The 215,460-nt window shown below is 43.1% G+C and overlaps 6 protein-coding genes, 1 non-coding gene and 2 pseudogenes across 10 annotated transcripts; 6 read left to right on the plus strand and 3 right to left on the minus strand.

Annotated features, from left to right (window-relative positions):
• Positions 1 to 18,078: 18,078 nt before the first annotated feature.
• CEP89 (centrosomal protein 89) lies at positions 18,079 to 77,614 on the minus strand. Of its 4 annotated transcripts, none has more exons than XM_066637103.1 (19): positions 77,493 to 77,614; positions 75,008 to 75,114; positions 73,423 to 73,584; positions 71,877 to 72,069; positions 69,788 to 69,869; positions 69,021 to 69,049; positions 68,033 to 68,087; positions 66,880 to 67,098; positions 66,237 to 66,379; positions 62,146 to 62,196; positions 59,327 to 59,410; positions 58,220 to 58,327; positions 55,863 to 55,974; positions 54,722 to 54,902; positions 52,870 to 53,037; positions 50,407 to 50,548; positions 47,968 to 48,057; positions 32,353 to 32,522; positions 18,079 to 21,444 (listed from the first exon to the last, which is right to left on the minus strand). In XM_066637103.1, the coding sequence occupies exons 1-19, from the start codon at positions 77,529 to 77,531 to the stop codon at positions 21,234 to 21,236; spliced, it is 2,346 nt and encodes a 781-aa protein (XP_066493200.1). In that variant the 5' UTR covers positions 77,532 to 77,614; the 3' UTR covers positions 18,079 to 21,233. The 4 variants fall into 4 exon arrangements, with proteins under 4 accessions (XP_066493200.1, XP_066493199.1, XP_066493202.1 ...); XM_066637102.1 differs by having other exon boundaries at positions 71,865 to 72,069; XM_066637105.1 differs by lacking the exon at positions 75,008 to 75,114 and having other exon boundaries at positions 71,865 to 72,069; positions 77,493 to 77,576.
• On the plus strand, positions 39,392 to 40,126 carry LOC136660568 (E3 ubiquitin-protein ligase RNF182-like). Its single transcript, XM_066637828.1, has one exon. The coding sequence runs from the start codon at positions 39,401 to 39,403 to the stop codon at positions 40,124 to 40,126; it is 726 nt and encodes a 241-aa protein (XP_066493925.1). The 5' UTR covers positions 39,392 to 39,400.
• Positions 77,615 to 77,866: 252 nt separating the features above from the next.
• On the plus strand, positions 77,867 to 81,518 carry FAAP24 (FA core complex associated protein 24). The gene is made up of 5 exons (XM_066637859.1): positions 77,867 to 77,926; positions 78,555 to 78,690; positions 79,112 to 79,251; positions 80,386 to 80,538; positions 81,131 to 81,518. The coding sequence occupies exons 2-5, from the start codon at positions 78,579 to 78,581 to the stop codon at positions 81,377 to 81,379; spliced, it is 654 nt and encodes a 217-aa protein (XP_066493956.1). The 5' UTR covers positions 77,867 to 77,926; positions 78,555 to 78,578; the 3' UTR covers positions 81,380 to 81,518.
• Positions 81,519 to 87,407: 5,889 nt separating this feature from the next.
• On the plus strand, positions 87,408 to 87,527 carry LOC136660923 (5S ribosomal RNA; annotated as a pseudogene).
• Positions 87,528 to 90,151: 2,624 nt separating this feature from the next.
• Positions 90,152 to 139,862, minus strand: RHPN2 (rhophilin Rho GTPase binding protein 2). Its single transcript, XM_066636931.1, has 15 exons — positions 139,699 to 139,862; positions 125,553 to 125,668; positions 123,873 to 124,001; positions 121,228 to 121,303; positions 114,477 to 114,554; positions 112,982 to 113,106; positions 110,488 to 110,654; positions 107,037 to 107,224; positions 102,219 to 102,375; positions 100,930 to 101,049; positions 99,761 to 99,955; positions 98,086 to 98,162; positions 97,519 to 97,665; positions 95,606 to 95,764; positions 90,152 to 93,423 (listed from the first exon to the last, which is right to left on the minus strand). The coding sequence occupies exons 1-15, from the start codon at positions 139,765 to 139,767 to the stop codon at positions 93,169 to 93,171; spliced, it is 2,058 nt and encodes a 685-aa protein (XP_066493028.1). The 5' UTR covers positions 139,768 to 139,862; the 3' UTR covers positions 90,152 to 93,168.
• LOC136660862 (5S ribosomal RNA) lies at positions 120,875 to 120,995 on the minus strand (annotated as a pseudogene).
• A 10,636-nt stretch (positions 139,863 to 150,498) lies between the features above and the next one.
• On the plus strand, positions 150,499 to 171,715 carry GPATCH1 (G-patch domain containing 1). The gene is made up of 20 exons (XM_066637087.1): positions 150,499 to 150,590; positions 153,150 to 153,284; positions 154,851 to 154,936; positions 155,428 to 155,588; positions 156,350 to 156,447; positions 157,296 to 157,351; positions 157,696 to 157,935; positions 158,526 to 158,703; positions 158,834 to 158,913; positions 159,908 to 160,115; positions 161,440 to 161,727; positions 163,182 to 163,360; positions 164,037 to 164,164; positions 165,329 to 165,465; positions 166,140 to 166,309; positions 167,495 to 167,711; positions 168,475 to 168,582; positions 168,858 to 168,991; positions 169,747 to 169,892; positions 171,388 to 171,715. Exons 1-20 carry the CDS (start codon positions 150,515 to 150,517, stop codon positions 171,416 to 171,418), a joined length of 2,856 nt encoding a protein of 951 aa, XP_066493184.1. The 5' UTR covers positions 150,499 to 150,514; the 3' UTR covers positions 171,419 to 171,715.
• Positions 171,716 to 176,434: 4,719 nt separating this feature from the next.
• WDR88 (WD repeat domain 88) lies at positions 176,435 to 195,678 on the plus strand. The gene is given in 11 exon segments (XM_066637966.1): positions 176,435 to 176,544; positions 177,348 to 177,477; positions 179,781 to 179,869; positions 184,369 to 184,432; positions 186,492 to 186,630; positions 187,823 to 187,952; positions 190,241 to 190,425; positions 191,158 to 191,240; positions 193,105 to 193,173; positions 193,679 to 193,771; positions 195,541 to 195,678. Coding segments are annotated over 11 exon segments (1,230 nt in total).
• Positions 195,679 to 200,780: 5,102 nt separating this feature from the next.
• TRNAT-AGU (transfer RNA threonine (anticodon AGU)) lies at positions 200,781 to 200,854 on the plus strand. The gene has a single exon. It is a non-coding gene; the product is annotated as a tRNA-Thr (tRNA).
• The last annotated feature ends 14,606 nt before the right edge of the window (positions 200,855 to 215,460 follow it).

Raw genomic sequence — 215,460 nt, forward strand, 5'->3', positions numbered from 1 at the left:
CAGTCTTTTCACTCACTCTGCTTGTGAAATACACAGTGGCATAGCTAGAGGGGGAACAGACCACACTGGGTGACACTCTCGGGGGGGGTGACACCACTAGTGGCCCAAATTGTGAAAACCTTGGTATTTAAGAATAATATCATAATGTTATCTATAATTTGATAGGTAATTTAATGCAAAATGCAATGAAACAAACCTCACTGAATTATCTGTATTCTATCAAATGTTATTGTCTGGGGTGGTCCTCACCTCCAGCCCCCGCAGGCTGACTTGCAGAGCACTGGGCTTGTCTCTGGATGGCCAGGCCACAGCACCCCACCAGACCAGCAATACAGTCACTGCTGGGCCCACTACAACAAGCTCGGCCAGCTGATGCAATTGGTGCCTGACACAGTAATTACCCCCCAGGCTCTCTGGCAGTCATCTGGGTCACAGATGGCCCCACTCCTTCCCATTAAAGGGCCAGTGGTGTGGCCACACAGGGCAACCAGGCATGGAGAGGAGGCTCCCTTCAGGATCAGGGCCTGTGAAGGGAGCAACACTTACACAAGGGCAAGAGCAAGAAGTGGAAGGGTGGAGACCAGAGGTGCCGGTATATAACAATTCCCCTGCAGCTGAAGAGGAGCTCAGGAAAGGGTAGGTAGCTGCTCTGTGAAGGTGGCTGCTTGTGATCCCTGGGAGGAAGATGGGTGGTTTAACTCCCTTCCCTGGCCATGTCTGAAGCTGCTTGGGCTCCTCTTTGCACTCCTCAGCAAGGCCCTCAGTCTCCATCCTGGATGCCTCTCCCCCACTGCCAGCAACGTTCTTGACTGAGCAACCAGCGGTGATGGCCCCAACTGCCCTGACCGTACAGTCAAATAACCAGATAAGGAAAACACAACTGCCTTATGTTATAGTTTTCCTAACTCATACTGACCAATGAGAGTGATTGTTCTGAGAGCCAGTGCGGCATTCTTATGACACCACATGAAACCAATAAGATATGAATCAGGTCCCATTTCCATGTATCAATACAGTTACCCCTGCTAACTGGGCAAACAGGCACTTTTTCAAGTGGTGCCTCTCTTATATTTAGCAGGGGGAGAATAACTGTCCCTCTTCACCTCAGCACAGTATTTTTTCTAGAGGCTGTTGTGCAGACAAAAAGAGGGAATCATAAACACTGCCCTGAGCTCCTTGGAGGGAGGGTGAAATAAAATGAACAGTACCCACCAAGCAATATCATAGTTATAAATCACCGCAAAGTACAGATGGTGGAAAGGTCCTTAAATAAAAGTGCAATTCTTGAAGATGTGCTGCTTGAACCTAAAACACTGATTTTCCTCAGAAATAAATCCCAAAGGGTTCCCAAGAAGTGTGCAACCTTACACTTCTTTCACTGGTCCTTTTGGCTTCTTGTACAAACTTCACAGATGGAATTCCATGCTAGTTTCATATTGTTTTTATCTTTGGAAACATTACTCTGGGTACCGTTTACACCTGTGGTTCCTAATTTTTTTCAACTGGTGGCTCTCTTGATCTACTGGGCCATCGGCCACGGCTTCCCATTAGGCCTACGATCTTATACATTGTATAGGGTGGCAGGTTTTCACAAGGATTCCACAGCCCCCTAGCTGGCTTCAGCAGCTCCCTGTCTGGGAACCACTGGTGCACACCCCCAAGCTCATGATTATCCACACGGATCTTTTTGTCTTTTAGCAGGATGCCAAGAATTGCACTTACCGTGTTTGGCACTATGAGTGTCTCCTCAAAACTGCCAGACGCCTTCCCCTGGTATGTTCCTTCACTTTTCCTGGTGCATTTTTCCTAGTTGTTCAGTAGTAGAATGTCCATGTTGGAAAAGCAGGAGGCTGGGAAACGGCAGCCACTTAAGTACAGAGGTTATAAAAGGTAATTATTAAACCCAAATGCTTCCAAGAAGCAATAAGAGACCAATTAATTTATCTGCAAAAAAAATTGGCTTTGATTTGGTCTGCAGGTACGTCTTCTGCTTTGTTTTTTCCCATAGTGTTTGTCTGAGTATTTGAGTGCGCAGCGCGCATGAATGGTGGCGCCAGAAAATTGCAGGTTGCTGTGATTTTGTAAAACCTCAAGGCCTTTCTGGGTCATTAAAAAAACAGATTGAACAAGGAAGTGATGGATTATCCTGGAGTTGTAACTGTGGACAATAGTGCTTTGAATTCTTGGAGGTTGTATTGTGTAACTTCGTTTGTGTTACCCAATGTTTGCACATATTTCATGTACTGTACCTGTGTGTGTGTGTGTGTGTGTGTGTGTGAGAGAGAGAGAGAGAGAGAGAGAGAGAGAGAGAGACTATGGTTTATGCCCCAGTTAAGAACTCACACCATGGTTTGAGCTCCCAAAAATACAATAGACCAGTCAGTATTTAGAGCTCCTACTCTGCATTTGTTTCCCATCTGCTCAGGACTTCATAAAGTCAGAAGTTCAGTCCTGTCACTTATGATGCATCGGTTTGAGAGGACGTGCGCATGCAATGGCAGCAACTGACGTTTGTCTATGGTCTGTGTTCAGGCATGATGCAAAAACCACAGCTAGCACTGAGATTTGCAAGCCAGCTTCAAAGTCTTCAGGTTTTTGACAAAACCTGGAGTTCAAGGAAAGGAAGTGGAGCCACACATGTGTTCAGGGAGGGAGATCTTTTCTAGCATTGAAACAGTCTGCCTCTTGCAGTAGTGGGCTCGCCCTCATTTCCAAACAGAAGCTGGCAGCCACCTGTCAGTTATGCTATTGCAACTGCCTTCCCCATGCAGGGGTTGGACTAGATGACCTCTCGGGTGCCTTCCAACACTAAGATTCCGTTGTTCATGCTTAAGGGGCAGCAAGGGAGAATGGGCTGGATTCTTCAAGGCAGCAGGAGACTTAAGGAGCTGGCAAAGTGAAATGCACAGGCATTGGGTTATGGCAGGAAACAAGAGCCAAGAACAGAGCGGAGCAATGCCACAGAGAGGTTTAAAAGTAAGCTTGCACAGTTAGAAGAGGTGGGGAAATCAGCAAAAGGGTTTGGTTAGTAGGATATGGGAATGATTTGGTGCAACTGACTGAGCACATATTGGGTAGGGCCATGAGGAGTGAGGGGCTTGCATTTCCTCTGCATGATCTGTAAACTTTGGAAATGGTTTTAAATGACTCTTTTAAAGAACGGCTCTTCTTTGGAGTGACCTGAAGCACAAACACCTTGTTCTACATAGCTATAGCAATTATCTATTGTTTCAGCTTCGCTATGAGAGCTGGAGCATGCTGGGCAATGCTGCTCCTGTGAGATGAATTATCTGAGGAAAGAATGGCACGGTTAATGTTTGGTCAGCTTGGTATTTACAGCACAGACACATCCAACTTTAGATCAGTCACCATCTGTAATAACGTGGCATGCTTAAGGCTTGGCAGAGACTCCCGAGCGTCACAGCTGGATTCCAGAGAAACTTAAAATTGCTGCTCCTGATCTCAAGCGCTGTCATAGCTCACACTCGCCTCTTCACTGCCCATTTCCTGCCGTCTGTTTGAGGCTGTTCCTTGATGCATGGCAACAGTTCCTTTCTTTTGCATGTTGAACATTGAATAACTGGATTGTACCCAGGGTTGCCAAGCCACCATCTGCTCAGAGCCGCCTCTGCTTGCACAAATGCAAATACCAGCTGTTGTGTTCGGCTGTGCTATACGGGCAAGGATGGAGCTATGGTCGCTAAATGGATCCTCTGTGTTCAAAAACAGTATAATTCAAAGCACTAGATTCCGGGGACAAACAAGAGGGGGAGGGCTGGTGCTTCCGTGTCCTGTTATGAGTATCCCAGAGCCATCTGGACGGCCACTTCGGAAAGCAAAATGCTGAACTAGCTAGGGGCAGCCTCAGCCCAATCCAGCAGTGGAGCCCGTGTGCAACTAAGGTGGCACTCCAGGTAGCTCTGTCCATGCAAAATTGGGGGACAGACCGGTTATTCTGAAACAGCCGCGTTCACTATCTCATAACCACAACCCACAAATGGATTGCATGCCGACGGATCACAGACCATTCCATTAGCATCAACACCGTGGTTCATCCTAAACAATCATCAGGTGGTTAAGAGCCACAGTAATTAAGAAGCATTTAAATTCTTAAATATATTTACTCACCGAGAACATTAAACTTATGTTTTAATCCAGCGAACTCTCAGTTTATACCTGGTAAGTAATTATCAAGCTTGAAAATGTCTTATTTACCTTTTGTATTAACTGTATCCCCTGGGGGCTGGGGATAAGAATAGGCCCTCAGTTTGGCTGTACTTGTCGTAAGAGGCGACTAAACAGCCACCGGGTAGATGGGACTCATTAGCCTGGGAAGGCAGCTCATCTGAGAGAAGGAAAACTCGGATCCCAAACCTCCACTGCCTTGTGGCCACATCCAGTTACGGAAAAGGCTTCAGGAGTCAACCTCGAGGCAAAATCAGGAGCTGGAGTCCTTGAGGCAGTTCATGGCTGAGCACAGTCACGTTCTGGCAACTCCTGCGATGCCGCTGGAACCAACCGTATTGGCCTCTGCCTTTCCATTGGACCATTTCAGCGACGTGGAGGGGGGGGATTTGCTGCATGGGTAACAGCCTATCCTCCATACCCACTTTACCCAGGCTTCGCGCACTGGAGAGGACACTCTGTTCCAGAACCACCATTCAGAGCGCGATACCATAGTCTTCCGAGACTGAAGGATGCCAACAAGAATTAACTGTGATGCAAAAAGGAGCTCAGCCAATATATTTCCAAGAGCCTCACATTGCATGTTAAAGAGCCTCATGTGGCTCACAAGCCACAGTTTCCCCCCCCCCCCCGTTATGTGCTGTATTTATGTACTGCTTTTCTCAAAGACTCAAGGTGGTGTATAAATATAAATACATAGGTAGGTTGACCATAAACCCCATTTTTCAAATGGGTTTTTTAAAAGTACTATTCTATGAGAGAGAGGCTTCTCTGCATTGTCAGGTGTTTCCTTTTCATAGTGCAGTTATCATTCCGTCTGCACAGCACTGTTACCAAAAGGGCTGTTTTGTTTAGGGGACACAGCCCTTATTGGAACCTTAGGGTCATAGGCTGGATAACAAGACGGTGTAATGCAGAGAAATTCCCTTTAGCTTAAAGAGGAGACGGAGAGAAAGATAACTTTTAATAAAAGATTATAGTTTTATTACAAAAGCACAAAGGTAAACATAATGCACATGGAGAAACGATAAGTGTATGTTTCTTGGTCCTAATACTTGAATCCAATGTACCTAGCTTTCATGGTGGTTGCATGTGGAGAGTATTTGATGCATCCGAGGAAATTAGAAAAAGGAAAGGTTGTAGGGAAGGATTTTAGGGGTCACTGATCTGCCAACCGCAGTTGCTAACTAAAGATGGGGAGAGAAGGGGGAGAAAAAAGGGGGGAAGAAGGGAAAGAGTTCCAGGTGCAAGATAGTTACCTGTCCTGTAGAGCAGTTGGAGGGGTGGGGGAGAGTCCTGTGAAGAGGACCCTCTGACACAACACAGATGTGTTGGTCCTTGGAGAGAGAGCCAGAGAGGGCATGTGAGAGGAAGCCCGGGTTCTGAGACAGAGCTGAGCTGGGTGGTAGCTTGATTACTGCCACACAGCAGGGTACTTGGAGTGTATAAAATATTGAAAGGATCAGGATGTCCCTTATCAGCAAAATTCAATGGGGTCTATGGCTGGCTTCCTAGATGGGGGAACTTAAACAATATAATGAATCAGCAACACAAGAAGGCAGTTCAAGCTTTGCATACAGTACTTAAACAGTGATTGGGTTAGGAGACACTTTTGCATACAGTTCTTAAACAGTGATTGGGTTAAAACAATACAATGAATACAGTAATGTAGGAGACATTTAAACAATGATTTAAGATGCCAGACTTTCTCCCATAATGTGTGACCATAGGGAGGTGGTGGTTGTGTAACCATGAGCCTGCGACTTGACCAGAGTTTTGGAAATGTGGCCTGTGTGAGAAGTTTCGACTGCATTATATTTTAGTAAAATAACCAGATATATAGAGAAAATTACAACTAAAAGGAAAAAGGGGATTTTAACATAACACACTTTCCAAGTTTTCTTAGACTGCAAATCACACCTGTGGCTTTCCGTCACCCATCCAAGGCAAGACCCAAGCTGAGCCTGCTTAGTTTTTTCAGGCAAGGCAACAGTTCCACCTCCAGACCACACCTCCTGCCCGCATCTGTCTTCTGAGTGAGAAAGCAAGAGAGGAAGCGGACAACAGAGAAAGCCAGGAGACCATTTCTAGATACAAAGTAGGATGAGGAGCTTTGTTGGTTCTTTCACTTTCATAATTGTGCAGAAGAGAGAATCTCTGCAGGCTTATCATTTCTCACCCTGGCAGGACAAGTTGCACCTGTCTGTAATCAGTTTGTACAACCACAGAGATACAGATCCCTTCTGTCCTTCTCTGCATCCGGTTGAAGTGGCAACCTTCTGCATGCAGAAAAAGATAACCTATCATTGAGCTACGCTTGCTCCTGAAGAATACATGGAGTCAAAAATCGGCTGGCAGAAGCATGTTGTGAACTGTGTCTGAGAGCACAAGGTGCCTTTCAGTCACGGCTTGATTTGTAGAGCGCAGCTCTGCTCCTCCCAGGACACACAGTTGCTAAGCTGCAGGCACCAGGTAGGTCTTACATCTTAATCAATATTTCAGTTGTTCAGTTCCTTCCTGCAGATCAACTTGGGTTTGAATATCTTCCTTCTGCACTGCGCTCTGCAAGGGAAAAAAATCTTTCTTTGCATATATTTACTGTTGCTCTCAGAGTTCTTAATTTATGCTGAAGTCAGCCAATTGTTTTTCAAAGATAGTCAAATGAGCTAAAACAGCTGCATTGTTGACCATGGTGTACATCCATTCAACGTTCATCTCTGCGCAAAGACACTTTGGGTATGCAGGGAGAAGCCATGGGCTGTTATACACAACTAGCTGACAATACTAATGTCGTATCCCCACTGGCCTCCTTCTAGGGCAAACTCTGAGCTTTATGAGCATGATGTTCAAAATTCTAAGGTAGGCACATTTGCATCATTTATGACTGTACAGTGTATTGCAGACAATGACATTCTCAGAAATGAAATTGTTCTTTAATATAAGCCAGGAACACAGGCTGTAGCAGTTATCCTTCCTGGAGACTGTTATCTCTGTCTTAAAAATTAAATTTACAACTGATCTACAAGGAAGGGCAATTCTAGAACCCCCAAATCACACTATTTATACCCCTGAATCACACTGAATCATAACTTCCTGTTATGTTGCTATAACTCAAGTTAAAGTCCACAATTGATCGTAATCCTGATGTATCAGCATGACATCAGTGACCAGACTGAAGTTAAGAATTTTCAGTACTTGGAAGGAGGCTAACTGAGCAGCTAGTGAACTTGCTTTCCCAGATAGTGTGTGTCATAACTTGGCTCAGTTGCCTGAGTGATCTACATTGTTTTCAGACATTTGACAAATCGGGCTCCAGTCCACAAAAGTTTCTGCTGCTGTCAGTCCATTTGGCTTTAAAGTGCCACATTTAAAGGAGATCTATGGCCTTTATGGTGCTGAAAGTCAGAGCCAGCTCAAGATTCCCTGGCCCCCAAATGCTCCCCCCCCTTATCCAGTGATGTGTCAGCCCCTGCTCTTCCCACTTCCTAGACTGGGAAAGGAAGAGGGGGAACAAATAAGCAAGTGTGGAGGAGAAAGACTGGTGGGCTAGAGTGTTCCAACCCTTTTTGGGAAAAGCAGGTTTTGAAAAGGAAGTGAGTAATGACACAGGGCCCATGCAAGGGGGGTAAATGGGGTCATTTGTACCTGGACCCAGGGTCAAAAAGGGAGAAAAGGAGCCAAAGAAGCAGACCCAGAAATTTCCTGGGGCCTTATATTTTCCTGTCTCATCTGGACTCACTGCCCACACGGGATGCTTTTTGCACAGTTGCTGGTGCTACTGAAAGCCAGTTGTGCTGGGTCCAGGAATGCACCCATGACCCTCCTTAACACACTGTCAAATCTGGGAGGAAAATGGCCTGCTACAGTAGCTCTTTGGTGTGTAGATCCACTTGCCATGAAGGAGTAGATAGGAGCTCAGGGACACAGTTGTGGGGCTACAGCTGCTGCAGAAGTATGTTTTGGTGCAAACAGGACATTTTCCATACCAGTGGGAGCCTAAATGCAATGATGTTATTTTCTGCAATGGCTTTCTATATTTAAAAGATTTTAGAGTGCATTTGGTTTTCCGTATTACTGTATCTAGCTGCTGAGGCTGCATGGGCAGGTAGACCAGGGCACCAAAGACTTTTCCAGCTGTTGCCACCCTCCCCCTGCAGTTTTGCCCCCTCCACACCCCTCTTCTACCCACCCTTGTCACCACCCTTCCCCACTCTGTTTCATCCCCCTCCCACTTTGGGAAGGGGCTCCTGATAAAACTCCACTTGAGGGTTTAGATCACCTCTGCTCTGTCCCCTCTTCCTTTACCAACCCAGTGAGTGAGAGGAGAAGCAGTGGAAGTGAGTGGGGGGGGGGGGGCTTCCTGCCAATTTGCTGCCTGAAACGACAGCCTCAGTTGGCATCTTGAAAGAGCTGGCCCTGCTGAAGGTTGGCAATGTTGCAAGACCCAGAGGTGGGGCAGGGCATGGAGAACATCTGCAATGAAGAGATTCCTGTCATTATGAGGGCAATAAAGGGTGCCACCTTCTGATATGCATGCTGTCATGTGGTGTGATTATATATGATGTTCACCTGGCTTCACCTTTGGAAATGGGCATGTAGCTGTCACAAAAGGATCCTCCCTAAAGAGTCCGAGATCTGCCCTGTTAAGAGTAAATGCTTCCAGAGATCATATGAACATCAGCCTTACACTGAGGCTATCCACTGACCCCTCTAACCAAGTGAGGTCTGCTCTGGTTGGCTCATTGAGGGCTTAAAGAGGGGCCTTCCCAAGCCACCTCCTCAAAGTTCTTTTAAATCGGAGATGCCAACAATTAAACCTGGATCATACTGCACTCAAAAGTATAGTATCAAGATGTCGACTTAACTTTGAGTGTGCACAACACTTCACATTTCATCTAGATATAGTTCTGGGAAGGGCAGGGCTGGCTCCACAGCTGTAATCAATCAAGGCCAATGGAGACCCGGTTGGACACCTGAGCTTCATTTGACCTTGATGGGGCTTTGAATGAGCTAAGGAGGTAGCTCACAGCTGAGCTGCATTTGCACTTAATGGGACACCAAGGATAAAAGGCAGCTTCAGCAGGACCAAAGGAGCAGGATGCTGACCCAGCTGGAAGCCGGATGATGACCCAGAGGGAGATGCTACCTGACCCGTAGGGAACCAGACCAAGAGGGCTACCTGACCCAGACCTACAGGAGAAGGGGACTGCCAGGACTCTGCTGGAGGACACAGAAGACTGGGAAGACTGGACTGTGCTTTGGAGACCAGATTGGACTTGAATTGGAGGCTTCAGACCTTTATCCACTAAGTGGAGTTTTGGGGAGGGAAAGCCTCTGGACAAGAGGACTTGCAGGGAGTGTCTGTATTCATAGCAATAAATTTGGGTAGTTGCTATAGATAAGGAGTTCTGTGTTCATTCCTTTGCACACCACAGCGGTTGTTATAGAGATAAAGAGGGTGTTAATTAGCCAAAAAGCGGGCATTAGAAGGGAGTTGAGATATTTGGATGGGACAAATTGGTGTAGTCGGCGGGAGTCAAAAATTAGGATAGGACACAGATGGAGAATTTTACTCCCATTTTACAGATGGAGAAGACCAAAGCTAAAAGGGATTGATTTGCCTTAGGCTACTCTGTAATTTCATGGCAAAAGTGAATTTACAGTTAGCTACTGTCCAACATCAGCCAACATCAGCCCTCATGCTGCATATACTCTATTGCTGAAAGATTGGTTTCTTCTTCCTGGCTCCCCTACTCTCTCATCTTCAAAGCACATTCACTGGGGGTGTGGAAGAAGGGGGTGCCATCACACTCACTAGCCCTGCTGTTATTCTCCCCATGCTCAGAGGAAGGTGTGAAGACAGCTCTATGCGCAGGCAACTGTCCATGCATTTGGAAGCTCTGCACCATCAACTGCATGTGTATAAATCTATGTTCACACTTTCTGCCGAACAGAAGGAAGGTCCGAGGCAGAACCAGTGGGCATGCCCTGCTCCATTCATGCTCTGCTCCACTTATTCAGTGAATGTGGTTAGGCCCTGCCTTGATCTGACTTATCAGAGCCAGCTGATTATTGAATGATGACTTTTTTCAGGGTGAGGTTGTAGTTCCTAAAGGCTTTGCACCCCCAGGGCCCAATCCCTGGCATCCAGAATCCAGAAAGAGCTAGGAAAAACAACAGTGAGCTAGATGGACCACAGGTACAAGGCAGCCTCCCACATTCCTCTACTTAGAGACAGGAGGATAAATAGACTTGTGATGCTCATGAGAGGTGAGTAGAGCATCTGGGAGTCTACTTATTCTGCAGTTCAGCCTCAGGTTGGTCCTGAAATTGCTAACTGCACCCTCTTAGCTGGTGTATGTAAATTCTAATCACGTCTCTCCCTTTTAATCCAGTGAGGATTTTTAATTATGCACCAGAGAAAAGGAAACCCTGTGTTCTCTTGCCTCCCAGACTCCAACCTTGCTAATTGCTACCATTTCCCCTCATTTGTCACTGGGGTTTCAAATGAAAACAAAGGAGCTTGTAATTTGCTTTGTTCAGGCAAATGAGTGCAAAGCTTGGGGGTGGGAGGGGGATTTGCCTGGGATTGCAGTGGGAGGCGGTGAGCTTGTTCTCCTTTGAAACATTCAAATCCCCCCAAAAGGGTGCAACCAATGCTGCAGGGCATCTACCAAATGTCACCCCTGTTAGCCACCTGTTATGCAGGCCCCATTTTTCTGCAGCAGTCTCAAGGAAAGAATTAAGGGATTAATTTTTCAAGGGCTGGAATAATTCTGTACTCATGGCTGAAGGCATGCAGGGAGTGTGGGTGGGTCTGGGCTCCTCAGAGGTATTCCAAAGCCCTCTTTTCCTGAAGTTTCAGCAAAGACCAATCAGCCTCTCTGCTTTCCACTTGCAGAGACAGAAGGGAAAATGTGCAGGTAGGATTCGACCCATTTGCTTACTAAGTAAGAATATAACCAAATACCTTTCAACATATATTTTATTTATTTATTTATACCGGTATTTATCTACCGCCTTTCTTTGGTCGTCAGATTTCTCCTCAGACTTTAATCCAAGGCGGTTTACATAGGCAGGCTGTTCTAAACCCCCCCTTAGGGATTTTTTTACAATTGAATAGTTTTATTCTTTCATAGAACTCCTCCTTCCAGCTAGATTCCTTCCCAGTCTGGCCTCGCGCTGGCCCTTCACCTTCCACACTCCAGTTGATGGCAACTCCTCTCTGCCACCCACTGATGAGGGTCAGCTCATCAGTATATCAGCATGTCCTCAGTTCTCGGGTACTTCCGGTTGTTTCGAACTGGCTTGCATTTATGTTCTGGCTGCTGTGCACTGATCCCCCCCTCCCAATAGTATTAATTTTCTGATACTAATTCTATCCTGCTGTTGGCTGTTGCTAAAGCTCTTGTCTCTGGGATGAGCCACAACCAATAACCACATTTAATGGTGACAAACAAGCAAGACTGAGGACACAATCCTAACCAGGTCTACTTAGAAGTAAGTCCTATTTTGTTCAATGGGACTTACTCTCACAAAAGTGTGGTTAGGATTGCAGCCTTAGACTTCTCCTAGCAGAAAGACTTCACTGGGCATAATTTGCGCTTACAATAGTTTAACAGTCATTTCCTCTCTCCACTGAACTCTGGGGGAACAACAGTTCTCTTTGGGAGAGAGCTAAAGGTGTTTCACCTGTATTATGTTGACGCCATTCTTTCTTACAACTACCTAGCAAGGTAAGCAAATGCTTTTTCCATATTGCTGATGGGAAGACTGAAATTGAGAAGGGGTGGTTTGCCTTCCCAGTGAGGCCTCCCAGTGAGAATTCATGGTACGAGAGAGATTCAGTGGAGACTTCTTGAGTAGAGGTTTGGTCGCTTAGGCACTCTCCAAAAGTCTCTGATGGTTTTACAGACTTCTAGGACCTGGGGTGGGGAGTCAGGAACCATGACATGTGTCAGAGGTTTTCTGTGGCTTTGATGCATTTTTATTATTTCTGTACTTGATCTGAATTGAGCTATGCTTAGATTCTGTTACCTGTCTTTGGTTTTTTTACAAGGGTCTGGCAGGGTGAGTGTCTTTTAATGAAATAAATAACTACAGCAGTCTCAATTCATCAGGTTTGCATGTTTGAGAACCTGCAGTTAGAGCCTGGTGATGACTTGATTAAACCGCAGGCAAATCTCCCAGTTACAGATAAAGATCCACCAAGGGAGGAAGCCAGAGAGTTGGGTTTTCTTTGCTCAAAGAAGAGTTTGGAATTAAGAGACTCAGGAGGTCACCTGAGGACAGGATTAAATGCGTTGAAAGGAAGTGAAGTCGGAGAGTGTTCCCCCCTCCTTTCCTTGCATGCCTGGCAGCTGCTCTTCCTGCAGAGTGGCATGTGCTCCAGTCAAAATCCAGGTGAGTGATGCAGGCACCTGAATCCACACAGGTTTTGGCTCGATGCACACATTACATTTGAAAATCATACCTACACATCACGTTGCAGCCATCGGTGCACAAAAACATGATGTAGAAATGCTACAAACCTGAGTTTGCAAACACCAGCTCTCATCAGAGCTCTTCAAATCACTGGCAGTTTTCTGATGAGCTTAGGCTTGATGACAAACATAGACTTGTTGCAGTGTCATGCAGCCCTTGCTCACAAAATGGCTAAGCAAGTGCGATGAAAAATGGCCTGCTGCAGTGGCATAGCAACAAAGGGGCGGTATGCCTCCGTTTTGCTCCGCCCCCACCTGGAATGGCTTTGAAAGGGAGGGGGAGGGGCCCCTTGCATGCAGTGGTAAGGCTCCCTGCAAAACTTAGTGCTTTGTACTCTCTCTAGCTATACCAATATGTATACACTCTCTGGTATGATCTTTGTGACACTGTGGGTGCAATCCTAACCAACTCTATAGCACTGACCTAGCCGCAATGCAGTCCCAAGGTTAGGTAACAAACCTGCTCTTACCTTGAGGAGGCCCCCTCGACTACCTGCCCAGGATGCAGTGCACACCGCAATGCCACAGTTACGTCAGTGCTGGAAAGTTGGTTAGGATTGCAGCCTGTGAGTCAGGTCAGTGTGATTATCCCCATGTTGAAGACGGGTGAGGGGGTGTTCGGATTTCATGGGGGTGGCAGAGGGATTCAAAAGGAAAAGGAATGAAATGTAAATACACAGTGGGTTGCTAGTGGATAGATCATTTTTGGAACACAGTGAGATTTACTTCTGAGGATTGTGCTGCAAGTTCTACAAAAAGACAAGTCAGGAAGGAATTTGGAGAGCTACTCATGATTTAAACACAGAAGGCAGCTGAACAATTAGATAAGAGATTCCTTGCAGGAATGCTGAAAGCAAACTGTAAAGAAACAATGATTTAAAAACAAAAAAATCTGCCTTGGCAGCAAAAGAGCTGGGTAGGACTCCTGACCCCCACCTCTGCCCTGAATGCCTTTTTTCCTCCTTGTGTCAAGCAGAGGTGACAAAGGATGAAACTCCAGAACTAATGGGCAAATTAAAAAGTAACAAGTCGCTGGGGCCAGATGGCATTCACCCGGGACTTTTTAAAGGACTAAAATGGGGAATTGCTCAGCTATTAACTGAAATATGTAACTGTCGGTCAGCTGCCTTAGTGATCCACTGGAGAGTGGCTGACCTGTGCTGGGGCCCAGGGGTCACCTTTCTGTTCCCATTGTCTTCCCCCTCTGCCTGAAAAGGCAGAGAGGAGAAGCACTTATGTACCCTGGTTATCACCCCCCCCCCTTGCCAGAAGCACAGCTATAAGCCAGCATGTCTCTTCCATGGCATCCAAAGAAATGCAGATCTGTCAACCTAACTTCTATAGCAGGGGTGCTCAAACTTTCAACTTTAGGGATGCTGGACCTTTAACAAGTGTATAGAAGAGAGAATTTCAGCATGTGCAGCTTGTCATCTGTGGGATGACAAGCTGCACCTGCTGCAATTCTCTCTTCTATACACTTGTTAAAGGTCCAGCATCCCTAAAGTTGAAAGTTTGAGCACCCCTGTTCTACAGGGGCTAAACCTGTGGAGAATTTCACAAGTAATATCAGAATTCTAAATAAAGTTAGTGAGGTAAGCCATTTCAGTAAGCCATGGTATTCAGTTTGTTTAATTAAAAAAAATTGTTGATTGAAAGCTCTGCATGCCTGTCATACTGTAACTGGTAGGGTGGGGCTTTTGGGGGGGAGGGAGCTTACCTTGGGTATAAAAGTACACTTAGACTATTTTTGGCAAGGAGTAGCCCTTATTCCTTGATAGTTCCGAGCAGGGCCACAGGAGCAAGGTCAGGTTTGAAGTTTCAGTGAGTATCAGAGGAGTAAATCTCCACTCATCTCTACAGGAGGAAGTCAACCTGAGTGTTTGAACTGTATGTGGAGCTGCTGGTCTCCTGATATCATATCTCAGTAGAAAAACAATAGTTGTCCTATCTACCAATCCTCAAACGGGATCAACAAACAAGCCATGGTTCTGAATGTGGATGCAAGGAGTGAAATGTAAATAGCATCAGCGAGGTCAGTGGTTCAACTGAACTAAACTGGTTATCATGTAGTTGGATAAAGCAACAGTGACCCATATCATTTAAAAGTCTGTAGCTCAATTGAGTCCTAGTGCACCTGTTGTTCTCTCATAATGACTGCCAATGGCCTTCCAATATACAGCCAATTGCACAAAGAAATTTTGAAATCAGCCAATGGTCCTGCTTCAACTATCTTTCTGTTTGGATGCCAGGATAACATCTTCTTGTGTTCACAAGAAGCAGTAACTTTTTACTGGTAACCCCAAAGCTCTGAAATGCCCATCTGTGGGTTGTTAACATGCTTTCTTCACAGATGTTCTGAAGGACCAATGAAGACATTCCTGTTCTGTCATGTTTTCAGAAATTAATTCTGGCTATTAATTTTGTTTGTGGTCACATTGATTTTAAGTGCCTGATTGAACTGTTTCAATTGTTTTTATTGATTGGGTGAAAAGCAGCATGAAAACATCATAAATAAATGAAGTCCTCAGGCTGAAGCCAATGCCTTTAAAATATATCTTTGTTCATGACACTCACAACAGCCAGGAGAACTTGTTTTCCTAAAAATAAGCCGAGACTTGAGTGGTGACTCCTTCACCCTAAGGTTGGGCAGCTTCTCCATTTTGACCCCTGCATATCCAACAGAACAAACATTGGCCTTACTGCAGAGGTGTCATTAGGGCTTGCATTGCCCGGTACAAGAGCTCATTGTGTTGCCTCCATGATGGACTTCTGCCTGTAGGAGACCATACAGAAAACTGTACAATATCATATACACAGCCTAATTAGGGTTGGTGTAACCCCCATTAACTTTATTTTATTTAGACTACAGATATTTCAATGTGATTTGTTTCACTGCATTCTGTATTAAATTTCACATTGAATGATATTTAACATGATGCTATTGGTATTTGAAAATACCAAGATTACACAATTTTGACCAGTAGTGATGTAATTCGCCCCCCCAGTGCATCACCCAGTGTGGTCTACACCCCTCCACAGGGCCACTGCCTTACTGTGCATGTTCCTTCTTGGCAGTAGAGGGCATCCTTGCACAGATGGTCCTTCCTACTTGCTCCTCGATAGGACCACATGATGTTGAATGTTCTCCCTGCCTCCTGAGTGGACACTCACCAGTTCTGGGCTTGTGGGTGAAGGCACCAGACACAGGGCAACTGCCTGTTGATGTTTTGCTTGCATAAGCAACTGCATGAGCATAGGAAGGTAAAAGACCCGATGGAAGAGATGGTAGTGACACAATTCATCTGTCTTATCCAAATGTCAGGATAATGGATGATCACATTCTCTCTTGCTCCTATGAGAAGGGCCAGGGTACCTTCCACCCCCTGCCAAGACAGAAACATGTCACGCTAACGCCAGTGTTGATTCTCTGAAAGTGTGTGTGTGGGGGGGGGGGTATCCTTGTGTGTGCTGTCCAAATGTAGTGAAATCTATATAGTAAACTCTTGCAGCACCATGTTGAACTCGGTGCTTAACCACTGCATCTAATGAGGCACATTTGTCCAATTTGTGATTTTGAACAAATCCAAAGATCAATTACCATCATGTGGCCCTGCAAATGTTTGAAATATTGGATTACCACAAGTGGGCTGGGCAAGAGAACTTTTTGCTTGCCCCTATCAACTTGTATTGGTTCTGACTTTCACCTTATGGGAGAAGCAACATTGCTCTCCGACACCCCCCCCCCGCCGCCTTTCTGTGGACCCCAGAAAGCAAGAAAAATAGTGGCAGCCAGAACACCTAGGTGTCCAGGGCAAACACCACCAATGTCTCCACAACTACCTAGTGGAACTGACCTGCTTTGTCTTCAGCAACCAATGGTTCTTAGCCAATGAACCATCGTCTGGTAAAGAGCCAACTAGACTACAGGCTCAAACTGCTCTTCGACAAGTGTTTCTGTGCTGATAAGCTTTTTGTCTGAAAAATTGGCACAATATGCCAGCCTCTGAGGCTTGAGCCAAAAGATGACTGAACTATGAAGAACAAAAGAAGCCATGAGTCAGCTATCTCACCCTTTGAGAAGACGGAATAAGGAAGGTTAAGGTGTGAAGCGCTTGTGTTCATACATACCAAATGCCAACTTTTTGCTACTATCATAAACCATCTTGGGAGCCCAGATGGCCAAGAGAAGCCCCATTAAATAAAGCATGAGACTTCTCTAGTTGCACAGGATGAGAAAGCCTGGGGTGCTTGAGCATCAGGGTGCTGCGGATTAAATCTGTTGCAGATGCAGTCTTAATAGAAAATTGACTTTTTTAAAGCTGCCAAATGCAGAGGGGAAAAGGAACACGGCTACTTTCTTTCATAAGCTGCAGGATGTCTCTCAGCAGAAATATCCTTCTAATCATTAATTCTGTTTATATAATTAACTCTTATTTTGTATCTGAGCTGTAGCAAAATGCTGACAGTTGCTCTTCATCATGATTCATCTTTAATCTCCAGTGGTGTCAATGACTCTGAGATTTGCCCTTTAAAGTCCAATTAACCATTTGAACAAATCAGAAGTTTAAGTGCACACAGCACTGCAGGCTTGCTGGGGTTTTCATGAGGTTGTATTGATTTTGCCACAGCTGAAGCAACAGCAGGCACTCAAGGCTACTGCACATGCCCTTAATGTTCCGTGTTCTCATCAGTGGCACGGTATGAAAAGAACAGCATACAACCATCCACTTCTTTTAACATACAAGGATTATTTTATTGTAACAAAAGTAATGGTTGAAAAAAATAGATATTTGGCAAATATGCAAGGGCTTGGGTAATTATACTGGCAAATCTTTTATAAAAACATTTATTCAACTGTTGACCCTGTTTCTGATATACAGAAAACATTTAAAAATTACCTGAAACAGACCTCATACAAGTGAAAGAGATGGACAGTTGTGCACTAAAACCTAACCAGAACCATTCTGGCACATCAGGCTGCTATGTGTAACAAACATTAGGTTCCAATATACAGACCACTGACATGGATAGCAATTTGTTTAACTCCTCTTGATTCCTTCTTCTCAGTATATCAAGCCCATGCCTATATTCTTATGACATGTGCAGTCACCCAGCAGAAGACCCACATGAGACTAAAACTCAAAGACCTAGTCATTTGGTTACTGCACCCAGGACTTGTGCAAGAAGAGATCAAATAACACAGGCCAACACACATTTTGCTTCCTTAAACATTACACCAATTCCTGGGTATATTTGGGGTGCTGATTCCAAAAATGGCATCCGTTTTGCCCTATCACGTCTAGTTGAGAGATATAGCATAGCCTCTTTAGTGAATGGTTCAAGCAGCTTCCTCATGAGGAAGCCTACACCATGGCTTCCTCATGAGGAAGCTGCTTGAACCATTCACTAAAGAGGCTACACTATAGAGTGTATAGGTTATAGAGTGAATAGGCTACACTCTTTGAACAGGCAAAGTATGGTTTCTGCTTGCCTTCCAAATCTGGACTGTAAACTAGCTTCATATCGTGGCTTATAATCTTAGTTTAGAGGGCCCATGCGAATCACAGCTTGTCTGATTGAAGTGACTGGAAACAATGGCTTGTGCTGAAGAGAAAGTAATTTAATGGGAGTATGCTGGGGGAGTAGGAGAGAAAGAAGTGGGAGCAGGGAGTGCACCAAACCATGTTTTAGTGTCATGTCTCATCTAAAAATCATCTATATCAGGGGTGTCCAAAGTTTTTGGCAGGAGGGCCACATCAACTCTCCGACATTGTGTCAGGGGCCAGGGAAAAAAGAATTAATTTACATTTAAAAGTTGAATAAATTTACTTGCATTTACATAAACGTATATAATAAAGATGAACTTATATGAATGAATGAAGATCTTGCAATAGCTCAAGGCCTATAAAAGGCCTTACACAAAGCAAGGCTGGCCTTTCCTTTGTTGTCGCCTCTGCATCACAGACGTGAAACCATAAGCAGTGGAGGAAGTCCTCATCCCACAGCTCACGCGAGTGGTCAAACAGTCACCCTCATGCTGAGAGCAGTTGTGTTGGGCCAGTGTGGACTCCAGCAAATCTCTGGAGGGCCAGAGGCTCATTGAAGACTGGGGGCTCCCTGAGGGCCGCATTGGGAGTCCTCGAGGGCCGCAAGTGGCCCGAGGGCCGGGGTTTGGGCACCCCTGATCTATATGATGGACTTGCACATTCCAATGCAGATTTTTTTGCATGTAAACAGGCAGCTGCACATTGTATTTACTATTTGCACATATAAGGCACAACTAAGCATCAGTTTCTGTTCTCTTTTACAGCTGGTAAATAGCTGCTAAAAGACTGCAGCAGATTCCAAGATACTGAACTCATAAGAATGAATAGGCTTCAAGTTATTGAAAAAGGCTAAAGAAAAAGACAGAAAACCCCTTTGGAAACTGCCCTCAACCCATTTTCACAAGTTAAAAATGTTGACAGTCACGTCCCTTCAATCACAGTCATGTCCCTTGGATCAGACATCATTCTGATTGCTAAATCAAATGCTGAAAAACACCTTTTGGGACAATTGCTACCTGAAGCAGCAGCACTTGCTTAGGTTGGCTGAAAGTTCAAAGTAGATTTTCAAAAGTTTCAGGTAACTGTGTTGGTCCTGTAGGAAAAAACAATCTCAGAGCAACTGTAGTGCAATTCCTTTTATTAAGGCCTACTAAAACTAAACACTACACACAACTGCTTGCAAAATCCACCAATGGCTTTTTAAAAAAGAGAAAAAAAATCAATTGGGGGATACAGCACAGAATGGAGAGTCAGTGGGGGGGGGGGAGAAAGGGTTTAACCCCTTTCCTCCTCATGCAGCTTTCCCTCTCCTTGTGGGATTTAAAATACTTAATCTATACAGGAAAACATATCTGGGCCCTTAACTGCCCTCTCCCAAAATGGCTTTTCTCCCTTATCATCATTTTACATGTCCACCAGGCTAATATTATTGTCATTTGCATGGAAGATTTAGTTATGTCTAAAGACTACTGCTTCATGAGGTCAGAAATCTGGACTGAATTTCTAGCTGAGTATATATACTAATCAATTGTTAAGAGAGCCATTCCTCTAGATCTGTGTAGAATGCTTACTCACCCCAGTTCACCATCTGTCCTACAAGTGTCTTTACATGCCTTTGGAAAAAAAATCACCTTCAAAAAAAAAAACAAAGGCAGCAATTCTGCCTTCTGCACCTTTATTGGGGAAGAAATCCCACTGAACCCAATGGAACTTGCATGCTTAGGATTCTATTGTACGGCCACAATCCGCTGTAAACTTGCATTAACTACTACTGTACAAAGTGGAGCTTACTTCTGGGTAAATATGCTTGAACCAAAGTTGCATCTCTCCCACTGTCTCCAAGTGCCTTTGTTGCATAACCTCACAATACTAGAAATTCTGTTAAGCTCTTTGGTATAAGATTCAGTGTGAAATGGGGTGAGTAACTTTTTCTTCCATTTGTTCCTACCTAGAAAAGACTCAGTTATGTCAGGTCAGTCCAGCAATTACAGCACCCAAGTCCACAGAGTTCCTTAATTAGTGCCAATAGTTCAATAGCTGCAACTCCACATTTTTCTTTGGGTTAAATAACTAGATGGCTTTACTGACAGTAGAAATGGTAAAATTTGAAAATCTACCCAGCAGAGCTTCATCCTAACACTTTCATGATCAGTGGAGGTAGTGCAGTGTCACCATAAGTGAAGGTGTTAGTAGGGCCAGCTTAAGTTCTTCCAGTGGACCCGACGGAGCCTCCCCCTTACCTGGATTCAAAAAGGTAGACAGGAGCAGAGTGGAAGAGAATAGGTGGTGGAGAATGGTGGGCTGGAGTGTCTCAACAATTCCTTGCTCACACTTCTACTCTGTTCCCCTCACCCTCTTCAAATCCAGGAAGCAGGAGGGAGTAGCAAAGGTGGGTGTTTCCCACCAATCCACCACATCAAGTGACTTCCCTCAATCAGCCTCATGACTTGCCCAAGGAGTCAACATCCTGATAGCTCACACATCTAGAAGTTACTGAAGAGAAAGTGGAAGGAAAAGTGTTATCATTGCACCACCTACAAATATCAAGAGGTAGACAATGACTGGCGTTTAGGCTGAAGGAGTATTTGCCCAGCCTGACTACTGGGAGCTCCAGCCAATTCCAGTTGGAATTACTCTTCTCACCAAGAAGAGTATTTAGAAAAAACTGCTAACATGTTTTTAGTGGATTCTACCCTAAGGTTTCCTTCCTCTTGCAGAAGGAGCTTCTTCCTCAGGTGCAAGAACTCCTTCCAGAGGCAGAACAAAACCTTAGAACAAAACCCTATACTTTTGCTGCAACAGTAAGGGCTAGACACTTGCTTTTTGAAATGAATGTTCAGATGTTCAGTATCTTGGACTTATGGGTCATACTCCTTACTGAGCAATCCAAATCACAGTCATGTATTGCAAAGAACAGTCTCCTTTGGTAGTTCACATTTTGCTGATGAACAAGTCCTCTGGCCTGTAAGAAACAGAAGCATCTGTGTCCTTAGCACACAGGTTCTTGTAAGGTCTGAGTTTAAGCAGGCGAGGAGAGCTCCACATCACAGTAGCTAAAACCATATCCACCAAGCAGGTCTTTCGGAGAAATGTCAGCTAAATGCGATTCATAAGCTTTGACAGGGCTCTGCATGTTTTTTTTCTCCAGAGATTTATGCAAGAGTTCCTTCATCCGCCTGTTTTCTTTAGTGGTCGATTCCCAAATTATTTCAAGTTCACTTTCCATTTCTCTGGGAAGAAAAACAAAAACACGTTTGCTAGTTTTCATATGCTTCTTTCCTGTGCTTTTAAGAGTACCTTTTAAGGTGAAACATCAACCAGTACAGACAGAACAATTAAATTTATTTTAGTACTTGGAGTGTTTAAGGAACACTGTGTGCTCAGAACAGAGAGAGCGATCAGAGGATCTCTAGGCTAAGTTTAAACAAAAATGCACGTTTAACCAGCCTTTAATCTTCATCTCATTTTGAAAGCAGGTCTAAATAAGAGATCCACTGGTTCACCTACCACTTATTGAAACAGCATAGATCAAAACACAGCCAGCACAAAGGACTTGCAATTAATTTAACATTTCAAGCTAAGGCTGAGTGGACCTGGTTTCCCATATCACACACGGTGGACTGGGATGAAGAGTCCTTAATGTCCACAACATCTCATTGTCAGGGAAGGCACCAGGAGAAGCAAGGCTGATGAAAGGGAGTAGCAGCTACTAGTTAGTACACATGTACCCCTTCCTGCTTTCTCTGCACTGGGTCAGAGCTGAATGGAGGAGAACTTGGTAGTTTTTAATCATTGCCACCATCCCAGGCTACAAGATCAGGTGGGGGGGGGGGGAAACTACCCTTCCAAGAAAACATCAAACCCTGAGAATTCTCATTAAAAATCAGAATCACAGTATTGTCTGTACATGACAACCCACTGCATTATCTGTAAATATGGACAAGGCAGGCAAGAGCCAAAAGATACTGAAAATCCAGAAGAAAAGTAACCAAACCAAACTGGAAAGGGGGCGAAGGGAGAGTACTAAAAATACAAGCAGGCTGATGGAAACTGCCTAAACTCAGCAGGATGAACACAAAGAAAAGTTTAGGTATAGGAACTGGTAACACCCAGCAGATAGAGCTGGGCTGCTACTCAAGAACAAAGTGCACAAAACCTCAGTAAGTAACTAAGCTGATCAAGTTGGCAGGTTCAAGAGAAAAGTGCAAATAAAACAAAACAAAAATTCCTTAACGTATATACCTAGAAATAGGCCCCTACTGCTAGTTACATTGTCCTGGGAATTCAAATTCCTGTACTTACTGGACAATAAGTGGGTGTGCCTTCCATAAACCAACACTAGATGACAGGGCAAGACCCAGAAGAAAACACACCAAGCATCCCTGTGCTTCAACTTAAGTCATCTAGGTTCAGCTATGTCTTAAAGTTCCTGACTGGAGGAGCAGTACCACCTGGCCTCTCCATCCCACCCATTTACCAGACATACAGGTTTGAGTTGATTGCTTACCCAATTGCGTAAGCACATGCCAATCAATAGGAGGGGCAGCTGCACCAGACAGAGAGGACAACCCCAAATCCACAAAAGTTCATGGTTGGCCGATAATGGCGTTTCAAACAAAGGAATTTAGACCGCTTTTAAACTGCTGAACTTGCACAAGAGCTTCTGGGAAGACATGTCCAAAGATAATGAAAAATAGATAAAAATAAGGGAAAAACAGGGCATTCATCAGAGTCAGACATCCAGTGTTGTCATCCTTTTCACAGTTATAGTATCTTAAGTGATCAAAAGGATCAAAACTGATCTATAGGATTTCATGAGTAAGTGAAATGGACTCTTTCCTTGAAGACTGACTCTCTGGGAGGACTCTGGATTGCAATCTTTTCAAGAATAAGGCAACATAATGTACTTGCCCGCCCTTCCTGGTCCTCCTTCATTTGCAGGCTTTCTGGGTGTTATAGGCTGGAAACAAAGCTATGCAGTGAACACTTAATAATATTAGAAATACTCTTTGGGAGGTCTCCCTGCCCAGAGGTCAGTTTGTGGTCTCTTTGGGGGCAAGAAGGATTTCTGTCCTTGGCTTTTACTTCTGGCAGCTGCTGTCCGTCCATCCGTCCGTCCCCCCACTGCCTACAGCTCTATGACTGGGGGCACAGTCTGCTTTGGAGACAGAAGAGATCCAGCTCTCCGTCAAGGTATTCCTGAGATTGTCTGCTCAGCTCTCAAAATGAAGGCAAAATATTGGACATCTCAAAAGCAGTCTAAATGCCAGAATTCATATGCAGCAAGGTGCATGTTTGGCCTTTAAAAATAGGCTGTTGTCCATTAGTGCTTAATTTCTAAAATGAAAGGTTCAGTGGTTTGGGCTCAATGTCACATTTCCATCCTGGAAGCTTTCTGACATGTACACTGAATATTGAATTGAATACACTCTGTACATGCTTAAAGGCATCTTCTTCAGTACTATTGCATCTGTTTTAGGATTGAGCCGTAGCATTAAAAACAAGCTTGGAGACAAATCCTAGTTACAGTATCTAAGGTTATAATCCTAAAGCAACATATTAGCAACACTGAACACTACAGGACTGATTTGCAAGTAAACATGCATAGGATTGCACCATTAATGAAGGAATGTATTCTTTTCAGCAGCTATCTCAAATGGTTTTCCTTTAAGATTTTCTTACATTACTATTGGATACTCAGTTTTTAAATGTTTTTTTTTTTTTAAAAATCCAGTTAAGCTCAGAGGAATTTGAGACTATTTTCCAAACGAAAAATAGCCGATGTCCTCAGTGGGACCGTGTAGCATGTTTTTGCAAATTTGATTGCATTTCACACTTAGTATTGAAAAGTTGTGGGTTTTTTTTCCCCTGTGAAATGTATAGCAGAAGATGTGAATGTGGCTGCAGGGCAAGTTGTCTGGTCAAAAGCAACCAGGCGAAACAGTTTCCTGCAAAGATTTTGCAGGTCACATCGTAATGCTCATGACACAAACTATATTCAGAAGGAGCACACAATACACTCTGCAGTTTCTGGGAGCTATACTGCTCTGAGTCTGGGGCAAAAGCATCCTTTGCAAGAAGACAAAAAGGTCTTAACAATTATAAAGTTGGATTATCAGCTTGCTCTGAATGGGGTTGCACTCCCTCTGAAGGAGCAGGTCCGCAGCTTGGGGGTCCACCTGGACTCACAGCTGCTCCTGGATTCCCAGGTGGCAGCTGTGGCTAGGGGGGCCTTTGCTCAGCTTCGGCTGGTGCGCCAGCTGCGTCCGTACTTGGATCGTGCAGACCTGGCCACGGTGATCCATGCTATGGTGACATCGAGGTTAGATTATTGTAACGCGCTTTATGTGGGGCTGCCCCTGAAGACGGTTCGGAAACTGCAATTAGTGCAGAATGCGGCGGCCCGTGTGGTCACTGGAGCTAGGCGGTTTGACTCTGTCAGCCCGCTTCTCCGGGGGCTACATTGGCTGCCCATTCGTTTCCGGGCCCAATTCAAGGTGCTGGTTTTGACCTTTAAAGCCCTATACTGCTCTGGGCCAGGTTATCTTAGAGATCGCCTACTCCCATACAATCCAGCTCGTCCTCTCAGGTCATCAGAGAAGGCCTTTTTACAAGTGCCGCCGCCTAAGGAGGTACGTGGGGCGGCGGCAAGAAATAGGGCCTTCTCAGTAGTGGCACCAACGTTGTGGAACTCCCTTCCCCGTGACTTGAGAATGGCTCCCTCTCTTGAGTCCTTTCGGCGAGGCCTGAAGACCTTGTTGTTTAACCAAGCCTTCTGACGTTCTGGCCTTTTTAACATCTTTTATATATCTTTTAGTTGCTTTTTTACAGGCCCAATTCCTCTAAGAACTGCTGTTTTATGCTCTTTTATTCTGACTCTTCTGACTACTGTTTTTATGGGTTCTGCTAATGTGTTTTTTAATATGTTTTTATCTGTGAAATTATGTTTTAATTTGTTTTATATGTTGTTAGCCGCCCTGGGTCCCTTTTTGGGAGAAGGGCGGGATAAAAATAAAGTTTTATTATTATTATTATTATTATTATTATTATTATTATTAAAGTATGAACTGCTAGAATTTCTAAAGATGCTTCAAATACATTGGTCCCAGAATGATGGCAGCATAGACACAAAACACCTCTCATTAAAGAGGTGCTCCTTGTCTCAGAGATGAAGAATTGCCATGGTTGTTTTGGTGGCACAGTAGTAAAGCAGCATGAGATTGTCCCTTTATAGGTGACCACAGCTCTAGAACACATTTAGTCAACTCTCAAAGACATCTGGGCTTCGAGATCTGTTCTTTCAAATAGGAGATGATTCAAAAATTCCTGTTGCTGCCTCCTACCTACTGAATTAGGCTCTTCTTCAAACTGTATATCCTGCTTTCCAAGTGCAAGTGGAGCTTCCAACAAAAGTTTAAAAAAAAACAAGCACTAAACCAGCAAAACATGTAGATTGCACAGGAAGTTGCTGCCTACTGATGCCTTTGGGTCCTCTTAGCTCAGTATTGTCTACTCTGATAGGCAGGGTTTCACAATCCATAGTATTTGAGAGCCAGCAGAGTAAAAATTCATTACTAGTGGAAGTCTTGGTGAAAAGGCCAAGTCTTCTACCAGTGCTTAAAACACAATGGGTGCCAGACAAATTTATTGGATAGGGAATTCTATATCTATATCTCTGTGGAGCTACCACAGAGAAGGCCCTTTCGTGTGCCACCAACACATGAACTTCTGAAAGAAAGGGAAACACAAAAAAAGCTTCTATGAAAGACCCTAGTTTCAGAGCAGAGGGGAGACAGTACTTGATGTAGGATCTATTTAGTGGTTTGTAATATTGTTCAAGAAAAGAAGGTCTGCAATGCTCTTTTGATCTTCAAATCTATCTCTACTTCATAAATCATTCAGACCTTCCTGAGAAGCAGTCAGTGATCTGTTACAGTCCTTTTCCCAGTTCGTAAATGTTGCATTCTCTTGTCCTAGTTTAACCCTTCGGCCATCTAGCACGCTAAGGCTACACTATGAACTCTTCAGAATGTCACTAAATTGTTGGTTTTGTATGCCGTTATAAAGTGTGAAGACACAGCAAAAATGAGTTATGCAAATGGTGTACTATTTATTCTGGCTACAGCATTTGCATTTCCTTGGTTCAGAATTCAAAATAAGCTGCAATAATTGTGATCTCTGCTCTGCTTCCTATCAATTACCACACACACAGTAGGAAGCCTTGTGACATTCTCTGTATCACTTATGTCTCCAGGTGAGGAGTGGAACAACTGAATACTCTCCCATAAAAATAACATTCTCTGCACATTTAAAACATAGAGGGGAGGCTAAAGCTGCAATCCTATGTGCACTTACATGCAAGTAAGTTCCACAGAACTCAACAGGACCTACTTCTGAGTAGGCATTCACAGGATTGCACTGTAAGTTGTGTGAATACAACGTACAGCGAGTTTTTCTTTTCTGAAATCAGGGATAGCACTTCAACATTCAACCAATGGTTCAGTCTAGCAAGAGATAACACTGGGTGGAGCTGCTGCAAGAAGGCAGGCCACAACTTTGTGGCTGCTTCAAATACCACCATGTTCCATATTGGAAGACCATTCATATACAGTGGTGCCTCGCATAACAAAATTAATTCGTTCCGCGAGTCCTTTCGATATGCGAGTTTTTCGTTTTGCGAAGCGCATTTTCCCATAGGAATGCATTGAAATTTAATTAATGTGTTCTTATGGGCAAGAAAAGTCAGAACAAAGTCAAATTTGGTTTACAAAGTGTTTATTAAGTGCTCTTTAAAGGCATACATACTGTACTGAGGATTTCAAAAACGGGGGGGATGCTGAGTGGGGAGCTTGAAGGCTGTAATCCTGTGCACACTTTCCTGGGAGCAAGCACAATGGGACTTACTTACATAAACTGACATGAAGATCCTCCCCTTACTAGGGTGGACGGGATCATAAACTGACATGAAGATCCTCCCCTTACTAGGGTGGACGGGATCATAAACTGACATGAAGATCCTCCCCTTACTAGGGTGAAGGGGATCATAAACTGACATGAAGATCCTCCCCTTACTAGGGTGGACGGGATCATAAACTGACATGAAGATCCTCCCCTTACTAGGGTGAAGGGGATCATAAACTGACATGAAGATCCTCCCCTTACTAGGGTGAAGGGGATCATAAACTGACATGAAGATCCTCCCCTTAAAACAAACCAAACCAAAACAAAACAAAAAAATTCGTCTTGCGAAGCACAGGTCGTAAAAATTCGTTGTGCAAGTTACCAAACTTCGCAAAACGCTTTCGTTCTGCGAGTTTTTCAGTGCGCGAGGCATTCGTTATGCGAGGTACCACTGTACAGCAATTTAGGGCCCAATCCTATTCAACTTTCCAGCTCTGGTGTAGCCAAAATGCAGTCCTGTGATAAGGGAACACATGTTCCCATACCTTGAGAAGGCCCCAGTGATTGCCCCTCTACCACAGGATGCAGCGCACACCCCACTAGCACAACTGCACCAGCACTGGAAAATTGGATAGGATTGGGCTCGAAGTCATGTGCAATGTGAATGTGCATCTAGCAATTTTTTCCAAATCATTGCAGTAACCAACAATTGAATCAAGTTACTGTGTTCTCGAAACAAAGCCATAACCTGTTCAACTCACCAAATCAAGACCCTGCATTCCTTCACTAGGATAAAGGAGAAATATTAGATGTTGGGGAAAATGGGAGGTGCCTCCTTGTCCAGGGTGTATTTCTATCAAGATTCTGCCTTCTAATTAATAGAGAGGAGAGCAGCCCCCAATGCCTCAACCACTGGCTGAGCCCACTATGAAGAACTAAAATACCAAATCAACATTACAGTAAAATACACAGGATCTCAACTATCCATGTGGTTTACAAAGATAAAATGAACACAAAAGCAGCTAATCAGCTTGTATAAAATATGCAAATCATGGCTTAAAGGCACTTGGAAACTGTCTTTATTCTACATCTTGAAGTTCTAACCTAAGCCCCTCAAAAATTTGTTCCAAGTTCTAAATTCAGGGAGCTGAACTTCCTAATTTTCTTGTTTCAGTCCAAGTAATTTTACAAGACCCATTCATAATACCCCAGTCTGAGAACTTCTACCTTAGTGCAATCATCCAGGCAATCCTGTGAACCGAGTCATTTTTATTTCCATCTCACAGATATTGAAAAAGGGCTGCGAGAGCCTGCAGAGATAATCTGTAGTATGAAACATAAAGTTACCAGGGTCCAGCCACTTCTGGACTATCAAACTCAGTATTGTGAGCACTGACTGGTAGCAACTTCTCCAGGTTTCAGATGGCTCTTTCTCAACCTGAATAAGAGTTACCAGGGATTGAATCTGGGACCTTTTCCATGCAAAGCAGGTGCTCTAACAATGAGCACTCCTCCAGACTAGAGATCTGAACCAAAGTCCCCCAGGATCAACATTTCATTCATTTTAGGTCTAGGCCAGGGGTGCCCAAACCCCAGCCTGGGGGCCCCTTGCAGCCCTTAGGGACTCCCAATCTGGCCCACGGGGAGCCACCAGTCTCCAATGAGACTCTGACCCTCCAGAGACTTGCTGGAGCCTGTACTAGCCCAACGCAACTGCTCTCTACATGATGGCCAACTATTCAACATCTCATGTGAGCTGTGGAATGAGGGCTCCCTCCACTGCTTGTTTCACATCTGTGATGCAGCAGTGGCAGCGAAGGAAAGACCAGCCTTGCTTTGTGCAAGGTCTCTTCATTCATTCATATAAATTCCATCTCTAATATATTCAAATTTGAAATGTAAATTAATCTTTTCCCCAGCCCCTGGCACAGTGTCAGAGAAATGATGTGGCCCTCCTGTCAAAAAGTTTGGACACCCCTGGTCTAGGCTATTAGTGATCAGGATTCAAGGATTTTTCTACATCCAAAACTGCAACAGTAATGTCGCATTACTCTGCTTACTCCAGAGCTATTACAATCAAATGTGATTCCCTGCAGAAGCCCAACCCAAGAATGTTTTATTTGGCTTCCTTATAGATCAGAAAGAAAACCACTAAAAAAACTGGATGGTGTGCCTCATCAGTTATCCTAATGAAATCATCTTTTTCATAGCTCTTAACTGTTTCATGAAACGAGCATGCCAAACATACAGCCTTATGCATTTCGCCTGTACCCAACCACACATTTGCAGATCTCGTGTGCAGTACTGAGGATTTGTTTGTCCCTTCCTAGTTTAAATTTTTTCAGTGAAATTTCTGTCTACTGGGAACAATTTTCCAGACTACAAATTTTCTCCTTGAGCAGTGCTGATGGAAATGAACCTTCATCAGTACATTACTGGTCCAGCACTACTGATTCTGGTTGCCAAGCTACAGAGGATTAGTGACAAGAAACCCACCCGTAATTCCTGAGTTTGCTTTCCTCTTCTCATGATGGTGGGGGCGAATAGGAAAGGAGAAATACAGAAGAACCTTTCAAAAAGACAGAAAGCCGCACAGCAGACCTGTGACATTTTTGTATAGGAGATGGACTTGTTACACCTCCACATAATATCTTAAAATGATTTAAGGAATAAATATTGATACAATCGTAAGCAGAATGCTGTCAGAATGACAGAACCTGGACTGAATCCAGTGGTCAGGAAGTTTAGTTAATGCACATGTAAAAGCATTTTAGCTTCCTAAATGGAAATGTTATTCCTCTACACAGTCTAAAGAAAGATCAGGATGGAATTACCCACTTTGAGTTGCCCATCAGTGTCAAATATGCAAATAAAAAGTATGCAATAGTAAATCCACAACCAAATACTTTTATCTCCTGAATCCTTATGATTGACTTGGCTCTGCACGCTTCAGCAAAATTTTCCACATTTTTATACTTCCCTTCCTCCAAGGAGCTTAGGATGGTGTACATCATCCTTTCCCTCCTTTTTTCCTCACAACAACCCTGTGAGGTAGGTGAGGTTGAGACACAGTGACTGACCCAAGGTCACCCAGGAAGCTTCATGGCTAAGAAGGGACTTGAACCTGGATCTTCCAGGTCTAAGTCCAACTCCACAACCACTACAACATCCTGGCTGTCCAGCACTGGCCTATGCCTGTCTATTCAGAAGTAAGCCCCACTGACTTTAATGGGACTTACTCCCAAATATGCATGTATAGAATTGCAGCTTAAGAACTCCCCCTCCCTGTAAAGCTTCCAGCAAAGGCTGAAGATTTTCCTTTTCTACTAAGCCTTTTTTTTCTTAATTTATTGCTTTGGAGTTTTGCAATTGTATTGTTTTTCTTTAGTGTACTATTCCTCATTATTTTAATGATTACTGCACTTTATATTTTGTTCCCACTTTGGAAATTTACTGGTTTTTTCCCCCCTCTGTGTTTCTCTCTGTGCTCTTTTGTTTGGAGGGAATGGTAGGATATAAATAATTTAAATAAGTAAATAAAATATGACACTTCTGACTCCTTAATAGTGAAGTATATTTTATGAAAATTATTGTATGTAACACTTTCATTCTCTCTTGCCCAAAAAGGAAAGTTTTTTAAAAAGAAAGAAATCCGCTTAAAAAAATGGTATGGTATGGTAGGGGTTTGCTCTGTCTAAGCAGGAAGTTTAATAATATTTATATACAATTTTTCAACAAGTAGTTCAGTGAATTTTACTTCTGAACAATAACACTACTAAATATTATCATATATAAATAAGTAAGGCAGGTGTTCTATGTGAACCTCAGAGCAGCTATTCCAAGGTTCACAACTCTGGAATGTTTTATCTACGACCAGAAAACACTGGGGAAACTCAGTCGTCCTGTAGTATTTGATTGTATGAAGACCTTGAGCCTGAAAGGCTATTGGATCAACATCTGAGTCAAAGACAGCACTATTGTGATAGAGACATCAAACAGCAGGCTATGAGTACCATGAAGATTGTTTACATCTTCCACTCTGCCAATCTTGGACATGCAAAGCATAAGTCCAACTGGAGATTTTCTTTCACAAACCTCACTGAAATCAACAGGAGCCATCCATTTCAGCAAGAGCCTAGCCTGTGGCCCTTTTAAAGAGCTGGTGTGTCAGAGAAAGTTAATGTTACTCCTCAGGCACAAAAACATTTTGGATGGTCTGTATTCCAAACCCATCTCAAAGTAATCGCTACATAATCACAATGCAATACTTTAAACACATTTTTCCAGAGTATGGGTGGACATTTTGGCACTGGCAGAATGCAGTCTTCTCAGTGTAAGATGCACCACACATGAACTGATACATTAGTTACTGTTACTGCACCAATCTCTTTTACTTAAGCACAGGTGGTATTCATAGAGAGTGCACATTCTTTGCAACAAAATCAGCAGTGATGCTATTTATCCTCTGATGGGAAGAACTGACACTACTGACACAGATGGCACTCAGCTTGAATTCTGCTTTCCATTATTTTATCTCACAATATCTGAGACGATCTGCAAAATAAATTTCTCAATTAGCCATCCCCTTCAAAGCATTTTTATGCGCATTTTCGATGCATTTCCATGAAGACTTTCTTCCACAAAAATGGGGTAAAGCTTCTCCCTTTAGAAGTTCTCAACACTCAACACAATTCTTTAGCCAAGACCTGTCCCACTCTTTGCCTTCCCTTTTTGTGATCAGAATCCTCTCCACCTACAACACGCTGCTTTGTCAAGCTTTGTTAGCTGACTGCTCTCATTTCCTGCCTGTCACCAAACTGTCAGTTGTGGACTTCATCAGTCCGCGTTGGAATATGCTATTAAATCAACAAGCACATGACCGGCAATTCACTCCAGAGAGAATTATTGAAAGCTCAATTCAAGTGAAAAGCTTCTGTGTATTTGCTTCCCTTCAGGAAGATGCAGTAAGTAGCTAGGACTGTTGAGCTAGCTGTCAGCACTCACAATCAATTACTTCGTTCAAGTATTTGCAGGCAAGGTGAGGAGGGGGGAGGCTGAGCAGAAGGAGAGTGGATAGAGTCAGCTGAGAGGAAGAGACTGGTATTTTTGATCCAGCAAAAAGACAAGGAAACAGCCAGAGCACACCAGAAGGGGCTCTTGGACAGAGAATGTGTCTGCGCTGCCTTCCTTTAACCAGACAGATTGAATTGGTGTATGTAAGGTTTTGACTGACTTGCCTTTTCTGCTGCAGCACTTCGTCAAGGGTTTCCTGCTTATCTTGCAGCAGCCGCTGGAGATGCTTCATCTCTCGCTGGTACTGAGCAGCCTTCCCAGCAAATTCCTTCTCTTGTTCCGTCACTTTCAGGCTTATGTCTCCTAGTTTCCCAGCAGCAGTCTTTTTATACACCTGTGAGAATTGGAGCAGAGTACAATTAAGGGCAATGCTGGGGTTGGATACAACTGGCAGGCTATAGCCAGAGGAATCATGGTTCTGCCTCACTGTGGCTTCATCCTGAAACCGGGGATGCCTTGCTCAAAGAACAAATCAGGTAGGCTGAGAAGAACCAGATCTCCTCATAGCATGTCTATTGCATGTCCTCTCTGCTGCACACAGCAAACGTGTCACTGTATAACACACTATTTTCATGCCTGTCTTCCTGAAAGATCATTATAAAGCCTCAACCCCAAATAGGACTGGCTTGTCAGGATACCAAGTCAGACTTTAAACATGTTGCTTGCCACTAAGTTCAACAATCTGGTGACGTGCAACAATAGCATGGGATGTTATTGAATGGTGTGTATTTTATCAGTCCTTTAATCGTAGTACTAACAGAGAGAAACCACCACCATCCAGTTTCCTTATAACATTTGTTGTATATATAGTTTTCTGATACTTTAATAGCTGCATGCCTTTTATTCAAATGACTGTATGAAATACTTTCTTCCTCTCTTGTCCTAAAATGTATTATTGGGGAGAGGGGCTTACAAAGATTTTGAAATCCTTTATGGTCATATGCCACATTAGGGTTAATTGTTTGTGTGAATCAATGGTTAATTTCATTTCTGAATGACAACGTTGCTACATATGTAAGGGCAGACACTGAGAACAAAAAAGTTACATCAGAGAAAAAGTTTCATGCAGAAGATTAATCTACACAACACTGGAAAGAAATTTTTGTAAAGTCTCAGTTTTATGGGTGCCCTGTGCTTTTCTTCCAAGTGAAACTGACATGAAAAGAATCCCACCAAAAAAAACTTAGATTGGTTGCTATTACTCTGACTATCAGAATTGCACATCCTCGCATCAACATCCCATAGCATGAAAATGTGTTTTGGAATTAACATTCAGTAAACTTTGCAAGGTACACTTTCCCAATTCAAACACTTTGCACTAACACTGTAGTCTAAAACAAGAGCAGGAATACAAAGGAAACAGAATTGCAGTAACTGAGCTAATGTGATTTTTGGATTCTGTCCTGCAGAAATCAGTGCACGTTTAACTGCATAAATATTTAAACAGGTGTCAAAAGGACATGGAAAATCTTGTCTGAAAACACCAGTGGGCACCAAAGTCCCACTACTGACACTTCATGATCCATGGCCAAGGAGGATGTAGCACTGGCTGCTGAGCACCTATCTGGAAACACGAGAGCAACTGTCACCCAAGATTTCTGAAAAGCCCAATCCCTGACCCTCAATCAATATTTAGAAATTTGGTTCTGACTCTGAACAATGTTTTCCTCTTTATAAAATCAAATCCATAAATGTGTCCTTGTCTGCTTTGCTGGCATATCAGTGAGAGGTTAGAGTAATACTGATTATCTGATCTTTGTAGTTTAAATTAATCTGGACTACATGGACTAAAATAGGGCTGGACAATCTTTTGACATTAGGGCTCCTGAACCTTTAAAAATTGTACAGAAGAAGGTACCTGAGCAGGGGAAATTTGTTACATTGAAGCACTGCAGGGATTCAAAAGGCTGTACTTGCCCATGTTCCCACATCTATAGAACTATTAAAAGGTACAGTTGCCTAATTTTGACAGTTGTCAACCTCTGGTCTAACTAGCTGCATGAGGCCCACATGCTTTGCATGAGGAAAGTCCCAGGTTCAGTCTTCATAGGCTCACCCACGTTAACTGTTCAGTTATCTAAATACTCGTTGGACATTACTGCTGTCTGACCATTTTGTGCAATTCCGTCCCTTCTGTTTTGTTATCGTTTTGGGGCACACCGGCTCTTGAATTCCCACTGGATAAAACTGGGAAGCAGGTTTGTTTTGTTGCATTATAAATAGAATTAGAACAAAAGAATAGCCCCAGTCATCTCCAAGGATCAGATGGTTATATGAGAGATTTTCTACCCCCCCCCCCACTCCCCAACTGCTCAGGATTTCTAAATATACTCAGAAGATCTATGCAGCGCTGAGAAGCAGTCCATCAACTCAGATTGGCCTACAATCCCTAATGGAAACTTGCAGTGCTTGCAATGAAGAATTACACTCCATTTTATCACCTAGTTGCACACAGCTGCCTCAAATGCTGGGAACCAGAAATAAAACTGAAGCCATACTTGGCCACCTTCCAGTTCTTTACACAACAGTAAGACTTGGAAAAACATAAGCCTCTACTTATATACTGGACTTCTGCTCTCCTTGGGTGGTGAAGTCAGATTTGCAGAGCTTCCCACAAAAGAGAAAGTCATATATTTCTCTTAAACAATCCTGCAAATCCTCTGAGAAACACGACTTGATAACTACAGCTGCAGACAGATGGCTTTGAGGTTTTTTTGCCCCCTATGTTAAGCTTGTTCACTCATGGGAGATTTCACCGCAGAAAGAAAGATCTGAATAAGGTATCAGACCTGAAGATAGCCTGATGACCTTAATACAGGGGGTTGGAGGAAGATAAGAAAGAAAGCTTTCTTTCCAATAGCAAGGACCCAGGCTGTTTATGACTTTAAAGGTCATGCCCTGTAGTTTGACTTGGGGCTAGAGAAGCCGACTTGCAACAAACATAGTTGTTTTGAGAGCAGTGTGATCCGGTCAGTCCATGTTTCTTAAGCAGTATCCTGGCTCTTGTGTTTTGGATCTGTCAAGAGTTTCTGGGCAGTCCTTCAGAGCCAGTACCACACAGAGCAGAGCACAGTAGCCTAGTCAAGAAGTAACCAAGGCACTTTCTTGAGTTCAGCAAGGAACACTTTCCACATCTGAATCTAGACCTGGTAGATGCATCCTCCAGTCATGCCTCCAAAGTTAGTTGCTGAAAACTGGAACATAAGTTAGAAGGTACCAGACAAAGGCAAAAAGTCGGGTTCCTAGTATTTAGGGTCAATCTGGTCCATCCAGAGGCTTCATGCTGCCTGCCACTTGCAGGGACTGATGTTGTACATTCCAATTTATGGGCTGGGCTGGGACACCTTCTCTGGACTGGGGCACTTTCCTTATGAAGAAAGGCTACAGCGTTTGAGCAGCCTAGAAAAAAGGCACCTGAGCGGGGACATGATTGAGGCATACAAAAGTCTGCACAGGAAGAATAGAGTGGATAGAGAGAGGCTCTTTTCCTTTTCATACAACACCAGAACCAGGGGACATCCACTAAAATTGAGTAGCACACACCCTATGAAGGCAGTTTAGGATTTTGGGCTTCATGATGACATGGATGACTCTGAAGTGGATAAGTGCTGGCTAGGCTTTGACATGCTGGGCGAACAAAATGTCACTCTGGTCTACTACACCATTAGGCTCAGCAGACAGGTTCGATCTGTAGCTGGCAACAGCTTTTCTCCACCCTGTGCTGGACTGAAGGGTTTAATGTAACTTCAGAATTACGGGATCAGGGGCCTCAGATCAGATATTATGAGCCAGAAAAATTCCATCCTGGAATAAATCTCAGGCAGACACATGTCCTTCCTTCTAACTATGGGGAAGAAATAAATTAGCTGGGCTTGAACCCTGTGATCTGAACAAAGCATCACCATAGCTGCCCCAATCCTTTCCAGAACACCTTTTCTGTACAAAATACCTCCTGAAGGAATACCTTACGTCACAATAGGTTTTAAAAAATAAAATACTCTGTAATAATCAACATTGATAGGTTTGTCAGCTTCAGCATTTCATCTGAAGCATTAGATCCAGGAGAACCTTATCTGGTACTGGATTTTCAAAAGCATTTTTTCATTCTTCTTCTTCTTCACTTGCCAAAGTGAGATGACAATTTGTTTTAGGGCAAGCACACACAAGATGACAATGTTTGTTGTTGTGTTCCAAGCATACCACAGTTTGGAAAAGAGCTCCAACACATAGCAGCAGTCCACATCCACATATTCTTGGATATGGATTATGTGGATCTTCTAAATCTGGTGTGGGGCCTGAATCTGGAACTAACCTGGCTACAGTCATTCACGTCTTGTTGACAATCAGATTAGACTAGCAGTGGTTCCCAAACTTTTCAGCACCAGAATCCACTTTTCAAAATGACACTCTCTCCGGACACACCTAGCTTTATAAGACTTAACAAAAAGTTTCACTTTACCAGCAGTTTCAATTTATCACGCCTCTGTTTTTATTCTTTTTACTACTGTGGCGGGGGGGGAGAACCACCTCCTCGAGCATTTTGAGTTCCATGTTCATCTATCTGGACCGTTCTGGTGGTTTTGCACTTGCACTGGATCAAGGCAAGGTTGCCTATGAGTAAATGTGCATATGCTTCTCCATTTTGGTTTCTATAGGGCTCAATACATTTTCCTTGTCAGTTAACAGCTTGTCAGTTTTGTGACCTACCCAAAAAATCAGTTCCCGATCCATAGTTTGAGAACCACAGGACTACAGTAATCAACTCTGCATGAAGTTACTTTTGTTCAGAAACTAAAACTTGTCTCAAAATGCAGCTGCCAGAGTATTGAGCTCATCTTAAGAAGCATAAAACTCCCATATTGCATCATCTTCACTGGTTTCGGGGCTCAATTTAAATGGCTGATTTTGATGCCCAAGACCCTAAATCGTCTGTGGCTAGGTATCTTATGGACAGCTTCCTCCAGTATGGACCAGCATGGCAACTTGCACTAGATGTTCTGCTCTGCGCATTCCTGCCATCAGGAGGCCCATAAGATGGTCACACAAGTTAGGGCCTTTTTGGCTGTGGTGTGTAAGCTTTGGCTTATGTAGCTACCACCAGCCTGGAGGGGAAAACACACAATCCCAGATAAGGCTCTCCTGGATTTAACTGGTTTCCAAAACAGTACGAAGACCAAATCTTTGGTTCTATAAGTGAAAGTTATATAAATCTAGTTGAAGGATGATCTCCTTAGTAAGGAACAATCTATAGGATAGCAAGATTATAGTCATTGTTCTGGAACAGCCCTGAAGAATAAGACTATGTGCTTGTAAATGGTGCAAATTGGAGCTGCAAGATTGCCTTTATTTACCAGCACAAACACACACAAATGCACACCATGTTTCCTGGTACCCTACTCCTAGTACCCTACACATTGTAGCCTACTCTTTACTCCTGACATAAGCCACACGTGTAAGAAAAGGCATAGGGTAGACCTACTCCCTGCAGTGTTTTGGACAACAAGACCTAGCTTTCAAGAGATGGGGGGGGGGGGGAAGAGACATATTAAAAAATGTTTAAAGGATACAGTTAAATGTGGGGTCCACATTCAAATTCACAGAATTGTTCCTAATAAAAAATGCCTTTGTTGTTGGGTGTTTTAACCTTGCCAGTTCCTATTAAAATTCCATTACAGCTGTACAGCACTGTGAGGGTGATGAACTGAGACAGAACCTGTTCTGTTTATTATGATGTGCAAACAGAAATGAAAGCATCTTTTCAAGTAAAAAGAGAAAAAACTGTGAAATGCACAGTCACACCTATTTACTCACCAAATCCTCAGAGCTTCACAGCCCTGCACTTTGAGCAATCAAAGTAGTGTCACAGGGAATCTATATGTGGGTTTTGTTGGTGGTTTTTTGTTTTAAATGGTAAGGAATACCTCCACTCAGTAACCTTAAATAGAGCATTATTAAAATGAACAAACTGGAAGTCTCCTCTCAGTGAGCTCATGGAGCACAATGTGGCAGGAACATTCATACGTGGCAATCAGATCCATCTCCAAGGCAAAGCAACCTCTAAATACCTGTCAAGGTTCAGTTGTAGCAATGGCCCTACTAGTCTCCAAGCTACATTTCCTCAACCAAAAGGTAGATGACTGAAGGTGTGCCCACTTCTTTCTCCACCTGACAGATAACAGCAGCCCCTAAATATTGCAGATGAATGTGCTACTTGTTCACATGCCAAGTGTGATGCAGACACTTTTCTGCAGGTGTCACAAGATAGTTGTGGGAAGGAAAGGAGGCACTTTGCGACAGACAGACAGACAGAGACAGACAAGACAAGCTCTGATGAAAAAGAAACTATGGTGCATTGGATGAACACATGATGCTACTTTATACAAAGTCAGATCCTTGGTTTTTTGCCAGTATTATTGACACTGTCTGAAGAAGGGTATTCAGGGCAGCAGCTCTGTGAGGTTTTCAAACTGGGGAGATCTTTCTCATTTCTACCTGAAGATGTCAGAGATTGAACTGGGAACCTCTGTGTGAAAAACATGAGCTCTACCACTGAGCTATGGCTCTTGCCCCAGACAGGTTCAAATCTCTGCTCAGCCCTGAAGCTAATCTTTCCTTCCAGAGTTACAGAGATACAATGCAGGGCAATTACATCCTTGCTCTCTCACATTCCTTGAACTTTTGTTGTGCAAATTTTATCACTCACATTCCATCTTACAAATTGGAAGAAATATAAAATACAAGCAGGCAGAACTTTGCAATACTGAATTTTGGAATCCTGCAGCTGGACAAAAGATGGTTTTAACTAGGAAAGAAAGTCAAACAGACCTGTTTTCTTGCAGTGCTATTATCTATCATTTCCTGAAAACAGCATAAGGTAAGTTGGGCAAAGGTCATATGTTCAAGGAAATGTCAAACACACCCTTGCTATCAAAGGACAAGGAAAGCAATTTCCCACAGGATATAATCTGAATGGTAGTGAATACAGCAAAACTGATTCTGCTAACATTTAGAAACATTAAACAGAAACAAGAATAGGATGCTTATAAAGGAGACACAACTTGTTTTCATTTAACCACTGCTATCCATTCTTCCTGCTCTTAATTGCAATTACAGAATGCACCCTAGAGGCTACCACTAAAAAAGCCTTATTTTATAAAGTCTGCAGGAACTTATTTCTCTTCTAACTTCTTTTGCAGTGTGCCTAATTTAAAGATGAATTATCCTCCAACAGAAGGGGAAGAAAAAGTACTGAACGATGAGTTGGAATGTAAAATCTGTTACCAAAAGTTTAACATTCGCACCCGTAAGCCCAAAATCTTAAACTGCCTTCACAGGGTATGTGCTAAATGCCTAACAAAAATCCTCCATGTTGGAGATGGCTCCCTTTGTATTAGCTGTCCTTTCTGCCGACATGAGACAGAGCTGCAGGAAGAAGAAGTGGAAGGACTCCCCAATGATACAAACATTATGTCCAAACTCATGACAAAAGACAAGACAGCCTGGAGTTCAGACTGCAAAGAAGTTGTTCTGACACCAAAGAACTTGGCTTCCTCAAGTCCTTCTCATGGGTCATCAAACTGCTTGGTGATAACCATCATGGAAGTACAGAGAGATTCCACAAGGACTCCAAGCCAAAACACCCTCTCAGATTATTACACAGATCACAGCCTTGACTCTGTGTCTGTTAACTCTCACAGCCAACAAGATCAAGATATCTTCTCTAAACTTTGTAATCACGTCCCCAGAATATTAGTGTGGCTGCTTGGATTTTTCTACTTTGGTTCTTTGCCGCTTGGAATTTATTTGTTGGTGATTCAGAAAGTGACCCTTGGCATTGTCTGTGTCAGTCTTGTTCCATCCAGCCTAACTGTGTGTCTAGTGTACGGTTTCTGTCAGTGTCTTTGCCAAGGAATGTGTGATTGTTCCTCTAGAAACTGACTTTAAAAAAAGAACTATGGATATTGGAACTACAGATCTTCAAAAGTATGGGCTATTAAAAGTCCACTGTGTGATTTTTTTTAAATGACTCTGTTTCACAAGAAACATTAACCATTTGTAGGTATGCCAGTTCTCTACATTCTACCCTGTCTTGGAACATGTCACTCAACACCAAATCCAATTCAGGAGAGTCCTTGGCTTCCAAAACCCTTCTGGTTTAAAAAAACAAAAAAACAAATCAAAACAAAAACTCTGCAATTTGAGAGACAACTAATAGGGTCAAAGGGGAAAACCTCACTAACCATTTCAGGCACTGGGGTCACCACAGACAGGAGACAGTTTGACCTCAATGGTGCCCATTACGTTTACTTTCCTTTAAACACGTCCCCTATCCTGATACTTGGTGACAAAAGGCAAACCTCCCAAGACAAACCTCCTCCTCCTGTTGAAGGCAACACCAGGATTGCAAAGGAGGTACAACATATTTCCAACACTTTTCCCACTCCAAAAAACAAGGAACTAGACTAGGAAGATTTCCCTTCTCCTCAAGATCCTATTTGGTTTGGGGGGGGGGGGGAAGAAAGCCAGATTTGGAAGAACAGGAATGTTCTTGTTCTGTTTGAGACAAGGACTTCAAGTGCTGGACAGAAATTGAAGAGAAGTAAGGGAATGAGGTTGGAAATGAACTAGAACTAGAACTACTTTTGAACTCCCCCACCTTGTCCATGTGTCAAACTTGATGAACTTCAAGTTAGTATAAAATAAAATGTGGATTCCTTTGTGCCTACAGTCTGATAAACAGGCTATGCAAAAAGCTATTTAAGAAGGTAAAGATATCCTTCATCATGCCTAGAATTTGCAGACAAAACCTGGGAAGAAAAAGAAAGGATATCTTTAAATAAGATTGTCCGATCAAAATGTACCGAGATGAAAGAACTAGGGGTAGGGCAAGATGCCTTGTTCTGTAAATGGTTATGAAAATGAGATCCCCTGAAATGTGAGGACTCCATTGTGTTGTATGGATTGTTCTGTTCTTGAATAATATGCTTTTTAAAAAAACAGAGTGGGGGAGACATAGGACAACATTTCTGCTAGAACACAATGTTATTTATTTTTGAATACTATCAATACATAGTTACAAGTGGGAGAAATATGACTTATACAAATCAAGTCAGATTTCATAACTTTTATCACCTGTACACACCTTCAATGAACCCTTGCGCAGAAGGAATAGTTGGCAACATTATGTACTTTGATACCAACAAGCAATACTACCTGCCCTTACTTGAAGTGACTGCCACTAAAATTGACTCACCCAGTTCAGTGCTTTTGAGGACAGGCTGAAAGAAATCCCAGAAACTGATCAACAAGGGGATGTTTTGAGCATTCTGGGCTGGAGGGACTATAAGTTATTTCAAGGAGGGACCAGAACTGTTTTCCTTATCATCTAAAAGTAAACAAGTATTTTAAGATGGTATTGAAGGCAGTTCTTTCCCTGAAAAAACTGAAGTTGCAATCATCCTGACCATGAGTTACAATCATCAAAGCACACTGGACAATAAACTTTCTTCTCTGTATCTTGCGGCCTCCTGCTATTTTGTTCTTGCAGAAGCTTCTGTACCAAAACTGCCCTGGAGCAAGAAATACAATACTCCCAACATTCAAATCCAGCCTTGAGAAACTGTAAGTGTGTGGGAACCCCACCTCCTTTATTTGCACATTTCAATTCACTGTAGAAAGGAGACAAAGTTATTTCTACTCTCAGCAAAGAGTTCCAGGTTGAATCTGTCTAGGTGTACAGATTACTCCTGCTGGAATTTAGAGTGCATGCAGGATCCATCCAGAGTCATGCTACTATACATGGAAAAGGGGGTAGGAGACAGGTCAGGTCATGCGCAACTTCCTAGTAAGTGCATTTGTAACCGAAACACAATCAGAACCAACTACTTTTGAGATTGATATGTTGTCAAACAATCTGATAAATATTAAGTTTAACTAGAAAGTATCTTAAAAAGGGTTTCGAACAATCATTACTCAACAGAGATAAGAAAGATAGGATATGCAGTCTTTTCTTGGAACAAAGTAAAATGGTAAAACCTGATTTCCTCCACCCCCCCAGAAAACTCTAAAGTACCCATTGCACCTTGAAAGATACTAAAGAGCAGTAAACAGCATTAATGGCAGTCAATGATAAAAGAAAGAAATACTTTGCCTAAGAGCCAAAGAAGCTTCTGTGCATAGGACACAGGAGTGGTGAGTGCCAATTCTTCCTTCTGATCCAAGCCCTTTCTACCTCAGTTCATGATCTTCATGAGAAAGCTTTTCAAACAGCGGGAGAACTTATGTTAGAAGGGGTGGGGCTGAAAAACTCCAAAACTCTAGTTTGAGACCCAACTTTTACATGTGTACTTTTGCAATGCCAATATTGATGTTTCTCTTGTACAAACAGGTTACACTCTATACACACTTACTTGGGAGTAAGCCCCACTGAACTCAGTAGGATTTAATTCTGAGGAAACATGCATAAGATTGCACTGTAAGCCAAGTTGATTCAGGTTGGTTCCAAGTAAAATAATTATAACACTTAGGTTTCTGCAAATTGTATTTTACACTGCATTACAAAAAAACCAGAATTGTAGTTTCGGTGCAAATTTTTTTTAAACAGATTTTTTTTAATTTATCAGATTTTGAAACTACAGAGATACATTGGCTATCTAAATAGACTTAAGCACCCACTTAAGTAAACAGATATTTGCATAAAAAACAATGTTCCAATTCAAGTAAAACATACTGTGGATGTCTTTTTTATTATCAATTTGATTTTTTAAAAAGCTATAAGCATTTACAATTTTATGAAGACTGTTTACTTAAGTATGCACTAAAATCAATTTAGGTAGCGTACTGTACCATTCCAAAGTTGCAGACCAACAACAGCTTTGCAAACCAGAAACCAGCCTTGGGAACATGTGCTCTCTTCCCCATTCAGGCACAAATTCCTTCTTGGACTTAATCACGGTTCAGTATTCTACATATTTTTTTTTCCTTTATTGTTTGTCAAATCATAATGCATGCTGATAAACTGAATAGAGTCAGAGGTACTAAAAAAGGAAACCACCTACACAGAAAAACCTTAATCACAAATTTCATCTGCCCTTTCATGTTAATTACACGTGATTGAGAGCCCAATCCTGAGCTCCAGTGGTGTCGCAAACATGCCATAAAGCACATTTGTGGCCCTCAATGCCAGCCCAGCACTGGAGGAAGCTCAGCGCCAGCCAGCGCTGGGCTATTGCTGGTGCTCCACCAGTCAGCAATCGCCTGAACCACAGGGCAGTGGAGAAGTAGGTGGAGATGTGAGGGGAGGCAGGGAAGAGACATTCTGGGCTGGGGGGGAGGAGGCTTGCTGGGGAGGGAGTGGGGGTAGGAGGAAGGCAGGGCCAGGGGAGCTCTGCTGCATCCAGAGTCTCTGTGTCAGGCCATAAGTAGGGGCTGCTTTCCTTACCTAGGGGAAGGGAACAAAGAGCCAGTGGCAACTGCCCTGTTGCACACAGGATGCTGCAACAGCTGTTTCAGCCCCACAATGGGCAGCTCAGGATTGGGCTGTGAGCCCCTTAAGACCATGTTAATAAACTTCATGAAAAATCACTATAGCCATCAACTTCATCCATTTTAATGAATGTCTTGCAAGGCTTATATTAAGTGGACAACTTATTCAGTCTTAGAATCCTCCACTATTTCTCTAGCTATTGTCACGACATGTGGCCAAGTGTAATTTGCAATATCTTGCACTCACTAGGCCTGCTTAGTTCAGTATTGGGTATAGCCGCTCTGGGTCCCTTTCAGGGAGAAGGGTGGGATACAAATAAAGTTTATTATTATTATTATTATTATTATTATTATTATTGTATCTGTAACTATGATCACACTAACCAGGAGCCCCACCTGAAACAGGATTGAACGCCAAGGTCTGAAACACATTTGCAAACTCAAGGTAAACAGGGACTTAGTTCACATCAACACTGATCCAAACTAGTCTACAGCATGATTAAGACCAACAAGGGAAGGGAAAGGAAAACAGATTCCCAAGAGTAGCTTCCAGTTTGCAAGCTGTGGTGTGTAGGGAGCAAGTTTATGCCTGCACTGGATCTTGTACTTTATTCTGGCCTATCAGAAAAGAAAGGCCTCTTCATTTTTCAATTGTGTCATACAAGTGAGAGGATGCACGAAAAAGGTCTCCTGAGTGGTCGCCCCCTTTGTGTGTACCTTCTCTTACATCCCGAGCACAAAGTTTACGAAAAGCATTGCAAAGTCTCTTCCGTTTGTCTGGCTTTTTATTGTCCTAGGTCAGTGGTTCCCAACTTTTAGAAGCTCATGTACCACTGAGGCAATAATTGGAATTGTCATGGACGACATGTGGCTGCAGGTGGTATGGTCCACCCTCTCTGGAGGTCCGTCTTCCAAGCACTCCCCCATGGACTATTAAAAAGGACAGACAATAGACCACAAACAGCTGATACTTCAGTGGCTGTGGGCAGTCCATTCTTTGTCCTCTTTGGTGGTCCATAGAGGACTGCTTGCTTGGCAAGACACTAGAAGTGATCTAACATTATTCTCCCCCCCCCCCCAGACCTCATGGAACACTTGGGGAACCAGTGTCCTAGATGAAACTGATGTGACTGATTCTCCACTAAAAATGGACATAGCAATCAATGTTATGTATCGTTACTAAAAATCAGGATTGCTGCAAAACAGGGTTCTATTTTTAATATGATGATTCTTCAAATTAGAATCCACTTTCTTCCTTTTATACTGTGCATAGAGCACATTTATTGAGTTTAGGATAAGCTGAAATTGGTAAAAGCTGTACTCTTGAGACCAATTCATACTAGATACAGCAGGCATGGTGAACACAATACACTGTCATAGAGAAATACATGGCTGTAAACAGGGGGCATCTGACACAAAGCCACCAACAGCTGCAGCTCCCTAGCACAAAAATCAACCACATCTTTGTAAATACACATCTTTCTACTGTGCTTTCTGGTTATCACTGCAGCAAATATCAGGCTACACATCTGCAGTGGAAAGTATCACCTGGTCCACTGTCATCTAAATAGTTTCTAGTTTTTCCTCTACTACCTCAAGCAGATGTCCATATGCATGCATGCAGTAGAAGGGGACAGGACTGCACAGTATTTTTCTCTCAGCATTAAATACTTAACTGCAGACACTTAGAAGTTCAAAAACCTTATCCATATTTATAAGGGATTAAAAATACTTTATTTTGATTAGTGGAAACTTACACTCTGCTATAATTTTTCTCCTAAGACTAAATAGAGAGAGATAAACAAAAATTAGGCTGGCTGCCAATTTAACTCCAGGGCTCGCTTTTTAATCAAATATTTATCTTAAGGCTAAGCAGAAGAAAGAGAATGCAAAACAAGCTGGTGAAACTGAAAGGGCAAAACTGCTACAGTTCAATATAATTTGATTCTAAAAGGTTATGATAGTTATCACCACAGTGACTGTTGCACAAAAATTAAACTGACACACTTTGACCTACAATTTTTGCTGCCATGATACAAAAAAAATTATAGCACTTAAACGCAGTAATGGAAAATGTGTCCTCATAACTAATTCTACTGTATTTTAACATATATGGAGTTTTACTTACAGAGAATTTAATTGCATGCTCTAGACATGTTTCCAAAGCAGAGAATTTCATACTGGCAAGCTTATAGGTGCATCTGGAAGCGCAGTCAAACATCCCAATGATTGCTGGCAGAAGAATGGAATTACTAATTCAACTGGGCAGGCACAGAAATCAAAAAGAGAACTGAACCCAAGCAACTCATTCTCTGACAGGCCAGACTAACAAACTATCACAGACAAATATGATCATCTGCCTGACAAATCACAGGGAGTCAGGCCATTTTTGAATGTTTTGGTAAGTGGGTTCAAATCATTAGGTGAACTTCAGAAATAATCTTGAAAGACCTAAAGCAGGAATACAAAAGCCAATAGGGAAATACTGCATCTTTCAAACCTGTAACTAGATTGTCATGATTGACAAAACAAACTTTTGATCTTTATTTGCCAGTAATTTGATAGCTTTCAAACAAGTACCAGATGCTAATTTTTGTAGGAGGAAATGCAAATCCACAGATCTATGACACAACACCTAATCCAAGACATGCATGCAAATGTTGATTCACTTGCACAGCACAACACAATCCTTCACATCCTTATACAGGACAAGTGAGGACATCTGAGTGCAGATGGGACTGCACAACCACATACACTGACATAGATCAACACAACCAGTCTTCTTGCATATTTCTAGTTATGCATCAGGACTTGCAATGTGTTCCTCTCTCTTAAACTAGGGCTGCTACTTAGGAGCCTAGATTAGGAGGATGGCAGAGTGAGACAGGAAATTTAGAGAAAAGGACAGTTTTGTTTCCCAGAAAAACCTAGGTCTACAATGACAGATCATTGTGCTAATGAGCATACCTATGTTAAATTAGATTTCATTCATCTTCTCAAAGACTGCATGAATACTTAACAGCATTTGGATAGGGCTTTTTGAGAATGAAGTGCTTCATAGGTATTGTTTTGATGAAACTGTAAGTTAAGTATGATTAACCCCATGTTGCAGATGGAGGCTGAGATGGTATGGCTTGCCTAAGGTCACCTACTGACTTAATGGCATAGGCAAGATTTTAACCAGGGAAGTCTTGATTTGCAGCTGAGTTTTTTATACTACACCAGATCTCAATATGAAAATCTGTCATCAGACTGCAATCTTATACACACTGGGAGTAAGTTCCACTGAACTCAAAAGGGATTACTTCAGAGTAGGCATGCCTAGGATTGCAGTGTTATTCCCATTTCACAGATGATTAAATTAAGACACAATTTGATTCAGTCCAGTCAAACAGAAAACCCATCTGAGTGAAAATACATAAGTGAGAAGTTCTAGTCAGGTGTTCCCTAACTCTTCGGACTGACAGTGACTGACTATAAAACAATTCTTGTTTATCAGGGGTGGGGGAAAGAGCACAGTCACAGACCAAGCAGAAACAAAACAATTTCCATTCTTAAAGCATTTTACAGCTTTGCAATTCACACACTTTACACAGGACAGTTGGTGTAGAGTAGCAGCTGAAAGACTGGGAAAAAAACCAATATTCCGAATTCAAATCTCTATGAACTCACTAGTTAGCCTTGGCCAAGCCACTCTCTCTCTCTCAGGAACTCATCTACAACATGGGGAATAAATATTTTCTTAAGGGGCCAATCCATGACATACTCATCTGGCAGTACGGCCCACTGAACTCCCAACTCAGTGAGACTTGCTATTGAACTGACATCCATAAGACTGCTCTGTAATAATGTTTATATGCAGCTTTTCAGTAAATGCTCACAAAGCAGTTTACATAGCTAACTGCTTTGGGACAGAGAATCATCTAAAAAGATGAAGAACCACCAGCAAGTATTGTCCAGGTTTATGATGCTGTGTGCATTAGATTTCTGCATACCTCAGCCATAAGTGACATAAGTGAATGCTGCAGTTCTTTTTAAAAAGCTATATATAATTTTGATGCATTTGGGGATGTGTTACCTTTCTACTTCCTAAGAAGTCCTCAAGAAAGCTCACATTCTGTTAAACCAAATGTAACCCAAAATTATAAAACAAGCAATACATAATAAAAAGGAAAACACCAGCCAAAACTCTGCATAAACAATGGGTTTTAACTTCATTGAATGTTCAAAACACAAAGGCAAAATATAAATGTAGTGTTGTATTATTTCAAATATATATTATAACACTTACTGACCTTCACTTTCTCTTCTAGTTTTCCTAGGCGTATATTTCCTTCTATTATCTTGTTGAGAACACCATGTTTCTCATTTTCTAAACAACTGGCCTGAAAGGAAATGTGCAAACAAGTTTGTAAAGGAAGTCTGCTTGTCCCTCTAACCCAGCCATTTTCAACCAGTGCGCTGCGGCAAACTGGTGTGCAGCGAATGGTTTGCAGGTGTGCTTTGGGAATTTGGGAAAGGCTCATTTATTATTAGGGCTATAGGGGGATATTAGCCCCCCACCAGCAACATGGTGTGCCTTGTCAATAGTCAAAAACTGATGGTGCGCCTTGACAATTTTAGCACCTTGTCAGTGTGCCCCGAGATGAAAAAGGTTGAAAATAGCTGCTCTAACCTAAAGTCTGTTAGTGGTTGGAATATCACACTACACCATTCAACCAGAAAAGATAATTAAAGGAGACTTTTGGGTCTTAACAGAAACAGCCAGAAGGCTCTTGGATGCATCTGATCAACTAATAACCACTACAGAAATTATACAGGAAGATCTGCATGGCAGAAAAACATTTCAGAATGAATACTTGTCAGTTTAAAAAATACAGACACCAAAATGCCAACAAATTAACAAGATCAAACATTTAAACAGCAGATTACAACACATGCTTTGCTTGCAGGTAAACTCTGATTTGATTCCTTTATAACCAGCTAGGGCAGGAAATGATCCCATCTGAAAACCTGAAGACTACACTAAGTTAAATGGACCAATGGCCTGATTCAGTAGAGATATGATGTATAATGAACAACACAGAGCAGTAGTCTTATGCAACTTCCATTATTGTTCAGTGACTAAAGGAAAATACTGTTTGAAACATAATTTGAAGTGTTTGAGTCTTTAAGCCACAGATAAACGTACATTGTAGGATCTAGTCCTGTCATTTCACTTTCAGCTGTGGAAATCTTCGGGTTACGAAGAATTTGCACCCTCTCAATTGTTAGTTGGCCACCAGCTTAACTGCCGGTTCCTACTTGAATTGTTAAAGGCACGAGGAATAAGATCGGGAGGATGCTGGAGAAAACCAACCTCAGATCCATCTATAGACCCACCAAGAAGATATCTCAGGCATTGCGGTTCATGAAAAATAAAAAGACCACCACTCTTTGGCTGGTGTCTATAGTATTCCTTGCAAGTGTGGAAAAGCCTACATAGGAACCGCAAATAGGAGCATGATTACAAGAATAAAGGAGCATGAATGCCACTGCCGCTTTGAAGAAAGTGAAGAATCAGCAGTGGCAGAGCATGCTGTGAGAATTGGTCACCAAATAAAAATTTTAATCAGACCTAGGTTCTTTCCACAGTGCAACAATGCCACCCCAAAATCTAGAGAGATGCCATTGAAATTAAAAAAAACAAAAAACACAAAAATGAAGAGACTCTCAATATAAGTAATCCCTGGCTTCTATCACTTAAATATACTAGAATGAAATCTTGAAGAGGAACCTACATAGCAATGATACAGGCAAAGAATGTTAATATCCCTTTAACAATTCAAGCAGGAATTGGCAGTTAAGCTGGTGGCCAACTAACAGCTGAGAGGATGCAAGTTCTTTGTAACCCCTAAAGATGCTTTCCACAGATGAAAATGAAACATTGGGATTAGATCCTACAATATACTTTTATCCATGGCTTAAAGACTCGAGAAACACTTCAAATTATATTTCAAACCCATCCAGCCACAAAAACCTTTGTATGTTTGTAGAAAATACTGTGTTCACAGATTCAAAATAACCACTTATCGTGTGTGTGTGCGTGCGTGCGTGCGTGCGTGCGTGCGTGAAAATGCCATGTGTTTAGAACTGTACTTTGTGCTAAGGTCTCTGATGCTATTTTAGCCTTAAAGCAAAACTAATGAAAGTGGCAAAATGAGACAGGTAGAAGATAGAAAAAAAGTCCTTCTTTCCAATAATTTGTTCAGCACCGAGGGTCTGTCTGGCAAAATTCTAATGAATAAATGCAGCACATCTACCAACTAGATTCTGGCCCCCTCAATATCCACGAAAATGTTCATTAGGTCCAACTCAAACAAGCAAGTTGGTTGTAATTCTCAGGTTGGAGCCCAGGAATACGCACATTTAATCAGAAATAATTCAGCTGCATTTCATGGGACTTACTCCCAGTTTCAAGGGTAAACAGGATTAGGGCTGCAAATACACAGCAAGCATGGTTCTTAGAATTTAAAAATGGTACTACTGCTGTTATAAACACAGTCCAAAACAGGTTAACCCATTTCTGCCAAGCCCACAGGTGTACACATTTGATCCCTGTTGCGTATACACAACATTGGGCAGAAATGGCTCAATGCTTTATTACCCTATTACTTGATTTTTACTTTTATTTCCACTCCTTGATGAATCAAAAGGGAAAAATGTATAACCAATGACTGTTTTTAAAACATTACCAAGTTTAAAAGATGGTCACGTTCTTGAGTTATATGTTCTGCCAAGCCAATCAGGTTTGCTAGGTACTGACGTGCCGTCATTTCTTTCTCTGTTGCTTCTTCCAACTGCTGTTTCAAAAGACCCATCTTCCTCTGTGATCGCCTGCAAGGTTTTTAGATTTTTTTTGAACAGAAAAATATCCTTAGGGGGCAATTTAGGACCACTAACACTCTAATTTGATTCCAGTGCAATTCAGCGCCCACACCGACTTCCGCAGAATTATACCAGTTTACACAATCACTTAACAATTCCCAGTTATATTGCAGATATTAGGTTAGAGCAATCAGTCATTCTGCTGGAGAACAGCATGCTCGAATTGGTTCAACAGGAATATATGCTAGGTTGTCTACAGAGAATTGAGAACAAAAAGCAGTAGTGGGGTTCATAGTCACAGAGGGCCAGCTCCCCCAGGGATACTAGTTTTCAGTTTAAGTTTACAGACATTTTATTCCATATTGACAGAGATATTCAGCATAAGACATAATATTTGGTTAGAAGCAAAGATCTGCCCATGTTCTAATACTTTGCTCAATGAGTAAAAGGCACAAAGATCACTGAATAGAAGGAAGCGCGATACTTATTTTAAGTGTTATAAACATGCTATCATATTACTGCAACTAAGGCTGCAATTCTAACCACACTTTCCTGAGAGTAAAACCCATTGAACAAGCTAGGACTTACTTCTGAGTAGACCTGGTTAGGATGGTGACCTGAATGGTCTTAAAATATTAAAATTCTGGCAATCTAGTATTGCTCTTCTCTCCCTGCTCACATCCATAAGGATTCAACAAACTCTTAAAGCCACCTTGCAACAAAATTTCTAGGTATTCTTTAAAATATTTATATTCTACACTTCCCTTCTATGGCTCTGACAACAATTCAACAGAAGCATCTTTTTAAAAATTAATATTATTTTTGTATTGGCAACCTTCAGTCTCGAAAGACTATGGTATCGCGCTCTGAAAGGTGGTTCTGGCACAGCGTCTAGTGTGGCTGAAAAGGCCAATCCAGGAGTGACAATCCCTTCCACACCGGGAGCAAGTGCAGTCTGTCCCTGGTCTGTCTCCCTGGCTATGGGCCTTCCTTCTTTGCCTCTTAGCCTCAGACTGTTGGCAAAGTGTCTCTTCAAACTGGGAAAGGCCATGCTGCACAGCCTGCCTCCAAGCGGGCCGCTCAGAGGCCAGGGTTTCCCACTTGTTGAGGTCCATCCCTAAGGCCTTCAGATCCCTCTTGCAGATGTCCTTGTATCGCAGCTGTGGTCTACCTGTAGGGCGCTTTCCTTGCACGAGTTCTCCATAGAGGAGATCCTTTGGGATCCGGCCATCATCCATTCTCACGACATGACCAAGCCAACGCAGGCGTCTCTGTTTCAGCAGTGAATACATGCTAGGGATTCCAGCACGTTCCAGGACTGTGTTGTTTGGAACTTTGTCCTGCCAGGTGATGCCGAGGATGCGTCGGAGGCAGCGCATGTGGAAAGCGCTCAGTTTCCTCTCCTGTTGTGAGCGAAGAGTCCATGACTCGCTGCAGTACAGAAGTGTACTCAGGACGCAAGCTCTGTAGACCTGGATCTTGGTATGTTCCGTCAGCTTCTTGTTGGACCAGACTCTCTTTGTGAGTCTGGAAAACGTGGTAGCTGCTTTACCGATGCGCTTGTTTAGCTCGGTATCGAGAGAATGAGTGTCGGAGATCGTTGAGCCAAGGTATACAAAGTCATGGACAACCTCCAGTTCATGCTCAGAGATTGTAATGCAGGGAGGTGAGTCCACATCCTGAACCATGACCTCTCATATTAAAAGGGACACACATCCTGCAATAGGAGGAAAAACTCCTATTCTAGTTTTAGTTTGTTCTAGAACTGGCCTATAGAAAGTACATCAGGAGTATTTTCTCAGGGACAATTTGCAGTCACGTGAAAAGTGCAAATGCTTCACACTGAAGGCTGCATCAGGTAAACATCACTACACCATCTTTCGTGGTGACCAGGTTGTCATGTCCTTTCCCAAAATATTTATTAAAGATTTTTCAAGACACAGGGATACGCTATTGGCATGCTGTCTGGAAAGTTTTAGGTCAGATCAGCGCATGTAAACTCAAAACAAGCTAACTGAAGAAGGAGGGAGGATCCTCTGAATGGCCCCTTTTGCCCTCAAAAGTAAGAAAGGAGACAGTTCACTTCATGATCAATATAATGACACTTTCAAACTTTCTCCTCGACCACGAGACAAGAAGCATTTTTATTATTTAAAACTAAGCTGAAGTTCCCTCGATTTTAATGTTGAAACAATTCAGGAAAAACTCTCAGTCTTCCAAGGCAAGCCGCACAATTTGGTTTTTGGATGCTGGTGTTACTGAAATGACTTCTTTGGCTTGGAGAAAATTCAACTAAAATGATTATTTTGACAGAAAGGAAATAGCCAAACCTCTTTGTCTTCTGTGCCATTTCCAGCTCAGTTTCTAGAGCCTTATTTTCTGCCCCCAAGCTATTTTTCTCTATCAGCAGGCTCTTCTTTTCTGCTTGCACAGATGCCAGCTTTCCCATTAGCTCCTGTAATTCTGTCTCTCTCTTTTCCTGTTCCTGCTGCAACTGGCTACAAAAACCAATAATGAAAATCAGACATCAAATAATACCATTTCCCATCTAGAAATGAACAATTAGAATATAATTGTGGAAAAGTATAATTATTTCCTTTGATGAGGTTACTGTTGCAGACATTAAAAGCTACAATTACAACCAAGCTATTCAAACATTCCATCCTGTTCGGGAGTGTATATAGAGAGAACTGCCTTAAGGCCCAATCCAATCCAAATTTCCAACACTGGTGGAGCTGCAATACAGCCCCAAGGTAAGAGAAAAAGCATTTCCATGCCTTGGGGAGTCCTCTGTGACAGCCTCCCCATCACAGGATGCAGTGTATGCCCCATTGGCATGGCTGCACAGGCACTAGAAAACTGGATAGGATTGGGCTCTTGGAGTGGTATGAAGGGCTGTGCACTCAGTTTTGGCTACTATCCAAACAGGCTTAAATCAGACTAATTTGGATTCACACTGGCAGCTCCCATGTGAGTCTTCCTCATGTGACCACCATCATAGTTTTCTTCATGCCACTTCTGAAAGTGCCATTGCACTATGGTTGCAATGTTTTAATCAATGAAGTGGTTAGATCAATTGTGAGGAGGATTGTTGGAGGACAGTGCACTCTAGCTTCTACATTGAAGGGCTACTGCTATCTCACTGACTTCTTCCTTATCACTAGCCTAGAGTCCCCATGTATTCTTATTCGGGATTCTCCCTGGTCAGGATGGGTTACCAAGCTTGACTATTAAAAGATCTACACACCCTTTGATCCAGCTCTGTCTGCTAAGCCAGGTTCGGTGGGTCAGTGCTGCCTGAAAGGCAGTTGCCTACATTAAACAATTTTAAAAGCTTCTGACTAACTAAAAAGGTTCCCCTCCCCAATTAATCAGGAGATAGATTAAAAAAAGAAACAGTGCTTATAAAAACTGCAGAGAGAAAGCATAATCTTAAGAGATATTCCTCCTTCTCTTGCTCGCTCTCCCTTTAAAGAAGGGAAGAATATTCTCTCCCTTTAAAGAAAAAAGCAGGCGGGCACGCAGCAGGGGGGAGGCTTGAGGCACCCCTGAAGGGTCAGTGCTCAGTGCATTTGCCCTGTCTGCCCCCCCAGGTATGCCAGTGCCATTGAATATAATGGAAGATCCGCTACTGGTCTTGGGTACAATTAACACAACTTAGGCCCAAATCCTAACCCACCTTCAAGCACTGGCATAGCGGTTCCAATGGGATATGTGCTGCATCCGGCAGTTGGGGGCACTCATGGAGGCCTCCTCAAAGTAAGGGAATGTTTGCTTCCTTACCTAGGAGCTGCATTGTCCTTATATTGGTGCTAGAAAGTGGGTTAGGATTGCACCCATAATGTCTCAAAGTTCTATCTTCTAGAAGAGATGAAAAGGCAAGTTTACCTCCTTCAAACAGAATTATATCAGAATTGATTGCCTACAGTGCATTAAATTGGTTTGCACTAAAACACAGTTCTGAATTGGAATGCAGCATGGAACTGTAATATAGTTCAGAAAGAATGTGGAAGCTTCAGATTTCTTCTTCTCACACATGAAAGGGGAGGGGCAAAAGAATGAGCTCACAGTTTTTCAAGTCTTGTACTGTTTTCCTGTGATGTCTGAATCAGGCCAAAGAGAAGTACAAAGCTATTGCCAGCTACAAAGAGGGTCCCTTCCTATTTTGCATCAGACTCTTACCTTTTTAACTGATTTACCAAAGCAGAATGCTCCTTCATGGTTATATGATCTTTAATGCCGGCTTCGACCTCTCTGTATGCAGAGCGCAAGTCTTCCAGTTGCTTCTGATTCTCCTTTTTCTCCTCCTCTTGATTGTGTTGTTTGGCTTCCAAAATCATTAGCTGTTTTGTTAATTTGCAAGCTTGAGAAAGGCAAAAATACAGACATTAGAGGCAAAGTAGGGCATTCCCTTGGGAAACATGGACAAGACAAGGCTGCAATCCTATATATACACCCACCTAGAAGTAAGGCTAATGAATTCGATGGGACTTACTTCTGAGTAGATAAACAAAAGACTACTCTGAAAGTTAATCACTCCTTAGATAATTTGGAGACATGTTTTGTTCATTGTAAGTCCTTATTCAGTTGGTTCAGAGGCTCTTACACCATTCTAATCTACAGTACTATGGTTAAATAAATGGTATGCGTCGCAAATTCTGAATGCCAGTGGAGATTTGTTAGGAATATATTAAAAGGGCCACCTAATGTTAATAATCAAGTATTAAATTCATCATAGTCTCTTGTATGAAGCAATGACAGCAGATTTAAGTTCTTACCAGAAGGGATTTGTGTCATGACTGTAATGGTATTGTTTATTGTATTATTTATGCTATAATTAAAACTCTCTCTCTCTCTCTGGTCTCTGTAGAAGACAATGTAACACTGCAAAGGTTCAACTTCCTTGACTGAAATGTCTATCCCCCCCTTAAATGTTCTTACTTTTATCTCACCAATGATAGTCTGTAAATGAATACAAATCTATGCAGGATGCTATGAAATGTATTTTAGACTCTGACACTTTGGACAATGGCCAGATGTCATTCTACTGTAATCAAGACTGAGTAGAAAATAAGTACCATATTAAAGATAAATAATTAACTTATGTAATTTTTTTAAGTGTTACAGACCAAAATAAAGATTCCATGCAAGGTTCTACGATAGAATTAGCAATCAAATGGTTGATTAACCATTGATTAACACTTCTTATTCAGAAAAAAGTCATATTTTTGGCACTGACGTTAGCTTACACTTCTGATCATCCTCAATAGGCCACTCTTCCTGTTGAGCGTAACTGCTGAAAGTGGCAAGTGAGATATTTTACCTTCCTCAACATGCTGGTTGTGGATTTCTTTGGCTTTTGCTTCCTGTATTTTAAGCTGTCCCATCAATACTGCATTTTCCTCCAACACAAGTTTGGCTTGGCCTTGCAGCAACTGCCTATAAATGATCATTGATTTAAAAAAAAAATGAAATGCCATTCAAAGTTTTGCAGGTGCATTACGGGAAGAAACACAAGTGATGCTTGTTAGGCCAGGGATTCCCAATAGACAAACATGGATGTATAAAAACATGCATACATCATTCATGCTTTGGGTGTTTGATAAGAGTGTGACACTGGTTAAACCATCAGCCAGGAATTTTTCTACTGCAAATGAAATAAGCCAGTGGTTCTAAAACTGGGGTGTCATCTGGCCTCTGCCACTTTAAGGGGTGGGGAGGGGGGAGGCGGCGACGCAATCGCCAGGATCATGTCACTTTGGGGCTGGGGCTGGGCTGAACTTACCACAGCCTGCTGCAGCCTCCTGGGGGTGCAGGGAGCCCCGCACCAGCCTCCGAAGGGCTCCCCAATATGTGGGGAGAATGTAAAATATGTGGAGAATGTAAAACTAATGATCGCAACCCATTTCTGGTTTGCGATCGTGAAACTGGAAAGGGGTTGCGATAGTAATTTCCACAGTCTCCTCATGTTGGGGAGCCCTGTGGAGGCTGGGGCAGGGCTCCCCTCACCCCCAGGAGGCTGCAGCAGGCTGTGGTAAATCCAACCAAGCCCCTACAACCCTCCAAAATGAGGTGATCCTGGAGATCGCATCGCTGCCTCCCCCCTCTCCTGGAAGGACTTACTGCAGAGCTCAAACTCCCTGCAAGTTTGCAAACCGCTGAATTAAGCCATTTCTGCCCAACACTGCATATATGCAACATGGACCAAATGTGTACACCTGTGGGCCAGGCAAAAATAGGTTAAGAGCCCAATCCTATGGACTGCGAGAGCTGGTGCTCATATAGCACCGCAAAACACTCATAGCACCATAAAATGCTTTTTGGCACCCAGCAAGTAAGTGGCACTGGTGGGAAGGCCTATGCTATCCAGCAGGCACCGCATCCCATCTGACAATTGCAGCAAAGGTAAGGTTTGTGCTGGGCAACACAGGGTGGTCCACAGGCGAGAAGGAGATGCTTCTTGGCAGGGGTGGATCAAGCCCAGGAGGGGGGCAGAAACCATGGGTAGGCCTTCACCACATCCTAACCCCCATCCTGGACCTGCCAGCAGCACTACTTGGGGTTACTAAATATTTAGTGCAGATCTGAGTAGCCCCATTGAGCTGGGGCCCTACATGGGATAATGGAACAAATGTTCTCTTACTCTGAGAAGACGTCCTTCTTGTTCAATTGCAGTGCTGGATACAGTGTGGCCCTGCTGCACCAGCGCTGAATAAGATTGGAATGCCCATTTCTATTTGGATATGACTGGTTTGATATAGTATTATGGTGATTGGCTAGTAATACTCAAAGATGAACTAATGGCAGTACTGATCCAAAGAAACATTATTCAGTTATTTATTTAATTAATTCATACCCTGGCCTTTCCTCCGGTAAGGGCACAGTTATGTGCCCATTCATGCTTTAAGTACAGAAAAGAAAATTTCAGCAATTAAAATGAATCCTGCCATTTGAAAATATATTTTCATAAGTGAAAATAAAAGTTAGGTTAATGATATGCACCAGAATTTCATGGGTTTTTTTTTTCCTTTACCCACATCTATCATGAACCTGACACCATAGGAAAGAGGACTTCACACTTTTTTCCTTTAGAACTTCTACTGTTCACCAATATGTTGTTAAGTTTACAAAGGCAACAATGCATATGCAAGGTATATTTGCAAATTCTGTGCAGCCTTGTCAAGAACCGATCGAACAAGGAAACTCCATGGACTGTTTAGATCAACAAACAGATGCTGGGTGATCCACTGAGAAGTGGACAATAGTCCACAAGAATAAAGTGGTCTGCTTTCTGCCCATCTTTATATCACAGACCTGGCATATTCCAATTTAGTTCTTTAAAGGTCTGGAACTATGAGTAAGAAAAGAAATTTTAAAGTGATATCCAAGACTACTGACAAAATCAAAATAGCAGTTTGATACAGAGACGTAAGCTACCCCATGTTCCTTTTTTGAGATTGTTGTAAGCTTTATGCCAAGTTTACATGTAGTTAGGTTCTATGCTTCAGAGTCACTTGGATTTAAAGAATCAAAAACTATTTTACTGCATGCATACATCAGTTATTGCACTCGGATCAGTTCGATGCCAAGCAACATGATCTTTAGAGCAGTCTAATTTAATTGTTCATTATGAACTGTTATCATTACAAGAAATCATGTAATAATTTTTAATATAAACACTTGCCATTCTTTGGTGGTAACAGAACTATTTTTACTCAGTTGCTGGTGTAACTGTTCGTTTTCTTTTATTACTTCTTCAACCCGTTCCTTAAAGTTCTTCATGTCCTCCTGAAAGAGAAACAACAAAAAGATATATGATGTTTTAACTTCATAATATTGGACCATGGGTGCTCAAATCCCAGCCCAGGTGCCATTTGCAGCCCTCAGGGACCCTTAATCTGGCCCACAGGGAGCTCCGTCTCCAATGAGCCTCTGGTTCTCCAGAGACTTGCTAGAGCCTGCGCTGGTCCAACATGGCTATTCTCAGCATGAGGGCTGACTGTCTGACCTCTTGCGTGAGCTGCAGGCAGAAGGCTCCCTCTACTGCTTGCTGTTTCACCTCTGTGAAGTGGCAGTAAATGCCAGCCTTGCTTTGCACAAGGTGTTTTATAGACCTTGAGCTATTGCGAGACCTTCATTCATTCATATAAGTTCCATCTCTAATATAAGCATTTATATAAATTTATTTAAGTTTTAAATGAAAATTAATTTTTTTCCAGCCTCCAGTACAGTGTCAGAGAGATGATGTGGCCCTCCTGCCAAAAAGTTTGGACACTTAGCGTAGGACCCATTGGGGATAACATGGATGGATACACAAAGGGGGGAAAAAAAGGAGATTCACAAGCCAGTATCTCAGTCAAAAATTTCACACATTGGACAGTGAGATTCAAAACATGTCTAAACATCCAGCAGAATGAGGTGTTTTCTTTTTTAAATCAACAGCCTGAACAGCTAAACCTTTAATTGAAATCATAAAATAAATCTTAACATTCAGACCTAGTATATGCACCTTTGCTAAAAAATAATTAGTGAAGTTTATAAGAGCCATTTCTTCAAGATTATATCTTTGTATTTGATGTACTTGTGTCCATGCCATGATGTACTTTAATTTGGAATGAAAACTTATCAAGTTTTGAACTTTATGGACTAGTTAACATTTATCAGATAAAAATTTACTATCCGATTGGAAGTGATGATTAGTTTATTGATCATCAACAATGTTTACATAAACACAGTATTTTCTAGTTCTAGTTAACCATCTGTAAAGTATTACATCTGTCAACTTGCCTCATGTGCAAGAATCAAATCTTCTTTTTCCCTCATTCTGTCCTCGTATGCCAACAGGAGAGGTGATAAATATTTCATATCCAGCTGGAAATAAAAAAAAATTCAATCCATGGAAATGCATCTCAGAATTATAAAATACTTCGTATTTCACCCCTTTTTCAGCTTTATTGTGAACAGCTTCAAACCATCACTGACAGAAAGGAATATTGTCAAAATGGTTATCACAGTGAAATGCCTCCCACCCCCCCACCCCCAAAAATAGGAAGACTGAAGTATGTCTTAAATCAGCTCAACTTAATTTACTACCATCCAAGTAATTCCAGTTGGAAATCTGATTTTTTTTTTTTTAAATCTACCACCACCCCCAGTATTATCTTCCTGGAAGTCCTAGAACAAAGTCCTGAACTAGGACCCCCAACTAGGATAGTCATCTGATGATGCATGGGCCATCACCACTGCTATCATTACTGGGAGTTCAGAGAATGGTTAGCCAGGTTGGCCTCCTGGTGGACATGGGCCCCAGAAAATGCCCAATTTAGCCAACCTCCAAAGCCACTCCTGACAAGACCCCCATCACAAATACTACACAAAAAATAAGTAGTTTATAAGCCGAGGAAACAAAAAAATTGCATAACTTACAATGAAATTTTGAAATATCAACAGTCATAAACAGTAGCAACAAATCAGAATCAAGAACCGAGTGCAAAGAATTTTGGAAAAGAAGAGGCTGAGACATTAAACATCCAGTTTTAAAACATCTGTTGCATTTACAGCAGAATCCTATGTATTTAAAGCATAATTTAACATGTTGCTTATATCTTTAAGCCACTGATTAAAACACATTATAGGCTCTACTGCCAACAGTTGAAAGTGAAACGTTGGGACTAGATCCTAATGTGTTTTAATTTGTGGCTTAAAGACTCGAGCAACATGTTAAATTATGCTTTAAACTCATCCAGCCACGAAAACCTTATTATGTTTGTAATCCTATGGACGATACTCATAAGGAAGTCCTCATTGTATTCAGTGGGGCTTATTCTCAGGAAAGTGCTTATTTGATTGTAACCTTACTTAACAGTCCTCTGAACTGTACTACTTGAAACTAGATTTTTATTTATTATTACTCATTCATTCAATTTTTACCCCACCTTTCTCCTCCAAAGGGCATCCAAGTCTTTTAGAAGAACTTTAAAATCTTCAATAGATTTACCCAATTTTGCACACACGTAGCATTCCTCCCACCACTCACAATTTTATTCACTTTATTTTTAGCCACGATTTTGAAATGGCCAATTGTTTCACTTTTCAAAGCTGTGAAATACTGTAGTGGCTCCTGCCCATTTCACACATGAAAAACGGGCCTCAGAATCTACAAGGCATCCATTCTCAGACCCCCTGCAGATACTAAAAACTTTGGATAAGCAAATCCAGTCCCTTAAGGCCTCCACTTGCACCCACTGACCCCCTTTCCAGATACACCAGTGGTGCTCCTAGCAGGTGTAATCCGAGTTAGCATTCTTACAAACATGACAAAATAATGCGACTGGCCAGGCCAACATCTTTTAGCCCCAATTCCATCAACCCCCCTTTTCAGACAATTTTGGCAAGGATATTTCAAAAACAAAACATCTGTCCATGCCCCTAAACTCTGGGCTCCTGGAAGGAAGAGCAGGATTGAAGTTTAACAAATAGATAACATAAGAACAGCCCCACTGGATCAGGCCATAGGCCCATCTAGTCCAGCTTCCTGTATCTCACAGCGGCCCACCAAATGCCCCAGGGAGCACACCAGATAACAAGAGACCTGCATCCTAGTTCCCTCCCTTGCAACTGGCATTCTGACATAGCCCATTTCTAAAATCAGGAGGTTGCACATATACATCATGGCTTGTAACCCATAATGGATTTTTCCTCCAGAAACTTGTCCAATCGCCTTTTAAAGGCGTCCAGGCCAGAAGCCATCACCACATCCTGTGGTAAAGAGTTCCACAGACAAACCACATGCTGAGTAAAGAAATATTTTCTTTTGTCTGTCCTAACTCTCCCAACACTCAATTTTAGTGGATGTCCCCTGGTTCTGGTGTTATGCAAGAGTGTAAAGAGCATCCCTCTATCTACTTTATCCTCCCCATGCATAATTTTGTATGTCTCAATCATGTCCCCCCTCAGGCGTCTCTTTTCTAGGTTGAAGAGGCCCAAACATCGTAGCCTTTCCTCATAGGGAAGGTGCCCCAGCCCAGTAATCATCTTAGTCACTCTTTTGCACCTTTTCCATTTCATGTCCTTTTTGAGATGTGGTGACCAGAACTGGACACAATACTCCAGGTGTGGCCTTACCATCAATTTGTAAGATAAAATACACCCATGTACAAAATTGCATGAAAATTCCTTCACTACACGCAGATGCCTTAAAGTTGAATTCTCAATATCAGAACAAAATGAATTTGGGCCAAATCCTATCCAACTTTTCACACCTGATGTATCTGTGCCAATGGGGTGTGCGCTGCATCCTGTGGTGGGAGGGCAGTTATGGAGGCCTTCACAAGGTAAGGAAACATTTGTTCCCTTGCCTCTGGGCCGCACTGCAGCTGTACCAGTGCTGGAAAGTGGGATAGGATTGGGTCCGAACTCATTAGGTGCCATCTGCCTTTTCAGCATGGCATAAACATGAAATTAAAAAATCTGAGAATTGCAGTCAGACCACAACTACTAATGGGTCAACAAGCTAGTTGAAAACAAGTCTGTTTTACACAATTTGGAAGCTGCTAGCAGTCTATGCTTAAGACCAAGGAACTGAAAAAGATTAGGATGCTACTTACCAGCCATGGGGGAACTGGCTTTTTCATTGGCAGACTTCCAATTTTTAGACTCTACGATAATGAAAGCATAATAGTAACAAGTTAATATTCGGATATCCAACATCCAGTCCTAGTGTATTCCATAGTCTAAATACAAGATGTTCTTGAAACATGTCTGGTTTCGATTGGTCCTCCAATTCTGGTGCTATAACTGGACATAGAAAAAATGCTTCCAAGTATCTTTCTTGAATATTTCTGGGATATGTAAATGCTACAAAAAAGAAATCTGTGCTTTGAGTTAGGGGTGATCAGCACTAATTTCCCCAAATTTATTGAATTTTTATGAAAGTGCAGCTTCCCCACTGGCAGCCATTTCAAACAAAAAGAAAAAGAACCCCAGGCAGGAGCAAGCTTGCCATCAGTTCCCAAAACAAAAATCTCCAGGTTGATACAGCAACATTTTTTTACATCACCTGTACCATTTTTGACCCATTTTATTGCTTGTAACTCACCTCAACCACAACAAAAAGCCATTACTAACAGACAGACAGGACATTTCAATGAACCTAACTAAGCTTGCAAATTGCCACTCTCCTATTCACCTGGGGAAAGTACAGGTTGTCTCCAGGTAATACAGTTGATTAAAGCTCCCCCTTTGCAGCTTATTTTCACTGCAAATCTGCCTCTCCTGAAGAAGACACATCACATACTGCACATCCTCAGTAGGCAAGTCAGCTTTCAGCCCTTAGGCCTGCACTATTCAGCCTGTAACCTCATGCTTTGTTTTACAGACAGCAGGGCTACCTTTTGTACATTATTTCGTACCCAAGGGAGATGCTGTAATTGTCTAGGTCAACCTGATTATCTGTGCTAGCCTGGTTTCTTGCTCCCAAGTGCCCTGAAGCCAAGTCATTTGGAATATGGAAGGTTGTTTTGCTTGTTCTCTGTATTTAAAGAGAGCTGCAACTATTAATCTATTCAGAGGAAACAAAACCTTTCTGGATGCACTTTTATTTCATGCTCCCTGTTTTAAGGCATGTTTACTCAAATAAGTCTTGCTATAGGGCTTACTCTGAAGTAAGTGCTTAGGGTTTCAACCCAACACTATGATCCCAAGTACATTTACTAAGAAATAAGGCAGCAATCCTATGTACTTTTACCCGGGTGAAAGCCTCACTGAACATAGCAGTATTTGCATCTGAGTAAACAGGGGAAGGTCCGTCCTCATGTGTCAGTTTAGGAGTGAGTGTGTCTTGAGGGGGGAGTGGAAGAACTACTCCCTTTGAAGTTACCTCTAGGAGAAAATACTGATTTGCTCTTCCTTTTCTTAATCCTAATCCAAAACAATCACTTTTCAACTATTCCCTTTAAGGGAAAGGGATTATTAAAGTGTTTTAAAAATTAACATGCATTTGAGCAGGTGGCTAGTAACAACTGCTGTGGGCTGGTAACTTTTGTGAACTTCTTTACAATGCTAAGTGGCACACAAGCTATGTTATTTATTTTTCACATTTTTATAGCGCCCTTCCTCCAAAGAGCTCAGGGCGGTGTACACAGCTTCTCCCCTCCTTTTGTCCTCACAACAACCCTGTAAGGTAGATGAGGCTGAGAGAAAGTGACTGGCCCAAGGTCACCCAGGAAGCTTCATGGCTGTGGGGGGGATTTGAACCTGGATCTTCCAGGTCTAAGTCCACCTCCCAAACCACTCCACCACACTGGCTCTCAATTTGGTTGCATATGGAAGCTTGGTGCACAGTATGAATGCTCCAGGAAGAGATCTTGCTGAGAAATGCAAAGGTATGAATGACGAGAACACTTTAAGGTGGGATGCACTGTCAAAAAGAGTTAGTAGGTGGCAAGGTGATTAGTCTTCAAAAATCACATTTTTCTGCTTCTGTAAATGGTTGAGTATATGTCTGAATGACAGTTTACTGATCTTGTGTAATATTTGCAAAAGATGGATTGCCACTGGTAATGGAAAATGCAGAAGCAACCAAATGCAAACCTGCCAGCACACACATAATTTAACATTCCTTCATATTAAGTATACAGAATCTAATGTTATGTACAAACCTTGGCGCTTTCATTAACTTTTACAGCACTGCAAATGTGAGGGAAATCTGACACAATGATAAATAAGCAATAACCTTCCATTAAAACTTTCCTCTACCTGATTTCATTTGAAAAAAAAAAACTCTGTTTAGCACCATTTGAAGTAGCTACCAGTCAGTGCACAAGACACAGACACTGAAAAAGACTAGCAGAAGGCAGAAATTCTATATGTTTTCTTTCTAAGAATGTGTTCCAGAGTTTTCCACTTATATCTTTTGATCCTGACGCTAGCAGAATTTGAGGTAATTTCGCTTAAGTCTGTTCATGTTTCAGGCACTATAGAATTCCATTTGTATGCAGTTCTAAGAGTACTTACTCATAAACTAGTTCCATTGAGCTCATTGGGGTTTACTTCATAGTAAATGTGTTCAGGGTTGTAACCTGTGGCAGTGATCCAAAGAACCTTACATGGGCTGCACTTACACAAAAGGACATGTAACTTTAGTGCACCAAACAACAATTTCTCCACACTGAGCTGCAAATAGATTTTTAAATTGGGGAATGGGGACTGCTTGAAATCTAGCATGTGTTCCTGCTTAATACAGAAAAGAAATAAGTACTGCATGCAAGTAAAAAGTACAATTACAGGTCATGTCTTGTTATCCACTGGAGTTCCGTTCCAGTACCTCTAGTGGACAAAAAAAAAAATCCGTGGATAAAAAAAGGTGGAAAAATAGATTTAAAGACCCTCTTCCAGGTTTCTTGCCCCTCCATTGCTCCTAATAAGGTCATGTCTTGACATTCACAGGGGTTTGATTCTGGGACTTCTCTGCTTATACCATAAAATGTGTTAAATAAAAGCAATTTTAAAAAAATTTAAAAGTGCATCCCTTTACAATTGTGGTCTAAAAACAGCTTTTCTACTATTGTAGAGAGGCAGTCAGCAATCAGAAATACAAAGGACCCCTTGCCTTTGCCTGGTTCAGCTGAAGCATGGAATAATCACTTGCATGACTGTCTCTCCACAACAGTAGAAAAGCAGTTTTTTAAACTGTGATTTTAAAGAGATGTATTTTCCCCTTCTCCAGGGATCAGCACATTCCTTCTCATTTGCAGTGGCCATTCGTGTCCAGTCAAATCTGTGTATAAAAAAATCAGTGTATAACAAGGTTGGTCCTGTACTGCACTTGGTAAGAAGATGGGATACTTTTCTAACCTTTACTGCTGTTTATGCAACATTAAAACTGAATTCAGAGAGCTAATACAGTCTACGTGAGAAGACGCTAATATTACACAATACTATCCTTAAAACAAGTTAGGATGGAAATTCTAATTATGCATCTAACTTGCCCTGACCTCATACAGTGACACATGAAAAACGATGCCCATAAAGGATCATTTGATATCAGACCCGGATAAAATGTGTCACAATCCATTTTAAAAACAATATTTGTTTCTTTAATGCAGGGGAGCGTTAAAAAATGCAATCCCTTCCCCACAGCATAAAGTGGAACCATCTATTCTACTGTCTCATCAGGATTCCTGTCATTGCATGTGCAGACCCAGCCTAAGTCATGGTGAAACAAATGGAACTTAAACAGATCAATTCTATGCTCACAAGCAGACCAAACTACGCAATACACATTGTATAACTGAAGTCTAGGTGCTTGATTTGGCCTACATCTCATTGTATTCAATGGGGCTTTAACCCTAAAACCATCATTTAAAATTGCAGTATAAACTGCCCTGTAATCAGTGAAACTAGTTGAGAATAACTTTTCAGTTCCACTGTGTTCAACTTGATTTAACCTGTAGTTCTACATACACTTTGCATATCTGTAAATCCCAGATGAACATACACACGACAATTGTTGGTCACAACCAATCTGTGCAGAATTTGAACCATTAGCTTTAGTGTACATTAGGGTCTGACAGGATACATCTATTGGAAAATAAGTTCTTTTGCTATCTCCCTACGCTCCCGTGCCATTTGCTATCAGGGAAGCAAGGGTTATCCACCCCTGATGACCTAACAAATAAGAATACCACAATTTACCTACCTCATTTGGTGAAATTGGTCTGTATTTAGCCTGGTAACGACTCAATTCCACATTTAAACGATGAACAGTCATTTTCAAACTGTCATTTTCATCCACCAGTTCCTGAGCCTGTTGTCTTAGTGAAAGCAGTTCTGCAAGTTCCTCTGCATTCATAAAATAAATAAAATGCACAACAATTGTACAATTGGTCCCGTAAACAAAGAGCAATGAAGCCCTGAATGAGCAGTGAAGCATAAAGATTCAGAAACACTCTTGTGCAGCAGCCTCCCTGGCGCCTAAGGCCAGGCAACTCAGAAACATCATCCATGCCTGCCCCGGACACGCCCCCTGCTTCTGGAACAGATCCAGAGGGTTAGTGGGCCTAATTCACAGCACTTGCTGCTTCTAGCAACAAGCGGCTCCCCCCGTGTGACGAACCCAGGAAACAATTTGAGCTCAACAGAGGGGGAGCAAGAGCCCCAGTTCCGCCCTGCACACCGCCACCAACCCCAACACCACCCTGCTGCCTGGCACCTAGGACCCACCTGGCCATTTGGGTGGGCCCCACTATGGTTTCGTCCATTATGGCTCTGGTGTACTTTAAATGAGAGCCACATTCTTGTGCAAACACGTTCAATTCATCTATTGTCAGTTGAGCTCCTACCTTCGCTGTGTGAATTCTGTGCTGCTTCTCTTAGACTTCTATTTTCTTTTTCCACCTCCTTAACTTTCAACTGAAGTTCTTTCATTTGCTGCTTTGCCTCCTCAAGCTGTGAAAACAGGCTCCGGTTTGCCTCATTCAAATGCCAGTGTTCTTCCTGCAGTTTCTGGAACTTCTCTCTAGCAAGGATTATCTGACCCTGCTTTCTACGGACTGCTACATCTACCAAAGAAATTGAAAGGAGTGCTCCCCATCAGTCGCACAAATATCCAAGTCACTTCCTTACAAGACTACATTCGCAACCATAATAGTTGTTGCTATTAATTTATGCATACGAAGCCATCAATGGATATGCTGCATCATGAGCAGACAAGTGCCTGCCTTCAGGAACTTACTGACACAGGGAAACAACAGAGGAAAGAATAAAATGGAGACAGAAGAAAATGTGGAATTGTTTCAGTTACAGGTATATAAACTAAGGAAGGAGAACTAACTGCTCAATCCTAAACTTCCCAGCGCACGCTGGAGCAGCAGCACCAAAATGGCTATTGCTGTATTCAGCGCCCGCTGAGAAATACCTGGAGGTTTCCTCAGGGGAAAGAGACTTGTCTCCTTCCCCCAGGGAAAGCCCCAAGCCCTGCAATGGGGTTTCTTAAGTCTGCGCTGGCTGTCTTGCTGGCACAGACTTGAAAGACTGTGTCAGAGCTGGCGAGGTTCAGGATTGGGCCTTAAAGCAATGTGCCAAATTTTTCAACAGAGAAGGTAAGTTGTAAGGTGGAATACAAAGGAAATAAGAGAGGAGGCATCACACAGGTGTTCCAGGAAACAGTCCCAGGTATATGGAATAGCAAGAGGAAAAGAGTGGATCATTCAAGGGAAAATTTCCGTTCATGTCAGAGTAAACACTTTTTGGGATGAAGGGGCTCAAGGTGTCCTGGGGTATTATCCATTATTATAATTCTAAAAAATTTGGTTTGCATATTATCGCAAACCCTGGCTCCAAAACCTGAAACCACTGTTTGCTCCAACCAAAAAAAAATCTCAGTATAGCATAAATAAATATGAGCAACATGAAGAAATTTAAACTAAAATTGTATTTATAATTGAATTCAGATGAAAGATTTACAATACCTACAAATACCAGAGAGTCAAGTACCTGAGGATGATGGAGGCTTTTCATTCAATGAATTTTCTGTGGAAAGCTTTTCTTCCTAGCAAGGAAACAAAATAATATAACCTAACTGCCTGTCAGAGAGCTCCTCTTCTACAAGAATCACTGTAGTCACTTCAGAAATAAATTTTAATTTACTGAACACTTAAAATTACAGTGGGCCTTCTTATCTGTGAGCTCAGCATCTGCCAATTTGAACATCCATGGACGCCCATCCCACAGCTGGATGGCCTCAGAAGACCTCCCAAATGCAACCAGAAGCACTTTCCAGAAGAGTCTGGGAGGCTTCTGAGGAGGCCAGGAGGCAGTGTGCAACCAGAGGTCCAGACATGGCCCCCCGATAAGTGAAACTGGAGGCTCCACATGGTGCTGCACAGAGTTATCTGTAGAATTTGGTATCTGTGGAGAGACCTAGAATGGATCCCTTGCGGATAGCTAGGGCCCACAGTAAGTCCCTGCAGTTACAGTTTCTGAAACATTTTCTAGAATGAATATCCTACAATAAAAAGCAGAAAATGGGAGAACCATAAATACAAATATGTTTAACAAGCAGAAGACACCTAGGCCCTTGGCTGAAATACCTAAACAATAAATTTAGGTATGCCAAGGACTAGGGCATGCTGAGAAGTATTCTCTACTTTTTCCTTGTGAGCAACAGACCCAAGCTTTTATGTCATATCCTATATGACTCATGTCACATTACAGACTACATTTGAAAACTTCACTTTGTTCTGTGGAAAACAGATATAGAATTGGGCAGCCTTATACAGCTGGTGCAAGACGGAAAATAATGCAGGCAGTCCAGTCAGTAACTGCACCAAATTGTAATAAACATTTCCCTGAATGAAAGTAAAGCCAGTGTCTTCCATGCAAATGTTAATCAACAGCTGTGCTATATAATACAATCTTTAAATACATTCTCTTAAAACATGCCATGCATGCATGCATGTTATTTCTTCCCTGATAATCTTACCTTAAATTGCACATCAGGAGGTTCAATTTCTGTAAAACAAGAGAAACGTTTCTTACTGGGTTCTTAAGAGTGTTTTATTTCAATCGGCACTTTTAATCAGAACCTAAGACTATCCATTTTTTGTTTGCTGTCTGCTGACATGGTTCTTTATAGTGCTGCTTCTGCCACAGTTTATCTGTTTCACTGCTAGTATTGCTTTTTATTTGCTGTGATATCTACTTGTAAGCCATCTTAGTATGATTTATCACAGAAAGGCACAGCCGAAACAATCAAAAGCCCTGCTGGATCAGACCAAAAAAGCCATAAAGCCCAGCATTCTCCTTGCCACAACAGGCAAGCAGATACCTCTGATAAGTCAGCCATGAAGGCAATAATCCTCCTCATATTAACTGGTGTTTAGGGGTATACAACCTCTCAACATGGAGGTTCCCTGTAGCCATAATAGCTAATGATAGACATAAGAAGCAAGGTGCCTGCAAATCAACAAGGAGGTGCAACGTGCAACTTCATCCCCGATTAAGCAAATGCAGCAGGCTCATATTGACAAGCAGACTACTGCAGAGCTTCACCCCCAAAAGGAAGGTCTAAAAAAAATATGAGTTGGGAAGAACTTATCCAAATACAAATTATTATGTCACATACGGCATTGTAGGGCTGCACTTGTCACCTTTGCTGTTCAGTGCCAATTCTGAAATGTGAATGACTGAAAATTCTGTTTATGGTTGGGGTCTCTCAGAGGATTTCATTGCAACAAAAAATGGCTTTACCTTCCACTTGAACATTGGGATTAATGAGACAAGTAGGTCTGTCTTCTCCGCCCTCAGTACTAGAAGACATTGGGAGGTCTTCCTAAGTAAAAAGATTGCAGTACAAACTGTAACTCCACTGTACATCTTATGAATTGCTCGCATGATCACATGTAGCTTACCAAAATGACTAGCTAAAAGCATATCAATCTGAGAATCAGGGGGGTGAGCATTGGGGCAAGCCATGTTTCTACCTACTTCTCTCGGTACACTTCGTTCTCCATTGTATCTGTCCACAAGTCAGTAGTTCCCTCTAGGAACTTTAAAGGGCGGGGAGAAAGGCAGTGACATGAGCACCAGGATCATGCCACTGCCAAAACAGAAGGGGGTTTTCCTTCACTTTCTTAGGTAGTGCCAGCCTCGGGGGGGGGAGGCAAGGTGAGGCCCACGGAAGCCTCCACAGGGCTCCCCAAGCCTCTGATCAACTAAAGATAGCAATTGGAAACCACTTCTGGTTTCCAATCACTATTTTTAAAATAGTGTGGACATCTGTGCACAAATAAAGCATGGACATTTGTGGTGTGTTCTGTGTTATAGTATCCTTCTTAGACATACCGTGACAATAAATACAGAATCAATGTATGTATAACATTAAACACTTTTCCTGCTAGCACCATATCAGTACATACATGTCTTCTTTTTTATTTTATTTTCTGAAAATGAATCTATATAAGGGGGGGGGAGGAGATACACTTCAACTCAAAGCAGACAGAATCCAGGCACAGGTGCTGCACATTTGAACAATCTCCAATGTCAAGATCTTTCTGCTCATAGAAGACTGCCACATTACAGAGAGGGCCAAACTAAAACAATTTTCCCTGATATATTAGCTTTCCACACTTTAGAGATGCATTCCATCATGCAATCCCACACTTGCACAGTGACACAGATGCAGGAGGCCTGAAGTACACTGTCTTTCCAAGCATGTTGTTCACCCTTCAGTCTTTGATCTCAAAACTTTGTTAAGAGTTCCTATTTATTTCAGTGGGATTAATGCCTAGCAAAAGATTTCAGAGTTTTTGGTTTTGTTGCTTTTCTCTGCCTCACCCAAGGCCACTTTCCACCTCCTAACATATACACTGCATTTTATTGCTCTATCTTCTCCTCTATGTGTTCAACACTTTTCCTCTACTAAATTTTTAATTCTGTTTCACTGAGGAATCTAACTTGCTCTGATGATGGGCTGTTACGTTGCCTGCACCCTCATATGCAAGCAACACAAAATTAACACCACAAATAATAAAGAAAAAATCAATTGGACTTAGAGATTCTTGCCAGTAGACCACTTGCCTGGACTCGTCACTTGGCAAGATATCTCAGCTGAGAGAAAGATACCTTTGTGCTTTGACATCAGCATGAAACTGAAATGGAAGGCTACACAGGTTCTCCAGATATTGAAATTTAAATTACTATTAATTTTTATTTGTATGTGTAAGGTTTTTGTGCTGTAAGTTACTAACAATGGGTAAATATGCCCATGAAAGAAGCTAGAATTTAAATAAACTTGATGTCTTAATTTTGCAATAAGAATATTTATAGCACACTTTCAAACAAGGGCATTCACAAAGCAGTTTACATTACAATTACCTCAACCATTAATATACAGCTGATATTTTCAGCCAACCACCATGTACTGCTGTCTTGATGAATAACCACAAAGAGTCAAAAAGTATCAGCTGTGATAATCTAGTTTCAATTTATGCTTCTTCTAAACAAAAAAGCTATAGAATAGCACCCCCTAATAGCCTCAACTATAACAGCTGTTGATTAGTTGAAAGTTAGTTCCAAGAGTTGGAATTTTCTGATCTAGCACTGAAAGGTGCAGGATCAAGATGCTCCTGCTGCAGATGAAATCTGGTTGCATTCTCAAAGTGAAAATGTAGGGATAAACTGGGATGGTGTGGCGGAAAACTGGTTTGCATTTCTTTGTACATGTAAAGATAAAGAACCTAATGGTGGTATAACTGTAAATATTACAAAAATTTAAGATTCTTACAATTTTGGATTTATATAGCTGATGGAAGTTTACCTGACGCACCTGAAAGTTTACCTCTTTAATTCTGTGTGGAACTGCATACAGAGTGCCACTGCTCATGTTTGTGTTTTTATCTACAACCTGGTAGTCTGAACCTGGTCCTTTCTCTGTGTCAGAAGCAAACGTATCCATGTCTTCATCTTCACAACTGCCAGATACTCCCAAAGACTGAACACTCTTATCATCACCATCACTCTTCCAGTTTCGACTGAAAGCAGAGCACACATTAATACAAATAAGTTTCTCTCTTGAGTAATATTATGTATTACACATTAATAATTACAAGTCTCATACAAGTCTTTCTTCAAAGGAGAAGTTTTAGCAAAGCAGATAATTCTACAAGCAAAAGATAGAAAAGATAGAGCTGCTATCAAACTAAATGGCATTCGAATTTAGTTTCTTCTGCATTTCATAGTTTAGTTACTGCCTTACTAAAGCCTTTTAGTCCACTTGTATCAACTTAATAGTTATACACTATAGTACCTTAATTCTGCAGGGGGGGGGGGTATTTAATAAAGATAAGATTCAAAGAACCACATTAAAGCCATTACTTAAATTTTAAAACCAAAAATTTGCAACACCATCAACACTGAGCAGCACTTCATATGAAAGAAAACCAGTTACAGTAAAAAGCCCAAGATCAGGTTGTAACTGCAATTACAGGTTGATCAGGTTGAAAACTGCAATTAGTTAGCCCCATTTTCTCCATGCCTAGATGTGCAAACAGCTGGACCCAACAATGACCCAGTTAACACATAAGCAACCAAAAGGCTTGCGCTGCATCCAATGCGGGTTTCTGGCCAGCAGTGGCTCAGCCAGTGGCAAGGAGAAACTTTTCCCCTTACCCCTGGGTAAGGGCTGCTGGCCCCTCTGGAGGTGGCACGAGTCCGAGGAGAGCGGAGCAGCTTGAAGCTGCTCTGTTCTCCCCGGAGACAAGGGTTGGGATCCTTGCAGTGACACAAGCGGTGGCGAGGAAGCTGCCACGGAGACTTCTGCCGGCCTCTGTGCTTCGTTGCATCTACATGTGCCAACAAGGCTTCTTCCCACTGAGGCGCAAATGTGCTTTACAGCAGATTTGCAACTCTCCTATGCCGGCCCAAGTCCTAAGGCGCCTTTTGGATTGCACCCTTAGTCTTGCATAGGCCTCCTCCAATACCTGTGTCTTTCCCACACACACTCCAATTTCCTTCCTAGTTCTAACAAATCTTAGTCCAAACTAGACAAACTCTGCTTTGCACAAACCATAGGTTGCCTTCAAACCAGGACTGGCAATCACAGTGAATTGTGAATCCATGGCCCCCAATAGTCAAATATGTGAACTGGGTCAACGTCAAAATGGACTTTTACACTACTGACAATGTTTGTGGAATCCATAGCTGTAGTGCTGAAAAATGTGGAAAGGGCTCAAGAACTGGCAAAGATTTGAACCATTCATCTTGACTGGAAACAAAAACAGTTGAAATCTCACTCTTTTAGTTGAGGAAGAAACCATTCCACAATTTTTTTTGCTTTTCTAATCAAACTACTAACAGGGTGTGCCAAGATGTACAGTATATCCTACCCCATTCGTAACTCAGTAATTGCTGCATATGGCTCAATATAGCTTTCCCGGTCCTGCAAGGTGCTGGCATCACTTTCAGAAAGTGATCTCTGACGAGGCTGAGGGATGGCAACTGTCCTCCCAGTCAGCGTTGTTACGAGAATAGCTGCTGCTAGAGCAGATCTAGAAGACAGAAAAATAAAATTTAAAGTGGAAGCTTTCTTCAAGGCTTATCCATTGTAATACACCATCCATCAAGAAATTAAAAAATATAGCTGTTTCAAAATTAGATGAGATCTGAATGAAGCCCTAAAGCTAATGCTGCATGTGATGGAGAGAAAGAAATCTTCATGCTTTGAGATCAGCATGAAACTGAAATGGTAGGTTGTGCTGGTTCTCCAGATAGTGTAATTTCAATTACTATTTTTATTTGCATCTGTAAAACCCCAAAGAGGTTTTTTGGCTACAAATTACTAACAAGCATGCACCTGCACCTCAACTTTGGGAAGAAAAAAAGCCCCATGCTCACTTGCTGCTTTCACTATTTTACAGTTGGCTACACGTGGGGCCTGTAGAGTCAGCCTTTAATCCAGCATCTCTAATGCATATGCTAAATTTCAGGCACAAGACAGAAATGCTCAGCTCACACAATATAAAATGGCCATGCACATAAGGAATGTTTCTCTTCCATAAAAAAAATATGGGAAAGGCTTGCATATGGAACCCTGGCTCATTTGTACCAAGCATTAGACGTTTATCTACGTTATTTATCTACCTGAACATAAGGAAATCCTTATTTTAGAGCTGAACTCCTAAACTGGGAAGTTAATCCCACTGTATTCAGTGGGACTTATTTCTGATCAAACATGCTCAGGCTTGCTCTATCATGTTTTGAATTCTAATGCCATTCAAAAAGTCTCAGTGGTTTCTATGATAATGTGCATGTAAACATGATAAATTTCATACAGATCAACATTTGCCATACATATACAAAGTGGACCATAGTGCAAGCAGTGCACCAATTCCTCCTTTGTTACCTTGAGGAGATTCAAGTCAGTTAACATGACTAGGAGAATCCAATGGTAAAAATTTTTCCTTCTGCGGACAGTCTAGGGTCACTCAATGCAGAAAATGATTTACCACTGGATTCTTTTGAATATATGAACCGGCTCTAAGAGATGCCGCTGAACTGTGCAGGGTTTTAATAAAGTGAAAAGGCAAGATTTAAAAAGGAGAGAGAACAGAATCAGAAAGCAAGATACCAGCGAATGACTTCAAAACCCCAAAGGAAAGGTTATCAGATAATGTACAAGTTTATGCAAAATATACATCTGTGGTACTTGCCTTGTCAGTCAACAGATGCATTTAGCCATCCTCAATGAGCAATATCAAATTAATACAAAATTAACACATGTAAATGAACAACAAACAACCACTGTAATGATCCGTCAAGGCAACAAACCTACTGCCTAGTAACATGTAACTGGCTTATTTAAAGGTTATAGGCAGGATACAAACATGCAATTTTCTAACTATTCATTTCTATTAATTACTTTAATTTCATGTAATGATTGGTAATCAAGAGATGAAAAACATTAAAACCTACCTGGGCCTTTCTGGAGAAGGGTTTGGACTACGAGGGGGAGGGGTGCGGGGGACAGCAGGTTTAGGAGCTATGGTAGCTGCAGGGACCAGGCCATGAGCTATATGTTTCTAGACAATTTAAAATAAAGTTAGTTGGCAATGGCTGAATGAACACAACAAAGAAACACAAGACTGAGCATGCACAAAGACTAACATCACAACACAAAAAGGGAGAACAATTACATGCAAATTAACATATGCAGCATGGTTCTAATTCTATGGATGACTTTGATTATCACTAATAGCACTTCTAATGATATATGCAAGAGATCCTTAGTCAGTAATGTTTTCACCCTGAGCTACTGCATAAACAACCTGTTACACTATCAGAAGCTCTGAAATATGAACTACATAAAACATGACGAGTGACACAATTCCACAACTAGGCCTTTCTAAACCATAGATATGATTTTTAAATATAAAACTTTTCTAGAGTTGGTGAATACCCTTATTTAAAGGATCATCTTATATTCCAGAACGTAGCACTGCCATGGAAGACAATGGTTACCCAGAATGGGGAGAAAATGTGTAGGTGCAAGATTTCACAGCTCTAGGCTCAGAAGCTAAAGCAGAAGTGTCAAATATAAGGCCCATGGGCTGGATGCAAACCCCAGAAACAATTTATCTGCCCCCTCCATTATAATTGAGCTCTCCCAGAGTGATAATTGGGCTGTCACATATCTTGACATTATGAACAAGATTTGCATATTTTCTCTTTTATCATTTGCAGCTAATGAGTTCTACATACATGAGAATGAAGTGCTTATTTCTGGATATCACCTGCCTAATGATGTCATTTCCTGCTTAAAGATGTCACTTCTGGCCCTCAGCAGGCACCACGAATGCTGTGTTTGGCCCACTAAATGAAATGAGTTTGACACCTGTGATCTAAAGAGCTCATATAGCTAGATGTGTTTGTTTCCCGGTAAGATATGATTATAGACTGGCAGCCTAATCCTAGCCACACTTTCCTGGAAGTAAGCCCCATTGACTCCAGGGACACTTACTGCTGGGTAGACATGCATAGGATTGGGCTGTAAGTCTTACTGAACACAGTAATGGGTTTACTTCCAAGTAAAAATTTTTTTTAAAAACATCATTTTGCAACACCTCTACATACAGCACAATTGTATGCATGCCTACTCAGAAGTATAAGAAGAGTCCTGCTGAATCAGGCCAAAGGCTGATCCAGTCCAGCCTCCTGCATCTCACAGTGGCCCACCAGATGCCTCAGGGAGCACACAAGTCAACAGGAGACCTGTATCCTCCCTTGCACCTGGCATTCTGAAGTAACCCACTTCTAAAATGAGAAGGTTGCACATACACATCATGGCTTGTAACCTGTGATGAACTTTTCCTCCAGAAATTTGTCCAATCCCTCTTTGAAAGGCATCTAGGTCAAGGCATCTAGACTCTAGGCAAGGAGTCCCACAGATTTATTTCATAGGAACAGCCCAGCTGGATCAGGCCAAAGGGGACCCACCAATCCACTTCCTGCATCTCACAGTGGCCCACCAGATGCCTCAGGGAGCACACAAGACACCTGCATCCCCATGCCCTCCCTTGCACCTGGCATTCTGAAGTAACCCACTTCTAAAACCAGGAGGTTGCACATACACATCATGGCTTGTAGCCTGTGGACATTTCCTCCAGAAATCTGTCCAATCCCTCTTTCAAGGCATCTAGGCCTAGTGCCATCACCACAACCTGTGGCAAGGAGTTGCACAGACTAATCACATGCTGGGAAAGAAGTATTTTCTTTTGTCTGTTCTAACTCTTGCCCTGCTCAGTTTGAGTGGGTGTCCCCTGGCTGTAGTGTTGTGTGAGAGGGAAAAGAGCTCCATCCATAGTTCATCTCTGGCATAATTCTGTGCTTCTCAAGCAGGCATTCTGAGCTAGCCCAAGTCCCACCGTTAGGTACATGAGGATGGCTGAAGCCCAGCTCTCTGCGTGTCTACACAGAAGTCCCACTGCAATCAATGGGGCTTTCACCAAGTAAGTGTGGAGAGGGCTGCAGCCTGGGAGCCCAATCCTCTGCGTGTCTACTCAGAAGTAAGCCCCATCAATGGGGCTTACTCCCAGGAAAGTGTGGGTGGGACTGCAGCTTTAGAGCCCAACCCTATGCATGCCTACTCAGATGCAAATCCCATTATGCTTAATGGGGCTTACTCCCAGGTAACTGTGGAGAGGACTGCAGGCTTAGCCCCCTTCTAGCGCACCGTGACTGCTCCCCACCCGCTCTGCCTGCGCTGATGGACAGGCGACTCCTGCGTTGCTCCACCAACCGCTGCGCAGCCCGGGGATGCTCGCAGGGCTAGGACGCGTTCCATGGTCGCCATGACAACCAGGGCGCTCGCTCTCTCCCCAGGAGGACCACCATTTCCCGCCACTTCCGGTCTTCGGGGGAGGGACCCCCTCCCCCCGCACTCCCAGAGCAGCATACTCACAAACGGGCCTCTCCGGCTTCTCCTGAAGTAAGACGCCATGAGGCGAAGCGGGGGGGGGAAGAGGTCCGGTCCAGCCCCGCCACTCCCCCCTCACACAAACAGAGACGCTTCCTCCTTCACGACAGCTCCGCAACAAGCTGCGAGCCCATTGGCTGCGCCTCTGCGCTCCCACCAATCCCCGTTCGCTGCATTGATTCCGCGCTTCCCTTAGCAACCAGGAGCCGTTAAAGCCGTTGGTTCCGTGAAGGGGGCGTGGCGTTCGTTCTGATTGGGCGGCAAACGGCTTGCTTCCCGGAGGGGCGTGGCCTTGGTTCTGATTGGCCGGCAAACCGTCGGTTCCTTGAAGGAGGGCGTGGCCTTAGTTCTGATTGGCTGATGGGCGTAACACTGATTCGGCGCGCGCTGCTTGAGTAACTTGAGGAGCGCTTGAGGAGGTGAGCGAAGGTGGCGGGCACGGGCACGGGCACGGGCAGTGTGGTGTTGATAATCGTTAGTGCTGCAGTTTGGTCCAGCAAACACGCGTGTTGGGTGGAAAGGGGCGCGTTCACACGTGCAGGTGAATCAACTCTGGTGTCAGAGCTGTAAAGTGGGTTAAGAACATAAGCAGAGCCCTGCTGGATCCAGTCCAGCTTCCTGCATCACACCAGATGCCTCAGGGAGCACACCAGGTGTCAAGAGACCTGGCTGTTGTGGCAAGAGTGTTTCTGAGCATGTACAGAGTGCATACTCTCGGCATCTTGTCTTTAAGCCCCTCTGGATCAGGCCAAAGGCCCATCCAGTTCAGCTTCCTGCATCTTTCCAGATGCCTCAGGGAGCACACCAGGCAACAAGAGACCGGACTATTGTGGCAAGAGTATTTCTGAGCATGTACAGAGTGCACAGGCACTCTTGACAGGCAGGCATCTTGTCACTAAGCCCCTCTGGGTCAGACCAGAGGCCCATCCAGTCCAGCTTCCTGCATCCCACCAGATGCTTCAGGTAGCACACAAGGCCACAAGTTGCCTCCATCCTGGTTCCCTCCTTAACAATAACACACATTTCCCTTTGTGTAATATGTATAAGGTTTAGTGAACCAGTGGAAATTCCATGATGTCAAATGAAACAACCCCTGTCCGAGCAGGAGCTGTAAACGTCCCTTATGGGCATGTGATTGGAAATGAGAAATGGAAAGGCTCACAGATTGCTCTGGGGATGCAAGGTAAGCTTGCTAAATAAAAACACAAACAAAAAATGAAAAACGTAGAATTCAGCTTTACAAAAATATATCTTATTTCAGTGCAAGAGATGTGCTTTTTGGGTAGTTTTATTCATTTTAAATTGAAAAGTTGTAAGGACCTGACTTCTTTCCAAGGAAGATATTTCGTACTATTAAAGTAAGTAACCAGTGCATAAGAGTTGTACCATATAAAGAGCAATGGCCATAATTTTGCAGTTATGAGCTCTTATAAGCAGAATTGTAACAAGTCTTAAATATGCAAGTAAATAACATCAAATATATTTGAAGATAAATCTCATTGAATTATAAATAGTTTAAATATAAACTAAACTAAATAGTTTAAAAATTAAATTAAACATGCAGCCTGCTATAGTTTCCTCATTGTTTCTTGTCATTTTTTCAGGGAAAGTCAAGCTAATTCTAGAAGATGGCCTGGGACTTGTTGATTTTCATCTTTCAAATAGATCCTGTGTTCTTTATATTTCTGAAGCAGACTTAGTAGGAGGAAATGACTTCAAAAGACGACTTGTGCGCTTTAGAAATGTAAGTACTACCCAACGTAAGGAGGGTTAGTTGTGGCCATTGTGTAATTCATATCTTCAACCAGCTGATTGATTTCACCAGTGCTCAAGGGGTCCGCTAATTTTCACTGACCTTGGTGGCAAAGCCAGAATGTGTGCTGTTTGGGATCCTGCCCCTTCCTTTCAGCACAATTCTAAAAATATTTCACATGAAACAAATCAAATCCTACAATGGGGCTTATTTCCAGGAAAGTGCCCATGGGATTGCAACCTTACAGTGCAGTCCTATGCATGTCTAATTAGAAGTAAGTCCTATTGAGTTCACTTACTCATAGCTAACTGTCTAGGATTGCAGCATCAGTCTCTGACCTTCTGCTGTGTCTTTTTGTGAGGTTAGGGGCCATTTTCAGCTTTCTTCACAGTGTCAAGTTTGGAGGTAGAGAATCCATCCATGCTCATCCCTTTGCTGCAGCATAGGAGCAAATGTGAGCATAGGAGGGGTATAGTAGATTGCCTTGGCACTGAGCAAGCAGGGGCCTTTTGATCATGATGCCCCTGAATAACTAGCAAGTTGTGGTTTGTCCCTTCTCTCTTAACCAAGATTGAAAAGCATGATATGAAGCTGTTTGCAATCCTAGTTAGGAGGGAAAGTGCAAACCCGCAGTTTGCTAGTTTAGATGGAACTACAAACTATTACTTCTAGTAAATCAGAAGGAAGTAGAGTTTGTGTCGGGTGGAGGGAGCACATGGGCACAAGCTTCATTCCTGTAGTATTGTGTCTGTCTCAAGTCATTGCCTCAGGTCTTGATGATGATCTCCCAGACTGAAGGAAACCAGGCCTGAACTGTGTTGTCTCTTCCATCTTCTTTCTCTCTATATTTTCTATAGTGCAAGAGTAATCGCAGGCTAACACCATTGCTGGATTGGGAACTATGCACACAGATCAGTGTACATCTCTCTCATGCAGACACATACAAAGAGGGTGTGCACATTCTCACCCCTTTTGTTGGATTGGGTGGAAATGCACATCCTTGCCTACCATCCCAGACCACTAGGACTGCTTCTATGGCTGGATCAGGGCATTGCTCTACAAGTCACAAGGATGTTTTAGAAACATGATTAATGGTTTTGTTCCTTTTGGCTCTTCTTGTTAAAGGCCAGCAGTCTTCAAGGAATTGTGATAGTTGAAAAAACCCAAATAAGTAATCAGTATTTCCCTGCGGTACAGAAGTTTGTTGTTCTGGAACTTGGAATGGTGTTGCTTCCAGTGGCTGATCAAGGAGAGGCAGCACAGCTTATTATCCAACTAGTAAGTACCTTCAAGAACTGCTTAGACAGGTAAACAGATTGAAATTACTAGTAGGGTACTTAGCAAGAACTGTGAAAATTTCAGTGCGCCTTCTGTGCTTGTTCAGGCTTGGTTCAAGAGGCTGCATGACGATCTCAAAGGCCTGGTGATTTATTTTTTCTTTGAGATTGAAGTGGTGGGCGGGTTGTCCCCTTTTTCACTTGTGATGAGTAGCTGCTTTCAGTTGAAAGAGCACAGAAATAGAAAATGGTGGGGGAGTATTGGCTGGTGAAAGCTTTAAAAGAAAATGAACTGTATTTGTAGACAGTGGGTCGATCAGTATTAGCTATAACAGCTAAATAGAACATTTTATGTTCAGCAACGCTGTGCCCTTGCAATCCAGGTGATGAACACAAACACTAGCAGATGATTCTTGCAATTATGACCTGCTTGCCAGCATCTGGTTGGCTGCTGTTGGGGGACCTAAATTAAATGAACCTTGATCTATGCCAGCACAAAAACTTCAAAGGTAAGAATGTGCTTGTCACTGAAAGAAATGCTTGACTCTAAAACCAATAGAGGGCGCTCAGGCTGCACTTTTCTTCTGTTCCAGGTCCGAAAACAAGCTAAAGATCAAGCCAGCAACCCTTTTCTTCATAAGAAAGCTCCCCAACTTTTGGAGCCTTTTGTGTTCCAAACAGTTCAGCAAATTCCAGGAGTCGGGAAAACAAAAGCTTTGCTTCTGCTGGAACAGTTTGGAAGCCTGCACCGGCTTTGTAATGCTTCTATTCAAGAGCTCGAGCTGGTAGTTGGGCATGCGCTAGCACAACAGATTCATGCATTTTTCACCCAAGCTAAGTAGCCTCAGTCTGTTGGTGTCAATCTTGGAGGTGTAACCATCTCCCACATTTATAAGTGATATGTATCTTTAATAGATGCCTTCTGAATGCAAAGCTGGATTTCTTTGGGCCTAACACCTCCATGGAGGGTCCTGAATTACATTTAATGAGCAAAAGAAATTGAACTTTTTTCAATTTTGAACTTTCCCCATTGTTGCATCTATATTTGCGAATTTAAACTTGAGTTTAAATCATGAGGACAGCTGGCCATGCTGGAAATGCTTCTTCACTTCGTGTATAGCACTGAAATATAGCTGCTTTTCTCAGTAGAGAAGGAGCCACAACAATGACATCCCTTCTCTACCTTTTAGAATTGACCAAAACAGAATGAATCCTGCAAGAAGCATAATCTTTAACTTAAAGCTCCTGTTTTGAATACACTGGGGAATATTCTTGAATGCTGCTGATGAATTAACAGTCACTTTAAGACCCTGATCATGTGACCCTGATTTCTTTATTGCAAATACAGTATTTGTTCTTCCAGTGGAAATGGAGGCAGCAAAGCAGTGTTTGGAGCAGATGAATTACTGTAAGAGCCAAGTGCTATTGTAAACAAAGTGTAAAACATTTGGTTTGTCTGCTCCACAGTAAATACTAACTTCTCCCCCAAAAATGCACAAAGCTTAATTTTAAAGGCTGTCTTTGTTATTTGTAAAACAGCTTGCCTATAATGCATTGAAGAGTGTTAAATCTACCACTCAGTACTCAAGCTCCTATTGTTTATGCAGAAGTTGCCAAATTTAATCCCTGGCATCTCTGCATAGGCTGGGAAAGTCTCATCTGGAACCCTAGAGAGCTACTGTTGGCTGGCGTGGACAATAGTGACTTGTATGGACCAATCCTTTGTAGAAAGCGGTTGCATATATTTTCATGTTCAGGTATTGTATCTCAAGCAGTACTAACATTACCTTGTTGAAAGGGTTAGCTTTAATTAAAGAAACTCCTGAAGATTTTAAATGCTACTGCAGTGGGTTCTGGGTAACAGGAACTATATTGGTACATTTTGAACTGCCATTCGCAACCCCCTATGGGAAGAAGTGTCAGTGATATTAAAGTTGAAATTCTCGGGAGTAGCACCATAGTGCATTTTGGACAAACACTTCTTTTTTTGTAACCAAGAAGATGCTTAGTTTGGGTGTGAGTTGAAATTGATAGATTACTGTTTTCTTCCACAGAGACACACGTTATGTATAATTATTATTAGACTACTGTGTCTGACTGAGATGACTCATCAAATTAAGACTTCTGTTCTCATTGGCTTAATCAGATTTGCCTGAGGGAATCAGTTCTCAGAAATGGCACTACAGCAGCCGAGAGCACAGATGCTTTTTCAGCCTTGGTAGTGATTCTTCTTGTTGTTGTGTCAGCTTTCACTCACACCTGACCTGTGCACCTGGGAACTTGCTCACTATAAATCACTTGCTTCAGGTGGAACAGAAGGCAACATGAAACCTGAACATCACTCTTTCAGAAGGTGCCAGAATTGCCAGCCTAACATGTGTAGGAGTGTCAGAGCTGGTGACTCAGACCTAAAGGCATTTTGTATAGTATTTAGCTGAGTATACTTTCATGAGGCTCAAAGGTTATAACCTGGCCAACTCTGGGAAAGGTCATTGCATACCATTTGGTGTTCTTGTAAAGGAAGCGGACTCTCAGGGTAACCGCATCATTTTATTTCCTGCCATCCAGAGACCATACAAAAAGTGGATTGCATTTAGGCTGTGGGAGAATATACTTTTGATTCCTTCATCCTTATGTTTCCATAAGTTAAATGTTAAATGAAGTATGTTCCCCTCTAGTGCCACTCATTTTCCAATCCAGGAAGAAAAACCATCTCTGATACTCAAACCCTCTACACGCCTCTCCTGCGTGCTTCATGTTCCATTGCACTGCTCCTCTTTGAAACTGGGGAACAAAAAGGTATGACGGAGTCTGATGCTTATGTCTTGTGGCAGGGTCAGCCCGATCCTGTGGCTATGGAAGTCCTGACATATACTAAGTATTTTAAAATTATAAGTTTGTGAAACCATACTCTGTTTTGATCTTATATTACCCCTGGAAGCTTTCAATCCGATCCAGTGGAGCATGGAACAGAGCTCAGGTTTTGGCTTTTAACAGTTCATTTAGAAGTTGGTGTACTAGGAATTTTGTCTAGGTGTCAAAAGCACTCTAACCCCTGGGGGCTGGGGGATAGACCCTCAGTTTGGCTGTACTTGTTGTAAGAGGAGACTAAACAGCCACAGGGTAGATGGGGCTCGTCAGCCTGGGAAGGCAGCTCATCTGAGAGAAGGAAAACTCTGATCCCAAACCTCCACTGCCTTGTGGCTACATCCAGTTATGGAAAAGTCTTCAGGAGTCAACCTCGAGGCAAAATCCGGAGCCGGAGTCCCTGAGGCAGTTCATGGCTGAACACAGTCATGTTCTGGCAACTCCTGCGACGCCGCTGGAACCTACCGTATTGGCTTCTACCTTTCCATTGGACCATTTCAGCGACGTGGAGAGGGGGGATTTGCTGCATGGGTAACAGTCTATCCTCCATATCTACTTTACCCAGGCTTTGCACACTGGAGAGGACACTCTGTTCCAGAACCACCATTCAGGGCGTGATACCATAGTCTTCCGAGACTGAAGGATGCCAACAAGGCAAAAGCACTCTGCACAAACCAGAGAGCTGACCCACATCTGAGCAGAAAGGAAATGAAGTTAAAATAATTGACAGTCTTATCTTTGCACCTTGTGGTGAATCATCAGAAGGGCAAAATTATTGTGCCAGTCTTCTTTTCCTGAAATAAAAGAAAACAAAAGCTGCCCTAGAGGTGCATACTTCTCTAGAATATGGAGTCTTTACATGCACAAAACATCTGTGACAATTGCTATAGTTTCTAGGTAACCAACTGTTTTATGTCTACAGCCTTGAAAACGTAAGTCATAGTTCATCTAATAACACAGGCCAACACATATTTTGCTTCCTTAAATGTTACACCAATTCCTGGGTATATTTGGGGTGCCGATTCCAAAAATGGCATCCATTTTGCCCTATCGCGTCTAGTTTTGGAGACACAGCATAGCCACTTTAGTGAATGGTTCAAGCAGCTTCCTCATGAGGAAGCCTACACCATGGCTTCCTCATGAGGAAGCTGCTTGAACCATTCACTAATGAGGCTATACTATATCTCCAAAACTAGATGTGATAGGGCAAAATGGATGCCATTTTTGGAATCAGCACCCCAAATTCATATCAAACCACCATAAAGTTTGGGAAAAACTTTTCTGACCCTCAATTTTGTAGGCCTGTGTATTTGTTCCTGCAGTTATATATATAGGATTTTTATCCTGTCCCACACCAAAGGGGACTCAAGGCGGTTAACTATCTCAACATAGAACGATATATATTTAAAACATTAAAACACCCAGGATCACCACAATTAAAATACGTTATTAAAAAAAGCACCAGCTTCCAGCGTCAGTTAAAAAGCTTCATAAGTAAGAAGGTCTTGAGGCCCCACTGAATGGTCTCCAGAGTGGGAACTGTTCTTAATTCCAGGGCAAGGGAATTCCATCAATGGGGCACCACCACCACCACCGAGAAGGCCCTATTCCTAGCTGTGACCCCCGTCACCTGGTGGCAGCACAGTCAGAAGGGTCCCCTCAGATTATAAAGCTTGTGCATTTGAGTTCCAATGGGTGATAGGCTTACAACTTCTGATGTAACAACCAACATGTTATCCAGCAAGTGTCCAATATCAGAACTGATTGCCTTGTTTAACCAAGTACATAACAGGCAAATCACATACAGCATTGATTTTATTCTTCGCTGATCTGAGACTGCAATTTTGATTTGATTTGATCATATACATGCACATACCCCATAGCTTAGGACCACAGCAGCAGGGGTAGAGGGCATTAACCCACCTCTCCCATACACATCATGGTCCTGATCCAGAGGTAGGAACATGTGCTTTTTAAGAAGGAAAAAAGTATTCATTTCTTCTTTAGTCCTTAGCTGGTGCTTGAGGAGCAGGTTGTCCTCTCAACCAATACGCTGCTGTAGATGCTGCTGAGAACTGTGTGACATTCATGACATGCTTCCACTCTTTGCAATTGTTGGTGACATATCTAGCCTCATTGATATAGCTGGTTCCGTAGTATTCCTTTGCTGCTAATGGGAACTTTATTTGAAACCATAAAATACAGTCATATCCTTTTAAAAACCCTAGTTGCAAAAAAAATAAAAGCAGGAGCATGTGAAATTGTTGAGTGGTAAAAGTATTCAAATGAGAAAATGGCAAAGACTGCAATCCTAACCACACTTTCCTGAGAGTAAGCCCCATTGAACAAACTAGGACTTACTTCTGAGTAGACCTGGTTAGGCTTGTGCCCTTAGTGTCTTAAGTGAAAAGTCACTTTGGCTGCAATGCTAACCTCACTTTCCTTGGAGTAAGTCTCATTAAACACAATAGGACTTACTTCTGAATATACCTGGTTAGGACTGTGCCCTTGGAATCCGAGATTTGGACCCTAGAGAGAAGGTTAGCAATTTGTGAGCCACCTGGATTGTAAAAGGACAAGGGGGACAAAACAGAAATGTGAAGGAGATCAGAGGGGCAGAGCAGAGGCTAGCACATTACGGGGTAAGGGGGGCAGTATTTGCTTGCTGCTTCAGGCACCAGGAAGTCTTGGACCGCCCTGTGCTTTTGGGACATCTCTGTATGTTTGCATTTTTGCCTGCCTGGATTTTGTTCTCATAAACTGAGAGTACTTGTGCACACAATATCTGATGCAGTGTGATCAAAAGAGTTTAATCACAAGGGAAACTGTGCAGCAATTTCAATTCAATGAAGCTGTATTTCCATAGCAACCCCCCACTGCTAACTAGAATAGGAGTGCATTTTTATATTGCCACCAGTGGCCTTACTACAGTGTAAGAGCCCAGATCCCAATGATGAAAGTGCTAAAGTGTGACTGGTGAACAGGTAAGGCCTCTTGCAACAGCAGGGAAACAATTGCTATGCTGGCATTATTTGATTGCCTAAACTTTATGTAAATATTTCACATTCCTTCCCTCGGGCACCTCTTTTCCTAGTAACCATTAGATGTTTGGGTTTTGTGTATATTACGTACATTCACTTATTGTATCAAGGCCTCAGCCCTGTTCATTATTTAAATGGCGAGAGCCAGTTTGAGTCCATTAAGGAAACAAGGGAAGATGACTAATTAAGAGCAAGGCTGCTCCTGCTAATGAAGCCGATGTCTTATCTGCTAATCTGTTCACAATTCTTTCTTATCGCAGTGTGTGAAGTGGTCATACAGCTCCTTTGGAGCAAAGGGGTGGGGTGGTACAGATATGAAACTCGCAGCAATTTTTCACAAGGGTACAGGCAGATAAGGCTAATTACGTGGCACAGCAGTCTCAGTTCAGAGAAGAAGCAGGTTCTGGGAACTAACTGTACAGCAGTAAAAACAGTGGAGGGGGGCAGCAGTATGTGTTTGCAGCACCTGTTTTCCTATCTGGAACTAGCAAGTGAAAACATGCAAGAAGCCATCAGGGCCCCACAGTTTAAATGAAGCCAGTCCCCTGCTACTGTTGTACAAGAGGAGCCACATACAGGGCTGGGCCATCCAGGAGGCCAACTGAAGCAATTGCCTCAGGCAGCAGATTGGCAGGGGGTGCCCACTTTGGTTGGCCTGCTTGCCTCCACCAATTCTCCTCCTCCTTCCCACTTCCTGAATTGGAAAAGGAAGAGTGGGACAGCGCAGAAGTGCGGAGCAGCTGTGAGCTTGACTGTCAGAGTAGCAGATGTCTGTGCGTGTGTGTGCAGGGGCAACATTTGGCATGCTGCCTCAGGTGTCAGGAGATCTTGAACCAGCTCTGGCTCCATGAGAATGCTATGGGTGAAGGGGGGGAATCTGATGCAGAGGAAGCCTGTCCTCTTGAGGCCAACTTCCCTCTTTCCACCACCTTCCTTCTAATTGCAAGGGTCATTCCCCAGATAATGCAGCAACTGTTACCCTGCACATGCCCGATCTCGTCTGATCTTGGAAGCTAAGCAGGGTCAGGCCTGGTTAGTACTTGGATGGGAGACCACCTTGGAATACTGGGTGCTGTAGGCTTATACCATGATCTCGGAAGCTAAGCAGGGTCAGGCCTGGTTAGGACTTGGATGGGAGACCGCCTGGGAATACCAGCTTATACCATAGTCTTTCGAGACTGAAGGTTGCCAACCATTCCCCAGAGAGTGTATGAATGCAAATATGAGGTACAAGGCTAACACCTTGCATCAGTTTGATGGAAAATTGTTCAAGGCTTTTGGTTTTGCCCTGTGACGTTTATTTCTTTAAAACAGTGGTTCCCAGCCTGGGATATATGTATACCCAGGGTACGTGCCAGGACCTTTAGGGGTACACAAAACAGAATTGAGTAATGGCGGAAAAGGCAGGTCTGTATTAGAATGCCTTGCAGGAAGGCAGGCAGCTAGCTGGCTGCAGAAGCCCCACCAGCTGCTAGTTTTTTGTAATCAATTTGTGTATTATCAGATATGGATCAGTAGTTGAAAACATAAATTTGAAATAATAGCAACTATACAAATTACAAACATTTTACTACTAATATGCGGGGTACAAAGGGCTACCAAGGTGTACACAAGTGAAAAAAGGTTGGGAACCACTGCTTTAAAAGATTGCTCTTCTGTCATTCAGGGTTTAAGGCAGCATGTCACCATCAGGTTAACAAGACAGGAGTGGCAGCAGTTAAAAATTGAAAACCCTACATTTGGTAGATATTCTCTCCTCCCCCCCCCCCCATTTAGGCTCCAATTGAGTCTGCACCCTCACCCAACTGCCTGCTATAGGGAATGGTAGTGATTGTGTGGGTGCCTTGAGCCAAAGTCAAGTTTTTGAGGCTGTAAAGTCCCCTCCATTGTGACTTTCCTGTGTCATTTATGTGAAGATCCATCTGCGCATGAAGTAGTTTGTATGTTCCTTTGACCTGACAGCTTCCGATTTTCCCTCGGGGCACTCGTGTCACACACAGTCCTCTTCTCCAGACAAGAAGAATGACAAGGCACAGTACATTGTGTGCAGACTTTATTACCTTGAAATCTAATAATTAACAAGCAAGTTGGATGCTGGGAGCGAAGACAGCTTAGTCCTTATAAATCCGGTGAGTTTCAGGCTATGGTTCTATCAGAGATGTCTCTTGTTACAGCAGCACTGTGCAAGAAGAAAGTCCATGAGCCTCTCCATGAGAACAACTGGGGTGATCACCTCAGGTGGCAGACAGGCAGGGGTCATTCACTTTCTTCTGCCCACTCTGGATTTGAAAAGATCGAAAGGGGAAGAGGCAGTGTAGAGAAGTGTGGCTTTGACACTCTAGCCCAGCTGTTCTCAAATGTGCCAGAGCTGCAACCCAACTCAGCATCCAGCACTGCTGTTACGACCCACCATGGGCCTCAGGAATGCCTCCAAACAAAACTGGAAGTTCTGGTTTTGTGACTGCAAGAGACCTGGAAGTGACCAGGGGCCTGGTGAGACATGGGAATGGCCTCTGCAGGTGGGTCACAACCTGGAAGTGGCCTTCAATTGCACCATTTGGCTGCAATTTGGAGCCAGAGGCAAGGGTGAGTGCATCCACTAGGCCTTGGGCTGTGACCCTCCAAGTTGGTTGCAAACCAGTTTGAAAAGCATTGCTCTAGCCCAGTGGTTCTCAAACTCCCAGGGAGTTTGAGCCCCACAGTAAGTCCTTGTGGGGGCAGGGGGGAGGCAGCAACACAATCCCCAGGATCGTGTCGCTAAGGGGAATGCAGGGGCTTGGTTGGACTTACCAGAGCCTCCTGCAGCTTCCCAGGGATGCAGGGAGCCCTGCACAAACATTTGCAGGGCTCTCCAGGTCTTCAAAAGTGAAAGTGAAGCGATTGTGCTCCACTTCTGGTTTTGCAATGCCCCAGTTTGAAAAGTCCTGCTCTAGTCTATAAACTCTACTCTTCCACATTGCCTTTTCCATTTTGTTCGCTTCTCCCTTTTTCAAATCCAGGAGACAGGAACACAATGGCAGCAAAAAATACACAGCTGTGTTAACAGGCAGGGTGGCATTTGATGCACCGCCATCAGGTGCCATGCATTCAGTCTAGAAAAAAGGCGCCTGAGGGGGGACATGATTGAGACATACAAAATTATGCATGGGATGGATAAAGCGGATAGGGGGATGTTCTTTTCCCTCTCACACAACACCAGAATCAAGGGACATCTACTAAAATTGAGTGTTGGAAGTGTTAGGACCAACAAAATATTTCTTTACCCAGCATGTAATTAATCTGTGGAACTCCTTGCCACAGGATGTGGTGATGGCATCTGGCCTGGATGCCTCTAAAAGAGGATTGGACAAATTTCTGGAGGAAAAGTCCATCAAGGGTTATAAACCATGATGGGTATGTGCAACCTGATTTCAGAAGTAGGCTACCTCAGAATGCCAGATGCAAGGGAGGGCACCAGAATGCAGGTCTCCTGTTGTCTTGTGTGCTCCCTGAGGCATTTGGCGGGCCACTGTGAGATACTGGAAGGTGGATTAGATGGGCCTTTGGCCTGATCCAGTCGGGTTCTTAGGTGCTAAAAGGTTTTGGATGAGGGCTAAGATATTAGAAATAGTGGTGGGATGCACATAAGTTTGCTGTATTTAAAACATGGTGCATTACTGGCCCAAAAGTAGGATATAAGTATTTACAATTAAAACAAAACACAACCCATTTTGTTGACAATCCAGCCCTGTTGCTGAACTATACATATAATCCAAAAAACACCCACTCAACTTGCTACACGTTTTATTACATATTACAGTTGATTCCACAGTGTCAGTTCAGATATTGCACAACACCATCAAAATCACACAAGAGCAACTGCTATTTATGATTTTGTTTCTTTTCACAGAGGAGCAGGTATCAGACAAGTGGTATTTAGAGACATCTTCTCAAACAATCCACAGTACAGAATTTGTACTGTTTCATCCTGTTTGTATTGAAATGAAAAGGAAGTCGTTCCTCACCAGAAGATGGCTGCAGGGCTCATTCTTAAATACATTTTAAATATATTTACATCTATCATGTATTGTATGCCAACAAATCCTAATAAGAAACATAAGTTGATACAAAGTTGCTCCAGGCTTTTCAAATAGTTGAGAAAGTTTTCTAAAAGTGTCCTTGTCAAAAAGAGGCAATCCCAACTCAGTTGCCTCCAAAAGGCATCTTGTTCCATTCATTAGAGTTCAGATTTTGTCTATTTAAAAATATTGGCTATCAACCATCACAAAATCTACTCTGTAGACAATACGACAGTCTAACACTACTGTGTTAGCAACCCGCAATTTTAAAAACAGGAAGTACAGCAGCATTTAAAAATAAAAGAAACACCAAAGAAGGTAATTACCTATTGGATGAGTTCCTATACTATTGATGTGCTCCTAAATTATTTAGAACATAAGAACAGCCCCACTGGATCAGGCCATAGGCCCATCTAGTCCAGCTTCCTGTATCTCACAGCGGCCCACCAAATGCCCCAGGGAGCACACCAGATAACAAGAGACCTGCATCCTGGTGCCCTCACTTGCATCTGGCATTCTGATATAGCCCATTTCTAAAATCAGGAGGTTGCACATACACATCATGGCTTGTAACCCATAATGGATTTTTCCTCCAGAAACTTGTCCAATCCCCTTTTAAAGGCATCCAGGCCAGATGCCATCACCGCATCCTGTGGCAAGGAGTTCCACAGACCAACCACATTTCTCTCAAGAAGAGCTAGTTATATTGCAAGTTCTTTGGGAAAAGATTGAATTCCCAACATGGTGGCACTAGTGAGGCTATTACTGGGAGGCAGCCATTTCAAAGCTATACGTGAACTACATGTATACATATATTTATAGTGAAACTGGGCAGGTGTTGTGGGTTTGATCTGGCCCAAAAGAGGCTGTTCCATTTCATCACCACCACAACTTTTACTGTCAAAGTTACAGCATAACAAAACTTAGTATTCCTATTTTTGAAATACAGGTTGAGTATCCCTTAACTGGAATGTATGGGACCAGAAGTGTTCTGGATTTTGGAATATTTGTGAGTATATAAACATGAGATATCCTGGGGATGAGATCCAAGTTGAAACACGAAATTCATTTATATTTTTATACACATAGGCTGAATGTAATTTTATACAATGTTATAAATAATTGTGCATGAAACAGTTTGTGTACATTGAACCACTTCTTTTCTGTTATGAATGCATGCTGGCCAGTGCTCAAGGTCATGTTATGTCATGTTGGCACTCAAAAAAATTCTGGATATCACAGCATTCTGGTTTGGGGAAGTCTGACTAAGGGGTAATCAACCTGTACTACTACAAATTGCCATATTCACAATAATTATTGTTTAACAGCAGATGTCAAGAACCATACTGTACTATGCAAATAGGGTAATGTTTAATTCTTGAAATATCTGGACTGCTAAACATGTTTACTATTTTTGAATAGGATCTTCCTTTAACCAGTGTTCTCTCTATTTGGCGTGGGAGCTGCTTGTAATAGGCTCAGGCCATGCATGGCGCTTGTTAACATTTGAAGTTACCCACAATCACATGGGTAGAGATGATAATGCAAGCTCTTCCCACACAGCTAGCGGCCTTTAGATAGTACTGCCAAGGAGACAAAACCCATTGAGAGTAACAAAGTCCAGCATACCAAGAGATCTCATGGACAAGTACCTCCTATGTAGCTGCTAAAATGCTTAAACACCATCTTTGGTGACATTATGGTATTCTTGACTTTTAGTTTTATTCAGCTACCCTTTGTAAAACCCATTACCTCATTAGAAAATCATTTTGAAAAAGGCAGTTTTTCAAAGGCAGTCAAAATCTCCATATGAAACAGGTCATGCCTGCTCATGAGGTGGGGTAAAGCAGCCATCTTGGGTGGTGGACCAATGGAGTGGCCCACATGCCTGTCTGCTAAGAAAAGGGAGGAGCAGAGTAGCGATTGCCTAGACAGGACCCCAGTCTACTCCTTCCACTTCCTTTCTCTGGTCCCATCCTGCTGCACCCTGAGCTGTGGGAGCATAGTGTGTTGTTACAGTATGCTTCAAGCACTGGGGAGGATGACAACACACTGCTGCCTCAGTCAGGGACCAGGCCTAAGTCAAGCCTGCACGAAAGCTTTTAATCTTCACCAGTTGAGGAGCTGTTCTCTTAATAGGAGAGATCTTATTCACTCTCATAGTCCTATTGAGCGAAGCCATACTAACACAGGCAACAAGTGAGTCAGTTCCCCGTTCTGCCCACCTCCATCTTAGCAAAAAATTTCCCATGTCCAAGTTTTCTTCACTCTACCTTCAGTTAAACTATTGTTCATAACTGACACTGTGCTATAATTTGACATTTTAAAAAATCCTTCATAGTTTTCTTCCACTGCAGCATAAATTACATACTATAAACCGCTTTATCATTTTACAAGTCAGGAGAATGACATAAAAGCATGCAGAAATTTTGGAGGAACCCAACAGCTACTTAAGATCATATTTGTTTTCTGCAAAAGTCTGATTTTTTCCCCCTTAACACCACATTCCTTCTCCAACAGTAGAAGATCCTCAAAAATTCTGTGGCGTGAGCCAGATTAGAGCCTGCAGTGCCATAAATCTGGGGTTACTCCGGATCTGCATAGTTACATTTTAGATTTATGGCACTCGTTCAGGGAAGGCCTTCTGGACCTTCTCTTCAAGTCTCAATATAAAGAGCTGTCTGTATTTAGAAGTGTAAAAGGTGACGTGAGTTTCTTCTTAGTTGGGGAGCTTCCAGTCACAAGCGAAGGGAGGCAGAGCGTGCTGGCTGCTTTCTGCCTATTCTTCGTTCTCCAACTCAAAAAAGATAGCTTAGGAGTCACTTTCTTAGCCGTATCCCTCTTGTCTTCTTCCATGGCCAAACAGATCAAAGAGTATGTTTTCTGCATTCCCACAGAGTACGTTGCACTTTTGTTGTGCTGTGAGGGGGGAGGAAGCATTGAAAAATAAAAATAAAAATCAGTCATCCATGATGGGTCACCAAATTCAGAAGGCAACAAAAGGGCATGCAGTGTGTGAATCATTTTCCGAGACAGACATCGCCATTCTTCTGCATTAATTATATTCCCTGTTGAATGGAGGCCACTTTAGACCACTGAGCACCAATAATTTCGCTTATTAGGTTGGAAGGAGCCTCACCGGGGGGGGGGGGGGGAGGAAAGCACACACACTCATGGGATTTGCCCAATCATATGTGTGCCTGAAAAGCACCATGGTGAGGGTTAAGTCCCCAAATACAAGGCTAGAATGATCACTAGCAGCATCTTCAAAAAAATAAAAAAAATTTTTTTTAAGCCTGCACTACAATCTCGTTGGCGTGGAGACCAGGAGGAAACATCCCTCTGGTTCCTGGACCATCCATTACGCTATCAGCCCACAGTTCAATTCTGACAGTTTCCAGAAGCTTCCCTTCCCCTAATCTGAATCTTCATTATATATTCTTCTTATCCCTAAAAATGGCTGTTTTGCATAAGCAACTTCGGGAGTTCACTGCCTGTGTTGTGGTTAGGGCCACTGGCTTGGATGGCTTTTCAGGGGAGATTAGATACATTCATGGAGAATAAGTCTATCAGTGACTATTAGCTACGATAGCTTGATGGAATTTCATGTCTGGAGTCAGTATGCCAAACGATACCAGTTGCTGGGAGAAAAACAAATAGGGCAGCAGCTTGCTCCTTTCAAGTTGTGTTTATGGGCTTCCTGGAAGCATCTAGGATGCTGGGCTAAATGCACTGTTGGCCTAACCCAGCAGTGTTTTATATTCTTATGAAAGTTTAAGTTAAGCTTTAGAAAGGAGTACGGACTCAACACACAAGTGTCCTTGGATCACAGCCCCCATAACTCCCATCTTAAATTATTAAAAGATTTATGCCTGAAAAGGAAATGGCTGAAATTCATTGGGAAGAGAGTCATGTATACACCTTTAACTATCTGCTTCAAGCCAACAATGAAAGACTGTGGACTTTGGAAGTTCCAGACTTGTCAAAGATCCAGACTTGCCATCCATGACATCAGCATTTCCTACTTGTGACCACAAGAAACTGGTTATGCATTGACTTCAACTCTGGTAGTGAGCTGGAGTAGGATCACAGCCAAAACGTGAACTCTGAGCAAGGATATCTTAGAACTCAGCCACGAACGTGCTCAGGTGCCTCTTATCTTTAGACCCCCCTCCTCTGCCACAATATGGAGATAATATTACTCATCTATGCCATAAAGTTGTTTTAAAGAAAACTGAGATAATATGCAAGAAATGCTTTAAAATCTCAAAGGGCTACATAAATGCTAAGTATCCTTAATGAAACTAAAAGCCAACCCCTATCCAACTTTTCTAGCACTGATGCAGCTATGCCAATGTGGCGTGTGCTGCATCATGCAGTGGGGAGGGCAGTCATGGAGGGCTCCTTGAAGTAAAGGAACATTTGTACTCTTACCTTGGAGCTGCATTGGTGCTGGAAAGTTGGACAGGATTGGGCTTCAAGTGTAGCACAATGGTTAGCTAGTAATGGAGAGACTCATGCAAATCTCTACACAGTCATAAAGCTCACTGGGTAACTTTTGCCTTTTCTCAGTCTAGCCCAGTGGTTCTCACACATTTAGCACTGGGACCCACTTTTTAGAATGAGAATCTTTCAGGACCCACTGGAAGTGATGTCGTGACCAGAAGTGACATCACTGAGCAGGAAAATTTTTCAAAATCCTAGGCTGCAATCCTCCCCACATTTACCCAGGAGTAAGCCCCACTGACTATTGTTGTTAAAAGAATATACATAGCAGTTTGTTCAAAGTACAGGTCTCTCACATTTCCCCAAATGCAGTCACAGCCCATGGTAGCATCAAGTCTAATATATTAAAAATAAAATATTGAAGTGAATGGGGACCCACCTGAAATGGGCTTGTGACCCACCTAGTGGGTCCTGACCCACAGTTTGAGAAACACTGGTCTAGCCTATCCCTTGTCTTATCCTACTGCGAGGATAAGGTTGAGGTTGGAGGAAAGAGGGAGACCAGATGCATTGCTCTGAGCTCTTTGGAAGAAAGATGGGATAAACAGAATTAAAACATTGTTCAGATTTGATGGCAACAGATATAAGTTCCTACCATAGAAGCTGTTGTATCCTGGCAGCTGATCACCTGAATCTCAATCTCCTCCTGTTCTCTCAAGCTTCTGAATTTTTCCAAAACCTCACTTGCTCCCAGCCATTTGCAATCCACGTCTCTGACAGAAACCACATGGTCTCCTTCTTTCAGGCCTGCCATCTGTAAAATAGGGTGTGCTTTAATGTCATCTGGAATTATGCTTTATGTATATCCCTCCAAAGCCATATGTGATAAGCTGAACTCTATCTAAACTATGATACAGGCAGCTTTCCGTAATGGCGGGTTCGGTACTAGCGTATTTGAATACCTGTGGGTTCTGAACCAATGGGGTGGGCCACCTGTAGCTCTCCGAACCTGACCAGAGCTGTGCTCCAGTTGGATTCGGAAGCCCTTCTGAGGGCCGAAAACCACAACGTTCTGGTTTTGGGCTGAAAACCAGAAGTTGTGGTTTTTGGCCTTGAGAAGGGCTTCTGGACCCTGAACAGAGCATAGCTCGGGGGTCCCCCAAGATCTGCAGATTCCAAGACCTGCAAATTTTGGTATCTGCAGAGGTTTGGTTCTGGGAATGGAACCCCTGTGGATAATGAGGGGTGCCCTGTGCTCACCATGTCTCTCACCATGAGAGACAGGGCTGGAGGTGAGTGGAAACAGAGCTTCAGGACTTTTCCTACAGTAGCAGCAATGACGTCAACAGAAGTGCTCAGTTGCTGCCTCTGAAATTTTCCCCAAAGGATCTTAGCCAAGAAGCAGCATCAGGCTCGGCAAACTGACAGGCCTGGGCTGAGAGACCGTGCGTAGTTACCAACAGCTGACAGATAGTATTTAGTTCATATTACATTACGATTATGATCCTGTACAAATGTAACTGTAAGTCCTACTGAACACAGGGGGACTTGCTTCCTAGTAAACAGACACAGGCTAGCACTGTAAGATACCTTTCCTATTTGTTCAAAACATGTTTTAATCCCATTCTGCAATGTTTACAGCTGGACCTTGGTATTTGTGGAGATCCATTCCCAGACCTCTCCTACCGTACAGATAACCATGGATAACCAATCCATGGGTCAGTCCAATATTATCTCCAGACATGATTGTAGATGTCTTCTGGTTGCATCTGGAGGTACTGGGCACTTCTGGTTTTTAGAAAAACTTGAAGTGCCTTTCCAACACCTCTGGAGGCATTTCTGAGGCCCACAAAGACTGCATACAGCCTCTGTGGGCCTCAGAAATCCTCCCAGACATGACCAGAGAACACCTCCAGTCATAACCAGAAGCTCAGGTCTGGCCTTCCACCATGAATTAAATTTGCAGGTTCTGAATCTGCAGATAAAGAAGATGGACCTGTATATGTTTTGTTTCAAAACTACTGCAGTCCACTCCAAGAGTTTGCATGAAATGAACTAGATCTTTAAGCAAAGTTGTGGCAGGGAAACACTCTAAAGAAATCTAAATTTAGATTTTTAAAAAAGATTATTGTGGCCTGGCTATAGTGGATTGTCACAAAGCACTCACTTTGCACTTTAAAATGTACCACTACATGACAGATGAAAGACCAACCTGATCAAAATCATGGGGATCCTTAAGTTGTATATGGTCCTATCTTCTTCTACAGGGAAGGGGGGGGGCTCACAGTTGAACAGTGACACACATTATTTGCAAAAAGACCCCGTTATGTCCAGGGAGGCTTAAAAGAACCCACCTTAAGCCAACAGGAGAAATGGGATTCTCTTGCAGTAATGATATTTTTATTTCAAATGCGATACGTCCAATGCTGCCATGTTACTTTTGTTAATACTTTTTTGCCACTGAAATTAATACGTTAGTTCTGTACAAGTGACAGCATCATAGCATATAGCTCTCAAGCAGAGCCCTGGCAAACGAAAGGAAGCAAATGACATGAGATCCTGACTTACTGCTGCAGGACTAGCTAGGTCAAGACAGTAAACATGTGCTGGTGGACCTCCTTTCAGGGAAAAGCCCAGACCTTCAGTTTCACAATGGAAACGGACAACGCGAGGAGGCGTCCACCTCTGCTTTGCAGAAAACATTGTCAGTGGGCCCTGAGAAAGACACAGCCGAAAGTTAAATGGTTATCTTGGCACTGTGCAAATGGTAAGCCTAATTGCAGAAAGTGTTATATAGGAAGTACATTTATGAATACTAACTGCAGGGTAGAACTCTCTCTCTCTCTCTCTCTCTCTCTCCCCCCCCCCTTGTCAGCTTACTAGAGGCAGGATACTGGAGTAGTTGAGCATTTGGCCTAATTCAGCAAGGATTTCTTATGTCCCTATGCAACCAATTCCCTATTTGAATTTACGTTCAAATAATGTAAATTATTTGAAAAGCCTCCCTTAATGAAAGATTAACACTTCAAGAAACCACTGGTTTGCTTTCAGGCAGCAGTTAACTGCAAAAAGGAATTTACACTCATTAACAACAAAGGCAAGTCAAAATTTAAACAAGCAACGGTTACTACATACCAGCCTCTCAAATAAGTCTTTTACTTTCACCTTGGAAAAGAGAGGACCAATCATTTCTATTTTATGGTCTGTCTTAGCTGTAGCAAAACAAAACAAAAAAGACAAGGTTAGAAAAACCTGACAAGCAAGATCACATGAATGACAGCTATGTCCCCAGACTACATTGGTTCAGTATTTTTTCCTCTTAATCCTACTTGGTTCTTGGGTATTCACTGAATCTGGAAGCAAGCAGACAACCAATTTAAGAGTAGTGTCATCAGCCATTGAAGCCCTGAATGGACCAACAAGACTTCCTCTCCTATGAGCCCACTCAGGAATTTTCATTTCAATAAGCATTTGGCTTTTGAGCTTTAAGCCATGGTGTTTGAATACTTGTTAGTCATTCTCCTTTGAATTATTTTTTTCAAGCAGGGTTTCTTAAGATTACAGATCCCCAACAGATTTCCTACTATGTCCCCATACCTCTTCTGCCAGACTGTCAAAATCATCATCATCAAGTCCTATGTATTAAGTACCAGAATGACTTCATAAGATGTCCATAGCTTGGTTTTACTTTACATATGGATAGCTAGGAATAAAATGACTCAATTCATATTGATAAACAGTGCTAGTTAATAAATCTTCTAATCTTTTTTTAATTGTTAAGAGATAGAGTCCTATACCCCCATCATTTGGTTCTCATACCCCCAGTTAAGAATCCCTGTTTTAAAGGAAAATGACTTTCAAATACATATTGCCTGTAACCTAAAAGGTAAAGACGGGGAACACTAAAAAAAAAAGCTTACATACGTTTTACTACCTGGAGCTGGTATGGATCACACTAAGTAACTTTAGTGCTTAGAAACAATAATCCCCAAAAGTTCAAGCCATCATGGCTGCCAGTTCTACTCTTTTGTTAGGAGACCATGAAGGCTCCCAAGGAAGAAGAATCTTTGGGCATAAGCCCATCCTATAAGAGTCCTTCCACTGTGGAAAAGAACAAATTCCTTAACTGACTATGAGGAGTTCCTGCCCCTACTTGTAGCCAGAACAGCAATTTTCTTAGAAGGGGAAAGAGAATCAAATAGGATTAAGTGGGTGTGAAGTGCCGGATCCTCACACCTAGGGTTATAGGAAGCCAAACAAGTTTGGCTTGAAAGTTTATTTGAAGTTTATTTGAAAAGAAGAAGAAAAACCTCTAAACCATTCAAAGAGAGATAAACACCTATTTGGATGCCCAGACAACAAAGGGAATTCATTTGCCAGCTTAGTCTGGGATTCCCCTGAGCTTATACCCAAAGTTCTGAGCATTTTAGTGGCATTTGAGTGGCTATTTAAAATAAAGCTTGTGCCACAAAAAAATGGAGACCTGGTTGACCACATACGATGTAGACTCTCCACAGAGAAATCTAAATCAGGGACTCAGGAGCCTGTACAAGCTCTTGCTCTTCACACAAGTTGTGAAGTTTTACTGATGGTACAGAGAGGAAGAGCTACACACACACAGATTTACCCACCCTCCCCTACAGGATATCACATTTCTTTGTATTTCTATCTTGTGAACAGATGCTGCAGTGTTTATTTGTTGGCTTTTCCTGTTTGTTTTTAATTACACACTTGTTTGTGGAACTTTTGAAACTGCATGAAAATTCCAAACAGATAGTTTTTGTTTTTTTTAAAAAAGAGAAATTCTTACGAAGGATGTCAGGAGCCTGCACCAAGCTCAAGAAGTCCTCTCCCCATTCCTGCTGCGGAAATTTGAGATGGGAGCGTTTATATGCGACAGACAGAATTTCCTGGAGGACCTCTATGTTGCGAAGCTTTTTGCACATGCTGCAAACCCGCAGAGCTTCTTCATGACAAGTGAGAGCCCTCTGCAAGTGCAATTTCCCTGGAGAAGCCAAAAACACAAGTCCATAAACAGAATACTGCCTTGATATTTCTCCACCCTCATCCCCCACTCCCCAAAAAGGCTGGCCTTGTCACAACAGATCTTTGTCAAATATTTTATTTTCCAGGGAGAAACTGGCCAACACCCAATTCCTCAGTCCTAAGCAATTGGAAGGATATTCACACAAGGAGTTTCAAGGAGTCATTTACAGAGCACTAGGATTGTTCCAGTGGGGGCAACAGGACTTGTTGTTCTAATCTAATCTAAGAGTTTGATTTACTAGCTGTGATCCAGCAAATCCATCCTGAGCACACAAGCCCAGATATGCTATAAGTAGCCATGGAAAAGGAAAGAACCAAAATGCCAGTCTAAAGTGCTGTCCTTCCCCAAGCAGAATAACTTGGGCACCAAGCAATCCAATTACTGCTATACGACACAGACAAGTCTCCCTGGTGAAAGCAACCTTACTGGTTTTGGGATGGTAGTTAGCAGATAGTTATGCTGAAACAGACTTGGATGAGTGAGATTTCCAGGAGCCCACTTGTTAGGGAATCTTGGTAATGTCTTGACTAAGCGACTCCTCAGAAGTTTGTCACATCATTCTGAGACTAAGGGTGCAATCCTAACCCCTTATGTCAGTGCTTTCCAGCGCTGACATAAGAGCAATGCAGCTCTGAGGTAAGGGAACAAACATTCCCTTACTTTGAGGAGGCCTCCATGAGTGACACCCAACTGCAGGATGCAGCACACGTCCCATTGGCACTGCTATGCCAGTGCTGGAAAGCACTTACATAAAGGGTTAGGATTGCGCTCTAAATAAAACAAGACAGACTTACCAGGACTCATTCATGGGCTGACCTAAGCAATGGTTGGGTCATATGTTTGAAAGCTCAGTTATTTGGCATGATGTCTGAATGGAGCCTGATGTCTCCATTCAATAGTTTGGCATGATGTCTGAATGGATTTGTCCTTACCTAGTTGTTTGCGCTGACCCTGTTCTCTTAAAACAGTTAAGGGCATCAGCCCTTCTGGCATGTGGTCGTACAGCTGGGAAAAGGCTTTCTCCTGTTGGTCTTCATCATCATTCTGGCGTACTAGAATATAAATAAAGGCAAATGAAAGATAAATACTTCTTTACTTTCATTTCCATCTGCATCAGATTCCTTCAGGAAGGGTGTGGCCTAAATGCCAACAGCATCTAAAACTTGTTTTTTTGGTAAATTGCTCTTTGTGTTAATTTGATTGTTCATAAGCTTAACTGTCAGATGTCTGCATGTGATCTCTCATTTTCTGAGGTCACTTTACTCCATGTATTAAACACACTTGTTCCTCTTCAAACCTGTTTACATATAGGGTACTAATCATAGCACATGTTTCTAACGTCTCATGTTTCTAAAGTCTCCATCCCTGTGCCAGTGTAGAAATGTAGCCAAAACAGGATCGCCCACAAAGGTGATGAAGGTATCTGAGTACTCCCTGAACTCAAGAAGTTTGAAATTTCAAAAGAGAGCCAAAGATGGCAAAAAACTCCAAGAATGCCTTGCTCCCAGGCTACTCAAAGGGTGCGAGAAACAGGGGGCATCCCTTGTGGGTGAAAAGGAAAAGTATAGTATTTTCAGTTTCAAGTATTTACTGGCAAAATGGCTAACTTGGTGAAGGGAAGGGAAACAGATTGGAGGCAGACATAAGAAAAAGGAAAAGGGGAAGATTTGGAACAGAAAGAGAAATATAAGGATAGCTGTTCAATACTGAAAACTCCAACTCATCTCCCGCAACCTACAATGTGATCAGGGCCGACACTTCCAGGGCTGAGACATGAATGCAAAATTCTTGGTGGAGGGGCATAAGGATCTGGACATTCTTTGGGTACCAGCTCAGCTTGGATGAGGGCCAAGTTTGGTTCAGAGTATGCTACTCTGAAGGAAGCCCCACTTAGTCTATTGAGGCTTATTCACAGGAAGATGTGCAGACTACAACATTTCGTTGTGAGAGCCTTCTTATTTTAACTACTTTTTTATCTTACCCTTTTAAAATTCACAGATCCTCATTTGTCCTCCTATGAGGTGGGCCAGCCACTTACTCAAAGCCAAACCCATTGAGCCTTATGGGCGCGCACAGGAGTTGAAACTGGGTCTCTGTAATCACTATGCCACCATCTTATGCGGTAGAAAGCTATGTAAAAACTGACATACAGCAAAAGTCCTTTCCAGAAGCTGAACACGTCATGCTGTAAATAGACAGAGCTGTTCAAAACAATTCTTACTCTGATGGTCGCTCAGAACAGTTGCAACGAAGTAATGAGCCAAAGCTTTGAAATGGTCTGATTTGACTTGGGCCAGTTTTGACCAAGAGTAAGGGATGTTCTCCTTGACCGGTGTCTGATTCATTGCAGTGTTTACAAGAGTGTAAGTTTCTCCAACCTAGAAAACAGAGCACAAGGTCCACAGATGAGGCATTTTGTCTAACATTATAAGTGCCCTGTCATTTTGGGGGTAATGACCACCTTTCATGAACAGTCAGTGGGTGTGTGTTGCGGAAGGAAGACAGTCGCCTGTCAAGGGTACAAATTAGTAAGGACTAAGGAGGAAAACACAATCCTGCATCATTTCTCCATGTACAGTCATGTTGTTATCATAGAAGGGTGAAATCCTGAGACTGTTAACCCACTCTTTTAAAAGGCTTAATGAGTCTTAATTCTTAAGAATTAAAGAAAAAAAGATACTAGTCCTCATCACTGCAGGAAATTTGGCTGAGAAACAAGTACAAGAGGAAGTTTGTGAGTACAATTAGCTGAGAAACAAGTATAAGAGGAAGAGGAATTCTCCTTGGGCAATGGGGTTTCCTGCTTCTGCATTCTGCTGCAGCTCCTTGTGCTCACCAAAGAACCAATCCTGAAGGTAAAGGTCCCCTCCAAATGGCACAAGAAGTGGAGGTGCAGCTGGGAATCGGTGAAAATTAGGTACTGACACTAGCAGAAATGCCATTTGTTTGCAGAAAAGGTCCTCTGAGGATCCTGCACATTGGTACTATAAAGGCAATGGATGGGAAAATATCAAGGAATCTAGGAAGGGGGCATTTCGCTACCCCAGTCCCATTTCTTGCTTCTTGTGTCATCTCGTCCCACCTCCTCAAACCTCCATATTTGAGGTTTCTGTGCTTCCTCATCACCACTCAAATTTCAAAACTTAAAAGTTTATCAGAAAGGGGTATAAATTTGCATCATCAGTACTAAATTAAAAATTCAGATTTTTAATGTATAAATTGGATTGTCTTTGATATGACTGCAAGCCTTTAATCCAATATATTAGGAGATATCAGTTTCACAGTACAGTGGAGGCTGCATAACTGATAGGCACATCTTTCAGTAGCCTTAATGAGGAGCAGCAAGGAGCAGCATTGATACCAGCAAGACCCGGGATCAGAGAAAAGTGGAGGAATTTGCACAAGCGCTTGAGGAATCTCTTCCAGGCCCGGCCGACGCAAACGCATCCAGCAGATGGGAACATTTCAAGAATACCGTTTACAACACCGCCTTGTCCATATTCGGCAAGAAGACCAACAAGGCGGCAGACTGGTTTGAAGCCCACTCTGAGGAGTTGACACCAGTCATTGAGGAAAAGAGGAGAGCTCAAGCAGCATACAAGGTCTGTCCCAGTGAGCGCAACCTGCAGGTCCTCCGAACTGCTCGCAGCAAAGTCCAACAGACTGCCAGGAGATGTGCTAACGACTACTGGCTCCAGCTCTGTTCCGAGATACAGATAGCAGCTGACACGGGCAACATCAAGGGGATGTATGATGGTATCAAGCAGGCCCTAGGTCCAACACAGAAGAAAATTGCCCCTCTGAAGTCTGCCACAGGCGAGGTCATCCAGGATCGGGCGCAGCAGATGGAACGCTGGGTGCAGCACTACTCTGAGCTATATTCCAGAGAAAATGTAGTCACCGAAGAAGCACTGAACAACATTGAGTGCCTGCCTGTGCTGGAAGAGCTTGACAGTGAACCAACCCTAGAAGAACTTCACGTGGCCCTGGACTCCCTTGCCTTTGGCAAGGCACCTGGAAAAGACAGCATCCCTGCTGAAGTCCTAAAATGCTGCAAAGAGATCATCGTCACTGAGCTGCATGAAATCCTCTGTCTCTGCTGGAGAGAAGGTGGAGTACCTCAAGACATGAGGGATGCAAACATCATCACGCTGTACAAGAACAAAGGTGACAGGGGTGACTGCAACAACTACCGCGGCATCTCTCTCCTTAGCGTTGTAGGAAAGCTGTTTGCCCGAGTTGTACTAAAGAGGCTCCAGGTACTTGCAGAGAGCGTCTATCCAGAATCGCAGTGTGGATTCCGAGCCAACAGGTCCACCACTGATATGGTATTCTCCCTTAGACAACTGCAGGAGAAATGCAGGGAACAACGACAGCCACTCTTTATAGCCTTCATAGATCTCACAAAGGCTTTCGACCTGGTCAGCAGAGACGGCCTCTTCAAGATTCTCCCCAAGATTGGATGTCCACCCAGGCTCCTCAGCATCATCAGATCCTTCCACAAGGACATGAAGGGCACTGTTGTCTTCGATGGCTCCACATCAGACCCTTTTGACATCCGAAGCGGAGTGAAGCAGGGCTGTGTTCTTGCACCAACCTTGTTTGGGATTTTCTTCGCTGTCCTGCTGAAGCAGGCCTTTGGAACTGCAACAGAAGGCATCTATCTCCGGACCAGATCAGACGGAAAGCTCTTCAACCTCTCCAGACTGAGAGCAAAATCCAAAGTCCAGCTGAAATGTCTGCGTGACTTCCTCTTTGCCGACGATGCAGCTGTCACTACCCACTCTGCCAAAGATCTCCAGCAGCTCATGGATCGTTTTAGCAAGGCCTGCCAAGATTTTGGACTGACAATCAGCCTGAAGAAAACACAGGTCATGGTTCAGGATGTGGACTCACCTCCCTGCATTACAATCTCTGAGCATGAACTGGAGGTTGTCCATGACTTTGTGTACCTTGGCTCAACGATCTCCGACACTCATTCTCTCGATGCCGAGCTAAACAGGCGCATCGGTAAAGCAGCTACCACGTTTTCCAGACTCACAAAGAGAGTCTGGTCCAACAAGAAGCTGACGGAACATACCAAGATCCAGGTCTACAGAGCTTGCGTCCTGAGTACACTTCTGTACTGCAGCGAGTCATGGACTCTTCGCCCACAACAGGAGAGGAAACTGAGCGCTTTCCACATGCGCTGCCTCCGACGCATCCTCGGCATCACCTGGCAGGACAAAGTTCCAAACAACACAGTCCTGGAACGTGCTGGAATCTCTAGCATGTATTCACTGCTGAAACAGAGACGCCTGCGTTGGCTTGGTCATGTCGTGAGAATGGATGATGGCCGGATCCCAAAGGATCTCCTCTATGGAGAACTCGTGCAAGGAAAGCGCCCTACAGGTAGACCACAGCTGCGATACAAGGACATCTGCAAGAGGGATCTGAAGGCCTTAGGGATGGACCTCAACAAGTGGGAAACCCTGGCCTCTGAGCGGCCCTCTTGGAGGCAGGCTGTGCAGCATGGCCTTTCCCAGTTTGAAGAGACACTTTGCCAACAGTCTGAGGCTAAGAGGCAAAGAAGGAAGGCCCATAGCCAGGGAGACAGACCAGGGACAGACTGCACTTGCTCCCGGTGTGGAAGGGATTGTCACTCCCGGATTGGCCTTTTCAGCCACACTAGACGCTGTGCCAGAACCACCTTTCAGAGTGCGATACCATAGTCTTTCGAGACTGAAGGTTGCCAATACAAAAAAAAAAATGAGGAGCAGGGTTATTAGCAGACAGCAGGCTTAACCAACAGTGCTTTGCTTTCGAGGAGCTAGATTAAAATCAGGATACAGGCAATGAGTGTAACAAAACAGGCCAGTGGAAGGGCTTTCAACTTGGCAAGACACGTTTGGCACATGGCCTCAAGTCATGTAGTGCCTTAAGTCATGCGTTCAGTGACCTTCAATCGCTGCTACTGACTGATCTTCTGGAAAGCTACTTTCTTTAGGTTTACTCATGGAATTTGGTGAAGAAATCCAGTTTTTCATGGATCCAACCAGATGTCCTTAAGCATACGACGGAGGTCAATTTACTTGTTTGTTTCATTCAGTAAATATTAGGCTCACACACACTGTGTGGTTAGGAGCCCCCCGTGGATTGGGGCCATAGCACTGAGGTGGGGAGGAAGCATTCGACTTACGTTGCCACCGTGGTCCTGATCAGCCCCTCTGCTGACACACAGCTGAGGGAGAAAGCTTCTTTTGATGCTAACAGGAGCATTTAATTCCAAAGCAAGAAGCAACTGAGGGTGGATATGTGGGATCCAAATCAAGACTGTGGTGGGCGCAGAGGGTGAACCCCTTTACCGCCATGGTCCCAATCCCTATTCACTGAAGTTTTTCTTTAAAGCATGCCAATCCCAATTTGTACTTAGGGCAGTTTCACCCTTAAGGACAATTCACATATCACCCTTCCAAAAAAGCACGTGCATGGTTGGGGAGTCATCCTCCATCTCTTTTGCAGTCATATTCCAAAGAATGGGTCAAGACTCCTGACCACTAGAGGAAAGAAGCCCCTCCATTCCTCTGAACAAAAAGAGAAAGACTCCCACCTGTACGTTTCCTCACAAGAGGGGCAACATGTAACCAAACTTGTTCCCCCCCCCCGTTTGCTGTTCTTTTGAGTGTTTTTTTTTTTTTGGAAGTGAAACACATTCTTTGATTCTTGATTCACTACAGCCAAAACAACCCCCACGTATGCAGATACATACAAATGCTGTTTGTGTGTGTGTGTGTGTGTGTGTGTGTGTGTGTGTGTGTGTGTGTTTCTCCCTAGTTTTGATTCATTCATTCATCTTTCCCCCATGGAAACTGGTAATGTGGGTGGACCTCCCATCTGAAACCACAGCTAGCTACTGCCAATCAGTGTACACAATACATTGCTAGACAGAAATAGAGGGCATTGTACATCCTATGTTGTATATCACACATGCAAGTGGCCGATTTATGCTACCGTCAACTAGCAACGGACGTGTATGCTTGGATGTGCCTTTGCAGCCTACCTTAGCAGCTTCCTGTGCCAGCTTCATGAGTGTCAAAAACTCATTCTGTATTCCAGGAAGGCACAGCTGTTCAAAGAGGCATTCCTGAGCCTGTGCAAGCATCATCTTAACAAGAACACTCAGCATGGCAGGACTCATATCGTAACTCGGCGTGTGGGTGAAAGTCTCTTTTAGGTAATTAAGAACTCCTAAAGGGTTAAAAATTAAGAAGGAAGAGTGAGAAGCTACTAATGCCACTGCCTTTCACAGGAGCTCGTGATCAATGGCTAGCAAAATACCAAGTTTCCATGAAGGCTATTCAAGAAGAAAAAGCTTTATTTAATACCCAAGTGTTTTCTGCTTCATTGAAGCTTTATTAATGGCACAGGTATTCAGACAGGAAATGAAATCACACACTTCGAAGAGAATGAGGTGCACAAAACAGTTCAACTCATATCTAATCCATTTCTAATGCTGAAGAATAGAAACCAAGAAGGGGCAAGAGGACTCGTAATCAAACAGTGCTAAAGCTGGTCTCCTAAGCTACACTCCTTCCTACAGTTCATCTTCCTACGGTTCATCCTAATCCTCCTTCCTACAGTTCATCTTTTCAGTTTTATTAGACCTGCAGGGGGAAAACACAACATGCAACAGAAACCAACAATTTCTAACATTCCCAAGGCAGCAGCTCCTCTTCAGCAAACCCAAGCTGTGAGTGAACCCACTATTGACAAAGTTTGCGAAGAGGCATCACACCTGCCTCACTTATATTTGCAAAAAGAGAAGGGGGGAGGGGAAGAAGTAGAAGAGAGTAGGGCTAGAGCAGTGAGAAGACATCCTAGCCCACCCCCCTCCTCTCCCCCACTTCCTGTTCCGGTCTGTCCCTCTCTTCTACAAATGCCAATCAGGCAATGACAGACATCATCTCTCCTGGCATCAAAGCAGCAGCACTTAGCCTTCTGCCTGAGGCAGCTGAAGATCTGAGGTCGCTTTAGAAATGGCTGAGAGAGACAAGGTAGAAGGAAGGAGCATTTGGAAGTCTGAGGAAGAGAAATCTCCAAGCAAGTTTTGGAAAACATCCTGAAGGGAGCAGAGGTGCAGGCATTGCCCTGCCAGAGCAGCAAGCAAGGCAGAACAGTGCGACTGGCAGAACAAAGTTAGGATGACATTTCCTTTCAAAGGTAACAACTCCTTTGAAAATTAAAACAAACATTTACTGTAGCATAAACACTAAGTGACACTTAGTTTCACAGGGCTGAAATCTCCTCTCAAATATGCATCACACCTAACTGGTTGGTCAAGTTTTACCTGCAGCTCTTAACTGCCCAACACTATTGAAAGCGGATCCCTGCATTGACCAGGACTTTGAATCTCCCCTCCCACCGGTGACATACTACATTTACTGCAGAGTGGCTTTCCTTGCTGTTCATTAACTGCCATTGTTTCACAGAACCATCCCAGAGGCCTTTGACATCTATGACCTTTTGCATTCATGAAAAGCACTTCCTTTTTTTTTGTATGCAAAGGTTATTCTGTTTCCCCGGAGAAAGGAATAGTGAACTTCAGATTTTGTTTTAAACTTGCCAAACTCACAATTTCCTAACAGACCCCTGAACCAGGGCAGGCCTGTTCATGAGGCCAATTGAGGCAGCTGCCTCAGGTGGAAAGTTGGCAGAGGACACCTCCCTTTCTCTCCCTGTGCTGGTGCTCCTCCTACTCCTGTCCCTGAATTGGAAAAAAGGAGGGGGATGCCGTTCAAGAGGAAGTGTCAAGGAGAAAGCAGTCCGTTATTCTCCCTTCCCCCACATTTCCTCTTCTTCTTTATTCCCTTCTTGAATCCAGGGAGCAGGAAGAGGCTGAGGCACTGCCAGGCATGGGGGTGGCATTTGATATGCTGCTCCAGATAAGAAGAGTTCTTGCATGGACTTCTGCCAGAACTGCATTTCAACTAACCCTTCTAAAGAGTCGTGAGAACGGCAGGGTTGAATTTTGAAAGGGGATGGAAAGCCCATGAAAATTCATTAAAACCCTTATGTCAGTCAGGAACAAGAAAACTAAGGAAAACTACTCCATTGCAATCTGGGAAGAAAAGGTGAGCTAGCTCTCAGAAGTACGAAGCAGTTTGGTTTTTCCATCCATCCATCCCAAGTGCTTTGCTCATGATTTTTGTCTCCCTGTACATGCACAGTTATATTTAGGCCAAGATCATAGCAACAACTGTTGCTTTGCCCACAACAGACTGTGTGTGCTCCATGAATGATAAATGTATTGTTACAGAGCAATGCAATCATGCACAGGTACAATGAGCTGATTTTAACTGGATAGGCCAATTGCCACAGTGATGTGCTTCAGGCAGATGGAAGCAGCAGGTACAGATCCCAGAACATTGGCTTGTATGCACTTCCCATTCATAAGATGACAGAGTTCTGAACCAAGGTCACTCAAAACCTGTTCCAAGGATACAAGAAAAGCTAGATACTGCCATCCAGACAAGTGGTGCAGATGAAGCAAATCTTTACATTATTCAGTTTCTGCTACTTTTGGTATGTTGCAAGGAGTTACACAGGACCTGAAACCTTGCTCCTTGATCACTGGATATCCAGCCTTCCCCCACAATTTGGCGTTATAGCTCAGAAGTAGAGGGCTTGCTGCAGTAGGTCCCACATTCAGTCCTCTGTGTCTCTAGGTAGGGGCTGAGGAATATCCCCCTGACCAAACCCTGGGGAGCCATTACTGATCAATATAGACAGTATCGAGTTTGATTTGTGTTTCTCAACCAGTGGTACTCATGAGGTGGTACACATAGGACCCCCAGATCCCGCTGCCTGACAGCGAGACCTGCAACACAACGCAATCAGCAGGAGGAGGTGGTTTGGCTCGGCGGGCAGATCACCAAGTCACTTGGTGGGCGCATATGCTTTTCATTCGCTCGAAAAAGCCCTCTTGCCAGTGTCTGAACCACTTACCAGTGTTTGTTGCATTGCATCTGGCCTCCCTATCCAGAAGTAAGTGGTGATAATATCATTACCAGTTACTTCCAGTGATCGTACTGGTAGGTGGACCACGCAATGTGGTATGGCAGGGGACAAATGTTGAGAAAAACTGAATCAGAGGGACCTGTAATCTTACTTGGCTTACGGCTAAGGCTCTCCTTTGTGAGGAAAGAGAAATGGTTAATACTGGACTGCCAGCACCTTGGCCAACTATAGCATGTTAATCATTAACCACAATATTCATTTTGTCTTTTCTAAACGTGCTACTCAGGTAGCAGCCCTACTTGTGGGGCAAAAGACACAGTTTAACTATCCTTGAAAAGGGATATTTAATTAAAAACCTGTCCCAGATCCTGTTAACCCTTTGGACTTTAATCTTGTCTCTCTTTTGCAACCGAAACACTGTGAAATTAAACCAAGCGCTTGAACTAAGCAACCCTCCAAAGGTTTAGGGGGAAAACACCACAACTCTAACCTACCTGCAGCTCTCTGAAATGTATCAACTGCCTTTTGCAGTCCATCCTGCGTCTGTCGATTGCATCGTGTGCCAATCTGTGTGTAGAGCGCTCCAATATTAAATAAAATACTGGCTTTTTCAAGCAACAAGTTCTTCTGGCAGACAGGGACACCTGTGAAGGAGTCATACCTTTATGGATAAAAAAAAATCATAGACATCTTAATGGAAAAAAAGAAGAGGAAATCAGGAATCTTATGGTACTTTTTGCTATAGCGGTCAATGCAATGAATCAGTGCAGATTTATTAATTAAAAGATTTGTTTACCACCCTTGCTGGGGTGGTGAACAACAGAAAAATTACAAAACTCAAATGTGAAAACAATCACTAATACACACACACACACACACACACACACACACACACACACACACACACAAAACAGCATAGACCAGCAATCATATCCAGTAGCATACCTAGGATATGTCAGGAAATTACTGCGGTGCCCCAGCTGCTGCCATGAATGCCCATAAGCTCCACCTGCTTCATGACTCAAGAAGCGGCTGAGAGAACCTAGAAGTGATGTTCCATGACATTGCATGACATCACGTGACATTACAACATTGCTACACCAGGCACCACAGCCCCTGGGTATGCCACTGACCATATCTAGCAAGACATCATCAGTGTCTCCAAATCCATTCTGCCACGCCGTAAGTCGTGCAGGAAAGGGTTGTCTTAACAATCCTCTGGAACAAGGGAATGGAGGTAGCCAGGAAGGCTGCATGGGGGAGGGAGTTCCCAGCTTGGATGCAGATGCAGAAAAGGGTTTAGGAGGAAACACTTTTCTATCACCACCAGATACTCATGAGATAACCTGAAGCAAAGTCTTCCTGCTCCAGACAGACAGGTTTATATGGAGACAGGCAGACAGGACCCAAGGTCCAAGCTAATTAGGGTATTAACAGTCCAAAACAGCACCTAAATTAGACCCAGAAGCAAACTGAGCTCATTGCACAAGTTTGCAGAACTATAGTCAACAGAGTGTGCTCCAGATTCTGACTGAAGTGCCAAAGCTTCTGAATAGTCTGAAGCAGTGTTTCTCAAACTGTGGGTCAGGAGTCAATTTCAGGTGGGTCCCCATTCATTTCAATATTTTATTTTAATATGCTAGAACTGATGCTCCCATGGTATGTGACTGCATTTGGAAAAATGTTAGAGTTCACAGGTTACTATGTATATGCTTTAAATATTGATAGTCAATGGGGCTTACTCCTGGGTAAGTATGGGTAGGATTGCAGCCTAGGATGTTAAAAATTGCCTGCTTGATGATGCCACTTCTGGTCGTGACATCACTTCCGGTGGGACCTGACAGATTTTCATTCTCAAAGTGGGTCCCAATGCTAAAAGTTTGAGAACCACTGGTCTGAAGAATATTCAGAACATGCTCCATGTAGGGCAGGTTGCAGTAATCAAGTCTGGTTGGAACCACAGCACATGCTACTGTACCCAGATGCAAAACTGACCAGCCTCTAATCATAGTTAAGAGATTGGGAAGAAGCCCCCAAAGTATGTGCTCTTTCTCCCAGTCTTTCCCTTCAACAAGAGTCTCACCCATTTCAGCAAACCATATAGTTCAGAATAATACTACTCGTATCACCAGGGTTAACCATGGTCTGAATCTGATTCCAAACCCTTGTTGACAGAGAACTGTGGTCAGCTTCAACCAAGCAACACTAGTGCTGGCAAAACACTTAACCATGATGATGAGAGCAGTTGCGTGCCTGCCATAGACCTGCCTGGGGCAAATGCCCCAGGCAGTAGCTGCTGGGACCCCACGGAAGCATCTTTGAGGCTCCCAACGGGGACAGAAACTGTGCTTCCGGTTTGCCAGAAGCACAGTTTATAGCGCCGGGGAACCTCACAGAAGTTTCCCTGGCATGGAGGAGGTTGTGCGAGGCTCCGTGAGCCTCTGGTGAGTGGCGGGGGGGGGCGAATTTCTGCCCAGGGGGGTGGTGATAGCCTGCAGGGGGGCGCCACTGCGGAGCTTTGCCCTAGGCACAGGGCTGCAGAGGTCCGCAGCTGGATGAGAGGAATCTGCACCCAAGAGGCAAGAAAGGAGGAGGCTAGACAAAAGAATACACAGTCTTGAGGCCTATTTCCAACCTTTTAACTGGGGTTAAGAGATTCACCCACCACACATTTGCAGATCAATGGCAATCCTGTCCTACATCAACCAAGAATTAACATTTATAATCTAGCACAATACACATAAACTGCTGAACATCTTATAACACCAAGCATATTTCTTCATGTTCTCTTACAACCAACACACCCCATTTTTTGCAATGGTTGACGGGACCATTTAGAGTTTTTTTTTGACAAATGGCAAAGGTTTACATTTTACATGCAGAAACTCCCAGGCTCCAACCAATCAAATCAAATTCTAAACAGCTTTCCAAATTCATCAGAACTGAACATTAGATTAACAGTGTTAATTTTTCACCCCATGAACTTACCAGGTAAATAAAATCCCTAGATGTCTGCTGGGTGAAAAAAATCGGTTCTCCACAAAGCCAAGTTGCACAAAATAGCTCATCAACAGCTCAACTCCAGATTCATCTCTGCTGGGAGTTCGGCAAGCCTTAAAATACACAACATTATCATCATATTTCTGACTATAGTTTCTGGAAGGCCTTAAAGATAAAGGAGCCTCAATGTAAAATAGGAATTAGAAAAAGCAGACAGTACATAAAGAAAGATTCATTTTCAAGTTCTAAGACCATAATCAAAGTCTACATAGTGTCCTGCTGTTTTGCCCTAACTCTGTAGTGTTTTCTCAAGGGAAAAAAGTAGTTAGCTGACACCTAGAACTACTGAATCACTTGGAACAGAATATCAATAGAGCATGATATTCTGTTCCAAGTCACTTTCAGTAGTTCTAGGTATTAGCTAACTACTTTTTAGTTTTATTTTATTCCCTTGAGAAAACTCTACAGAGTTAGGGCAAAACATTAGGACACAACCTAGACTTGGCGATTGTGACCCTAGAACTAAAAAATGAATCTTTTATTAGGTTGGGGTTCCCAAACTGGGGCATCACAACACCCTACCCAGAGAAGCCCTTTCTCTGCTCCCTTAAGGGGTGAGGGGGGTGCAAAGGCAGCAACACAATCGCTGAGAACATGCTGCTATCTTTGCTCCTCCCCCACAGAAACTTACAGCAGTTCCCAAACTCCCAGAGAGTTTGAGAACTGCTGCTTTAGGTGGTGACTCCAGCTACAGAAGCCTTAGTGACTACTTTAACCCATTTTTGCCTGGCCCACAGGTGTACAGATTTGGTTCCTGTTGCATATATGCAACGTTGGGCAGAAATGGCTTAAGTTGAAAGTAGATAACAGCTCCAGGGTGTATGGCTACCACTCCATTGGGCTGCAGATGCAAGAGCACCCCAGGCTGCCTTTTCCTTAAAGCAGCTGTAAGTGGCAGTAAGGACTGTGGGAGATGAGATCCTCAGCCCAGCCCAGGTGTTCTAGGGATACTAGTTTCTTGTTTTCTTTTTAAATATTTTCATTGCGCTTTCAAAGAATTTACATTATCACTACGTAAAACAAAAAACTTGTAAAACCAACTCCAAGTAATAACTAGCAGTATATCCTAGGCATGTCCACTCAGAAGTATGTCCACTTGGTATGTTCCACCGAGATTTATGAGAGTTACTCCCAGTTAATTGCATCTATCTGCAGCCTAAGGCAATCACAATTTTCACAAATAACCATTAACAATGTATGAACTTAGTGAATGCTGGCTTTTGAGGTAGGCCTGATATAAATCACTCCCAGGAGGAACCCAGCAGTGGATGATAGTTATACCACAAGTGTTTTAGGGTCTTGACTTATTTAAATAGTTAGAATACATTTTGGCTTGCAGGGTTAGAAAACTGGAAAGTCATAAGCATTTGTCACCATTTATACTGACAGAATGGACAATATTTCCTGGGGAAACTCAACTTACTTGTCGTAAATCCATCAGATCTGCAATTTCATTTTCATACTCAGAACCATCTTCACTATAGTGCTCAAGGATAAAGTCCTGAAATTTTAATCAAAGTTTTCTTTTTAAAGAGAGATACGCTGAAGGGCTTTGAATCTTAAATGCAAAAGCTGAGTTTCTTTAGCACAACCATGTAAGTGTTCAAAAAGCCATTCAAGGCACTGTCAAAATGAAAGATTAGGATTGGAAGGGACTCAACTAAATTAGCCACCCCTAAAACAACAGGCACACGTTCATTTGTGTCTTCCATTCTTCCAATGAGCTCAGAGGAGTATACACTGTTCTTTTCATCCATTTTATCCTCACAACCACCCTGTGAGGTATCTGTATATTACCTATCTATATTACATGGGGAAGTAGAGTTAGAAAGAATGTCCTAGCTGCAAGAATTTCCAGCACTGGAACAGTCTACCTCATGAAGTTACAGGCTCTCCCTCATTGGAGGTTTTCAAGTATAGGCTGGATGGCCACCTTTCAGGGATACAACAGGCAGGAGGTCTGGTCTAGAGGGTAGAGCCTCCATTTGCCTGAAGATAACATCCACAAGGTCGCCAGTTTGAGGCCACCAGCACCGTGTGACCTTGAAGCAGCTGAGCCGAGCTATTTCCATCTGCTCTGAGCATGGGAGGATGGAGGCCAGGATGGAGGCCAGATCGGAACGAAACATCGGAATTTGTTGTGGCTCTTGAAAGATAGAGCCTTCTTTCAATTGTAAAAATCCCTCCGGGGATTTAAACTAGCCTGCCTATGTAAACCGCCTCGAATAAAGTCTTGAATAAAGATCAAGAAAGGCGGTATATAAATACCTGTATTATTATTATTATTATTATTATTATTACAACAGCTGCTGCCTGCACTGAACAGGGGGTTGGACAACATGGCCTCCAAGGTCCCTTCCAACTCTAACATTATACAGTGTTTCTCAAACTGTGGGCCAGGACCCACAAGGTCAGGGGTGCCGAACTCATTTCATACAGTGGGCTGAATAGCATTCATGATGCCTGCTGAGGAACAGAGGTGATGTCATTAGGCAGGAAGTGATGTCATTAAACAGGTCACAACCAAAAATAAGAACTTTTTTCTCACTTAGAAACTCATTAGCTGCAAATGGCAGAAGAGAAAATATGCAAATCTTGATCATATTTCAAGATATGGCAGAGCTAAATTTTCATGTGGGCTGCCTTTTCAGCAGTAAATCCTTGGCACTGCTCAGCAGCTGAGAGCCTGAAAGTTAGATTAAAAGCTTCTGTGGGCCGCATCCAGCCTTATGTTTGACACTCCTGCACTAGGTGGGTTGCAAACCAATTTCAGGTGGGTCCCCATTCATTTCAATATTTTATTTTTATTATATTAGTCTTGATGCTACTATGTGTGACTGCCAATTGGGGAAATGTTACAGATCTGTACTTTTAACAGGCTATTATGTACCGTATTTTTCGCTCTATAAGACGCACCTGACCATAAGACGCACCTAGTTTTTAGAGGAGAAAAACAAGGAAAAAATATTCTGAACCAAATAGTGTAATAAAATATTTAATAAACTATAACAGAATAACATTTGAACCATGTAAAGTGAACAGCAGTCAACAGTGGCATTAAGAACCATTATCACTGTCATTAACAAATGGAGAGACTTAAAGGTTTGAGCACTCTAGTTTTCTGGAAACACCAAGAACTCATCATCGCTAGAGTCAGAATTTATGAAGCTCACAAAAGCAGGTGCACACAAATAGGGGATCACATATCTTTCTGCTACAATGATGTTCTGCCAAATTCCAATCCACTGGGCCTCATGCCTGCTTAAGGCTGATCAGTCCCCCTTGTGCAACTCACCAGTGCAGCAAGCAAAAATGAGTCCAGTTCCAGTCCACAGATGCCAAGTAAATCAGTCCCATCATTCAGAGTTACCAAATCAGAGTCCAGAGCCAATAAGCCAAATTACAGTCCAAGGTCAGGTTCCAGGTAGGTCAGTTAAATCCATCAGGGTATACAAGTCCAGCCACAGTCAGATTCCAAATTCAATAAACCCAGTCAGTCTCCCTCCACACTCCTTCAAAACCCACAAACCCTTTCTGCCTCTGGTACTCCTTATATCCCTGAGGGCCCTATTGCCTTCCAGTGGCTGCAGCTGTGCAGCACACTCTGCTGAATGCCCAGGCCTTACCCTTAAAGGGGCCACTGCTGACACCACATCTACCTCCTCACCAGATCTTCCTGGATTCCAATACAAGGGGGGGGGGAGCAGATCTCTATACAGACCAGTGCAAAAACAGGGGAAAGGTGTGGGGGAAGTAAGATCTTTGTATAGGCATCACAGCAAGACCAATGCAAAACCCCTTGCACACAGAACCAACAGATGGAAGTGGGGGGGGGGTGCAGATCTCCATATATAGCAGTCCAAAAGCAGGGGAAAAGTGTGGGGGAGGTAAGATCTCTGTATAAGCATCACAGCAAGACCATTGCAAAACCCCTTGCACACAGAACCAACAGATGGAAGTGGGGGGGGGGGCGCAGATCTCCATACATAGCAGTGCAAAAGCAGGGGAAAAGTGTGGGGCAGGTAAGATCTCTGTATAGGCGTCACAGCAAGGCCATTGCAAAACCCCTTGCACACCGAACCAACAGATGGAAGTGGGGGGGGGGGCGCAGATCTCCATACATACCAGTGCAAAAGCAGGGGAAAAGTGTGGGGCAGGTAAGATCTCTGTATAGGCATCACAGCAAGACCATTGCAAAACCCCTTGCACACAGAACCAACAGATGGAAGTGGGGGGGGGTGCAGATCTCCATACATACCAGTGCAAAAGCAGGGGAAAAGTGTGGGGCAGGTAAGATCTCTGTATAGGCATCACAGCAAGACCATTGCAAAACCCCTTGCACACAGAACCAACAGATGGAAGTGGGGGGGGGGCGCAGTTCTCCATACATACCAGTGCAAAAGCAGGGGAAAAGTGTGGGGCAGGTAAGATCTCTGTATAGGCATCACAGCAAGGCCATTGCAAAACCCCTTGCACACAGAACCAACAGATGGAAGTGGGGGGGGGCGCAGATCTCCATACATACCAGTGCAAAAGCAGGGGAAAGGTAAGTCATCCCCAGTAGAGCCAATGGGGCTCACTCCCAGGGATGAGTGGGCGGGAGAAAAGCCTGCCAGCGCCTCCTCTCCCAGGCAGGAGCCCGTCTCAGTCCCTGGGCTCCCTGGACTCACTCCCTAGGCTCGCTCCCTGGGCTCACAAGCCTGCCAGGGGCTCACTCCTAGGGATGAGTGGACAGGAGAGAAGCCCGCGATTGACTCATTTCGCCTGGAGATGGACTGGTAGCTCGAGGGTCGACGTAATGAGCACCCCTGCTCTAGGGGCTTGCTCAGCAAGACTGCCACCCCACCCCCGCTTTCCTGGGAGTGAGCCCCAGTGACTCTGAGACTTACTTCTGAGTAGACACGTGGGCTTTCTCAGCGAGCCTGCCATCCCCCCCCCTTTCCTGGGAGTGAGTCCCAGTGAGTCTGAGACTTACTTCTGAGTAGACACACGGGCTTGCTCAGCAAGACTGCCACCCCACCCACGCTTTCCTGGGAAGCGGAGCCGAGCAGAGCGGGCAGGGGGCGGGGCCAGGGGCGGAGTTTTTTTTTTTTTTTTTTTGCAGTATTCGCTCCATAAGACGCACACACTTTTCCCCCCACTTTTTTGGGGGGAAAAAGTGCGTCTTATAGAGCGAAAAATACGGTACATGCTTTTAACAATGATGGTAAGTGGGACTTTTAGTCCCATTTAGTAAATGGGATCCTGGGTAAGGGTGGGTAGGATTGCAGCCTAGGATTGGAAAACGTTTTCCTGCTTGATGATGTCATTTCCAGTCAAGACATCGCTTCCTGTGGATCTCGACAGATTCGCACTCTAAAAAGTGGGTCCCAGTGCTAAAAGTTTGAGAAACATTGTAATATCAGGTACTGTGCCTGCAATACTTCTTGAAGTCCTTATTCACCTTGCTCTGATGACAGCCAACAGCTGGGCTGCCCATACTCAGCAAGATTAAAAGGTGGCAATTCAAGTGTCAAGCCCCAAATCCCGAGATCAATTGCTAACTGAGTCATTTACTTCCTAGGTTAAGTGCCATTTCCTAGGTTAAGTGCCATTTCCTTGCCCACTGGCAAGGCAGGCTTCCGTCCATAATTCTAGTTCATCCTCCAATTTAGGACACAGAAATAGAACTGACTATGGACATTTGGTTTTAAAATAAGACTAGGGGGAGGGGAATGCAATAAAGCAAAGACCAGGAGTCAAGCACACCCAGTATTGCTGAAAACAACATGCTCATTCAAAGAATAGGCAAGGCAGGGCAAAAACCCAGCACCTGATCTCATTCACGGTGTAAATATTTGCACAGTTTCCTAGCACACCAGACAGAATCTTGACAAACTGCTCTTTTAAAAAAGGGATTTCACATGATCTGAGAAATGCACAGAAGCAGCAGTGGCTGTGCTAAATGTCACAAGTCAAAGTCTCCTCTCTGCTGAACGATTTGCATGGTGTTGTAGTTATAGCAGGAAGCAGAGAATGAGATCCAATTCTGTTTTGTTTTGAATTGCCAGATGGGAATTACTTTGGGGATGGGAGAGTTGCGGGCAGGGTTGGCTTTCTAATGTGGTAAACTGAGGCAGTCACCTCAACATCCATTATCTAGTGGCAGAGATAGAATGAGAGCATGCCCACTGCTGCCACCCAACTTGGATTTGAAGGAGGACGTATTTGAAGGAGAATCCATTACGGGGTACAAGCCATGATGTGTATGCGCAACCTCCTGATTTTAGAAATGGGCTATGTCAGAATGCCAGATGCAAGGGAGGGCACCAGGATGAGGTCTCTTGTTATCTGTTGTGCTCCCCGGGGCATTTGGTGGGCCGCTGTGAGATACAGGAAGCTGGACTAGATGGGCCTATGGCCTGATCCAGTGGGGCGGTTCTTATGTTCTTAAACTACAATTCCCAGGAGGCCTTGCAGGTCTCTTGTTATCTGGTGTGCTCCCTGGGCATTTGGTGGGCCGCTGTGAGATACAGGAAGCTGGACTAGATGGGCCTATGGCCTGATCCAGTGGGGCGGTTCTTATGTTCTTAAACTACAATTCCCAGGAGGCCTTGCAGGTCTCTTGTTATCTGGTGTGCTCCCTGGGGCATTTGGTGGGCCGCTGTGAGATACAGGAAGCTGGACTAGATGGGCCTATGGCCTGACCCAGTGGGGCTGTTCTTATGTTCTTATGAGGATGGAGCAGAAGAGGAAATGAAAGAGAGAGGAAATGAGAGTGGTGGGCTAGAGTGCCTCCCTATTCCTCTACTCTCCTCTTCAGCTCCATCCCCTTCAAATCCAAGGGAGGCAATGGGCAAGGATCATGGTACTGTCATGCAGCTGAACTAGGCAATAAGTGGCATCTGGCATGGAGGATGAAGGGGAGGATTTTTATACCTTTCATGGAGGATTCAGTAGATCAAGGCTGTGCACAAGCAACATCCATTTATCAAAAAGACTCACCAACCTTACAACAATCTTATACCATGGTATGTAAAACCACTATTAGTAAACTAATTACAACTACAGATCACAAAGTCAGCTTTGAAACACTTAGGATTTGGGGGCAACCAATACAAAATTATGGCTAATGGGGTTGTCCCAAATCTTAAATTCATGGGTTGGAGCAGGTGATGTCACACTGTGTACCAAAAAAATAAGAACATAAGAACAGCCCCACTGGATCAGGCCAGAGGCCCATCTAGTCCAGCTTCCTGTATCTCACAGTGGCCCACCAAATGCTCCAGGGAGCACACCAGATAACAAGAGACCTCATCCTGGTGACCTCCCTTGCATCTGGCATTCTGACATAGCCCATTTCTAAAATCAGGAGGTTGTACCCCCAAAAACCGGGTGCCAAAATGGAGCTCCACATTCAAGGATGTGGGGGGGAGGGGGAGAGGAAAAATATAATTTTTTTGGAGAGGAATTTTCAAAGTTTTTCCAGTGGAAAAATTGCAGTACTTCTTTTTACAGACTGAAATATTTTAAATATATTATTTATTTGTCTGAAACGATATTACATTACACTGCTGCAAAACTCCTGCTGTGACATCCTTCTTCTGCCACCTCTTCCTCCTCCTCGTGAATTTCTAGGCCAATAGGAGGAGGAGGAGGAGGAGGAAAAGAGGCATGCCAGCAGTTCATGCTACATATTGAATAAAAGGGAAGCAGCAGAGGGGGTCCTCCAGACTTTCTATAGCCTGAGTTTAGATGCAAGCTTGAGAGCCTCAAGTCATAAATCCAACATCCAGCAACCCTAATGGTTGGCAACCTTCAGTCTCGAAAGACTATGGTATAAGCCTACAGCACCCGGTATTCCCAGGCAGTCTCCCATCCAAGTACTAACCAGGCCTGACCCTGCTTAGCTTCCAAGATCAGAGGAGATTGGGCATGTGCAGGGTAAATGATGAACGTAATACAAGCAACTTGATTTGACAACTCTCAAGGGCATCTTCTTAAGATGCAATTATCCTCAACCAGCTTTTGTGGTTCAAATCTCATGCTGGAACCATTTTCCTAGAATTACATGAATAAAGTTGAATCATAAAATGGTATGTTTGAATCTGCATAGTATCACGACAGTGGCATTCCATACTTTTGCATTTAAAATATTATTTTTAAAAAGTTGCATCTTAGGAAAAAAAAACTACCTTTAGGGGGATGCCGAAGTCAACATCCTTGGACTCTTTCAAGCCAAGCGGTATCAGAGGAATGCTAAAGGCCTCTCTGTTTTAAAGGAGCAAGCAAAAAAATTAATCCCTTCACACCTCTTGATTCACGTAGTACAGTCCACTTTATTTCATACTGCAGAAAAGAGATGCATTTTTTTTAAAAAAGTAACCCCACAAGAAATTCCTTTTGTAAATAAGAATAAACTAGCACAGCAAGGAAACAGATTCTATCCCAGGATACTCCCTAGTGTGCCAAAGTACCCCAAAATGTGATCCACCCCACCTGTAGTCTAACCTGTTGTCAAAATGTGAGGCTCAATTCCAAATATCAAAAGTTGGGCCCTGGGAAACTACCCAGCAATGCAAACTCCCAATGCTAGCCCTGCCTCTCATAGGTTGGCTCCCCTTTTCCTTCTGCTCACCATTTTACTTGCAAAAATGAAAGTTTCTTGTTTCTTCCAATCATAGAAACAAGAAACAAAGTCCACCATTATTATTCCAAAGTATGCCACTTTCACAGGAAAAACACACACACACACACACACTCACACACACAAGATATCCCAAAAGGCCAAACCAAATTCTTGGTATTAGCCAAGACATTGAAATGAGCTCCTTGCTTGTTGATTTAAAGCATTCCCCCCATGATCCATCTTTATTAAGCTGCCAGGTCTGTGCAATTTCCATGGGCACCAGCCGGCCTGCCAGCTCCAAGATGAATGTGGAGTGGAATTCAATCTCTCATTGTGACCCTTTGAAATGCCAACCTCATGGGGGAGAATAATAAACTTCTTTATTGTGATTAGCAGGGCACAAAAACCTTTGCAAACTGTCCCTTCAACCTATGCTAAACTACGGGCCTGCTAAGATGATTGATCAACAAAGGGGAAAATGAATCCCCCTAGCAACAGAAACCAAATATATACACACACACCACATTAATTTGCTTTAACACACAATTCGCTTTAAAAAGCATGCTTGCACTGGCGCTTCTTGGGAAGCTCTCACTTATATGGGGGCAGTTCTTTGATTCCAATCTCCCACATCTGTCTCTAGCTGACACTTAAATAACTGATTGGTTGCAATTGTTTGAAAATGTCTTGAGCTATGAAACTTGCTGAGATATTATTTCAACAGTTAAAGCCCTGAATTGCATACAAAAGATCCCAGGCCAATCCCTGGCATCTTGAGGAACGACCTTTGTCTAAAACCCTGGAGAGCAGCTTCCAGTCAGTGTTGACAAGCTCTGACTCAGTATTTGGCAGCAGTACATGTTCATAAACCATCTCAGGGAAGTTCTTCTCTCCAAGTTAATCAGTTGTTTTTTGCAGTGTCACTTGGTGAGCCCAGGGCTTTAACAAGACTATACAGTACAGGCACCATACCAGAAGAGTGGCACTGCAGCGTCCACTAAGTGTCCATACCAGTGACACCATCAACCAACACTGGGCACTGCTAGAAGATAGGCAGAAGCTCAGTGGACACTTTTTTGCATGCAGATGGTGCCAAGTTCAATCCCTAGTATCTCCAGGAATGACTGGGAAAGAGCCCTGATCTGAAACCTTGGAAGGCCACTACCAGTCAGTGCTGATGTCACATTACACTAACCAAAGGTCTGACCGGGCAGAAGGCAGCTTCCCTGATTTGCTCTATGGCACCAGTTTCCAAAGTGGAGACCGCTGCGCACCAGGAATGTCTTCCCCAGTGTGACCAGTGCTTACTGTTCCAGCGCACTGCAGCTCTCCATGTATCTCGATTGGGATGACAAGACCGTGTCTGGACACCCGTGTCTGCTCAGAAATCCTGGCGCAATGCCCACTGTGGCTTTGCACCAGAGATGCGACTGCCCAGAGCTTCGCATTGTCCCGATTGGCACGTTGGAAGGGTAAAACTCATGGAGTGGACGGCTTCTCCTGAACCCCAGAATTGGCTCCCAGGCTGGGGTCTGGAGCAGCCTGCTCTACAGGCACAGGATCTATACTACTGTTCTGCCACTACAATGCCTTCCTCACCAGTAACAGCAGAAGCTTCCTCTGTCCCTTGGTTGCCACTCACTGTCAGTAGCAAAACAGTACCTTCAGTGAACACCAAGCAACACATGGCCTGCAGCAATCTCAGCGAAGACACCACTATCCGAAATAGGCCTGACAATTAAGAGAGGGGAACAAAATTCTAATTTGGTCTCTGGGATGAATAATTATGTATCAATTCATCTCATTTATTAGAGATGAATCCATTATTATGAAAAATGACTGCATATCCTTTAGCCTTTTCTTTTACACGAATGGTCGGATGCAAACCTTTGTTGGCTATAAACCAATTAATACGAGGGAAGAATTTTGCTTTGGCTTTCTTTGGTGTTCTCCATTCAGACCACCTCCCAGAAGGGTATTTGAGGATTAGGAATCAGAATTAATTACTTTTAATACCTTCCCACAAAGAAGAAGGTTAATACCCCTTCTAAACTTCAGTCAACAGCCAAATCAGACAAAACACTTTCGACTGTTACCTGCACAGTATGTTCTTTGCTTCTTTTCCAGCTCATCCACACATTTGGTTTTTATTGCCAAGCGTAAACAGAAATGGGACCATAATAGAAGCATTCTTCCGCCTCTGTTACTTACTCAGTATTCTGATAGACCTCAACGGAGATATTGAGTCCTTCTAGATCTTCCTTGAGGATCTGCAGATTTGAGTTTATGTAACTCAGCTCGAGAAGCACCTGATCCCTCACTTTATTGTTGGTTGTCACTCTGCCAAGAGAAAAAGGATACACACCTTTGTGAATGCTTTGAGAACGGGCCTCTTTATTGTATAGTGTGGGTCAGTTAAGCTCCCTTATTGGCATTCTCTACATTTCTGAGATATTTTTCCCTCCCTTCAAGAACCAATATGAAAACACTTGTTTCAGAAATGACTTGGGCATTGGCCAAGAAAGAATGTGGAAGAGCGTTCAGGCAGTGCTTTTGTATAATAATGTATTTTTGCTGAGGAAGACAAAACAGGGCCTCCTGGCACCAGAGGCAGCACACCAAATGCTGCCACTCCTTCCATAGCAACTTGCTATGACAAATGGTGACCCCTTTACCATGTGGAGCACCAGCCACTGCATCCACTATTCCTCTTCTTTCTTGGATTCAAAAAGGAAGTATGAAGGAAAGGAGAGTGATGGGCAAGAGTGTCCCAGACACTCTAGGCCAAGGGTGTCAAAACTCGTTTCATACAGAGGGCCGAAGTTAGCATTCAGGGCTCCAGCTGAGGGCCGGAAGTGATGTCATTAAGCAGAAAGTGACATCATTAAGCACCTAATGGCCAGAAATCAGACCCTATTCTCATATAAAAACGCATTAACTACAAATTACAGAAGAGAAAGTACGTAAATCTTGATCATATTTCAAGATTTGGGAAAGCCCAGTTTTCATGTGGGATGCCATTTTAGCTGTAACACCTCAGCAGCTGAGAGCCTGAGGGCCGGATAGAAGTTTGCAGGGGCAACATCCGGCCCCCAGGCCTTATGTTTGACACCCCTGCTCTAGCCCAACATTCTCCATACTTCCTGGATTGGAAAAGATAAAGGAGAATGGAGTGAAAGAGAAAGAGCAGCAGAAGCTAGCAGAAGTGGGTAGATGGATGGATCCAGTCTCCCACTGGACCTTAGACTATTGGCCAATGACAGAGTGCATTGCCCTTCAGGTTTGCAGTCTCAGGGTAACCAGCAGTTGGAGCAGAGAAGAGTTATTTTGAGCAAGGAGCAGAGAAAACAAGTCACAAAGCCCGTTAAACCACATTGCATTAGACTATCCACACTTCCCAGTGTAAATTACATTTTGTACAAAACTCTGAATTTGGTTCCCAACTATGCCCTCAAAGGAAAGTATTCGAGAATCAGCACATACACAGCCTTCAAATCAAGACAGTTGCACAAGGCATATACATATGGTTGGCAACCTTCAGTCTTGAAAGACTATGGTATAAGCCTACAGCACCCAGTATTCCCAGGCGATCTCCCATCTAAGTACTAACCAGGCCTGACCCTGCTTAGCTTCCAAGATCAGGCAAGATCAGGCATGTGCAGGGTACTTCCTTATTCTGTTCTTCTAAAAAGACCATTTCCTAGGGGTGGAACACTAAAACCCATATGCAACCATGTCAAACTCTGTGCAAAAATTGCAGCCACGATTTCTGAACTAAGATATGGGAGCAACTGGACAGCTGGCTAGAATCAGAGGCTGTTCCTGTTGGAAAGAACAAAGGCTGCATTTTGTTGCTGGGGTCAGAGGAGAAGGAAAATCGTGGGAACATACCGTAGAAGATTTTCAGCGCCTGCTCTCATCCTCACTGTTTTCAGAATCTGTTGGTTCAGAACGGCTCTTTGATTTTGCTGTTTGCTCCTTCCAGTCTCAGCGAGGGGGTTACATCCCTGGATTACGGAAACACATCATTTATCAAAAAGAAAAAAGGGATGGGAGAATTAAAAAAACAAACACCAAACACCTCCCTGAATGGATGATGCAGATTTTCAGGTTTTTTAAACCACACGGGTCATCTATCACAACCACTACAATCAGGTTACCAAAGGGGAGAGATTGCAAAAGTTGTGTCTTTGACCAAGACCTGTCTTGACATAAGGTCTGCTCTGTGTTTTCTGTTGCTCTTGTCAATAGCTCCTAACAACTATTCCCCAAATAGTTATAACTCTAAAACTTTACCTTCCAACAGTATAGTGGTAAATCTTAAAGTGCAGGAGTTCAATTTGACACCTCTTCCCAGCCACACCCCATTAAGACTATAAGCAAAATCAATTTTTAAATGTCTTTATTAGAATATTTTCTTTTCCTCCCATGTTATTTATTTTGAAACTTCTTATACTTCATTTAGAGATCTAGCTCACCTCATCCCAAACTGTTGGAAAGAGTTTCAACAGTACAAATGCATAAAATTGAAAAATAAGTTTAAGAAATATCCCAAATATAAAACATACTGAAATGCTTGCCTATGAATGTTTACTTAGAAATTCCATTGTGCTTACAAGGTCTTATTTCCAGGTAAATCTGCATATGATTGCAGCCTTAATGACACATGAATTAATTACATACTATCTCTTAGGCAGAAAGACAAAAGTTTGTAGTCTATGACAGACTTGGGCATTTCCCAAAATGCCCCTGGGAAAACTTCTCAGTTTGCCTCCTGTTGGGGCCAATGCTTCTTCTCAGCTAAGATCCTTGAAGAGTTTCAAAGGCAGAAACTGAGTGTTCCAGCTGATGACATCACCAACTTCTGCTGTAGGAGAAGTCCTGGAGTACCACTTCCCTTCAATTACATTCCTGGTGTCATGCAATGATATATGTCTTTTTATAAGCAACTATGACAATGTCATTGTTTTTAAAAGTGTCACTTGATAGAAGAGTCATGAACCATCTCAATCAGCACTGGAATTTGACACCTGTATGAAACTGAACCTAAGAATCTGTCATGTATCCATTGGTCCACATACCTCAGTATTATTCGCAAGGCTCAGGACTTGTAGGGCGCCCCCACACCCCGCTACAAAATCTCACTCAGAGATTTTTCCCAATCTGAATAGTTTTAACTAAGGAGTGAGAGACTGTACCAGAGACTTCCTGCATGCAAAGCATGTGGCTCAAACACCAACCTTTCTATTGGCCTTTCTAGAGAAATGTTACCTTCAAATGGGTTGCTTATCTCATTTCAGGAACAGCAACAAACCTCCTTGCCAGAGGGTAGGAGGCAAGCACAATTGGCAGGCCACAGAGCAAGTAATCTTTAAAAAGTGGAATCTCCACACATCAGAATAATTCTCCATTTGTCAGTGTCACTCCAAAACCAGAGCCTCTATACTCTCATATACAAATCACATCCAGGCATCAGAAGACCTACCCAGCCAGGCTTTCCTGACCCCATCATATTGGTGACAGTAGTGGTCCAAGTTGGACAACAGCTTGCACCAGCCCAGTACCTACCCACCCCATCTCTAAATGGGACTGTCCTTCTCTGCAATGCTTGTAGAGGATGATGCCATTGCCCATTGGGGAGGAGACACTGCTGCTAGTCACTGAGAAGCTGGTTGGGTGTGCAGGAGCCCAATTCATCATGGGGGAAGAAGCCAGAACAACCTGGTGCCAGTATTGGTCATATCAAATTGTCTACCTAACCACCAACTGGCAGACTCTCCACAGATGCTGACACTTTGGGATTTTGAAATATTTATCAAATCCTGAGCAGTAAAATTACTTACTGGCAAAGAAGAATTCAAGCCATTTCCCCCAGCCCTGGATACCTGATGGTTAAAAATTCAAATGCCTCTATAAGGAGTCCATAATGACTTATAGGATGCCTTCTGCTTCCAACATTATATTTATCTAATAGGATTTTTTTAAAAAGTCTTTCCTGCATTCAGTGTGCTATCTCAAAGAAAACCAGGAAGCACTCCACTTCTGTGTATTTTATTAAAACAGCAGCATTTTTGCGGTCATGGCTGCTGATAAATTGAAGCAATGAAACCCTTATGGCTGGATAAGAACGTCAAATGTGATAACTATTGTGAAGCAAACTACTGTATTTTAACTTTGTTCAAGAACTGAGCAATGATGGTAGCAAGGCCCTGACAGCAAGAGAAAACTATTTCTAACTTTCTTAAACATCAAAATGCACAGAAATCATTCACCAGTATAAAAGAAGGGCTTCTCCACAGTCCAATAGCCTCCTGAATGCAAGCTCCTAGCAGAGACTTCTTCCAAAAATACTTGAAGAATCAGGTACAAGCTTGACCTACCAATCTTATTTGACTTCCTTGTATGAAAAATACACCTTAGAAAATTAACAAGTGTAATTCAGGCACACACGGTAACTGTGCACTGTTTGCTTAAGTACAACCCAGATTCCCTGTTCACTCAACTTTTTCTCAGTCTTGGACTGTCCAGTCCACCACACTACTCTCTTCCCTACTTAGAGTGGATAAGGAGTCACTCTTTTCCCTTTCACATACCACCAGAACCAGGGGACATCCACTAAAGTTGAGTGTTGAGAGAGTTAGGACAAAAGAAAATATCTCTTTACCCAGCGTGTAATTAGTCTGTAGAACTCCCTGCCACAGGACGTAGTGATGGTATCTTGCATAGATGCCTTTAAGAGGGGATTGGACAAATTTCTGGAGGAAAAGTTCCTTACCGGTTACAAATCATGGTAGGTATGTGCAAGGTAGAGGTAGGCTACCTCCGATTGCCAGATGCAGGGGAAGGCACCAGGATGCAGGTTGTGTCTAGTGTGTTCCCTGAAGCATTTGGTGGGCCACTGAAGCATTTGGTGTGTTCCCTGAAGCATTTGGTGAGATACAGGAAGCTGGACTAGATGGGCCTTTGACCTGATCCAGCAGGGCTCTTTTTATGTTCTTACTTTCTCTTTTGGCTCGATTCTGCTTTTCTCTTTTGGATCCAGGGAATGGGAGAAGCACGTACCACCAATTCAACATCTAAGGCAACTGCCTCACTGAGCCTAATCTACCAAATTTTCAGTTAAAAGTTAAAGGATCAGGTAACCAGTACTGGAAAAGATCTCTACCTAAAAGTCTCCATCCCTTTCCCAAGTCTGTGATTTAACTTATACAGACCTAGGGTACAAGGGTGAAGCTTGAAAAATTATGCATTTGAAGTTATGCAATTATGAATGGAAATTATGGACTTTATAATTATACAAGTGTATGGCACTGACAGAGAAAAGATAATAATAGAACCAGTATAATAGAACCTCTCGCAATAATAGAACCAGTGATCATTCATTTAAACCTGTTGGGAAAAGATAGGATGGACAAAAGGAGGCACATTTCACAGAGCATAGTCTGTGGAATTCATTGCACAAGATGGAATGATGGCCAGTAACTGGGATTGCTTTAAAGGGGGATTGGACAAATTAATGGGAGGACAGGTCTATCAATGGCTACTAGACACGATGGCCAAATGCCACCTCCAGATCTACTGGCAGTCAGCCTCTGAATACCAGTTGCAGGGGAACAATGATGGGGCAGAAGAATGCCTCTCTCTCCTGAGCGTGGGTTCCCCAGGGGCAATGGATGGGAAACAGGATGCTAGACTAGTGGGCCACATCCAGCAGGGTTTCTCTAATGGTAAACCTAGCAAATCATACTAACAAGACTGAAATACTGCATCCTTCAAAGACCAAAAAAGGACATGATTTACAAAGACCAGGTACCAGAAAACAAGGACAGTCCTTGGCAAATAGGGACAGGAAGAATGTGAGTGTTTGTGTTTATCTGTGCAATTTCATGTGCACACACACAGTAATCCAAGAATTTATGTAATCATGTCAAGGAAGCATCATGTTTCCCGAACTGCCTGAGCAAGATGTCATCATGGATTAATCTCTAGTTACTGACGTGCTTGAATGAAACCAACAACAAGCGAGATCTGGAATTCAAACCTGTAGGCCTAGTTTAGGCATTATTGTCTAGGAAACTATTCTGAACTCAATTAGAATCTCAGGTTAAATTGTGCCTCCTCCCTGCAGCACGAGGGGAGAGTAATATTTAATCCAGGCTATGCCACATATTTTTGATGTGGTTTCTCCTTGGACTCCATCTGTCCTTAAAAAGAATGACTTTTTCTAGCACAGTGCAAGGGAGATACTACTACATTCAAACCAACATGGTACAGCTTGGATTATAGGACAGTTTATCCCCACTGGTCAACACAAAGGCAAAAGAGCACCCAAAACCTGGACAGATCAACTCTGACTGTTAAGGGGAGGGGCGCAGAATGCTGGCCCCAGCTCCCTGAGGATGCAGATGTGGACATGATGACATCACTGCCAATCACTTCTGGGTTCTGAGCCAGGCAGCAGGAGAAGCAGGTAGAGGAGAAGCAGTGGGGCTTTTTGAGATCCATTTCAGTTTTTCCTTCTCCAAAGGAGAAGCCAGAATGGCATGGCAGTGAGATTGAAAAGCTGCTGAAGGAGGAGGAAGAGGTGGGTGCAGCAGGGTTCTTGAAGGCCACCAAAACAGGCTTCACTGGCTGTGTGTTAAATCACCCTAGTCTAGACTAACCATGTGATAAAACTCCCTGGATTATACTACTTCAGTCTGCCGGTGAGGAATATTTCAATGTTCTCTCATAGAGAAAAAACACTAATACATAGAAAAGTATTATTATTATTATTAATAAACTTTATTTATATGCCGCCCTTCTCCCCAAAGGGACCCAGGGCGGCTCACAACATATTAAAAACAGATTAAAAACATAATTTAACCACAAAAAACCACATTGAATATCTGTGTCCTATAAAAATGTATAGCCAAAAAATCAGCAGGGCAGGGCAATGGTACATCACCATGCCCACCACCCAGGTCACTGTCCCGCCCACTGAATGGGAGGAGGTCAATCATTGGGGTATGGATGACACCCATACCAGGTGACACAAATTGCAATTGAGTAGGATGTCAGAGAGAAGACTAGTCTAGAGTCACCTTCACTTATGTAACTATATGTACAGAGTTCTCTCTGATTTTCTCTTTTAAAAGAAAAAATGGGCAGAAACATTTTGTAATGCAATTCCCCACCTCCAAACTACTAAAGTGAGGCAGTCCAGGAACAGTTTTTGTCATAGGATGAAAGTCCTGACCACTTCTGAGACTCTTACCCTCCTGAGCTCTTTCCCAGTTAGAAATGTCTGAGAAGACCCTGCAGTGAACCAAAGAAGGACTCTCAAATGTAAATATCTAAGTCGCGCAAGTGATATTTACTAATACATACAAAGCTACCTTATTTTTCCCCCCAAGCTACTTGGAGAAATATCAAGACAGATGGGTGTTCTATTTGCATAGGCTTATGTCTCCAAGTCTTGGGCTATGAGATGCCTGCACGCAGAGATGCCTGCACGAAGATGGTTATCATCAGTGGTGTCACTAGGATTTGCATCACCTGATGCAGGAGGCCAGCACATCACCCCCATGGTGGGCCATCCCCTATGCAGTGGGTGTGGCAATGCCCCAGGCGGCGGACATGGCAACACATTGTCCTGCCCCTGCTGGTTTTTTGGCTATAAAACTTTTGATAGTTTCATCGCATTCTGCATGAAATTACACATCAAATGATATATAACATGATCGTATCATTCTAAAAACTGCGATTTAAACCATTTTGGCCAGTAGCTGTGTCACCCCCCCCCACATTGCGTGTCACCCAGTGCTGCTCGCACCCCCCTATCAACACCACTGGTTATCATGCAGGATGGGGTATGCAGACTTACCAGTAGATCTCTGAGTGATTTGCAGCCTCTCTTTTGCTAAATTAGACTGCTGAAACAGCAATAATTTGGGGGAAAACTAAAGTGGATTTGTGTATGAAAGGCTTGAAAGCAAAATTCTGGGAATGAAACAAAATTTTTGGCGAAGCCATGCTCAATGCAGCCTCTCTGCAATTCTCTGCTACTCACTCCCTGAGACACTATTTCGCACATGGCTCCTATACTGGTTAGAAGATCTTTGGGGTTCTTAGAAAACCAAAGCAGATCCTATAAATCAGTCCTATAAATCAGTCCTATAAATTGGCCCACATTTACTGCAAGGACCAGTTATATGCCAGAGATTTATAAACACAAGCAATGTAATTGTCCATTACACTAAGCTCCCCTTGGAGGTACAATCCATAATCAAGCATTTATGTATCAGATTCATAGACTGCTTCTTAGCCTACATCTCAAAACAGTAGCATAATGGCTAAGAGACTGCTCTAAGAGACTAATCAAGACTTCTGGGTCAAACCTCCTCTCTACCATGAACTCACCAGGTGGCTTTAAGTATGCCTCAATCATCATGTCACAGTTATCAAAATAGTTATCAGAAAGCAAAATCTGGAAGCTAAACAAGTCAAACATCTTCCTCAGATTGCATGCAGACTCTTCTTTAAAGGCTGGCGAATTTGGATTTCAAAATCTGAAATCCCAACTGCAAGAGAAAACAGTGTCCTAAACAGTCAACTATTCAGCCAATGAGGTATTTGCATTTAGTATTGCCTGTGGGTAGGACACATTGCAACGGATATTGTGGGTGTTTTGGTTGATAAGCCCAGGCACACATTAATTGAACAGTGAAGGTGATGTGGGGTTGAAGCTGGGTGTGCCACAGTGGTTAAAAGGAGACATTCCGCTCCACCCAGCATAACTGTCCTACCTCCAGAGCAAACAAATGGCTGACACAGTAAATACTCTCCTGCACACAAAGGGTTGCTTAGGCAAGGATTCCAATCACTCCTTTGCCTGCAGTCCTCCAGGAACAATGGTTTTCAGATCAAGAACTGAGACCCACCCCAAACACAACCTGCAACATTGGACTACATGCACCAGCTGGCAAAACCCTGGGCCAAAAGATTCTTCTCTGATTGGTTGGCCAGTATTATGTCCTCTGTGCCACTGTGGTACTTCTCTCCTTCCAGGTCATTCAGAAGGAGGAAGGGGGGGCAGAGAAGAGTATGGCAACTGCATGTACTCACTTCTGAAAGACAGAGGGAGAGAACGGGGCTGACGGCCACCATCTAAGATGGCTTTTTAAAAGTAAGATATAGATCCAAGGATGATAGCTCCATCAGCTAAATGGGTCATGGGAAACAGATCCATAAAAGCCAGGTGGTGGAAGGCAAACAGTGGAGAAAGGCTGTTGCCTTCATATTCTGCTTGCGAGTTTCCCAAAAGCATCTGTCCCTCCACTGTGGAAATGAAGCACTGCACTAGATGGGCCTCAGGTCAGATCCAGTAGGGCCTTTCCTACTTTCTCCTCTGAACTAAGTCACCATTATTCCTGAGAAACCAAGGTTGAGATGCAGCCATTTGTCCAAGGCCACCCACCATGTCCATGAATGATCTCAAGTTTGCCTTTTTCGGCCCCTTCAGGTTCCACGCCGGATTCAACGGAAAAGTACTGCCGCTGAACTGGAAACAAACAAACAAAGCAGCCTTCTTTCTTATAACCAGATTTTATGCCAACACTCTCTCATCGACTTTCCCCCATGACAACTGAAAAGCAGAATTAAGGCTATTTTTTTGAATGGGGAAAAAATTGCTTTCTTCAGATCTGCCTGTTTGCTGATAGATCAAAGAGGAACATGAAACTAAAACAAGCATTACACTGATACACCTTTCTTTTCTATGGGGGGGTGTGTGTGCGTGTTTGTGAGTACTGCTTATTAAAGCTTGATGTAAATGCCGAAAAACAGCAGGAGAACAGAAGCTGAATGCAGGACCAACCTGACCATGAGGCTAACTGAGGTGGTCTGCAGAGACAGTGGACTGGTAGGGGAACCTACTTGCCTCCACTGATTATCCTTCTCCCTGCATTCAAAGAGGAAGAGGGGAATGGAGGAGCAGGGTGAAGACACTCTAGAGCCTACCAAACTCCTTGCTTCCATGCTTCCTCTTCTCCTCCATTCCTAGATTAGGAAAGGAAGAGGGGGATCTGTGCAGGAGGTGGCAAGTTGGAGCACCATAGGTAAAGGAGGGACAGAATTCGGCCCACTGCCCCAAGCATCAGGAAGGTCTTGGCTCAGCCATGCCTGCATGTACCTTAATACTTAATCCACAAAAAGAAAAGAATTACATGGATTCCCTCACTGGTGATTTCGGCTGAACTATACAAACAAGAAAGTCAAATAATATTGGAGCCACTGTTTGTTTTCTCTCCCTCAATGTAGGATTTTCTCTTTCTAAAACCAAGGAGTGTGCTCACAACATGTTCCACCCAGCTGCACACATACTGTCCACATGAAGCATGGTTATAAACGTTAACAGCCATTTTATTCCCCTGATACCCCATCTAAGTACAGTATACAACTAGATACTTAGACATGAGGAAGTCCAGAGTCTCTGGCAATTTGCCACAGAATATGTTTGTGTAGCATGCTGGATCCACTGCACCCATAGTCACGTCATACTTGTGACTAATATCTGGACTCTCTCCTTCAACATGAACAGAGCTCAGTTGACGAATGGGAAGAAATGCTCACCTCTTGCCTATATTGCCAACACTTGAAAACTCATACAACATAGTTCTAGGTTTCCCCCTGCCCTGAAGTTCCTATTCAGCCACACCCTGGCACATGAGAATAACAGAAATAGGAATTAGGGCAGCTGTTTACATGCTTTTAAAAACACAACAAGGAAGCAATTTAGTTAAATGAAGGCATTTGACAAGTTATTTTAAAGGCAATCATTTTCCTCCTCCTTACCTTTCATAGCCTGTAAGTTAAAGGGGACAATTCAGTGCACTTTTCCTAGGGAGTAAGTCCCATTCATAACCCCCAGTAATGGCAGGAAGTCCCATTCCCAATCCCCTTGGGGGTTCTTAGCTGAAAGAAAGAAAGAAAGAAAGAAAGAAAGAAAGAAAGAAAGAAAGAAAGAAAGAAAGAAAGAAAGAAAGAAAGAAAGAAAGAAAGAAACCCTCACAAGGAATTCTAGTTTGCTGTAGCAGGTCAGCTTCAAAAAAGATTGTTGTCACCACAACTATTGTTTCAGAAGTGTCAAGAGAAAAAAAAAACCTTTGTAGCTTTTTGGAGGAAGAAAAGCAAACTTTAAGGTGGTAGATAAGATTTATATGGCAGGGAAACAGATTAGCATATCACCATAGGCTAGTCCCCAAAGAATTTGCAGGTTTGCAATAAGCCAACCTAGAAATTTGGGAAGTACCTTTCAATTATCATCCCCAAGGAAGATCTTATCTAAAGATGTTAAGCAACTTCTGTCATCCCTTGGCACCTGTCTGAAGGTCACTTCCTTGCATCGCTTTTTCCAAACACAGGTAAGGGCAGCTTAAAAAAACTACACAAACATGACTCTTGCTAGTGAAATATAATGCAAAAAATTATGGTTATAATGTTTTAGATGGGAACTCTGTTCTCACTTCCCACCTAAAAAACTGTAATCAAATCACACAAGCCAAATCACTACGCATGGACAAAAATACTGTAGAAGCAGCCATATGAATGCTCAGGACCACTTGTAATTTCACAATGAAATGTAATACTTTCCAGTGAGTATGAATTACATATTTTGTTGAATCTTTCCTCCAAGGAGGCTCTGGACAGCAAATATTGTTTCACACAACCACCCTGTGAGGTAGTTTATGCTGAGAGAGAGTAATTGATCCAAGGTCACACAGCAAGCTTTGTGGGCAAGAGAGGATTTGAACCCAGATCTCTCTGGTCCATATTTAACACTCTCTAGGCAACAGCCCACATGGGAGGCAACAACTCTTATGCAGAATCAACCCAGAGTATATTAAGATGATTCAATCCCCTCCACCACCCCCCACAGAGAAGAACATCTGTACATCAGGGATAAGGTCATGGTACATAGAAGCCGTACATTCTGATCAGAAGGCATTCAGTGTAGGAAATTTGTCATGTTACTGTTTAATATAGAAACGGTTCGTTATCTCCATGTTATTAAGGCCTGATGTTACCTACTGTGCGATCACTGGAACTGCACAGAGAAATCAGTCATGCACCTAGGGTAGTCCCTTGCATAACTTTCCAATGAGGCACCTGTTGAAACCTGTTGATGTCAGAAACTCACAAATGAGCTGCAAGCTTTTAGAAGTGCCCTAAATTTAACCTGTGTAATCTAATCTGGGGGAGTGGTTCGCAAGTTTTTAGGTACTCTCTTGAGGTTAGCTGCTCTATTGTCAAAGAACCAAGCAGGCTGAAAAATGCTGGACCCTAATCTCTACGCCCCATTGCATTTGCTTCTGAACAGGTTTCCTTTACAATCTCAGAGCAGACAGCTTGTTTTATTGTTTGCTTTTAGTTAACCTTAACTTCAGTTTCAGAGCAGATCTGATAACCCACCAGAATTCAGGGAATTTGGGGGGAATGTTCTGATGATCAGGATTGCCAGGTGCTTTCTACAACTGTGGGGCTGTGAGCCACATGCCATTTAAGCAAAAGCACAGTTGATTATGGATTTAATCTATACCTCCCTGATCAAAATAGAGGTGATATCCACGAGATTCCCCAATGGTCTCTTATCCAGGCTCTAACAAAATTTGCATCTACTTCATTTCTTTTCAATGACTTCCCTAGGTTCAACTTTTAATGCAAGTGTTTCCTCTCAAACTATAGGCGAAAAGATAGGCAGCCCTGAATGAAAGACAGGCCCCCTTTGCCCAACTGTAATGAAAGCCTGGCCCCCTTCCTCCCCACATTGATCCCAAGTTTCACCAGCTATAAGTGTAAACTCTCCAGTTTAAGTGGCTTGTAAATCTCACTGCACTGCACAAGGGCTGGAAATCTTGTCTGCAATGCTCGAAACTCCTTGCCCCAGCTTACTAAGAGCCCAATCCTATCCAATTTTCTAGCACTGGTGCAGTCGCAGTGCAGCCCCAAGGTAAGCAAACAATGTCCCCACACCTTGAGAAGGCCTCTGTGACTGCCTCCCCACAAACAGGATGCAGTGCACGCCCCATTGGCATAATTGCAGTGGCACTGGAAAATTGGATAGAATTGGGCCCTCAGTCAATGAAATCATTCCTTTGTCTAAAAACTACAGCAAAGCACTCTTTGGACAAAAATTAAGCTGAGTGGGCTCCCAGAAATCCTGCAAGGTTGCTTTGCTACAAAGGTAATCACTTTACTTATTAAGAGGTCAAGATTCTTGTCTGAAAATGCCAGAATAGCTAAGGCCAGAGGGTACTTTCTGCATCAACACTAAGAATTGCACCAAGGGAAAAGAATGTTCATCCCACATGAGTGTAACACTCCCTACCATCCAATTTATTTAATAGGGAAAGGGTTTTGTCGTTTTTTAATTATGTGTACCAGTTGCTGTTATGTACCAAATGAGTACTTGAGCATACCATCAACAGGTACCTCTTTGGTCATTATAAAAGGAACCTTTATAAACAAGATTTAAGAGCCTGAAGTGTAAATGCATTTCAACATCCTGAATATGTTTGCAATGGAAACTCATGAGCATATACAGTAGTGTGAGAAGGGGGAAATGTAGACATTCCAGGGCAGCCTTTCATTTTCAACCTTTCATCTCACAGCTCACTGGCAAGGTGTTAAAATGATCAGGGCACACCATCAGATTTTTATAAATTGACAAGGCATAGCATACTGATGGAGGGCCAGGGTGACCAGATGTCCTCTTTTTCCAAGACATGTCCTTTTTTTTAGCCTCATGTCCTGGAAAAGAACTTAAATGTCCTCCTTTTCCCTGTGGGCAGGCAGCGCATAGCCTTCTTGTAATTAATAAATTATGGGCGCAATCCTAACCCATTTTCTAGCTCTGACATAAGGACAATGTAGCTCCAAGGTCAGGGAACAAACATTGCCTTACCTTGAGGAGGCCTCCATGATTGCCCCCCAAAAGCAAGAAGCAGCATATGCCCCACAAGAACAGCTATGCCGGTGCTGGAAAGTTGGTTAGGATTGCGCCCTATATGTAATAAATTATATGTAATATGGTTTTAAATTTAATAAGTAATATAGTGTTTAAATTAACCACATGAAATCAATATACGAGTGGCTTTAACATTTATTTTGTCATGTCCTATATTTTTTCTTGGATGTCCTACATTTGGGGGTGCCTTGTCCTCTTTTGCGTTTATCACATTAGTCACCCTGTGGGGGGTTCACATCCCCCAATGGCCCTACTACTAAATGACCCTCTCCCAAACTGAAAATTGGTGTTCTAAGGGTTTAGAAAAAAGGTCCTTTGAAGATTTGGAAACCCTATGCACACTTACTCCTGAGTGTAACACTGAATTGGTGGAACTTGCTTTCGAGTAAACATCTGGAGAGTCAAGCTACATTCCCTTACAAATGGGGAACATCAAACAGTGCTCCCAATAGATCCCATAGAAACAGCTGCTGCTTTGCTCCCTAGCCTCTCCATTACATAAAACAAGTTGACTCTTAGTTCTCTTTCACTAAATGTTAGAGATATCTGAATTCATGGGTGTGTTTCTTTTTCGGAAAGGGCTTTCAGCAGCTTTACAATAGACCAAGCAGGCCTTTAAAAGTGGATGGAGACAAACAGTCAACAGCTATCCTTTGCATGGAAATGGAGTGGTAGCTAAAGCTGCCCCTGTCTGTCCAGAGGCTCTTTAAGACATCAGAAGGCTCTCTCAGGAAAAGCAGTGATGACTGTAAAGCAATGTTTCTCAAACTGTGGGTTGGGACCCACTAGGTGGGTCGCGAGCCAATTTCAGGTAGGTTCCCATACATTTCAATATTTTATTTTTAATCTATTAGACTTCATGCTACCATGGTATGTGACTGCATTTGGAGAAATGTTACAGATCTATACTTTTAACAGGCTACTGTGTATATGCTTTTAACAATGATAGTCAATGAGACTTATTCCTGGGTAAGTGGGGGTAGGATTGCAGACTAGGATGGTTAAAACTTTTCCTGCTTGATGATGTCACTTCTGGTGGGTCCTGACAGATTTGCATTCTAAAAAGTGGGCCCCAGTGCTAAACTTTTTAGAACCTCTGCTCTAAAGATTATGCATCTATCTCGAATTGGGGAAAGCGGTATTTATGGGTATCACCAGCAGCAAATTCACCCACCATCTCCAGCAGCCCCCTTACACTCACAGTTGCCCCATTTCAGTTCCAAGGACAGTTGCAATTCTGTCGCATGGATGGAAAAGGGCAGCTCTGGCCATGCACAGCTAAATCCCCAATTGTCCTCAATGTAGTTGTAACATGGTAATCAAGCATTTGCCAGAAGTTCACAAAATAGGGTGTTTACATAAAATACAGTGTATAAAATTAGGGGGGAGCCCCTAGAAAACTAAAACACTCAACGAATTCCAGTTGGAACAATGATGACCAACTTTAAACAAGAGTAAAATTCACCCTAGAAGGCAATGCAAATCAACCTCCATCTCCCAAAGCCTGGAGGATCAAGTGCTCAAAGCCAGCATATGTATAGTTACACAGAACTAAGGCTGCAATCCTATCCACATTTACCTGGGAGTAAGTCCCATTGGGGTTTTCTTCTAAGTAGTCATGCCTAGGATTGTGCTAGAAGTCTGCAATCCTATCTACACTTACCTAGGAGTAAGCCCCATTGACTCTAATGGGACTTACTTCAAAGTAGACATGCACAGAATTGGACTGTGTTGAATAGGGCTTGCTCCCGCCTGAGAGCCCAATCCTATGCCTGTCTACTCAGAAGTAAGTTCCATTATAGTCAATGGAGCTTACTCCCAGGAAAGTGAGGATAGGACCAGCCTAAGTGGATCGCAGTCAAGGGTGCTACGCTCAAGGGTGCGCTCTTGGGTGCTAGGCTTTACTCGGGAGTAAGCCCTGTTGAACTCCACGGGGCTTAAGCCCATCGCCCTGGGACAGTGCCAGGAGAGGGATCGCGCCATGCCTGCCCCCTGCCAGCGCGATGCTGCGGTCCTTCTCCTGCTGCTCACCTTTCGGAAGTAGCAGTCTGCGCTCCGCTCCGCCGCTCGGCAGCCCGAGGACAGCACCGCGTCGGTCATCTCCAGCTCCGGAGAGGCTGCTGCTTGCAGGAGCAGAGGGAGGAGGACGCGTCTGGCTCCGGTCTCCCCGCTGCGCTGTTTACCACCCCACTGATGCCTGCCTGCCTGCCTGCCAGCCAGTCAGCCACCGCCTCCCGCTGCTGCTTCCCCACCCATGAGGTGAGTGGCTGGCCCCAGCCCGCTCCCGGCTGCCCTCTGGAGTCCAGCCTCTCGGCCTCGCTCCTCCCCTGCCTGGGCAAGGCGCTCCTCTGCTGGCGGTGGGCTTGTAGGGCCAGCCAGCCGTCCATCCTCCTGGCGACCCCTGATCAGCCCGCCCTACGCGGGAGGGCAGGTAGAAGCCTCCAGGCTGGGGCAGGAGCTGCACGGTCCTGATGCACCTACGGGGGGGGGGGAAGGAAGCAATGCTGTGGGGGTCCTCCTTGCACCTCCACGTATCCATTTAAGTCGCCATCCTAACCAGAGGAAATCCCACTGAACTTAGAGGGGCTTACTTCTGAGTAAACACGCTTAGGGTTGTACTGGAAGAGACTTCCCTGGAAGGCGGGCAGATTTCCAGGGCGAGCCGAAGCGTGTCTACTCAGAAGTAAGTCCCATGGAGTTCAGTGGGAATTGCTCCTAGGTGAGTGTATGTACAGGATCGCAGCAATTTTTTTGTGCAGGCATAGGAGGCCTTATCTGTAGGTTGAGAGAGAGAATCTGCTCACTGGGAGCCCAATCCTATGCGTGTCTACTCAGAAGTAAGTTCCCATTATAGTCAACTGGAGACAGGCCAGCTGTCTTTTTCATTCCTTTCCTTTGTAATTTGCTTTGAAGGCTTAGCAGCAATTTAAAAGAATTCTCCATAAATAAATAAATTAAAATAAGTGTTGTCCTCAGGTGGCAGAGAACGCTCCAGTTTTTTGAGCAAATGGAGCTGAGGAAGCAACTCAGACTGCAATCTTATCCATAGCAGGGAGTAAGCATCATTTATTATAATAGGACTTACTTCTGAATAGACATGCATAGCTCTCAGAGTGGAATCATGGCTCTAGACTAGAGGATAGGAGCATTAATGCTTGCCCCGCCTCCTTTTCCAGTCTGAATCAGTCCCCTACCCCAGAGTTATTTGTTTTGCGCATAGCGCATGCACACACATCGTGTTACACAGAGCAGAAAAGACAGGTCCCTGTCCCAAGAAGCTTACAATCTAGAAACTGACACAAGGAAATCAACAGAGGGAGGAAAGGGGATGAAGGTAAACAAGGGAAGTGCATGCAATTTTTTGGTTCCACGTCCTTAAGCTTAGTTACAATCAGGCAGCAGTTCTCAAAGTTTGCTGTTAGGAGCCCTCCCTGGTATTCTTCAGGGGCTCCACAAGTGGCCCCCATCTGCTTGGTGCTGCGCCATTTTGTGCAGACACTGGCACTTGGGCTCCATGAGGATCCACCAGGGTGGCCAGATGTCATAACTGTAAAAGAGGACAAGGCACCCCAAGATGTAGGACATCTAAGGAAAATGTAGGACATGACAAAATAAAAGCTAAAAAACCACTTCTCTAGTGATTTACTGTGGTTAATTTAAACACTATATTACTTAATGGTAATCCAGCTCATGGATCGTTTTAGCAAGGCCTGCCAAGATTTTGGACTGACAATCAGCCTGAAGAAAACACAGGTCATGGTTCAGGATGTGGACTCACCTCCCTGCATTACAATCTCTGTGCATGAACTGGAGGTTGTCCATGACTTTGTGTACCTTGGCTCAACGATCTCTGACACTCTTTCTTTCGATACCGAGCTAAACAAGCGCATTGGTAAAGCAGCTACCACGTTTTCCAGACTCACAAAGAGAGTCTGGTCCAACAAGAAGCTGACGGAACATACCAAGATCCAGGTCTACAGAGCTTGCGTCCTGAGTACACTTCTGTACTGCAGCGAGTCATGGACTCTCCGCTCACAACAGGAGAGGAAACTGAACGCTTTCCAACGCAGGCATCACCTGGCAGGACAAAGTTCCTAACAACACAGTCCTGGAACGTGCTGGAATCCCTAGCATGTATGCACTACTGAAACAGAGATGCCTGCGTTGGCTCGGTCATGTTGTGAGAATGGATGATGGGTGGATCCCAAAGGATCTCCTCTATGGAGAACTCGTGCAAGGAAAGCGCCCTACAGGTAGACCACAGCTGCAATACCAGGACATCTGCAAGAGGGATCTGAAGGCCTTAGAAATGGACCTCAACAAGTGGGAAACCCTGGCCTCTGAGTGGCCTGCTTGGAGGCAGGCTGTGCAGCATGGCCTTTCCCACTTTGAAGAGACACTTGGCCAACAGTCTGAGGCAAAGAGGCAAAGAAGGAAGGCCCATAGCCAGGGAGACAGACCAGGGACAGACTGCACTTGCTCCAGGTGTGGAAGGGATTGTCACTCCCGGAATGGCCTTTTCAGCCACACTAGACGCTGTGCCAGAACCACCTTTCAGAGCGCGATACAATAGTCTTTCGAGACTGAAGGTTGCCAATACAATATTACTTAATATTAAATTTAAAACTATATTACATACAATTTTTTAATTACAAGAAGGCTATATGCTGCCTACAGGGGTCCGCTCACAGGGAAAAGGTGGACATTTAAGTTCTTTTCCAGGACAAAAGACTTTAAAAAGAGGACATGTCCTGGAAAAGGAGGGTGTTTGGTCACCCTGGAATCCAGTCATGTGCTGGCAGGGATCCCCAAGAGTCTATTTAAGAGTGTGAAAGGCTCCAAAGACTGAGGACAGCTACAGTTGGGAATGAGGCCCCTCAAGACAAGTTGCAGAGGAGCAGTGGTGGGTAAGAGCTACATCTCCCAGAGGTATCTAGTGGGCTACTCTGGATAGCCAGATGCTAGACTAGATGGACCTTTGGCCTGATCCAGTAGGGCTTTCCTGTGATTTGGTATTTACAAATCACTATCTATGAATGCAAACCTATGATTTGTCTTGCCTTTCAGTTCTGTTTAATTATAAATGGCAGCTGTGAGGGGCAGGGGCAAGGTGACCAGATGTCCTCTTCTTCCAGGATGTGTCCTCTTTTTTTTTTTTAGCCTCCTGTCCTGCCTGGAAAAGAACTTAAATGTTCTTTTCTCTGTGAGCACATAGCTTTCCCTGGAGGCAGCAGACAGCTTTCTTGTAATTAATAAATTATATGTAATAAAGTTTTAAATTTAACAAAAGGTAATATAGTGTTTAAATTAACCACATGAAATCAATATAGGAATGTTTTTAGCTTTTATTTTGTCATGTCCTACATTTTTCTTGGATATCCTACATTTTGTGGTGCCTTGTGCTCTTTTGCGGTTATAACTTCTGGCCACCCTGGCAGGGGAGGATAAGAATCAGGACTATGGCATACAAGGAGGGGAGCTCAACTTTCCCCCCATAAATCATGGTCCCAACAACCCCTCCCCCAGCTGCTGTTTATCTTGGGAGAGTAGTTGCCACTGATGCTAATTAGACCCTGGAGAGAATAGACAGAATCAGGCAGGATGGCTCAATGATTGTATTCAGTGTAAGACAGCTTCCTACGTTCATAACTGGATCTGAAACAAGCTTATTAGGTCTCCAGGGAAATCTAGGTGGGGTAGGCTGAGTACATAGAGGGTTCTCCATGTTAATGAACTCTGTTCATTTGGCCAGCTTCTTGCAGAATTAATCACCTGGTGAGTAGACAGCCAGCTATGATAGTGAAGAACATAATTCTCGAGCAGAGTCATAGCAAACTTTTCAGTGCCTCTGTGACGCAGCCTAGAGACCACGTGTAGTGGCTGTGATTTGCTGCTGTGTGCATCCAAGGGCAACAGTTAGTTGCCAAGAAACTTTTTTTCCCCTGCTGGAAGTGTCCCTCCCCCTGGTGCTTTTAGAGCAGATCCTTTTATCATCCAGTTGTCTCTGTTTCTGGAGAAGAATGTTCTTTCTTTGGTTTCTCTTTATCTTCTGCAGCAGGAGAGATAATGCCAGCATGGTGCTTCCTCCTTCTTGCCTCCTTTAGGACTGAGTCATTCTTCAGTGTGTGGGGGGGTCTTTTCAAAGGCTACTCCTTCAAGATGAATTACTACATACTTCCACCCAACATTCTTGGGCAGTCAGAATTGTTCTTGTTAAGGGGCAGCGCACGTTGAAAAAATCTATACTTTTATATACATCTATAGACAGCCTAGATCATTGTTTCTCAAAGTGTGCTCTTAGGAGCCCAGAGGCTCCCTGAAACCCCTTCAGGAGGCTCAACAAGCACATCTATCCGCTGCCCCGTTTGGGCTCAATCAGTGCTGCACCACTCCTACCACTCAGTGCATTCGCCAGCACACTGGGGCTTCCCAAGACTCCGCGCATGTGTTAGCAGAACTACCCATGACAATTTTTAGGAGTTCAAAGGGCTCCTGAGGTCTAAAAGTTTGAGAACCACTGGCCTAGATAACTGTAACATGCTGCACTCGGGGCTGCCCCTGAAAATGGTCTGAAAGCTTCTGCTGGTTCAGATTGCGGCAGCCCACATCTTCTTTGAGGCCAGTTGGTCTGACTGCATTACTCCTGAGCTTCTCCATCTGGCCTGGTTGTCAGTATGCTTCCAGACCCAATATAAGGTGCTGCTTATTACCTTTAAAGTGGCTTTTGGGGCTGCCTTCTTCATATGTATTTATTAAAAACATTTATACCCCATCTTTCCAAAAGGTGGCTTACAATACGCCCCCGCTCTGCCACTGCTGCCGCCTGCGAAGCAGCTCTGTGGGGCTGGCCCTTGGCTGTGCCCCCCCACACGCGCGTGTGCTCATTGGCCAGCTGCTTCCGCACATGCAAATGACCTAGTCGCCCACACAGGTGGCAGTGGCAGCAGTAGCAGGCGAGGGACCTGGTTCCTGTTGGCCTCCTTCTCAGCCCAGGAGGTGGCACATGCTGAACCCAGCAAGGAGTGTGGCAAGCAGTTCCACAGACCCACGAAACTCTGAGTAAATAAATGTCTTCTTTTGTGTCTCCTCACTCTCCCCACACTCAGCTTCAGTGGCTGTCAGTGTTTCTCAAACTGGGTCAGGACCCACTAGGTGGGTCTTGAGCCAATTTCAGGTGGGTCCCCTTCATTTCAATATTTTATTTTTAATATATTAGACTTGATGCTACCATGGTATGTGACTGCATTTGGGGAAATGTTACAGACCATTACTTTTAACAAGCTACTATGTATATTCTTTTAACAATGACAGTAAATGGAGCTTACTCCTGGTAAGTGTAGTTAGGATTGCAGCCTAGGATCATTAAAAATTTTCCTGCTTGATGATGTCACTTCTGGTCATGACATAACTTCCGGTGAGTCCTGACAGATCACATTCTAAAAAGTGGGTCCCAGAGCAAAAAGGTTGAGAACCACAGCTATATTCATCTGGGAATTATGTGGTAAGTCACCTGAATTATCACCAGGCTGTTCAGGATTCAGTTTTGTCATAATCCTAACAATAAATGTGAGAGTAATAAGCATGGAGAGTGTCTTTTCTTTGCCACGATGAACCTGAATCACAGGATTATAGAGAAGGGCTTTTGGATCAGAGGCTTGAGTCCCAGCACCACCGTGCTTCAGAAACTACATCTAGCTATAACAATTTCAGTTATATAGGCCTCTAATAGGTTTTTTGCTAAAGGTTTATTAATTATCTTTCTCTGTCAGTGCATAGACGGCACACCTCTGACTCTATGGGACTGATTCGTATTGCAAATCCAACATGTTTAATCAATCCCAGCTTGTTTGCTTTAACTGTTATAAATTCCCAGGCGGGGTAGCTGCTTTCAGTGTAAGAAGATTTACTTATGTAGTGCTGATGAGTAAGGCACACTGTTCCAAAGGTCAGGCAAAATCTTTTATGCGCTGTCCAGCTGATGCGGAACATGTGGTGAGTGAGCTGACACGACCGACTGGATAATTTCTTGCAGTTGCCAACTTTTCACTGGAAATTATTACCGTAATCTGTTTCTTTAACAGCAGCCCTATGCAGAGAAATAATACAAGTGAAAACATTTCCCTGGCACAGAGAGACAGCAAAAGCTGCTTTCTTACAGGGGTGATGTGATCCCATAGAGCAGCCCCAATTAATAACCTTCACTAGTTTACATGGGCAGCTCCACTTAGAGGGCATTACAGTAATTAAATGAATTTGCTTTTGTTTCCAGCCTGAACCAACTTACCTGTACCTGTCCAGCTACTGAAGGGGTGCTGTGTTTTCTTTTGCCACATTTGTTGGTTAGTGACATGTATAGGACTAACTGTTCTGGTTTATGTAAATTTGAAAACTGTTGTCATGCTGCATAGCAATTGTGTGTTAGCCTGAAACAAAAAATTCTGAGTCATTGATTCTGAAAGTTGTGTATAAGTAGGAGTGTGTTCAAAGGGAAGTGGAGATCTATGATTTTTCTTACAGTAGGAACAGTGATCACCATCAGAAGTACTCAGGAACAAGTGGTGTAACTAATGATGATGTAGCCTGGTGCCAAGATCAAAATGATGTCCCCTAAGTGATGTCACGCCCCAGCTTTTTAAAAAGTGACAATTGGGGAAAACCCACCTCCTCCCACTAGCTGCTCGCCACCCATGTGCTCTGCCACCTCCCTCCTGCCAGTGGCATAGCTAAGGCATCTATCTGCTACCCTGGGTCAAAGAAGATTTTGTAGCCCCCCCAATGACAAAATCAAATTTAACTAACTGCCCAATCCTATGCATGTCTACTCAGAAGTAAGTCCTATTAGAATCAATGGGGTTTACTCCCAGGAAAGTGTGGATAGGATTGGGCTATAAGGGCCTATTCAACTTTCCAAATCCAGTGTAACCAAAATGCAGCCCCATGGCAAGGAAAGTGCGTTTTTACCCAGTTAGCGGGGTAACTGTATTATGATTCATGGAAATGAGAGCTGACTCATATTTACAGCTTATTGGTTCCAAGCTGTATCATAATAACATCTCATTGTCTCTCAGAACAATCAGTCTCATAGGTCAGTTTTGAATTAAAGAAATTCACTTTTTGTTATATAAGGCAGTTGTGATTTCATTTTTCTGTTAATTGGCCATAACTTTTGATAGAATACAGATATTCAGATGTGGTTTGTTTAATTGCATTCTGCATTAAATTACCTTTCAAATGATATATAATATGATGGTATTATTCTTACATACCAAGGTTTTCACAATTTTGACCACTAGTGTCAATCTCAGCTTGTTGCCCCCGAAACCTTGTTGCCTGGTGCAATTGCTACCCCCTGAACCCCTTTAGCTACAACACAGTCAGGTACTGCCTTTGAAACTTTTTTTGAAAAGGCCTTAGCAGAGAGGAAGAAACAGGCTCAGCAGGAAGCAAATTTGAGAAATTTGCCTAGGGGCACAAGTTAATAGCAAGGTTATTTATAAGAGCTACCTGAGAGACAGTATGTGGTTCATGTTACATTAAGGCTACAATGCAAATTTGCACCTGGGTGCAATTTTGCACCTACTGAACACAATGGAATTTACCTTTGAGTAAGCATGCAGAGGCAAGCAAGTAATGTACCTTTTATATTTACCTGGGATTTTTAAAATTCAATTTTTCCATTGGTGTTAAACTATTGCAGTACACTTCAGAAAACTCCAATGAAATGAACTACATAGTGAAGTAAAATACGATAAGCTTTAAATTGGGAATAAGTAGCAGGAGAAGAAAACACTCCAAAGAAGAAACTTATTTGGACATTGGGAAGCCTTTTTAGTGATTTATGCATAGATTGCTTATTAATTTTTAATAGATTGCTTATTAAAGTGTTTTGCAATCTTTATGTATTTTATTCACATTCAGTATTTCTCGTTTTCCTTTTTATTGTTGTTTTCTTTTGAAACTTTTATTCACTAAAAAGGAGAAGGGGGAAAGAAACATAAAGGTTTTTTGTTGCTATTGAATAGTCTTACAGTGCAATTTGATATATGAGTATTCAGAAGTAAGTCCCACTGTCTTCAGTGAGACTTATTGTGATGTAGCTATGTATAGGTACTGTAGCTATGTATAGCTATGTATATGTACTGGCCTTAGGGCCAGTCCTATCCAGTTTTCCAGTGCAGGTGCAGCTGTGCCAATGGGGCATGCCCTGCATCCTGTGGTGGGGAAGCAGTCACAGAGTCCTCCTCACAATAAGGGAACATTTGTTCCCTTACCTCTGGGCTGCATTGTGGCTGCATGGTGCTGGATAGTTGGATAGGATTGGGCCCTTAGTGAGGTGTGGCAAATATGGGGGGAGTGTCACAATGTGCTCCTGTACTTAAACTTACCACTATGGCACTCTATGTAAGTTTTACACTTATACAGAAAACATTTTGACTAACCAAGACTACAAGGCAGTGGCCAGTTCTTAACCCCCAGAGATCAGATAGCCCAAGAGTGACCTCTTCTGGCCAATGTACAATAAAGTGTTTAGGAACATGATACTCTCCATTGACATTGCTGAGTGATTTACAGCACAATCCTATGCATATATAGTCTCAATTAAGGGCCCAGTCCTATCCAACTTTCCAGTGCTCATGCAGCTGTGCCAATGGGGTATGCTCTGCATCCTGCGGTGGGGAAGCAGTCACAGAAACCTCCTTATGGCAAGGGAAGTTTGATCCCTTACCTTGGAGTTGTATTGTGGCTGAATCAGCGCTGGAAAGTTGGATAGGTTTATGCCCTAAGTCTCATTGGGTTCAATGGGGCTGACTCCCAGAAAAGTGATATAGGATTGCAGCCAAAGCTTGCGCTCCTCTACTGTACACAAGCCAATAAGCTGAAACCGAACCCTGAAAAAACAAAAGTCCTCCTGGTCAGGAAATCCTCAATGCAAGTACTGAATCATCTACCCCCTTTGAACAGGGCTGCACTCCCCCTGCAACAACAGATGCACTTAGGAGTTCTTCTGGACTCTCAGTTCTTTCTGGAGAACCAGGTGGCAGCAGTAACTAGAAGTATAGCCCCCCTTATTCACGGATCCCATATCCATGGATTCACATTTGCAGAGCGGGTCTGGCCCTCCCAATGCCCACCTCTTCTGGAGCTTCCCAGGGCCTCCCAATGCCATATAAGGCATTAAAAACGTCACTACTGGTTTCATGGAGAAACTGAAAGTTATTTTCATTGTTGGGCTCAGTCTGATCATGGACATCTGTGGCCTCTGCTGGACTCAGAGGACCCTCTGGAGGTGAGGGGAGCAGAAGGTGGGGGGGGGAGGCATTTGCCTGTAGCCCTGGTTTCACTTAACCAGGGGGGTTCCACAGTAGAACACCCCGCAGATATGGCTGGTGTGCCAACTCACCTTAGGCTGGTGTGCCAACTACGACCATACTTGAGCCTTTTGGACCTGGCCACGGTGATCCAGGCTATAGTAATTTCAAAACCGGACCACTGTAGTGCAATGTGTGGGGCTGCCCTCTAAAATGGTTCAGAAACTGCAATTAGTGCAGATTGCAATGGCTTTATGGAGGCGAGACGATATGACACTACTGGACCACTGCTTCAGCAACTACACTGGATACCCATTAACTTCCCATCCCATTTGAAGGTACTACTTCCAACCTTTAAGGGGAAGAAAATTTGGGTCCAGGCCATCTGAAAGACCACCTACTTCCATACATTCCTGCCTGCCCCCTTGGGTCATCTGAGGGGGCCTTTCTACAAATTCTGCCTCTGTCCCAATTGAGTAGGGTGGCAGTTCAGAGGCAAGCCTTCTCTGTAGTGGCGCCACAGCTATGGAACTCCCTTCCAGGCAAACTGAGAACTACCCAGGAGAAGAGCTCAACTTTCCCCCCATAAATCATGGTTCCAACAACCCCTTCCCCCAGCTGCTGTTTATCTTGGGAGAGCAGCTGCCACTGATGCTAATTAGACCCAGGAGAGAATAGACAGAACCAGGTGAGATGGCTCAATGATTGCATTCAGTGTAAGACAGTGTTTCTCAACCAGTGGTATTGGTACCACCAGTGGTACTTGAGGTCCTGTGTAGTGGTACTCATGGGAGTTCTGGACACCTGCTGCCCAGCAGTGAGACCAGGAATGCAACACAACAAACAGCAGTAGGAGGTTCCAAAGCATGCTTTTCCACACTTGAAAAAGCCCTCTCATCCACCCTGGGCCTCCTACTGGGTTTGTCTCATCTGAACTCCCAACCCAGAAGTAACTGGCAGTGATGTCATCACCAGTTACTTCCAGTGGTGCTTCAAATAGGTGGACTATGTGAAGTGGATAGGATTGTAGCATAAGCCTACTTAGAGCCTATGCGTGCCTACTCAGAAGTAAGTCAATGGGGTTTACTCGGAGGGAAGTGTGGATAGAATTGCAGCCTAAGTCTACTTAGAGCCCAAGCCTATGCATGTCTATTCAGACGTAAGTCCCATTATAGTCAATGGGCCTTACTCCCAGGGAAGTGTGGACAGGACTGCAGTCTTAGAGCCCCATCCTATGCATGTCTACTCAGAAGTAAGTCCCATTATAGTCAATGGGCCTTACTCCCAGGGAAGTGTGGACAGGACTGCAGTCTTAGAGCCCCATCCTATGCATGTCTACTCAGAGGCAAGCCCCATTGTAGTCAGTGGGCCTTACTCCCAGGGAAGCGAGCACACCGTGATAGCAGAAGCTGCTTCCCGGCTGAGCCGCCTCTCCCCGCCGCCCAGGAGCGGAGCAGGCCGGGCAGAGCGAGGGGCAGGCCCAGGAGGCGGGGACCGGGCCTGGGCCGCCTCCGCCCCTCAGAGGGAGGCCTGGCAAGATGGCGGCCGCCGAGAGCGACGACGAGGAGGAGGAGCTGGTGCGCCTCGGCACCCCGCTGGAGCCCCTGGAGGAGGGTGAGGGGCGGGCGGGGGCGCAGCTGGGGATGGGGCGGCCCCGCGCCCGCTTCCTCGCCAGGAAGCCCAGCTGCGTTTGGGCACGAGGGAGAGAGTCGCGCCTAGAGGGAAGGGCTGGGCTGAACCCTGGTTGGGGGGCAGGTGGGGCATTGACTGTGAGAGGGGAGGTCGAGAGAAACCCCCCCCCGTGGGACGTGGTGGGTGGGGAGGCAGGTGAGGCAGAGCCTCCCCACTGGTGTCTTTCAAAAAACGCCACTGCTGTGTGAGGAATCCAAGCACCCACAACCCAGAGCAGAGCTTTTCAAAGGACACCAGTGGAGAGGCTCTGCCTCACCTGCCTCACATCACATGGTGGCACTTTTCAAAGGACTCAGGTGGGGAAGCTCTGCCTCACCTCACAAGGTCATGGCGCTTTTCAGAGGACTTCAGTGGGGAGGCTCTTCCTCACCTCACACAGTGGCAGTGCTTTGTGAAGGACTCCTGGGGAGGTTCTGCCTCACCTGCCTCACCTCACATAGTGGCAGCGCTTTGCGAAGGATTCCAGTGGGGAGGCTCTGCCTCACCTGTCTCACCTCACTCAGTGGCACTGCTTTCCAAAGGACTCCAGTGGGGAGGCTCTGCCTCACCTGCCTCACCTCACACAGTGGCACTGCTTTCCAAAGGACTCCAATGGGGAGGCTCTGCCTGACCAGCCTCACCTCACACAGTGGCGGCGCTTTTCGAAGGACTCCAGTGGGGAGGTTCTGCCTCACCTGCCTCATTTCACGCAATGGCAGTGCTTTCCAAAGAACTCCAGTGGGGAGGCTCTGCCTCACCTGCCTAACCTCACACAGTGGCTGTGCTTTGTGAAGGATTCCATTAGGGAGCGCTGCTTCTCCTGCCTCTGGCACCCCTGATGTCTTCAGGGCCACTTTGCACATTGCTGGTTTCAGAGCCTCCTAAGCCAGTGCTTCCCAAGATTTTTTCACTTGCATACCCCTTGACAGCCCATTTCTATAAACTATACCCCTCATATTAGCAAAATGTTTGTAAAGTTGCTGATATTTCAAATTTATGTGTTTTCAGTTACTGATCCATATCCGATAATACACAAATTGATGATCAGAAACTAGTGGTTGCCAGGGTTTTTGCAGCCAGCTAGCAGCCTTCCTTCCCACTTTGCCAGCCATGCAAGGCATTCTAATACAGACCTGCCTCTTTCTGCCATTATCCAGTTCTTTTTCAAGTACCCCTAAAGGTCTTTGAAGCCCAACCCCAAGTACCCAACCCCAGGTTGGTAACCACTGCTCTAAGGCAATGGTTCCGAACCTTTAGGAGCCTGCAGGCCACTGAGGCAAATATTGGAATAGTCATGGACCACATGTGACCCCCCCACCTCTCTGCATACAAAAAATAGACTTAAATTTGTAATAGAGCAGATTTATTAGAAATGTATTATTTATAGAAAAGATCTGTGGGTTTCTGTTTTTCTTGCAGGCTGCAGGTGGTCTGTTTTCCACCTTCTGTGGTGGTCCACAGGAAATCACTTGCTCAGCAATGTGGTGGAAGTGATCAAAGTCAATCTTAAAACCTTGATGACTACATCTCAGGGTCTCACAGACCACAGGTTGGGAAACCAGTGCTCTAGGGAGAGCCCTTCAGATCCAGCCTCCCACATATTATGCCCTGATATTTTTGGCAAACCTACAAGTTGGACACAGAGGTGTCCTTTTTTCCCCTGCCACCTTGCACTGTGACAGTTTTCATTCTTAAAAGCTATCATGCTGCCTCTGAACCTAGATGCTCTGTGGCATCCTCATGGCCAATAATTATTGATCTGTCACCAGTGGTTTTTGTCTGATTCCTGTGTAGCAAGACTTTACAGCTGTGGCTGCTCGATGTGTTGATGCCTCGGCTCTGTTGGTCTGAGCCAGGCCATGTGCTACTTCTGTAGAGTCTTGAAGGTCTTTCCCTCTTTTCTCAGTACAGCTTACATACAAAAGTAGGTATCTTATAAAGGGAACCATGTTCACAGGGCTGGCCCATCCCTGGGGCCAATTGAGGCATTTGCCTCATGCAGCAGACTGGCTGCGATTGCCTGCCTCCATCCATCCACTCACCTCCATTGCTTCTCTTTCTCCTACTGTAGCCTGTTGATCTCCTCCACACTTCCTCCTCTGCACCCCTCCCCTTTTCTAATTCAGGGAACAGGTGGCTGGCACATAAATAGGGAAGGGAATGTGACATTTGGCTATGCTGCTTCGCATGTCAGGAGTTCTTGAGATAATCCTGCACGTTCAATTAATTTATGAAAGCATATCCTAAAATTTCCCTTCGTGAAAAGGAAAACTATCTTCCAGCATGAAACTCAGGCACTGACAAGACCTAGGCCTACTAGGCTTTAGCAAAATGGCTGCATCGTATGCTCTCAGACTGTGCCCTGGGACTGTTAGACACATTGTGAACTAATTTGTTTGCCTTTCAGGTAGCAGGCTACAGCAATTGGGGTGTGTATTGCCTTATTCTACCATCCATTCACTTTCCAGAATAATTCATTTCCTTTTGATATAATGCTTGCAGGTGAACGAATTAAGAAACCAGTTCCTCTCCAAGAGCAGACTGTCAGAGATGAGAAGGGGCGATACATGCGTTTTCATGGAGCATTTAGTGGTGGATTCTCTGCCGGCTACTTCAACACTGTGGGTTCCAAAGAAGGTTGGTAATCATCTCAGAGTTACTTGCTTTCTTAAGACATGTAATGCTGCTGGTGGTTTTTGAAAGACTACCCAATACAGGCATGCACCTCTTAACAACAGACCCCATAATGACGGATTGCATATATGACTGTGGCCAAAGCACAATAAAGATGCTGTTAGTGAGGCAATCGTGTTTCCCATAGCCTGCAGCAGAGTGTCTGTTTACACAACAGAGAGGCTCTTAATGCAAAGAAGATGCAATCTATCCCCAGAAGCCTGTGCAGCCAGCTAGTGTCTGGCAGGGAGTGTCTGCTTACACATCAAAGGCACTAGATTGGGTAGAATGTTCATTTAACAACCTAATCGCATAACAACAGGGATAGGAGAATGTATCCCCATACTTAAGTGGCGCACACCTATATAAGTGTGTAGAAAGTTAATTGACTGTAGTGGTTATCTACACAGGTGCTGAGCTTAGCCTTGGTAACATGGCAACCGGCAAGCAAACTTGCTAGTTCCCCCCCACTCAGAGTGGGCTAGTTGCTGAGTCTTCGCCCAGAGTCTGTAAACAAAGGATGTTATGAAAAAGTGCATATCTAGGAATGTGTATTGCGGTCAAGCCAGAGCCAGCAGGTTTCTTAGTAGTGCAGACTTCAGCAACCTTCAATAATTTTCTCTAGTGTCATCATGTGCTTTGAGAATGAATAAAGGTCTGTGGAAGCTAGAATAAAGGTCTGTGGAAGCAGAATAAAGGTCTGCTCCGGGAGGAGCAGACTTCTCTCTCAATCTCAGACCGTCCTATTTACAGCTTAGCTCTCACTGCATCAACCTTCTGAATGTCTGTTGTGTCTCTCATTGCTCTGACTTCTTACTGCTCTAATTCTAACTTTCAAACCCTCAGAGTGCTTCTGCTTTTAGCACTTTCACTCAGGCACCAAGGTTCTAAACCCTGGGTGCTTCCCAAGTAGTGTTTCATTGCAACAATTGACCTTTTACAACTTGTTTCTCCTAAATGTCTTAAAATGCAGTAGTTTTTCAGCTTGTGTAGGCTTTTGGAGTGTTCTAAAGCTATGGAGCTATCGCTGAGTGCAAAGCCCATGTAGTTCTGACTTAGCGTGTGGAGGGCACCATCTGAGAGCTGCGGGACAAAGTTAAAGAGGCTCTCTATCCAATTTGAAGGGCTCAAGACATTTTAAGCTGAAATCCTATATGTGCTTAGCAGGGAGTAAGCCCCACTGAACATAGTGGGACTTATTTCTGAGTAAGCATGTATAGGATTGTACTATGATGACGTTCTAGGTAAAGGTGTTTGGAAACGGTGTTATTAACCTTACTCAGAAGTAAATCCATTGTGTCCAATAAGAGCTAGACTGTAAGCCTATCTTACTCACTGGAAATGAACCCCTCTAATTATAGGTTAAAATTAGCAGCTTGGATTGTGTTCAAAATGTTGTTGGAAGCCAGTTCAAATGCGGGAGTGATTAAATGGTTTAACTGATTTTCAGTCTAACCTCCCAATTCTGTTTTGAAACATTGCATTAGTGCTGAATCTCATGTCTCATAAAGATGGATTGTTGTCTTAAAGGATGGGCACCATCGGCCTTTGTGTCATCACGACAGAACAGAGCAGAAAAAAAAGTCCTTGGGCCAGAAGATTTTATGGATGAAGAGGTAAATTAACTCTTGTACTTTTAGATGAGAGAGAGCTGATGTAGCATAGTGGCTAAAAGACTGAGCTACCAATCAGAACTTCTCTGGTTTGAATCTTGCCTCTGCCACGCATTCAGTAGCAGCACAATCCTATGCATGTTTACTCAGAAAAGTTCCTTTATGTTCAAGGGGACTTACTCCCAGGAAAGTGTGTATAGATTGCAGCCTAGGTGGCATTAGGCAAGCTGCTCTCTGTGTGATATGTAGATGTGTCGATATGGCTATAAGAGCCTTTTTGGTATGAATTTTGTACAGTATATAGCACCTGGTCTAGATGACTAATAAATATTATACCTTAGGCAAGAGACCATACCTTTAACGACAGTATCACAATGCAAGTGCTCTTATTTTTCATTTCAAGGCTAGTATTTCAATATTTGCATGGATCTGAAGAGGAATTTTTTCCAATATGAAACCTTTTTCATCTTGCTTTTTTCATTTTCCCTCTGAAGGACCTTAGCGAACATGGGATAGCACCTAAAGAAATTACCATTTCCGATGTATTTGCTTCCAAAAGCAAAGATAAAATACAAGAGAAAGCCCGACAAATTGCTGGAGCTGCTGCCCCCATTCCTGGAGCCACAGTTTTGGATGAATTTATAGCACCTGCAAAGTGAGTACAGGTCCAACCTTGTTATACACGGATTTGACTCAACATGAATGGCCACTGCAAATGAGAAGGAATGTGCTGATCCCTGGAGAAGGGGAAAAATGCACCCCATTAAAATCACAGTTTAACAAAATGCTTTTTACTGTTGTAGAAAGATAATCATGCAAGTGATTACAGGTATAATCTAATTATCCACAGATTTTTCTATCTCAACAGTGATGAGAAATACCCTTTAAAGGAAAACATCCCTTTAACAATAGCCTCTAATGGGAGAGAGGGCAGCAGGCTGACAATCCATCAATCATTCTCTCTCCAGGAACAAGGCAAACTCCTGCCTTCCCCATTAGCATGTGTAGGCTAAATGGCAGTGATTATCACTGGGGCTCCTGGTGAAGGGAGGGATGGCTGCCTCCTAATGAAGCCTAAGCTCCTGGAGAGAGACTGATCCCCCCTGTGTGCATTTCAAAAGGTCAGCAAGGCTGTTTTTAATTCCCCCAGTGCAAAGAGACTTTGTTTTAAAAATTGATTTACTTTAGTGCATGTTTTTTTGAGTCCTGGGAACGCCCTCGCAAATAATGAGACTTTAAAAAGTTCCTGGGTTTGCATTGATGATTATATACCTACTGATGTTTTGTATACATTTCCCAGGTACCACATTTTCTCTTTGTACAAACTGATGTTAAAAGTAAGGCTCTGCTTTGAAGATTTGACCTGTGTTTCTCAAGATGCTTATAGTAACCATGTGTGTATAAAATTCATCTTAGAATAACTATTGGTATTGACTTGTTGCAAAAAATGGGCTGGAAAGAAGGACAAGGAGTTGGACCTCGTGTGAAGAGGAAACCACGCAAACAAAAACCTGGTATGTTCCCTTTAATGTACTTGTTTTTAGTTAAGGAATATAGCAATGTGGTCTGTATATCCTACTCTGCTAGAGCAGTGGTTCTCAAATGTTTTAGCACCAGGACCCACTTTTTAGAATGACAATATGTTGGGACCCACTGGAAGTGATGTCATTAACCTGGAAGTGACATCATCAAGCAGGAAAAATTTTAACACTCCCATATGACAAAAGCAAATCAATTAAGTAAATTAAAAGATTATAATAAAATATAAATTTAAACATTTATTTAAAATATATAAGAATCCTCTTAACTCTCCCAAGCAGTTGCTAATCTGTTTAAAGAAAAATTCCTCAAACATCCCAAAGGCTGCAATCCTATCCTCACCCAGGAGTAAGCCCCATTGACTATCATTGTTAAAAGTATATACATAATAGCCTGTTAAAAGTACAGTTTTGTCACATTTCCCCAAATGCAGTCATATACTATGGAAGCATCATCTAATATATTAAAAATAAAATACACATTGAAATAAACGGGAACCCACCTGAAATCAGCTTGCAACCCACCTAGTCAGCCCCTACCTACAGTTTGAGAAACACAGTGTTGGAGAACTTTTTGGACAAACTTTTACACATCATCTTAACTGCTAGTCACACTGAAGTCAATGCAACAACACCAGTGCAGGTGGTCATTATACTGAACAGTGTGTTGTATACTGAACAGTGTGTTCTTTGTGTTGCCCCACTGACTTTAGTGTGACTGTTGCAGTGTAGATGATGTGACGTGTCCTTTCAAACTGAATGTATGAAGAATAGACAACAATTTTTGAGCCTCATGTCATCATTGTCATCTTATTTGATTGCAGAGCCTGGTGTGAAAATATATGGTTGTGCTTTGCCTCCAGGGTCTGAAGAATCTGAGGTATTTTCTACAACATTTTTGTCACTTTTTAGTATAATGTAGGGTTTACAAATATACTGTAAAAGAAAGGAAAACTGATACATTGTTATTAACAACAACGAAAAGGATCATTTGTAATGCATGTGCTAACCAGCTCTTGTGGTTTGTACAGCATCCATCAAAGTGTTCAGCATTTTACAGAGTAAAATAGCCCCCAAAAGGCAGGTATCTGCCCCACAGAGCTTACATTCTAAATGTTGACATTGCATTGCGGTGGGAGGAGGGCAGAAGCCAGAGTAATGTGGGGTAAAAAGAGGTAAGATCTTAACTGAACATTATTATTAATGGATGGTGATATCCTAAAGGACGAAGATGATGAATATCGGCCAGAAAATGTGACCTTTGCACCCAAAGATGTCATGCCTATAGACCTGACTCCTAAAGAGAATGTCCATGGACTTGGTTACAAAGGCCTGGATCCCACCAAAGCTTTATTTGGAACTTCACAGCAGCAGTTAAACCTCTTTAGTCCCAGTTCGGAAAATACAGATCTACTTGGCGAGTTGCAGCACAGTAAAGGACGGAAACTTGGTATCTCAGGCCAGGTAAAACATCACACTTAAAGGTTTTCTCATTCTTGTGGCTGTTAAGATGGATAAACTTGTAAATGATGCCTGGTGAAATCCTAGAAACCAAAGGAGGGACTGAGTAGGAGTAGGGGAGGCAGCGTTTCAGTGCCCTGCTTAACTGACTGGCAATTACAGTGACCTAATAACGCTCACTGTAGTGGTTGTATCCAGGTTTCACAACTTCAGATTGGAAGTGACGGCTTACATGCCTGTATGCTTCCATGAAAAAAATTCTCTCCACGTAGAAACCAAACATGTTGAGGAGAAGGCTAGATTAGAACACTTCTCCCTGACCTTTAATTCCCTGTGCGGATGGATATTTTTCACAGGGAAGTGTGCCATCAGTATTTTTCACATGGAAACATTTATTCCCCCCCATCGTCTGAATTGATACAGCACAGGCATAATTAAAAATATTTATATACTGTTTTTCAACAAAAATTGTTCTGCAAACAGCTTACATAGCAAAGTAAAGAAGTGGTTTCCTGTCCCCAGTTTTATAAAGACTTAATTACCAAGCTTTTAAAAATGGTATATAATTGTAATGATTATTATGTTTTCTTTAGGCTTTTGGTGTTGGAGCTTTGGAAGAAGAAGATGATGACATTTATGCTACTGAATCACTTTCCAAATATGATACTGTTCTGAAAGATGAGGAGCCTGGAGATGGACTGTATGGCTGGACAGCCCCTAAGCAGTATAAAAGCAAGCAAGATATGGACTTGGGGTTCCAGAAGCACAAAGGTATTGTTTTCAGCTTCCTTTTGTTTACTTAGAGGGTAAATTACTGCAGGACGTGTTGCCATACTTTACCCAACCCTGCTATGCTTGTTTGCTTTGAAAAGTACTCATGAATTTCTATAATTGCTCCTAGGGATGGAGAAAGAACTTAAATATATTGGGAAGATTTTGGATGGCTTTTCCCTGGCATCTGCATCAATGAATTCCCAAATGGTAAGTGAACCACTTTTTCTCCACCCTGAAAAGATTGTTCTAAAGAGTGACAGTTACCCTCTTTTGTATGTTTAGACAATGGAGGCCTTACAGAATTTTTTTGAAATTCTCATGGGACAGAAAATGGAAAACTATATTGGTGGTTCTCTGTGTGAAAGGTTCTCAATCTTGCTATCCTCCCTTTCTTTCTAGCAGCCAAAGTAGCAATGGCATATGTATGAATGAAAGCAGTTCAATCTGCAGCAGTATCCATTCATCCACCTATTCAATTTACCCCAATACTTTTAAAAAATTAATGCTGGGTTATTAAATCAGTCATCTTAAATCAGTCTCAAAATGTTCAAATTGAGTAACGAGCAGTAAGTGATACCAAGGTTCGGTAAGAATGCGAGGTATCGATTGTACTTGCTGTTTTACGTGCCTGGTTTAGGATTAAGCTTTACAGGTCCAACCTTGTTATTCATGGATTTGACTCAACATGGATGGTCACTACAAATGAGAAGGAACATGCCAATCCCTGGAGATGGAGAAAAAAATGCATCCCTTTAAAATTGTGGTTTAAAAAACCACTTTTCTTACTGTTATGGAGAGGCAGTTGGCCATTAGAAATGCAAGGGACCCCTTTCCCTCTCACTGGAGAATGGAATGTGGAAGTAATTGAACACTTTCGCGTTCCATTCGTCATCAAGCCAAGCAAAGCATTTCTGGCATTTCTGGTTGCTGGCATTTCTGATTGCTGACTGCCTCTCTACAACAGTAAGAGAAGCTGGTTTTAAACCACGATTGTAAAGGGACACATTTTTATTTTTTTAACTGTTTTTATTTAATGCTTTTTTAATCAGCAGGGAGTTCCAGAATCAAACCCCTGCCGATGCCAAGGCACAGCTATATATTGTTCCCAGTGACTTTGATATCTTCATTAAATATATCTATTGCTTTAAGTAATCAACTGTGTGTGCATTCAATTGAGTGTGCTATATTACTTTTTGTTTAGAAGATTTATCCACCTCCTGATCTACCAAAAGATTACAGACCAGTCCATTATTTTCGACCCGTGATAAAAGCTAGTAGTGAAAACACTCATTTAGTGCAGGCCTTGGCAGAATCCACCGGCAAGCTCGAGAGTGATATAACATTGCACAGCAGACACCAGAAGACTGCATCTCAGAGAAGGGAACTACTGGGTGAAACACCTCTTAAAGGTACTCAATATGCTTTACAAATGTTTGTACATTACACATGTTCCATCATTGTAGTCTAGGTTTACTTTTATGTGACCATTCTTTTATGTTTTTACATGAGTAATTCTTAGGGCACAATCCTAACCAGGTCTCCTCAGAAGTAAGTCCTATTTTGTTCAGTGGGGCTTACTCTCCGGAATGTATGGTTATGATTGCAGCCTCATTTATTGAAAAAAATATATAAGATGTGATTAAATAGGAGTCCCCTCTTTATCTGACCACTGATTATCCAGTGTGCAAAGAGTTTCCTTCTGTTAAACCTGTATAGCTAGCACACTCAAACTGATTTAACATGCATTCAAGACGCAGTCTGCTGTGTGTAAATACAGCTTGCTCCCTGTTCTTTTATGCCTCTGTTTTAAACCATTTATGTCCAATATTGCATATATGCAACAGGGTTCAAATGTGTACACCTGTGGACTGGGCAAAAATGGGTTAAATATTCTTTTCCGAAAGGTTTCCCTTGTGTGGGAATGGGAACGCTCGGTTTCACATGAGACATATTTTATATTTCAGAGATTGAGGGGCAGAGTCATGTCAGAAGGCAGTGTAACGGTCAAGAGGGAATTCCCACAGCCCAATATTTGATTTCATCCAGTCTAGTGTGCCCCTCAGGTTGTTCTGTCATGCAATGCTCTTTGTTTTTATGAGGCAAATTTCGTACCCCAAGTTTCAAAGTGAGAAAACTGTCCTGTTTTTAGTTGTTTCTAATAATTAGGATTGCTAACTGTCTACCAAATTACAGTTATGAAAAGTAGTTACAATTTTGACATCCCATCAGTGAGGCCCATGTAGCTCTGTCTATCAGCATATTTTATTATAAGAGCTAGTTCAGCCCTGGCAGAGTTTTTCAGTGCAATGTTTTGACATGCCCCCCCCCCAACTCGGGAAAACCATCTGCCCTCATCGTTATATACATTGCATCAGATTGTTGGGGGGAGGCGGGGATTGGTAGTGACTGCAAGTACCATCCTACACATGACTACTCAGAAGCCCAGTTGATTTCAGTGGGACTTACTCCTAGGTAAATTTGTATAGGATTGCCTTGATGTAATTTTATTGATACTATTGCTGAGTGTTTCATTGATAGTTGCCTGTTATAAATTTCTTCTTTAGCTGCTTCATGCTCTTCAATGGAGGAAAGCTGGGACAATTTTTTAAAATAATTTTTTTTTAAAGACTTCAAAAAAATGTATTGTTTAACCAAAAATTCTGCCAGTTCAACAAAAACAATTATGTTGTTTGCCGGAATTTTACACCTTGTAATGTTTCTTTCCTTTTTTAGGTCCAGCCACTTCTGTCCTAGAGTATTTGTCTGATAAAGACAAAGAGAGAATCAGAGGAGTAAAGCAGCAAGTAGAGCAGCAGATGATACCTCCAGTGCTGCCCCCGCAATCTGTGCATAACCAGTTGCAGGCACCTGCTTTGCACAATGTTCCACAGAAGGGGCAATTGCAGTTGGAGGCCCAGTTAGCTACAATCAGTTCTGGGGACTTCAAACCGTTTGCAAAGGATCCAAGAAAACAAAAGAGATATGAAGAGTTCATAGAAAATCTTAAACATGGAAAGAATGGTAATTACTAAATGGTCTTATGCCTCTTTTTCCCCCTGTCGTGATAGATTCTGCAACTTAAAGCACGTATTATAATGAGCAGAAGGGAAGGAGAGGCAGCCCCAAAGATCTGAGCCACAGGTCAAGGCTTCAAACTGAGCCAGGAAATAAGTTAGTTGTATTGTGTTGAACATGCACAGTACATTTTGGGCATATGATCTGCTTAACCATGATTCACTTATGCAGTCCTAGACACACTTCCCTGGAAGTAAGTCCCATTGGATTTAATGGAGCTCACTTCTGGATAGATATGCATAGGAATGTGCTGGTAAGAGCTTATCAAAATACATATCAACCCACGAAGCTCCATAATAAACCTTCTGCTTGCTAATGCCTAGTTTGAGGCCTTGCTTCTCTCTGTCCCTCTAATTTGTATTTTTCTTTTGGTCATGCTTGTGATTTGCTCATCTTTTCCCTTCATTTGAGCTAAAATTTTACATCGGTGTGAGAATTTTCATTGACTTCAAAGAGTGTGTTTCCCCTTTTTGTGTAGTAAATAAAGTTCCTTTATTGGACCCCTTTTGCTTTCTGCTGGGATATACTAAGGATAGAGTACATCAGAATGATATTGAACTGGCTTCTTGTATGATTACAGCAGCTAGAATATTATTTGCAAAGCACTAGCAGCAAACTAATACTAGCCACAGGAGAACAGCTTGATTAAAATGTGGGATTTTGCCCCTCAAATCATAGGAATCTTTATACTTCTATATTTTACTGGATCTGGCCATTTTTATCTTTTCAAACAGGAATTTTTCTCTGCCCTACTTGGGGGGGGGCAGGAATTGAACCTGGGACCTTCTGCTCTGAGACCAAATGCATAGCTCTCCTGGCCAAATGAATAAACTATATACAAGTTAAAGAAAAAGGCAAAGCTGGGATACGCTTTGAAAAAATTGTTCACTCATTTGTTTAATTCATTTCTGCAAAGTCAACCAATTACAGTGGTGCCTCGCAAGACGAATGCCTCGCGCAACGAAAAACTCGCAAGACAAAAGCATTTCGCGATTTTTTTGGTGACTCGCAAGACAAATTTTTCTATGGCCGTGCTTCACAAGACGAATTTTTTTTGCAATTTTTTTGTTTGTTTGTTTGCAGTTTGCAGTGATGCCTCGCAAAACGAAATTTTCGCGATACGAAACAACTCGCGGAATGAATTAATTTCGTCTTGCGAGGCACCACTGTACTCTCAAATTTGCAAGTTTGTTTCAAGATGATGTAGGCATTCATTTGAGTATTGTTATCTTTATTTGATGTGTTAGATTATAGATTAGATGTATATTTCATTCATATCTATTTTAATTATCTTCATTTACCCTGATGTATGTTTGTTAGATACAATTTTTAAAAGTTCATTTGTTTTGTATTTCTGCTTGGTTTTATGGACTGTTAATTATACTTTTATCTTCCATTAGATACTTTAGAAAGCTGTTTAGATCCGATTATGACAGAATGGGAGCGTGGAAGAGAGCAAGAGGAGTTCTCTCGTGCGGCAATGCTCTACAAATCTTCCAGCTCTGTCTTGTCTTCTAGATTTACTCATGCCAAGCTTGAGGATGACACTGACCAAGTGGAAGTTCCTCGTGATCAAGAGGTGTGTTCTTGTTAAATTCTGCAGTAGCTAGCCTCTACAACAGGGGTACCCAAACTCTGGCCCTGGGGCCACTTGCGGTCCTCGAGAACTCCCAGTTTGGCCTGCGGGGAGCCCCCAGTCTCCAATGAGCCTCTGGCCCTCCAGAGACTTGCTGGAGCTCGCACTGGTCTGATGCAACTGCTCTCAGCATGATGGCCAACTGTTCTACCTCTTGCATGAGCTGTGGGACAAGGGCTCCCTCCACTGCTTGCTGTTTCATTTCTGTGATTCAGCAGTGGCAGCAAAGGAAAGGCTGGTCTTGCTTTGTGCAAAACCTTTTATATGTCTTGAGTTACTGGCAAGACCTTCATTCATTCCTATAAGTTCCATCTCTAATATATTCATTTATGTAAATTTATTCAAATTTGAAATGTAAATTAATTCTTTTTTTCCTGCCCCCCCCCCCCCCCGGCAGTGTCAGAGAGATGAGTTTGCCAAAAAGTTTGGACACCCCTGCTCTACAATAACGAGCCACCTGTGATGGCTTATATCAGCCTCCACAATGCTGATTTATTTGAAGCACTTTCCCATCAGAATTTTGTAATTAGAAGCAACTTAATTTTGCTATCAATGATCAGCTAGTACTTTGTTTTCTCTCTGGCACTATAGGTACTAATCCCTGCCTGGTTTATTTTAGGCTGATGTTGATGACAAGCAGGCTGCTGCAAAGATGAAGATGTTCGGCAAGCTCACGAGAGAGAAGTTCGAATGGCACCCTGACAAACTGTTATGCAAAAGGTTTAATGTTCCTGATCCTTACTCAGAGTGAGTTGGTTGAGCATCTCAGCACTTAAAAGAAACAAAAAAAAAAGTTTTGGTTAGTTGCAGAGTAGACTTTTGGAAAAGAGAAAAAGTCATTGATCTTTCCGGGAGGTCCTTGTGCAAGTTCTACTGTTGTATTATTGTTTGTATTATTATTATATTATTGTTTGTTATTTAAAAGCTTCCTATTCCACCTTTTTTTCCTGTTGGAGCCAAGCAGCTCACAACAAAAATTTTAAGAACATCTTACAATATTGATTTAAAGCAAAAATTAAGCAAGATAGCAACAAAAGCCGTCACTTCCAGGAAACAGTGAGGAGGCTGGAAAAAACTTCAAAAAAAATGTATAGGGCAGCAGACAATAAATTGGAGAGGACTTCCTGAAGCAAAAAAAGACTTCAGCCTCTTCTGAAATATTGTCCACGGGGAGGGCTCCTGTACCAAGATCTTGTTCCTACAAGCTGCATCTCTTAGAGCTTATATGAGGGTCTTAAGTATTGGGAAGACTCCTGGTGGAAGACAGTCCTACAAATACCTTGATCCCAAGCCATTTTAGAGCTTTAAAGGTCATAACCAGCACCCTAAACCCTGGAAACAAATTGGCAACCAATGCAGCTGGAACAACAAAGGCATAGCATGAGCGTAAAACTAACTGCCCCTCAGTCCTCTCATAACTGTATTTTGCACCAATTAATGTTTCCAGAGGGCCTTCAAAGGCAGCCCCATGTAGAGTGCAGGGCAGTAATTCAAACAAGAGGTACCTTAAATCATGAATAATCAATGCCAGGTCTGTTAGAGTCAGGAAGGGGCGCAGTTGGCGCACCTGCCAGAGCTGAGCCAAAGATACTCGGACGGCTCGCTCCTTTAATGGGAGCACAAGCCACCCAGACTGATACACTGTCTCTGAATCAATGAGTCTTTTGATCAGGAGAATGACTGTCTTGTTTGGACTTATATATGTGACAAGCTATTTCTAGACCTTCCTAGTTTTCTTGCCAATTTTAGTCAATTTGTAGAACAGAATGTTTAAGGGTTTTTTTGTTTGTTTTTCGGTTACTATTTAAGTACAAGTGTATACATTCCTTAATTAACCTTGTATGTATTTTTCATTCTGGATAAAAGTTAACAAAAAAACTTGACTTAGATATGCACCTTTTTTCTCATCAGGTCATGTATTGTTGGATTGCCCAAAGTGAAACGCGACAAGTATTCTGTATTCAATTTCTTGACAGTATCTGAATCTGCACCAAGGGCATTGAGTCAACCCACAAATATAGGAGTACAGCCAAGCAGTACTCTGAGCAGTAAGTGGTTCTTTGCTTATTTGTTATATCTGAGAGTAAAATATTTCAATCCTTGAGAAAGTTGGGTATGAAAATAACTAGAAAGGTTTTTGAGTAATGTATTAGATTGGTCTTACGCAGACTGTATTAATTGTGGGATCAGCGAGAGTATTTCTCATTTGGGTCTAGTCCAGTGTTTCTCAGCCTTTGTCCCCTGATGTACCACTTCTCATGGTCTATCTTAAGTATCCCAAATACCAGCAAGGTCAATATATGGCCCCGCCCCTTCTGGTTTGCTTCTTCTGGTCTGGCTATGCGGAAGCTCCTGGGGAAAGGACAAAACATTTTTGTTCTTACTGGCTAGCAGCTCATCAGTTGATTGTCGGAAGCATTGCTTACAGTCAGCTGGTGAGCAAGAGCCTGCTTGAGATAGAAGCTGATCCTCCAGCCAAAATCAGCTGAGGCGGTGGAGGCGAAACTTTGCGAGGAGGATCAGCTTCATCAGACAGCAGCTCAAGTACCGCAGGTATGCGTACCACTGGTTGAGAAATGCTGGTCTAATTCATAAACTGTGAACATTTCATACTGTTACGATTTTAAAAAAATTATAAGCATTGATGTTGAAACAAATATATTTTGATTGACAGAGAAAGTGTGACAATTAACAGTGTAACTTTATGCCTAATCTTTTCAAGAACCAAAGAAGCCATCAAGATGGGATGTGTCTGACCAAGAGAAGAAGAAAACAGATGCCATTAGCAAGTTCATAAGTTTGGCTAGATCAAAGGTTGATGTTCAGGAGCAAAAATTGACACCAGTCAATGCAGAGGACAAAGACAGAATCACCGAAGCAGTTTCCAATAAGGTATAGCAGCTCCAAGTGTTTCATGCTCCCAGTAAGGATTATTGCACCATACATTCTTAATATACTTTGTCCTTCCAGCTTTCTACTCTTAGATGGTAGAAAATTGATATAGAAACGGATCTATTTTCCTGTCTTACCTTGTTAGTTACATGGTTGCCTCTGAAAATACTGTTTAGTAAAGAAATAAAGTAAATAAGATTAGTCTTAACAGTCACATTCTATGATTTAGTTAAGAAGGGTAAAGCTGCACCTGTACACTTATGTAGTATAATTATTTAGAAACACCAATTATTACAATTATTTAGAAACACCAGTGTCTGTACTGCTGAATACTGCTTTGGTTGAGCTCAGCATGTGTCTGAATTCGCCCTAAATTTTACTGAGCTGCATCTGAATGAACAACCTAAATACTTCTTTTAAAAAAAGTAAGATATTTTAGGTAAGTATACCTTTTGAAAAACAAAAGAGACTTGATATATCTTGAGCTTAGTTGCAGTACACAGTAAACTTTACTGGAGTGCAGTTGGTGATCTATGAGAAGTACAACTTGACATAAATGATCTGCTAGTTGAATTTTACAATGCAGTAGTAGAACAGGGAGATTTGTAACACTCATTGTTGACTTAACCTTGTTGACTTGATCACGATGGTGTTGAGTTTTACATATAAATCCATTTTAATTTACTACAAATATTTTAAAAGGAGTAGGAGTACTCTTTCGTTAGCTAAAAATACTTTAACCTTTTCAGATTTAGAGTCCCTAATTAACTGCAACCTGTAACTTGTAGTAGATCAGATGTAGTGCTCATTTCATGTTTTATCTAATCGAACACCTACTAAAGGCACAATCCTAACCAGGTCTGCTCAGAAGTAAGTCCTATTTTGTTCAATGGGGCTTACTCTCAGGAAAGTGTGGTTAGGATTGCAGCCTATGTGTTTTACTTGTGTCATTTCAACTGGTTTTAACATTGCATGAGAAATATTTTGTACCAGAAGGTGACAAAGCATAGTAGTGCCTTATGGTTCAACAGTCTTGATTTTTAGGACCCTCCATTAGCTCTTAAAATTCCTGCTAGGTGTATAAATAATGCAACTGTTGAGGCTCTATGCATTATCTTTTGTTTAACTTAATGGAGAAGTATATTGTTATCTCCTTCACCATGAACTTTCTACTCTTGTGTACAGGCAATCGGTGAAACTAGTGATCTGAATGAAGTAGAAGAAGAAAGCAGGCCGTCAATGGATTTATTTAAAGCCATCTTTGCCAGCTCTTCAGATGAAAAATCATCTTCATCTGAAGAAGAGAGTGATGGAGAAGAGCAATCGGCAACAGTCCCAGAGCCAGTCGCTGAACCTATGGAGCTTCCAGATCTGCCAGGTTCCTCTTTACCTAATGTACAAGGTAATAGTCAGTGATTTCATTCAGACATATTGCCAAAACCTGGCTTGGTACTACAGGAACAAGTATTGCATCCACTGTGGTACCTCCTCCATTCATCCACTTCAGTCAGTTATTTCCCAACACAAGTACATCATAGTTTGCTGTTGCATCCAAAGCAGCAAACAATCGTTTATGCTTTCCCTCCAAACCAGTATTGCAAACCTTGATTTCTAGTCATGATTTGGAGGGCAAACACAAACCATGGTTTGAATGTAACAGCAAACTGGTTTTCCTGAACAAGGAAGTAACTAACTGAAGTGGAGTGAGCAAGGAAAGGAGGGAACACATGAGGACAAGGCTTATTCCCATCTTGCCAAACCTTAAGAACCAGCCCAGTGTCTCAGAGGCACACCTGTGTGACCCAGAAGTACTGAGATTTCTAAGTTTACCTTTCTAAGAGATGTGGAATTCTTGACAAGATGATGTTTATGGGGTCAGCAATAGATTAAAACTTGTTGTAAGGAAAAAATAGAAATATTTCAGAAGTTCTCATCAAGCCAAATTATACTCTGGACAAAACAGGTGGCGTAAGCTGATTCAAGTCCTGCTGCAGGTTATAAGAACCTTTGTTATATCGCCAATGGCAGGATTCCACATGGTGGGCTTTCAAATCAGTGAGCCACATATAGTATCTGGCTCAGCGGATGATTTTCATTGTGCTGTCTTAGGTTATTTAAAACACACTTTAACTTTTAAAAATTAATTATGCCTTTTGCTATTAAAGAGAGTGAAATCATCACACCTGAGCCTCCTTGTACTATAATGGCACCTTTGAAGGAAGTAGTTGATGAAGGAGAGGAATTTGGACCACGACTTCCTCCAGCTGTTTCCGGTAAATGCTGATGTTTCTGAGCAATATGTGAATTCTGTACGTTGGATATGTTTGTGTGTGTTGCATTTCTGTGGTCTTTCTAAGTTTATATTTTAAAGGTTTGCATGCAGGAATGTACTGACTTTAATGCCTTTACAGTAACAAGTTGGTAGTGAATAAAAGAAGAAAATGTTAAATAGGGTTGTTGTGTCTTTAAGAGGATTCAAAAATGTATAATACTGAAAGTTTTAGGCTGGATCTTAATAAAATATTTTTCTCTACCTCTAACACTCTAGACACTTTAGACACTCCTCTGAAGCATGGAGAATTACAGCCAACAAGTTCTCCTGAAGCCACTAAGAAAGAGAAACCTAAGAAGAGCAAAGAAAAACACAAGACCAAAAGAGAACATAAACACAAAAAGGAAAAGGTGATTTATTTAAGTAAAATGGATTCATTAACCACTTGGTCAAAGGTGAAAACTATAGAAAATAGATAAAAGGATCATCCTATGCAGAATTTTTCATTTCTTCCCCCGAGCATAGGATTTGTAACTGATCAGCCTTTCCTCTCCTAGGCATTTATGCATTGAACTTCGTGTTATGCTAATAGGTCCCAAGTATGTTTGGCTTGTGTGTAAACCCTGATTTTGAAGCATACAGATCTGAGGAGCACAACATGCTCTGGGTGCAAGATAACAATGAGGGGATACAGGGCCCAATTCTATCCAACTTTCTAGTGCCAGTGCAACCGCAGTGCAGCCCTGAGGAAGGGGAACAAATGTTCCTTTACCTGGAGGAGACCTTCATGATGATTCACCTACTGCAGGATCTAGTACATGCCCCATTGGCATGGCTGTTCCAGTGCTGAAAAATTGGATAGGATTTGGCCCACAATCCTGATTAAGTCCTGTGATTGATGGGGTTCTGCCTCGGTCATGTAGAAATAAGGGCTACTGCAGTGAATACCACTTCCTTTTGGGTAAATGTGCATAATGTTGAACTATTAGGCTTTTTTCAGCGTGATTTCAGAATGGCCATTAGCTCATCCTAAACATGCTCAGCATATAGAATGTATTTTCAGTTGCTGAGCTATTTTCTTGTATTTTTTTTCCTCCGCAGTTTTGTCAGATGTATTTTTCTAAGGTAGAGAGCCTATCTTATTAGACTTGAACTTCTTTTGCAGAAAAAGAAACACAAGAAACACAAACACAAGGGCAAGCACAAGAGTAAGAAATCCGAGAAAAACAGCGGCTCGAACACTACTGAGAGTAGTGACAGTAACAGTGATGGAGAGGTCATTGATATATCGCCACAAGAACTTTTGAAAAGGTAAAAAGTAAGAGGCTACATGTACACGACAACGCATGCAACAGAGCCCTGATGTCTTGTTTTAAAAATAAAGGAAGAGAAGACACTTTGGGAGGTGGCCAGTTCTGGAGCAGAGATACTGCAGAAGGGGAGGAAATGCTTAACTGTTATTTTTCCCCCTGTACTGCTTCTCCACTCCAAATTGTCCTCTTGCCAGCTTTCTAAAAGGTGTTCCCAAAAGATCAAGGCAAAACTAGATGTGACTTGTATCATTGGTCCTCGCATCATGCTTGCTTTAAAAAAAAAAGTACATATGAGAGGAGGCTTTTATTCTACTGCACCCCACCCTGTTGTGGATCTGATCCTGATATTCCCCCTCCCCGCCCCCGCTCCATGTGTGCCCTGAAATAAAAGGCTTCCAGTCAGGTTGTTTGTTTCAGAACAGATAACACTATGGGATGAGAGGATCAAAACTACAGCTGATACCGTGTACCCTGCCACAGTCCCAACCTCTCCCCATGTAGGGAAAAAAAAGCAGACATGCTAGGGCAAGTGACATTGTTGAAGTTGCATTGAGTTGGGCCCCCAAGTCTTCAAGTTCTTTTGCTAGTTAACAAAACAAATTTTGAAACTGGTTGCAATGAAATGAGGACCTCTAGAGATTTTTGGCGCCGAAAGAGGAGGGGAATCATTTCTTTTCACACGTTTGGAAGCCCTATTTTGGGATAGTTTTTCTTCTTTTTCACAAAGTTTAATAGAAGTAATTGTTTGTAAAATGAAGCCCCAATTAAATGTCCATAATATTCCAAGGATTTAGGATGGGAATATGGTTTTGGGAATAAATAAGTAATATGGTTTTGGGAAAAAACATGAGAAATAAATTATTCTTGTCAAGATAAGAACTGACAGAAAGAGAATCAAGAGAGTTATAAGCATACCAGTAATACGATAGCATCCTCTTGTAGCTTCAGACAAAAGATGCTGATTAGAAAATAGTGCTTATTGAAATGACTCCGTTTCTCTTCTTAAGAGAGAAGTATTTTTAAAAATGACTAGTCATTGATCTGATTTTTCTCCTATAAATTGTAGCACTTGCATATTGTACGATAGCATATCGTATGTTTATATGCTATCAGTTTTTCTCTCTGCATTAAGACAAAGGTGTGTGCTCATTTTTTGAGAATTGTCTTGATATGCTGGTATGTACCAAGAAGAACTATTATGCTTATTAATTACCTTTTGAAATGTTAGCTATGTTAAGATAGTGCATGTTTTCCCCATCAGGCCAATTTATTGCTCCCAGTAAACCATAGAAGAAATATCTTTTCACACATTTCGGCGTGAATGTATACTTGCGGCTGGACTTCTTCAAACTCACATTTTGAAGATGTGGTCAGTAGTTGGATTATCTCACATTACTAGCCGATAGAGATGACAGCTCAGTTTACGGTTTTAAAATGTTTCTTTCCGTTGTTTACCTACTCAGTTATTTTCATCCCTCTCCTTTTTTCCTTAGGATGAAAAATCTTCCAATTGTAAAGCGGTAGCCTGGATTCTTAGACCTTATTCATCTTCTGATCTCCTCTGTGATGGCAGATCAGCAATATCTGAGTGTTCTGTAAATACTGTATTTATGTTGGATCTGATAGCATAAAAGCATAAATCTTAATTTTGTGGTTTGATAGTTTTAAAAAACCCAAATGAGATGTGGAATGCTGTAAAAAGCTCTTGAACTTTCTGTGGTAACTTCAAAATAATTGTAAATTCAAAAGGAATCATGAAAGTTCTGCATTTTAATGAAGATGAGCATGAAGAAATTTTAATAAACTAAGTTTATAATGTTATGTCTATTGTCTTAAAATCATTTCTTGAAAAGTATATATAGATTTGAGAAGATGAGAAGCAAGGGCTATCACTGAGTTTTGTTTCAAGTAGTGTATATGTTGCTTCTTTCCTGAGAACAGAATTCAAGGTGGCTGAAGTTAAGAGAAAATTAACTCACAGTAGTCATAACAAGATGAAAAGATGGTGATTTATGAAGATACTGGGGGATGATGATGTAAATGTCATCACCCCAGTTGTTGTTCTTCAAGGTTCTGCAATCACCCATGTGTATGTGTGTACATGTACACACCCCCTCCCCAGAAATGTGCAACTTAAAAACCAGGTTTAGATACCCAGAGATATCTTTGTCCCCTGGGGCTTTTCCTCACCTGAAGGGTCTACAGCTCCTGGCTCTGTTATGGCAGTGCAGGTGGACAACAACACTGGAGAGATAAAGATGTGCAGTCTCCTTACATCAGTGATATAAGGAAATGATGCTGCTCTTCAGTTTACCTTTGTTGAAAATTTGGGCTATTGAAAGTAATCATAGTTTTAGCATAACACTGAACATCAGATATTTCCTAGGAGATTCACTGCTGGCCCCTATACAGGAAAAGCTGGTCATACATTGGTCCCATTTATTTCAGTGGAACTAAAATGTAACTGGCTTACTCTGGACTTAGCTCAAGATGGTTATGCTTGTTTCTGTACCCAAATCTGCTGCATACAGTATGATGAAAAATGTTGAAAAAACATGAAGTGCACTTGGTTGGAAGGAGAAGGCAGTGTGCCCAGGTAAAATTAATCTTGCGCATTAATTCATGCAGACCTACCTGTTCTGACTCACAGGAAATAATGGGGGGGAGGGATACTTCATAACCCAGGAGAAACCTGCTCCCTAATTGAGCAATATAGTTTCCTTTTACCTTGTTCATTACTCTTTTTAGTAGACGAAATCTTCAACTACCCTATGTATTTTAATAAAATCAAGCTGTGTTTGAAGTTTGAAGCTATGGGGCTGACCGTCTCGCATTCTAGCAGAAATTATGTTTCTCACGTGTATCATCCACCAGTATGGAGAACCTCACCAAGAACAGTGAGACAGACAAGCCGTTTCTGAAGTTGACCGTTGCCAGAAATACCACCTTCAAATATGTGACCTTCTTCATGTGACCTTCTTGGCCATTTGTCCCAAGATGAGACATTTAGGCTCATCAAAGGGAGACTTTTGGATACTTCTAATATCCTACTTGCTGTTAATAAAACTTGTTCACCAGTATATCATCACCTACCGGTCAAAGTGGGGGAAATTCCCAATTATTTTTACATTTTGGAATGCCCAAAAATTAGAAGGGCCTTTTCTGTGGCCCGTTGCAATTCTATTCCATCCGCTGTTCTTTGGGGTAGATTTCAAGATATTCCTCTCCAGGAAAGAATTTGTCCTTGCCCCCAGCAAGTTGCAGAAACGTTAGATCACCTCCTTTTTCAACGCCCGCTTCATAGTGTGGCTAATAATAATAATAATAATAATAATAAAACTTTATTTTTATCCTGCCCTTCTCCCTAACGGAACCCAGGGCATCTAACAACATATTAAAAAAACAAATTTTAAAAACATTAATACATAGCAGATAAAAACATTTATCTAACCTAGCCTAACATTGGCTAGGAAGAAATGCTTAGTTCTTCAATCTTATCTTAACTCCTCTTTTGAGGTCTCTGTTATATTGCAATTTAACATCATTAAATTGACCCTAACATCATTTTCCAGATAGCTACATTTATTTCACAAATAGTGGCGTCCAACTTGAAGCGTGTCCCTACTTCTTGAAGTCCCTGGTTTATAACAGTCAATTTTAGTTTGGTATGTTATGGTTCTCTAGTCAGCTATATATATATAAGTGTGTATGTATTGTAACTGTATGCCAATAAAGGTACTGAAACTGAAAATAGCTTCATGAGGCAACAATACAAGACATCATTTTACCCAGTATGTTTGAGAAAGCTGGACTCATGCTGGAAAGCCACCCAAAGGTTTACACAACAATTTAATTTCAGAGCCATTTAGTTGGTCAGCTATGGAGCCACCTTTGGATGGCTTTGCAGCATGAGTCCAGCTTTCTCAAACGTACTGGGTAAAATGATGTATTGTTGCCTCATGAAGCCATTTGAAGGTGGTATTTCTGGCAACGGTGAACTTCAGCTTGTCTGTCTCACTGTTCTTGGTTCGGCTTCACCATTCCATTGGATAAGGACCATGAAACAAAGCATTGATTTGTGTTTTTCAGTCACTGGCCCAGTGTGTGGAACAGTCATATTGTACCTTGAAATAATTATTCAGTGATATCATGCAAATATTTGTGGTGCAGGGGTAAGTGACTCCAGAGTGGAAACTGATTTTGTATGGATCAATAAACTCTCCATGGTGTTTTATCATTTCAGGTAGCGTAGGGAGATGGCTGCAATGAATCCATAGAGATGAGGAATATGGGAAACAGAAGAGATTTCTAAAATCATTCATCGTGCTAATGAGAGAGGGGAATTGTTTTTGACCCATATTAAAATCACCTCAGCATCACCCAATGAAACTGATGGGCAGACAAAAAAGAGAGACAAAAGAAAGTATTTCTATGAACAATGCATAATTTTATTGTTTGTAATTCAGTCACTGAATGGCTTTAAAAAAGAATTACACTTGCTCAAAACAATATGAATGCCACATGATTATTTTATCACTGGCAAGGGAGGGATGGTGGACTCTTGAGGCGATGTGGGGTACAAATCTCATGTGGTAGCTAACGGTAGCTAACTAGGTGGCTTGAGACAAGCTATTCCTTCTCAGCCTCCACTGCAATTATGAGGGCTTTTGCTGTGACAACACCACAACTTCAGAACTCGCTTCCACTTGAGTTAAGATCTACACCCTCCTGTTACCCATCCAACAAGGGTTTAAAACTTTTCTTTCTCATTTAGCTTTCCCTCCTTAAGTTTTCTGTTGTCTTTAGTTCCTACTCAACATTTTGTGGGTTTTGGTTGATGTTAAAGAGCTTTGATAGCTTTTGTTCTGCTGCTTCTTGCATGGTTTTCATTGTTGTGTTTATATTTCCTGCTAGTTTTCTGTGTTTATTGTATGTATTTTGTATTGCATTTAAATGTAATTGCTGTAAGCTACCTTGGACATCCTAGACATCCTGGGAGAAGAAGTGGGATGGAAATATTTTAAAAATGTAAGAATGATCATACTTGCCTTACAGGAGTGGGGATCATCAAGATAATATGGGGGAAGTAGTTTATATATTCAGAAAGCAGTGCACTATATAAATAGGAAGACTTGTCAGGTGGAGAGTGCCTCTGAGGGTGTGCAGAGTGCATTTCCCACCACACAAACTATTCCACCCAGTATGTGACATTCAGGAGCAGATATTCAGAAGCTAATATATGTTATAACCTCCCAGCATCTCCTAAGCCTGTTTGGAAGGAGGAATGGTGGTGGTGGACAGAGGCATTTTCTTTGGGAGGCTGAGTGAAAAGGGAGCAAACCCAAAACAAGGGCATATTTTATAGTGGAGTCGGAGGGGTAGAGAAAAGAAACAGGGAAATCTATCATTTTTATTTTGAATTACTTACAAGCAGCTTTTTAACAGGAAACAGCGTTCACAAAGCACATTTGGCTAGCCAAATAAGTACAGTAAATGGTTCCCTATTCCCAAGGAGCTCACAACCTGCAAGTAAACAAACAGATGTAAAAGAGATGCCAGCGAACAGCTACTGGGCCAAAAATGAAAGAATGCAAGGCTGGGCTGAATTGGGACAGTTGTGTTCTTCCCCCCACACCCCTGCCACCAAATATAATTCCATATGAAAAGTACTCTAGCAGTGCAATCCTAGACATGTCTACTCAGAAGTAAGCTCCACAGAGTTTAATAAGTAGCAGTGAATTTTGGGGGGATGATTTTTCCCCCCAAATTTCCTGATTAAAATAGGAAATTGTGGTGTTGTGTTTTTATTCTAAGGGTGCATTTTAATAAATCATAATTATGCATTATAATTGCTTGAAAAATGTACTATGTCGGTGATATAGCCCTGTCAGCAGAGGCAGCCACAGTATTTTATTTCTAATTGGAAAAGCAGTCTAGTTTAATTTCTGGAAAACATCTTAAACACCAAAGAGGCAGTGTGTTTTGTGCTTTTATTCTAACATTTTAACACCAAAAGGTGGTTGGTGTCTTTGTGTTTTTATGCTTTCTTTAAACCCTATTAATAAGTGTGTCCAGGACTGCAAGTCTTACTCTGGAGTAACCTTATGTGCAGGCTTAGAAACCAATCCTCCTATGCCTGTCTGCTCAGAAGTAAGTCCTATTAGAGGCAATGGAGCTTACTCCTAGGAAAGTGTGGCTAGCACGGCAGCCCCAGAACCCAATGTTATGCCAGTCTGCTCAGAAGTAAGTCCCAGGAGAGTCAATGGAGCTTACTCCCAGGTAAGTGTGGCTAGGATGGCAGCCTTAGGTCAGAGTAAACTCCACTGCACACAGTAGGGCTTACTCTGGAGTAAGCAGGCATAGGCTTGTGCATGTTGAGACCTCTTCGCAGCGGTTTGGGATTCTGCAGTTGGTGATGGAGCGTCTGCGCTGCTCCTGGGATGCGAGAGGCGGGGGGCGCGCTGGGCCCGTTGCTAAGAGCGAAGGGGGCGGCGGCCGCGTCCGCTGGGCAGAAGCCACGGCAGAGGGAGGAGCACCAGGATGCCCCCGCCGGGCAGCGGCCAGAGGGACCCCTTGACCACCGGGCCCCTGGAGGAGCCCTTGCAGGAGGGCGACCATGAGCGGCTGGCCAAGGTGGGGGAGGGACCCCAGCCCGGTTTGGGGGGCAGGAGATGGAGGAGGAGGAGCAGGGGAGAGGGGGAGAAAAGGGGTGGGGGTTTGGATGGGGTCCATGGTCAGTGCAGGGCCAGGAGCAAGGATAGTGGGGTGGGGGGCACAGAAGGGGTGAAGTGCATTTCCAGGAGGGGGCTAGCCCACCTCACAGGGTTGTTGTGAAGGTATAATGGGGTGGGGGAAGAATAATAATGTGAAAGAGGATGCTGCAGAATAAAAAGGCAATGAATTGGGGGGAGAATATGCATACTGAGGGCACACACACACACACACAGGGTGACCGGATACAAAGGGGGGAACAGAGTAACCATTGCATAGAAGAGGGAATTTGGGCAGGTGCAGTTTTTTAAACCCTTCCATGCTGAGCTGCACCTGCCCAAGTTCCCTCTCCCATACCAGTGGTAGGCAAACTTTCAGCTTTAGGGATCCTGGATCTTTGACAACTGTATAGAAGGGGGAATTTCAGAAGGTGCAGCTTCTCGTCTCCCAAATGACAAGCTGCACCTGCTGAAATGCTCTCTCCTACACAATTGTTAAAGGTCTGGGATCCCTAAAGTTGAAAGTTTGCCCACCCCTCTTCTATACAGTGGTCAAAGGTAGAGGCACCCTGTCCCCCTTGGTCACTCTGTGTATACACTTAAAGAGTGCAGAAAGGGTAAACTGCATTTTGAGGAGGGGTAACCCACCTCACAGGGTTATTGTGAAGGTATAATGGTGGTGGGGGAAGAATAATCATATGCGAGAGAACGCAGCTGGATAAAAATGCAGCTGGATAAAACAGCTTTCTTGTGTTTATTTAGATTCATTTTTACATTTTGAGAGGACATTTGGATTCAGTGACCACCTGCCATTTCTGCTTTGATGACACAAAAATTATTTCAGGCTCTTATGACAGCACCGTGAAACTCTGGGTAAGCTGCTACACAGCTTTAGCGGCTGTACTGAAGTGATCACACTGCTCTTCTAAAGTCTAAACCAGAGGTTCCCAATCTGTGCATCTTGACACCTGGGGCAGTCTTGCTGAGATGTTGTAGGCCACTCTCTGGTAGGGTAGGATGTAGGATTGGTAGGGTAGGATGTAGGTTGTAGGATGCCCTCAATGGCATAGCTAGAGGGGATGCAAAGTTTTGCAGGGAGCCTCAACATGGTATGCAAGCAAAGCAGGCAAACAACGCCACCCCTTCAGAGCCATTCCTGGCAATGGGAGAAGCATTCACCTCTTTCTGGTTTTATGGCAATGGGAGAGGCAATGGCAGTTGTGAGAGGCAATTCTGGCAATGGGAGAGGCATTCACCTCTTTCTGGTTTTCACATGGTTTTTGCTCCCACTGCTCTGAAATGCCTCTAAAGGGGAGGGGTTGTTTGCCTGCTTTAGTGAGGCTCCTTGCAAAACTTAGTGCTTTGCACCTCTTCTAGCTACACCACTGGCTGCTCCATGGGGAGACCACAGTGCAAACCTTCAAGCAATGGCAGGAGGCTTAGCATGAGGCAAAACTGCAAAAACCATGCATTCTTATAAGTCCTCCTGCCTTCCCGCTGTTTAGAGGCTTGTGCTAGGCCTTGGAACCAGGATGTGAATGACATATTTTGTGTCATTGTCATTCACTTCCTGGTTCCGGGGGTTTTGTAGCCACAGCAAGTTTGGGAATTGCTGGTCTAAACCATTGTTGAGTGTGCAATTAATGAAAAACTCAGATGTTCATGTTTCTAAATTGTAAAATGTTTTAATGTGTTAAAAACATGTGTTAAAAACACATTAACCACAAACTAGTGGTGGCCACTGAGTGGAGGCCAACTTGTGCCCCAAGGAGCTGGTGCAATGGTAAGGCCATATCTGGTGATGTAACTAAGGGGGTGCAGTGGGTAGCAGTTGCACCGGGCAACAAGCTTTAGGGGGGCAACAAGCTGAGCTTGACACTAGTGGCCAAAATTGTGAAAAAATTTGGTACGTACAAATAATACCATCATGTTACATATCATTGGAAAGGTAACTTAATGAGGAATGCAATGAAACAAACCCCATTGGATTATCTGTATTCTATCAAAAGTTATGGCCAATTAACCAGAAAACAAAAACGCAACTGCCTTATGGAACAAAAGGTGGATTTCTTTAACTCAAAACTGATCCATGAGACTGATTGTTCTGTGAGTCAATGAGATGTTGTTATGATACAGCATGGAACCAATAAGGTGTTAATATGAGTCAGCTCTCATTTCCATGTATCATAATACAGTTATTCCTGCTAACTGGAAAAGAGGCACTTTTTCAAGTGGTGCTCCTCTTCAAGTGCTCCTCCGCTATTGCTCCTTTCAAGTGGGGTGAAGCATCCCTCTTCACCCCAGCACAGTGTCTCTAACCAATAAGGGGCACACTTTTTATTTATTTACTTCATTAAATTTGATTTTGTCATGGGGGGGCCTACAAAATCTTTGATCCCAGGTAGCAGATAGATTCCTTAGCTATGCCACTGGCTGGGGGGAAGTAGCAGATCAAGTGGGTGATGAACTCCTGGGGGGAGGAGGCAGGTTTCCCCCCAATTTTCGCTTTTAAAAAAAGCCTGGGTGTGACGCCACTTCCGGTGGTGTCATCATTTCCGGGGCATCATTTTGAGCTCTGCACCGGGCTACACGTTCATCAGCTATGCCACAGGCCATATCTGCCAAGTCAGGCTGGTTCAGGGGCTTGGGAAGAGTGGGAAGGAGATGTTCCGAAGCGGGGGGAAGATAGGCCTTTGGGGTGACCACAGCCAAGTGGGGGGTGGGACAAGGGATCCAGCACTTGTGCCAAATCCTAACCCCAGTCCCGGGCGACCCAGAGCAGCTCCGGGCTACTTGGATCTGTTTGACCTCTTTAGGTGGTGCAGATCTGAATAGCCCTATTGGGGCTGCTGTAGTGTTACCTGTGGTAAGTGGAATTCCCTTTGCTCTGGGCTGAGCCACAGGCAGCCCCAATCCCCTCTGGATACAGGGCAGGCCAGCCAGCCTTCCCATTTCAGCATGGGTTAAGATTGGGCTGTTAGAGTGATTTTTGGGAAGTGAGAAATTATGGGCTAAATTGGCATGGACTGATCTTGTAAACTGAAAGCTTATCATAGGTCAAAATGCCAGCAAGCACAACTGTTAAATATATTTTGTTAAAAATCTGTGCATTTGAAGATGGTTCTTACCATCTTAATGTACCACTTAATAATCAAGCTTGCCTTCTTTTACTGAAGGACGTTGGCCGCCGTGTCCCTCTTCATACATTTCAGGATCAGCATACTGGACCAATTTCTGAATGCTGCCTCAGTCCTGATAACCAAAGGTGACCATTCTGTTTCATATTCTGTATCTGTGAGTAATAAAACCAAATGGATATGTGTTGACCTGAATTATATCTTTTTGCAGCACCTGGATGATGGCAAAATGTGAGTTGCCTAGGGAAGTCATGTATGTTTGATGTCTTTTTAATTTGGTGGAGTAAAACTTTTGCCAAAAGATTCAACCAACATTTCTGCCTTGAAATTAATACATTCAGTCCATATGTGGCAGGTGGCATGTGGTTCTCTAACCACTGAACAAAGCAGATTTTTGAGGCTTACTGAGCCTATTTGGATACCCCACAAAGACACCCAGAGCACCTTAAAACAAGTTGTAAGGCAGTCTTGCTGTTGGTTTCACATGTCTCTTAATGCTGCCTCCACAACTTAGAAATACATTTATAGCAGGTAGGAAAAAGGCAGGCATCTTCTGCAGGTCTCTCGCACAACCAAGGTTTTTATATATACAGGTCCAGCCTATTTATACATGGATTTTTTATACACGGATTTGACTCAACATGAATGGCCACTGCAAATGAGAAGGAATGTGCTGATACCTGAAGAAGGGGAAAAATGCACCTCTTTAAAATCAGTTTAGAAAACTGAACAGTCCTTTAACAATTGCCTCCTTAATGAGAGAGAGAGGGCAGCTGGCTGACAATCCATCAATCCTTCTCTCCCCAGCGGACCCCTCCCTCCTGAACAAAGTGAAAGAAAGGTGATCCCCTTGCATTAGTGAAGGGAGGGGCTGAGTGAAGCACTTGGAGACATGGATTGTCTTCTTAATGACTGTTATCTTAGAGTCAAAAGGTCAGCAAGGCTGTTTTTAAATCACCAAAGCAAAGAAATGTTGTTTTTTAAATTGATTTGCTATAGTGCGTTTTTTGCCATCCAAGTGAGTGCTTGGAACCCAAGGGAATAATTAGTCTCCACCTGTACATACTAAACATAGTTAGTAAGAACACTTACTGTACAAAAACACTGTACTTGTATAGTACTTTTGAGTGTTCAGAGCCCTTCATGTGTATTATCTTGTTATAATTCTTACTGTACCTGTTGTAAGATAAGATAAGGTTGTTGTAGATAAGGTTGTTGTAGGTAAGATAAGTATCGTTATCCCTATATTGGAAAGGTGAGGCTGAAAAGAAATGGCTTGTCCTAAGTCACTTACATGGCAAAGCAAAGATGAAATTAAAGCCTGGCAATACCCTGATTCACCCTCAGTCTCTTGGTCACACTACTATACCAGATAATACCTCTTGGTGCAGTTAGTCTTTAGTCTGTTGCATACATTTTGAGAACTGCAGGCATATATATTAAAGCAGCATTTCTCAACATTTGTCCCCCTTCATGTGGTCCATCTATTCACTGGAAGTAACTGGTGATGATGCCATTGCTTGTTACTTCTGGATTGGGGGGCTAGATGTGATGTGACAAACATGTAGGCTCAGGTTGGGCTGTGAAAAGCATGTTTTGGAGGTCTTCTCACCAAGTCAAGCCTCCTACCGCTATTTGTTGCATTGTGCTGCTGGTCTCACTGCTGGGCGGCAGGTGTCCAGGGGTTCCACCATCTCAAGTACCACTGGTTGAGAAACACTGTACTAAAGGCATGTTGTGCAGCACCTTCATCCACTTGCTGTCTGGTACTTCAGCATAAAACAAAAGTGAGAGGAGCCAGCAAAGTAGAATTTCAGAAAGCAGCTCCTGAGAAAAGGAGGCGTCATGAGACCTAAAATTCCCACACGCACCCAAGGATCACATTTCTGGTGTAGTCACCCATAACTGCCACATCTTCCACTGTGAGCAGAAGTGGTAGATTGTCACGGGATGCACAAATACCATGTCATCATAGCGATCAGTTGCACTGAGGGAAGTACACACTGATCCCTGTGGAAGATTCCATGTGGCTCTGTCCTACATTTCAAAGCCTTTACGGGAACAAGATAACAAGGCAAGCTAGATTTGTGAGAGTCTGATCTTTCCTCTGCACCACTGTTGAAATTCAAGTGGAGCTGCTGTCAGATTTTGTTGGAGAGCCAGCGTGGAGCACAGAGAGTTTCTGCAAATTACACTCTCTGTAAACAGTTTTCATTTTTAAAAAGGTTAGCATATGTAATTAAAACAGTGTTATTGTACTGCATTATGGAAACTTAATTAAGAGTAGAAGAGACATTAGCTATCTAATCTAGCTATAGATATGAGGAAAACAAACGTTAATGATAAGAAAATTGCCTGTTCAGGGTCTCAGAGTTTGGAAAGAATTTCTTGCTTCCTGATTTGTTTATTATTACAACTAATTTACAAGCATGCATTGAAATACACGTATACATTAAATCCTTGATTTAGCAGACTGATGGGGGGAAGGGGTCTGTTAAATCCAAACATCTCTTCCCCTTCTAATAGAGTTCATTAAACCCCTACTTTAGAAAGCTCAATCAACGCTGTCACTCTGCTATTCCACCAGGAACAGCCTCTCCATTCCTAGACTTCTCTGGTGGAGAGAGGGATAGTAGTGCTGATGGAACTCTCTAAGGTAGGAGGGATGGAATGGGGCTGGGGGGGGGCAGGCTTACCTGCCCTTTTAGGGTTTCCTTGACAGTAGCTCCACAGTTCTCCTTTCTGCTGCATTAGCACCTTAAGGAAATCAGGGTGATTCCCCATGGGGAATGGCATCTAAGGAATCAAGAGTTGTGCAACAGTGGGAGAGGAAAGGGAGTGGAGAAAGACCAGGGAACTGTAAGAGAAGAAGCCAGAAAGCACCAAATGTTCCAGTCACCTTGTGACACTGTGGCTGGATCTGTGTTCTACCTAGCCTGAAGCAGTCCTGCAGGCAAGGAGTGAGCTCCCTTGGCAGGCCACAAAATATTTCACTCTCTTTCATATCCATTCTCAAGTTAGGCTAATGGGGAGGATAAGCCTGCAGTCCCAGTGTGCTGGGTAGCTACATGGTTGGCAACCTTCAGTCTTGAAAGACTATGGTATAAGCCTACAGCACCCGGTATTCCCAGGCGGTCTCCCATCCAAGTACTAACCAGGCCTGACCCTGCTTAGCTTCCGAGATCAGACGAGATTGGGCTACAATACCAATCCTAACGTTATGCAGGGGTTCTCAAAGTCCTACTTGGAGTTTAAGAACTCTGTAAATCTTTGTGTGGATAGGGGGGGATGGAGCATCAATGTGGCTGTAGCAATCACGCTGCTGACAGGAAGGTGTTTTTCTAACTTTCTAACAGGAAGGTGTATTTTCTAACTTTCTAACAGGAAGGTGTATTAAGGGAGGGCACCAGGATGAGGTCTCTTGTTATCTGGTGTGCTCCCTGGGGCATTTGGTGGGCTGCTGTGAGATACAGGAAGCTGGACTCGATGGGCCTATGGCCTGATCCAGTGGGGCTGTTCTTATGTTCTTATGTAACTTACCTGGGGGTCACTATGACTCTCCAGAAGGTCTGGATAGCCTGTGATCCCCTCTGCAGCTCTCCCCACACCTCCAAAGTACTGTAAAAAGGGGGGGAAACACTTCCTTTTTTGTCATGAAACTGGAAGTAGTTTTATTTCCTTTTTACAAGACTTTGGTGGCATGGGGAGGGCTGCAGAGGGGGCCACAGGCACCCCAGACCCTCTGGAGAGTCATAGCAACCCCCAGGTAAGTTAGAAAAACCCTTACCTTCCCGGCTGTAGCACGATCGTGGCAATCATGTCGCTGCCAATTTCTTGGCCACTCCCCTTAAGGAGGAATGGCCTTCTTCTAATTCCCTTGGTGGGTCATGACCCACTAGTTTGGGAACCACTGGTCTAATGGCATAATGTCCCTGTGTTCCTATGCTAAACCAGAAATGGGCAACATCACTCAAGTAGCTTAAGAAACAAAAGCCAATATGGTGACAACAGTACACTCACCCGAACAATGTCCAACAGTCCTTCCCCCACTTGTCTGCCCACCTGTCAGGTTGATCTCCAACAACAATCTTGCACAAACCATGCATGGAAGACATCAATCAGTTTTTGGTACTAGCTGAACAGTCGCTTGTCAATATCCATCCCGGTATAATAGACATAGGGCGCAATCCTAACCCCTTCTGGTCAGTGCTTTCCAGCAGTGACATAAGGGCAATGCAGCTCTGAGGTAAGGGAACAAACATTCCCTTACTTTGAGGAGGCCTCCGTGAGTGACACACAACTGCAGGATGCAGCACACATCCCATTGGCACCACTATGCCACTGCTGGAAAGGACTGACCAGAAGGGGTTAGGATTGCGCCCATAGACAGCCCACAAACAGACCCAGGCACTTTTTCCACCGTGGCCCATCATGTTGCAGTGGGCAGGAAGACTCTCACATTCTCTGACCATACAAACAGTGGGAATCTAGAGTGAAGAAAACAGCCATGTAGTATTTGAAGATGTTATCTGTGATGTAACCTCTTTTATTTGGGTATACCGTATAGATGGGGACTCATGGTGTTAGTTTTGCTATCTCTGAACATGTGAATATTCTTCATTTGTAGGCTGATAACAGCATCATATGATAAAACTCTAAAAGCTTGGGATACTGAGACAGGTAACATGCTTGTATGTATTGATTTTTGCATCCATATGTCTATTTGCTAGCTAGAAACTAAATGTGGAATCAAATATTTACCCTTGCAAACATGCAACTGAAGCCCCATGTGGGGGAAAGCCCTGAGAGTCTATTGCAGATGGGAAAGGGCTAAGCACCTTCTCCCACCCTGTTGATTTTCTGTTCCAAATTAACCTCACCTGCAGTGGCTTTTCTCCAAATAAAGGGTCATCCAGGTTTTGTGACATGTGTTTGTGCATAATAGTTAGTTCTGCTCTAAAGCCCTCTTTAATTAACTTGCTGAGGATTTTGGTCACTGTGTTAGGGGGGATAAAAGCTGTAAAAAGTAACGATTACAGAAAATAAAAATGTCTTCCACTGTATGCTTTTATATTTGATTTCCAGTCCCAGCTCTGACCCAAATTAGAGTCCAATCCCTAATTGGAAAACAACAATCTGTGCCTCATCTAATACCTCATGTTCTGAGGCCTACATGATCTAATATTTAAAAAGAAACACCAAGGTTTTTTTAATGGGAACTATAGGCAAGATCTAGTCTCTGCCTTTGCATGAAGTATGGCACGTGTAGAGAATTCAGTGGTGTAGCTAGAGGGGAGCAAAGCATATGCCTCTGTTTTGCTCTCCCCCCAATGGCTCCGAAGCGGAGGGGTGTGTGGCTGCTTACAGGCTGCAGTGAAGCTCCCTGCAAAACTTAGTGCTTTGCCCCCTCTAGCTATGCCACCGAGAGAACTTGGATGGATTATTCCCTAGATTTTTCAGTCATGTATTTTGACGTAAATACATTTTTCTACAGGCCATAACTTGGTATCCATAATTTCTGTTTGTATTTTACAGCACCTTCATGTGTATGTCTACTCACAAGAAAGCACTATTAGTAAATGGGGCTTACTCCAGGGTATGTGTGCATAGGATTGCAGCCTTCATGTCTTTGTCTTCTTCTGCATGAGTTACAGATGAAAATTAAAAAGTGTTTTTAAAGCACATGTTCAGAACTAAAGTAAAATTGATGATGGATATTTATATCCCACCTTTTCCTTCCTGATCACGAGGAGTCCAAGGTGGCTTGTAGTATTTTTTTTTCTACCTGACCGAGCCTGCTATTCTTAGAACTGGGAAGGTGAGAAGAGGCCGGATGCCTAATCCTGAGCCCAGTTCTGCATGACTTCGGTAGAACTAAGCTTTCAAGTGTAGGATTGCAACTTGTGAGATCTGGAAAAAAAATTCAATTATAGATAGGCCATACCCAGAGAAATGGCTCAGAGGTTCAGGCTTTTCTGCAGCCTGTCAGAGACAATCTGTGTCAAATGAAAAACAAGCAGGAAGTGAGGATACAGCTAGCGAGAATGGCATTTCTTTACTTATGCTGCAAATCTGATTTTACCAAACACTTGCAAAAAAAAAGGATGTGAAAGAGCAAAGTGAAATGTATTGCCTTGAAAGGATTTTTTGAAATTTTAGGGCCAAACCAGATAAGACACATGATAAATATATGCAGTTTCTATAAACTTTTCCCCCAAGAGGGGAAAAGCAAAGGCAGGAGTGGTTTGATCAGAAAATGACTGAAAAGGGATAAGCACTCTTCCCTCAACTGCTACTGCACCAATAACATGTACAGCCTCCTGTAGCTACAAAAGAGGTGAAAAAAATAGTTGGACAGTCCCTTGGTTCATCTTTTTTGAATCATAGCAGAATTAGAGATGGAGAAACTCCTTGCTGTTGAGTGATTATGTTTTTGTTTCCTATGTACATTTAATACCTGCAACTGAATCATGATTAATTCCTGCTGCAAATGATGTAGAATGTTAGTCACAATTTGCAGCTAATTGAGGTCCTTTTGGTTTCAATGAGTCATATGGCACAGCCCCTATATGCATTTACTCTTGAAGTTAATCCCACCATGTTCACCTTATTCCCCTGGTGCTGAGGATTAAGCAGCCTTAGTCATGACAAACCTTAGTGGGATCCTGTTTAATGTTTATATAAGAATTGAGCTCAGCAGATCTTTCAGCCTGAAGCATAACCCCCTATGGTTTTTGTTTTCATCTATAGTGGTCTCTAGAGCAAGATGGTCTTTTAACTTGCTGTCATATTTCTCATGATGGCAAGTATGTTGTCTCTGGTTCGGATATGGAAAACGCCTTATTCGTCTGTGATGCAGTAAATGCAAAACAGGTGGCTTTCATCAAAGGTAATGTTTTCAAAGTTGGGCAAATATCCTTTTCTTCTCCATGGTCCCTGCACAGTTATACTCGTAGGCTCTGGACCTAGACATTCATGTGGATACATGCAATTACTCCAGTTCAGAAAGCATGTGGATCTTTTTCTTGCACACAAGAGATGACTACTCCATCTGGAGTAGATCTGTGTATCAATAGATCCCAAAATGTGGGCCAGGACACGACCTGATTTTTGGTGGGTCTCCAAAGAGTGGTGGAAAGATCTGATAACTAATTGCCTCAAGAAGTGAGGCTAGGCTATTCAGAAATCAGATGCTGTAGCTGCTAATTACTCTTCAAAGAGCTCAGCTCCTGCAGTTTGCAAGCATATGTAAATAAAGGGAGATAAATGAGGGTCTTTTTCTGGTTATTATTAGTTATAAATAAAATTTTAGTTCTTTCTAGATCTCCTTTTTAAAAAGTCTGGTAGACCTGGGTGAGTCCCAACAGAGTGTCGTTTAAAAAAGTGGGTCCTGGTGCTAAAATGTTTGGGAACTACTGGTTTAGATAGTGTTTAATATATTGTTTAACATGTGTACTTTTGATTTTACCCATGTTTTCTATTTTCCTTAGCTATCAGTAATAACTTGAATAACTGCATCTGAAATCCTCAATAATTCTTTATATATGTTTCACCTTAATAATTCATGGGTGTAGTTTTAAACTGAAAACATTAAGTGCCCAGAGAGAGAAGCCTTCAGGCTACATTCTTATGGTACAAAACAGTTGGGCCAATTGAATTAATACAGTGGCTCCTGAGGCTAGCTTTGTGGTATTTAAAATAGCGAATACTGGAATAAATTGAGTGATGGATGGGTCATTGAAAGATTCCAGAAATCTCCGGGTAATATTGTTTACACTATTCCAGCATTGCTACATTGCCCCGTATTTATTGCCTCCTAGTATTTCTTTCTTTCTAGTATTTAGCTCATTGGTTGCTGAATGCAAGAGTTCGGGTTTGAATTTTGTGCTGTGTTTTATATACCATAGAAACGTTGCATTAAAAAAAAATGACAGTAACAAAGCTGAAACTCAGGTGTGAGATTCAAAATAGCTCCTGGTTCTTTCCATAGATTAAAAATGTGTTTGCCCCAAAGAGCCTGCAGTCTGCTATCTTCAGAAGTGCCAAATTAACTGATACTCTGATTTTTTTGTGGGTTTAAGATCATCACAGAAGCACAGTGAGAAGTTGTAGTTTTGATCCTCATAACCAGAGAATAGCGACAGTTTCATCTGACATGTCTATAAAGTTCTGGGATATCGTAGCACAGTCCACCACAGTCACAGTTGAAGGGTAAGAAGCAATGATGCACCTAATGATGGGGCTGTCATTATGGTCATCTTATGCATACTTACTTGGAAGTAAGTACGGACCTGACAGCTATTGGGCTCTACCACTGCCAGCACTGTGTTCCGGCACTGTTGGATGCTTTACAGCCATCATAAGCAGTGCTTTGGAAGTGAGCAGAGCTGTGTGCTTCCAGTCCACCACCGGAGAAGCCACAGAGGCCCAGTGCAAGGCAGCATGGAAAGGAATGCCTACCAACGAAGGTGAGTCAGCAGGAGGGCAGAATGGGGAGAGGGTGGGAGGCATGTTGGGTAGGAGGGGGTGGCACCTGGCACAGGCAACTTGTGCCATTTGCTATCCCTTCTTGTAGCAAGTGTCACACCTGTTTTGTCTCCCTGGACTTGCGCTAAAGAGCTGGTGCAAGTTCGAGGAGACCTATTGGTGATCAGGAGACCTACGAAAGGGTAAGAGAAAATGTTTTCCCTTTCCCTACCCAAGCCTTTGATCCATCCCCTTCAAAGCATGTGCTGCAGCCCGTTTTGGGGTGCCTGCATGCTATGGCAGAGAAAACCATAGGATTGGGCTCTAAGTGGAACTTCTGAGTAAACACGTACGATTGGGGTGAATGGATGTTATCAGCGTAAAATAAAAGTGAAGTTGTTGCCATGGGTACCAGAAAAAGTTAATTTATTCAACCAACTTTCAGGGCAATCCTAGGGTTGCTGCTGAAGCTCTGAGGACCGGGGAGGTTAATTTGGAATCCTAAAAACATTAATGATAAATTAAAACTTCTGTTCAAAGGATGGAGGTTTTTTCATTTACAATTCATACTTCAGACATGGGACATTTGAAAACTCTCACTTTGACTATAAATCACTGTGTTTTCAGCTTTACTTTCTGCAGAAATGCTTATAATTTTGTCCACATCAAAGACTGTTAGCCCTGCACATTCAGGCAGCTGAGACTTTCCTAAGGCACTAGCTGTTTTTCACCTTGGATTTTATTGCACTATTGATTTTCTTTTCTTTCGCATTTAAAATAGCTACATGGTTTCAGGTAAATGAGGCTTGGATGCCAGGTACATGAAGAAACTTTGATTATAATTAAGTGGCTTGATATTCATGGAAATGTAAGGTTTGCAAAAAAAATTTATTTTGCTGGCGATGAAGAAATTGCCATTGCTTTGCTGAAGAATTGAGTAAATGTCCTCTTGAGGCAATCAAGGAGTTGGATCCAAAAGTTCTCTTCTTCTGATGGAGGAAGCTTCCATCTTTCATTGGAGTCCTTTCATTGAAAGAAGAGTATCTTTGGATCCAACTTAGTGAAAAGAATTTGTAGGGAAGACGTATGTTTGGGGCCAAAGCCGGCCATCTCATAAGCTGGAGCCTTGTAGCACCATCACCTCCACACCCCCATGGGAGCAGCTTTTCCCAACTATTTTAAAATTCAGCATATGTTGTGAAAAAGAAAAGGTGTTGAACAAATGTTGCATTGGATAAACGTAAATGAAACATTTTTTAAAAGACAGAGCAGGCTGTGTTATATAGTGGGTCCAAGCGAATAAAGGAAGGCATAGTGATAATAGCGCGATACGTTTATTCCATCTTCAGAACAGAACCTAGCAAAATACAAGGCAAACCCCTGGCTTTTTATAGCCTTTAAGTCCGCCCAGACTGCCTGTGATTGGTGCAATTGAAACCTTAACTAGAGGGCCAATCGGATGGTAGGATTTCGATCCATCACCTGATTGGCCAGCCATAAGTCTGGGCCAATCAGTTATGCAGGATTTCGATCCTGCATAACTTACATATGTAACAGGCTGCATAAAGCATGGAAGGGGTGCAGTAAGATGATCCAACCAGTGTTTGATTGGCTAATAAGCACATCTGTCAAAAGTAACGAAAGAGAGAAGATAGGGCCTATACAGGAGACCCCACAGTACATTGGTCTTGGATGTATAAGATACATGCAGAAATAGCAAGTCCTCTTTCATCTGTAGGCACCCTAAATATACTTGGGCAGCCTGCTTTTCCTTTTCTACCATATCCACAGTGTTGTTGCACACCATAACTGCACAACTGGTTTCTCCAAAATTAGCGGTATTAGTTGAACAGAGGGTGAAGCAGGCAGTTATGTGCTTCACAGCCCTGAGAACATCCAGGAGGATCAGTTGCTGGCCAGTTAGGACTGTCTGCAATCCCAGTGCTGGGGTCAAATATCTGATTTTCCCAATGGATGAGCAAACCCAGTAAATGTTACCGAATCCATCCCAGTGCTTGTCACATCTGTTTCAGGGCGCACACCAATGCCATTGAAGACTGCTGCTTCTCTTCAGATGGCCACTACTTATGCACAGCAGCTTGGGATGAAACCGTAAAATTATGGGATATCAGAACAGGGGAGTTCCGTTCTCATGGACCCATTCTTTTGGAGCAAGGCCACATAGGCATCGTTGGTTGCTGCGATCTTAGTAAAGATGGTAAGTTATGTAAAACACCATATTAGAACCAGTTTAGGGAATGTGTAGGATGTGTTTATTTCAGATGACTCACAAGGGCCACATCCAGACAACATGATTAATTCAGTCCTCACTTTCAAAAATGAAATGCTTTTCCACTTTGATTGAGTGGTTGCTCATGTAATTGAGGTAAACCGAACTTGATGGCTTGTGTTGCTCTTTCTTCAGCCTTCTAAAACACTCCTTAATTGATATGCTCATTAAGATTTACTGTTAAAGGACATGACTGGGCAAGGAATAAAATGCCAAGCTATACGCAAAACACCCACTTCTTTTTCTTTTCTTTCTTTCTTTTTTTTTGCCATAGGACCAGAACCAACATCGCTGCACCACTGATGTAATGCTATGTAAACAACATGGCACACACACACATACACTCGAAAGAGATTTGCTCGCTGGAATAACATGCTAGATTTCTAAGTGCAATGAGCTTTTATAAGGGTCTATTTAAACCTGCAACTCCTATACTTGTAGTTTGGTGCAGTTCCAATAGAACTGTATGAGGAAGAACAAGAAGATATTCTTTGAATTTAGACACTAGAAACCTCCCAGAAAAGAGAGTCTGATAATACGCTGAACTGTGACTAACATTCTTAATGCGGGATTCCAGTCATATTAATAGTCAAGTGTCTCCTGCATGAATGCATCTCTCTGCAGAAGGCAGTGACATGCCATTGTAATTTTGTATTTCAGGATCACTTGTGGTGTCTGGAGGTTATGACAAAACAATAGTTGTCTGGGATACAAGTGAAGCCTATAAAAAGATAAGTTTAAAGGTACTATGTAAGCTTTGCTTTGAAACTTTGCAGGAGGATCAGTCACCAAATTAATGATAAATATTTTTTAAGGATGCTCTTTCTATGAGAATAATTCAATAAGCACATGGGAGTTTCTTTTTTGTAATTGCATTACTTTGATAGAATAAAAAATAGTGCAATCCTACATATTCCTCTTGCAATGCTCCTTACTCAGAAGTTAGCCCCACTGGGTTTAATGGGATCTATTTCCAAGTAAGTATGTATACGATTGCAGTCTTTGGCTGCAATCCTGTGCACATTTATCTGGGAGTAGTCCTTTGAACTCGGTGAGACCTTCTGAGTGCATAGGATTGGGCTCAGTGTCAGGTACCTCATATATGCCATTTTAAAATATCTTGATGGTTATAATATTTTCAGCACTGATAAGTGTTTGTTTTTTCTTTCTTTCATGGTGTATTCATGCCTCAGTTCCCAGGCATCTCAGCATTGTCACAACTCCCTGTCAACAAGACCCAGCTCAGTTATTTGTTAGGTTTGTGAAAAGAAATACAGGGGCAGCCAAAGAAAGCGCATCCTGACAAAGTGTCTTTGAAATTAATGGCATTTAAGTGCCTCACAGCAAATTTTATCTGATTGATTTCAGCGGTGCTTAGACAGAACTCACTTTGTTTGGATATGACCATATTTCCTAAAGTATCTGAGTTGTAATTATTAGGCAACTAAACTGAACTCTCAGAGCAATTCACGACCAACCATTTCAGTCATTTAGTAACAGGGCAAATACTTAAGCGTACAGTCCAGTCCTAAGTTGCCCCAGCACTACATGGAACAGCGGTGCTGAAATGGTTGCTGTTGTATCTTGTGGGGCTGTGGCAGCCACCAGAGCCTCCTCAGAGTAAGGGAATAAATGGTCCCCGCTGTGCTGGTGCTGCACTCTTAACTGCCAGTGGCAATATGCCTTATGGCACTCACACAACAGCAGTTGCCAGGGCCTCTAGGATTGGGCCCTAAGCTTTCCTTATACCATACTAGCAGTGCAATTCCATGTATGTCTCCTTAGAAACAAGACTACTGAATTTAATGGGACTTACTTCCAAGTAAGTGCATACATGTGTGCCCCTTATCCGGGTGTGTGTGTAAATGTGTACATGCGTACCTGCAGGAGACCTGGATCCTCCAGAGGGGAGGGGAGCTGGGCCCTCTGGAGGGTCTTCTGAGCCCTGCTGAGGCCACTGACATCTGCCCACGGCCTCAGTGGGCCTCAGAATGGCCATTTTCAGCTGAAAAATGTCACTTCCCAAACACAGCAAAAAAGCACAGCAAAAAAATCCTGAATATGGAATACAGCAGTGGTTCTCACACATTTAGCGCCAGGACCCACTTTTTAGAATGAGAATCTGTCAGGACCCACTGGAAGTGATGTCATGACCTGGAGTAACATCATCAAGCAGGACTATTTTTAACAAACCTAGGCTGCAATCCTACCCACATCTACCAGGAGTAAGTCCGATTTACTATCATAGTTAAAATAATATACATAGTAGCTTGTTAAAAGTACATGTCTGTAACACTTCCCAAAATGCAATAACATACTTGTAGCATCAAGTCTAGTATATTAAAAATAAAATATTGAAACGAATGGGGACCCACCTGAAATTGGCTGGCGACCCATCTAGTGGGTCCTGAACCACAGTTTGAGAAACACTGGAATACAGTATACTGAAATTAAGCTCCAGTTATGCACTCCCAAAGCAGTTACCTCCTAAAGTCCTGAACCTGAGCTTCGATACTACATTCACAATCTTTTAATTTAAAAATAGAAGCACCATACCCAGGAAGTTCACATTTTGCCTAACTCTAAAAAAACATTGCTTTTCTGCAGGGTCATAAAGACTGGGTGACAGATATTGCAATTAGTGGTGACAAGAAAAAGCTTGTTTCTTCCTCAAAGGTATCAGTGAACTTACAGAAGTATTTTGTAAAGTGCAAGAACTCTAGGAAAAGTAAGGAAAGGTGTACTTATAAGTATGGATGTTTTTGTGTGCTCCAAAAAAATTGGTGTCTAAACTTACTGAAAAATGCTTGCAGCAAATGAAGCATTTGTGGGGGGAATAATGGTCTTTAATCCCTGCTCAGCCATGAAGCTTCCTGGGTGACCTTGGGCCAGTCACTATCTGTCTGCCTAACCTACCTCACAGGGTTGTTGTGAGGAAAAAAGAAGGGAAAGAGCTATGTTCACCACCCTGAGCTCCTTGGAGGAAAGGCGGTATAAAAATGTGATAAATATAAAAAACACTTTTTACACCTGACCAAATTTGGGGAAACCTTTGATTTGTATAGAAACCCACATGTGCATGCAGTCTAAAATTGTATGTGCCAGCAAGACCGTCACTCTTAGTAGGGTAGGTAAGGGAACGTAATTCTGTTCATGGATTAATATGCTGGTAACATTTCAGGACTGTACCTTGAGATTATGGAACATTGAAAATGCAAATGAAATACCTATGGTGATCGAAGCCATAAAAACAAGAGGCTCCAAGCTAGCAAAGGTTAGTATGTTATTCATCTAGTTCAGAGACACCCGAATTCGCAACCTCTGTCTGACGAAAATGTGGTCCCCGTTCAGACCACAGCTTTTTGTTCTGTCTCTGTGCAGCTCCTCTTCTGGATAGATCTGGGCACCAGGACGCTCTGGGCATTCACATCCGTTGCCCGGCTGCGCAAGAAGACATTTGGGCAGATGCAACCGCCCGGAGCATCCTGGTGCCCAGATCTACCCAGAAGAGGAGCCACATGGAGGCGGAATGAAAAGGTTTGCTCACCAGACGGACGGATTCGGATCTGGCTCCCAGTGTTCGAGTGGCCCTGATCTAGTTAATACAACTGATAGATCTTATTTACTCTCCAAGAATACCTGCCTAATAACTTTTAGAATACCATGTGTCATGGTAGATCCTCCTGCTTCTAGAAGTAGGCTACATATGAATGCCAGATGCAAGGGAGTGGCACCAGGATGCAGGTCTCTTTGGACTTATGTGCTCCCTGAGACATCTGGTGGGCCACTCTGAGATACAGAAAGCTGGACTAGATGAGGTTTTGGCCCGATCCAGGGGACTCTTCTGATGTTCTTATATCATTGGTCCTGAGCCAAGGCTCAGATCTAGAACTGGTTTTGAATGTCAAGGCCTCTTATCTTGGAGCTTTTGGACATGCAAAGCAACAATAAAGGAGAACTCCTCTGAGCTACATTCTCCACACTATAGCATAGGGGTGGCCAAACTTGCTTAATATAAGAGCCACATATGATCAACTTCAGATGTCTGAAAGCTGCAAGAGAGAAGTTTGAGAGCCAAAATATTTAAGAAGCATTTAGTCTTAAATATATTTACTCACCATGAACATTAAACTTGTGTTTTAATCCATCGGACTCTCAGTTTATACCCATTAAATAATTATAAAGTTTGAAAATGTCTTACTTACCTGTTATATTATTTGTGATGCAAAAGGGAGCTCAGCCAACATATTTCTGAGAGCCACACATTATATGTCAAAGAGCTGCATGTGGCTACTCCTGCTACAGCCAGACCCTTTCTCCACATAACTGGAGTCAGATTACAGCAAGAGCATATTATTTTCTGTGCATATCCTTGTAGGAATCAAAATATACGTGACTGAAGGGACAGAGAAGGTGGTGAGCAGTGGGAAGGAACAGAAAGAATCACCATAGCATACCATTTTTAACACAATTCTTTTTGTCCTTAGATAAGTACAAGAGATATCTGGGGTCAGTAGGAAGTTACTGCAGATGTAGACCCCTGAAACCATCCCATTCCTTTATTCAAAGGCTGATCTTAGGAAAATATCCCTCCTCGTAAAGGTCTCGCACATTCTCTTACCCTTTTCCCCTTGCTTGGTGCCAGGATAGCATCAGAGAGAGTCAGACTGTCTGCTTAAAAGGGTATGCAAGTATACAGAAAGTGCCTGTCCTGTATATACATATATGTTAATGCTAATGGCATTATTATCTCTGCATAGGCTTGCTCTGTTACTGAAAGCAGCCTTTGCAATGTATGCCGAATACAATATCCTCATGATTTTAAAGACAGAATGCTGTATGAGTAAGTGAACAAAATTATATGTACAGCCTACTAAAAATTTGGGAGAACTTATTTGCAGAATGACCTGTATAGAGATAGTCCTGCTAGTTAGTTGCAGCTTAGCAGTTGCAGAAACTGCTTGCCTCTTTGTTTTTAGTGTTAAAATACTGATTGCATTTGAATCACTCATATGTCCTTTTTTTGTGTGTTTAAAAACTCAGTGTGAAGAGTGTAGGAAGCTTTTCTTAACCTTCCAGAACGATGAAGATAAATTGGAAATTAAATGTGTTTTCTGTAGACTGGCATCTCAAAAGAAAAGTGTTTTACCAGTGCCCCCTCCACTGGCTCCTGATCTCTGAAAGAAGGAGTAGTGAACCAGTCTTAAAATTCTTGTATATGTTTTAAAATGATTGTTAACAGTACATAAAAATTATTTGCCTAATGTAATGTATCATCTTTCAATAAAATGTTTTTACTCAGTGAAAAGTAATGTGTCCCAGTATACCAACTCCTCTGTTTCCTATTAATTAGGCCTAATTATTGTTCAACAGAAAAATTTTAAAAGGCATGTGGTTCTAGAGTGATTTTCCAGAATGTTTACAATATGTGACTGGAAACAGTTTTAGCAGGAAATATTAAGAGTGTGGACTAATTTATGGATTTAGGAAAAGCATTAGCCTTTATGTTAATAAAATATTTTAAGCTGTTTGCCTGGAATTTTCTTGCCTCTTTTAGCTTTCAGATGAGGGGGGGGGGAACTTTTCAGGAAGACTGTGAAACCAATTGCACTGGTATTTGTCTGTGTTGGCGGTCTTAAAACTGGAGACAGCTGTGCACAGCAAACAGCCTTCCCAGCATGGCCAGAGCTTACCATTTTGCCAAGGAGGCTTCCGTTGTAGCCGCCAATTGCCCCCCATGTTCACTTTGCCCTGCCACGTCTGCCAGGAAATCCTGGAGCAGAGCCAGCTGGGCAGCAGAAGCAGCGGGATGCGGTGAACATGGGGGGAAGTTGGCAGCAACAGTGGATGCCTTCCCTGCGGAATGGTAAGCTCCGTTCACACCTGAGGAATTAGGAGGGGGCCAGATCCAGGCCGGGACCGGAGTCTGGAGAGCCCTAGTCTATGCTTTCATATGTAGTGCATGAGTTCTGTTGGATGGCCAGAAAATCTTTTGAAAGGGTATTTCACTCTTGACAGAAAAATACAATGAAATCCAGTATTGCCCAGTCAGTGTGTGGCAACCGCTCATAACAGAATTGATTAGCTGCTAGACAGAAGGCGAACAGTTCAGAAGAAGGGAAATCTTGACTGCCATTAAATCAAACTGAGTTCTGGAGAAAATAAAACCCATTTCCCCTCCAGGCTGATTCCAGGGATGGGCACTCGACTTGGGCTGACTACTTGACTCATGCAAAAACACTGTTTTTGATGACTTGGATCTTGAACATCACAGACGCAAACTTGACTGGCAACTCGGGGCCTGAGAATCTAAAACTGAATCTAGACTCAAAATGACTCTCAAATGCCTATCTCAAGTCCCTTGTGTGTGTGTGCTCTTGCTTACTTTTTCCCCCACCGCTTCCATGTCACGCCACAGACCTTGTGGGTAATTCTGAAGCCGGCCTTCAGACTGACAGCAGCAGCAACTGTGGTGGGAGAAGGTTGGTTCCAAGAAGTGGGAGTTGAGGGGAGGAGGAAGGCTTAAGTTTTTTGGGGAGCTGTGAAGTTATTGCCCAGTCTTTGGGGACTGATGGGCAACTTCAGCTTTTATGCTGTGCAGGATTGGATGAAAAAGAGACAAAGAACAACCAGCCAGAACTTTTAAGAGCTAAGGACTTTACTCATACTTGCAAGTATGGGCTACCCCCGACACAACATGTCAGAATGTAGCATCAGACAACAGAAGGTTCAGATTTTTATAACAGTGTCTTGTGGTTTGCACAGCTTTTCACTCATTGGTTAACTTCTGTCTCAGTAAGAGCTTTTTTTATTTTTAGCATAAACAGACAGCAAATGGCCAGCACTTAGCTAAGGCAGTTTCTTGGTGTGGAGAAAGACACACTAACTTCCTATTTTTATTAGGCTTGCTCAGCTATAACTAACATCTGACCCTGGGGTCCGATTCTGGGATCAGGCCCACCTGGCAACAAAATTGTGTTCAAGGAAGCCCTTGACTCGCGACTTGACTTGTTTCTCAAAATGACTCTGACTTGTGACTCAAGCTTACTGACAGGAGCACATCCCTGGCTATTTCCAAGCAGAGGTGGACAGCCTCAACCATATGCTCAGGCAATATATTAAATATTTTTTTTAAACTATCCTGCTTTTCCCACAATTTGTGGCATGAGTTTAGGCTGCATTAGATAAATAAAATTAAAACCACATAAAACCAAACAAACTGCACAATCCTATACATCTGTGGTTCTCACACTTTTAGCACCGGGACCCACTTTTTAGAATGATAATCTGTCAGGGCCCACTGGAAGTGATATCATTATATCATGACCAGAAGTGACATCATCAAGCAGGAAAATTTTTAACCATCCTAGGCTGCGATCCTGCCCACACCCAGGAGTAAGTCCCATTGACTATCCTTGTTAAAAGCAAATCTGTAAGTGCCTGTAACAAGTACAGATCTGAAACATTTCCCCAAATGTAGTCCCATTCCATGGGAGCATCAAGTCTAACATACTGAAAATAAAACATTCAAATAAATGGGGACATTTAAAACATTCAAAGGTTAAAAGGGAGGGTAAAAAGAGTCCAATCTCTCCAGAGTGCATGGAGGCTGCTTAAAACAACAGTAACAGAGGCCCAGCAGAGGTGTATACCGCAAAGAAAGAAGGGTTCCACTAAATCCAGGAGGGTGCCCGCATGGCTAACCAGCCAAGTTAGAGAGGCTGTGAAGGGCAAGGAAGCTTCCTTCCGTAAACGGAAGTCTTGCCCTAATGAGGAGAATAAAAAGGAACATAAATTGTGGCAAAAGAAATGTAAGAAGGTGATATGGGAGGCCAAGCGAGACTATGAGGAATGCATGGCCAGCAACATTAAGGGGAATAATAAAAGCTTCTTCAAATATGTTAGAAGCAGGAAACCCGCCAGAGAAGCGGTTGGCCCTCTGGATGGTGAGGGAGGGAAAGGGGAGATAAAAGGAGACTTAGAGATGGCAGAGAAATTAAATGAGTTCTTTGCATCTGTCTTCACGGCAGAAGACCTCGGGCAGATACTGCTGCCCGAACGGCCCCTCCTAACCGAGGAGTTAAGTCAGATAGAGGTTAAAAGAGAAGATGTTTCAGACCTCATTGATAAATTAAAGATCAATAAGTCACCGGGCCCTGATGGCATCCACCCAAGAGTTATTAAGGAATTGAAGAATGAAGTTGCAGATCTCTTGACTAAGATATGCAACTTGTCCCTCAAAACGGCCACAGTGCCAGAAGATTGGAGGATAGCAAATGTCACGCCTATCTTTAAAAAGGGAAAGAGGGGGGACCAGGGAAACTATAGGCCGGTCAGCCTAACATCTATACCGGGTAAGATGGTGGAATGCCTCATCAAAGATAGGATCTCAAAACACATAGACGAACAGGCCTTGCTGAGGGAGAGTCAGCATGGCTTCTGTAAGGGTAAGTCTTGCCTCCCGAACCTTATAGAATTCTTTGAAAAGGTCAACAGGCATGTGGATGCGGGAGAACCCGTGGACATTATATATCTGGACTTTCAGAAGGCGTTTGACACGGTCCCTCACCAAAGGCTACTGAAAAAACTCCACAGTCAGGGAATTAGAGGACAGGTCCTCTCATGGATTGAGAACTGGTTGGAGGCCAGGAAGCAGAGAGTGGGTGTCAATGGGCAATTTTCACAATGGAGAGAGGTGAAAAGCGGTGTGCCCCAAGGATCTGACCTGGGACAGGTGCTTTTCAACCTCTTCATAAAAGACCTGGAGACAGGGGTGAGCAGTGAGGTTGCAAAGTTTGCAGACGACACCAAACGTTTCTGAGTGGTGAAGACCAGAAGTGATTGTGAGGAGCTCCAGAAGGATCTCTCCAGACTGGCAGAATGGGCAGCAAAATGGCAGATGCGCTTCAATCTCAGTAAGTGTAAAGTCATGCACATTGGGGCAAAAAATCAAAACTTTAGATATAGGCTGATGGGTTCTGAGCTGTCTGTGACAGATCGGGAGAGAGATCTGGGGGTGGTGGTGGACAGGTCGATGAAAGTGTCAACCCAATGTGCGGCGGCAGTGAAGAAGGCCAATTCTATGCTTGGGATCATTAGGAAGGGTATTGAGAACAAAACGGCTAATATTATAATGCCGTTGTACAAATCGATGGTAAGGCCACACCTGGAGTATTGTGTCCAATTCTGGTCACTGCATCTCAAAAAAGACATCGTGGAAATGGAAAAGGTGCAAAAGAGAGCGACTAAGATGATTATGGGGCTGGGGCACCTTCCTTATGAGGAAAGGCTACGGCGTTTGGGCCTCTTCAGCCTAGAAAAGAGACGCCTGAGGGGGGACATGATTGAGACATACAAAATTATGCAGATGGACAGAGTGGATAGGGAGATGCTCTTTACACTCTCACATAACACCAGAACCAGGGGACATCCACTAAAATTGAGTGTTGGGAGAGTTAGAACAGACAAAAGAAAATATTTCTTTACTCAGCGTGTGGTTGGTCTGTGGAACTCCTTGCCACAGGATGTGGTGATGGCGTCTAGCCTGGACGCCTTTAAAAGGGGATTGGACAAGTTTCTGGAGGAAAAATCCATTATGGGGTACAAGCCATGATGTGTATGCGCAACCTCCTGATTTTAGAAATGGGTTATGTCAGAATGCCAGATGCAAGGGAGGGCACCAGGATGAGGTCTCGTTATCTGATGTGCTCCCTGGGGCATTTGGTGGGCCGCTGTGAGATACAGGAAGCTGGACTAGATGGGCCTATGGCCTGATCCAGTGGGGCTGTTCTTATGGACCCACTGAAATTGACTCACCACCCACCTATTGGGTCCTGACCCACAGTTTGAGATACACTGCTCTGCAGAGCTGGGCTGTGCAAGGGAATGTGAACCTGGGGTCCTGCAAAAAGGGTTTCTAGGTGGACCCCACAGCTCGTGGCAGGAGCATCTCTGCTAGTGGGACTGGCTGTGTCTGTCTGTGTTGGGCTTCCAGAGTGCCCTGCCAAGGAAAAGCTCCCAGGGCAAGGTCTTGTGCATGGAAGGCTAGTCTTGCAGCCCTCCAGCCTTCACCAGAGCTGTGTATGGGAATGCAGTTCTTTGAGGAAGTGCACGTGGATGCAGACGTGCAAGTGCAAGCAGGCACCAGCGACGTGCTTGCTTCGCCTGCCCTCCGCCCATCGCCTGCTTGGCTTCGGCGTCCCCGCACTTTCTCTTTCGAATGCTGTTGCTGCTGCGATGCCGGGAGATACAAGGCGGCTGCTCGGCTGCTCAACCTAGCGGCTGGCGCCGTGGCTTAGTTGGTTAAAGCGCCTGTCTAGTAAACAGGAGATCCTGGGTTCGAATCCCAGCGGTGCCTCCGGGGCGGTGGTCTCCCTTTTGCACTGCAGGGCGCCTGGTTTTTGTGCCCACTCCCTTCCTGCAGTGAGTCCTGCGAGCCTCTTCCCCGCCTTGATGGCTCCGCGCCCGCGGGGGCTTGCAGGAGCAGGGGAGGGAGGGAGAGAGGGGGCACCCAGTTCTCCTGCAAAGCAGCTCCAGGCAGGCTTCTCCCTGCCTTACCTGGACACCCACTCCTCGCCTTAGGCCCTTTGCAAAGCCTGCTTAGCAAAAGATGCAATGGGTGCCTTGCAGGCAGAACTCACCTGGGATGTGCAGGCAGCAGGGTGGGCTGGTTTAAAATGCATCCACTTGCACACAGATTCAGAATGAGATTGTGCCTGATTTTCTTTTTTTTACTCCACACACCACAACCACCCAAACATACACAGAGAGAGAGAGAGAATATGCCTGGTTTTCTTTTCTTTTTTTTAAATTAAGTTTACTGCACACTATTGGATTTGGGTGGGAGCTGGGAAAAGGCTGGTGGAAGGGTTTTTTTCCCCCCCTCCTCTCTAAATGTTGACACTGAAGTTGCGCAGTGTTTGCAATCATTTCAAATGTCCCTTAAGATTGCTTTTAACTACAGCAAAAACCCATCAAATTATTAGTAGAAACACACAGGGGAGATACACACGCATGCTGTTTAGATCAGTGATTTTCAACCAGTGTGCCATGGCAGTGCCCCAGGTGTGCCATGGGAGTTTGGCAAATCTATTTATTTAATTAAACAAATAGCATTTATTAATAGTGCCATTGAGGAATGTGAAACCTCCCTGCCCCACCAGCAGCATGGTGTGCCTTGTCAATTGTCCAGAAAGTGACGGTGTGCCTTGACAATTTCAGTGCCTTGTCTGTGTGCTGTGAGAAGAAAATCTCTGGTTTAGATGATGTGATTGTATATTTGGTGCAAAAGGGATCAAGGAGGCTTCCAAAGGGGGGGGGGGTCAGTTGCATTTTAATGTTAATCTGTTGTAGCAGCAGCAACAATGAGCTCTGCATCACCTTAGAGATGAACAAATACAAATAATAAATGAACAAATAATAAAACATCAGCCTTCCTGGATTAGAGTCTGCCTTTCATGAGATGGTGCTGGAGGCTGTAGTCACAAGCACTGATGATGAGCCACATCCCTGTAGTTCTTTGTATATAGATGTGAGTGAAGACTACTGGCTCAGAAGGCTTGAAAAAGGGCTTGTACACAGGACAGGTTTTTCACAGGCTGCTTGTCCTGATGGCCCCACTCTGCCTGTGGGTTCAGTCTCACCCTGCCTCTGAATGCCAGTTTCAGAGCAGCATTTGTGGGAGAGAAGGAGGCCCTTTTCTCCTGCTTACAGACTTCCCAGGGGCAGCTGGTGGGCCACTGGTAGAAACAGGATGCTGATCCAAATAGGCCTTTTTGGCCTGATCCAACAGGGCTTTCCTTGTGTTCTTGGGCTACTTTTTAATGCACTGATGCATCTTGGAATACGAAAGAGGGCACTGAGCAGATGCCCATTAGCGATACATTATTCCACAAGAAAATCTCTCCCCAAGATATGGTATAGTCCACCCTGTCAGCTGTAATTCTAAAACTGCTCTTGCCAGCTCTGCTATCATAGCTCAATTAATTTCTTGTTTAGTCTTAACTTTACAAAATCCTGCATATTCAGATCATTCACAATTTTGTTTGCTGGTGGGGGTAGGGACTTCCACATGCCAGAATAACTGTTGGGATAGTTATTCTCCCCCTGTTAAATATAAAAGGACCACGAGTTCAAAGTTGCCTTTTAGCCCAGGCAAAAGAGTCAAATTATCATGTATGTGTCACCCACCCTAGCCCCAGGTATCTCACTGCACCTTGTCTGGTAACCTTGCTTGCTGTTTTATTTTTACTTTCACAATAAAACATCACCGGGAAATTACCATATCCATCATTAAAGGTCACTTATAATGAAAATATTCTGCAGCCTGAGTTGAAGTCAAATGATGTTGTGATCACTGATGAGCTCTTTAGTACATGGAATCCTGAGAGTTTTGGATCCTTTAATATTTTTTTTATATGCGCTTACACATTTGTCCACTGAATAATTCTGAATGAGACTTCTTTGCTTGAAATGCATTAGAACATTGCAGAGGAAAATGTGGACATTGCAGTGAGCGAATGTAATTGTTTTCAACTGCATCGTTCTACTTTCAGTAAATCTACGCTCTTGGGACAGGATATTTAAACCTGGCACATACAGTATTTAGCTATCAGGCACAAGAGCCTCCTTTTTAATGGATAGGATGGCTCTGTAATCGTGTTATAAAATTCCCAAATTAATTCAGATACAGGAATGCAGTGTTTCTCAAAGTGCCATTAATGAGATTTTCCTGTACACAGAAAAATATCACAAACACATTTTTTAAAATGTTGTTTAGCCAGCTAAAGTTGTATTACTGGAACTCGGAGTCGTCAGCCAAATAAAGCTATATAGCAAAGGGCAAGGCCAGCCCATTCATGAGGCCAAATGAAGCAGATGCCTCAGGAAGCATGTCGGGGGGGGGGCACCCATCCCTGTCCACCTATTTGCCTCCACTGCTCCCCCTTCTCCTTCCATTCCCTGAATTGGAACAGGAAGCAGAGAGGAAATGTGGCAAGGAGGAGAGTGCTAAGCTGGAACATTGGAGAGTGGAAGCAACAGAGGTAGGCATATAATTCTGTAAGCGGGGCAACATTTGGCATGCTGCCTCATGTGTCTGGAGCTCTTGGGTGGTCCTAGTGTTGACAACACAACTCTAGATGAAACAGGGAACTAGCTCAGTAGAAGACACTCTCCACTGCTAATTGAACTTGGGTATAAACAAAAATGGTTTCCTGTCCCTAAAGTGCTCCCAATCTTAACAACGATGCAGAAGAGATACCAGCAAAGACACCATGGAGAAGGGCAGTTGCTCGTCCCCTGCTGAATATAAGAGGACAGCCCTTTAAATGGTGTCTCTTTGCTCAGTTAGCAGGCCTTGTTTCATATTATGCCTATTATACATATTTTTTGGCGGACTGTACCAGCGGCGTAGCTAGAGGGGGTGCAAAGCTCTAAGTTTTGCAGGGAGCCTCACCGCAGTGTGCATGCAGCTTGTGTTCACTTCCGTTTTGCTCCCACCACCCAGGATGGCTCCAAAGAGGAGGGAGAGGGGCTGCGTGCATGCTGCAGTGAGGCCCCCTGCAAAATGTAGCACTTTGTACCCCCTCTAGCTACACTACTGGACCGTATTCATTGTTTCCTAGTTTATTCCACCACAATCCAGTTTCACATGTATTTATTTTTTGCTTCATTGATATATATATAGGCCCATGTTTTCTGAATTCTTAAGTGGCATGCCTAGACCCCATTTGACTTCAAAGGAATCCCTGTGCTGTGCAGGGATTCATTGAGCCATATAAAATAACTATTAACAGTAAAATCACCATGTCTTCCCTCTTTGTTCTTGTTACATAGTCATAGTCAATTGATCTTTGGCTCCTTAGCAGAGCAAATTAAAGTCCACTTTGAAAATGCTTGCAGAGCCATTTAAAAAAAAAAACTATTCCCAAACAGAGAATGTGCTGCAAATTTGGCATAAAGCTTTTGTGAGGCTGATCCACAAATGGTGAAGGGAAGCCGGAAAACCCCTTCAAGGAGTCTTTGAGTCTCACAGGCTGACTTCCAAGTTGAGGTATCCACAGTAATTCCTCACAGAAACAGCTGTGGACATTTCAAAGACAGCCACCCACATTTCATCTCGTAAGTACAACCGAGGAAAAAAGACTTGCAGCATTTTTACAGGGGTTCACATTAGCATTTGGGAAATTCTGGGTGAGCCTTTCATATCTGTGGCTTATGTTCTACTCCCTTAAACATGGAGGTTCCATAAAGTCCTTGTGCCTAATACTCATTAATAGGCCTATCCTGCTCCATAAATCTCTCTAGTCTCCTTTTCAAGCAATCTAATCTAGTGGCCATCACCATGGTCTTGTGGCAGAGAATTCCACAAATTAATGAAACGTGTGAAGGACTTCCCTCTTATCAGTCTGAACTGAACTGAATTTATCAGTCTGAACTTTCCCTCTCAAGAAACACAGAACCAGGGGACATCCACAGTGTTGGAAGAGTTAGGACAGACAAAAGAAAATATTTATTTACTCAGCATATAGTTGGTCTGTGGAACTCCTTGCCACAGGATGTGGTGATGGCATAGGCCTTTGAAAGGGAATTGGACAAATTTCTGGAGGAAAAATCCATCACGGGTTACAAGCCACAATGTGTATGTGCAACCTCCTGATTTTAGAAATGGGTTACGTCAGAATGCCAGATGTAAGGGAGGGCACCAGGATGCAGGTCTCTTGCTGTCTTGTGTATTCCCTGAAGCGTTTGGTAGGCCACTGTGAGATACAGGAAGCTGGACTAGATGGGCCTATGGCCTGATCCAGCGGGGCTGTTTTTATGAATGTTCCAAGATTTCCTAATGCCTGAGGTGGCATGCCAAAAGCCACCCTTATCTGATGATGTACCAGCCTTTGCTTCTTCCACTCTCCAATGTCCTAGCTCAGCACTCCACTCTCCTCCACATTTCCTCTTCCTCTCTGCCCCATCTTCCTTTTTCCAGTCCAGCAACCCATGACTCCTGCACAACTGTACTCCCCACACAGCACTTACAACAGAAATGGAATTTTGGTTGAAGGCAAGGGTGGGGAGTGGAAATCCCCTTTTGCCTGCAAACAATGTTGTGGTTTGAATGCTGGGAAAATTCAACAGTCCCATTATCTTGGGGAAAGTCATGTGGATTATGCCCAATTACTGTGCTATGATTGCATGGGGGGGGGGGCAAAAATGTCCTGAAAAGCCCTTAATGAAAAACAGGTTAGTGCTGAGTGAGTGCCCAGCACAAGTGAGGATTCTACGGATTGGATGTGCATTGCTGTGCAGTTGAAATGGCACCTATTCAGGGAAATAAAGTCAGAACGTTCTTACAGTTGTTTCTGCGTATGCCTATAAGCCTGTATCTTGTATGTGCAGAACTTAAAAATATACATTCATCTGACTTACAGATACTAACAGCCCAGTCCTATGCATGTCTACTCAGAAGTAAGTCCCATTTGAGTCCATGGGGCTTACTTCCAGGAAAGTGTGGATAGGATTGGGCTGAAAGTCAGATGAAATTCCTCCATGCTGGTGCAGTGACTTGCACTGCATCCCAAGGGGGAATTTTGCATGCTATGAGCTTTCCCAAGGTCAGGGAGCATTCGTCCCCTTGCCCCGGGAAAAGCCCCAGCCAGTGCAATGGCTCTACTTGGACCCACAGCAGCTAAATTACTGGCATAGGTTTGAATTGATCCATGTTGGCGGATCAGGCCTGGGAAGGAGGACAGGAGATGGCACATGCTGGCACAGCTGATCCTGCCCCCCTCCTGGACCTGATCTGCCCACTCGCACCCTCTCTTGTACCTCCCTGCCCCTTCCCCTGCCCTTCCCCTGCCCCTGTGCCACCCAGTGCCTCATGCTGCTCCTTGCACCAGTGCCAGTGGGATGGTACAGGCCTGCCATCCAGTGGGCCCGGAAACTGTGATGTCGCAACATGTTTTACAGCACTTTTGAGACAGTCCACTGGTGCAGAAGGGGGATAGGACTGTACCATAAGAAAAATGGTCAAAATATTGCACAGACTTATTTTTTGTAAATCTGCCATTTCAGCCTGTTCATCTTTTAGAGCCCAATCCTGAGGTCTGTGGCACGGCTTCACCCTGTGGACCACAGTCGCAAATGTTCCATAAGACACGTTTGTGGGGCTCACCGCCGGGCTCCCGCTGGAGCTAGCCCAGTGCCGACTGGCGCTGGGCTAGCGTGTGGCAGTCGCCCAGGTTCTGCAGCTCCGCAGTCTCCTGCATGGCTGGGGGCATGAGGGAGATGTTCCAGGGAGGGGGAAGGCGTGCCAGGGGGTGGGCGAACATTGCCTTCTCCCAAGGAGCCTCCCGCAGTAGCGCGGGAGGTGCAAGATCTGGCTGGAGCCCTCCGTGGAGCCGCCGAGCCTGGGCACTGCGGGCAGCTCAGGATTGCACTGTCAGTCAGTTCTGCCAGTCCATCTATCTGCTGGTCTGCTAACCATGGCTATCTGCCTGAGTTTCAGTGTCCTTGTCTGTCATGGCAGTCTGTCCACCTAGGTTTGTCATTGTCAATTCCTCTATCTGTCTGTCTCATATCTGTCTGGCTGTTATCTATCTGTCAGTCAGTCTGCTATTGTCAGTTTATATGCCTGCTCGTTGGTTGCGTATATCTGCCAATTCAACCAACCAACCAACCAACCTCCTATGGGCAGGAGGTCTGGTCTAGAGGGTTGAGCCTCCGTTTGCCTGAAGATAACATTTGAAGGTTGCCAGTTCAAGGCCACCGGCACCGTGAATGGTGAGACCCTGAAGCAGCTGACAAGCCCAGCCGAGAAGGAGCTGCTTGTCAGCCTGCGTGGGAGGAATCTGGAGTGTGCTCCCTGGGGCATTTATCTGGTGTGCTCCCTGGGGCATTTGGTGGGCCGCTGTGAGATACAGGAAGCTGGACTAGATGGGCCTATGGCCTGATCCAGTGGGGCTGTTCTTATGTTCTGGAGGCCAGAAAGTGATAACAGACCATAAAAGATCCATATGAAATGTTGTGCGGTTCTTGAAAGACAGAACCTTTCTTCAATTGCAAAAATCCCTATGGGGATTTAGAACAGCCTATGTAAACCACCTTGAATTAAAGTCTGAGGAGAAATCTGACCACCAAGAAAGGCGGTATATAAATGCCTGTATTATCTATCTATCTATCTATCTATCTATCTATCTATCTATCTATCTATCTATCTATCTATCTATCTATCTATCTATCTATCTAACTAACTAACTAACTAACTAACTAACTAACTAACTAACTAACTAATCTGAACCCATGACTCAGAAGCTGGACTGTAGGGGGAAAGGATTTGCCATAAAATAAATTAAACTGCCTGTATTCTATTAACTATTAAATACTTAGAAGCAGACAAAGGAAACAATAAATACAGCCTCTTAAAGCAAACCATAGTCTCTTCACAATGTCACATTATGAGTTTTAAAACAGGTGAGTAATAAAAACATGCAACCACACTATATATCAGTTGTCAGAATAAGCCATGATGAGGAAGCAATGAAGTCTGGTCCATCATTGCTTTGATGTTGGTCTCTGGTCAGAGATGGAAGTCGCATTTGGGAGCTGCTTGGGTTCTCTGAATAATAGAATGGAGAGCTAGAGACAAAGCATGGTTGGAAAGGCAAGATTTATATGTTGCTGCTGGGATGGATTATTTGGAAAGACTCACAAAACATTACTGCAGCGCCCTTGCTGAAAGATGTGTGCTCCATAAATAACCTAAAATGGCTCAGCACGTGCATGTCACAGTATGTGCAGGTACCAGAAAATAATACGAGTGGGGCATAAAAGAGGCAAATGTTGGTATGGGATGATAATGACTGCATGTTGGTATGGGATGATAATGACTTTGTCCTAAACTTTTGAAGGAGAAGCAAGTATATTTTGCATCAGTTCTACCATCCTAAACATCCAAAGTAACTCCTGTTGTTTTTGATGGAGGTGAGAACTGCAGGCTTATTTGAATTTTCAGTTCATGATTCAGAATAGTGAGGGGGAACTATTTGGCATTCAGGAGGTGGCCAGGTTGGGCACTGGCTGAGGAGGACCCATGACCATCAGAGGGTCTTCACAACCAGATAAGCTTCTGAACCTACAGTACTGGTGGCACTGCCCAATATGCCATGGGGATGGGTGGGTGGGAACACCATGAGAAGGATCCATTGCAGGGCTTTGCCCCAGGGCTCCCATCAACCTGGCACCAGCACCTGTTGAGAGCCACCAACCCACTCACCCCCTTTCAAGTGTTGCTTATTTCAGTGGTGCACAACCCTGAAGTGACTACATGGCGTAAGACGAACTATCTCTTCTGAGTATCCCAGTTCAAAGTAAATGTTTAGGATTAATGGTGGTTAAATACACTTATGGGATGCAATTGGTCAATGTGCTCCCTCGTAAATGTCTCTCCTGGTTATCCAAATGTGATACAGAGGCTTAAGGAAGCTAAGTAATCTCACCTGGTCATGGGTCTTCAGTCTTCACATGTATATTGTGGATCTTAACAATATGTACTTTTATCAAGAAATTAAAAAGACAGATTTGTGCTGCCTTGGTAACAATTAATGAAGACCACTGAAACCTTTCAAGGGAGAAATGAATTTCTTCTAAGCAATTGCCTGAAAGTAATTGCTAACCTAAATCTGGTCTGCTGTAAGATAAATGCTGAGCTTTGTGGTGGAAATGCACCTATTTTCTAGAAAAAGAGAGGGCAGGGGCTTCCAATTTATGGTGCATAGAGACTCTGCAGTTACTCAGCAGTGGTTAAGAAATGCCTGCTGCACCGGCTCAGGAATGCCAAGGCTGATTTGTCCAGAAGGCTGATTGAAGCTATCATGTCAGGTGCTGGGTTGGTGGACAGTGCCCATCTCTGCCTGCCTGCCCCCACTGCTCCTGGATCTCTTGTTCCCTACATTGGAAAAGAGTGAGGAAAATGGTGTGGAAGAAGAGTGGAAAAGAGAGTGGGTGGGCTAGAGTGTCAGAATGGTCTAGCCCACCACTCTCTGTTCCTCCGCACTTCCTCTTATGCTCTTATTTCTATCTTCCTTTTCATCATAAGAACATAAGAGCCCCACTGGATCAGGCCAAGGGTCCATATAGTCCAATTTCCTGTATCTCACAGTGGCCCACCAAATGCCAGGGAGGGGGAGAAGGAAGCAGAATGGCAGAGGGAGGAGCTGTGCTTGGGCTTGAGGGAAGGCTCTTTCATTTACTGTTGAATGTTCTAGGCACTGAACATAGATGGCAGTCAGCCCTGGCACAAATTCAGACCTGTGGTGAAATATGCAGACTTATGGGAAGGAATAATCCATCTGGTTCATTAATGGGCTCCCAGTCTGGAAAGATGGGACAGTGAAATTGCTAAGTGTAAGGTCAGAATATCACACTGGGGATACTGCAGAGATCAGGTGGGTATTGTGTATTCAATTAAGCTGCAGTGTTTTTAAATAAAAGGCAACTCTATCTTCTAAGGCAGTGATTTGCAACGTTTTTTGTCTCATAGCACACTGACAAGGTACTAAAACTGTCAAGCCACACCATCAGTTTTTTGACAATGGACAAGGCACACCATGCTGTTGGTGGGGGGCTCACATCCCCCATGGCACTATTAATAAATGACCTTCCCCCAAACTCCTGTGGCACACCTCCAGACCATTTGCGGCACACCAGTGTGCCATGGCACAGTGGTTGGAAATGGCTGTTCTAAGGGCTGTGTCTGCCTTGAACCCCTCCTTTGAAACAAAGAACTTGCCTAATAGAATAAGGAGCATCTGGCCACCCAACATTGGATCAATTACATTATATCCATGAGCCATGCCCTGTACATATGCAGTACTGTATATGAATAGGTTGGATACATTCCAACAACTGAGGTTTCTGAGGTGGGGCCTGATGATGTCACAAGGCAGTGACTGATAATGTCAGAAGGCTGCCAACATTTGAAAATGGGGGGGACGACGACGACTATGATACTGGGGCAGAGCCTAGTGGTGGCCTCAGAATTCCCTGAGATCAAGGCTGGCATTATAGTAATTTGACCAACTGAGCCAAATTGCCCCCCCCCGCACATGGAGGGGCAGCAAAGTGGAGTGCCCACAACAGGCACCTTGCTCTGTAGCTGACGCTCCGACATGGAATCTTCCATGCCAAGGTATCTCGAGTAGAGTGCAACAAGCAGAGCATTGCCACAGGACAATCAAGCTTTGGAAACCAGTCTGCATTAGAAAAAGAGGCAGAAGCAGCTGGAACAGGGTCTTTTAAGGCAAACTGGCAACCCCTCTGTATTCGGTAATGGGGAGGGGAAGTTGGCATGGTTATTTCATCTGATAGATAAGAATTACCATATTTTTTTTCCAGGTCCTTGTGTGTAGATCATCCAGGAATTATTGAAAATTATACCTGTAATTGTTGCTTGTAAAGTTTGTTTGTGATTTTACCATTGCACATACTTCAGGTGTTTTATTCATCAGGGGCAACTCCTAGAACAACAAGGTGCCTTACTGAGTTGAACAACTGGCAGTGGCTTTCCAAGATTTTCAACAAGAGTCTTAACTTGACTCTTAACAAGAAAATTTGTTTCATTGCTATTTTGATATTGTTTCATCTTTTTGTGGGGAAAGTTTTGAAAAAGTTTGCAGAGTCCCAAGACTTGTGACTGTATGTTATATATATATATATATATATATATATATATATATATATATATATATATATATATATATATATATATATATATATATATATATATATATCAGGGAAATGAATTCAATAAAAGGGATTTAAGATGGCAGAATCCAAAAAAATTAAATATAGTGACATTTGGAAGGGAGAATCTAATGAAAGAATGAAGGAGTCAGACAAGCAATATGTGCCTGTACTTGCAAAAGATCAGACCAAAATTACAGCCATAATCCCTAATTTTTATTGCTTCAGCTTTGTTGTTTTATTTTGCTTTTACTTCTTTTACTGCTTGTGTTGAAGAAATTGCCATGCTGAGTTGTACTTAAATTTTAAACATGCTACAACCAAAAACATAAATACATATTTCTAGCAATGCTGTCAAGATTTTAAAAACATGTTCCTACCAGCCAAAGGCACCGTGAAGTAGCCCGGAGTGTTTTTAACATTAGTACTGTACTTTGGAGCAGATTCACACAAAATGCACAAAGGGATTGATTGTGAAGGTGGACACCTGTATGGAAAGGAATGTATCTGAGCTCCTGATCCATGCACGGGGGAGGGGACAGGACGGGGGACAGGATGGGACGGGACACCTCTGCAGTATGGCTTCTTCATACAAATTCCAATTCCTGTAAGAAATCATGTTCCCATGTGCAGCTCATCAAATGCAATGAATGAACATGGTCTAATCTGCAACATAAACCCATGATTTCTTTAAATGCAGCATAATAGGCTTACATTCTTCATGCATAATAAAACTACGTGCAGAGTGACAGGCTTCAGGATTGAAAAAAAAAATCCATTTTTTGCACAAGGTGTAATTACTTATGGATAGAGGTATGATTTTTCAGTGATAACAAAATAAATACACCTGACTATGGCTGCATCTGCTGACATTATACCATCTATATCACCTGCCTCGTACATTTTAAAAACTATTACAATTTAATTTATAAAAACGTGCCCTTGGACTAAAAATACATAACATTGCCTTCTGCACTTTTTCTCCTTGGGGAAAAAAGCAAAATCTGTGAAAATATAAAAACATTTAAGAACTACTTATAAAATTCAGTGCCAGCCAATGTGTCGTGATGGCCACTACATTAGCTGGATTAGAAAAGCATTATTCATGGAAAGTAGATCTATCAGCTGCTAGTAGCCAGGATGGGTAAATGGCTTACATGTGATAAGGAAGTAAATCTTTGAATATCAGATGCTGGTGACAACCAACAGAGGGAAAGAAGTTACATTTATGCCCTGTTTGTGAGCATCCAGAAGGATCTGGCTAATGGATCTTGGCTTGTTCCAGCACGGCAGGCTACAATCCTATCCACATTTACCTGGGAATAGGCCCCATTGCTTATAATGGAACTCAAGGCCTTAGGAGCCATGGGACCCAATGCTAAACATTTTTGCAGGGGGGGCACTCTGTGGGCCCCCCTACTCACTAGGATAAGTGTCAGTGAGGCACCCAGCAGCAGCCAACTATGGGGCGCCAACTATTTCCAGGGTGGAACCAATTGCAAGCCAATCGGACCCAGGGACAGGTCCGATTATTTTTGAATGATACCATCAAGTTAAATATAATTTAATGTGTACTTTAATGCAGAATGCAATAAAACAAACCACACTGAAATATATAAATAAGTTATAGCCAAATAACCAGAAACGGAATATACAATTGACTTTTGTAAAGTAGATTTATTTAACTCAGAACTGACCAGTGAGACTGATTGTTCCAAGAGCCAATGGGGTATTATTATGACACAGCAGGGAACCAATAAAATGTTAGTATAAGTTGTGTGAATGTAATTAAGTTGGCCACTGGTTTTTTGTTAGTTATTGATTTTTAAATATATTAAAACAAATAAAGTTCATGGGGGTTACATCAGTACTAATGATGCCACTGCATTCAGGCTGTGTGCATAATATTGTAAATTATTCTGTAAATTATTCTGTTTAGTCTGGTATAGGAGAAGGTCCGTCATGGGGCAGATGCAATAAGCTCTTGCACTGGGTGATGCAAAACCTAGTGAGGCCTTTGGCAGGGTCCCTCCAGGGGCCCAAGCTGGTCAAATTTGTCCTAAGGCTCGCCCTGATAAAACTTACTTCTGAGTAGACATGCATAGGATTGGGCTTGCAGTGTTTTTATGTTCTTTGAAGATGACCTTATGTGAACCACGATGGGCTACCATGTCAGGAATGAGCAGGTCATAAGTGTTTTTGTCCCATAAATAATTTAGCAACATGGATTGGTTCTGCTAAGATCGATATTCAAGCGATCACACAATATTTCAGTTGTGTGGGTGTGTATTTTTTTTTTAGCGAGCACAACAAATGCTTCAGTAGCTTGTGAGGACATTAACAATTCCTTTTCAAGAAAAGAAAAGAAAAACACCCCCAGAAAGGGATAAATAATGATGATTAATAGGTTAATTAATGGAGGCCCTATCTTTTGTTATTTGCATTGTGGGTGCTATGGGCCATAATTTACAGATTACTGCTCAAAAATCCAGGCAGCAATGATTTTACAATCATGGACAAATAAAATATTTGACAATTGTCTGGTTAGGTTAAGAAACACGTAGCTTTAAATGAAGGGGCCTGTGATTTACAGTGCTGTTTCAGAAATCCATTGCAATGTATGCTTTGAGAAGGGGAAGAATCTGTACTGTTCTGTTTTTGGAGCAGTGGTTATATTTCCTTACTAAAACAAATTTTAGGAGGAATCCCTGGTAAGCATCTTTCAGTATACAGTATATTCATATTTTTAAAGAAACAAAAATCTAGATAATAGTACAGGTCCATCTGAAGCCAATCTTAAGCATGCTAGGGCACAAGCCTAACCAGGTCTACTCAGAAGTAAGTCCTATTTTGTTCAATGGGGCTTACTCTCAGGAAAGTGTGGTTAGATTGTAGCCCTAGTGAGTTCTTCAGAACTCTTCATCAGGCTGATCAAGAGTTCTAGGGAACTTGAAAGCTTACTTAAGGGCGCAATCCTAACCCCTTATGTCAGTGCTTTCCAGTGCTGACATAAGGGCAATGCAGCTCTGAGGTAAGGGAACAAACATTTCCTTACTTTGAGGAGGCCTCCCTGAGTGACACCCAACTGCAGGATGCAGTACATGTCCCATTGGCAACAGGGTTTACACCTGTATGCCCACCTGTGGGCTGGGCAAAAATGGGTTAAAAATGGGCCTGCTGAGAAGCTCTGGAGAGCTTGAAAGCTTGCATAAGCCCCCTGAGGAGCTGGTAATATGACTTGAAGAAGCCCTTTTTCCCCCTAAGAACATAAGAAAAGCCCCACTGGATCAGATCAGAGGCCCATCTAGTCCAGCTTCCTGCATCTCACAGTGGCCTACCATATGCCTTGGGGAGCACCCAAGACAACAAGAGACCTGCATTCGGGTGCCCTCCCTTGCATTGGCATTCTGACACAGCCCACTTCTAAAATGAGGAGGTTGCACATACACATCATGGCTTGTAACCTGTGAAGGACATTTCCTCTGGAAATCCGGTGATGGCATCCAGGTCACATTCTGTGGCAAGGAGTTCCACAGACTAACTACATGCTGGGGAAAGAAATATTTTCTTTTGTCTATCCTCACTTTCCCAACACTCAATTTCAGCAGATGTCCCCTGGTTCTGGTGTTGTGTGGTGTCACTCCTCACATGCTCAGGAGCTACACTTTTAATCATCATCATCATACTAATAGTTACTCAGCAGGAGGAAGAGAAGGGGTGCACTCTGCACTTGCTCAGGGGCTACACTTTTAATAATAATAAGAGCAGGAGGAAGAGGGGCACACTCTGCCCATGCTCAGGGGCTACACTTTTAATAATAACAATAACAGAAGAAGGAAGAGGGGGTTCACTCTTCACATGCTCAGGGGCTACACTTTCAATAACAACAGGAGCAGGAGGTAGAGGGGTGCACTCTGCACATGCTCAGGGGCTACACTGCTAATAACAATAGGAGCAGGAGGAAGAGGGGCACACTCAGGGGCTGCACTGCTAATAACAATAGGAGCAGGAGGAAGAGGGGCGCACTCTGCACATGCTCAGGGGTTACACTTTCAATAACAATAGGAGCAGGAGGAAGAGGGTCGCACTCTGCACATGCTCAGGGGTTACACTTTCAATAACAATAGGAGCAGGAGGAAGAGGGGCACACTCTGCACATGCTCAGAGGTTACACTTTCAATAACAATAGGAGCAGGAGGAAGAGGGGCGCACTCTGCACATGCTCAG

The sequence above is a fragment of the Tiliqua scincoides genome, chromosome 9 (assembly GCF_035046505.1).
Source record: "Tiliqua scincoides isolate rTilSci1 chromosome 9, rTilSci1.hap2, whole genome shotgun sequence".
In the NCBI taxonomy this organism is placed as follows: domain Eukaryota; kingdom Metazoa; phylum Chordata; class Lepidosauria; order Squamata; family Scincidae; genus Tiliqua; species Tiliqua scincoides.

Coding starts and splice junctions, on each gene's coding strand:
- LOC136660568 (XM_066637828.1), top strand. CDS start 39,401: ATGAATTATCCTCCAACAGAAGGGGAAGAAAAAGTACTGAACGATGAG.
- CEP89 (XM_066637102.1), bottom strand. CDS start 77,531: ATGGCGTCTTACTTCAGGAGAAGCCGGAGAGGCCCGTTT. Junction 73,585..75,007: donor CCTTCTCCAGAAAGGCCCAG/GTAGGTTTTAAT, acceptor TCTGTCTTCTAG/ATCTGCTCTAGCAGCAGCTA. Junction 69,050..69,787: donor TCCCAATGTTCAAGTGGAAG/GTAAAGCCATTT, acceptor CTTGTTTTACAG/AAATTGAACCTCCTGATGTG.
- FAAP24 (XM_066637859.1), top strand. CDS start 78,579: ATGATGTCAAATGAAACAACCCCTGTCCGAGCAGGAGCTGTAAACGTC. Junction 78,691..79,111: donor GATTGCTCTGGGGATGCAAG/GTAAGCTTGCTA, acceptor TCATTTTTTCAG/GGAAAGTCAAGCTAATTCTA. Junction 79,252..80,385: donor GACTTGTGCGCTTTAGAAAT/GTAAGTACTACC, acceptor TTCTTGTTAAAG/GCCAGCAGTCTTCAAGGAAT.
- RHPN2 (XM_066636931.1), bottom strand. CDS start 139,767: ATGACCGACGCGGTGCTGTCCTCGGGCTGCCGAGCGGCGGAGCGGAGC. Junction 124,002..125,552: donor GGCGCTGAAAATCTTCTACG/GTATGTTCCCAC, acceptor TTCTCTTGGCAG/AGTGACAACCAACAATAAAG. Junction 101,050..102,218: donor TGTTCTGAGCGACCATCAGA/GTAAGAATTGTT, acceptor TTTATATTCTAG/TACGCCAGAATGATGATGAA.
- GPATCH1 (XM_066637087.1), top strand. CDS start 150,515: ATGGCGGCCGCCGAGAGCGACGACGAGGAGGAGGAGCTGGTGCGCCTC. Junction 150,591..153,149: donor GCTGGAGCCCCTGGAGGAGG/GTGAGGGGCGGG, acceptor TAATGCTTGCAG/GTGAACGAATTAAGAAACCA. Junction 158,914..159,907: donor CATCAATGAATTCCCAAATG/GTAAGTGAACCA, acceptor CTTTTTGTTTAG/AAGATTTATCCACCTCCTGA.